Here is a 288358-nt window from a genome sequence, read left to right as displayed (position 1 = left end):
TTTATTTTTTTTTTTTAATAAATCTTTATTGATTTTCCATAACTAACAAAAAGTACAATACAATATTCATCAGTAATAACAAATAAGCACTTAAATTCAATCAGTAGCAATGCAATAATATAACCCCCCACCCAACCAACATTTACATCAAGGAATCACCCTAAATATATATCCCCCCTCCCCCCCCGGATGAGTCTAAATTATATCATCAATAAGAAGGATAAAGAGAACTATAGCAATGTTACAAAAGCCGTCTATGGACCCCAAACTAAGTTAAAAATCTTAGAACACCCTAACACGTTAACATTCATTTTCTTATACCTATAGGTTAAACATAAATTAAGGGCTCCTTTTATCAAGGTGTGCTACGGGGTTTAGCGCGTCGGACATTTTATCACGCGCTAACCCCCGCGGCAAGCCTATAAACTAACACCTCGTCAATGGAGGCGTTAGCGACTAGCGCGGCAGGTGGTTGAACGCACGGTATTCCACGCGTTAACCGCCTACCGCACCTTGATAAAAGAAGCCCTAAGTCGATCACAATTTTTCCAAAGTTTAGAGAAAAAGACAACGAAAGGTGACCCGTGTGTCCAAAGCTATGTTCTCTTTGCTTCTTTTCTATGGAGCCGTTCTTACGTTTACAATAATAACAGGCCAGAGTTTACCGATCTGGGGCGTAATAGATAACAGGCTTCAGAGATATTTACTGTAGCATCCCTGCTGAATCACCAGAGACTAAATTATCAACCGGAGCCATTTATTTAACGGTGTTGATAGGTGTAAAAATCTGCCCATCTCGCTCTCAAAACAAAATCCCTGAGCATAAATAAGCACACGAAGGAAAGAGGAATCTTGTATGGTGAAAAAACTATTTGTAATAGATCTTTTCACATAAGAAACAACTATTTAGCAAAAGCATGTAGGAGAGGGGTACAGAAAAGTTCTCAACCCAACCAACCGCCTTCCTAAATTGCTATTTTGCCACTGTGGCTGCAAAGAGTGTTATCTTATTTCGTTAAATGGCAGTTTGCAGAAATGAAATTCTCTGTTTTTGACATTGTTTCAGCTCATTGATTGAACCATATCCACTTCATTCTCTTCTTGGTGTATTGTCATGACCCATTGGCAAATGACAACCTGTCAACATAGAACAAAATCAGATTGTTCTTTTGCATGAAAACCCCCCCCCGACCATAAACCTTGTCTTTTTGAAAATCAGCAACAAAAATAATTAGTGTGTGTTGCTACCCCCACCCCACCCTAATTTCTTATTCTTTTCCAAAACGATATGGCAGCCTCGACGCATGTCCTCTGAGAAGTTTAATGCTATTTAATAGGATGAGACTCCTAAAACCTACGACGCAACATGGCCGACCAGGCTGTAGAGTTAACCCTAAGGAATGCCGGCCAACACCAATGACTTTCAATGGCCTGGAGAACCTGACACAGAAGGTGAATTATGCTTCTTACATAGACTAGTTTGGCACAGGTTAAGGGAAGGATGGATTTAAAGGGTAGCCTGACACATTACATTGTGCCAAGCAGTGAGGTGTAGAAGGGATATATATAGGCAGCAGTTGAGTACACATAGGAATGTGAGGATCGGTTGTGTACACTGTGTCTTCACTTTGTTCAGACAGACATACCAATGTCCAAGTCTAAAAAAGGCACGTGTAGTTTAGATTTTTTTATTATTATTAATAACATCCAATAAAAATGAAGAATTGGAAAAGATAGGCACCCAGTCAGGCTTAATTTTGGCCTACATTAAACCAAACATTAAAACAAGTGATCTAGACTTTGCCAAAACGCTGCATGTTTTGTAAAATCAGCTCAATGAATTCTGCTAAAGTTCAGTTGTTGTTTTTTTTTTAACTTCTTTATTCATTTTTCCATCAATCAACAAGTTTACAATTTTATACAATATATTATACACAATCACTTGTACATTCTTACCCATGTAAAATATCCCACCCCATCCCCTCCCATTTCTATATTTCAATCTTTATCATATTCTAACTCTTTCATTATATATTCAATCAATCTTGTAAAGGTGCCAAATCATTTGAATATTCCATTAATGTTCAGTTTTAAGTCGTGCATTGTAATTTACAGTCCATCAGTTGGGTTCTTTTAACATTATATTTGGCCTTTTTATTTGTATATTGTAAAGTGGTTAATTAAGCTGAAACAATAAATTTGCAATTAAAAACTCCATGAATAAATAAATAGCATAACCTTTTGTAGATCTTCTTCTACTAATCCACCAGAAGGTTTGGGGGGGGGGGGGCAGGGGGCAGAGGAGCTATGTACAAATTGACAGGCCAATAACAATTTTCTAAATTTGAGGAAGAGATGTTCCTCTGTTTTGTGTATTCCATATGATTTAAAAAAATGGATATTTATGAGATCACTGGAAGGGTAATATTTATTGAGCTTAGTAGGCCCGATCGTTTTGAAAAGTTGGTTTCTGTGAAATGATTTGGTTATGAGGATTCATAGAAATTTGTATGCTGTTTCTAAAAACCAAGGTTTGTGAACAGCTAGGCATAATAACTTTTACAAAAGAATCAAACTAAGGCCGTCTTTTACTACATTGCAATAGAGGTTTCTACTTCAGCACGGGGCGAAAAATGCTCTGACTTTTATTATATATGGCACTCAAAGGAAGTGTCGGATCATTTAGCACTCCGGGCCGCGGTACAACCTCTATCACAGCTTAGTATAAGGGGGAGAGGGTAAGTTATAACCAAGCAGCAAAATCCTGCAATTACACATCTTAACACTAGAGGGTCGTAGACATTTTGAACACCTGCAATTGTAGTGCCGATGAATATTTTAATCAACAATATAAAAAAGGCAGAATACATATTTTTAAATTTAATGGAATCAAATTATACAGTAATATCTAAAAATTAAAACGGGGGCATTAAAGGGTCATGAAATTCATATATGAGGGGCTGCTGAAAAGTTCTCATCCCAACCAACAAAGCTGGGGCAGTCTCCATTGAGGGCTAAACACTTAGGGCCAGATTCACTAAAGATAGTGGAGTCAATCGCTGTTGGCTGGTTCCTGGCCGATTTTAAAACATTGACTGATTCACTATCAAGTTTGCATGCAAATGATTTGCACGGAGGGGGGGGCAGGGACCTGACAGTAATGACAGGAGAAGCAGAATCCTGTTACTACTGTCAGGGCTTCTACTGGCTTAAAATTTTTTTTTTTTTAATCGGGCAGATATTTTGTGTGTTTTACACATGCTAAATATCAACCTGATTAAAAAAAAATTTTTAAAAGCCCCCCCCCACCCTCTCCCAACAAGACCCCTTCCCCCTCCCTCTCCAAACCCAAAAAAATGTGTGCCCCCCACTGTTTTTGGCCAATCAGGGACTTCCTTAGACTCCTCCCTAAGGGAGGCACCTCAGCCAATCAGGGCCTTAGGCCCCTCCCCATGTATCACTTGATGCACCAAGGCGGGGCCTAAGGCCGCACTCATTGGAGGAGGAGGCCTGGAGCAGGAGAGACTGAGCATCCCTCCTGCTCCCAACTGTTTAAAGGTATGGGGAGGGGGTGAGCCAGGCCGGGCCTGGCCTGATGGCGGTTTTGCCATATTCATTCATTTGTGTGTGTGTGTGTGCGCACGGGGAGGGGGTGGGCGGCATCAGGCCCGATGGCAGCGGTGACGGCGGTGGATTTCAGTACGGGGGGGCATTTTTTGGTTCGGAGAAGGGGGCACTGTCGGGTTAAAACCACAGGCTTGTAATGCGTTTTGCAGAATATATAAAAAAGGAAAAATTCCTTTTTTATATATTTTGCTAAAAGCATTGTGATCCCATGGTTTTAAACGGCAGACGAGGGCAGGAGTCAGCAAGGATAGAAGTGACTGGTCTTCAGCATTCGCTTCCTTTCTGATTGGCAAGCCCAATCAGTTTTTCTTACATTATTTAGTGAATCGCTGCCTTCCTACATTTGCATAAACTGCAGACAATGTACACGATGCAGGCAAAAATTTATTATCCCAAAATAAAATGCAGTAATATAAAAACCTTATTACCAACCAAGGGGCCCAACACGGTCCGTGTTTCGGACAAACACCTTCATCAGGGGTCCATGGTAAATAAGGTATAAAGTATACCGCAAAAAATGAAGATAACAACAATTGCCTGTATATTAAATCTGCTGAAAGTGCTGCCAAAAATGAAGTCAGGCAATTGTTGTTATCTTCATTTTTTGCGGTACACTTTATACCTTATTTACCATGGACCCCTGATGAAGGTGTTTGTCCGAAACACGGACCGTGTTGGGTCCCTTGGTTGGTAATAAGGTTTTTATATTACTGCATTTTATTTTGGGATAATAAATTTTTGCCTGCATCATGTACATTGTCTGCAGTTTTTGTTTGTTCTCCTGCTTCGCTGTTTATTCTGCAGATTTGGTTGGATTTCTTTTTGTTGTTTCCTACATTTACATGCCATTTCCCTCATTTGCATGCACAGATCGGATCGGGTGCGTACAGGATCGGAGGAAAATCGGGTCGCAAAGTGGTCAGGACACAATCCCTAATGTTTTATCCCTCTCCCTCTCTCTCCTTTCTAGCCCTACATTTTTTTTTTTTCTCTTTAACAATGTAACTTTACCCCCACCTTTCTTCTTCAATCCCCACTCTCATGTATGTCTTTCTAAAACGTCTACAATGTTCACTTTTCCCCCTTTTATAAGCATTATTTTAATTCTTTATTTTATCATAGTGTTGTAAACCGGCTAGATATTTGTTGATGGTAGGCATATTAAAAATAATAAAATTTGAAACTTGAAACTAGTGAATCTAGCCCTTACGCCAGCGATTTTCCACCTTTTGTGTTCCATATTTTTCAGACAGAACAAAAAAGTGGAAAATCACTAGACTAAGGGGTCCTTTTACTAAGGCGCGCTAGTGCATCTTAGCACACGTTAAAAATTAGCACACGCTAACTGCTAAAATGGTTAGGGCTCTTCAGCTTGGAAAAGAGACGGCTGAGAGGAGATAGGATTGAAGTCTACAAAATCCTAAGTGGAGTAGAACGGGTACAAGTGGATCGATTTTTCACTCCATCAAAAATTACAAAGACTAGGGGACGCTCGATGACGTTACAGGGAAATAGTTTTAAAACCAATAGGAGGAAAAAATTTTTCATTCAGAGAATAGTTAAGCTCTGAAACGCATTGCCAGAGGTTGTGGTAAGAGTGGATAGATTAGCTGGTTTTAAGAAAGGTTTGGACAAGTTCCTGGAGGAAAAGTCCATAGTCTGTTATTGAGAAAGACACTGCTTGCCCTGGATCGGTAGCATGGAATGTTGCTACTCCTTGGGTTTTGGCCAGGTACTAGTGACCTGGATTGGCCACCGTGAGAACGGGCTACTGGGCTTGAAGGACCATTGATCTGACCCAGTAAGGCTACTCTTAATTACCTCGGGCACTGAACTGTGGGCTGCCACAGGGATCCATACTGTTTCCCATTTTATGTAAAGGTAATCTTAGGTCAACTGGCCCAATTTCAAGGAAGGTCCCCACTCGACATCTTCTGTGGATACAAAAAAAGTGGCCCAAATAAAGGGGTCCCTAACCTCTGGACCTAATTGAGACCATGGCCCAAAACTTTGGATATGTTCATTAGAGGTCCTTGAGAAAATGACATCAATTTCTGAGATGGTCAAGTGGGAAGCTCTGGACGACTTGACATGGAATGATCCTTAATACAAGTATCTACCTTAAGTCAATGGACCCAAAATTCTACATCTGTGCTGACGATGTGCAACTACTCACACCCATTCAACCAGATCTACCAACAGCTTTGACTAAACTACCCATCTAATTGCAGCACAGGAATGGGCAAAAAACCACAAACTCTGCCTGAACCCAAGCAAGTAGAAATTCTTTTGGTACCTAGAACAAGTGGACAAATGCCTGACTTCAAAATACCTTTTGGGAAATATGAACTTCCCCTACATTCACAGGCCAGGAATCTTGGGATGCTTAGACTCAACATTCACTCTGAACCCACAAAGTCAATCAACCCTTAAGATTTGCCTCTATCACCTGCAGCAGCTACAAAATCTCTCTCTATATATTGAAAAAGACAAGTCTGACCACAGTAGTCCATAGCATGATAACATCCCAACTAGACTACTGTAATGCTCTGTATACTGGTGTAACCACAAAGAGTTTGCATTGGCTGCCACTAATTCAGAATGCTGCATCACAACTGATAGAAGGCTGCAAGCGATGTGACCACATCACACCCTTCCACCCCCGTTGTCTCTTCAGCTGACGCCACTTCCTATGCGCAGCACTCAGAAGCGACATCGGCGGTAGAGATGACGCGGTCGCGATGAGCACGTCAAATTCTTGCTCGTGCTGGAGAACCACCAGAGAAGGGAAGGGAAGGGGGGTTTGGGGCGAGGAAGGGGGAAGGGAAGGGGGGTTTGGGGCGAGGGGAGGGGAGGAGTGCGAAGAGGAGGGGGCAGAGAGGAGGAGGGGTGCCGGCGCCCCCACCAACATGGTGCCTGGGGCGGACCACCCTCCCTTACTAAACCCCCTGAGGGCACCTAGAAAAAAAAGGACCTATGTTCCACAACAATGCTGGTGAATCCGAAAACACAAAAAGTGCAACAGTGGTTCCTGGATGCTCAAGAAACGTCTAGTGCAGTGGTCTCAAACTCACAGTCCGGGGGCCACATGCGGCCCGCCAGGTACTATTTTGAGGCCCTCGGTATGTTTATCATAATCACAAAAGTAAAATAAAACAGTTTAGCTATAAATTACAATATTAAGACTTAGCCAAAAGGAAAGATTTATAAACTACTAGCTGATGCCCCGGCGTTGCATGGGTATTTAATTATAGCAATAACACAGTAAATGGATTCAAATAAAGATACTTTATAGTGGTGAATGAAATTATTTTTTTACAGCTTTATAAAAAGTACAATAATCAAATTATAATGTGAAATATTTGACAAAATGAATACAATACAACTAACACAAAACTTGATTATAAACAACATTTTTAGTTTCACCTCCAGGAGCAAGAACATATAAATTCTTGGGTGAACCCACCCTTGATCAAGCAACATAGAGTTGTCCATGGGAAAAACAGGGGGATCTTAAATCCACTCCACAGTCTGTCCCTGTGATTTGTTGATTGTGATAGAGAATGCAAGTCTCACTGGAATTTGCAATCTCTTAAACGGAAAAGGAAGATCTGTTGGAATAAGTGGCATCCAAAAGTTTCAGTACTGATTTAAACAACTCAATATGTGGAAACTCAGGTTGAAAAGAAACTCCATGCAGTTGTTTCCCGGTTCAGAATGGAACCTGTGTTCCTAGTTCAGCATATGTGAGTACTCATGTAATGTAATAACATTATGAACTGGGGTGCATGAAGGAAACAGTTACAAACACAGTTAGAACATACAAACACTATATGTATGGTGTCCGTGGTAGAATAGAAACGATGTCCCTAGTGGTTATAGTGTCATAGAAAGTGTTTTATAGTTGGAATTACTGTGAGAATGGCAGCTTTTAACATTTTTATCATTGACATGAATGGGTGAAATCTGATTTTCTGTTTGTAGCTCCGCCCATGTGTGCAGGTGGGCTGCGAGACCCCCAGAACTTATCACCCCAGGTAGTGAGGGATCTGCATACCAAGTTTCGTTCAAAGCCGTTTTTGCGTGATCGCGGCACATACACACACACACATACATACCTCCGATTTTATATATATAGATAAAGAGTTTTACCTCATGCAAAATTGTCATTTCTTTAATAAGACATTAACTATTTTTTTCTGAGGCCCTCCAAGTCCCTACAAATCCCAAATGTGGCCCCGCAAAGGGTTTGAGTTGGAGACCACTGGTCTAGTGCAAATGTTTATTGTTCTCACAGCTAAAATGCTTGATCTCAGGTCATGAATAATTACAACACCACATTCCTACTACTGAATTGCCTCTTTCATCATTTCATTGATCTCGTTCACTCATGTGTCACATATAGCACTTTTCCAAGTCATCACCATTTACTCTCCATCACACCGTTTCACATCATCTAGAAAGGATGGTGGATGCGTTGGACAGTCTCCCGGAAGAGGTGGTGGAAATAGAGACTGTGTCTGAATTCAAAAGGGCCTGGGATAGGCACGTGGGATCTGTCAGAGAGAGAAAGAGATAATGGTTACCACAGATGGGCAGCTTTATGACCTCACAATGCAGGTGCACAGTGCCTTAGCCTATAGGAAGAGGAGATGCAAATGTTAAGAGCCTTAGCCAATAGGGAGAGGAGGAGATGGATGCTGTGGATGGGCCATTTGGCCTTTATCTGCCTTCATGTTTCTATGGGCCTCTTCTATCAAGCTGCGCTAGCAGTTTTTAGCGCAGAGAGCCGCGCTGAATGGCCTGCGCTGCTCCCGATGCTCATAGGAACTCTATGAATGTCAGGAGCAGCGTGGGCCATTCAGCACGGCTCACCACGCTATAAACTTGGTAGAAAAGGCCCCATGTTTCTATTTTGGGTTTGCAGGTTTCCACATTCATTATGCATTGCACATACAATTTATAACCTATAATATGAATTGCCGCTGCTGGGTCAGACCAGTGGTTCATCGTGCCCAGCAGTCCGCACACGTGGCAGCCCTTAGGTCAAAGACCAGCGCCCTAACTGACAGTAGCCCTACCTGCGTACGTTCTGGTTCAGCAGGAACTTGTCTAACTTTGTCTTGAATCCCTGGAGGGTGTTTTCCCCTATGACAGACTCCGGAAGAGCGTTCCAGCTTTCTACCACTCTCTGGGTGAAGAAGAACTTCCTTATGTTCGTACAGAATCTATCCCCTTTCAATTTTAGAGAATGCCCTCTCGATCTCCCTACCTTGGAGAGGGTGAACAACCTGTCCTTATTTACTAAGTCTATCCCCTTCGGTACCTTGAATGTTTTGATCATATCCCCTCTCAATCTCCTCTGTTCGTGGGAGAAGAGGCCCAGTTTCTCTAATCTTTCGCTGTACAGCAGCTCCTCCAACCCCTTAACCATCTTAGCTGCTCTTCAATGGACCCTTTCGAGTAGTATCGTGTCCTTCTTCATGTACGGCGACCAGTGCTGTACGCAGTACTCCAGGTGAGGGCGCACCTTGGCCCGGTACAGTGGCATGATAACCTTCTCCAATCTGTACTGGGCCATGGTGCGCCCTCACCTGGATTACTGCGTCCAGCACTGGTCGTCATACATGAAGAAGGACATGGTACTACTCAAAAGAGTCTAGAAAAGAGTGATTAAAATGGTTAAGGGGCTGCTGTACAGTGAGAGATTAGAGAAAGTGGGCATCTTCTCCCTTGAAAAGAGGAGACTGAGAGGGGATATGATCAAAACATTCAAGGTACCGAAGGGGATAGATTTAGTAAATAAGGACAGGTTGTTCACCCTCTCCAAGGTAGGGAGATCGAGAGGGCATTCTCTAAAATTGAAAGGGGATAGATTCTGTACGAACATAAGGAAGTTCTTCTTCACCCAGAGAGTGGTAGAAAGCTGGAACGCTCTTCCGGAGTCTGTTATAGGGGAAAACACCCTCCAGGGATTCAAGACAAAGCTGGACAAGTTCCTGCTAAACTGGAATATACGCAGGTGAGGCTGGACTCATTTAGAGCACTGGTCTTTGACTTGGGGGCCGTTGTGTGAGGCACGATGGACCACTGGTCTGACCCAGCAGCAGCAATTCTTATGTTCTTTCTCCCACAAATTCGCTGATTCCATGCTTCCCAGTGTGCACTGAGAACAACGCTGCTTCCCAGCATCCATAGAGAGAAAGGCTTCTTCCCAGCATGCTTGCCTAATCGAAGCCCAGAGTAGTGGCTTATTTCAAAAACCGTGAATAACAGTAGCAAAGTTGTTCATGGTTTCAATAATAAAAACGAAGGCTTTTTCTAAAAAACGCAGAAGTTCTTTGTGGTTTTTCCATATTCACGCCTATGGTCCGCCCACATCCCCCGCGAATACGGAGGGAGAAGTGTACTGACACAGGGACCTATTACTAAACTCTGCTAAAATGTGGGGTTAGTGCGTTTTAACGTGACGTGTCCATGTGCTAAGCCCGGATTTAACACACCACTTATAGGTTGTTGTTGTTTTTTTTCAATGCACTATTGTCATGAGTGCAGAGAATTTGCGTAGAGTGAACACAGGAAAACCTATCGTCTCCTATTCAGAAGGCTTTCAGCGCCTAACTTCATTGTTTAATAACCTTAATTGGTGCTGATAATTGACAGTTAGCACCTTGAAAGTGATGTGAATTGCACTTAATTGGATATTAGGTGCCTAGTCCAAGGCGCCTACCACAAAGTAGGCATGGTTAGGGGCGGATCATGGGCGGGTTTTGCATGTGGGCGCCTGCATTAGGCCAAGAAAACCCTGTCGAAAATAGATTGCGCCTAAAGTTAGGATGCCCAGTGCCATAGCGAGGGTGAGAGGCGCCCGTGGCGGTGGCGCTCCTCCCCTGCCTCTTCTCCGCCCCTCCCCCCCATCCGTTCCTTCTCCGCCCCCCTCCTTCTGCATCCACACCTCTTTAATGTTCCCGGCACAAGCAACAACCCCAACCTGCTGCTCGTGCCCGGGTCGGCTCTTCCTCTGACATCACTTCCTTGGTGCGGGTCCAGGAAGTGATGTCAGAGGAAGTGCCGACGCTTGTGCGAGCAGCTGGTTGGGGTTGCTGCTGGCTCTGGGAACGTTAAAGAAGTATTGGGGAATGGAAGGGGTGCGCACATACACTGGGGGGGAAGGAGCAGGGGGTGGAAAGGAGGATGGGTGCCACTGAGGATGCCTAGTGATGCCTAAGGCCGCTTGGGTGGTGCTAAGTGTGCTTTTGTAGGTTCATAGACAAAACCGCCGAAGACAAAGGCGCGCGCCAACAACTGAGCGCAAGACGGAAGCGCGCACCAAAGAAAAAGAGTGTTTTTAGGGGCTCCGACAGGGGGTTTTGTAAGGGAACTCCCCCCACTTTACTTAATACAGATTGCGGGAAAAAGTGAAGTTTTCAGTAAAATGGGGGGGGGGTTACAACCCCCCAAGCCCCCCACAACGCCCCCACAACGCGGCGCGATCTGTATAAAGTAAAGTGGGGGGGTTCCCCCCCACACCCTCCGTCGGAGCCCTTTAAAACAGTCATCTTCTTCGGCGCGCGCCTCCGCGTTGCACTCAGTTGTCTGCGCGCGCCTTTGTCCCATCGCGCTTTTGACCTGACACCGCTTTTGTAAAGTGTGTCTAACTTTTATTGAATCACGCTTAGTGTCGCATAGAGAGGCAAATTTGTCCCCATTCCCGTGAGATCTCACATTGTGGAATGCCCTACTTTTGGCCCTGAGACAGGAAACTAACCTCAACAATTTTAAATCTAGCCTTAAAACCTTTCTCTTTAAAAGATGCTTATGAGATCTATCCCTCCTGCCGGTAGTCTTCACGGGGGTGGGGACGGGTTGCAGGGAGAACCCTTGCTGCGATAAGCTCAGCGGCAACCCGATTCTCTAACCGGCATCTATAACATGGATGTCGCTTAGAGAATCGGGTTCTTTTTAGGTGGGCCTAGGCGCAATTCTGTATAGGACGCCTGTCGGCTTCTGAGACCGGGCGTCCTGTACAGAATCCGGGCCCTAATTCATGTCAGTCACACTTAGGCGTCCATTACAGAATCACCCAGTTCCTGATGTCTTAAAACTTGGGCGCCTGTAATGTAGACCAGGGTTTGAAAGGCCTATATTATAGGCGCCCTAAGCCCTTTAGAGAATCACGCCTAGCAGCGCCTAAGTCTTTCTCCACCCTTAAACACACCTGCTTTGAAGTTAGGCGCCACTAGGCACTATGTGATAGGTGCCTATCTTCCAATTCAATTTTATTTTTTCAATTATGAGCTTGTTAAAACTCATTATTAAAGTCAATTTACTAATTAGGGGAGACATTATCTGTTAAGAAGGAAATGACAGCTTTAGGGGTTGTCTTGAACCTTGGTTTAACCATGAAATTACAGCTTGTTAAGATTGTAAAGGTATGTTTTGGCCAACTTCATATGCTTCATCGCCTTAAACCATTGTAGAACTGTTGTGCAAGGGATGGTTTTGTCGAGGTTGGACTATTGCAACACACTCTACCTTGGAATTTCCAAGACAAGAGGAAGAGTGTTACAATTGATACAAAATGCTGTGGCCAGGTTAATTTTGGGTGTAGATAGGATGACACATATGACAAATCTTATTTCTGTTCCTCTCCTCCCTCATTCCTCCTTGCCCTTCTCATGTGCCCTGTGGAACGCCCGCTCCATATCCAACAAACTTACCTTCATCTCTAGAACTTACCGTATCCAACAAACTTACCTTCATCTCCACCTGTTAGCGCTAACTGAGACCTGGATCTGCCCTGAAGACTCTGCTTCAGCTGCCGCCCTGTGTCATGGAGGATACCTTTTCTCACATACGCCTCACCCGAAAGGTCATGGAGGCAGTGTTGGATTCTTACTTTCACCATCTTGTAAATATCAACCCCTTCTTCTGCCTCAATCTCGCTGTTCTTCTTCCTTTGAAGTTCACTCCATCCGTCTATTTGCCCCCCTGTCTCTCAGAGTAGTGGTTATTTACCAACCCCCTGACAAATCCTTCTCCTCCTTCCTCGCTGAGTTTGACTCCTGGTTCTTCTTCTTTCTCGAACCCTCGTCTCCCTCCCTTATCCTCGGTGACTTCAACATCCATGCCAATGACCTTTCTGAATGACTCCTATACATCCACGTTTCTCACTCTAACTTCTTCGTATGACCTCCAGCTGTTCTCCAGCACCCCTACTCACCAGAAAGGCCACTGCCTTGACCTCGTCCTCTCCAACTGCTCTATCACTGAATTCTGCACCTCAAATCTTACCATCTCCGACCATCAGCTGTTAACCTTCACAACTCATCACTCTCCTCCCCGACTCCAACCGATCATTACTTGTATGTTTAGGGACCTTCAGGCTATTGACCGCTGTCTCATCTCTCCTTTCTACTACTATGTCAAACGAGTCTACCAATGAAGCTGTCCTCTCTTATAACTCCATTCTCTCATCTTCTATCGATACCCTTGTCCCTCCCATTTCCCATCCTGTAAGATGTGCCAAACCCCAGCCCTGGTTGACCCCCCAAATCCGTTACCTGCGCTCCTATACCCGAGCCGCTGAATGTCTTTAGCTTAAATCCCGCACGTTTGCTGACTTTGTTCATTTCAAATTCATACTGACATCCTTCCAGTCTACCCTCTCGCTTGCCAAACAGGACTACTACAACTTTCTGACTAACTCTCTTAGTGCCAATCCTCGCCGTCACTTTGCCACGCTTGACTCTTTACTTAAAGTGACCCCGCCTCCTATCTCCTATTCACTCCCCCCCCAGGCGATGGCAGAGTTCTTCTGCAACAAGGCTCACAAGATCCACTTTGAATTCTCAACAATGTCGCCTCCTCTTCCACCCCTTCCGACTGTCCACTCTGTTGATCTCCTTTCAACAACCCTTATGATCCTTTCTTCCTTTTCCAAAGTCACGGAAGAGGAAACTGTTCACCTTCTCTCCTCCTCCAAACCCACCACCTGTTCCTCTGATCCAATTCCTACCTGCCTACTGGGATCCATCACTCCTGCTGTAATTCCTCCCATCTGTCACATCCTCAACCTTTCACTCTCCACTGCTTCAGTTCCTGATGTCTTCAAACATGCTGTAGTTATGCTCCTCCTTAAAAAGTCCTCGCTAGACCCTACGTCCCCCTCTAACTACCGCCCTATCTCCTTCCTCCCCTTCCTATCCAAACTACTTGAACGTGCTGTTCACCGCTGTTGCCTGGACTTCCTTTCTTCTTATAATATTCTTGACCCGCTTCAATCAGGCTTTCGCCCTCTGCACTCTACAGAAACTGCCCTTGCTAAAGTCTCTTACGACCTGTTCCTGGCCAAATCCAATGGACTCTACTCTATTTTCAAGCTATTCTCTTCTCAAGCTGTTTGCTGTCTTCGACAATGTTGATCACCGCCTCCTTCTCGAGATGTAGGACAACATCTCGAGAAGGAGGTGGTGCTCAACATTGTCAAAGGCAGCAAACAGCTTGAGAAGAGAATAGCTTGAGAATTCGGGGGTTCTGCTCTCTCCTGGTTTTCTTTCTCTCTCGTTGTACCTTCAGCATATGTTACTATGGATCCTCCTCTGCTGCCATCCTGTTGTTTATTGGCATACCCCAAAGCTCTGTCCTGGGCCCTCTCCTCTTTTCCTTATATACCCGCTCTCTTGGCACACTGATCTCCTCTCATAGTTTTCAATATTACCTCTATGCTGACGACTCCCAGATCTATCTCTCCACACTGGATATCTCTACAGGAGTTCAGGCCCGAATTTCAGTCTGCCTGTCCAACATTGCCGCTTGGATGTCTTGCCGCCATCTCAAACTGAATATGGCTAAAACTGAACTTCTTATTCTTTCTGCCTAAATTCGCCTACCCTCTTCCACCATTCTCTATTTCTGTGGATAACACTATCCTCCTCCCTGTCTCATCGGCTCAGAACCTTGGGGTGATCTTCAACTCCTCTCTCTCCTTCTCTGCTCAGATCCAACAAACCGCCAAATCCTGTCACGTCCTCCTATACAATATTACCAAAATCCATCCTCTTCTCACTGAACACACTACCAAAACCCTTGTCCACGCTCTCATCACCTCACGCATAGACTACTGCAATGTACTTCTCTCAGGCCTCCCACGCACCCATCTCTCGCCTCTTCAATCCGTTCAAAATGCTGCTGCATGACTCATATTCCATGAGAGCCGCTATTCTCACATTACCCCTCTCCCCAAATCGCTTCATTGGCTCCCCATCCATTTCCGAATAAAGTTTAAAACTCCTCTTGCTGCCTTACAAGTTCATTCGCTCTGAAGCCCCCCAATATCTCTCATCTCCCCCTATGCTCCTCCCTCCCCCCCCCCCCGTGATCTCCGCTCATCGGGCAAGCCCCCTCTTATCTGTACCCTTCTCTTCCACTGCCAACTCCAGACTCCATCCCTTCTTTCTTGCAGCGCTGTATGCCTGGAACAGGCTGCCTGAATCAATACATCGTGCTCCATCCCTGGCAGTATTCATATCCAAGTTAAAGGCCCACTTTTTTGAAACTGTTTTCATCTCTTAAGCCCCACTGCTGTCAGATACCTATACCCACTATAATCTCCCCAAACCTGAAATGTCCTGTCTAAATTTCATTGTAAGCTCTTCTGAGCAGGGATTGTCTATTGTATGTTAAAATGTACAGCACTGAGTACGCCTTTCAGCACTATAGAAATAATAAATAGTAGTAGACACCCATTTTGAAGAAATTACACTGGTTACCAGTTTTATTTTGAACACAACACAAGGTTATTTCTGTTTACCATCAAACATAATGGTAATTTTCAGCAAGTCTTTGCGAACTATAAACCAGGCAGATCTTTATGATCTAAAAATAAAAATTTATTAACTTTAAGGAATCAAGGTTGCTATCCAGACACCAGAGCGATGGCATTCTGCATAGCTGGTGTTAATAATAATAATAATAATAATAATAACAGCTTATATACCGCAATACCATGAAGTTCTATGCGGTTTACAAAGATTAAGCAAAGGTACAAATCGATTGACTTTAAGAGGGGAGGAAGAAAGAGGGTTAATAGGACAGGAAATCCATTTTTGAGGAGAGAGTGATCAATAGAACAAGTTAATCGCTATAGAGGGGAGAGAGAAGAGAGGATCAGTTGTCTAGATACTTTAGGAACAGGTGTGTTTTCAGACGTTTCCTAAATTCCGAAAGCAATTGTTCTAGGTCTTTACCCCATGATGCTGCTTGGTGCGAGAGAAGATGTTCATGGTGTTTTTTCAGTTTACAACCTCTCACTGGGGGGGGAAACGAAGTTGGAATGTGAGCTTCTCTTGTGTCTGTTGGCTGAGAAGACGAAAAGGTCAGTTATATATTTAGGGGCAAGTCCGTGTAGTGCTTTGAAGCAGGCAAATTTAAACTTTACGCGCGCCTTCATTGGCAGCCAATGTAGCTGCCGGTAGTAGGGTGTCACGTGGCCAAACTTCCTCAGCCCAAAGATCAGTTTCACCGCTGCATTTTGCATCAATTGTAAACGCTGCATGTTCTTTTGGGAAATTGCTAAATAGGCGATGTTACAGTAGTCAAGTAGACTCAGTATGAGGGATTGGACTAGGGTTCTGAATGCCGCTGTATCGAAATAAGCTTTAATAGATCTGAGTTTCCAGAGAGTGAAAAATCCCTTATACTGCAGGACCGTGAAGTTCTATGATTAAAAGTTGCTACAGATTGAATAGAATTAACAAAGTTAAGAGCTAGTGACTAACAGCTCTAGAGATCAGTTATTGTGGAATAAGATTGTTGTACAGGTCAGTTACCTAAGTACTTCAGGAACAGATGTGTTTTTAGGTGTTTCCTAAATTCCCCATAAGTAGTAGGCATAAGCAGTTGTTCCAAGTCTAAGCAGTTGTTCCAGCAGTTGTTCCCATAAGTAGTAGGCATGAGCAGTTGTTCCAAGTCTAAGCAGTTGTTCCAGCAGTTGTTCCCATAAGTAGTAGGCATGAGCAGTTGTTCCAAGTCTAAGCAGTTGTTCCAGCAGTTGTTCCCCATAAGTAGTAGGCATAAGCAGTTGTTCCAGGTCTTTACCCCATAATACTGCCTGATGTGAGAGAAGATGTTGATGGTGTTTTTTAAATTTACATCCTTTAACCGGTGGAGAAACAAAATTCAAGTGTGAGCTTCTCTAATATCTGTTGGTTGTGAAAGAGAAAAGGTCAGTCATATGTTTAGGGGCTAATCCGAATAGTACCTTAAAGCAAAAACATCCAAATTTGAACCGCACACGTGCTTCCATCGGCAGCCAATGCAGAAGTCGGTAGGAAGGTGTTACGCGATCGAACTTCTTCAACCCAAAAATTAGCCTGACCGCCACATTTTGTGCCAGTTGTAATCACCGCATGTTCTTCTGGGAAAGTGTCAACTAGGCGATATTACAGTAATCAAGTTGACTCAGTATAAAAATTCTAAATGATGAAACATCAAAATATGCTTTAATGGACCGAAGCTTCCAGAGAGTGAAAAAACCCTTTCTAACCACGGAGTCCTGGTCTTTCATGGTTAAGTTCTGGTCCAATGTTATGCCCAATACCTTCATAGTAGATTGAGTTTATTGATGCACAGCGATGATTTAGTGTCAAGCGGGTGTGATGAAGCTACAAAGAATTTTGTTTTTTCCGAATTAAGCTTTAATCTGAATTCACTCATTCATTGCTCCATCAAATAGTGCTTCTGTTGCCTTAGGGGTAACTTCCGAGAGAGAGGTGGCAAAAGGGATAATGATCGTAAAGTCGTGTTAAGTTGTGGAATGCTTTGTTGGGTCAGTTGCGACGATGTATCGATCGGTTTCAATTCAAGAAACATCTAAAAACCCAATTGTTTGTCACCACATTTGTATGACTAAACAGTTCTTTGGAAAATAAAAGAAGAAAGCTCTCCCCTGTTGATTTTAAGATTTTACCTTCCCCCCCCCATTTTACAAAACCACGATAGCAGTTTTTAGCGCAGGCCGGCGTGCTGATTACTCTGCGCTGCTCCCAGCACTCATAGAGTTCCTGTGAGCGGCCATGAGTGTCGGGAGCAGTGCAGAGCATTCAGCGCACTGGCCTGCGCTAAAAAACCGCTATCGCGGTTTGGTAAAAGAGGAGTTAATTAGTCCTAATTCTTATGTTTGTTTTAACTCATGTGAACCGTTTAGTTCTTAAGTGGTCTAGAAAAATTTTAAATAAATTAGGCCCTCTTTTGTTAAACTGCGATAGCGGGTTTTAGTACAAGGAGTCGCGCTGAATGCCCCGCGCTGCTCCTGACAATCATAGAGTTCCTATGAGCATCGGGAGCAGCATGAGGCATTCAATGCAGCTCCCTACGCTAAAAACTGCTATCGCGGTATAATAAAGGGGCCTAAATAATTTAGATGCTTAATTTTAATTGTCTTTTATAGAATTTCCCCTCGTATGTAGAATCAGGTCCTAGCTGTTCCCACATTAATTAATAAATTTATTTTCACATTTTATATCCTGCCTATAGGACTAAGCAGCTTACCAATAACATTTTTTAGTTAGTGCTAATCATAATTCACTAACTGGATAAATCAGAAATACTCAGTCTCCTCCCATGATATATCCCTTCTGAGAAATATATAAGAACATAAGAACATAAGCAATACCTCCGCTGGGTCAGACCTGAGGTCCATCGTGCCCAGCAGTCCGCTCACATGGCAGCCCAACAGGTCCAGGACCTGTGCAGTAATCCTCTATCTATACCCCTTTATCCCCTTTTCCAGCAGGAAATTGTCCAATCCTTTCTTAAACCCCAGTACCGTACTCTGCCCTATTACGGCCTCTGGAAGCGCATTTCAGATGTCCACCACACGTTGGGTAAAGAAGAACTTCCTAGCATTCGTTTTGAATCTGTCCCCTTTCAACTTTTCCGAATGCCCTCTTGTTCTTTTATTTTTCAAAAGTTTGAAGAATCTGTCCCTCTCTACTCTCTCTATGCCCTTCATGATCTTATAAGTCTCTATCATATTCCCTCTAAGTCTTCTCTTCTCCAGGGAAAAGAGACCCAGTTTTTCCAATCTCTCAGCGTATGAAAGGTTTTCCATCCCTTTTATCAGACGTGTCGCTCTCTTTTGAACCTTCTCGAGTATCGCCATATCCTTCTTAAGGTACGGCAACCAATATTGGACGCAGTACTCCAGATGCGGATGCACCATCGCCCGATACAACGGCAGGATAACTTCTTTTGTTCTGGTAGTAATACCCTTCTTGATTATACCTAGCATTCTAATCGCTCTCTTAGTGGCTGCTGCGCACTGTGCCGTTGGCTTCATTGTCATGTCCACCATTACCCCCAAGTCCCTTTCTAGGGTACTCTCATTCAATAACATCCCTCCCATCGTATAGTTGTACCTCGGGTTTCTGCTTCCCACATGCAATACTTTACATTTCTCAACATTGAACTTCATCTGCCATCTTGTCGCCCATTCCCCTAGTTTGTTCAAGTCCTTTTGCAATTCTTCGCAGTCCTCCTTAGTCCGAGCTCCACTAAATAGTTTGGTATCATCTGCCTTCCCATCCCCGATGCTTCCTGGGATAGGAGGGGCCTTAAACAACCTGGGCCAATCATAGCCTCAGGTTCTTCCCTTGTGCATCCCAGGATGCACAGGGGTGGGGAAGGCCTGCCATTTTGAAGAGGCGGTCCAGCTGGCTGGAGGGAGAAGGCATCCCTCTAGCCAGCCATCTAAAATAAGATAAGAGAAAGAGGGTAGGGGGGTCATTGGAGGTACGGGGGGGGGGGTGTTGCATGGTGGCGGGACAGCATGGGCATCTCTCCTACTGCTGAGGGATGTGTTGGTTGGGAGGGAGAGATTAGGCATATCTCCCACTGCCAAGGGGGATTGGGTGGGGTGTTGGTTGTCGGCAACTTGGCAGGAGAGAGAGCGCATTGCTCCTGCCGAACTTCAATTTGGGATTTTCTTTTTAATTTTTTTAATTGCATGTCCAAAACACACACCAGCGATGTGTTTTTCACAGTTCTGGCACTATACCGGCACCCCTAGACCAGTTGCTAATTTTTGTCGCCAAAAGCTGAGGCCGCTCTTGGAGAATGGCTCAGCAATTTTTAAGAACCCACTTGTTTAAATATTGAAAAGCCCATTTGCACAGAATTGTCGGAGACTGCTAGAAAGCGCGTAAAAGACCCGGGTAAGCCGTTTTGATAATCCGTCGCTAAAATACGCGCTCGTTACATCAGCTAAATTAGCGAGCCTGTTAAAGGCAGATTTTGTTTTGAGAATCTGGCCCTCAGTGTCCAACCCGAGAGTTTCTGTCTCCAAACCAAAACTGACCAGGTTCCTCATATGTGCTCACCTGGGAACCATCTCTGCCGGGTTATAAGTAATTGCCAATTGTCTTGTCAATGTAAGAAATCTGTGATCGTGTATGGTAATATCATCCTGCTGTTTAAGATACATTGTCCAACTGCTGAAAGAAGTATGTGCCCATACGTTAAAGTCGGCTGCTTATTATTAGAAGTCTTTGATCATTACTGGTCTATATTACATGTGTATATGAACTTGTAACCCATTCTGGGCACTTGTGGGTGAAATAAAGAACTATTACGAGTTTCCTGAATTCAGATGGACTTTGTCTCTGCCACCTCTACCATTCAGGGCTCCTTTTACGAAGCCGCGTTAGCGGTTTAACGCGCGTAATAGCGTGCGCTAATTTGCCGGCCGCGTTAGCCGCTACCACCTCCTCTTGAGAAGGTGGTAGTTTTTCGGCTAGTGCGGGGGTTAGCGCGCACTAAAAAGGTGCGTGCGATAAAGCCACTAATGTGACTTCGTAAAAGGAGCCCTCAGTGTTAGCCATGCAGGAGCCCGGGGCTGTTCCTTCTTCAGATTGAGGCCGGCTTTGTGCCCCTTGTGGCATGGGGGTCCAGGGCAATTACCTTGGTTGCCACCCCCTAATGCTTCTCAGAGTCTTTCTTTATATATACAGTGATGCCTTGGAATCTGAACTTAATCCGTTCCAGAACCCAGTTCGAGTTCCAAAACGTTCGAGTTCCAAGACAATTTTTCCCATTGAAAATAATGGAAACTGGATTAATCCGTTCCTGGGTCCCACAAACTCAAATTTTAACAGTAAATACACTGGATTTTAAGGTAAAATATTAACAAATATTCCAAAGCAGCATTCAGATTCTGGGGCAGAAACACACACATACAATGTGCAGGGCGTTCGGATTCCAAAGCAGAGTTCGGATTCTGGGGCAAAATTTACTACAAAAAAGGTTCGGATTCCAAAACGTTCGAGTTCTGGGGCGTTCGGATTCCGAGTTACCACTGTATAGACATTTTACCTGCTTCTATGTCCGTTGTATTTCATGAATCACAAATGTATTTAGAAACTATAAACTTAGATTAAAACTATTTTATAAATTCCATTACAGTTGTTTGGTTCAACATCCCAGAGCACTTATCCAGCCAAAGGCACCTTCTCTCTGGAGTGTCACTGACCAGAAAATGCAGACTGGATATCTGTGCGGACTGCCTTGGTCCTATCCCCCTGAATCTGTATAGGTCACCCAAATTTGGGTACAGATCACACATCTGTGCATAAACTAATCAATAAGTTATTGGAGTTAACAAGTGCTTAATTGGCGGGCATTAGGAGTAATGCATGGATCTGCCCTATGCCCAGTTCTATAACAGGCACACTTAAATTCCATAGTGTGAGATTGCAAAGGGGGTGTGGCCATGGGCGAGGGAGAGGCATTCCAGAAATTAGATGCAATGCTGTGGATGCCTGCATTTGTGCGCCTATCTGGCTTCAGGTGGGCGTCAGCATTTGCATTAGCCTTTGGCGCCCAAAGTCAGTGGTGTCATGAGGGTGAGAGGCACCCAAGGTGGGGACATCCCTCCCCCGCCCTTGTCTCTGCCCCCCCCCAATCCCACCTGTTGCATGCCCCCCCTTTCCTTCCCCCGTACTTCTAGTTGAAGTTGTTGTCATAGCGTTCAACGATGTGCTCCTCATGACCCCATCGGCTCTCCCTCTGATGTCACGTCCTATGTGTGGCACCCGGAAGTGATGTCAGTAGGAGAGCCGACAGGGTCACGAACAGCACATTGCTGACCGCTGCGAACGGCAACTTCAACTAGAGGTATGGGGGAAGGGAAGGGGGACATGTACATGGATGGGGGGAATGGGAAGAGGTGGGGGGTAGAGAGGAGGAGGGGCACCAGAGGCCAAGGCGACCCCCCACTCACCCCCCCCCCCTTCATACACCACTGCTCAAAGTTTGGCATGAAAAGTCATGCTACACTAGTATTCCGTAGAGGTCATTTTGCACTTAGCGCCCTTTACAGAATATGGTCATCCTGGCACCTAACATTTGGGTGACCTTTACTGAATTCCCCTCTATGTGGACAGTGCCTGGTCCGAACATGAGTCATCCTCAGACTTATCTAGAATGTAAAAATAACATAGGATACTCTCATATGAGGAAAGACTAAAAAGGCTAGGGCTCTTCAGCCTGGAAAAGAGACGGCTGAGGGAAGACAGGATTGAAGTCTACAAAATCCTGAGTGGAGTAGAACGGGTACAAGTGGATCGATTTTTCGCTCCGTCAAAAATGACAAAGACTAGGGGACACTCGATGAAACTGCAGGGAAATACTTTTAAAATCAATAGGAGGAAATATTTTTTTCACTCGGAGAATTGTTAAGCTTTGGAACGTTATCAGAGGATGTTGTACGAGTGGATAGCATAGCTGGTTTTAAAAGGTGTGGATAAGTTCCTGGAGGAAAAGTCCAGAGTCTGCTGTTGAGACAGACATGGCGGAAGCCATTGCTTGCCCCAGATTGGTGGCATGGAATGCCGCTACTATTTGGGTTTCTGCTGGGTATTTGTGACTTGGATTGGCCCCCGTGGGCTAGGTGGACCATTGGTCTAGTCTTATGTTCTTAAGTTATTCAGATACATTATCTGGATTGCTTACTGACTATTAATGCTATCCAGACATGTAGTATTTTGTTTATTTATTTGTGTCGTGACACTGATCATATTGTCCAAGTAGTGTCGCTGACTATTTGGGTAGTTGACTGCTAAACTAAACCTTGGGTTTATATACCGCACCATCTCCGTAGATGCAGAGCTCGGCACGGTTTACAGGAAAAAGAATAAGAGAGGAACTCCAGTGGAGGGTTTAAGAGTTAGGTGTAAAAGGGTGGGGATGGTGAGAGAGGCCTAAGAGGGAGGAAGTGTTACAGTTTTGAGAATAGCCAGGTTTTTAAGTGTTTACGGAAAAGTTGGAGGGAGCTTGAGGTTCGGAGAGGGGAGGTGAGGTTATTCCAGATCTCAGTGATCTCTAAAGGGGAGGGATGACCCAAGTTTGCCTGCATGAGAAATACCTTTTGTGGAAGGGAAGGATAGTTTAAGAGTTTGGGAGGATCTGGAGGAGGTAGGGGTTGGGGAGTTCCAGGATAGAGGGATAACGGCAGGAAGGATGCCATGTAGGATCTTGTAGGCTAGGCACGCACATTTGAAGTGGATCCTGGGGATTACTGGGAGCCAATGAAGCTTAGACAGGAGTGGCGAGACGTGATCAAATTTGCTTTTCGCGAAAATAAGCTTAGCCACGGCGTTCTGAATCCGCTGAAGTCTATGGAGGCTTTTCTTGGTTAGGCTGAGGTAGATAGAATTGCAATAGTCCAATCTGGAAAGGATGATGGATTGTACTAGGACTGCGAAGTGTTTTTGGTGAAAATAGGGTCTGACTTTCCTTAGCATGTGAAGGCTGAAGAAGCATTTTTTTACCAAGGACTGCTGTAGCTAGCGCTTTAAAATCTTGCCGACCAGGGTAGCGTTACCATTGCTTATCGTTTCTATAGTGCTGTACGTTACAGGAACCGTGTATGAGACAATCCCTGCTCGACGGAGTTTACAATCTAATCCGACAGACAAACAGGGCCATTGGGGGGTAGGGAATTACAGAAGAAGCGACAAGATAGGCATGAGTACGTTACAGGCGGATTAGGAGTTGAGAGCGGCCTTGAAAAAGTAGGTTTTGGTCCTGGAGTTGAACCCTGCCGGAGCTTGGAGTGTGGCGAACCGACTCAGGCAGTCTGTTCCAGGTATATGGTGCGGCAAGACAGAAGGAACGGAATCTGGAGTTGGAAGTGGAAGAGAAGGGTACAGTTAAGAGAGGCTTACCTGATGAACAGAGTTCCTGGGGAGATTGCTGAATACTGACCCAGTTGATTTTATGTTTATGTAACCTATAAAACACTTATTGCATAATCTTATAAAAGGTGTAATACCTCTGTTATCTTGCATATTGCCTTTTTGAATGAAATCTAGGGCATTTTTATGTTTTAATATTGACAAGGGAGTTTTCTCCAAGCCTCTCCCTCTCTCAGTCTCTCATCCCTTACACTATCTTTCTTCTTAGCAAACTCTCACCCCCTCTTCTTCTCCCTCTCTCCCTCCCCTCCCCTCCTCTTCTTCTCCCTCCCTCCCTCCCCTCCCTCTTCATCTACTGACACCACACTCCACATATGACTAGATTGTATGCTAATGATTTGTTGATTCAAAACACTGAGGAAAAAAAATAGGGCGGTAGAAGATTTTGTTGATTGACGGGCCAAGCAAGCCTTGTCCTTGCCCCACCCCCAGCTCTCTAGCTGATGGTGCCCTATGCAGTGTTTCTCAACTCGGTCCTGGAGTGTCCCCTTGCCAGTCATGATTTCAGGATTTCCACAATGACTATGCATGAAAGAAATTTGCATATAATGGAGGCAGTGTATGCAAATTGAGTTTATGCATATTCATTGTGGATATCCTGAAAACCTGACTGGCAAAGGGGGTACTCCAGGACCGAACTGAGAAACACTGCCCTATGGGATAAAAAGTTCTTTGGTTCACAGCCCTGGTGGCCTAACTCCTTCTCCTACTTATGAAACAACATATATAATAATAATAACAGTTTATATACCGCAAGACCGTGAAGTTCTATGCGGTTTACAAGGATTAAAAATGCTACAAATTGAGTAGAACTAACAAAGTTAGAAATTAGTGACTAACAAGTCCTAGTGATCAGTTGTTGTGGGAAAGATTGTGCAGATCAGCTGACTCTCTCGTGTATATACAGTATTATACATAAGGGTTCTTCAAAAAGTTTGTGCCCTTTCATATTTTCATGGGCTCAACCCAAAAGATTATTTTCTGATGGCATTAAAAGAAGTTAGTAGGACTCTGGGGAAAATGCATCACAAAAAAAAAACCAGGGCGATTATGTGGAAAAGTGATGTAATTTGCTTTCCAGATATTTAATAGTGTTTTTTTAAAAAAAGTAAAAGTATACTGGAGAGACATTTTGAAGATCCTTCGTCTATAAAGCCTCTCTCAGCCTATCTTTTACCATTTTCTCTCCAGGCATATTGACAGAGTGCAGTTTGAAGGTAAATGGGAGTCTTTGGAGCCTTTGAAACTTAAATCCCATCACAATTTCAGGGGGGGGGGGGGGGAATCTTTATAAGCATGCTCATATAAACACTCTCCAATCACTCCGTTTAAAATACCCCGTAGAATCTTGGCAGCTACCGACACTATCTGAAAAGCAGCATACTTTAAACAACGGTGAAAGAGGGCTTTATTAACTAGCTCTGTCACCTAATTAGCCAGACACTGATTCTGTGTGTGTGTGTGTGTTTTCATGGCATGATGCTAGACAGACAGACTTACATGTTTAATGAAAGTTTAACAATCAAAGACAATATAAAGAAGCCAAAGTATTACATTTTTGGAATTCACATTGCAGGTTCATTCTATTTGCAAAAGATTATTTCTGGGAAAGAGTTTCTATCCATTTGAGTTTATAGTATGTGAAGATATCAGAGAGCTAGTTTATTGATCTTTCTAACCCAGGGGGATCACAATATAAGGTACCTTTAATTCTGCAGTGTTAATTCTTCCAAAAACAATGGTTCGATTCCTGGCAAACTCTGGCAATCATTACTAAAGATTGACTGTTAAAAATGATAATTATCATTCGATTTTTTTCAGGTAGGAGGGGTGCTGAAAACTTCTCAACACAGCCAACTGAGCGTTATTTTGCCAGTGTACCTGAAAAGAGTATTTCTTATCTTCTTTCGTTAAGTGCCAATTTGCAGAAACGAAATTCTCCGGTTCTTGATCACTCATTATCCATGTCATTCTCCTGGGTTGAGCTGAGAGAATTTTGTAGCACCCCTGGTACTCGAAAATGCTAACATTTATTTATTTTTTTTTTAATGTGCAAATGTTTTTTCTCTGTCTAAACCAAAGTAAATGCTGATCATTAGAAATTCAAAAAGTTGTGACCAGCAACAAAATAAATTCATTTAGCACAGAGCAAAACATGAGATTGGATATTGACAGAATCAGAGCTGAAAAATATAAATTATAGAATTAAACAATAGTATTTTGTTACGAAATTCCTTTTCCGTTTTGTATCCAGTATTTAACAATCTAAATTTTAAAAAATAAACCATTCTTTGTGGATTTTTGACGGCTATGGAAACACATCGGTGTGTTATTAAATTATTAGCTGGAAAAGTGATTCTATATGTCTACAAATTACACTCCCAGATGAAGCAGAGAACTCAAAAAGATTCTGGTTCCGACCCACCATTAACCATATAGGAAGAATATGATAAATTCTGTTTTCCTAGTAAATTTCCCAGAAGCTGAGCAAGGACTGTGTAAATCTCAAGTTCGGCTAACTTTTGTACTACTGATCTCTCCGTAATGCTATGAAAGGCTTTGTGTATATATTTGTTTGTTTTTTTAACAAATTCGAAAGGTTTAGCTCACACCTACAAACTCCAAGCTATCTTATTTTGTACCGCAACAAAGGTTAAACGAAAAGGAAAATTATATTTCGTTGGAGTTCAATTCAATTTCAAACCTGGACCTTTTGAAAAACCAAACACGAGGAATCAACCTCTTTAGAGAGGGGTTTGCGGTAAATATATTATTCTGGTATCTCCCCTATCTCCTCCTCTTCAAGTGCTTCTGAAAGAGATAACTTCCTGCCTTATAGATGAAACAAGGGGGTGCAAGAGAAATTTTCAAGGGGCCCCTCAGCAGCTCTTACATTCGTCTCAATTGCTAACATGTTTCACTCGCGTGGTACCGGCTGCTTTTCCTTGAAGATGTGGTTTCCTTAATTTTCAGTTTTAACCTTGGTTTCTTTTATTTGAAATAAGATTAAATTTTTTTTAAGTGCAAAAGAGGGAAAGCTGTACTTTTTATCCCTAAAGGCAGGGAAAAAAAAAGGGGGGGGGGGGAGAGAAAGACCTTCTGCTGACATGTTTCCACATTTTCTTATTTTAGTAGTCCAAGAAAAATGCCCAGAAAATAATTTTTGGGGGGGGGGGGGTTTATCAAAGAGCAAATACTGCGCGAAAGTTTCGTAAATCCAGCTTCCAGTGGGGGGGGGGGGCTAGTGTAATGAAAAATACGGGGGATTAAGCTGTGTAAAATCTGTGACCGATTTTAAGAAACGTTTCCACGTGATTAAAATAGTCTAGGGCTCTAGGCTTTCTGAAATTAGATTTCACCATATTTAATTGGAACCACTTTTAAAAATGCTGTAGCTATCCGTTATATATACATCATGGTGTCCCAATCAGGAAAGAACCTACATAATGCATAATATTGTCATAGATTGCACAGTAGAAATGTCCTGAAACAGAAATTCAAAAGTAGGTCAAGGGAAGGAGGCTGACGCATAAAAATGAAAATATTTATTTATTGAAATTTAAGAAAGGATTGGACAATTTCCTGCTGGAAAAGGGGATAGAAGGGTATAGATAGAGGATTACTGCACAGGTCCTGGACCTGTTGGTCCGCCGCGTGAGCGGACTGCTGGGCACGATGGATCTCAGGCCTGACCCAGCCAAGGCACTACTTATGTTCTTATGTTCTTATGAAATCTTATAGCTGGCATGATCCCATTGAGTCCTTCTGTGAGGAATTGATTCTGCAGGGAACCAAAGAGTTAAAACAAAAATCCAACGAACTAGTGCTTCTGTCCAATGTGTATATTAATTGTCGTGGTCACTGAAAGCTGCGTAATGGATGATGCATTTGACATCCATTTTTTTTTTTTTTCTAACGTAGTAGGTGGCCCGAGTATATTTTTGTTCAAGTGCTGTTTATGTTAATGAAAAGGGATGCGATGGCAAACAGGCCACCTCACAGATTTATTTTTTTTTTTTTTCAGTGCTGGTAATTTAAACTGTACTTTTCTCATAACCCAAGTTTACATGAGCAAATATGATGTATTGTTTTTCTATTTTTAGCAAAAAAATATTTAAAAAAAGCCTTTTTGGGGGGATTTTGAAAGAGCGTTGCCCGCCATCCTTCCTTGAAAAGATGAAATTCGGTTTCCTGTTCTTTAGTCCATCTGCTGAAGTCACTTTAAAACAGTGGTCTCAAACACGCGGCCCGGGGGCCACATGCGGCCCGCCAGGTACTATTTTGAGGCCCTCGGTATGTTTATCATAATCGCAAAAGTAAAATAAAACAAGTTTCTTGATCATATGTCTCTTTAGCTCTAAATGACAATATTATTATTGGAGACTTGGCCAAAAGGAAAGATTTATAAACTATGAAGAGTTTTACCTCATGCAAAATTGTCATTTCTTTAATAAGACATTAGCTATTTTTTTCTGCGGCCCTCCAAGTACCTACAAATCCAAAATGTGGCCCTGCAAAGGCTTTGAGTTGGAGACCACTGCTTTAAAAGATTAAGTCTGAATAATATATGTTGACGTCCTTAGAAAAGCTGGTGGAGATCTCTTGTCTGTCATCGAGGCTTTTGATTGGTAAATCTGTTTTGTATGCACGATCACAATTACAGAACAGCAGACATATAATACTTTAAGGTTCAATAATTTTTATTAAGTTTTAAAAATAAAATATACATAAAAATCTTACAAAGAATATCATCTCAACTCAGTTAATACATTGTTAGATATATAAATTCAAAGAAATCAACAATCAATTATCACCACGATACAAACACGATAAAGCACCTCCCAACACTCCCTCCCCCCCTTCCCATCCTCCCTTCCCCCCATCCCATTCCCAAATATTACTAATAAATAATGCTTCACTTTCTGATTACAAATGTAATGAGTTCACTCCAAAACTGCCTGCTCTGACTGATAATTCCCAGGTCATCCCAAATTTACTGTTTTTTTTTAAGATGGGGAGGTCGCTCTAGTTTCCATAATCATAAGAGCATGAAATGCTGCCCTCTGATGCCAAAATGAGGGTGGACTTTCTTCCAACCAATGTGGTAAAATACATTTTTGACCTATAATAAAGACATATAATAATTTACACCAGCTTTTCTTCCCCTGATGACTCTCCCTTGCTTTCATAGTATATCAGTAATAATATTGTTTTGAAAGGTGATAGAACATTTTTATCAAATCAGTCAATCATGAGGTGATTTTCTCTACGATTCTGTCATATAGCCCTCTTCTAGGATGTGTGAAGGATCTGCTGTGAAAAGCTCTTGATCAGAGCTTTAAAGCTTCAGAAAGACTGTTTTGTGTTTTTTTCATCATTCAGCCATCCATAATGAAAACCACTGTAAACACATGCCTTTTGGAAGCAAATAAAGAACGGGAAAATTCTAATGAAACTGGCGGCAAAGAGACTCTTACTAAGACCAGGAAGTTACATTACTTAAGCTTTGCGGGTGCATTACTGAAGCCTTGTGCCGTTCTTGTGGGTAGAATGAAAGAAATGATTCTGTCTAATTCATCATTTACATTCTTTAAGCATGGTGGGGCTCATTTTATTTTTAAGCCAAGCTTGTTCGGAATTTCAGTGCAGATGAAAATAGCACTTGTGTGTCTGTCTTGTTTCACAGCGGAACCTGGAGCAGACCGCTCACCCAATGAGAACACTTCCCCCCACCAACCCGTACCTCTGCCCATTCTCAATGAGACATTCACTCCTATGTGGTAAAACCTGGCCGCAGCCCTGTTTATTGAAAAGTTAACATATATCTTCAATAACATATTAACATATTTTAACAAACACAATGATATCACCATAACAACCTTGATCCTGAGCTACAGTAACAATTTAAATGGCCCCGACCCCCGCCATACAAGCAAGGGTCCGAGGGGATGGCATGTCCCTACATGCCCCAATGTCCAGGGTCATCCAACCCACCAGGGCCCACCGCTCATCCCTTGATGAGCCCAGCAGCCAGTAGCTTGGGATACCGCCACCCAAGCTACCCTAAACCCTTCCCAAATGATATTGCGGGTGGGTGGGCGGGAAAGCTGCCTCGGAGGACCAGGTAACCATTAGGGTCCTATAAGGATCCCCCCTAAATCCCCCCTCTCACAATTCCCTACAGCCGTGGCCTCCCGCCTATCAGAGGTCTTTCCCTCGGTGGGAAAGACCTCCCCACCTACGTGGTCCCTACCGCCCTCCCTAAACTAACCTCAACCCACACCCCGACAGGTGACCTCGCGGGCCTCCCAGCTCCACGTTAGATGTAGCCCGTCGAGACGGGGGTCTCTCGGGCTTTCTAAAACAATAAGGGGTGCTGAAAAGTTCTCAGCCCAACCAAGAAGAGAATGACGTGGATAAGGGTCTGAAACAATGTAACCCCTCCCCTAAAATTTTGTTTCTACAGTTTGACACTTTATGAAATAAGATAACTCTCTTTTCAACTACAGTGGCAAAATAACGCTCAGAATTTAGGAATTTCGTTGGTTGGGCTGAGAACTTTTCAACACCCCCTTCGTATGTAATAAAAGTGACCAAGTATAGGACAATCGAGCCATTGTGACATCACTGATGAGATTGTCTCTTATTGGTGGATGGAGGCATTATGACATCACAACCTCAGCTCTAGTTACCAGAGACTGAAAGTCTTCCCATTAAGAAGAGAATGAGGTGGATACGGTTCAATCAATGATCTGAAAGAGTGTCAAAACAGAAAATTTCTTTTCTGCAAATTGGCACTTAACGAAATAAGATAATATTCTTTTCAGCTAAGTTGGAAAATAATGCTTAGAAGTTTAGGAATTAGCTTGGTTGGGCTGAGAACTTTTCTGCACCCCCCCTTGGCAGTAAAACACCATGGAACAGCCAATTATGAATGTATTTCTGAAACGTTTGTCGATACTCTGCCATTTATTTTTCTCACTTGATAGGCTCCATAAAATGCAATCACTTGTCCTTGAGTACTCTTTAATAGATTGTTAAGTAAAAAGTAGGAACAAACAAAAACAAAGTGCAGATGTGTACAAGATACAGGCAGAATTTATTGTGACAAATATAAATATATAAAAAAACCTTTTTACCAAACAAGGGACCCGACACGGTCCATGTTTCGGACAAACCTTCGTTGGGGGTCCAATATGCAAAAAGGTTTAAAAAATATGCCACAAAAAATGTAGAATAAAAAATCATAAACCAAAAGGTCCGATACGCTGAGAATCACCAACTGCTGTAAAGCAGACAAGGTTGGACCCCTCCTTCCTTTTTTGTTGCTAAGTAAAAAGTAGCCCAGAAATTGATACTAAAAACCTCCGATTCTCTAGGTGGTTGATTTAAGAAAAAAAAAAAAAAAAAATCATAAACAAACAGTTTTTATTCCTTCTCAACCCTCTTTTAGGGCTCCTTTTAACAAAGGTGCATTAGGGCTTTAACGCGAGGAATAGCACGCGCTGAATTTCAGCGCCTGCTAGACCTTAACGCCAGCATTGAGCTGTCATTCGTTCTAGAAGCGTAGCGCGGGTTTAGCACGCGCTAAAATCCTGCGTACGCTAAAAAAAAACGCTAGCGCACCTTAGTAAAAGGAGCACTTAGATCTGACCTACTTCAGTGCAAGGTTAAAAAAAAAAAAAAAAAAATAGAGACAACTGGAGTTTAAATGATTCTGAGTTAGATTGAGGCTCCTTGGGAGGGGGAGGGGAACCGGTATAAGTAGTTCCTCGCTTTGGCCATAACTCTCGCTGCTGTAACGAAGCAAAGGCGGATAAAAGTGATGTCACATTATGTCGGCCCACAGCTTCAGCCCACACAGCCCCGATGGCTGGTCTCAACCCTGCCAATTTGTCTGTCAGCACTCGCCTGCTCTTGAAATAGCTTTTGAAGCAGGTGGAGTTTCCCTGGGCCAGTTCCCTTAATCGACTTGCCCAAGCGGGGACTGTGATTTTCTCCTGCTGAGATGCCACTTTCCAAAGTTCAGGATATTGTTTAGTCTGAGGGGAGGTGGTTTCGTATGTTTCCCCCCGAGGGAAGCCTCGGCCGAAGGAAAGAGGGCTCGGGCTAGCCAAAGGGGCTGAATTCAGAAATATTTGCACATTGGTTTGAGAGTGGGTTCCCCTTTTACCGGCTGGAAAGCAAAAGGCTTGAGTTCTCAAGCAAGTTCAAAGGTAACTTAGGGGCTGCGAGAAAGTGCTTCCTTCTCGTACTCGGTCAAATTAGAGGTGTCAGGAAATCTTCTGATACTCCACAGTTATTTAAGAAGAGAAAAAGAAACAAAATCCTGTACTTTCTGTTCACACTGGCTTGCCAAAAGTGTGTGGAGAATTAAAAGAAAAGGTGGAACTCATGCTCACTCTACAACCTTGAGCAGTGAAATCTCAGAGGTATGGCAAGGAGTTTTTCACCTTGAACGAATAAACCACACTGCACCGCTCTAGCCTATGAGTAAAAATGTCTCATCTGCAGGGGGTGCTGAAAAGTTTTCAGCCCAACCAAGAAGAGAATGATCTGAAGAAAACCAAAAAAACTCTGACCTATTCTTGGCTCACTCTCATATGAATATTTTCTATTTTCACATTTTTATGACATTTATCACCTTTTTCACCAACTCATTTTTATTAGTGCCATTTACATCACTGTGTTCCTTTATCACATATCTTTCATACTCTTTGCATGTCAGATATCATTCACAGTTTCACATTTTATCACCACTACTATTCATAACTCACATGCATTCTTAATGTACCCCTCATTATTTATAGGACCCCTGAAGAAGACTTTTTGTCGAAATGCAGACCATGTTTGGTCCTGTATCCCTAGCGGACTAGGTCCTTTAAGGCTCTTATGTGGATGATTTCAGTGTACCTTTGGAACTTTGATACTTTCAAATAAAGTCCATTTGGGAACATCGTCACTCCACAGAGTTTTTTTGGTTTTCTCTGGATTTTCTTCTTTGTGGATATTTTGAGGTCAATTCCTTTTGTTTTTTTCAATTGATCTGAAACAATGTTAAAAAAACAAACAGAATTTAGTTTCTGCAGATTGGCACTTAACAAAATAAGATAACACTCTTTTCAGCTCCAGTGGCAAAGTAACGCTCAGAATGTAGGAAGTTGGGTTAAGAACTTTTCAGCACCCCCTGGTAGCTATCTATTTCCCATGCTTGGAAACCTCGCTAACGAAGATTCGACATCATGTGCCATCTTTTGGAGTTTCACCCGCTCGGGTCCCAGAAGAGGGGATCCAGGTTTTATATGTGGCAGCCCTGTGTGTCATCCTACAATTAAAGTTAAGGTCAAATATTTCCTTAACTACCGTGCTGTAATAAAAACGCCACCAGATTATTATAGCATATATTTAGCAGTAAAGTAGTGGTTGTTTGGCCTAGGAGATTGAAATTATTGTCTTTCAGAAGTGACACGTAAGCCTCCTGTCATTTAGCACACAAGCCTAACGAGCAGGTTTGCATGGATGGCTGCAGTTTCACTCGAGGGACTTCTGTGCTCCCCACCAGCTTTTGCATTTCAGGCTTTGGTCACGGTCGGTATTTATCCTCTTGAAAGTTCGGGTTAAAATACATCATATTGGGTTCACAGTGCAGAAATAATAGAACTACATTTTTAAAAACAGAAATGGGGCAATTAAAATCATTGACATCATGGAAAAACCCACGTAAGCTTATACAAGTGATAAATAGGAGTAGTAGCTGAAGTTCCAAGTCATAAGAACATAAGACTAGTCTTACTGGGTCTGATCAAAGGCCATTAAGCCCAGTAGCCCGTTCTCCCGGTGGCCAATCCAGGTCCCTAGTACCTGGCCAAAATTCAAAGAGTAGCAACATTCCAGCATCTCAAAGAATAGCAAGATTCCGGAACCCCAATGAGAGCAACATTCCAGAGCTGAGATTGTGATGTCATAATGCCTCAGAGCCAACCTCATCAGTGATGTCACAATGGCTTGATTGTCCTATATATGACACACATAAGAGCATAAGAACAGTCATACTGGGTCAGACCAATGGCCCATTAACATTTGTCACGGTAGCCAATCCAGGTCACTAGTACCTGGCCAAAACCCAAAGAGTAACAACATTCCATATAGAATCCTGAGAAATAGCAGGATTCCGGAACCCCAATGAGAGCAACATTGCAGAGCTGAGATTGTGATGTCATAATGCCTCAGAGCCAACCTCATCAGTGATGTCACAATGGCTTGATTGTCCTATACATGACACACATAAGAGCATAAGAACAGCCATACTGGGTCAGACCAATGGCCCATCAAGCCCAGTAGCCCGTTCTCACGGTGGCCAATCCGGGTCATTAGTACCTGGCAAAAAACCCAAAGAGTAGCAACATTCCATGCTACCGATCCAGGGCAAGCAGTGGCTTAATAACAGACTATGGATTTTTCCTCTAGGAACTTGTCCAAACCTTTCTTAAAACCATCTACACTATCTGCTCTTACCACAACCTCTGGCAATGCATTCTGGAGCTTAATTATTCTGAGTGAAAATGTTTTTCCTCCTCTTGGTTTTCAAAGTATTTCCCTGTAACTTCATCGAGCGTCCCCTAGTCTTTGTCATTTTTGACGGAGTGAAAAATCGATCCACTTGTACCCGTTCTACCCAATCCCTTTCCCTTATTACCACAGCTTAGTTAAAAGTGCCTTGTGGGCTAGGCTCAGGGAGCTCTAATTTCAGCTCAACCCAGATAACCCCCCTCCCTTTTACAAAACTGTAGTGCGGTTTTTAGCGCCGGCCATGTTGGTAACAGCTCTGACACTCTTAGAATTCCTATGAGGGTCGGAGCTGTTACTGCCCCGGCTGGCGCTAAAAACCACACTATGGCTTAGTAAAAAAAAAAAAAAGGGGGGGGATAGTCAATGCTGGGCCATTTTCGGTTACCCGCATTGAATATCCAGTTTTATTTTTAGCTGCGGCAACTTAACTGGTTATAATAATAATAATTTATTTCTTTTATACCGCCAAAGCCGTAGAAGTTTGAGGCAGTTTACAATAAAGAAGGGCTGGACAATCAGAGAAGGGGTACAATCAGCAAATACAATCGGTGAATGGGAACAATCCACAAAATAGATACAATTAATAGATGTAAGCAGGGGAGCTGGTACAATATAAGGGGTCAAGAGTAAGGTGAGCGGGAGGGAGGAGAAAGGAGATCTAGGGGGCAAGGGTAGGGTAGGGGTCTTGGGCTACAAATCGGTTCAATAGATTAGTTTTTAATAATTTTCTGCAGTTTAGGTAGGATGAGGAGCGCGAGAAAATATTGCACGGCCAGTCATTTAGATCAGTAGTTCCCAACCCTGTCCTGGAGGACCACCAGGCCAGTTGGGTCTTCAGGATTGCACTAATGAATATGCATGGAGCAGATTTGCATGCCTGGCACCTCCATTATATGCAGATCTCTCTCATGCATATTCATGAGGGCTATCCTGAAAACCCGACTGGCCTGGTGGTCCTCCAGGACAGGGTTGGGAACCACTGATTTAGATGACCTGCTTGGAAGGCTAGAGTTCTGTTCAGATGTCTTTTGTAACGGCAGGCTTTTAGAGTTGGATGGCTGAAGAGATGAGCTTTGCGAGTGGGTCTGGATGGACGATCCATGGTAAAGTGGGGGACCATGTATAAGGGGGCCAAACCATGGATGAATTTGTAGCAGAGGCAGGCAAACTTGAACAGCACTCTCGCCTCCAGGGGCAGCCAGTGGAGTTTTTGGTAGTAGGGAGTATTGTGTTCCCATTTTTTCAGCCCAAAGATCAGTCGAATTGCTGAATTTTGGATGATACGTAGTCTTTGAATAGTTTTTTTGAAGGAACCCAGGTAGATAATGTTGCAGTAGTCGAGTAAGCTCAGGATTGAGGATTGGACCAGTAAGCGGAATGAGGGAGCATCGAAGTATTTTCAGTACTAGCCGGTTAGGGCCAGATTCTAAAAATGGGGCCATTCCATGCGGTTGTCAATCAACCTCTAGGCGTCATGTGTAGATTCACACTTAGCAGTGCCTAAGCAGACTTAGGCTTTTCCAGGCATCATAGGGGTACATTAGGCGAGGTTTCCATTGGCGTACCATGACTATTCTCCATCCCTAACCACACCTATTTTTCAGGTAGGCATGGGAGGGCGCCACGTGGAATTCCACAAGCAACCCTTAATTGTTTAAAATTAATTTTGCAATCATTGTCAAAAGTGTGCTCAATTACCACACCATCTATGCTAATTTAACCAATTTGAGTTGCACGCGGTTTTAGTTAGGCATCGCTACGCATCCATGATTAGGGTGCTTAGCTGTACCTCATATAGGTGCCATTTATAGATTCTAACCCTCTGCGCTTAGCAGCTAAAGGTATTTTAGGCACTGAATATCCATCCCTAGCTGGCTATGCTGGGTGATATAATGGCTAGAAGTGGTGTGCGGTCAGGGCCTTGAGGGACTTCACTCCACCCCCAAAAGGCCCTGAGGACATTGCTCTGAATTTGACTGGGCGAGCAGGTAACAGGCAGATGCTGGTCAGCCAATCAGATTCAGATCTGTACTGTCAGACAATCCCCAGTCCAAGAGGCCTTCTTTTTTGGGGGGAAAGGGGGTTACTTTTTGTTTGATGCAGTTTGATTGGTTAAGCTGGCTGCCTTCTCAACAAATCAAACAGTGTCATGCAAAAAGTAAACAAAAATAAAAAATAAAAAAGCAGGGCTGTAGAGCTGGGGATTCACTGAATCCCCTGAATGCCCTCATCACAAGCCACTGATAGCTAGCCACTAGCCTCCAAGTGAGGGGGGGTTTCTCGCTGGGGGTGGGATTTTTTCACTCCTCTTTGTGGTCAGAGGCATGTTGGATGAACTAATACCGTGTTTCCCCCAAAATAAGACACTGTCATATTAATTTGGGTCTTATTTTTGGGATACTCAAGTGTTCTATACCAGTGTTCTTCAACTACCGGTCCACAGAAATTTCCTGCCGGTCCACAGGACCAGCACATGCATTAGGCCCAAAATAGTGTTCTTTAACCTCCGGTCCACGGTGCGATCGATGTGGCATTATCTTCGAGCCAGCTCTCTCTTCCTCACTGATTCAGTGCACAAAGCCACGGGCAGTGGCTCCTACTCGCGTCCTGTGCCTGAACCGGAAGCCTTCTCTCTGACGTTGCAACGTCAGAGGGAAGGCTTCCAGATCAGGTACGGGACGTGCAAGGTGCAATTAGTACTATTATGGGGGCGGGGTCTGGGGTGGAGATTGGGTAGAAATGGGCAGGGTCTGGCCCACGACTTAGCCCAGTGTTCTTCAACTGCCGGTCCACGGACCGATGCTGGCCACAGAATAATTCTTTTATTTCTGCCGGTCCATAGGTGTAAAGAGGTTGAAAAACACTGTTCTATTCTGTCATGTGTTCACTCCACAGCTCCTCATTGCGTTTCCTTTATTACCTCCTGCTACCCCCCTTTCTGCCTGTCTCTGTTCATGAGGCAAATTGTTCTGATGTGTGCCCATTACTCCTTCACCAGGCAAGCTTTGTGCCTTTCACCTTTCCCTCCCTTCCTTTCATCCCCCCCCCATGTAGTATCTTTCTATCCCACTCTTCCTCCCATCCCCCCCACTACCAAAGCGCAACCCCCACTGACCCTTCCATCTCTCCCTCCCATCCGACCCTCCCCCCGACCGCAAAACCAAAATTCCTTTTCCACGTCACTGATAATCTCACCAGCAATGGGGCACTCGGAACGCCCCGACGGGAGAAGGCCGCGATGCAGCCCGTCTAGATTGCTTTCGATGCTGTAGTGTGAAACAAGGTATTTCGGTCTCACGGTTGGCGGGTTTCGGATGGGAGGGAGAGATGGAAGGGTCAGCGGGGCGGGGGAGGGGGGAAGCAGGGAAGCGCTGCTACTGCGAATCCAGCACTTCAACTAGGGCTTATTTTGGGGGAACCACGATATTAAAGATTGAGTTTGGTTTCATGCATTTCGCCTTTAGTGTAAAGGCGATCTTCTTGGAGGAACTGAAAGATGGCCAGAACCTAAAGGCAGTTTTTAGACTCTTTTGGGCCTGTGGCATATCCTGAAACTGAAGTCCTCATCAGGGCAGGATTAATTCGTCGAGGGCCCCTAGGCACACAAGTACACTGGGCCCCCTGCCCCGTCCCGCCCCACCCCACCATGCGCCCAGGCGGAAACAGGAAGCTGCATCAGAGGGAAGCTTTGGGCAAAGCAGCACCGCTTGCACAATTACAGTTCCCGTTGCCTTTCTTACCCACGTTGCTTGCTTGTCTTACTTTCTATCGAGGTGGGGGGGGTTGCATTGCCAATCGGGGTGGGGCCCGCGTTGCCAATCAATGCCGCAGGGCTCCATCACCGTTTGGAAAAAACAATGTTGATGCCCTCCTTCATCGGGCCCACTGACCATTTCGGGCCCTAGGCATGTGCCTACTTGGCCTATTGGTTAATTCTGCCCTGGTTCTCATCCTTAAGCAGCTGAACACAGAGTAGTAACAATAATCAGTAGTAACTGATTATACAATTACTCCACGCCTGGATTAGCTTGTTCCACATCCTGTACTTAGACCAGTTCCTCATTCTTTGTTTAATTGGACATTGAACTTTTGATTTTAGCCGTCCATCTATTTATCCCAACGGACTGTACCACTCATGTTGTTCCTATCAAATATTTGCACTTGGCTCCTCAGTTACATGGCAAGCTGTATTGTACAGAAGCATTAGTGTCATATCTATGATATTTGAATGGTCTAATGCATGGTTATTAGATATTTCATTAGTGTTATATCTTCCTTATTTGTATGTTTTTCTATACTGTCTATTATGGTATTACACTCCTCCCTCAATATTTGTGGGGGTTAGGGGCAGAGCCAGCCCGCGAATATTGAAAATTCGTGAATAACTTTTGGGCTGGCTCTGACCCATCCCCGCCTCCCTCCCGCCTTCCCCCTGGCATCCCAGACCTTACCTGATGGTCTAGAGAAGAGGTTTCCAACCCTGTCCTGGAGGACCACCAGGCCAGTTGGGTTTTCAGGATAGCCCTAATGAATATGCATGGAGCAGATTTGCATGCCTGGAACCTCCATTATATGCAGATCTCTCTCATGAATATTCATTAGGGCTAGCCTGAAAACCCGACTGGCCTGGTGGTCCTCCAGGACAGGGTTGGGAACCACTGGTCTAGAGGTCTTTCGGGGCAGGAGCGATCTTCCTACGCTCCTGCCTCGTGCAGATCACTCATCCAAAATGGCTGCCGTGAGTTCCTGTCATAGTCTCGAGAGGTGTCATAGTCTCGAGAGGTGGTCGGGGGAGGTCCAGGAGGTGGGAGGGAGGTGGAGGTGATTCCGGTTTTAGGAAATCACGAATAATCAAAATCGCGACTCCTAAAATTGTGAATCGGGAGGGGAAAGTGTATTTGTTTTGTACTGACATTTGTATTTCTGTAGTGCTGTTCTGATACTGTTTAATATTACTCTTATTACTAGGTTTCAATTTGCCATTTTCAAGTTTACCCCATGGATTGTATTTATGTTTATATTTGGTCTTTCTACTCTTGTTATGCCGTTAACAAAATTGCAAGCTTTAGGTTGAATTGCACTTGCTGTACACCGCCTTGGGTGAGTCTCTTCATAAAGACAGCCATTAAAAGTACAAAATGCTGACAATGAGGTGTGTAAGTGTACGCTCACCTAGAATATGGCAAGTGGGATTCTATGAATCGACACTCAAATGTCATTGTACATATTTGCAAGGAGGGCATTCACATGGGCGGAGAATGGGCAGGGCAGATGTTTTCGAGGACAACTTGCAGGGTGCAGGAATAGGGTGTTCGATACGTTGGAAGCTAATACAGTGGAACCTTGGTTTACGAGCATAATTAGTTCCAGAAGCATGCTCGTAAACCAAATTACTTGTATATCAAAGTGAGTTTCCCCATAGGAAGTAAGGGAAACTCGCTTACTTCCTTCTACTGGCTACGCCTCTCTTTATACAACCTAGCATCCTTCTGGCAGCAGCCACCACCTTGTCACACTGTTTTTTCACCTTTAGATCTTCGGACACTATCACCCCAAGGTCCCTCTCCCCGTCCGTTCATATCAGCCTCTCACCTCCAAGCATATACGGTTCCTTCCAATTAGTCCCCAAATAACAGAAAACAGACAGGAGACTGGAGGATCCCCAAGTCTATGGAACTCAATGTACCAGTCAGTGTGACAAGGCAGTTGGATTGATGGTAGAGTACTTGGATGCATCAAACAGGCACTGCTAGGAGAAAGAGGTAAGTAATTTTACCTCCTCTGATGACCACATCTACAAGAATACATCAAAGAACCATATGAATTGTACACGGACTTCATTGTAAGCCGTATAAATTTTGAAAATGTTGGCGAGTCCGATTCCATTAAGTTACTTTATGTGGCTTCTAAAAAGATGTCATTTAGTGTGAGTTGTGGCATGCCCAACAATTATTACCACCTCTCCTCCCCCCCCCCCCGGCTACTGGCGCTGCTTCACCCCACCTACCCCCAAGGCCACTGGTGCGCTTCCACATCCCCCCCTTTGTGAACCGGCATCGCCAACCCCGCCCGCAAACGCCACCCACCGCGATCTGGCATCACCCCCCCTCGCGAACACCCGCTCCCCTGCGCAAACTGGCATCCCCCGCCCGCTCAAACTGAAGGCTTACCCCCAATCTGGTACCGGCACGCAGCACCAACCCACAGGAGGTGCCAGTGCCGGTGCCCAAAGATCGTGCTGCTTGCCGGACTGTGCCTTGAGCATCTGCGCATGCTCAAGGTCTTCTAGCAGTCATTTCCTATTGGCGATCTACACAGGGCAGGAGTGTAGGAAGATCGCTCCTGCCCCGAAAGCTAGACCACCAGGTAAGGCTGGGATGCCGGGGGGAAGGCGGGAGGGAGGCGGGGGTGGGTCAGAGCTGGACAAGAAAATATTGTGGTTTTTCTCAATTCGCGGTCCGGCTCTGTCCCTATCCCCCGCAAATACCGAGGGAGATGTGTACTATCTTAACCAGAGCTGCTCGATAATCCTGATGGTCTCCCCTCCCTATTGTGGTTTACCTTTGATGTATTCTCTACTTTTAAATTGTAACTCTTCCAACTTTCCTAATGTTTCTATTGGTCAAGTGTTGTTAAGTGGATATTTGTTTATTTTGTCTCCCTTTCATAAAAATATAATTTATAAAACGCTTAGAAACTATGATTTGCGTTTAATCAAAAATTTTAATAAACTTGAAACATTAAAATCCCCTCTGGAAACCCTGATCACTATCCTGCCCCCAGGATACCCTTGCCCTCTGCTCCCCCTCCCCCCCCCCCCGTCAGGCTGCCCCCACCCACCCATCCACCTCCCTTGTCTAGGTAGGCATCCCTGAGCCCACCTAAATACCTGCTGGTCAAATAGGGAGCCCCCTTGCTCCTGCCCTTTTGTGGCAGCCTTCAAAATGGCTGCCACAAACTCTCACAGCAGCTCACTATACTACATGGCTGAACATCAGGGCCTGCATGACAATGTTTTTTTCTTTTTTACATAACCACTTCCGCTCTGGAGCTCCCAATCCCTCTCCTGTTCCTCCCTAGGATGCCCTCCCCTCTCCCCTCCCCCCTGTTCCCTCCTATGCCTAGGTAGGCCCTCTGGGCCTACCTAAATAACTAGTGATCCAGTAGGGGGGGGGGGGGTTGTTGGTGGCAGGAGTTCTGAATATCGCTGGCACCTGCATAAATACAGACTACTCCCCAGCACCCAGCCTCTCTGGCCTGCTTAAATCGCTCTGAATAAGGGCTACGGTGTCTGAAACTCAGTGTAAATCAAGCTAGCACTGGTATCATATTATCTTGATGTAAAATGGACATATTTCTACAAACAGGATCTTATTATACTCGGAGATGAAAAGATTTAACCCCTTCCTCAAAAGCTGTATATTGTAATCTCATGTAAGTCAGATGTGTCTCTCCTAAATTACCTCTCACATATTACAAAGATTTCTAGCAGAGAGAAGAAAACCCTCCTTTGGAAGCTCTGAGCTCAGACAAAATAAGATTGTTTGGCTTAATCAAGCCACAGACTGACTTGGCCGTAGTGAAACTTGGCTCATCCAAGCCCCAAACCACTTAGATGGCCATGTTTTGGTGAAATACCACAGAAATGTGTGGTCTAGGAGGGGTAATTATATTGGTTAATTTAAAGAAAGAAAGCAAATACTGTTTCTTCCTATTGCTTCTGCTTGTGGTGTCCTAAATCTGGGACTAGAACGGGCTGAGATTGGAAACACCTGTTCCAGGCATTCTGGATACCAGCAGGGTAGTACAGGTGACTCTCTTATGACACCTCTCTCTGCCCCCACCCACGACACAAAGAATATTTCACAGCAGAATCACAAGCCTGCTTTTACCTGGAAATCTCTTGAATCTCTTGAGTCCATTGTACCCTGAATTATATGGCCAGTGATCAAACATACTTCTCTGGCATTAGATGCTCTTTCAGAGGCAACTCAACCATCACATGAGATTAATTTAATCAGATTTATGAATCCCCTTTATCAACAAGCCTAAGGCGATTTACATACTCATAATAAAAATATATAGGACATACTAGAACCCCACAGCAATCCATTGTTAACTGATCTTTTGAATATATTTATAGCTGTGGCATACCTAGGGTATGTGACACCCGGGGCTGATTATTTTTTACCCCCCCCCCTCCCATGCTCTCCTCCCCTCCTTGGTACTCCACTGCCTGAGAAATGAGATTTTGGTCTCCAAAAGTTAATAAAAAATGTATTAAAAATTAGTCCAATAAAAAGATCACCTTATTTCCATTTTCTATTTATAAATGTTTATCAATACAGCTACAATACTACTTTATTCTAAAAGCAACAAAAAATATTTTTTCTACTTTTTGTCATCTTGGAGTTCTGCTTTCTTCATCTTCTCTTCACTCTCCATTCCATCCAGCGTCCACCCTCTTTTTCTGTCCCTTCCATTTTTCTCTTTCTGTCTCCACTGCCTCCTCCATACTCTGGCATCTCTCTCTTCTCCTTTCCTTCTTCCAACTGTAACTCACCCCATTGTCTAGCATCTGCTTCCCTTCTCCATGCTCTGGAATCTCTCTCCTCTCTTCTCCTTCCATCTCTCCCTCTCCCTGGCATCTCTTTTCCTTCTTTTCCCTCCCTTCCTTCTGTCCCGATGGTCTGGCATCTGTTTCTTTCCCTTCCCTTCCCCATGCCCTGGCTTCTCTTTCTCCCCCTCCATGACTTGGCATCTCCTTTACTTCCTTCCTTTCCCTCCCTCCTTTCCTTCCCATGGTCTGGCATCTCTCTTTTGCCTCCTCTCCCTTCTCTGGTCCTCCTTCTTCCTCCCTCTCTCCTTCTCCCCAATCAGGTGCAGCATTACTCTCCCTCTCTCCTGTTAGCAGCACAACGTTCACAATTTGCTGATCTTGCCGGCATCAGGCCTTCCTCTCTGCCGGGTCCTGCCTTCATGCTAGCAGCATGTAGGTGGGACCCGGCAGGAATAAAGGCCCGACACCGACAAGAGCAGTGAATTGTGAACGCTGCTGTTGCTGCTGGGAAGAAGTTGTTGATGGCGGCACCAGTCCTCAGAGGAGACATCAAAACACACCCTTTGGTACACCACTGCATCTGAGTCTCCTTCCCTTCCTTCCAATCATGCCGTGGCATCTCTCTCCTCTCTTTCCCTTCCATCTCCCCCTCCCCCTCCATGCTCTGGTATCTCTTCTTTTTCCTTTCCCTCCCTCCCTCCTCCCTGGTCTGACATCTCTGTCTCCTTCCCTTCCCCCCCATGCCCTGGCATCTTTCTCCTCTCTTTCCCTTCCATCACTCCCTCCCCCTCCATGCTCTAGTATCTCCTCTTTTTCTTTTCCCTCCCTCCCTCCTCATTGATCTGGCATCTCTGTCTCCTTCCCTTCCCCTACCCATGCCCTGGCATCTCTTCCTCCCCCTCCTGCCACACCCCTTGGTAAGCCACTGATTTATAGTGAGTAACATAGTAGATGACGGCAGATAAAGACCCGAATGGTCCATCCAGTCTGCCCAACCTGATTCAATTTAAATTTTTTTAATTTTTTCTTCTTAGCTATTTCTGGGCAAGAATCCGAAGCTCTATCCGGTACTGTGCTTGGGCTCCAACTGCCAAAATCTCCATTAAAACCTACTCCATCCCATCTAAACCCTCCCAGCCATTGAAGCCCTCTCCAGCCCATCCTTCCCCAAACAGCCATATACAGACACAGATTGTGCAAGTCTGCCCAGTACTGGCCTTAGTACAATATTTAATATTATTTTCTGATTCTAGATCCTCTGTGTTCATTCCACGCTTCTTTGAACTCAGTCACCGTTTTCCTCTCCACCACCTCTCTTGGGAGCGCATTCCAGGCATCCACCACCCTCTCCGTAAAGTAGAATTTCCTAACATTGCTCTTGAATCTACCACCCCTCAACCTCAAATTATGTCCTCTGGTTTTACCATTTTCCTTTCTCTGGAAAATATTTTATTCTACGTTAATATCCTTCAAGTATTTGAACGTCTGAATCATATCTCCCCTGTCCCTCCTTTCCTCTAGGGTATACATATTCAGGGCTTCCAGTCTCTCCTCATACGTCTTCTGGTGCAAGCCTCCTATCATTTTTGTTGCCCTCCTCTGGACCGCCTCAAGTCTTCTTATGTCCTTCGCCAGATACGTTCTCCAAAACTGAACACAATACTCCAAGTGGGGCCTTACCAATGACCTGTACAGGGGCATCAACACCTTCTTCCTTCTACTGGCTACGCCTCTCTTTATACAGCCCAGCATCCTTCTGGCAGCAGCCACTACCTTGTCACGCTGTTTTTTTCGCCTTTAGATCTTCGGACACTATCACCCCAAGGTCCCTCTCCCCGCCCGTGCATATCTGCTTCTCTCCTCCCAGCATATACGGTTCCTTCCGATTATTAATCCCAAAATGCATTACTCTGCATTTCTTTGTATTGAATTTTAGTTGCCAGGCATTAGACCATTCCTCTAACTTTTGCAGATCCTTTTTCATATTTTCCACTCCCTCTTTGGTGTCTATTCTGTTACAAATCTTGGTATCATCTGCAAAAAGGCACACTTTTCCTTCTAACCGTTCAGCAATGTCACTCACAAACAGGATTGAACAGAATTGGCCCCAGCACCGAACCCTGAGGGACTCCACTACTCACCTTTTCTTCCTCTGAGCGACTTCCATTAACCACCACCCTCTGGCGTCTGTCCAACAGCCAGTTTCTAACCCAGTTCACCACTTTGGGTCCTAACTTCAGCCCTTCAAGTTTGTTCAACAGCCTCCTATGAGGAACCGTATCAAAGGCTTTGCTGAAATCTAAGTAAATTACATCTAGCATATGTCCTCGATCCAGCTCTCTGGTCACCCAATCAAAAAATTCAATCAGGTTCATTGGCACGATTTACCTTTTGTAAAGCCATGTTGCCTTGGATCCTGTAACCCATTAGATTCAAGCATGTACACTATCCTTTCTTTCAGCAACACTTCCATTATTTTTCCAACAACTGAAGTGAGGCTCACCGGCCTGTAGTTTCCTGCTTCATCCCTGTGACCAGTTTTATGAACAGGGACCACATCCGCTCTCCTCCAATCCCCAGGAACCACTCCCGTCTCCAGAGATTTGTTGAACAAGTCTTTAACAGGACTCGCCAGAACCTCTCTGAGCTCCCTTAGTATCCTGGGATGGATCCCGTCTGGTCCCATCGCTTTGTCCACCTTCAGTTTTTCAAGTTGCTCATAGTTTCAAGTTTATTAAAAAAAATTTTTAGACCGCTTATTCGAGTTTCTAAGCGGTTGACAGTGTAAAATTACATTAAAACAAGTTATAAAATAACAATAAAACACGAAATGGGGGATACAGACTAACGTCCTAACATACAGACTGCTTTGATCAAAAACATACGAAATGAAACAATAGGATAGTGAGAGAGAACTACAATTGATATAGGAAAGGAGAAACATTAAAGGATAAAACAATAGGTTAGGATAGAAATGATAATTGATTCAAATTTTAAATAAATTTTAAAAAACATAAACACTCTCCTCCTTGAACTCCATTTTCTCGTGTTACTTTGCCAGACAATCTCGGTCCTTCTCCAGGATTTTCTTCTGTGAACACAGAACAGAAGTATTTGTTTAACATGTTTGCTTTTTCCTCATCACTCTCCACATATCAGTTCCCAGCATCTTTTAGTTTAGCAATTCCATTTTTCATTTTCCTCCTTTCACTAATATATATGAAAAAAAATTGTGTCTCCCTTTTTTACATTTTTAGCCATTTGTTCTTCCGCCTGTACTTTCGCCAGACGTATATCTCTCTTGGCTTCTTTCAGTTTCACTCTGAAATCCTTTCTGCACTCCTCTTCTTGGGTTTTTTTTATATTTCACGAAAGCCAACTCTTCGCCTTTATTTTCTCCACCACTAGTTTGGAGAACCATATCGGCTTCTTTTTCTCTTGTTTTTATTGATTTTCTTCACATAAAGGTCCGTAGCCATTTTTATCGCTCCTTTCAGCTTAGACCACTGTCTTTCCACTTCTCTTATGTCCTCCCATCCTAACAGCTCTTTCTTCAGGTACTTTCCCATTGCATTAAAGTCCGTACGTTTGAAATCTAGGACTTTAAGTATCGTGCGGCCGCTCTCCACTTTAGCCGTTATATCAAACCAAACCGTTTGATGATCGCTACTTCCCAGGTGAGCTCCCACTTGAACATTAGAGATACTCTCTCCATTTGTGAGGACCAGATCCAATATCGCTTTTTCCCTTATGGGTTCTGTCACCATTTGTCTGAGCAGAGCCTCTTGAAAGGCATCCACAATCTCCCTACTTCTTTCCGATTCTGCAGATGGAACATTCCAGTCCCCATTCGGCAGGTTGAAATCTTCCAACAGCAGAACCTCCTCTTTCCTTCCAAACTTTTGGATATCCACAATGTGAAGAGTATTAGATCATCTATTAGTATTGTTTATCCCAGTTGTGTCCAGTTTCTATCAGTAAACCACTCTAAACTTTAAGGTTGTTGGGGTATACTCGTATATATAAATAAATAAAAATTTGCTCTAAATCTCTGCAAAAGTGTAACAGGAACCAAGACTTCTCAATATATGAAAGTCAAAAATGGATCTTAAATATAGGTATTAAGAAGTGAGGTAATACAATTTTCACCTACACTCAGAATTGTGTAATCCGACCAAGAGCCTTGGCTCCTACAGCCAAACCCAACGTCCCATCATTGTGTATGACTTTAATGCAAAATAATAGTAAATAAGGCAACGTGCTCTTTGAATGCTAGATTTGTTCTCAATGGCAATAAGAGGAAAAACCACTCCACTTAGCTTTAAGGTGTGTTAGCAGGTCCCGACATGGGCCATGTTTCGAGGGTCTGTTTCAAGGAACCCAAAGGAGATGGGCAAAACTTCAAATGCCAGAGAAATAGTTGCTGAGTGATTCGGACAAAACACTTGTGTTCATAGGTTGAAAAGTCTCTTCTGATTTTTCCAACATGTCTATGAGCCCCCATGATTTGTACACTTATAAATCCTTCTAATTAACCCTTTGAAATTATATTTAATCATAGGACTGGTTTTTTTTCCATTCTTTCATCTCCATTTCTCTACTGTTCCCTGGGCAGTTACATAAGTGTGTAGCCTGATAGGCTTTGTAAATAATAAATACTATTTTTATAATTTTGTACGGCCCATGTACAGTATTGATTTGGTGGGGAAACTACTAAAAACTAATCCTTTCACCTGATTCACGCCCTAAGACCCCTTTACTCTACCCTGGCCCCTTCTATCTCACCATGTCCCGTTTCCCATTAAACTTCTTCCCTTTAAACCGCATCTTCACCTGCTGTTTGCTCCCCCTGTTTTTTTTACCTACATGCCCACTTCCACTGTACCCCTTTGTTATACCTACATTCTTGGATTGATCCTCTACGCAGATTGTCTTGACCTTCTTCCCTGTACCATTTTTTGCCCTGATTGTACCTATTTTCGTTGATTGTACCATTTTTTTCGCCGATTGTATCACTGTTCGCTGATTGTTCCTATTTTCCCTGTTTGTACCATTTTCTCTGCCACCTATTTTCTCCGATTGTACCATTTTCGCTGATTGTCCAGCCCTTCTTCGTTGTAAACCGTCTCAAACTACTATGGCTTTGGCAGCATATAAGAAATAAAATTATTATTATTATTATCACTGTGGTGGGTGGAAAGATGCTAACAGAGAAGCTGCCACCCCCATTTCACCCAGAATGTAGAGACTGGACTTGGCCGGGGTACAGTCAGTCTGCTGAGGAAGATCCTTTTTGCAGCGACTGCAGGAGTGCATGCTTATTTATGGAATGTGAAGAGGGAGCAGCCATTTTACCGATACGCGTGTTAAAAAAAAAAAAGAATGGCATGAACATAGCAGCTTCCACGTGGAAGTGGTGGCACTGCCACATGTAGCTGCCCCGTTTTGCAAACCTACATGAGTAAGTCATGATGTGAGTAGTGAGGCATCAATGTTAACTTGATTTTACTTTAGAGGAAGAAAGAAACAATAAGGGATTAAAGAGAATGACTGCCTGGTTGAAACAAGGACTTTAAACAAAACCTCTGTTGGCAATTCTACAAGTGGGCACTATGATAGAAACATGATGGCAGATAAAGGCCAAATGGCTCATCCAGAGCATCCACTATCTCCTCCTCTTCCAATTGGCTGAGCCTCTTAACATTTGCATCTCTTCTTCCTATTGGTTAAGGCTCTTTAAACCTGCATTGTGAGGTCATAGAACTTTATGATTATAGAAATATGATGGCAGATAAAGGCCAAATGGCTCATCCAGAGCCTTCACTATCTCCTCCTCTCCCTATTGGCTAAGGCTCTTTACACCTGCATTATGAGGTCATAGAGCTTTATGATTATAGAAACATGATGGCAGATAAAGGCCAAATGGCCCATCCAATCGGCCCATCCGCAGTAACCATTATCTCTTCCTCTCTATAAGAGATCCCACCTGCCTATCCCAGGCCCTCTTGAATTCAGACACAGTCTCTGTCTTCACCACCTCTTCTGGGAGTCTGTTCCAAGCATCTACCACCCAAAGTATATTCTTAGATTACTCCGGAGATTATCACCTTTTAACTTCATCCTATGCCCTCTCAATCCAGAGCTTCCATTCAAATGAAAGAGACTTGACTCATGCACTTTTACCCCAGGTAGGTATTTAAACATCTCTATCATATCTCCCCTCTCCCGCCTTTCCTCCAAAATATACAGATTGAGATCTTTAAGTCTATCCCCATACGCCTTATCACGAAGACCACACACCATTTTAGTAGCCTTCCTCTGGACCAACTACATCCTTGTTATATCTTTTTGAAGGTGCGACCTCCAGAATTGTACACAATATTCTAAATGAGGTCTTACCAAAGTCTTATACAGGGGCGTTAGTACCTCCTTTTTTCTACTGACCGTACCTCTTTCTATGCACTCTAGCATCCTTCTAGCTTTCTCCATCATCTTTTCAACCTGTTTGGCCATCTTAAGATCATCACATACAATCACACCCAAGTCCCACTCTTCTGTCGTGAACATAAGTTCTTCATCCCCCTAAACTGTACTGTTCCTTCAGGTTTTTGCAGCCCAAATGCATGGCCTTGCATTTCTTAGAATTAAATCTTAGCTGCCACATTTCAGACCATTCTTCAAGCTTCACCAGGTCTTTCTTCATGTTATTCACACCATCCTGAGCGTCTACTCTATTGCAGATTTTCGTATCATCCGCAAAGAGGCAAATCTTACCCAACAACCCTTCAGCTATAAAACTGTTAAAAAGAACAGGCCCAAGAACAGAACCTTGAGGCACACCACTGGTACAATCCCTTTCTTCAGAGCGATCTCCATTGATCATTACCCTCTGTCGCCTTCCACTCAACCAGTTCTTGACCCAGCCTGTCACTTTGGGGACCCATCCCGAGGGCACTCAGTTTATTTATCAGACGTCTGTGTGGAACACTGTCAAAGGCTTTGCTAAAATCTAAATACACCACATCTAGCACACTCCCTCTATCCAATTCTCTGGTCACCCAGTCAAAGAAATTGATTAAATTTGTCTGACAAGACCTTCCTCTAGTGAATCCATGTTGCCTCCGGTCCTGTAATCCACAGGATTCCAGAAACTTGACCATTCTCTGTTTTAAAAGTGTTTCCATTAATTTGCTTACCACAGAAGTCAGACTTACTGGCCTGTAATTCCCTACTTCTTCCTGACTTCCACTTTTGTGGAGAGGGACTACAACAGCCCTTTTCTAGTCCACCGGTACCACTCTAGGGAAGCATTCAAAAGGTGGAGACACCAGAACTTCCCTAAGTTCCTTCAGCACCCTCAGATGTACTCCATCTGGCCCCATCACTTTGTCTACCTCTATTTTAGCTAGCTCCTCACGAACACAACCCTCTGAAAATCGATCAGGGTCTACCACTCCTCCATCCCTATTTGTATTTGTCTTTTCTGGTCCCGCTCCTGGTGCTTCAGCTGTGAACACAGAACAGAAATATTTGTTAAACAATTCAGCCTTTTCTTTATCAGCTTCTACATATGCCTCCCCTTTACTTTTGAGTCTCACAATGCCACTTTTTCCTATCACTCATATATCTAAAAAATGTCTTATCTCTCCGTTTTACCTTGTCAGCTATGGTTTCTTCAATTTGTATCTTTGTTTTCCTAATTTTCGAGCAGCCTCTCTCAACTTTTCCCGATATTTTTGTATGTCTTCCTCTTTCTGTGATCTTTTGTAGTTTATGAAAGCTAACCTCTTATTCCTTATCTTTTCAGCTACTGCTTTTGAGAACCAAAATGGCCTTCTTTTCCTCTTACTTTTACTTACTTGTCTCACAAAAAGGTTTGTCGCTCTTACAATAGCTCCTTTCAGTTTTGCCCACTGCATTTCTACTCCTTCCAGATGTTCCCATTAGAGAATGACATGGGGAAAAAATTTGTCCCTGTCTCTGCCCCGTCCCCACAAGCTTGGCCCCTTCTCCACCCCATCCTCACAAAACATCTGATCCCGTCCACACAAGCCTCAAATAGTTATGATTTTATATTGAACTTATTTTATTAAAGGATAAAAGAAAACAATATTCTGTACAATTGTCATTTTATAAGCATAAATAATACAGAGCAAGGATCAACAAAACCCCTCTCTCCCCTCCCTTCCCTTTCACAAATATTCCCTCTACTTTTGAGAAAACTGAATAAGCCAAATTACTATAGAATTCTACAAAGAAAAATCATGCTAACAGATTACCACAGTCACACATGACAGGAATAGTGTTAGGGGAGTGCAACTAGGGCAACTGCTCTTCTAGCAGGATACATATTTCATATCTGAAATATTCTAATTACAAAATAGAAAATAAAATTATTTTTTTTCTACCTTTTGTTGTCTCTTCATTTTCTTTTTCAAATCATGTTGGTCTCAGGCACTAGTCTCTGTTTTCTTTTGTCTTCTCTTGACTCACTTGCCAGGGTCTCCTGACCATTTGACATTTCTTCCTTCTCCATGCCTACCATCCATCTTTTATCTCTATGTATGCATTGTTCCTCATGTTCAGTGACTCCCTTCTCTTTTTCTCCTATACGTCCCTTTCTAGTATTTCCTCTGTGCCTATCTCCCTGCCTTCATCATCTCACCATTCTATAATCCACTCCCTCAGGGCAGGATTAACCAAGTAGGCATGTGCCTAGGGCCCGAAATGGTCAGGGGGGCCCGATGAACGAAGACATCAACATTGTTTTTTCCAAACGGTGATGGGCCCCTGCAGCATCGATCGGCAAGGTGGGCCCCACCCCGATCGGCAACCCCCCATCGATGGAAAGTAAGATAAGCAAGCAACGCGGGTAAGAAAGGCAACGGGAACTGTAATTGTGCAAGTGTTGCTACTTGCCCAAAGCTTCCCTCTGACGCAGCTTCCTGTTTCCGCCTGGGTGCATGGTGGGGTGGGGCGGGGCAGGGGCCCAGTGTACTTGTGTACCTAGGGGCCCTCGATGAATTAATCCTGCCCTGCACTCCCCCTGTATACAATATCACTCCTCTATATCCTTATGATGCCCCCCTGTCCAGCATCTTCCTTCTGCATTCTTATTCTTCCCTATGTCTAGCCATTTTCTCTCTGTGTCCATATACCACTCCCCTGAGGTGGCCCCTTTGCGCCTTCTGGGGTGGGCCTATCAGCCTGATAAAAGCACCCCTGCATGCGATGTTGCCTCTTCTTCCATGACGCTTCTAAGAGGCTGGTAGGCCCGTCCTGGAAGGTGCAAATGGGCCGACACAGGGGAGTCGCAGGTTTTATTTTTTTGCCGGTTTTGACCTGCGATTGGGAGTGAGGGATGGGGGCTTTTGGACCTGCAAAAGGTAGGGGGAGGGAGGAGAGGAAGGGGTGCTGCTGGACTTATGAAGAGGGCTGTTGGACCCCCAATTGTGAGGGGGGCGGCAGGCCGGGAGGAGTGGGAAAGGAGGTGACTCACGGCAGATCTATTGGGAGGACAAGGCCATTTACTGCTCCACGGGGCGATGCAAAGTCTTGTTCCCGTACCCCCGACAAAGGGCAGATTTTTTTTTTTTTCCCGTTCCAGCGGGTTAGCCGCAACTAGCAGCAGGAAACAGTCCCTGTGCCATTCTCTAGTTCCCATCCAGACAATTTCCCATCCGAACAAAGTTAGTTTTTTTAAAGTCTAGAACCTTTGCTTTTGAATGAGCCCTCTCTATACCCGTCTTAATATTAAACCGTACCATGCAGTGATCACTGGATGCCAGATGATTACCCACTGCAACATCAGAAACACTTTCCCCATTTGCAAGCACTAAGTCCAGTATAACTGCATCCCATGTAGGTTCCATTACCAAGTGCTGGAACAGTTCTCCTTGTAGAGAATCCAGGATCTCCCTACTTCTAGAAGACCCTGCAATGGGGATACCCCAATCAACATCCGGCATGTTAAAATCACCTATTAGCAAGACTTCCCCTTTTTTAGATATATTCTGAATGTCTACTATTAAATCATTATCTACTTTTTCCCTCTGTGAAGGAGACTTGTATATCACACCAACGTAAATATATTCACCATTCCCTCTTTCCAAATTGATCCACAGTGCTTCTTCCTTGCCCTGAAGAATTTAGAGAGTTGCGCGGGGACAGAAATCCCACCCATCCCCGCCAGGATCCTCTCCGTCCCCACCAGGATCCTCTCCGTCCCCACCCGTCCCCGTCAGGATCCTTTCCGTCCCCACCTGATCCCATCAGGATCCTCTCCATCCCCACCCGTCCACGCCAGGATCCTCTCCATCCCCGCCCAATCCCGCCAGGATCCTCTCCGTCCCCACCCGTCCCCGTCAGGATCCTCTCTGTCCTCACCCGATCCCATCAGGATTCTCTCCATCCCCACCAGGATCCTCTCCGGCCCCACCCGTCCCCGTCAAAATCCTCTCCATTCCCACCTGATCCCATCAGGATCCTCTCCATCCCCGCCCGTCCCCGCCAGGATCTTGTCCATCCCTACCTGTACCCACCAGGATCCTCTCCATCCCCACCCGTCCCCGTCAGGATCCTCTCCATCCCCACCCGATCCCATCAGGATCCTCTCCGTCCCCACCCAATCCCATCAGGATCCTCTCCATCCCCACCCATCCCTGCCAAGATCCTCTCCATCCCCGCCCATCCCCGCCAGGATCCTGTCCATCCCTACCCGTCCCCGCCAGGATCCTCTTCGTCCCCACCCATCCTCGTCAGGATCCTCTCCGTCCCCACCCGTCCCTGTCAGGATCCTCTCCATCCCCACCCGATCCCATCAGGATCCTCTCTGTCCCCACCCATTCCCGCAAGGAATTATCTCCATGCCCGCCCGTCCCCATAAAAAGCAGCAATTACTTCTGACAGGATCATCAATTCCACATTTTATTTTGTGTTTGCGCTGCTGTTTTCCTTATGGAATCTCTTTGGTGGAACCCTTTTTTTGTTTTCTGTTCAGGTAATTAACTCATAAACCCCCCTCTTTTACTAAGGCTGACGTGTCCATTATATTATATGGACGAACCCTGCTTCCAAAGCCTTCCATCCCCGTGGGAGTCCCGTTGCCAGGAAGGGGGTCCCCGTGGGAGTCCCGTGGGCCAGAGGGGATCCCTGTGGGAGTCCCGTGGGTTAGGGGGGATTCCCGCGATCCCCGTTCCTATGCAGACCTCTACTGCAGATCCTACAATTGTGTGGCTTTAATATGATCTTTACCATATAGAGTAGTTCCTATCAGTTACATGCCTAATTGATAATTAGTGGTGCCCCTTAGTAATATTTTATAACGTCCGCACATAAAGATAGGTACAATTTATGGAATTGCCATTCAGGACACATTTTAGCTAGTGCAGAGATTGATGTTTTTCCTCATTAAGATTTCCAGCTGAGTCCAGATTTGCCTAACAGGGTTGATCCAGTCCTCGGTTTACCCCATTGCATGCGGGGATTTGTAGTCTTGATTTTCTTAGGGAATGCCATGAGGAAATCAGAACTATGTCCCTGCTGGCAATGGGGTAAACTCAGGACTGGATGAACTCTGTTGGGTGAATCTGGATCCAGTGGGCATTCCTGTTCCCCCTACATGTGCTTTCCCTTCATAAAGAGGTGAGTACGTGTATAGATTTTAGTTCTGCCCATGCCATGCCGAAAGCACCCCCTTGAAATGGTGTAAATACAGGCAGTCCCTGAGTTACAGACGCTCGACTTAAGTATGACTCATACTTAAGAACGTGGTTGCAGCTTCATTTGATTCCACTGAGCAGTATTTCCATTGGCATTGACTCCTACACTTTTTCTGCAGCAGATTCAGGAATGATGCTTGGCCACATTAAGAACAGTGTGTGGTTGTGCCTGCTGTTCCTTAGAGGGGACCCTGGTAGGGACAGTTGGCCCTTTTGTCAACTGGGAGCAGAGGTCAGCAGCAAGAATCTTAAAATCTTCATGTTTTGACTTACATACAAATTTAACTTACGAACAGCTTTAAAAACGTATCTCGTTCTTAACTTGGAGACTGCCCGTATAGGAATAATCAAGCCATTGTGACATCACTGATGAGTTTGGCTCTTTGGCATTGGTGGAATGAGGCGTTATGACATCACAATACCAGCTCTGGAATGAATGTTGCTATTTAAGAATGTGGTTGCAGCTTCATTTGATTTCACTGAGCAGTATTTCCAGTGGCATCGACTCCAACACTTCTCCTGCAGCAGATTCAGGAATGATGCTTGGCCACATTAAGAGCAGTGTGTGGTTGTGCGTGCTGTACCTTCCAGGAAACCCTGGTAGGGGCAGCTGGTTCTTTTGTCTGCTGGAGGCAGAGGTAAGCAGCAAGAATCTTAAAATCTACAAGTTCTGAGTTACATACAAATCCGACTTAAGAACAGCTTTAAAAATGTAGCCCGTTCTTAACCCGAGAACTGCCTGTAGTGATTTTCTGAAATCGGTATGTACACAAGTATGCAACACACACATTGAAACGGTACTATTTAGATGTGGTTGTTTCTTAAAGAAAGGCCTGAAGGAGATCAATGTGTGCAAGGCAATTAATTAAGTGTGCAAAACGCAACCAGAGGGCTTCTTCAGAAAGGAAGTGTGATGAGGCTGAAGCAGCCAGGAGGGGTTCTCTCATTTTTCCAGGCAGTGTTCATGCTTCAGATGAGCCAAGCTCTCGTTGACCTTGGACGTGTTCGAGGGTAATATGTTCTCAAGGATGAATTGCTCTTGAACAATTTCTTCACTGTACGAAACTCAAACATGGTTTCTGTCAAAATCAGGCATGCCTGCCGTTTTTCCAACTTTTTGTGTGTGTGTGTTAACGTATTTATTGTGGGCCAATGTAAACACCATTCTGCTTTCTCCTTAGGTCTGGGTTCCCTTCTGCCTTCTCTTACATTATGCTGACGAAGTACAGAATCTTCCGGAAAGCCACATGGGCTTCTTTGGATTCACTTTGACGTATTCTGTTGCGATGGAATCACAGGCAGTGTTTACCCACCTGTGGCACCTGCATAATTTATCCTACATTTGGTGACATTGGAATAGGAAGATTCCAAGAGATGCCTTCAGACCTATTGCTTCATTGCATCTACTGTTCTTCTTGAGACCTTATATGCAGGAAATGCACCAACTATCTATCTGTCTATCTATCATTTAGTGGTAAAGATGCTTAAATCCTCATTGAAAATAGCTGTAAAATTGCTTTCAAAGGAGGTAAAACCTGGATATCTCAATCTGTCCCCTTTTTATTTATTTATTCAGCTTTCTATACCGTTCTCCTAACGGTTTACATGAATTTAGTTTTGGATCCATATGGTAATCTTAACCGGTGTTATACCCAGAAATTCAATGCTAGACCATGTCCAGACTCTGGCATTGAATTTCCAGACTTACAGAGACGGCTAAACCATAACCAGTTATACACGATATTCAACAGTTCTATTTATGTAATTTTTAGAGAAAGGGTGGTAGATGTGTGGAACAGTCTCCTGGAAGAGGTGATGGAGACAGAGACGGTGTCTGAATTCAAGAAAGCCTGGGATTGGCACATGGGATCTCTTAGAGAGAGGAAGAGATAATAGTTACTGTGGATGGGCAGACTGGATGGGCCATTTGGCCTTTATCTGCCATCATGTATCTATGTTTCCTTTGCCAATTAAATGCAGAATATTGGCATTTAACCAGCCAAGTGCTGTTTCCGCACCCCAAAATAGCTGATTTTGCGTGTAGGTGTCTATGCCACCAGACATTTTCAATGGCATTAACCAGTTAGGTGCCACTGAAAGTAACCGATTAGCCTCGAGCAAACAATTAAACCAGCTAGCAGCTGTTTCTGCCCTGTTCAATTGCCTTAAATATCGACATCTACAGAGGATAGCGAGAAATTGCATTTAAAGATGGCTGACGAACGCATTAAAGGGTTGTGAGGTGGTTTAGCTGTTACTGTGCACTGAATTGCGTCATTGTATTTTTCTGAAGTTTTGTCTAAGGGATCTGGTACAGGTGGAGAGGGTGTACTGAGGCATTAGCCAGCTATGCTCTAGCTGGCTAACTATAGAGCTGACCCGGAAACACTTAGGCCCAAATTCTATACAGAGCTCTACTAAGGTTCCATTAGACGCCCTAATGGCATCATTTTTAATTGATTTAATTGCCTTTAATTGACGCGATAATTGATTGTGTTGTTTGAAAACAATTAAAATCTCATTTTATAAAAAGGCGGTACCTCCACAAATAATAATAATAATAACAGTTTATATACCGTAGTACCGTGAAGTTCTATGCGGTTTACAAAAGATTAAGCAAAGGTACAAATTGATTGACTTTAAGAGGGGTGGAAGAAAGAAAATTAATAGGACAGGAAATCCATTGTTGAGGAGAAAGTGATCAATAGTTTCAAGTTTCAAGTTTATTAGGATTTTATATACCGCCTATCAAGGTTATCTAAGGTTATCATAGGACAAGTTAATGGCTATTGAGGGGAGAGAGATGAGAGGATCAGTTGTCTAGATGCTTTAGGAACAAGTGTGTTTTTAGACGTTTCCTAAATTCCTCATAATAAGAACATAAGAACATAAGAAGTTGCCTCCGCTGAGGCAGACCATAGGTCCATCCTGCTCAGCGGTCCGCTCCCGCGGCGGCCCATCAGGCCCATTGTCTGAGCAATGGTCTATACCTATCTATACCCCCCAATCCCTTTTTCTTCTAGGAATCTATCCAAACCTTCTTTGAAACCATTTAATGTTTTCTTGTCTATAACAGCCTCTGGAAGCGCGTTCCATGTGTCCACCACCCTCTGAGTGAAAAAGAACTTCCTAGCGTTTGTTCTAAACCTGTCCCCTTTCAATTTCTCCCAATGCCCCCTTGTGCTTGTGGTGCCCCTTAATTTGAAAAATCTGCCCCTGTCTATTTTTTCTATGCCCTTCAGGATCTTGAAGGTTTCTATCATGTCTCCTCTAAGTCTTCGCTTCTCCAGGGAGAAAAGTCCCAACTGCTTCAATCTGTCGGTATATGGGAGATTTTCCATTCCCTTTATCAGTTTGGTTGCTCTTCTTTGTACTCCCTCAAGTACCGCCATGTCTTTCTTGAGGTACGGCGACCAGTACTGGACACAGTACTCCAGATGCGGCCGTACCATTGCACGATACAGCGGCATGATGACTTCCTTCGTCCTGGTCGTAATACCCTTCTTAATGATACCCAGCATTCTGTTTGCTTTCCTAGAGGCTGTGGCGCATTGCGCCGATGCCTTCAGTGTTGCGTCTACCATCACTCCCAGGTCTCTCTCCAGGTTACTAACCCCTAGTGGTGTTCCCCCCATTTTGTATGTGAACATCGGGTTCTTTTTCCCCACGTGCATGACCTTGCATTTCCCCACGTTGAAGCTCATCTGCCACTTTTCGGCCCACTTTTCCAGCTGCGTTAGATCCTTTTGGAGATCCTCGCAGTCTTCCTTGGTACTGGAATTACAACTCCGGGTGAAATAGGCGTGGTTAACACCGGAAGTACCCTTAGGTGCCTCCGTAGTTGCGATTCTCATCACAGATAGGCAGTGTCTATCTGTGATGTAGCCACGATTCTATGAATGGCGCCGTCACGTGACTGACACACGATCGGTGCTGCTTTTGTGGGCAGCTGCCGATCACGGCACTTTTGATAGAATCTGGACTTTAAGGCTAGATTCTGTAAATGGCGCTCCAAGATAAGCACCGAAAGGAGGCGTGCTAAGTGCAAATTCTACAAAGGCGGATCCACGCAGAACGGTCATTGCAAATTACTAGATTAAGTCATTTTCCCACCTGACTTCAAGCATTTTCCCTCTCTGCCCCAGTGGGATCGCAATGCATCTAATGTACCTGGGGCAGTGGAGGATTAAGTGATTTGCCCAGGGTCGCAGGGAGCAGTGGGGGGTTTGAACCCACAACCTCGGCATGCTGAGGTTGTAGCTCTAACCACTGCACTGCACTCTCCTCCAATGCAATGACAGAAGTGAGCCAAGTATAGAACAATGAAGCCATTGTGACATCACTGATGAGGTTGGAATGAGACATTATGACATCAGGGAAAGAGATCAGGACTTGTATACCACCACACTCAAAGCGGTTTACATACAGGTACTTCAAACAACAGCCAGGATCCAGGAGCTAGATGGATAGCGACTACCCCTGCTGGGAGATAGAGCATACTGGATGGACAGGAGGAATGCCAGTCTATAAGACCACCTGTTAATCAGTTTCTCTATCTCCACCTGCTGGTCGATGTGAGCTATCCCCGCTAGTCTCTGGATTCATCTGCTGCTGCGCTAAGGAATAAGTGACTTGCACAGGGTCACAAGGTGCAGTGTGGGGTTTGAACCCACAACCTCAAGGTGCTGAGGCTGTAGCTCTAAGCACTGTGCCACAGCAAAAATGTTACCAGTGGATGTTACCAGTGGTGTGCCTCAAGGTTCTGTTATTGGGCCTGTTCTTTTTATAAACGGTATTCCTGAAGGGCTGTCAGGTAAGATTTGCCTCTTTTCGGATGATACCAAAATCTGCAATAGAGTAGACACCCCGGATGGTGCGAATAACATGAAGAAAAACCTGGCAAAGTTTGAAGAACGGCTTGAAATTTGGGAGCTAAAATTTATTGCTAAGAAATGCAAGGTCATGCATTTGGGCTTCAAAAAACCCGAGGGAACGGTACAGATTAGGGAGTGAAGAGCTTATGTGCACGACAGAAGAGCGGGACTTGGGTGTGATTGTACGTGATGATCTTAAGGTGGCCAAACAGGTTGAAAAGGTGACGACGAAAGCTAGAAGCATGCTAGGTTGCCTAGGGAGAGGTATGGCCAGTGGGAAAAAGGAGGTATTGATGCCTTTGTATAAGAATCTGGTGAGGCCTCATTTAGAATATTGTGTACATAAGAACATAAGAAGTTGCCTCCACTGGGTCAGACCAGAGGTCCATCTCGCCCAGCGGTCCGCTCCCGCGGCGGCCCATCAGGTCTGTGACCTGTGAAGTGGTTTCTGACCACTTCTATAACCTACCTCTAGTTCTATCTGTACCCCTCAATCCCCTTATCCTCCAGGAACCTATCCAAACCTTCCTTGAACCCCTGTAAAGTGCTCTGGCCTATCACATCCTCTGGAAGTGCGTTCCATGTGTGTACCTTCATAAATATATGAAAAGGATGGAGTCGGTTCAGAGGAAGGCTACTAAAATGGTGCGTGGTCTTCGTCATAAGGCGTATGGAGACAGACTTAAAGATCTCAATCTGTATACTTTGGAGGAAAGGTGGGGAGAAGGGAGATATGGTAAAGACGTTCAAACACCTACGTGATCTAAATGTGCATGCGTTGAGTCTCTTTCAGTTGAAAGAAAGATCTGGAATGAGAGGGCGTAGGATGAAATTAAGAGATGATAGGCTCGGGAGTAATCTAAGGAAATACTTTTTTACAGAAAGGATAGTAGATGCGTAGAACAGTCTCCCCGTAAGAGGTAGTGGAGACAGAGAAGGTTTCTGAATTTAAGAAAGCCTGGGATAGGCAGGTGGGATCTCTTAGAGAGAGGAAGAGATAATGGTTACTGTGGATGGGCAGACTGGATGGGCCATTTGGCCGTTATCTGCCACCACGTTTCTATGTTTCCAAAAATGTTATAATGCCTCTGTATCACTATATGGTGTGACTTCACTGAGTACTGCGTTCAGTTCTGGTCACCACATTAAAAAAAAAAAAAATAACGGAATTAGAGAAGATTCAAAGGAGAGCGACCAAAATGATAAAGGGGACAGAACTCCTATCTTATGAGGAAAGACCAAAGAGGTTAAGGCTTTTCAGCTTGGAAAAGAGATAGCTGAGGTCTGAAAAATCCTGAGTGGTATAGAATGAGTAAAAGTGAATCTATTTCTCACTCTTTCAACAAATACAAAGACTTGGGGACACTCAATGAAGTTACATAGATATACTTTTAAAACGAATATGAGGAAATAGTTTTTCACTCAAACAATAGTTAAGCTCTGGAACTCATTGCCAGAGGATGTGGTTACAGCAATTAGTATAGCAGGGTTTAAAAAAAGGTTTGGACAAGTTCCTGGAGGAAAAGTCCATAGTCTGCTATTGAGACAGACATGGAGGAAGCCACTGCTTGCCCTGGGATCAGTAGCACGGAATGTTGCTATTATGTAGGATTCCGGAATCTTTGAGATTCTGGAATGTTGCTACTTTTTGGGTTTATGCCAGGTACTTGTGACCTAGATTTGCCAATGTTGGAAATAGGAAACTGGGCTAGATGGACCCATTGGTCTAACCCAGTAAGGCTAAGCTTATCTTCTTATGTTCTTAATATCAAATTAACTGGTTCTGTTTTATCCAGCTCTGCAAAACCAGATATTCAGGTCCAAAGCCCAAGCACGGCCTTAACATCAGCAAAATGCTTTTGGAGGCATATCCATCACGACTCCCCCACCCCTACCCTGCAGTTTCCACAAAGACAAGTTCCCTGATGTGTCTTTATTTCAGGCGCTTTGAACTGGGATGCACCTAACATCACTTGCTAAAGCAGTGGTTCTTAACCTTGTTGGAGGTACTGAACCCCACCAGTTTCATATGCGTGTTCACCGAACCCTTCTTTATTGGAAAAATAAAATATAATTTTTATAAATTCAAAACATAGGTATACAGTGAGGGAAAAAATAATATCAATTTTGAAAACAAAAAAGTTCTCCTATATTTCGAATAATCTATATACAGTATATAAAATCGTATGTATGTATGTATGTGCCGCGATCACGCAAAAACGGCTTGACCGATTTGAACGAAACTTGGTATGCAGATCCCTCACTACCCGGGATGATATGTTCTGGGGGTCTCGCGGCCCACCTGCACACGTGGGCGGAGCTACAAACAGAAAATCAGATTTCACCCATTCATGTCAATGGAAAAAATGTAAACAGCTGCCATTCTCACAGTAAATCTAAAACGGCTTGACCGATTTGAACGAAACTTGGTATGCAGATCCCTCACTAACTGGGGTGATATGTTCTGGGGGTCTCTTCACCCAAGAATTTATATGTTCTTGCTCCTGGAGGTGAAACTAAAAATGTTGTTTATAATCAAGTTTTGTGTTAGTTGTATTGTATTCATTTTGTCAAATATTTCACATTATAATTTGAATATTGTACTTTTTATAAAGCTGTAAAAAAATAATTTCATTCACCACTATAAAGTATCTTTATTTGAATCCATTTACAGTGTTATTGCTATAATTAAATACCCGTGCAACGCCGGGGCATCAGCTAGTAATAACATAATAATGAAATTTACTGCAAATCAGTGTGACTTCTGCTGTTGCCTCTCAGAGACCAGTTCAGAAATGCGCGGCTTTACCTTGGCAAGTGCCACTCTCATGTCATTTTCGCAACAAAGTCTGTTCCTTTTCTTCGTTTTTATGTCCAGCATCCTCGAAAAGGATGTGAATCCATATTGTACATATTCGTCCGACCACTTTCGTATTTTGCTCGACATAGTTAGTAAGGGATTAAAATAATAAGATAGGTATCACACGACGTACCATCACAACAGTTACAATTCGACTACTGTGCGCATCAAATCCCCTGCAGCACAGATAGGCCAAGCGATGTTGCGTGATCACCTGCAGCCAATTATGGACAAGCGGGGCGTATCATCACGAATCATAAACGCTTCGGTCACGTTCAATTATCTATCAGTGAAATCACAAATTTTGATCAGGAATTGATTGATGTATATAAGGCGTTAGTTACAGATTGATAGATCAAGAAACCGAGTACACGATCAGTCTTGATCAAAATCACTGAATAACTGATAGATGACTGAACGTGACCGAAGCGCTATATGAGTCGGAGGTGTGTTTTGACCTCCGCCGAACCCCCGAGACTGACTCACCGAACCCCTGGGGTTCGGTCGAACCCAGTTTAAGAACCACTGTGCTAAAGTGATGTTACTACAGGGCACTTTAGAAGCCGTCCACGAGGTTTTCCAGGGCCCATAAGAGTCCTGAGTATTGGAGCACTGCATTTTTCTTTACCACTTGGTTATGCATAAGGGACGGGGGATCGGACACAGCTGTTTCTCCACCTGTATTTGTCTCATCTGCATGGCAACCACTTTACTAAGTCCATACAGTAGTTCTTTTTTTTATCTTTATATATTTATTGAATTTTTTCAATATAATCAAGCATAACTTGTACAGAAAAGAAATTCAGCAAAAGAATTAATAATTAAACATAATACTTCAATCAAACATCAAATATAAGCTAAATCTCTACTCAAGTCCACAATTAAGATCCAAGGTGGATGATGGGCAAGTAATACTGAGAAAAATTAAATTAAGTAAATTATTACTAGTAGACTGAAAATACACCTTTCCTTAATCTAAGCACTCATGTTCCATCTTTCTCCAAACATGAAGTTGATAGAAAGGTTGTCAGTTGAGATGGCTCAAAGAAGACAAATTTATGTGAACGATAGTTAATTACACATTTGCATGGATGTCGCAAATAAAATATAGCCCCTAGAGCCATAACACCAGGTTTCCTTAGCAAAAATTCACATCTCCTTCGCTGTGTCTCCTTGGCCAAATCTGGGAACATCTGTATTTTACAACCTAAAAATTATTTTTGTTTATTCTTAAAGAAAAGTCTCAGCAACCAGTTTTTATCTGGCGCGAGCGCTACTGTTATAAGTAAAGTTGCTGGTTCCGCCAATTCTTTATCCGATGTTTCCAGAATATTAGATAAATTCATAGAGTCCTGTCCCATATTCTGTTGTTGTTGTTGCTGTTGCAATTTCTTATTTGGAAGGTAATACACTTTTGTAAATGGTGGTAATGTTTCTTCAGAAAGCTCCAATATTTCAATCATATAACGCTTAAGCATATCTCTAGGGGCTATCATAGGCACCTTAGGAAAATTAATCAGCCTAAGATTGTTATTCCGGGAAAAATTTTCCATTACCTCCATTTTCCTTCTTAAATCAGTATTATCTTTAATTAATGTCTCAATAGTTTGTTTAGAAATCTTTATATCTTGAAATACATTCTGTATTGAGGTCTTAGAGTCCTCAATTTCACTTTTTAAGTCTTTAATGTCAGTCTCATGTTTGTTAATTTTATTTTCCAATAGTAGACTTATAGACTTTGCCAAGTTAGCCACTAAATCCCACAAAGAGTCCAATGTTACCTCCTGGGGCTTCTCTATTTGAAGAAAGTGTAACTTAGGTTTATTTAGCTCACCCTCTGGCAAACTGTCTCTTCCAACGTCGTGTTCGGTTCCTGCTTCCCCCTCCGCTTCCTCCTCAGTCTCCGCATTCGGGCTTCCCTGCAGCAGCAAGGGCCCCGGCAACACAGTTCCCCCTTTGATCTCCTGAGCCTCCGGGAGGAGGTGAACTCCAACTTCCGGGAGTACCTCCGCTCGCGGCGAACTGGTAGACTGAGGTCGTGGGGGAGGTGCTCTCACGTCGGGGCTTAAGGATGTTTCTGGCCCCATGGAGAACGACGCAGACTCGCCGCCACTGCGCGCCTCCTGCAGGGAACTCCCCGACGATATTGTTGGCGTTTGCTGCATTCTCCGGACAAGCTCCTCAATGTTGCCGAAGACAGCCGTTCTAGAGCGCTGTGAGGCTCCACCAGCGCTCCTTCCTCTCCTCTTCGGCATGACTAAGCAGGTAAGATTTTACCAAGAAAAGTAAAATAAGTAAGACGAGCTTGGGGAGAGTGTGCTCAGACCTACTAGCATTCGGCCATCTTGGATCCCATACAGTAGTTCTTTGACGGGTTTTATCTGTGTTGCTTGTCTATATTATTGATTTTCTGGATGCACTGATCGGCAGAACCTTTTTTTGTTTTTCAGTTGTCTGATTATCTAGGATAGTTTTTTCTGAGGGGAGGGAGTGTTCATATGCTTTGGGAATTGGTAGATATCTACTGTGTACACTTCTCCCTCCATATTCGCGGTGGATGTGGGCGCCCAATAGGCGCGAATATGGAAAAACCACCGTCGTTTTTACTACTGAAACCGTGAATAACTTTTCAACTGTTTTGTGCGGTTTTTGAAATAAGCAAGCAGCGATTTCTGGGCAGCCAACCAGTGATTTCAGGGCAGCCAACCAGCGATTTCATGCATGCTGGGAAGAAGTCTTTCTCTCTAGGGATGCTGGGAAGCAGCGTTTTTTCTCAGGGCACATTGGGAAGCACGGAAGCAGCGATTTTCAGAGTTACAGTTCAGTAATGGTAAGTGATAAACTTTTTTATCGGTACTGCACAGTAAAAAGAAAAAAAACTTTAGTGATGATTTTTTTGGGGGGCGGAGTCAGCAGCTAAAAAATCACGAATAAGTGAAACCGCTGATATGGAAACTGCGAATACGGAGGGAGAAGTGTACTTACATTTTTGGTTTTCTTGAATATCTCAACAGACATTAATGCTTTGGTTTCTTGTTTTGTAGGTGGGGGGAGGAGGGAACTTTTTTTTAGGGGGGGGGGAATGGATGACCAGAGTTATATTGTTATATTCTATTTATTGCTATTATTCTGCGCAAACTGCTAAACATTCAATGAATCAGCATTAATGCATATTTGTCAATAAGCCTATGTTACCCACTGTGCATACAATGGCCAATCTCTTCCCCAACTCCACCCATTCCCCGCCCCCATCTCTTGCTAAGTAGCCAGATTTTTCATGCAATTGGCTGTTTTAACGTGTGCTAGGTATCGGTTCTCGTTAGCATTAATGGTTGCCATGCACTAAAACCCCTGCTAACAGCCTAGCGTCCCTTACGGCCTCTTTTACAAAACCGCGCTGCGCTAATGGCCCCAAAGCCCTTAGAGATTTAAAGGGCTTTGCTGCGGCTTTGTAAAAGAGGCCATTAGTAAAGAGACCCATTTGTGTGTAAATTGTAAGGTTATTTGAAAAAAGACAGTTTAAATTATGCAATGCTTATGCAGACGATAGGATTATTAAAGAAACAGTGAGAAATTCAAACATCAACGTACTATTCGTATGTTCTGTAATCTTGTATTTTGTAAAATAATGCCATTGAGTAGAAGATGGATTAAAGAAACCATTTTACGGTAAAATATCGTTTTGGACCTTCTCTATCAATCATAGATTCAATGTAATAATTTTATGATATGCTTTTTTTTGCTATTGATTCATATTTGTGTGGTTCATTCTCTTTTATAATCATTTTTGATTTGTTAAGATCAATATTTATGAAATATTAATACTTGTATATATCCATGAATATGAATTATTGTTTTCATTATGGCATTATTGATTACTGATATTTATCACTGTAACAATTTTTGTTTTAAATGTTTTATTTTCAAATGCAGCCTATGGGTGAAACACAGCCATGCTGGGTATTTCAAATTAAAATTGTTTTCTCTAAATCATGGAGCTTCTGCTATTTTGCTTAGAACATAAAAAACATAAGAACAGCTATACTGGGTCAGACCAGCCCAGTTTCCTGTTTCCAAAAGTGGCAAATCCAGGTCACAAGTACCTGGCAGAAACCCATTCGGTAGGAACATTCTAGAATCTCAAAGAATAAGCAAGATTCTGGAATCCTAAATAACACCAACATTTCATGCTACCGAACCAGGGCAAGCAGTGGCATCTCCAATGTAAGAACACAAGCAATGCCTCCGCTGGGTCAGACCTGAGGTCCATCGGGCCCAGAAGTCCGCTCACGCGGCGGCCCAACAGGTCCAGGACCTGTGCAGTAATCCTCTATCTGTACCCCTCTATCCCCTTTTCCAACAGAAAATTGTCCAATCCCTTCTTGAACCCCAGTGCCTTCCTCTGGAAGCTCATTCCAGGTGTCCACCACACGTTGGGTAAAGAAGAACTTCCTAGCATTTGTTTTGAACCTGTCCCCTTTCAACTTTTCCAAATGCCCTCTTGTTCTTTTATTTTTTTGAAAGTTTGAAGAATCTGTCCCTCTCTACTCTCTCTATGCCCTTCATGGTCTTATAAGTCTCTATCATATCCCCTCTAAGTCTCCTCTTCTCCAGGGAAAAGAGACCCAGTTTCTCCAATCTCTCAGCGTATGAAAGGTTTTCCATCCCTTTTATCAGACGTGTCGCTCTCCTCTGAACTCTTTCGAGTATCGCCATATCCTTCTTAAGGTACGGCGACCAATATTGGACGCAGTACTCCAGATGCGGGCGCACCATCGCCCGATACAACGGCAGGATAACTTCTTTCGTTCTGGTTGTAATACCCTTCTTGATTATACCTAGCATTCTATTCACTCTCTTAGCGGCCGCTGTGCACTGTGCCGTCGGTTTCATTGTCATGTCCACCATTACCCCCAAGTCCCTTTCCTGTGTACTCTCATTCAGTAACATCCCTCCCATCGTATAGTTGTACCTCGGGTTTCTGTTTCTCACATGTAATACTTTACATTTCTCAACGTTGAACTTCATCTGCCATCTCGTCGCCCATTCCCCTAGTTTGCTCAAGTCCCTTTGCAATTCTTCGCAGTCCTCTTTAGTCCGAGCTCCACTAAATAGTTTGGTGTCGTCCGCAAATTTTATTATCTCGCACTTCGTCCCTGTTTCTAGATTATTTATGAATATATTAAATAGCAGCGGCCCCAGCACCGAGCCCTGCGGGACACCACTCGTAACCCTCCTCCAGTCCGAGTAGTGGCCCTTCACTCCTACCCTCTGTTTCCTACCCTCCAACCAGTTTCTGATCCATCTATGTACGTCTTCTTCCACCCCATGGTTCTTCAGTTTCCGAAATAGGCGTTCATGGGGTACCTTGTCAAAGGCTTTTTGGAAATCTAGATATATGATGTCTATGGGGGTCTCATTTGTCCATCCGTTTGTTAATCGCTTTGAAGAAGTGCAATAAGTTCGTTAGGCATGATCTCCCCTTGCAGAAATGTCTTTCTCAATAGCAGATTATGGACATTTTCCCTGTGTAGCATCTTTTGCTTTATCTCCCAGCACTGAATATCCAGGTCTACAGAAATGCTGATAACAGTATATTGACCTGCCAATGTTTTACCATCTAGTATGGCCACTGGAATTCTGCGTTACTTGCTGAGGATTGAGTAGCATGTCTGAGATGGCCCAAGGATGATATAGGTCAAGGGTGGGCAATTCCGGTCCTCGAGAGCCAGGGCAGGTTTTCAGGATCTCCACAATGAATATGTATGAGATGGATTTTCATGCACTGCCTCCTTGAGATGCAAATCTAGCTCATGCATATTTATTGTGGATATCCTGAAAACCTGACCTGGCTCCGGCTCTCGAGGACCGGAATTGCCTACCCCTGATATAGGTGATATGTTGCAATTACTATCCACCAAACGATTACTGCTTTCCTCTAGCAATAAAACAAACCAGGGTTCCTGATTCAGGCAGGAGGCTTGCTTAAAAAGGAAATCAGTTTGAATTCTGTTTTCTTCTTTCTCTGCAAAAGGCTCTATTCATATGGACTAATTTAAAAAGAAGCATCAACTATACTGGAATACATAAGCTCAGATATTTATTTATTAAAAAAAATGTATTACTTACTGCATCCACCAGTTCTGCACGAGTTACAATAAAAACACACACAATAATATAATAGAAAAACCCACAATGCAACAAATATACAAGTCAATAATTAGACAGCATAACTAATACATACGATACTAGGGGCCGCTGAAAAGTTCTCAGCCCAATCAAGAAGAGAACGATGTGGAGTCATGAAACTTATGTTTCAATGAGGCAAATGCATCTAGTAAATAAGCAGAAGAATAGGGAAACCAAGCCATTGTGACATCATCGATGAAGCTGGCTCTTAGTCATTGGTGGAATGAGACATTATGACATCACAATACGAGGGGCCACAGAAAAGTTCTCAGCCCAACCAAAAAGAGAATGATGTGGAACCATGAAGCTTACAAGTTATTTTCTTGACACTTTTTGTTTCAATGAGGCAAATGCATCTAGTAAATAGGCCGAAGAATAGGGAAACCAAGCCATTGTGACATCCTCGATGAAGCTGGCTTTTAGCCATTGGTGGAATGAGGCATTATGACATCACAATACAAAGGACGACTTAAATAGTTCTCAGCTTAACCAAGAAGAGAACGATGTGGAGCCATGAAACTTACGAGTTATTCCACACTTTTCTTGACACTTTTCATTTCATTTCATAGAGACACTAACTCCAGTCCTGGAATTCACTAATAAATATGTTGACAAAGAAGTGTCTTCAAGTGCTTTCTCAACAGATATGTGAAGCCTGGTTCTTTGTTTCTGACCTCCATGGGAAAATCAGAGTTGTGCCTAGTGAACTCCAGCCAGTCAAGGGAGAACTATCTGGTACAGAGCATTTGTCTTAAGAATTAAGGGAAGAAAATCTTAAACTCGAGAAAGGCTGTCTCGCTTCTCCAAGAAATAAAAGAGAAACTGGACCTATGCAATATAAGAGGTCACGTACGGCTTTTACAGAAGGTCTGTCCTGAGCTCTAATGGACATTGCTTGTGTGTGGGAAGATTTACAGCGCAATTGCTTTCAACTGAATTTTACTCTACTACCTAATTAAAAAAAAAAAAAATCACGGGAGGGAGGCTGCCAATCAGTTCCTCTGTTTTAAATGGTTCAATCTGTAGTTCTCCAACCATGTCCCCTGAGTTGTTTTCTATAAAAAGTTGCTGTTATTTTCAGTGTAAGAAAAAATAAAACAGTTCCCAGAAGAAAGTAACTCCATTCCACTCTATAGACTTACATAGAAGAGGAAATCCACTCTCACTTTGAAACTTTCTTAGTGCTTTTCGGGTGTTAGGAAACCGGAACTGGAGCCAGGTGGTCACCCAGGAAAAAAGGACATGATAAGACAGGCTTCCATCTTCCCAGTGCCTCTTAATCATTTAGGGACCCATTTACCAAGCTGAGTAAGCACTAATGCGTGCTTACCGCAGCTTAAAATATGAACATAAGAAGTGCTATACTGGGACAGACCGAAGGTCTATCAAGTCCAGTATCCTGTTTCCAACAGTGGCCAACCCAGGTCCCAAGTATCAGGCAGAAACCCAAAGAGTGGCAACATTCCAGAGCTGAGACTGTGATGTCATAATGCCTCATTCCACCAATGCCTAAGAGGCAACCTCACCAGTGATGTCATATACAGTACTTGGCTCACATAAGAACATAAGAGTTGCCATACTGGGACAAAATAAAGGTCCATCAAGCCCAGTATCCTGTTTCCAACAGTGGCCAACCCAGGTCCCAAGTACCAGGCAGAAACCCAAAGAGTGGCAACATTCCAGAGCTGAGACTGTGATGTCATAATGCCTCATTCCACCAATGCCTAAGAGGCAACCTCACCAGTGATGTCATATACAGTACTTGGCTCACATAAGAACATAAGAGTTGCCATACTGGGACAAAATAAAGGTCCATCAAGCCCAGTATCCTGTTTCCAACAGTGGCCAACCCAGGTCCCAAGTATCAGGCAGAAACCCAAAGAGTGGCAACATTCCAGAGCTGAGACTGTGATGTCATAATGCCTCATTCCACCAATGCCTAAGAGGCAACCTCACCAGTGATGTCATATACAGTACTTGGCTCACATAAGAACATAAGAGTTGCCATACTGGGACAAAATAAAGGTCCATCAAGCCCAGTATCCTGTTTCCAACAGTGGCTAACTCAGGTCCTAAGTACCTAGCTAGATCTCAAGTAGTAAAACTGATTTTATGCTGCTTATCCTAGGAATAAGCAGTGGATTTCCCCAAGCCATCTCAATAATGGCCTATGGACTTGACTTTTAGGAAATTATCCAAGACTTTTTTAAAACCCCGCTAAGCTAACTGATTTCACCACATCCTCTGGCAATGAATTCCAGAGTGTAATTACATTTTGTATGAAGAAATATTTTCTCTGGTTTGTTTTAAATCTACTTCTTAGTAGCTTCACTGCATGTCCCCTAGTCCTAGTATTTTTGGAAAGAGTAAGCAATTCACATCCACCCTTTCCACTCCACTCATTATTTTATAGACCTCTATCATATCACTCCTGAGCCGTCTCTTCTCCAAGCTGAAGAGCCCTAGCCACTTTAACCTCTCCTCAGAGGGAAATTGTGCCAAACCTTTTAATCATTTTCATCGCCCTTCTCTATACCTTTTCTAATTCCGCTATATCTTTTTTGAGATACGGAAACCATAACTGCACATTTACCATGGGGTATGCTGAGGTGTGTCATGGAACTATGGACATGTGCTCACCCTATTGGCACATGAAAAAATGCCAATTATTTTTTTGCCTCAGGAGCATGTCTGAGCGCCAGAGTGGGCGTGTCTATGCTAATCAGCACCATTACATTACTGCTTGCTGATTGGTGCCAGATTAGCACACAAACCTTTACCACCTACGAAATAGTTGGAGGTAAAGACTCATGTGCTAATTTTTGTTAATGGCCGCAAGGAGTGGCAGTGTGGTCTTGAGTGGAGGAGTGGCCTAATGGTTATAGCTGCTGTCTCAGCACCCTGAGGTTGTGGGTTCAATCCCACTACTGTTCCTTGTGACTAGGTGAAAGTCGTTTAACTCTATTGCCCCAGGTACCATAGTTGGATTGTGAGCCCCCAGTACAGATAGGGAAACACACTTAGGGTCAAAGAAAATGTGTAAATTGCTTCATAAGAACATAAAAATAGCTTTACTGGGTCAGGCCAATGGTCCATCAAGCGCAGTAGCCCGCTCTCACGGTGGCCAATCAAGGTCACTAGTACCTGGCAAAAGCCCAAAGCGTAGCAACATTTCATAAAGAATGTCAAAGAATAGCAAGATTCCGGAATCCCAGAGAGTAACAAGATTCTAGAATCCCAAAGAGTAGCAACATTCCATACAGAATGTCAAAGAATAGCAAGATTCCGGAATCCCAGAGAGTAACAAGATTCTAGAATCCCAAAGAGTAGCAACATTCCATACAGAATGTCAAAGAATAGCAAGATTCCGGAATCCCAGAGAGTAACAAGATTCTAGAATCCCAAAGAGTAGCAACATTCCATACAGAATGTCAAAGAATAGCAAGATTCCGGAATCCCAGAGAGTAACAAGATTCTAGAATCCCAAAGAGTAGCAACATTCCATACAGAATCTCAAAGAATAGCAAGATTCCGGAATCCCAGAGAGTAACAAGATTCTAGAATCCCAAAGAGTAGCAACATTCCATACAGAATGTCAAAGAATAGCAAGATTCCGGAATCCCAGAGAGTAACAAGATTCTAGAATCCCAAAGAGTAGCAACATTCCATACAGAATCTCAAAGAATAGCAAAATTCCGGAATCCCAGAGAGTAACAAGATTCTAGAATCCCAAAGAGTAGCAACATTCCATACAGAATCTCAAAGAATAGCAAAATTCCGGAATCCCAGAGAGTAACAAGATTCTAGAGTCCCAAAGAGTAGCAACATTCCATGCTACTGATCCAGGGCAAGCAGTGGCTTTCCCCATGTCTTTCTCAATAAAAGACTATGGACTTACCCTCCAGGAACTTGTCCAACCCCTTTTTAAAACCAGCTATATTAACCGCTCTTACCACAAATTTGAACAAACGCCCAAGTTGCGCATGAAATATAATTGAGTAATGAGCCCTTAACTAGCATTGATTGGGTGCTAACAATCAATTACTGATGTTAACTGCACTCATTAAAATTTTGCATGCACATCTGGCTGCGCCCTATTCTATAACAGATGTCACCTAACTCTACTACCGTGTTTCCCCGAAAATAAGACCTACCACTAAAATAAGCCCTGGTCGCTGGGAGCATCGCTTCCCCCGCCCCTCCCTGCATCGCCCCCTCTCTGCCTCCCTGCCACACCCCCACCACCACCGCCATGCACTCCCCCCTGCTAATCCTTCCATCTCTCCCCCGCCAACCACGAGACCAAAATACCTGGTAACAAATGCAATGTCAGCAGCAATCTAGACAGGCTGCATCGTGGCCTTCTATCGCCTGGGCATTCCTCTGCCGTGTTGCTGATGACATCATCAGTGATGTGGCAGAGGAACGCCCTGGTAAGAGAAGGCCAGGAAGCAGCCTGTCTAGATTGCTGCCGACATTGTATTTGTTACAAGGTATTTCGATCTCACAATTGGTGGGGGAGAGATGGAAGGGTCAGTGGGGGAGCGGGGGGAGTGCACAGCAGGGGGTGAGGGGGATGGGAGGGAGGGATAGAAGCTGCAAAGGTTCTGCTGCACAAGGGATGGGAGTGAGGGATAGAAAGATACTGCACCAAGGGATGAGTGAGATGGGAGGAAAGATGCTACTCATGTCAGGGAGAGAAAGGAAATAGGAAGAATTAGGGTGGAGGAGAGGAAGCGAGAGATGATCATTGTACATGACAAAAATAAGACCTACCCTGAAAATAAGACATTGTCATATTAATTTTGGGCCCAAAAAAGTCACTAGGTCTTATTTTCGGGGAAACACAGTAGTAGGTAACTCAAAAAGGGGCATGACCTTGGCGTATCAGTGGCATTTCAAAAAGATGATAAACCAAATAATTCCCACTTAACCTAACATGTTAGTGAAAGTTCAATTCTAATAGCAGGAATTGGCCTCAGTAGTGGAGCCTACGCGTAGTCGAAATCAATGACTGGGGTATTCAGCGTAGTTGTCCTTGCTCCTTATTCTCCAATCATTGGCCTTAATCCTGTTAAATTACTTTATTCAAAAAAATTCAATCTGCTATAAATTTCTTATTTTTTCTTTTTCCAATTTTATAACTTATTATCATTAAAACATTCTATTAAACTCATTTTACCCCTTTCATTACACTCTCATTCTATTCCTTTCACTACTCTGTCATTCTACTCCTTTCATTACATTATTATATATTCAAAAAGATGCACATAAAAACATAGAAATAAAGAAACATGATGGCAGATAAAGGCCAAATGGCCCATCCAGAGCATCCACTATCTCCTCCTCTCCCTATTGGCTAAGGCTCTTAACATTTGCATCTCTTCTTCCTATTGGTTAAGGCACTTTACACTTGCATTGTGAGGTCATAGAGCTTTATGATTATAGAAACATGATGGCAGATAAAGGCCAAATGGCCCATCCAGTCTGCCCATCCACAGTAACCATGATCTCTTCCTCTGTCTGAGAAGTCCCATGTGCTTGTCCCATGCTTTCTTGAATTCAGACACAGTCTCTGTCTCCACCACCTCTTCTGGGAGACTGTTCCATGCATCTACCACCCTTTCTGTAAAAAAGTATTTCTTTAGATTACTCCTGAGTCTATCTTAATTTCATTTTATGCCCTCTCATTCAGGAGCTTCCTTTCAAATAAAACTTGCCTCATGCACGTCTACGCCACGCATGCATTTAAATGTCTCTATCATATCGCCCCTCTCCCGCTTTTCCTCCAAAGAATAAAGATTGAGTTCTTTAAGTCTGTCCCCATACGCCTTATAATGAAGACCACCCACCTTGTGGCTATAGAAAATGGCCTCAGTACATCTAACTTGGGTGCCAATATCTACATCAGGTTTCAGCAGTTGTAAGTCTGGCGCCCAAAGTTAGGCATGGAAATCAATACTATGCACCGTTCTGTAAAGAACAACTTGCCCTTTATAGAATCGTGCTTAGTGCTCAGGGGTTTTCCAGCACTAAATTTTGAATGCCTTTTATAGAAATCCCTCCTATGTTACTATGTTAAAAAACAGAAACAAAACTTTGTAAGTCTGAGCTCCTTAGTAAGCTAAAGCAAAACTTTTGGCCTACATTCCCTTAATATCCTGCAGAAACACTGTACAAGGGACCACTGAAAAGTTCTCAGCCCAACCAAGAAGAGAATGATGTGGAGCCATGAAACTTACCAAGTTATTCCATACTTTTCATTTCAATGAGGCAAATGCATCTAGCAAATGGGCACAAGTATAGGGAAACCGAGCCATTGTGACATCACCGAGGGGGTTGGCTCTTAGGCATTGGTGGAATGAGGCATTATGACATCACAATAGGAGGAGCCACTGAAAAGTTCTCAGCCCAATCAAGAAGAAAATGATGCGGAGCCATGAAATTTACCAAGTTATTCCATACTTTTCGTTTCAATGAGGCAAATGAATCTAGCAAATGGGCACAAGTTTAGGGAAACCAAGCCATTGTGACATCACTGAGGAGGTTGGCTCTTAGGCATTGGTGGAAAGAGGCATTATGACATCATGGTATAGGGACCACTTATAAAGTTCTGAGCCCAACCAAGAAGAGAATGATGCGGAGCCATGAAACTTACAAGTTATTCCACACTTTTCGTTTCAATGAGGCAAATGCATCTAGCAAATGGGCACAAGTTTAGGGAAACCAAGCCATTATGACATCATCGAGGAGGTTGGCTCTTAGGCATTGGTGGAATGAGGCATTATTACATCACAGTATAGGTACCACTTATAAAGTTCTGAGCCCAACCAAGAAAAGAATGATGTGGAGCCCTGAAACTTACACGTTATGCCACTCTTTTCATTTCAATGAGGCAAATGCATCTTGCAAATGGGCACAAGTATAGGGAAACTGAGCCATGGCTCTTAGGCATTGGTGGAATGAGCCATTATGACATCACAATACAAGGGGCAGCTGACAAGTTCTCAGCCCAACCAAAAGAGAATGATGTAGAGCAGGGATGTCAAAGTCCCTCCTCGAGGGCTGCAATCCAGTCAAGTTTGCAGGATTTCCTCAATTAATATGCATGAGATCTATTAGCATACAATGAAAGCAGTGGATGCAAATAGATCTCATGCATATTCATTGAGGAAATTCTGAAAACCCGACTGGATTGCGGCCCTCAGGAAGGGACTTTGACACTCCTGATGTAGAGCCATGAAACTTACAAGTTATTCCATACTTTTCTTGACACTTTTCATTTTGTTTCATATCACTGAAATGAAAAGTGTCGAATAACTTGTAAGTTTCAGGGCTCTACATCATTCACTTTTGGATGGGCTGAGAACTTTTCAGTGGCCCCTTTTTTTTTTTTAAACTATCTAACTTAGAAATTTCAAGTTATCAGATCTCAGCTCAAGTGAATATTGAACATAAGAACATAAGAATAGCCTTACTGGATCAGACCAATGGTCCATTAATCCCAGTAGCCCGTTCTCAAGGTGGCCAATCCAGGTCACTAGTACCTGGCAAAACCCAAGGAGTAGCAACATTCCATACAGAATCTGAAAGAACAGCAAGATTCCGGAATCCCAGAGAGTAACAAGATTCTAGAATCCCAAAGAGTAGCAACATTCCATACAGAATCTGAAAGAACAGCAAGATTCCGGAATCCCAGAGAGTAACAAGATTCTAGAATCCCAAAGAGTAGCAACATTCCATACAGAATCTCAAAGAACAGCAAGATTCCGGAATCTCAGAGAGTAACAAGATTCTAGAATCCCAAAGAGTAGCAACATTCCATACAGAATCTCACAGAATAACAAGATTCCGGAATCCCAGGAGTAACAAGATTCTAGAATCCCAAAGAATAGCAACATTCCATACAGAATCCAAAGAATAGCAAGATTCTGGAATCCCAGAGAGTAACAAGATTCTAGAATCCCAAAGAGTAGCAACATGCTACCGATCCAGGGCAAGCAGTGGCTTCCCCATGTCTTTCTCAATAACAGACTATGGACTTTTCCTCCAGGAACTTGTCCAAACCTTTCTTAAAACCAGTTCCGCTCTCCACTCAGGGTATTTCCATTCAGCCTTAATATAAAGTTGCATAATTGTTTGGATTACCAAGGAAATTAAGTTTAAACATTTCCACTGTCTATTAAATAGGCCTGAAATCTCTGCAGGTTTTAGAGCTTTTTACTGAAACAATGAAAAAGCTGACATGAGTGAATGAGCTTTTAAGACCATGAAGCCCCCTCCTTCTACATAGCTAATGCCTGTAGGATTTATATGATTAATTGAACTGTTAAAAATAATCTCCATAGGATCTATAAACACCAGATAAGGGGAACCCAGGGTATCATTAGAGGCTATCAGATTCTAATAACAAGTTTAAATCCTTCTAAGCTTCTAAGCAGCAGTTCTCATAGCTGTTGTGATCAAGTTATACCAAAAATAAAGGCCTATACATCAACTGTACCATTGGTAAAAGCACACATCTCTTACTTATGCTACTTTTACTGTGTATATTATGTGCAAAAGAAACCATGCATGAGCCTTTTATATATTTGTTTGTTGATAAGATTTATGGCCTACAGTTTTCAAAGCTCAGTGTGGTCAATAAAACTTCCAAAATTAACAGACATGAAACAGAAAAGATAAAAACATATAAAACACATAAAATTGGAAAAAGACTTAGAAACATAGAAACACGATGGCAGATAAAGGCCAAATGGCTTATCCAGAGCATCCACTATCTCTTCCTCTTCCTATTGGCTAAGGCTCTTAACATTTGCATCTCTTCTTCCTATTGGTTAAGGCTCTTTACACTTGCATTATGAGGTCATAGAGCTTTATGATTATAGAAACATAGAAACACGATGGCAGATAAAGGCCAAATGGCTTATCCAGAGCATCCACTATCTCTTCCTCTTCCTATTGGCTAAGGCTCTTAACATTTGCATCTCTTCTTCCTATTGGTTAAGGCTCTTTACACTTGCATTATGAGGTCATAGAGTTTTATGATTATAGAAACATAGAAACATGATGGCAGATAAAGGCCAAATGGCTCATCCAGAACATCCACTATCTCTTCCTCTCCCTATTGGCTAAGGCTCTTAACATTTGCATCTCTTCTTCCTATTGGTTAAGGCTCTTTACACTTGCATTATGAGGTCATAGAGCTTTATGATTATAGAAACATAGAAACACGATGGTAGATAAAGGCCAAATGGCTCATCCAGAGCATCCACTATTTCTTCCTCTCCCTATTGGCTAAGGCTCTTAACATTTGCATTTCTTCTGCCTATTGGTTAAGGCTCTTTACACTTGCATTATGAGGTCATAGAGCTTTATGATTATAGAAACATAGAAACACGTTGGCAGATAAAGGCCAAATGGCTCATCCAGAACATCTACTATCTCCTCCTCTCCCTATTGGCTAAGGCTCTTTACACCTGCATTGTGAGGTCATAGAGCTTTATGATTATAGAAACATAGAAACATGACAGCAGATAAAGGCCAAATGGCTTATCCAGAACATCCACTATCTCCTCCTCTTCCTATTGGTTAAGGCTCTTCACACCTGCATTGTGAGGTCAAAGAGCATTATTGTTATAAGCCAAGGTTCTTAACACTTGCACTGTGAGGTTTGCCCATCTGCAGCATCCACTATCTCCTCCTCTCCCCAAGAGATCCCACGTGCCTGTCCTACGCTTTCTTGAATTCAGACACAGTCTTGGTCTCCACCACCTCTACCGGGAGACTATTCTATGCATCCACTACCCTTTCTGTAAATAAGAATATCCTTAGATTACTCCTTTTAACTTCATCCTATGCCCTCTCATTCCAGAGTTTTCCTTCCTTTGAAAAAGACTCACCTCCTGTACATTAATTGCAAAGGGATATTTAATCGTTTCTATCATATCCCATCTCTCCCACCTTTCTTCTAGTGCAGGGCTGCCCAAGTCCGGTCCTTGAGATCTACTGGTAGGCCAGGTTTTCAGGATATCCAAAATGAATATGCATGAGAGAGATTTGCCTGCACTGCCTTCTTGGTATGCAAATCTCTCTCATGCATGTTTATTGTGGATATCCTGAAAACCTGGCCTGCCAGTAGATCTCGAGGACCGGACTTGGGCAGCCCTGTTCTAGAGCATACATATTGAGCTCTATTAATCTGTCTTCATATGTTTTACGATGAGACCACTAACCAATTGTGTTGCTGCCCTTTGAATCGACCCCATCCTATTAGTATTTCCTATGGATATTGGAGTCATTGGGTTATCCAATGATCACATATGTCAATGTGTCCAACAGTTCAACAAAAATTAAAAATTAATTCAATATATATCTGTCTAGGATGAGGAGCAGAACTGCAAGATTATGTCTGACACTCCATGAACTAACACACTTTTCATGAGAGTTACAGATAGAACCTTATTTTAACAAAACAAATGCATAATTTGTCAAAAATGTAAGGGAAATGTAATTTCAAGTATGAGAATATCAAATTTATAATGGTTGTGTATCTTTTGCTATTGGTAGAAAGTTTTTGACTAGGCTACAGTTATCCTATTGTCTTTTACGACCTCGTTGTTATAATTGTAATGAGTCACAAATGCTATTTTGATGGTTTCTTTTGAAAAGAATACACTGCACAACGTTAATTAGAGATTGCCTAGTCTTTTTAATCAGGCCAGCCACAGACGATGGCACAGCCCTTTCATGTGGCAGCGCACTTCCAAAACTGAACTAGAATTCCCATAAAACAAGAGAACAGGCGTTTCCAGTTTCATTCGTAAGACAACCGAGGTAGATGAGAAAGCAATGTACATTGCAAGAGAATAAACATGCAACGATATTTAGCTGAAGGCGAGCTGGGAAGAGAGATCCTTCAAAGAGGCCGTTTGGCATGGCTGGAAATGAATTTGCTGCAGCGTAAAAAACACCAGGCAAACCGGCTCGTTTTCAACCAGTTGCAAAGTTGGCAGATTGCACTATGTCAGTCAGGATAACGGATGCGTAGCAGTTCTTGGGTTAGTTGAGTTAGTGCTCGTTTTACTAAGCAGCACTAGCGGTTTTAGCGTGCGCTTAGCGTGCGCAGCATTGCCACGTGCGCTAGATGCTAGCGCCAGCATTGAGCTGGCGTTAGTTCTTGGCGTGTAGCGCGGGGGTTAGCGTGCACGGCAATGCAGCGCGCGCTAAAAACGCTAGCGCACTTTAGTTACAGGAGCCCTTAGTTATTGAGTTAGTCTAATTCTCAAAGGCTAGTTGCAAGGAGGTTGAATTAGTCCAGTGGACAGCTTGTTCGCTGACCTTCTTGGCTTCAGACCATAAGGACATAAGCAGTGCCTCTGCTGGGTCAGACCAGAGGTCCATCCTGCCCAGCAGTCCGCTCATGCGGCAGCCCATCAGGTCAAGGACCTGCATAGTAATTCTCTATCAGTACCCCTCAATCCCCTTATCCTTCCGGAAATCATCCAATCCTCTATCTATACCCTTCAATCCCCTTATCCTTCAGGAATTCATCCAAACCCTTCTTGAAACCCAGTAGCGTATTCTGCCGTATCACACCCTCTGGAAGCGCATTCCAGGTGTCCACCACCCTCTGGGTGAAGAAGAACCTCCTAGCACTGGTTCTGAATCTGTCCCCTTTTAACTTTTCCCAATCTCCCCTCGTTCTTGTATTTTTCGAAATTTTGAAAAATCTGTCCCTCTCCACTTTCTCCATGCCTTTCATGATCTTGTAGGTCTCTATCAGGTCCTCTCTAAGCCTCCGCTTCTCCAAGGAAAAGAGGCCCAGTTTCTCCAATCTTTCGGCATATGTTAGGTTTTCCATACCCTTTATCAAGCTCGTCGCGCTCCTCTGAACTCTCTCGGGTATCGCCATATCCTTCTTAAGGTACAGCGACCAGAATTGGACGCAGTACTCCAGATGCGGGCGCACCATCGCCCGATATAGCGGCAGGATAACTTCTGCCGTTCTGGTTGCAATACCTTTCTTGATAATACCTAGCATTCTGTTCGCCTTCTTTGAGGTCGCCGCCAATACACCAAGCCAATACTCTTCTATTAGATCAAGAACAGGTAGCATAGGGGCTGTAAATAACACTTGCACTCAACGGGCCCAATATTCAGACCACAGGAGTTAGGCGGGCTAACGTCTGTGATCGGTGCGGTCGGTGTGATCGGTGGTGTGGTCGGTGCGGTGATGCGGTCGGTGTGGTCGGTGCGGTGGTCAGAATGGTGGTCGGTAGTCGGTGCGGTATGACGGTCGGTGCGGTCGGTGTGGTTGGTGCGGTGCTGTAGTCGGTGTGGTCGGTGCGGTGGTCGGTGTGGGGGTTCGGTGCGGTCGGTGTGGTCGGTGGTGTAGTCAGTGCAGTGCTGCGGTCAGTCGGTCGGTGCGGTGGTCGGTGCAGTTGGTGTGGTCGGTGGTGTGGTCAGTGCGGTGCTATGGTCGGTATGGTGGTCGATGGTCAGTGAGGTCGGTGTGGTCGGTGCGGTACTGCATTCATTGTGGTTGGTGTAGTCGGTGCGGTGGTTGGTGTGGTGGTCAGTAGTCGGTGCGGTGTGGTGGTCGGTGTGGTCAATAGTGTAGTTGGTGCGGTGCTGCAGTCAGTCGATGGTGTGGTCGGTGCGGTGGTCGGTATGGTGGTCGGTGCAGTCGGTGTGGTCGGTGGTGTGGTTGGTATGGTCAGTGTGGTCGGTGCTGTGGTCGGTGCGGTCGGTGTGGTCGGTGGTGTGGTCGGTGCGGTGCTGCATTCATTGCGGTCGGTGTGGTCAGTGTGGCCGGTGGTGTAGTCAGTGCGGTGCTGCGGTCGGTGTGGTCAGTGCGGTGGTCGGTGCAGTTGGTGTGGTCGGTGGTGTGGTCGGTGCGTTGCTGCATTCATTGCGGTCGGTGTGGTCAGTGTGGTCGGTGGTGTAGTCAGTGCGGTGCTGCGGTCGGTACGGTCGGTGTGGTCGGTGCGGTGGTCGGTGCAGTTGGTGTGGTCGGTGCGGTGCTACGGTTGGTGTGGTGGTCGGTGGTCGGTGCGGTCGGTGTGGTCGGTGGTGTGGTCGGTGCGGTACTGCATTCGTTGCGGTCGGTGTGGTCGGTGTGGTGGTTGGTGTGGTGGTCGGTAGTCGGTGCAGCGGTCGGTGTGGTCAATGGTGTGGTTGGTGCGGTGCTGCAGTCAGTCAATGGTGTGGTCGGTGCGGTGGTCGGTATGGTGGTCGGTGCAGTCTGTGTGGTCGGTGGTGTGGTTGGTACGGTCAGTGAGGTCAGTGGTGTGGTCAGTGCGGTGCTGCGGTCGGTGTGGTCAGTGCGGTGGACGGAGTGGTGGTTGGTGGTCAGTAGTAGGTGCGGTGTGGTGGTCGGTGCGGTGCTGTAGTCAGTGTGGTCGGTGCGGTGGTCAGTGTGGTGGTCGGTGCGGTCGGTGTGGTCGGTGGTGTAGTCAGTGCGGTGCTGCGGTCGGTACGGTCAACTTGCTACAGCAGGTACAGGTGGGTCCTAATGCGTTTCGCCGACAGGCTTCTTCAGAGAACCCCCATGCTGGATGGAAGATCAAGTTCAACAACCTCCTGAATCTTCACTTCTAGACCGGTTGCATTTCCTGTTGACAACATATATTGGTTCTGAGCACCTTCGAGGTTTAAAGGCATTTTCATTTTGGTTTTTGTTTCCTTTTCCATTTTTGTTAGTTTATAGTCCTTTGGGAACTTTCTTTGTTTGAATTTCACCCAGTTGTTATATTGGCTATATAATATGGGGCCAGGTTTGGGGAGAACAGACCAAAAATGTATCCAGACAGCGACAGTGTTCAGCCATTATTTGGATAAATTATAGAGACTTTTTAGATTAGATCTGTCCAATAGCAGGCTTGAATTAAATCGCTAGTGCCAATAAGGTGACCTGCCCTCAGTGGCGTAGCAAGAGAGGTTGGCGCCTGGGGTGGTGGCACCCAGAATCACCATGCCGTGCGACCCCCACACTCTTCTCCACTGCTTGGGCGCCCCCCCCACTCTTCCCTGCCGCTTGGGCCACCCCACCCCAATCCCTCCCGCGTACCTCTTGAAATGTTCACCAGCGTGAGCAACATTTTCAACCCGCTGCTCGCACCAGCATCGGCTCCCTTCTGATGTCACGTTCTGGTCCCATGGACGACCAGAGAAGAAAGGGGTACATCAAGGAAGATAAACAAATTGCAGACAAACTAAATTCCTTCTTTGCGTCCGTCTTTACGAAAGAGGACACCGCAACAATACCAGAAGCAGTGAAAGTGTTTAGAGGAGTACTAGAAGACAGCCTCACCACAGTTGAAGTGGACTTGGACTAGATATACTACCAGATCGAGAAACTTAGAAGTGACAAATCCCCTGGACCGGATGCAATTAACCCGAGAGTCTTAAAAGAATTGAAGGTTGAAATCGGAGAGTTATTGCAAAAACTTGCCAACCTGACAATCAGAACTGGACAGATACCAGACGACTGGAAGATAGCGAACGTCACACCAATTTTCAAAAAAGGATCAAGAGGAGAACCGGGCAACTGTGAGCCTTATGTCTGTCCCTGGAAAGATGGTTGAAGAACTCATCAAGGATAGCATAGTCCGGCACTTGGATACACACGACTTGATGAAACCCAGTCAACATGGCTTCAGGAAAGGGAAATCATGGTTAATGAATTTACTTCAATTTTTTGAGACTGTGAACGAACAAATTGATAGTGGAAAGCCGGTGGACATAATATACTTGGACTTCCAAGTCCTTGGCATTGTGGTGCCTTGGGCATTGGCTCCTGCCCTTGTGGGCCCGGAGATGGACGCACCGTTCACCTGTGGTTGGGATCCTGGGACCATCTTCAGCCAATGACAGACTGACATCGAGGGATCACCTTCGGCCTACTGTATCTCCCATCCATCTTATCCTGCTGATCTGAACTTTTATTTTGCGTCATTAATTTTTTTATTTTTTCTTATATTCTGCTTCTCTTTCTTATTCTATTTCTCTCTTATTGTGATTTAATATTGTTCCTCTTTCTATTATATTCATATAGTTCCACCATTTACTTTATGGGCTACTAGCATAGGGGTCCTAAATGCTAACGCATCCATTATAGTCTATCTGGGGCAGATAAGGAACAACTATGTGCCTTATTACATAAGAACATAAGAATTGCCACTGCTGGGTCAGACCAATGGTCCATTGTGCCCAGCAGTCCACTTCCACGGTGGCCCTTAGGTCAAAGATCATTGCCCTAACAGACTAGCCTTATCTGCGTACGTTCCGGTTCAGCAGGAACTTATCTAACTTTGTCTTGAATCCCTGGAGGGTGTTTTCCCCTATAGCAGCCTCCAGAAGAGCATTCCATAAGAATTGCCACTGCTGGGTCAGACCAGTGGTTCATCGTGCCCAGAAGTCCACTCATGCTGTGGCTCCCAGGTCAAAGACCAGTGCTCCTAATGAGTCCAACCTCACCTGCGTACGTTCCAGTTTATCAGAAACTTGTCCAACTTTGTCTTTAATCCCTTGAAGGTGTTTTCCCCTATAACAGACTCCGGAAGAGCGTTCCAGTTTTTTACCACTCTCTGGGTGAAGAAGAACTTCCTTACATTTGTACGGAATCTATCCCCTTTTAACTTCAGAGAGTGCCCTCTTGTTCTCTCTGAAGAGGGTGAACAACCTGTCCTATCTACTAAGTCTATCCCCTTCATTATCTTGAATGTTTCTCTCATGTCTCCTCTCAGTCTCCTCATTTCAAGGGAGAAGAGGCCCAGTTTCTCCAATCTCTCACTGTACGGCAACTCCTCCAGCCCCTTAACCATTTTAGTCGCTCTTCTCTGTACCCTTTCGAGTAGTACCGTGTCCTTCTTCATGTATGGCGACCAGTGCTGGACGGAGTATTCCAGGTAAGGGCGCACCAGGTAATGGCCCGGTACAGCAGCATGATCATCTTCTCCAATATTTAATGCTAACAATTTTTTTTTTGTTGTATTTTTTTTGTACACCGCCTTGAACCGAAAGGCATTTTGCGCGGTATATAAATAAAATCTTATGTTAAGTTATATTATGTTACGATGCTTCAAATTCCACTGAAGACTCATTCACGGGTTAGTGCGACTCAAATTTGTCTATGTTTTCGAATCACTGTTTTTGATTCAGTAACTCTTGGACTTTTTTCGATCATATTTTCCACACATTTTTCCATATAATACATCAAGCTCACACTCTTCCATAGAATCAGCCTAATCGACTGATTTTCAATCGATCTTTTGAACCATTACACCTATTTTTGCCATCATTTTAACACACTCTTTACCATTTGTTTTATATCACAATGCTTTCCTTTCTTTTCAAGGACCCCCGAGGAAAGCAAATTATTGCTGAAACACGGCCCATTTAGGGTCTGGTTTCCAATTTGTTTGCATCAAAGACACATTGTGATCATTGTATTTCTTGACACAGATTGATGTATTTCTTTTATCCAATGACACTTGTGTAATAAATAATTTATCACCAACTTCCTGATACTCCAGGAACTTGTTCCACTTTGTGTGATTTAAGTCACTTAACCCCCTTTTACCCCAGGTACCATAGACTGTGAGCCCACCGGGACAGATAGGGAAAAGCTCTTACACTACCTTGATCAATGTAAACCACTTAGGATGTAAATTTATATAAATAATAAAATAAATAAACCACATGTAACCAGTTCATAAGAACATAAGCAGTGCCTCTGCTGGGTCAGACCAGAGGTCCATCATGCCCAGCAGTCCGCCTACGCGGCGGCTCATCAGGTCCAGGACCTGTATAGTAATCCTCTATCCATACCCTTCTATCCCCTTTTCCTTCAGGAAATTGTCTAATCCCTTCTTGAACCCCAAAACCGTACTCTGTCCTATCACACCCTCTGGAAGCGCATTCCAGGTGTCCACCACCCTTTGGATGAAGAAGAACTTCCTAGCATTGGTTCTGAATCTGTCCCCTCTTAATTTTTCCGAATGCCCTCTCGTTCTTGTAGTTTTCGAATGTTTAAAGAATCTGTCCCTCCCCACTTTCTCCATGCCCTTCATGATCTTGTAAGTCTCTATCATGTCCCCTCTAACGTCTCCTCTTCTCCAGGGAAAAGAGACCCAGTTTCTCCAATCTTTCTCTATCTATCTCTCTCCCTTTCTCTCTCTCTCTTTATATCTCTCTCTCTTTCTCTCTCTCTCTCTCTCTCTATTTCTGTCTCTCTCCCTTTCTCTCTCTCTTTCTTTCTAGCTCTCTCTCTATATATTTCTCTCTGTCTCCCTTTCTCTCTCTCTTTATGTCCCTCTCTACTCTCTCTATGCCCTTCATGATCTTGTAAGTCTCTATCATGTCCCCTCTAACGTCTCCGCTTCTCCAGGGAAAAGAGCCCCAGTTCTATACGTAGTAAATCTGAATGAGTCCTTCTTGTCAAGTCTGTTAGTTCGATGTATATCTTTAATCTCCCTTCAGTCTTGAGAATTCAATATTTCATGGATGTGTGCAGCATATTTGAGCAGGTGGGAGTTGTATATATGAAAGGAGTCTGACACACATAGAAAGTGTGCGGAGTGCAAATGTGGGTGGGCAGAGCCGCAATTAAAAAAATGGCTGCCACGAGTTCCCGTGGGACTGATCAACAACTCTGTCCTTCCCTTTAGATTAATTGTGGCTAAACTTATCTTCAGATTAGTTGTAGTCAACCACCCCCAGTGGGATTGATGAATATTAAGAGCTCCTTTTACTAAGGTGCGCTAGCGTTTTTAGCGCGCGCTAACCAAGCGCTAACCGGAAAAATACTAATGCAAGCTCTATGGAGGCATTAGCGTTTAGCGAGTACGGAATTGTAGCACGCGCATTAGTAAAAGGAGCCCTAAGTTTATTATTAAGTTTATTAAAGACTAGGTATACTGCCCAATCAGAGAACTTTCTGGGCCATTACAATAAAATCAATCAAGTTTCAAGAAACTACATATATGTAGGAAAGAACTAGGAAAGCCAGTGTGTACAGGCCACGAAGCCACAGGCATCTACTGACGAGCCACAGAAAGCAGGACGATGGCTGCTTTTCCAAGTGTGCCTCAAAGTTGAAGTGGCTTGTACCCCTACCTTTTGGCGCTCGTTCTCTCCAGTGCTCCCCTCGCATTGATGACTAGTGCTGTTAAAAATAAATGAACAGCCCCCCCCCCCCTCTCACCACCACCACCACATCTGCTCCAAATCTGCATTTCAGAAATTAGAGAGCTTAGTTACGCAGCACTGCACAGCGACAGTGCTGGGACTGCCTGGAACTGATTGGGTACTCAGACCAAATAAGAAGAGGTTAAAGATCTTTCCAGGAAATTGAGTGGAACACCCAAACTGAAGTTCAGCATTAAATACCCTGTTTGTACAGTTCTTCCTCAGAGCTCTTTGGAAGGGGGGGGGGGGGAAGAACCAGGAAGGAAATGTAAAACGTGGAAACTGGATACCTGCTTGGGATTATAGTCATCAGAACGAAGAAATTACAATATTGCGGAACATTCTCCAACTCGGTTATTTCATAAAGGTGCAGCCATTAAAATATGATTAGTTAGCCAGATCCACTCCCTGAAATGTCAAAAAGCATTAAAGCTGAGAAGATTTAAGTTCCAAAGACCACAGGCCGGGCCCTTTTGCTGGATCGCAGAAATGAGAGCGAAATCTGCTTTGGAAGGAGTCGCAAGGCTGAAAACTGAGGGTAATTCTGGCAACAGATCAATCACAGCCTTTTGAACATAAAATGGGGGTGTTGACGTGGGTTCAGCGTACCCCCGAACTATAACCGATGGAAGAGGGAAGGACGGGAGTAGATGGACAGTTTCACATGATCACAGTTTCTTATTCAGTTTACAATTTCCCCTCCCTTTACTAACGCGTGGGAATTCTATGAGTGTCAGAGCAGTTACCACTGCTGCAGGCGCTAAAACCCACGCTACGTGTTAGTAAAGGAGGGGGGTTTATTTGAAATTCGATATACCATCTAGCCTATTAGGATTCAGTTGGTTTAAAATACAAGGGGCATTTCATAAATAATGCACACTATTTTTTTTTTTTTTTTAATTTATGTTTAATTTTTTTTTCCAAGTATTTCTTTACAATCCTTCAATATAGTCTCCCTGCTTTGTATTGACCGAGTCCCAACATCCAGGAAGCTTCATTATTCCATCCAAGACACCGTTTTTGTTCAGTTGCCGAATGTCTCGGGTACCGGCAGAAGAAAGCTCTTCCAGAGATGCAAAACGATGTCCATGCATAGGTTGTTTCAACTTTGGAAAAAGGTCGAAGTCTGGTGGACTCATGTCTGGACTGTAGGGAGCAGGAAGTAACACCTCCCAGCTGTATTTGCGTAGTTTTTCAATGACGAGTGGAGAGCTCCATCTTCCCCATGGCCAAAAAATTGTTGACGAGCTCAATCAAAGTCAAGCAGATGATGATTTTTGCTTATGATCATGAAGGCATCATCATCACAGACAAAGTTCCATGTGGAAGAAGTGTCACAGCAGTGTATTATCGTGATTTTTTGCAAAATTTGCGCAGAAAAATGCACAAAACCCGACCTCAGTTGCTCTTGGCTGGGCCACTCATTCTTCACGACAACGCTCGCCCACACATAGGGAATGTCGTCATTGAAAAATTACGCAAATACGGCTGGGAGGTGTTACCTCCCGCTCCCTACAGCCCAGACATGAGACCACCAGACTTCGACCTTTTTCCAAAGTTGAAACAACCTATGCGTGGACATCGTTTTGCATCTCTGGAAGAGCTTTCTTCCGCCGGTCCCCGAGCCATTCGGCAACTGAACAAAAACGGCGCCTTGGATGGAATAATGAAGCTTCCCGGATGTTGGGACTCAGTCATTGCAAAGCAGGGAGACTATATTGAAGGATTGTAAAGAAATACTTGAAAAAAAATAAACAAAAATAGTGTTCATCATTTATGAAATGACCCTCGTAAAATAAGATAAAATGGAAAGAACTCCAAAAAGACTTAAAGCATTCATGCTAGAAAAGAAATGCCCACACATCAACACATATATACCCTACACAAGTAATAGAAACACAGCTAAAATAAGAACAGCTCGAAATACTATCCAGTGCACCAATGGATTCTGAAATTTCCAATAGAGTAAAAAGCCTGCTCAAAAAAAAATAAGCTTTCAATAAAATTTTAAGCGCCTTTAAAGCCCTGTCTCTCTGGATTGCCCTGAGCAAATTATTCCAAAGGACGATGCTATCCAAAGCAAACGCATTAGTGCACGCATAACGTCCCAACGAGCAGAAAAATCAAGGAGGGTAATTTTATGAGGATCCCACTACCATCGACCACTAATTCTTCTAGGATCATCATAAGCCCTTGACCTTTACTTAATTCTCCTGTTTTATGTTCCCTGTCCCCCTTCCACTCCTTCCTCCCACCCTAACCCTCTCTTCAAGTCGCCTAGAGCCTGTTTAGACGTGCCCAACACACAAATATTAGATTAGATTAAATGTGATATAAGGTGCCTATTTTATATGAAAAGTAGGAGCCTCGTCTCTTTATAAGATAGTAGCAAGAGTAGCCGAAACATTTATTTACAGTATTTATTGAAAACATTTATAGACCGCTTAATTTCTAAGCGGTTTCCAGCAGCAAGTATGCATAAAATTTGTAATGAAACATAGTAACATTTAAAAAAAACAACTAATCTCATCGTGATGGGCAGTCTTTCCATACATCGTCAATTACAGAAGAAGGGTTCAAATTACTACGAATTTTATTCAACTTAGCTATTAAAATAATTTTCAGTCACTGGAAGGACTTTTCAAAAGTTGAATACAAGGAATAGTGGAACCTAGTAAGCTTAACTGTTAAATATGAAAGCGTTTGGGGAAAAAAGGGATGCTTGAATATTTAAAAAAAATATTTTGGAATCTTGTTTTGCCCCCCAAAAGGGGGGGGGGGCATGGTTGACTCGAATATAAACCAAGATTAGAAATTTGGGTGATCGTGGTGTGTCCTGCCAGCTGAAGACAAACCTGCCTCGCTCTTGGGTCCCCCAATATGGGGTGGCCATTGGGGTTGGGAGGAAAAGGAGTAACTGGTATGGGAAAGAAAGGGGTGAGTATAGGAGACCAAAGATCTTTGGGAAGATATAAAAGGCGGAAAGGAATGGCCGGTGATCGAGTACCTGTGCATGTGGTTAGAGCGACAGCCTCAGCACCCTGAGGTTGTGGGTTCAAATCCCATGCTGTTCCTTGTGACCCCGGGCAAGTCGCTCAATCCCCCATTGCCCCAGGTACAGTAGATAGAGGGCTCCTTTTACTAAGCTGCGTTAGGGCATTAACTTGCGGAATAGCGCGCACTACAATGCCCCGCGCGCCAGACGCTAACGCCAGCATTGAGCTGGCGTTAGTTCTAGCAACGTAGTGCGGGGTTAGTGCGTGCTAATTTGCTGCATGCGCTAAAAATGCAAGCGCACCTTAGTAAAAGGAGCCCAGAGCGTAAGACCACCAGGACAGACAGGGAAAAATGCTTGAGCACCAATAAGTGGAGAAAAAAAAAAGCTTTTAAGAAGCGACATCCTTGTTTCCCTCTCGTTACTCCCCATCCCTCTCCCCTCCCTTTTATTTTTATTTATCACTAGCTGATGCCCCGGCGTTGCACGGGTATTTAATTATAGCAATAACACTGTAAATGGATTCAAATAAAGATACTTTATAGTGGTGAATGAAATTACATTTTTACAGCTTTATAAAAAGTACAATATTCAAATTATAATGTGAAATATTTGACAAAATGAATACAATACAACTAACACAAAACTTGATTGTAAACAACATTTTTAGTTTCACCTCCAGGAGCAAGAACATATAAATTCTTGGGTGAAGAGACCCCCAGAACATATCACCCCAGGTAGTTAGGGATCTGCATACCAAGTTTCGTTCAAATCGGTCAAGCCGTTTATTATTTACTGTGAGAATGGCAGCTGTGAACATTTTTTCCATTGACATGAATGGGTGAAATATGATTTTCTGTTTGTAGCTCCGCCCATGTGTGCAGGTGGGCCGCGAGACCCCCAGAACATATAACCCCAGGTAGTGAGGGATCTGCATACCAAGTTTCGTTCAAATCGGTCAAGCCGTTTTTGATTTACTGTGAGAATGGCAGCTGTTTACATTTTTTCCATTAACATGAATGGGTGAAATCTGATTTTATGTTTGTAGCTCCGGCCACGTGTGCAGGTGGGCCACGAGACCCCCAGAACATATCACCCCAGGTAGTAAGGGATCTGCATACCAAGTTTCGTTCAAATCGGTCAAGCCGTTTTTGATTTACTGTGAGAATGGCAGCTTTTTACTTTTTTTCCATTGACATGAATGGGTGAAATCTGATGTTCTGTATGTAGCTCCGCCCACGTGTGCAGGTGGGCCGCGAGACCCCCAGAACATATAACCCCAGGTAGTGAGGGATCTGCATACCAAGTTTCGTTCAAATCGGTCAAGCCGTTTTTGAAGTACTGTGAGAATGGCAGCTTTTTACTTTTTTTCCATTGACATGAATGGGTGAAATCTGATGTTCTGTATGTAGCTCCGCCCACGTGTGCAGGTGGGCCGAGAGACTCCCAGAACATATCACCCCAGGTAGTTTGAATTACTGTGAGAATGGCAGCGTTTTACATTTTTTCCATTGACATGAATGGGTGAAATCTGATTTTATGTTTGTAGCTCCGCCCACATGTGCAGGTGGGCCGCGAGACCCCCAGAACATATCACCCCAGGTAGTAAGGGATCTGCATACCAAGTTTCGTTCAAATCGGTCAAGCCGTTTTTTAAGCACTGTGAGAATGGCAGCTTTTTACTGTTTTTCCATTGACATGAATGGGTGAAATCTGATGTTCTGTTTGTAGCTCCGCCCACGTGTGCAGGTGGGCCGAGAGACTCCCAGAACATATCACCCCAGGTAGTTTGAATTACTGTGAGAATGGCAGCGTTTTACATTTTTTCCATTGACATGAATGGGTGAAATCTGATTTTATGTTTGTAGCTCCGCCCACGTGTGCAGGTGGGCCGCGAGACCCCCAGAACATATCACCCCAGGTAGTGAGGAATCTGCATACCAAGTTTCGTTCAAATCGGTTTTTGCATGATCGCAGCACATACACACATACATACACACATACATACCTCCGATTTTATATATATAGATTGTAATTGTAATTAAAAGTTCCCTATCTCCCAAAACCTCTTGTTTCTAATCAGTCTTCATTTGTCATAGTTTTAGGTTTACCCTCTTTTTATTTTATCTCACTTAAATCAAAAATTATATTAGACCTTTTTCATTTTTAATATTGTAAACAGCCCAGATACATGTGATGGTCGGTATATCAAGCCATGAATAAACTTTGAAACTTGATAAGTGATATATAAATACTAAAAAAAAAACAACCCAAAACGTTCTCTGATCACCATAAGCATCATGAGAAAAAAGACTGCACCAAAATCTCATGCGTTCCTCTCAGCCTAAATACCAAACAGTGCCCTTCCAAAAACAAACCTACGCACACACACAAATAGGACTGTATGGCTAAAACAGAGCTGCTCATCTTCCCGCCTAGAACCCCCTCTACGCTTTCCTCGTTCTCCGTCTCTGTGGACAACACTCTCATCCTTCCTGCTTTGTCTCCTTGTAATCTCGGGGTCATCTTTGACTCCTCTCTCTGCTTCACCACCAACATACAACATATCACTAAAACCTGCCGCTTCTTCCTCTATAATATTACCAAAATCTGGTCCTTCCTCTCTGGAGCACACTACCAAAACCCTTATCCAAACCCTCATCACCTCACACTTAGACTACTGCAACTCACTCACTCTCAGGCCTTCCGCTTAGCCATCTCGCTCCCCTCCAATCTGTCCAGAATTCGGCTGGATGACTCGTATTCCGAGAGAGACACTTTACTCACGTTACTCCTCTCCTAAAGTCACTTCATTGGCTTCCCATCCGTTTCCGAATACAATTCAAACTCTTCTTACTGATCTACAAATGCACTCACTCGGCTGCCCCTCACTATCTTGCTTCACTTATCTCCCCTTATGATCCCCTCCCCCACCCGTGAGCTCCGCTCAGCTGGTAAGTCCCTCCTATCTGTGCTCTTCTCTTCAACTGGCAACTCCAGACTCCATCCCTTCTGCCTTGCTGCCCGAATCCGTAGGGAGGGCTCCGTCTCTGGAAGTGTTGAAGGCCCAGTTAAAAGCCTACCTCTTTGAGAGTGCTTTCGACTCCTAACTCCTCTCACCTTGGGTTCTGCATCCCCAACCCTATATGTCATGTCTGTCTGTCCGAGTTAGATTGTAAGCTCTTCAGAGCAGGGACCATCTATAAATGTCAGCCCACCTCTTTGAGAGACCTTTTGACTCCTAACTCCTCTCACCTTGGGTTCTGCATCCCCAACCCTATATGTCATGTCTGTCTGTCCAAGTTAGATTGTAAGCTCTTCAGAGCAGGGACCATCTATAAATGTTAAAATGTACAGCGCTGAATACGCCTTTCAGCGCTATATAAGTGATGTGTAGTTGAAGTAGTAGGACAATTAAACTCCATCTCAGAATCAGAATGTTAAAAAAAAACCAAAAAAACATAACACCCTGCCCGGAAAAAAAATAATAGGAAATTCAATAGGGTTTCCAAGAATTTCTTACTATTAATAAAAGAGACTATGATTATTTATTTTTAAGCAAAACATTAAAGGGTTAATTATATAACTGTGTTTATGCAAATGTATTCTGTATTCTGTTCCCTGCCCTAGACCTAGCACATCATTTAAATTAAAGTGTGGGTGTACTTTGACTTTAAGCCCTCTCTCCCCAGTGACGAACACTCCCGTCTTCCAGAAACCCAACCCTCCCTCAGTGAAAGCTGCTACCTTCCTCCACAAACCCCTCTTCCCCGATAACTGGCACTACCATCCTCCCCCTGCCCAGCTGCCATTAAGCCTACTGTTTCGGTGCTCAAGGAAACCAACACCAATGCTACGTGCCAGGCCTGAGTAGGGCCTTGAACGTCTACGCATGCTCAAGACCTGCCTGCTCCCGCCCTCTCTGGGATTCTTGAAAGACAAGCACGACAGCCATCAGTTGGGGGCTCAAATACAAACTGAGACCCCATTTTTGGGCCATTTATTTTGGCCCCAAAAATCTCAGTGAGTGGCGTAGCGAAGGTGAGGGACGCCCGGGGGTGGTGGTGCCCCTCCCCTGCCCTCTTCTCTGCCCACCCCCACTCCTTTTCGCCCCCCCCCCTGCCTTGCACACCCCCTTCTCTTCACCCATACCTCTTCAATTGTCACGGCACGAGCAGCATCATGAAATTGTTGCCCACGTCGTGTTTGTTTTCCCTCTGACATCACTTCCTAGGCGTGGGACCTGGAAGTGATGTCAGACAGAGCCGACTCCGATGTGGGTAGCACGTTTATGATGCTGCTCGTGCCGGGAAAATTAAAGAGGTACAAGGGAAGGGGTGCATGCACATGGCAGGGGGGTCAGAAAGGAGTGGGGAGGGGGGGGCGGAGAAGAGGATGGGTGCTGGTGCCCCCACCAATATGGCACCCGGGGTGTACCGCCCCCCTGCCCCCACCACCACCACTGATCATTACTTGTATTCTTTCACCTCATCCTTTGAGAATATAAACAATTTCAAAGACTAGGGGACACTCGATGAAGTTACAGGGAAATACATTAAAACCAAGAGGAGGAATTTTTTTTCACCTCAGAGAATAGTTAAGCTCTGGAAAGCGTTGCCAGAGGTTGTGGTAAGAGGGGATAGCGTAGCTGGATTTAAGGAAGGTTTGGAAAAGTTTCTGGAGGAAAAGTCTATAGTCTGTCATTGAGAAAGACATGTGGGAAGCCATTGCTTGCCCTAGATCAGTAGCATGGAATGTTGCTACTCCTTTTGGCCAGATACTAATGACTTGGATTGGCCACCATGAGAACAGGCTACTGGGCTAGATTGATCATTGGTCTGACCCAGTATGGCTATTCTTATGTGTGCCAAGTATAGGACAATCAAGCCATTGTAATATCACTGATGAGGTTGGCTCTGAGGCATTATGACATCACAATCTCAGCTCTGGAATGTTGCTCTCATTGGGGTTCCGGAATCTTGCTATTCTTTGAGATGCTGGAATGTTGCTACTCTTTGGGTTTTGGCCAGATGCTAGTGACCTGGATTGGCCACCGTGAGAACGGGCTACTGGGCTTGATGGACCATTGGTCTGACCCAGTATGGCTATTCTTATGTACTTATGTACTTCCCCTCCGTTCAGTTCTTCAGAGCTCCTATTGTCTCTTTTCCAACTGTTGTCTTCACTAGGTCATACCACCCAGTATAGTTACAAGCATGTGTGCTGAATGTTAGATCTGATGAGGGATTCAAGTATCTCAATCGTCTAAGTCGATACTATCTCTACTTCTGGAAGCAAATGAAAGCCTGGCTCTTCTCCCATAGGGTGACTGACTGTTCACTCTTTCTGCACCTGGACTAGACACTGTAACTTAGATCAGTTTCTTATAACTGTATAAACAACTTGCCTTGAGTTTAGCCAACCTTCTGTTTATCCCAGCAGACTCCGTACCACCCATCTTGTAGAAAACATAAGAACATAAGAACTGCCATCTCCGGATCAGACCTTCGGTCCATCAAGTCCGGCCATCCGCACACGCGGAGGCCCAGCCAGGTGTGCACCTGGCATAATTTTAGTCACCCATATCCCTCGATGCCTCTCGTAAGGAGATGTGCGTCTAGTTTGTTTTTAAATCCTAGAACAGTGGATTCCGCAATAACCTCCCCTGGGAGAGCATTCCAGGTGTCCACCACTCATTGCATGAAGCAGAACTTCCTGACATTTGTCCTGGACTTGTCCCCCCTTAGCTTCAGTCCATGTCCTCTTGTCCGTGTCACATTGGACATTGTAAATAATTATTTTTCCTGCTCTATTTTGTCAATTCCTTTCAGTATTTTGAAAGTCTCAATCATATCCCCTGGCAGTCTCCTTTTCTCAAGAGAGAACAATCCCAGTCTCTTAAGTCGTTCCTCATATTCCAAGTTCTCCATACCTTTTATTAGCTTCGTTACTCGTCTCTGCACCCTCTCCAGCGGTTTTATATCCTTCTTTAGATTGGGAGACCAATGTTGGACACAGTATTCCAAGTGTGGTCTGACCATTGCTCTATAAAGCGGCATTATAACTTTCTCCGATCTACTCGTGTTTCCTTTCTTTATCATTCCTAACATTCTATTTGCTTTCTTTGCCGCTGCCGCGCATTGTGCCGACGGTTTCAGGGACCTATCTACCAGTACGCCCAGGTCCTTTTCTTGTTCGCTCTTACCCAGAGTTGCATTAGCATCATACCCAGAGAAAAGCATTAGCATCATATCTATGTTATTTGAATGTTCTAATGTGTGCTTATTACATCTTTCATTAGTATTATGCTGGCATTATATTGTATCTCTGCTACTTGAATTTCAGTGCTGTGGCATAGCGGTTAGAGGTTGTGGGTTGAAATTCCACGCTGCTCCATGTGACTCTGGGCAAGTCACCCAATCCTTCCCTCCCCCCCCCCCTATTGCCCCAGGAAGACTATTAACTTATAAACCCCCTCTATTACTAAGGCTGACGTGTCAATTATATTATATGGACGAACCCTGCTTCCAAAGCGTTCCATCCCTGTGGGAGTCCCGTTGGCTAGAAGGGGGTCCCCGTGGGAGTTCCGTGGGTTAGGGGGGATTCCCGTGGCACCCCCGCGGGACCCGCGGGATTCCTGCGATCCCTGTTCACATGCAGACCTCTACTGTAAACATGTCCTACCAAAAACACATGGCAGGTCAGCACCGTTGAGCTAGTAGGGAGTTGCTAGATTACAATTTCAAATGTTTTTTTTTCTCCACTCCCACACAATAAAATGCCCTGTTGTGGATGCAAGGGGTTATTCTTCAGAAATACGCATCAGAAGGAAACCATATTATCCTCCAACTTCTGCAAAGCTCCTTTGCAGTTTGCATATGCTTTTGAAACTCCTGTGTCAGGTTTCCAATCCTCGCTGAGCGCCATGGGTGGCCATGATTTGTTTTCAATTGCTGGCTAAAAGCTGTGGAGAATGGGACCAAATGTATGTTATGACGCAATTATCAAAACGGCGATAAAAATAGAAATATCTGATTATATCCTAATGAGATTGATTGACCTAATCAGGTGGAATGGCAGAGCGTTAAGTATTGTAAACATTTTGTGATAAAAATTGTAAAGGCAAATTATTCCATCAGCAGTAATTCAAAGAGAGTCATGTTTGTGTATGTCCTTAATTATAAGCTGCTGTTTTTAGGAAACCGCAAACTGACTGTAGTGCTCGGGGGTCTTTGAAGTCCCGGTAGAGTTACCAGCCGGCCAACAGCACTGACTCAGGATCCCAGTGTATGAGAAAGTTTCTCAGCAAGATGGAACAGAAAGCAAAGGCAAGAATGTGCAGTAAACATGCCTCCAAGTTTTCAGTTAAATATGGCTGCCCACTTCTAATCAAGGCTTACTCTCACCGCATTCCTGAGATGAAAGACGCCCCAAAAGAAAAAAAAAAAACAACAACTAATTAAACTCAATTCCTGCACATGCTTACCTTTAAAAGAGAAGCAAATTAAACAAATAAAAAAAGGGAAAACAGAAACAGGCTGTTCTTGCTTCCAGCCACACATTTAACCGAGTCGTTTGACTGTGAACTGTCCACAGTCAACCGTGGCTATCGTCTGTGTACGAAACGGGACATTGCCCGCTTCTGGGAAATCGATGAGTTGGTCGGTCAGAGAAAGTGGACTTCTATGGATGCTTCTCAGGCCTCGCTGGGTTATAGGAACCAGAGAAAGACCTAGGGGTAAAGACCTGGGGTAAAGACCTAGAACAACTCCTATTGCCCACCACTTATGAGGTATTCAGGAAACGCCTCAAAACTCACCTATTCCTGAAATACCTAGACAGCTGACCCACTTCCCTCCTTTAATAAACCACATTAAGACGAAGGCGCAGTTAGTGGTTGTTTTACAAAACTGAAAACTTCTCAGCCCAACCAAGAAGAAAATGACACGGAAATGGTTCAATGGCAATGTACACCTGGCTGGGCCTCCGCGTGTGCGGATCGCCGGACTTGATCGACCGAAGGTCTGATCCGGAGATGGCGCTTCTTATGTTCTAATGAGAATTTTGTTTCTGCAAATTGGCACTTAATGAAACAAGAGAACACTGTTTTCAGTTAGTGTAACCATATGGCTCCAGAAAAAAGGGGACGGATTGGGACATCCGGGTTTTACTTCCATTGAAAGCAATGGAAGTAAGGAGAACAGATTGAGACATCTTGGTTGCTTTCAATGGAAGTAAAACCCGGATGTCTCAGTCCGTCCCCTTTTTTTCTGGAGCCATATGGTCACACTAGTTATAGTGGTAAAATAATGTTCAGAATTTAGGAAGTTAGTTGGTTGGACTGAGAACTTTTCAGCACCCCCTTACTATTGCAAAAAAAAAGGCATACCATGAGATGTGCTGAGGTATCCTATAGTAATTTTGGGATATGCGTGTGCTACCTACATACTACAAAATAAAATCTTTTTTTTTTTTTGTGGTGGAGACATGTCTGGAGGTAGAGATGGGCGCAGGGCTGGTTAAAGGGTAGGCCCAGTAGGCATGTGCCTCAGATCCAAAAACATCAGAGGGGGAGGAGGGGGCACTGGTGTGGCACTATGACCAGGGCCTGCACTAGGGGAGGGCTGCCCTAGGCCCCACAGCTCCAGGGGGCCTCGCGGTCTGGGCATTTCTTCCCCTTGTTGGCTCATCTCCCTTCCTTCCTCTAACCTTCACGGTCGCCTTTCAGTTTCAAAGTGAACATTTTCTTTTTCAGACATGTGAGAAAGAGCCCATAAAAGTACACTAAGGACACTTTCTACTCTGAATTTGCACCTGAAGTTTTGGCAAGAAATAAATTATAGCACACAAGCATTCTACTTGTGGCTCTGCTTTTCTAAGTGATAAATAGAGAGATGTCAAGACATTTCTATAGTGCAATCTCTCAATATCCTTCTTGAATAGACTGGAAGAACAGCTTACAGTAAAGAGACTCTTACGAAAAATAAAGAACTCTTGATCCGGTGCCTCCCCATTCAGATCCCAGCATGCGTTACCCACTCGTTTACCTTTCTGAGGTAAAATAAGCAAAGCTGCTATATCTAGAATTCATCTAGTATGAATTTGTTAGCAGAGCAGCCAAACACCTTGTATTGGGGGTTCATAGAACTCCTTTCCCCTGGCCCAAGGGTGATCATGGGATTTGGAATTTCAAGATGGCTGCCTCTTCTAGTCAGCCATCACTAGGGAACCTTGTGAACAGGTCCAGTTTTAACACATTTCCTACTCTGGTATGTAGTGGGAATGTTAAAAAAAAAAACTGGGTTAGAGTGACTGGAATGAGCTGAAGGAGACGAAGCAGATATCTGTGAACAAATGCAACACAGTAAAGTTCTTTAGCTTTCTACCATTAGGAAGTAAAATTAGTTATATCCTCACAGGTCAAATCAAGTTGCCTTATAAACTCACAAATCCATACAGAATCGAATTTAGTAAGATATTTGGGGGGAGGGCACATTTTTAATACAGCTATAGATATAATAATAATAAACTTTTATTTATATCCCACAATACCTTACAGTTCAGAGCGGTTTACATCACGAAGAACTGCCAAACGCAGCGAAGATACATACGTGAACACATGCCTGAAATACATGCCTAAAATAGTTTAAACAAGTTTTCAGAGATCTTCTGAATGATTGATATGTAGAAAAGCTTGGTAGCATTTCACTTATCACAGAAGCACAAGATCTCTACATTCCGAGGATTTCCAAAGATCGGAGAACAAAGAGCAAAAGAGAACCGGCATGGCTTACCATACAGGTGAAGGAAGCCATAAAAGAAAAGAAGGACTCTTTCAAAAAATGGAAATGCATAAAGACAACCGAAGCCTGGAACAAACATAAAGATGATCAGAAGAAATGTCACAAGGCGGTGAGGGATGCCAAACAGGATTATGAGGAAAAAATAGCCCAGGAGGCCAAAAACTTCAAGCCCTTCTTTAGATACGTGAAAGGGAAAAAACCTGCAAAAGAGGCAGTGGGACCCCTGGACGACCAGGGAAGAAAAGGGTACATCAAGGAAGATAAACAAATCGCAGACAAACTAAATTCCTTCTTTGCGTCTGTCTTTACGAAGGAAGACACCTCAACAATACCTGAAGCGGAGAAAGTGTTTCCAGGAGAAATAGAAGACAGCCTCACCACAGTTGAAGTGGACTTAGACCAGATATACTATCAGATCGACAAACTTAAAAGTGACAAATCCCCTGGACCGGATGGAATTCACCTGAGAGTCTTAAAGGAATTGAAGGTTGAAATCGGAGAGTTATTGCAAAAACTTGCAAACCTGACAATCAGAACTGGACAGATACCGGACGACTGGAGGATAGCGAACGTCACGCCAATTTTCAAAAAAGGATCAAGAGGGGAACCGGGCAACTATAGGCCTGTGAGTCTTACGTCGGTCCCCGGCAAGATGGTTGAAGCACTGATCAAGGATAGCATAGTCCGGCACTTGGACGCACACGACTTGATGAAACCCAGTCAACATGGATTCAGGAAAGGGAAATCATGTTTGACGAATTTACTCCAATTTTTTGAGACCGTAAACGAGCAAATTGATAGTGGGAAGCCTGTGGACATAATATACTTGGACTTCCAGAAAGCGTTCGACAAAGTTCCACACGAAAGACTTCTCAGGAAACTACAAAGCCATGGCATAGAGGGAGATATACAAAGATGGATAGGCAAATGGCTGGAAAACCGAAAGCAGAGAGTGGGCATAAATGGGAAGTTCTCCGACTGGGAGAAAGTGACTAGTGGTGTACCCCAGGGCTCGGTACTTGGGCCGATCCTTTTTAATATTTATATCAACGACCTGGAGGAAGGAACATCCAGTGAGATCATCAAGTTTGCAGACGATACAAAACTATGCCGGGAAATCAGATCGCAGGAGGATAGAGAGGAACTCCAGAGCGACTTGTGTCGGTTAGAAACATGGGCGGAGAAATGGCAGATGAAGTTCAATGTGGAGAAATGCAAGGTAATGCATTTAGGCAATAAAAATAAGGAATACGAGTATACAATGTCAGGTGCAACTCTGGGGAAGAGTGAACAAGAAAAGGATCTGGGTGTACTGATAGACAGAACCCTGAAGCCGTCGGCACAATGCGCGGCAGCGGCAAAGAAGGCAAATAGAATGTTGGGCATGATAAAGAAAGGAATCTCGAGTAGATCGGAGAAAGTTATAATGCCGCTTTATAGGGCAATGGTCAGACCACACTTGGAATACTGCGTCCAACATTGGTCTCCCTACCTAAAGAAGGATATAAAACTGCTGGAGAGGGTGCAGAGACGAGCAACAAAACTGGTCAAGGGTATGGAGAGACTGGAATATGAGGATAGACTTATAACACTAGGATTGTTCTCCCTTGAGAAAAGGAGACTGCGTGGGGATATGATCGAGACCTTCAAAATACTGAAAGGAATCGACAAAATAGAGCAGAGAAGATTATTTACACTGTCCAATTTGACACGGACTAGAGGACATGTAATGAAGCTAAGGGGGGACAGGTTCAGGACTAATGTCAGGAAGTTCTGCTTCACTCAGAGAGTGGTTGACACCTGGAATGCCCTCCCAGAGGAGATTATTGCGGAATCGACCGTCCTAGGCTTCAAGAGCAAACTAGATGCATATCTCCTTAAGAGAGGCATATAAAGATATGGTGGACTATAAATTACGCCAGGTGTACACCTGGCAGGGCCTCCGCGTGTGCGGATCGCCGGACTTGATGGACCGAAGGTCTGATCCGGAGATGGCAGTTCTTATGTTCTTACCCCAAACACTAGCCTGATAAGCTAAAGTTTTATCCAGGAATCTTTTGTAAATACGTCCTTTCAATGTAGGAAATGAGAACAAAGAAGCTCCGTGGATATGTCGTAGATTCACAGAAAGTACAAAATGTTTTGAAAGATAAATAGGTGCAAAGCCTAACAGCATCTTATAAAATAAGCATGCAAATTTAATTCTGGCTTCAACTGGTAACCAGTGTAAATTTTTTTTATAATATGGGGTAATATGTTCAGATTTTTTTGCAGAATACCGTATTTTTCGCTCCTTAAGACACACATGCCCATGTGATGCACCCTAGATTTAGAGGAGGAAAACAAGGAAAAAAACCTTTCTGAATCAAATTCTCCCTGCCAGGCTCTGCACCCAACCCCTCACTCCTTGCCAGGCTCTGTACCCTGCCAGGCTGTGTCCCCTGTCCCCACTCTTGTGGTCTAGTGGTAGGCCGGGACAGGACACAGGGCGGGCAGGGACAGGGCACAGATGTCAAGGCAGATGACTTTTTAAAATATGCAATGGCACCTCAGTAACAACTATAGAAAAATAGACAATATAGGGCAAAATATAGACAGCAGATATAAATTCTCAAAACTGACACATTTTGATCACTAAATTGAAAATAAAATCATTTTTCCTACATTTATTGTCTGGTGATTTATTTCTTTCTTTCTTGCCTCAGGCCCAACAATTGTCCCTTCCTCCCTCCTATGTCCCCCTCACTGCCTTCCAGCCTCTGTCCTCTTCCGCCCCCCCCCCCCACCCAAGCCTGCCCGCCCGCCCGCTGGATTTAATTACTTCCCACTGCTGCCGCTGTGAGGATACGTCGACGAAGCAGCAGCGGCGGGGGAAGGACTCCTGACCCAGCAGCAGGTCAAACTCGTCAGCACGGCATCACATGCCATGGCCTCGTTGCGGCCGGAGAGCGAGGGACGAGCAGGGAGCCGGCGCCGCTTCACTCCCTCTGAATGGAACAAATTGCTGGGAAGGGCCAAGGGTGCAGTGATTGCATGCCGCCGGCCCAGAAGCCTTACCCCCGACGTCTGGCTGGCCCGGACCTTCTCTCTGATGTCAGAATTGATGTCGGGGGTAAGGCTTCTGGACCGGCAGCGTGCAATCGCTGCACCCGCCTGGCCTTTCCCCTCCTCTACTTGCGGCAGCAGCGAGCGACCAGTAGCAGCAGCAGCGGCAGCGGGCGAGGGGCAGTCGGCGGTCTAAATAAGGTAACGAGGGGGGGTTGGATATTCGCTCCATAGGACGCACCTTTTTTTTCAGCCACTTTTTTTGTGGAAAAAAATGCGTCTTATGGAGTGAAAAATATGGTAGTTCTCCTGGGGGGAAATCTGTGTAACCGAGCATTGCACAGAATCTCCCAGGATGCAGAATGCAAAAGTTGAAGCACAGAGTGTTCCTTGAGCCAGAGGGAGGTGGAGCCATGGTTCAAATTCAGCTGCCGCCAAAGCTTTCTGGCACCACAAGCCTCTCACAGAATGATGCTGAAAACCACATAAATCAAGGGGTAACAAAAAAGGTGACCTTTTCTGGAAAAACGTGACTAGATCCAAAATATTAGGACTAGCTGAAGGGTCCATAGGCTGAGTAGCATCCATTATTCTTTTCCAGATGATTCATGGGCTACAAGTTAATTTGTCCAAAAGTAGGCTTTGAAACAAGAATATGCACAGCCCTAAATCTCAGTTTGAACCCTTCCTAAAACCAGTAAGCAGATTTATGTTTTTTGCAATGGTACACCATAGTTTGTCAACTCTCAGTTCTTTACATTTCTCACACTCTTCCCCAAGGTGATGACCTCTCCCGAAAGGTTAATTAGTAATTCAGTTCTCTGTCATCAGCTTAAGGAAGGCAATAGTTCCAATGACTGGCCCAGTCCAGGGGTAATAAACATTTACAGCGAGTTCCCCATTCTCCTGTGCTGGCGCTGGGCTAGAGGTTCCAGCACAAAATGTTAGAAAATGTTGTGGAACCGTTTTCAGATTCTATGGTACAAGTCATAGGAGACTTTTTGCTCGGACATAAAGTTCAATAAACAAGAAATACAATAAAACCTTGGATTGCAAGTAACTTGGTTTACAAGTGATTTGCAAGACAAGCAAAACAGTTTATTAAATTTTAACTTAATATACAAGCCATGTCTTGCAGTACAAGTACATACAGTATACACACATCGCAACTGAGCCGATGGTTCTTCTCTCTCTGATGCTGCAAGAGTTTAGCGACTGTTCTAAATGAGCAACGTCTTGCAATATGAACATATACAGTATACACACGTGTCACATTATCACAACTGAGCCGATGGTTCTTCTCTCTCTGACGCTGCGGGAGTATAGTGACTGTTCTAAACAAGCAACGTTTTGCAATACGAGTACATACAGTATACACGCATCACATCATCACAGCTGAGCCGATGGTTCTTCTCTCTCTGATGCTGCAAGAGTTTAGCGACTGTTCTAAACGAGCAACGTCTTGCAATACGAGTATACACGCGTCACATCATCACAGCTGAGCCGATGGTTCTTCTCTCTTTGACGTTGCAAGAGTGTAGCGACTGTTCTAAACAAGCAACGTCTTGCAATACGAGTACATACAATATACACGTGTCACATCATCACAGCTGAGCCGATGGTTCTTCTCTCTCTGACGCTGCAAGAGTGTAGCGACTGTTCTAAACGAGCAACGTCTTGCAATATGAGTACATACAGTATACACGCGTCACATCATCACAGCTGAGCCGATGATTATTCTTTCTCTGACGCTGCGTGAGTGTAGTGACTGTTCTAAATGAGCGAGGTCTTGCAATACAAGTACGTATAGTATTTTGTATTAAAGTTTTTGGGTTGTGGAATGAATCGTCTGAGTTTCCATTATTTCCTATGTTGAAATTTACTTTGCTATACGAGTGCTTTGGATTACAAGCATGCTTCCGGAACGAATTATGCTCGCAAACCAAGGCTTGACTGTCCAGATATACTGTAGATATAGAAAGAGTTCTCCTAGGGAATTCTGAGTAACCGAGCATTGTACAGAATTCCCCAGGGGGCGGAATTTAAAAGCCGCTGCTCAGAGTTTACCTTGAGCCAGTGGGAGGTGGAGCCACGGTTCAAATTCAGCTGCCGCCACAGGCTTCTGGCCCTGTGTGACTCTCACAGAATGTTGGTGGAAATCACAAAACGTTGGTATAAATCCTCTCGGCAGTTAGGCATGCAAATGGCCCTATTCTGTAACACTGCATCCAAATTTTGGTTTACCGAGGAGTCATCGTTTGCATCTTGCGTCTGCTTTCGCTTTTAACTGCCATCATCAGACGTAGCTAGGTAAAAAGTGTGAAAATTTGGTGAGATTATGACTTCAGTGAAAGTAAAAGTAACAAATATTGGGGGTCTTTTACGAAGGTGCGCTAACCGATTTAGCGCACGCCAAATGCTAAGATGCTCATAGGAATATAATGGATGTCTTGGCATTTAGCGCGCGCTAAATCGATTAGCGCCCCTTAATAAAAAGACTCCTTTGTTACTCTTCAACATTGGCTATTATTCTGCTGAATTACTAGATATGTTATACATTTTTGAAGACAAAACAACAAAATCCAAATAGCACCACAAGGTTCTACAAAGGAAACGAAGCAGCAAAACAACAAGAAGATTGTGGAATAGAAGGTTGGATGCATCCATTTGTAGTTTAATAAACGTCCAAATAGTTTAAAAACAATCCACAAAGGGTATTTTCAGACACAAGTGACTCATACCCCCTCTATTACTGATTAGCGCTCTAAACGCTAACGCATCCATAGACTAACACGCACACGTTAGCGTTTAGCGCGTGCTAAATCGATTAGCGCACAAGAATCGGTTAGCGCACCTTAGTAAAAGAGGGCCATAGGATAGAAACCAAATAATGTATGAACTACAAATAGCCTTCCTCAGGGCAAAATAAAAATGCCTTCCTCAGGGGTCTTATAGGGTCCACAAGAAAACCAAGTAGTGAAGAGGCTACAAACAAGGAGTCTTGGACCCTATAAGACCCCTGAGGAAGGCATTTTTATTTCGCCGAAACACGGCCCTTGTTGGGTCATTTTTATTGAATCCATTATTTGAGTTCTATCCTATGGTTCATTTGTGACTGAAAACATCCTTCGTGGATTGTTTTTAAGCTATTTGGACGTTTATTAAACTACAAACGGATGCATTTTTGAAGACCATATTTGTGTGATCTACTTATAGCTCACTTACTTTACTGATTTTGTTGTTTTGGTCCTCCCTTTTCTGTATTTTAGATTCGATATGCAATACATAAAGGCCTATATTCTATAAATGGCACCTTAAGGCACTGGTTGGTACCCTACAGCACCTAACCTAAGTGGCAAATCCATTTAAAAATGGAAATATAGGTGCCTGGAGGTCAAAGTAGGTGTGGCTAATGCCGGAAATGATCTTAGGCCTCATTAGGTGTTTTCATGTCAAACATAGGCATCGGAAGTGTAGGCCTCGAAAACCCTGGCCTACATTTCCGGCGCCTATGGCTGAGGTAGCCGTGCTTCTACAAACGGCGCTGTTGCATGATTGACATGCGATCGGCTGTTTTTTTTAGGTAGCTGCTGATACCAGCGCCATTTGTAGATTCCAGCAAATAAGAAAAGACAAGAAAGATCTGGGTTTCCTATCACGTTATTAATCATAAAAGTTTAGTGTTTTGTCATTTTCTGATCACCAATTCATCTCTTCCTTTGCTCTCTCTTCTCCCCCTACTTTTCTCCTGGAGACTGCCAATGGTACGCTTTTATTTTTTACCCATATACTCTGATATTGTCATCTTTTGCTCATGCAGTTCTAATCTATGGAAGGAGGTTTTGGCATCTGAAAGTATTAAAGTGTATTGTAACATAGCAGATGACGGCAGATAAAGACCCGAATGGTCCATCCAGTCTGCCCAACCTGATTCAATCTAAATTTTTAATTTTTTTTTCTTAGCTATTTCTGGAGAATCCAAAGCTTTACCCGGGACTGTGCTTGGGTTCCAACTGCCGAAATCTCCGTTAAAACCTACTCCAGCAGCCCATCTACACCCTCCAAGCCACTGAAGCCCTCCCCAGCCCATCCCCCACCAAACGGCCATACACAGACACAGACCCAAGTCTACCCAGTACTGTCCTTAGTTCAATATTTTTCACCCATATACTCTGATATTGTCATCTTTTGCTCATGCAGTTCTGATCTATGGAAGTAGGTTTTGGCATCTGAAAGTATTAAAGTGTATTAAACCAGTCCAATAAAAAGTATCACCTTATTTTCTATTTTTTTAATTTATAAATGTATATTTTTGAAGGTCCATATCCTTTGTTATTATTTTCTCATTTGGTTTTCTTCTAAAATAATGTACCTATAATCCCTGCTTATGACATCATAATCTACCTGGAAACATAGCTCTGACATCACAGTCAGAGAATCTCGCTCAGGTTAAGCAGTTGGATTTGCCTAATCCTAAAGAGGAAGAGTATTTTGCCCAGGGTTTGGACTTTGTAGAGTATTTACAACAGCAGACAGAAGATAATCTCTATTACTGTAAATACCGTAGCATATTTTTTTGCTAAATATTTCATCATTTCTCTTGGCAATGAAGACAAATGTAGAAAAAGCCAAAGGCTTGCCTGGAACTGGAAAAGAATTGTAAATAACATGTGACATAAATTCCATGTTTGTGGTACAATCTTTAGCTGTAAAGACCAAAGCAACTAAATCATGACTAAGCATTAATAAAACAGAGGATTGTCGTGTGGATTAAATAAAGATGATCAGGATAGAAATAAAATATGTGACCTCATAAACAGTATTTTGGCTGATTTTTTTCAAGCGCTGTTTCTGGGTTTCAATATCAGCCCAAGTAGTATTTTTTTCCCCTTCTACTAACACATTTATTGCAGTAATTTGTTAAGTTAGAGCTAATGTCAGCTCATGGAAAAAAACACCTGTTCTCCACTTATGGAGCAATGGAATATCTTGAACTGTTTATGCTGACTCGCCTGGTTAGCCAGAGAATGAATCATAACCTGGATCTTGTACACATGCATTATGTTAAGACCTCTGACTTGCTATCCCACTTATTAAAACCGGAGGCACATTACTGTTAACTTAGGGCTCCTTTTACAAAGCCGCGTTAGCGGTTTTAACGCGCGTAAAAGCACACGATAATTTGCCGGCCGCGCTAGCCGCTACCGGCTCCTCTTGAGCAGGCGGTAGTTTTTCGGCTAGCGCAGGGGTTAGCGCATGCTAAAAAGGCGCGTGCGATAAAGCCGCTAACGTGGCTTCGTAAAAGGAGCCCTTCGTTCCCCTTGGGTATGCTTCACTTGGTTTATAAAACGCTCTGTATGAATCCATAGAGGGACTAGGTGTGGGAATTTTAAATGAGAATAAAACTTTATGAGCGGGTGCCCAAAAGTTCTCAGCCCAACCACGAAGAGAGCGACGTGGATATGGTTCAATCAATGACCTGAAACAATGTCAAAACAAAGAATTTGGTTTCTGTAAGATGACACGCTTTTCAACTACAGTGGCAAAATAATGCTCAGAATTTGGGAAGTTGATTGGTTGGGCTGAGAACTTTTCAGCACCCCCTTGTATGTAATAAAAGTGAGCCAAATATAGGAATTGAAGCCATTGTGACATCACTGATGAGGTTGGTTCTTATTGGTGGAATGAGGCATTATGACATCACAGTCTCAGCTCTGGTTACCAGACACGAAAATTCTTCCCACTAGGAGGGGGAACATAAGAACATAAGCAGTGCCTCTGCTGGGTCAGACCAGAGGTCCATCATGCCCAGCAGGTCCAGGACCTGTATAGTGATCTCTATCTATACCCTTCAATCCCCTTTTCCTTCAGGAAAACATCTAATCCTTTCTTGAAACCCAATACCGTTCTCTGTCCTACCACCTCCTCTGGGGCTGAAAAGTTCTCAGTCCAACCAAGAAGAGAATGACCTGGATATGGTTCAATCAATGGCCTGAAACAATGTCAAAAAACAGAGAATTTTGTTTCTGTAAATTGACACTTAACGAAATAAGATAACACTCTTTTCAGCTCCAGTGGCAAAATAAGGCTCAGAATTTAGGAAGTTGGTTGGTTGAGCTGAGGACTTTTCAGCACCCCCTTGTATGTAACAAAAGTGAGCCAAGTAGAGGACAATCAAGCCCTTGTGACATCACCGACGAGGTTGGCTCTTATTGGTGGAATGCATTATGAAATCACAATCTCTGCTCTGGTTACCACAGACTGAAACTTTTCACGCTGGGAGGGTGTGATGAAAAGTTCTCAGCCCAACCAACCAGCTTCCTAAATTCTGAGCCTTATTTTGCCAGTGTAGCTGAAAAGAGTGTCGTCATTTCATTCTGTGTCAATAAAATTCTACGTTTTTGACAGTGTTTCAGGCCATTGATTGAAGCATATCCACGTCATTCTCTTCTTGGTTGGACTGAGAACTTTTCAGCACCCCGTGGGAAGAATTTTAGTGTCTGGTAACCAGAGCTGAGACCGTGATGTCATAGGGTTCAGAAAAGAGCGACCTGATTGATAAAAGGTATGGAAAACCTTTCATATGCTGAAAGATTAGAGAAACTGGGGCTCTTTTCCCTGGAAAAGCGGAGACTTAGAGGGGACATGATAGAGACTTACAAGATCATGAAGGGCATAGAGAGAGTAGAGAGAGAAAGGGAGAGAGACAGAAAGAAAGAGAGAAAGAGAGACAGAGAGAGAGAGAAAGAGAGACAGAGAGAGAGAAATAGAGAGAGATAGATAGAGAAAGATTGGAGGAACTGGGACTCTTTTCCCTGGAGAAGAGGAGACTTAGAGGTGACATGATAGAGACTTACAAGATCATGAAGGGCATAGAGAGAGTAGAGAGGGACAGAAAGAGAGAGAGAAAGGGAGAAAGAGAGAGAAAGAAAGGGATAGAGAGAGAGAAAGATTGGAGAAACTGGGTCTCTTTTCCCTAGAGAAGAGGAGACTTAGAGGGGACATGATAGAGGCTTACAAGATCATGAAGGGCATAGAGAAAGTGAGAGGGACAGATTCTTCAAACGTTCAAAAACTACAAGAACGAGAGGGCATTCGGAAAAATTAAGAGGGGACGGATTCAGAACCAATGCTAGGAAGTTCTTCACCCAAAGGGTGGTGGATGCCTGGAATGCGCTTCCAGAGGGTGTGATAGGACATTGTATGGTATCGGCTCAAGAAGGGATCGGATGAATTCCTGGAAAAAAAAGGGATAGAAGGGTATAGATAGAGGATCACTATACAGGTCCTGAACCTGATGGGCCACCGCGTGAGCGCTGGGCAGGATGGACCCCTGGTCTGACCCAGCAGAGGCACTGCTTATGTTCTTATGTCACAATGGCTTCAATTCCTATACTTGGCTCACTTTTATTACATACAAGGGGGTCCTGAAAATTCTCAGCCCAACCAACCAACTTCCTAAATTCTGAGCGTTATTTTGCCACCAGAGCTGAAAAAACTGTTATCTTATTTCGTTAAAGTGCCAATTTGCAGAAACAAAATTCTCTGTTTTGACATTGTTTCAGATCATTGATTGAACCATATCCAGGTCATTCTCTTCTTGGTTGGGCTGAGAACTTTTCAGTGTCCACCCCCCACCCCACCCCCCGTAACGTGTGCGCTGTCCATTTAAGAAGACTGGCAAAACCAATCAAAGCGTTCTCTAGGTGTCAGTTTGTCAGGTGAGGATTGGTTGGCCAACCCATTCTCTTTCAGGGCCATCAACTGCAATTCTCTGCATTGGTCTCTATATTTATCTTCCCCCATCTCACCCCCCTTTCTTCCATCCTTCCATCGTCTTTCTCATTTCAGCTCTGTCCTCACTCATGCTAAAGCTTTTACAGACCATCTAATTTCCTTGGCATAGATTTCTGGCTCCCTTTTTGTCACTGTAAAATATTGTCTTTCCATGACAAAGCTTCCACTCGTGGCTGTGTGTCAAAGAGGTTTCAAAAAAAACCTCCAAAAACCAGGAAATTGTTGGCAACGAGCATTAGGTAGAACCTAGACAGTATTCCAAACTCATATTTGAAAACTGATAGCCAGTTTCATGCAGGACCCCACACACCGCCAGCAAAATCTAGCAACGGACACCACAGAAAAAGCTTCCCCTAGTTCATCTTAAAACTGGAGGGATTTTTTTTTTTTTTTTTTGCAGAAACCTCAACGGCATTAAGACCTACAGAAATCACATCAGCAGAGGAAAGTCGTTTTTTTTTCAGAGCTTATGCATTAAGAGAAAGCAACGTGGATGACTAATCTACAGACCGCTCGGCTTCGTGTTTAATAAAATCCGAGTCTGTTTACAATAAAAAGAAAAGACTGGTATTTCTCATGGTTCCAAATGGAACAAGGGTTATATAAACAAAGAAACCTTGAACATGGCAAGCACCTGTCGAGCAAAATTAGATAAACATATACAGTACTCTTCATCTTGCTCATAGTGAAGTCCATGCGGACACGTACAGATTAGAATATCTCTGGGCGAGTCACTTCTCCATTGCCTCAGGTGCATGATAAGTACCTAGATCACGCTTTGATTGGTTTTCCAGTCTTCTTAAATGGACAGCGCATACATTACGGGGGGGCAAAAAATTCTCAGCCCAACCAACCAAACTTCCTAAATTCTGAGCGTTATTTTGCCAGTATAGCTGAAAAGCGTGTCATCTTATTTCGTTGTCAATTTACAGAAACAAAATTCTCCGTTTTGACATTCGTTCAGGACATTGATGGAACCATATCCACGTCATTCTCTTCTTGGTTGGACTGAGAACTTTTCAGCAGCCCCTCCTAGTGGGAAGAATTTTAGTGGCTGGTAACCAGAGCTGAGACTGTGATGTCATAATGCCTCATTCCACCAATAAGAGCCAACATCGTCAGTGATGTCACAATGGCTCGATTGTCCTATAAATGGTCACTTTTATTACATACAAGGGGGTGCTGAAAATTTCTCAGCTCAACCAACCAACTTCCTAAATTCTGAGCGTTATTTTGCCAGTGTAGCTAAAAAGCGTGTCATCTTATTTCGTTAAGTACCAATTTACAGTAAGATTTGATCAAGGATCACATCTAAGATTTTTAATAGACGAAGGGATCGGATATAATATCGCATTTAAAGTCAGGGAAGTCTCAAGTATTCACAAATGAAGATCATTAGATTATGTAGTTTGATATATCAGCTAAGGCAGAGTCTAGACACACCAGGCTCATGGTCCTGGATTTCAAAAATGATGATCTCGGGGAAATGGAAAAGTATTCAGTGAGTAGTTGGCAGGATGGGAAGAAATAAGAGAAGAGGAAAATAGTTAAAGTGAAATGAGTTATGGAAATTGCAAGGAATCTATAGATAAAAGGCCTGATATATTAAGGGGGTAGGAGCCTCTCCTGCCTGCTTAAATTGCTTCCTGCCATCGGGCTAACCTGTATCCATAGTGCTCCAGCAGTGTCATTAGGGGCAGGACCGCAGCCCCTTCACCCCTGAACCTTTTCAAAATGACTGCTGTGACCTCTTGCAGCAGCTGAGGGTTTAGCCACGGGAAGTTTTGCTTCACCAATTTGCTTCATTTCTTTGAAGGCAAAAATAAACATGTGGATAAAGCTGAGCTGTTTGATGTAGTGTGTCTCGATTTACGGAAATTTCTACTGCCTGGTTAAATTGCTTTGAACATCAACTCATAAGATTTTAGGGTTCTGAATAGAGAATGACACGGTGACAAAATTCATCACCGTTCCCGTCCCTGCGGATAACCGCGGGAAATAATCCCATGTCATTTTCTAGTGTCTATTTCAACCTCAGTCCTTCTACACCAGCATTCTTCAAAGCAAAGCTTGTGGGTCAGTGGTTGTGGCCATTCATACTCTGATTCTTATGTGAGCCAAGGATAATGAAGCCATTGTGACATCACTGATGTGATTGGCTCTTAGGCACTGGTGGAATGGGGCACTATGACATCACAATATCTGCTCTGGATACCAGAGACTGTCATTCTTTAGTGTCTATCTCAACCTCAGTCCTTCTACACCAGCATTCTTCAAAGCAAAGCTTGAGGGTCAGTGGTTGTGGCCATTCATACTCTGATTCTTATGGGAGCCAAGGATAATGAAGCCATTGTGACATCACTGATGTGATTGGCTCTTAGGCACTGGTGGAATGAGACATTATGACATCACAATATCTGCTCTGGATATCAGAGACTGTCATTCTGTAGTGTCTGTTTCAACCTCAGTCCTTCTACACCAGCATTCTTCAAAGCAAAGCTTCCGGGTCAGTGGTTGTGGCCATTCATGTCATTCTGATTCTTCCCTCTCTCCTTAAAGAATGACATGAAGATGGTTTCCCGTGGTTATCCGCAGGGACGGGAACAGTGATGAATTTTGTCACCGTGTCATTCTCTAATCTAATCTAATCTTATCTAAACCTTAAGTTTATATACCGCATCATCTCCATGAGTATGGAGCTCGATACGGTTTACAAGAACTTAAAATAGTGGGTAGAGAAGAAGAAAAAGGATTACATGAACTTATATGTAGAAGGGGGGAGAGAAAGGGGGAGAGAAAGGGGGGAAGGATAGAGCTACAATTTGCTAGTTCTGAACATTCTTAAGAAATGTAAGGAGTTAAATATAGAAATAGATTTGTCTGGCTTCTTATCTGGTTAAAAAGCCTTCACAGATGTTACCATAATTGGTAATAATGTTACCATAATTTTGTGCATCAAGATGATTCATTAATGGTTGTGATTATCCAATATACCATTACTTAGCTGAGGATTTACTAAAATTGGTCGCATTTGAACATCAAGGATCTTTTTGGGGGCAACATTATTCCTACTTCCAGGCATGAACATTGAATAGGACATTGCCAATTAAGAAGCAGAAGCTATGGCTATGTCTCTTGGTTTATATAGTAGTCCTAGGAAGTTAGTCCAGTCAATATTCAACCATGGAGGCCAATAGACTAGTACACATCAATGACTATACATACAGATCACCGACAGCTGGCTAAGCTAAACTGTTTAACGTACGATATCATTTTTGCTGGCCTAAATTAAACCCCTTAACTATATGGATAGCATCTACATAGTTCCACTAATCACCAGATTCTGAATAGGTTCTACAAAGTAGGACACATAAATCAGGTCCGGATCAAGCGTTTAATTAGCAGTAATTAAAAGTCACATGTGGATCTGCCTTATACCTATATCATGGGTGCCTAAATATCTTAGTACACACTCCAAAGGGAGTGTGGCCAACTGAGGGTAATGGTGGATCAGGGGCATTCCTAGAAATTAGGTGCAAAGTTATAGAATACCTGCATTCGTGCGCCTAAATGTCATCATTAAGGCATAGGAACTTCTTCCTTATTCCAATTTAGCAATCTGTTACTGTCACTTATTATTATTAGACCCTCAGCGTCACCACTCAGAACTCAAACATATCACCGTTCTGAGCTTTACGTGACCAATCCTCACTGGGTCCAAGTTTTACTTATTTTTACTTTTTCAAGAGTTTATATATTCAAATACTTATATCTTTCTCAAGTTTTATATATTCAAATACTTATTCATTTTAGTTAGCTTATTTTACTTAGCTTTAATGTAGTTGTCTCTGGTAGAGATATTTTTAGATCAAGCAGGGTGACATAGCCGACATGTTTCGCGGGAAACCGCTTTATCAAGGCTCCACCCCTAAAAGAAATTTAAAAAAGGGTGATAATATGACTTCTGTAGAAAAACTGGGTTATCTGAACAACGTGAACATATCAAATTAGCTTAGAATAACCTTCTCTCATATCGACTATCCTCAACTGCTTTAAAGAGGAGCCGACAGCGTTCTCCCTTTTTAATAGAGCAAGCCGGTGTTGAAGCCACGCCCACCAAATGACGCGCGAGCATGACGACAGCCACCGGCTTCAACACCGGCTTGCTCTATTAAAAAGGGAGAACGCTGTCGGCTCCTCTTTAAAGCAGTTGAGGAAATCGATAGTGCTAAAAGGTATGAGAGAAGGTTATTCTAAGCTAATTTGATATGTTCACGTTGTTCAGATAACCCAGTTTTTCTACAGGAGTCATATTATCACCCTTTTTAAAATTTCTTTTAGGGGTGGAGCCTTGATAAAGCGGTTTCCCGTGAAACATGTCGGCTATGTCACCCTGCTTGATCTAAAAATATCTCTACCAGAGACAACTACATTAAAGCTAAGTAAAATAAGCTAACTAAAATGAATAAGTATTTGAATATATAAAACTTGAGAAAGATATAAGTATTTGAATATATAAACTCTTGAAAAAGTAAAAATAAGTAAAACTTGGACCCAGTGAGGATTGGTCACGTAAAGCTCAGAACGGTGATATGTTTGAGTTCTGAGTGGTGACGCTGAGGGTCTAATAATAATGTGACAGTAACAGATTGCTAAATTGGAATAAGGAAGAAGTTCCTATTTCTATTGAATTGATATTGAAATAGCCATCTGAAAGTCTTATATGCTATTAAGTTGATCATTAAAGCATAAGCATTTATACCAACTTTTGGCAGGCAGTAACGCTCACACTCGAGGTTCGGTGCAAAATGTACGATAAACTAGTGTTCCAAAAACAGGGCTGGCTTAACCGTTGGACCAGGTGAGGCTCTGGTTCAGGGTGCCATTGATTAAGGGTGCCAAAATACCCAGTCTCTGTCTTCACCTGGTCTACAGGTCAAGCTTTATCTTCTTTCCTCCCCCAGTCCAATCTCTCTCCCTTCTCTCTTCTCCCTTCTCCCTTTTTTGAAGTCCACCTGAGTATGGCTGAATGTCAGGTGGACTTCAAAAAAGCCTCAAAATTCTTGGAGAGGCCTGCTCCTGGATTCCCAGCTGTCGCACAGAGCAGTGGACGCGTTGCCGTTTTCTTGGGTGGCCACTTGTCATTGGTATTTGGGTGAAGGATCAGTTCTGGGGAAGCTTGTCGGGGTGGTCGTCAGGTCTCCCCCGGAGTTTGTCCCACGGCATGTGTGCACTCTAGGGGCGCACCGTGGGAATTACCCAGAATCATCATGTATCTTCACCAACAAGTGTTTTTATCTTCACTTTGATATTATGAATTAATGCAGGATTAATGCTCTTCCGGAGGAGGTTGTGACAGAGACTACTGTTTTGGGTTTTAAGTGCAAGTTGGATGCACACCTCCTTGCAAATCATAACAAGGGATACGGGAAATCCGAGTCTCCAACAGGGAGCACCTAACTGGGCCTCTGCGTGTGCGGGTCGCCGGACTAGATGGACCAAGGTCTGATCCGGTGAAGGCGTTTCTTATGTTCTTATGTTCTCTCTGTAGGTCTGGAATAGCTTCTTCACCTCTCTCACTCCCCCTCCCCCTTGGTCATAAGAACATAAGAATTGCCGCTGCTGGGTCAGACCAGTTGTCCATCGTGCCCAGCAGTCCGCTCATGTGGCGGCCCTTTGGTCAAAGACCAGCGCCCTAACTGAGACTAGCCCTACCAGAATACGTCCTTGTTCAGCAGGAACCTGTTTAACTTTGTCTTGAATCTCTGGAGGGTGTTTTCCCCTATGTCTGACTCCAGAAGAGCGTTCCAGTTTTCTACCACTCTCTGGGTGAATAAGAACTTCCTTACGTTTGTACGGAATCTATCCCCTTTCAACTTTAGTTTATATTGGTTGCTGGCAGCAACAGCCTGACCTGGGTCATCACTCTGCTACATCCTGCCTCCTTTGATGTAATTTCCTGTGGGTGGGACATGGCAGAGGAATAACTCAGGGGCTGGCCAAAGGTAGCCTATCATGCTGCTGCTGACACACAGGCATCCAAAGTAAACTTTACAGGACTGAGAGTCCTGGAAGTAAGAGAGGTGAGGGAGCTATGCTAGACTCATGAGGTAGGGAATAGAGAAGGGGGAAAGAGAGAATAGACGGTGGGGAGATTCTGGTCCAAGGAGGGAGAAATTTCGATTCTCCAGAAAGGTAAGGAGGGAGGGGGAACCAGAAACGATATAATTGGAGGGGGAGGCGCTACCAAAGTAAGTTGGCTGGGGGTGCCACCATCCCTTGAGCCAGCCCTATCTATAAATATCATTCCGTGAAGAGTGTCCTTTATAGAATATTGTCTTAGAGCAGAATCATCCCAGCACTTAACTTTGGGCACCATTTCTTGAATTCCCCCCATATGTGTAAATAGGTGAAATGCCCTTGCTCTGCCCTTGAATATAAGTCCCTTTAAATATTGTCCTGAGTGGCTCTCTCACCTTATCTGGCCAGGAAAAGTTCATTACTGAAGACTATTCAGACTGACGACAGCACACTAGTAGAGCATAGTTTCCTAGCTGGAAGTGTGCATGTTGGTGAAATCCAACCAAAAGAAAGCAAACAATCTTTATTTATTGAGATACGCTGCAGTATCCACAAACCACAACTCAACCTCCTCTCCCATGGGAAACAGACTATTAGTGGTTCCTTCTGATTATTTATTTGGTCACATTTAAGGATTAGAATACAATGTAAAGACGTGTCTGTTCTCGTGGTGTAGAGTCAATCTGTTGTTTGGAATTATTGTTCTTAATTGCATACTCTGCAGTATGGTATCGAAGAGTCCTCTTGCATTAATGATTAGACGATAGTTTCTTAATCTATGTTTGGGATTTTGTAGATTGTCATGCAAGGTCAAGGTTTCCAGACCTTGGAAAGATTTCCAGTGATGATGATGTTTCTGGAATGTAGTTCCAAAAGTGTTGATTTTTCTTGATGTCGAAATGTCATGAGAGCCCAGCAACTTTTAATGGAAACGTGGTGATTATGGTTTAGTTTTGCAGCAGGAAATTATTTATCATACAATATTGAATGCAATAGAATGAGAAGTTGCTGTGTATTTGTTGATTTGTGAGATGCCACCCAAACAGCATTCCAGCTGTTTTCATGATTGAAATTCAATATTGTCCATCAGTGCTAAATACACAAGGGAGATTAAGAGGATCTTTTACTAAATGGTGTTAAAGCGTTTTGCGGTATTTTGCCTATTGGCACTTGGTAACCTGTGCCTTATCAATGTTTTGAAATTTTTTTAAGGTGGGGAAGTCCATAGGCCATTGTTGAGATGGCTTGGGGAAATCCACTGCTTATTCCTAGGATAAGCAGCATAAAATTGGTTTTATTACCTGGGATCTAGCTAGGTATTTGAGACCTGGGTTGGTCTCTATTGGAACAGGATACTGGGCTTGATGGATCTTCGGTCTGTCCCAGTATGGCAACCCTTATGTCCTTATGTGAGCCACGTGTAGGACAATCAAGCCATTATGACATAACTGATGAGATTGGCTCTTAAGCATTGATGGAATGAAGCATCAAGACATCACAATATCAGCTCTAGAATGTTGCTACTCTTTGGGTTTTTGCCAGGTACTTGGGACCTGGGTTAGCCACTGTTAGAAACAGGATACTGGGCTTAATGGACCTTCATTCTGTCCCAGTATGGCAACTCTTATGTTCTTATGTGAGCCAAGTGTAGGACAATGAAGCCATTATGACATAACTGATGAGGTTGGCTCTTAAGCATTGATGGAATGAGGCATTATGACATCATAATATGAGCTCTGGAATGTTGTTACTCTTTGGTTTTTTGCCAGGCATTAGGACCTGTGTTAGCCACTGTTGGAAACAAGATACTGGGCTTGATGGACCTTCGGTCTGTCCCAGTATGGCCGCTCTTATGTTCATTTGTTTCTCTGTTGAAGCTAGTTCTACTATGAGCTATCAAGACTCAAGGTGAACAAAGCTATGGGACCAGACAAACTACACCCCAGGGTGCTCAGGAAATTGAGTGACGTCCTGTCAGAACTGTTATCCGCGCTCTTCAATCTGTCCCTAAGTACAGGAAGAGTCCCGTTGGACTGGAAAATGGCTAACGTCATTCCACTTCACAAAAAGGGATGCAAGATGGAGGCTGTGAATTACAGACCGGTGAGTCTCAAATCGATAGTGAGTAAACTTATGGAAACACTAATCAAACGCCAATTAGATGCGATCCTGAACGAGGAGAATCTACGAGATCCCCATCAACATGGTTTCATGAAGGGAAGGTCCTGCCAATCAAATCTGATCAGCTTCTTCGACTGGGTAACAAGAAAGCTGGATATAGGGGAGTCCCTGGATGTCGTGTACTTGGACTTCAGCAAAGCATTTGATAGCGTCCCAGACTGCAGGTTATTGAGCAAGATGAGTTTGATGGGATTAGGTGAAACGTTAACCGCATGGGTTAAGGACTGGCTTAGAGGTAGACTTCAGAGGGTAGTGGTAAACGGTACCCTCTCCGATACGACGGAGGTGATCAGTGGAGTACCGCAGGGCTTGGTCTTGGGCCCGATCCTATTTAACATCTTCGTAAGAGACTTGGCTAAAGGGCTTTGAGGTAAAATTACATTATTCGCCGATGACGCCAAACTATGCAACATAGTAGGCAAAAGCACAATAGACAAAAGCACAGTGCCCGACAAAAGCTCAATGCCCGACAGTATGACGCAGGACCTACTCCTGCTGGAGCATTGGTCAAAGACTTGGCAACTAAGTTTCAATGCCAAAAAATGCAAGGTCATGCACCTTGGCGGCAAAAATCCATGCAGGACTTACACCCTAAATGGTGAGATCCTAGCAAGGACTGTAGCAGAATGTGACTTGGGGGTGATCATTAGCGAAGACATGAAGACTGCCAATCAAGTGGAGAAAGTTTCATCCAAGACCAGACAAATCATGGGTTGTATCCGTAGAAGCTTCGTCATCCGTAAGCCCGAGGTCATAATGCCATTGTACAGATCCATGGTGAGACCCCATCTGAAATATTGTGTACAATTCTGGAGGCCACATTATCAAAAAGACATGCTGAGAGTTGAGTCGGTTCAGCGAATGGCCACCAGGATGGTCTCAGGACTCAAGGATCTCCCGTATGAGGAACGGCTCAGTAAGTTGTAGCTATACTCACTCAAGGAACGCATAGAGAGGGGAGACATGATCGAGACGTTCAAATATGTCATGGGCCGTATCGAGGTGGAAGAAGATCTCTTTTTTCTTAAAGGACCCTTAGCAACAAGAGGGCATCCATTGAAAATCAGGGGAGAGAAATTTCATGGCGACACCAGAAAATATTTCTTCACTGAAAAGGTGGTTGATCGCTGGAATAATCTTCCACTACAGGTAATTGAAGCAAGCAGCGTGCCAGATTTTAAGAAAAGATGGGATTGGCATGTGAGATCTCTTCATGGAGGAAGTTAGGGGGTGGGTCATTAGTGTGGGCAGACTAAATGGGCCATGGCCCTTTTCTGCCGTCATTTTCTATGTTTCTATGTAAAGAGAAGTTACATTGCACATGAAGACAAGATAACACATGAGAAGATATAGGAGAGAGAAAGGACATAAGACCATAAGAATAACCTTACTGGGTCAGGCCAATGGTCCATCTAGCCCAGTAGCCCGTTTTTACAGAGGCCAATCAACGTCACAAGTACCTGGCAAAAACCCAAATAGTAGCAGTATTCCATGCCACCAATCCAGGGCAAGTAGTGACTTCTCCCATGTCTGTCTCAACAGCAGTTTATGGACTTTTCCTTCAGAACCTTGTCTAAACCTTTTTGTTTTTTTAAACCAGCTACATTAACTGTTCTTACCACATCCTCTGGCAACACGCTCTAGAGCTTAACTATTCTCTTAGTGAAAAAAAATTATTTCTATTGGTTTTAAAAGTATTACTGTGTAACTTCGAGTGTCCCCTAGTCCTTGTAAATCTTGATGCAGTAAAAAATTGATCCACTTGTACCCGTTCTACTCCACTCAGGATTTTGTAGACTTCAATCATCTCTTTTCCAAGATGATGAGCCCTAATCTCTTTAATCTTTCCTCATATGAGAGGAGTTCCATCCCCTTTATCATCTTGGTCACTCTTCTTTGAATTTTTTCTAGTTCTGTATATCTTTTATGAGTTAAGGAGACAAGAACTGAATGCAATACTCAAGGTGAGGTCGCACCATTGAATGATACAGAGGTATTATAACATTCTTAGTCTTGTTTACCATCCCTTTTCTAATAATTCCTAGCATCTTGTTTGCTTTCTTGGCCGCTACCGCACATTGAACAGAAGGTTTCAGTGTATTGTCCACGAAGATACCCAGATCTTTTTCTTGAGCGCTGATCCCCCCAAGGTGGACCCTAGCATCCGGTAACTATGATTTGGATTATTCTTCCCAATGTGCATCACTTTGCATTTATTCACATTAAATTTCTTCTGCCATTTGGATGCCCAGTTTTCCAATTACCTAAGGTCCACCTACAATTTTTCGCAATCCGCATGCGTTTTAACAACTTTGAACAGTTTAGTGTCATCTGCAAATTTAAACATCTTAATCGTAGTTCCAATTTCCAGATCATTTATAAATAAGTTAAATAGCACTGGTCCCATTAGGGAAACCTGTAGCATACCAATATTTACCATCTTCCCTTGAAAAAAAAAGCCATTTAACCCTACCCTTTGTTTCTGTCCAATATTCAATTCTTAATCCACAAATCAACATTGTCTTCTATCCAATGACTCTTTAATTTTCTTAGGAGCCTCTCATGATGAACTCTATCAATAGCTTTCTGGAAATCTAGATACACTACATTAACTGGCTCACCTGTATGTTTATTCACACCTTCAAAGAAGTCAAGCAAACTGGTTAGGTAAGACCTCACTTGGCCGAACCCATGCTGATTCTGTCTCATTAAATCATGTTTGTCTACATTTTCCACAATTTTATTTTTTTAATCATTGTTTCTACTATTTTGCTCAGCACTGAGGTCAGGCTTACCGGTCTGTAATTCCCCAGATCTCCCCTGGAACCCTTTTTAAAAATCAGTATAACATTGGCCAGCCTCCAATCTTCAGGTACTACAGATGATTTTAGCGACCTGAACCAGCCCAAACATGTATACCATCCGGTCCAGGAGATTTATCACTCTGTAACTTGTTGATTTGGCTTAGTATGTCTTCCAGGTTCACCGAGATTTCTTTCAATTTCTTTACCTCATCACACTTGAAAACCATTTCCAGTTTAGGAAGACTTCTTACATCTTCTTCCGTAAAGACCAAAGCAAAGAATTCATTCAGTCTCTTCTATGGCCTTATCCTTCCTGCGCACACCTTTTACTCCTTGATCATCCAATGGTTCCATGATTCCCTCACAAGTTTTCTGCTCTTTATGTACCTAAAAAAATTGTTACTATGAGTTTTTGCCTCTTTGGCAAGTTCTTCTTTATATTCTTGTTTAGTTTTCTTTATCAATGCTTTGCATCTAACTTGCCAGTGCTTATGTCTCTTCTTATTTTCTTCATTAGGATCCTTTTTCCATTCTTTAAAGAATGTTTCTTGACCTTTTAACCACGGCGTCTCCTGTTTTCTCTTCTTTCCACCTTTTTTAATACGTGGAATACATCTGGTCTGGGCTTCAACGATGGTACTTTTAAACAACATCCATGCCTGGTTCATACTTCTGACCTTTGCCACAGACCCTTTTAGCTTCTTTTTAACCATTTTCCTCATTTTATCGTAGTCACTCATGAAAATTAAATGCCGCTACAGTAGATTTCTTTAGCGACATCACTCCAGTTATCAGCTCAAATTTGATCACTGTTTCCCAGTGGACCTAACACAGTTGCCTCCCGGACTATGTCTTGCATTCCACTAAGGACCAAACCTAAAATAGCTCCCCCTCTTGTCGGGAGAACTAGGTAGAGCTACAGTTTTAAGATAGAAAAGAGGGGAAGGGTGCATGGTCACAGACAAATCATGCGGGAAATCAATCCTCTGTTATTATCTCTGAAGGGGAAAATTCAAAGGCATCCTGGATTAGAAATGTTTTCAGTGCTATTTTGAACTTAATCAGAGATTTCTCCAATCTGAGAAAGGTTGGAAGAGCATTCCATAAAGTTGATGCTGCAACTGAAAAAAAACTGTGATGCGAAGTGTCATCAGTAAAGTGACAGGAGGATGGAATTATCAAAAGATGCTGTTAGAGTGATCTAAGTGTGCGAGCGGACATATAGGGGATAAGAAGTTTGTCAAGAAATAAAGGTGTGTGGGTCTGTCTTATTTTAAAAGCTAATAACAGGATTTTATATTGAGAAGGGGTTTCACACGATCATATTTTTTTTTTTTTTTGCTCCGGTGATTAGTTTGACAGCTGTGTTTTGGATTATTTGAAGCCAATGAAGATCCTTATTTATGATTCCCTGATGAAGTGCATTACAGTAATCAATGTGGTCTAAGATGAGAGAGTGAATTCGAATATTCTTGGAGGATGATTCGAGTAACGATGTGGTAGATCGGATCAGACGCAATTTAAAAAAACATTTTTGGAGAGCTTCTGAGATTTGCTGCTTATAATTTATTGTCAATTATTCCGAGGACTTTAATCTCAGAGACAACAGGCACTGTGGTATTTACGACTTTTATTGGTGCCACAAGATTTTGGCTCGTATTCTATAAACGATGTCTTAACGTAGGCTCCATGTGGCGCCTAAGTTACGAGGGAAATGCCGTCTAAAATGATATTTAGAAAATTTCAATGGGTGTTCTGGTACCTAAAAATTGGTCAAAATACAAAAACTATTACACACCACTCATTTCAAAAAAAAAAAAAATGCAACTAGTAACTCTAAATCACTCTCTCAGATATTTCTTATACCCCTTAAATTGTGCATTGGCATTTTTAAACCTTACCTCTTGTTCTTCCCTTTTTATTAAACCCAACATTGTAATCTTTTAATTTTTTCCTTACCCCTTATGTATGTTTTTAATGTAAGTTATATTGTTATAAGTTAGATATTTGTTATATAATAGTTTCTCTGTTTTCTTTAATTAGACTATGTACATCGCCTAGCAATTTTAATAGGCGATTCATCAAATGTATAAATAAACTTGAAACTTGAAACTTGAAACTTATAGGCCTCAGAATTGGAGCCTACGCACAGTTTTGAAATCACTAACTGAACCCATCAGCGTAGTGTTATTGCTCCTGCTCCAATCATTGGCCAAAAAACCTGGTGATATCGTTACTTTTTTAGGAAACAAGCATTGCGGAAGATAAGTAGTTTTTTTGTCACTTTTTTCAACTTAGATAAGTGCACGCTAGCAAATTGTTGAAATGAATTGTGAACACTGTTGAAGATATATGGTGAAGGACTATCGTTGAGAATAAGTCTTTTGATCCAGAAATTTGAAAAAATGGAGAAAAAAACTAAAATTTATAAAAAAATTATTAGAAAAAATAATTAGAGCTAAAAATAGTAACGATATCACCAGGTTTTTTGGCCAATGATTGGAGCAGAAGCAATAACACTACGCTGATGGGTTCAGTTAGTGATTTCACAACTGTGCGTAGCCTCCAATTCTATAAGAAATATTTGAGAGAGTGATTTAGAGTTGCTAGTTGCATTTTTTGAAATAAGTGGTGTGTAATAGTTTTTGTATTTTGGGTTATTTAAACCACTCGGGTTTGTTTACCTAAAAATTGGTGCTAGAATCATCAGCGCCTAACACCATTGTAGGCGTGGCTAATGCCGGAAGTGGCGTTAAGCACCAGTGGGCAACTCTAGAGGTACAATTCATGTCAAAGGTAGGTGGCAGAAATGTAGGCTTATTGTAGTTGACACCAGGGGTGGTTGCGCCCCCTCCCTTGCCCTCTTCTTCCACCCCACCCCCGCTCCTTCCCGACTTCCTCTGCCATACGTGGGCCCCCTTCCCCCGTACCTTTTCAATTTTCTAGGTGAGGACAGCAGCACCAATTTGCTGCCTGCGTTGTGGGGTGCGGAGGCCAGAAGTGAGGTCAGAGAGAGGCGACACTGACACGGGCAGCAAAGTCGTAATGCTGCTGGCACAGGAAAAATGAAAAAGGTGCGAGGGAAGAGAAGGGAAAGGGCACATACGCGCAGCAGGAAAGAGCGGGCAGAGAGCAGGACGGGTGCCTGGGACAGACCGAACTCCCTGCACCCCACTTTCTACGCCAGTTGCAGGCCCTGAAAATCCTGGCCTACATTTCCACTGCCTACCTTGAACCTACCTGAACCAGCACAAACATTGCTTCTGCAGCGGAATATTAATGTTAATGCACCTCTGGATTATTTTAGATCATAAAATAACATACCAAGATCACATAAGCCAAACAGTAAAAAGCTGCTTTTACAAATTGCACATGATCAGGGCACTAGCAAAAGTATTGGAACCATCGACACTCAATATACTTATTCACTCCCTTGTTCTTTCTAAACTCGATTACTGTAATTCTCTACTAAAAGGTATCACCTAAAAACAAATGAGAGTTCAACTTATCCAAAATACTGCAATAAAAATCATAACAAATGCAGAAAAGTACGATCAAGTAACACCTCTTTTAAAAAACGCTCATTGGCTGCCAACATCTCACCATATCACCTCTAAAATAGCATTACTCTCATTGAAGATCCGTCAAACTAATCTTCTTACTTTCTTAGACAGGCTATTGATTCCCTGCACTCCATCCAGAGCTCTATGGTCCACTGACCCAAAATCTTTTTTCTGTACCATCCAGTGGCGTACCAAGGGGGGGGGGGGGCGGTCCGCCCTGGTGCACCCCTTAGGGGGGGTGCACAGCCGGCCAGGTCTGGGTCGTCCGATGCCAATCCGCGCAGGGCCGGCTAGATCGCATTGGGGCCATCGGCAGCGTCTGGGCTGCAATGGCGATGAGCGGCATCGGCATCGGCGCCCCCCCCCCCCGCGACTCAATTCATGATTGGCAAAGTGCCCCCTCCCCCCCTTGATGACACTTAAGATCGGCAATGGGCCTTCTTCTACCCCCCGCATCAACAGATCTTCAGATCAGCAACGTGGTGCTAAGTCAAAAGCTTCCCTCTGACTGAACTGCCTGGGTGGAAACAGGAAGCTGAGTCAGAGGGAAAGAGAGATGAAAGGAGATAGATGCTAGACCATGAGGGAACAGAGGGAAGATGATGGATGCCAGATCAAAGGGAGGGGTCTAGAGGAGAGATGGTAGGGGGAGACAGACAGTTTCTGGAAGGGGCAGACAGTGGATGGAACGGGCAGATGCTGGATTGAAGAGACAGGGCAGACGCTGGAAGGAAAAGAGTGAAAAGAAGATAAAAGTAGAAACCAGAGACAACAAAAGGTAGAAAAAAAATCATGTTATTTCTATTTTGTCATTAGAATATATCAGATTTGAAATATATATCCTGCTAGAGACATAACTGGGGACTGCAAAGCTAGATGGAAGGGGTAGAGAAAGATGGAAGGAGGGGATAAATAAAAGGAGGGCACTGAAAGGAAGGCACTGAAAGGAAAAGGACTGAGTTAGGGAAATACTGGAGGGGGTGAGGGAAAGAGGTGGCGAGCTGTAGGTAGATGGTAAAAAAGGAAATTGATGAGAGGATAGTAAGAACGTAATCTAGATGGATGCAGAAAATAAATTGAAAAGGAAAATGAGGGAAGAAAGGGATTGCAGAAGAGAGGTGTGGGAGAGGGAAGGAGACGAGAGAGATGCCAGACCAATGGGGATGAAAGGAGAGACGGAAGGGAAAGGCATACAGTTTCTGGAAGAGGCATAGAAGGAGAGAAGATGCCGTATAGGGGCAGAGAGACGGCAGACAGTGGATGGAAGGAAGAGTAACAAGAAGATGAGGAAAGCAGAAACCAGAGAAGACAAAGGTAGAACAAAAATGTTCTATTTATTTATTGCTTTAGGAGACACGTGTCACTGTTTCTGTGGTGCATTGTATGCAGAGTCCAGCTTCTTGCTGGTTCAATTTAACCTTTGTCTATGTATTTTATTTTATCCCCCTTTTACAAAACTGTGGAGCGTTTTTTAGTGCCAGCTATGGTGGTAGCAGCTTTGATGCTCAGAATTCTATGGCTAAAATCCACACTACAGTTTTGTAAAATGGGGAGGGGTTAGTTTGTGATGACATATTCCATATTAGGCGAAGGTGTTTTCTGTGTTCTGTGTGTTCAAAAGACATGGTTTTCTGTTAGAACTGACGGTGTAGGATTGATCTGTACTAGTCTGGCTTGTTTAGTTTTACAGTGGGTGTATTGATGTTGTACTGTTCATTGTAGCCTTTTCCTAGGTACTCATGAGTGAGCTCCCGTAGTCTCTCAAGACTACGACGGGAACTCCCTACAGCCATTTCCTATTGGCGATCTGCACGGGGCAGGAGCGTAGGCAGATCGCTCCTGCCCCGAAAGCCCGCTAGACCACCAGGTAAGGCCGGGTTGCCGGGGGGAGGCGGGGGTGGGTAAGAGCCGGATATTCGCGGTATTTCCCTATTCGCGGTCCGGCTCTGCCCCTATCCCCCACAAATAATGAAGGAGATGTGTATGTGCAAATTGTTACCCCTTTTTTAATACTTGTAATTCGCTTTGAAACTATAGGCTCCTTTTATGTAGGTGCGCTAGCGTTTTTAGCACACGCACCGGATTAGCGTGCGCTATAGCGCACGCTAGCCAAAAAAACTACTGCCTGCTCAAGAAGAGGAGGTAGCATGTTCTATTCCATGCATTAAGGCCCTAACACGTCTTCGTAAAAGGAGCCCTGTGTTATAAGCGTATGCATCAAATTTTAAGAAGCATGAATCATGAAACTATACATCTGTGAAGTCTGAAAACAAAGAAATGTATTCTACTGATTACAAGGATACCCAACAAAATAAAGAAATGATGAACGATCACTTTTGCAGTTTTCAGAGCTTATCTATCTATCTAGAATAAGAAGGATTGAAAAATTGGGATTCATTTGAAAATTTGGTACCTCTGACGCATTCAACTTTAGAAAGTCTATGTTTGGATCAGTCTTGTAAAATTAACATGTGTCTATAATAAAAGGGAGCACATGCGTTTCTGGCATTCTTTAAAGGCTATTTCAGCATATTCTGTTTCAAACCACTTGCTAAGCAATTACATTTAAAGGTCACACTACCCTTTTACAAGGTGTTAGATAACCCAAAGGAAGTTATAAGAACAGTATTCAAACCCAAATATTTATCATTTCTACAAGGACTGGTTGCTCTGGTTACTAGGCGTAATATACAGTTGACAGCATGATGTGGATTGTGGAGCCATGAGCAGGAAAGTCTATAGGCCAGAGGCTCCAAGTATTTCTTGGCTTTTGGTCCCACCATCCTCAGGCAGGAGTGCGGGGTTTTGTCCAAGGGAAAGAATCGCATGTCTAAGAGACACTACTCCACACACAGAAACAAAAGGAAAATGTACAAGGTACAGGAACCTTGATTAAAAGTCAATAAAATGTTGTCTTCCAAAGGATGGCTCTCATATCCACGGCGAACAGGCCCAACGCGGACCGTGTTTCGGAGAAGCACTCCTTCCTCAGGAGTCCAAGTTGTTCTGTGCTTCAATAATAGAGAACCAATGTGGAATGCAACAGTGTTGTATACAGATCCTTAAAATTCGTGAGACGCAGGAAATGCTCCTGTCGGACTGTCGCTCAGTATAAAAACTTTCACTTTCGCATCCAGTTTTTATACTGAGCGACAGTACGACAGGAGAGTTACCTGCGGGTCACAAAAGAATACATATACAAACAGAATCACGTACAGTACAACAAATCAAACATGAATAAAACATAACAGTGATAATGTAAAGCCTTCTAAAATTGCAAAGAGGCTACCAGCGCCTCGCATCAAAAAATTATAAATCAAGTCCCATATTTCATCTTACAGAAGAGGTGTTTCGTCAACATTTTTTTAAAAACTACTCAAACATGCTTGCTGTCGTAAATATCCCGGAAGCTTATTCTACTCCCGAGGACCCACACACGAAAATGTGCTAGCTCTAGACCAATGGTCTCAAACTTGCTGTCCGGAGGCCACATGCGGCCCGCCAGGTACTATTTTGAGGCCCTTGGTATGTTTATCATAATCACAAAAGTAAAATAAAAGCGTTTCTTGATCATATATCTCTTTAGCTATAAATGACAATATTATTATTAAGACTTAGCCAAAAAGAAAGATTTATAAACTATAAAGAGTTTTACTTCATGCAAAATTGTCATTTCTTTAATAAGACATTAACTATTTTTTTCTGAGGTCCTCCAAGTACCTACAAATCCAAAATGTGGCCCTGCAAAGGGTTTGACTTTGAGACCACTGTCATAAAGTGTATGGGGACAGACTTACAGTAAATCTCTTTTCTTAAGGGTCCCACGGCGACAAGAGGGCATCCGCTAAAACTTAAGGGGGGAAGATTTCATGGTGACACCAGGAAGTACTTCTTCACCGAAAGGGTGATTGATTGATGGAATGGTCTACCACGCCAGGTGGTCAAGGCCAGTAGCGTGCTCGACTTCAAGAGACGATGGGACAAACAGGTGGGGTTGCTACAGAGTTATGCTTAAAAGATGGATTCTCAAGGGAGGGAGGGTTCTTGAGTGGGCAGACTTGTTGGGCCGCCGGCCCTTTTCTGCCTTCATACTCTATGTTTCTATGTAAATACCTCAATATGTATACTCTGCAACAAAGCAGAGAACAAGCAATTAAGTTGACTAATCGGTGTTCAATTTCCCTTATTGCTTAATATGGCTTGACACGATCGTGTTTCGGCCCAGAAGGACCTGCCTTAGAAGTCTGAGTAATGATGATGATGAATCATAAAACAAAGTTTCATAATCTTCTCGGTGAAATCTTTAAACATCCGATTCTGTAGTCGAAAAGTATGTGTCGCTGTCTCTGTAGATCGTAACTAAGGCCTGTTGTGGAGGTAGCGTTTCCTGTTTCTTGTGATACTCTGGAAGAAAGACAGGAAAGAGCGGACATTATAGAGATGCTTAAATATCTCTGTGGCATTAATGTACAGGAAATGAGACTTTTTCAAATGAAGGAAAACTCTAGAATGAGAGGGTTGAAGTTAAGAAGTGATAGGTTCAGGAGTAATCTAAGGAAATACGTTTTTACAGAAAACATGGTAGTTGCATGGAATAGAGGTGGTAGAGACAAAGACAATGTCTGAATTCAAGAAAGCATGAGACAGGTACATGGGATCTCTTAGAGAGAGGAGGAGATATTGGATGCTATGGATGGGCAGACTGGATGGGCAATTTGGCCTTTATCTGCCATCATGTTTCTCTTTTTAAAAAACTTGATATACCGCTGAATGGCCATGAAAGGCTTCATAGTGTTTTGCACAAATATATAAATCTTTAGAGGTCAAGTTACAAGACAATAACCTTATCTATCCTAAAGAAAAACTCTACCCCATTCTAGCAGTCCTCATACCCCCTGACTTGCACATATCAATCGAGGCCCAGGGTACTATGGAGATACTGTTTCTGATTTACAGAATGGGTTTTTAGTAGGAGACTACAAGGGCCTTAAACATTTATCAGAACAGGAAAAAAAAATCCTAGTACAACTGGCCCTATAACTCAGGATAAGAGAATAGGTGGAGGGTTAAAATATTGATATGGTATCCATAATAATAATCTGATAGGAGAGTCAAACAAAGAAATGTCTGGTTTTCATAATTTCACAGTGCTCCCTAGGCAGCTGTTCAGCCATCTTGAAAATCAATGTTTTTATGACCTTTGACCACCTTCTTTTCTTGCTGAGGGTCTCTCCTACAGGTTACTCCCCAGGATGAAAACAATAAAAGCTAATATATAACAGTAAAGTCCTGGGGTTAATGTCTTTAACAAGATAATGTTACTTAAGGGAACTGTAAACCAACTCATTCTTAAATTCCATTTGCTCCTAGCTGTGTAGGAGATATTATGAAACCATATGTGCAGGCCGTGGTTTTGGGATGATATGACTGGGTTTACATATTGCTCAGTTTGGATCCCTGTATGCTACGCTGCCTGTTTATTGCTGTGACCAGTGACATGCTGTCGGGTTAAACTCATCTCTGTGAAGTCGTTGGCATATCTGTGACATGCCGGCATATCAGCATGCCGAGTCACAGACGTTCAGGACGGTAAAACGAAATTCTGGCATTCACAGGCTGAACATTGGTAAATCGGGAAAAGTGCCAGAAATTGTGGAGAAGAAGCTGGGCAGGCTATTATTTTGTGTATTTTTTTCCCGACACTGGTTGGTGTTTTGTCTCTTCTTGACTGCAAGAAAACAACACTATGGTTTTAAGAGAGCAGATTTGCTTAGTCCAACCTTGAGTACATTTTCACTTGTGTTTGACATGATTGTAAGCTCTACATAGCCTGCAGACCTAAAACTGATGATTAAAGTCTGCTGAAACTTAAATTGTCCTCAGTACCATACAATTTCAAACCAAAACAAACCAGATTCCCACATCTATATTTTAGGGATTACAGCTCAGAATCATCTGTTTTGTGCCTGCCCCTCAGTTCCATTATGCCCTACACAGCAGTATATATTTGGGCCAGGCCAGATACTCACATAAGACCCAAACTGGCCACTCCAGGAGTGATAATTACCAGGTGCATTCATGCATGGCTTTTTTATCCAGAGAGCATTCCAACGATGATAATGGAGAAACATGGCCACAGTCATCTCTGGGTTTAGCAGCCAAGTGCCTGGATGCTAACCACAGCTCTCAAAACAAGAGTCTGGTTCTCAGTCCTCAGCTCTTTTCATTAGGGATTTTTCTTCCTTTGCTCTGGTTGTCTACCAGGGGGTTGATATTCAACGTGAGTTAACTAGGTAGGGTGTGGCTGCAGCTTGGTTAACTCATGATGGATCCTGAGCTGATATTCAGACGCACTTAACCAGTCTCCATGAATATCAGATCTGACTGCCTTTTGGCACATTTTGGGTAGTATATAATTTACTAGAGAATTTATATAGAAATATAATGAATAAAAATATGTGAAGAACAAGTCAAGTAGCCACAGGGAGGCTGAAGAAAGTTCAACTTATAACATCATTGCACATGCCCTGCCTGCCTCCAGCGTCCAAAATATCTACAAAAAGATCTAAAATATATAATTAAAGAAACATTATACATTCACTTTTGTTTGACTTCTTGGATTAACATGTTGGCTAGTGCCAGAATGAACCAGGGGCAGAGCTGGAAGTTACCTCGACAATTGGTATTCAGCACCTGTGTCTGGGAAAACTATAAGAGCATAAGAATAGCCATACTGGGCCAGACGAATGGTCCATCTGTTTCCAACAGAGGTCAATCCAGGTACAAGCACCTGGCAGAAACCCAAAGAGTAGCAACATTCCGTGCTACCGATTCTAGGGCATGCAGTGGCTTCCCCCGTGTCTTTCTCAATAACAGAATATGGACTTTTCCTCCAGGAACTTGTCCGAACCTTTTTTTAAACCAAGCTATGCTAACCACTGTTACCATATCTGCTGACAATGAGTTCTAGAGCTTATCTATTCTTAACTATTTGTTTTAAAAGTATTTCCATGTAATTTCATTGCGTGTTCCCTGGCCTTTATGCTTTTTGAAAGAGTAAAAAAACACAATTCACTCGTACCCATCCTACACCACTCAGGATTTTGTATTCCCTCAGCCATCTCCCTCCCTAAAACTATGCCACTCAAAAAAATTCCTTGACAAAACCTATGCCTTCCAAGCCGCCAAACTAAACCCTTGGCTGGCCCAAATGGTCCTCAAAGCCCACAACTTCCTCAACTTCAGAAAAGCACTTAAAACCCACCTATTCCAAGACCAAGACCCTTAATGCCCCTTCTTCAAACCTCCTCCTCTCTCCTACCGAAACTTCAACCCCTCCCGTCTCCCTCCTCTCCCCCCTTCTTCCTCCTTGCTGTTCGCAACTCTATGATCAATTTGGCATGTAACCACTTGTAATTTGTTCTAACCAATGTGAACCGCCTAGAACTCTTCTGGGTATGGCGGTATACAAAAATAAAGTTATTATTATTATTGTCTCTTCTCCAAGCTGAAGAGCCCAACCCTCTTTAGCTTTTCCTCATACGAGAGGAGCTCCATCCCCTTTATCTCTTTGTTCGCTCTTCTTTGAACCTTTTCTAACATCACTAGATCTTTTTTGAGATAACGACAATCAGAACTGAACGTAATCAAAGTGAGGTCATACTGCGGAGTGATACAGAACATAAGAACATAAGAAATGCCTTCACCGGATCAGACCATAGGTCCATCTAGTCCGGCGACCCGCACACGCGGAGGCTACGTAGGTGTTCCCTGATGAAGACCTTGTTTACTTGTATCCCTCAATGTAATTTGCAAGAAGGTGTGCATCCAACTTGCCCATTATAATATTCTTGGTCTTCTTTGCCATCCCTTTCCTCAGAATTCAGGTAAGTTGAGCCAGATAAAAGACTGATTTGCCCGGTCAGATATCCGCTGAATACCAGCAGTATCTGGATAGCTTCCAGTGGCTGCCAATAATCCGGATATTCAGCACTCGTTATCCAAATATCATCCAGATCTAAGTACGGCCATGGTGGCAACATTATTAAAGTTCATAATTGAAGCCAATATACTAATTAGATGCTTAACATAGGCGCTTATATTGGCCGGGACAAACAGGGAAAAAGCTTGAGTACCTGAATAAACTCATGTAAACTGTTCTGAGCTCCTCGGGGAGAGCAGTATAGAAAATTGAATAAATAAATAGTGTGAAAAGTTTCAGCCTCTGATAACCAGAGCTGGTAACACAGAACATGACGGCATGACGGTATTGTGATGTCATAATGCCTCATTCCACCAATAAGAGCCAACCTCATCAGTGATGTCACAATGGCTCGATTGTCCTATACTTGGTTCACTTTTACTACATTTTGATTTCCAGAATGGTGCAGCACTCCAACATTGCAGGTTCAAACCCACGCTGCTCCTTGTGACCTTGGGCAAGTCACTTAATCCCCCCATTGCCCCAGGTACATTAGATGGATTATGAGCTTGCCAGGACAGACAGGGAAAAATGCTTGAGTACCCGAATAAATTAATGTAAACTAACATAGTAACATAGTAACATAGTAGATGACGGCAGATAAAGACCCGAATGGTCCATCCAGTCTGCCCAATCTGATTCAAAATAATTTTTTTTTTTTTTTTTTTTCTTCTTAGCTATTTCTGGGCGAGAATCCAAAGCTTTACCCGGTACTGTGCTTGGGTTCAAACTGTTCTGAGCTCTCCTGGGAGAACAGTATAGAAAATTGAATACATAACAATAAATAAATTATATATTTAGATGCCTATTTGACACCTATCTTTAGGTGTCTTTCATAGAATTTCCCTCTTACTCTGTTGTGCTCCCAGGACCAAGGGGAATGGACCAATACCATTGTTCTGTTCAGTGGCGTACCGAGGGTGAGAGGTGCCAGGGGGCAACCCTCCCCGTCCTCATCTCCGCCATCCCGCTCCTTCCCTGACCCCGCCTTCTGCACGCACCCCCTTCCTTTCCTTTCTCCCGTACCTCTAGTTGACGTTGTTGCTCGCGGTGGTCAACAGCGTGCTCCACGTGACCCCGTCGGCTCTCCCTCTGATGTCCCTTCCTATGCACAGCGCTTGGAAGCGATGTCGGCGGGAGAGCCGACGGGGTCATGAAGAGCACGTTATTGACGACTCTAAACAACGACGTCAACTAGAGGTATGGGAAGAGACAGGGGGCAGAGAGGAGGAGGAAGGGTTCCAGTGACACTCCCCCAACATGGCGCTCAGCGCAGTCTGCCCCCCCCCCCTTGCTACGTCACTGGTTCTGTTCCCCCTAGTTTCTTCACACGTTTAGGTCCAGCAGTGGCAGCCCCCTGGCTACCATGTTGGCGCCCAATGCTCCCTCTACGGAGTGGACGGGGGCGCACAAATATTTTTTCACATGCACAACAAGTACTAAAAACCAATAATTTTTGATCCCGGTATTAGCAATGCATCATATGACAGTCGATTTAGGTAAGTTAATTTTTTTGCAGTTTAATTTTGTTTAAAGGTCGGGCCAGTATTTTTGTGAGCGACCGTGTAAAATGTACGAGGGATTGTTCACGTGCTCCGCTTAGAAAAGCGGTTTCAAACTCAAACCCTTTGCAGGGCCACATTTTGGATTTGGAGGTACTTGGAGGGCCTCCGAAAAAAAAATAGTTAATTTCTTATTAAAGAAATGACAACTTTGCATGAGGTAAAAACTCTTTATTATTTATAAATCTTTCCTTAATTGCTTCTTTTTTAATTTTTATTTTATAAACTTCAACAGTGTAGTACATTTGATTGAATACAGAAAAATATTACAGAGATTACACCATTTTAAACAATTAGCATATAGAACCATAACTTTACCCATCCACCCTTCTATCTTTTTATTTATTACAATCAATTTCTCAATTACCTCTCCCTCCCTCATCCCCCCCCCCACCCCGGATGTGTAAGGAAAAACTTAGAAAAAAATACAGAAACCATTAATGTGAAGCAGCAAATGAAGCCAATGGACTCCATATTTTGTTAAATGAAACACTCTATTTTCTATTCCTTAATTGCTTCTGACAATGTCAGCTATACACAGCTGAAAGCAGTGCAACGTGCAGAAAGGTGCAGGAAAATGCTTGCGTGAGGTTAACAGCAGTGAGGGGAGCAACGTTCCAGAACAATGGTAACATACCGAGGGCCTCAAAATAGTACCTGGCAGGCCACGTGTGGCCCCTGGGCCGTGAGTTTGAGACCACTGGCTTAGAAGGAACATAGCTAGTGCCCACCAGGTTTGCACCCTCAGGAACTGAGGGGGGGGGGAAGGAGATGGGGGAATGGGGTAAAATACATTCCTGAACACTACTTTTGTGTGAAATGTTTGAGACCTTAATTTATCTTATTTTTAGGTTTTAGTAGTTTTTTTTTAAAACCAGTAGCATTTCTAGCACCCAAGAGACAGAAACCCATTTTAACAGGAAACCTTTGATTTCAGAGCTTTTGTGTTTCCAGAAGTTTCTCAGTGCAAGTTTACAGAAGACGGTTGCCAATTTTTTTTTTTTTTTTTTTTTTTTTAACTCAAAAATAGACTCAAAAACAGGACCCTTTCCAGAAAATTAGCTGCAGGGTTCGCCTGAGGGTTTGACAAACTGAACTGGTACGCTGCCGTGAACCGGTCAAGTTCCACTGCCTGTGATAATCTTTTGCCGACCTGCGCCTAAGAACTTTTCTGCTTCTGAAATAAGGAAATTCTTCCTGCTGTTCAGGAAATCAATGTTCTATTTTCTTCATCCACATTCCAGTGTGCCAGATATAATTCAGAACGCGTCAGTTTCAGCCCTTCAACTCTGCCCTGTTAATGACCCCAGATCTGCCATGAAGATATCACACCCTCTCCTGCACTGGGCAATGGGTATCCTCAGGCCTGGCTACCTTCATTGCAACCCTGAAAAGGACACGCCTAGGATATTGGAATATTCTGCATTTATTCCATAGTAATGACAACATGGGAATGCAATAAAATATTGCATGCTCTCATTAAATTATTAGAAACACGTGGCCCATTATCCACGTGTAAATAACAGGGATGCCAATTCTCACTCATTAGGATTTTGTCACATTCAAGCTTTTTCATCCTACTACTACTCTTCATCATTTCTTTAGCGCTGCTAAATGTACACAGCGCTATATATCAAAACATTCATGTGACAGTCCCTGCTCAATAGAGCTTACAATCTAATCAAACAGACAGAGCTTCAGTACCAGTGCACTGATCTTGATCACTGCTTTCATGAGAGTAGGACCCATGGCCATGCCTCCCAGGCCCGCCCCCAGATGGCATCCACGCATGCACAGATGCGATGCAAAGAGATCACAAACACGTACGCGCGACGTCACCGCGTTGACAGGTTTTAAAAAACCGTCCGGACCCCTGGACATATCCTTGAAAAGAAGGACATGTCTGGGGAAATCTGGACTTCTGGTAACCCCACATGAGAGGGATGTCTTAGAGAAGTATACCAAGTGGTCCAACCGGTAGGAAGAAACCAGAGCACACATTCCTGCCCACTGCTTCCCGCTGCCCAGTCTCTTTTCCCCTTTACTGCAAGTACAAGGTACGTGTGCTCTGAAACCGGCTCGTACTTTTAACTGCCGAGTACAAGACAATTTTCAGGGCAAGAAAGTTACCCAAATTGTCCCCCACTTTGTCCGTATTCCTTCAGAGACTCCAAAGAAAAGCCAATATCATTTCATGTTGCCTTGATTTATTTGTAAAGCAATACTACACTTAAATTATTCTAGAGCATTGGTCTCAAACTCACAGCCTGGGGGCCACATGCGGCCCGCCAGGCACTATTTTGAGGCCCTCGGTATATTTATCATAATCACAAAAGTAAAAGAAAACAGTTTCTTGATCATAAGTCTCTTTAGCTCTAAATTACAATATTATGATTAAGACTTAGCCAAAAGGAAAGATTTATAAACTATAAAGAGTTTTACCTCATGCAAAATTGTCATTTCTTTAATAAGACATTAGCTATTTTTTCTGAGGCCCTCCAAGTACCTACAAATCCAAACTGTGGCCCTGCAAAGGGTCTGAGTTGGAGACCACTGGTCTAGATCTATGCTCTGGATATACGTCTGAAAAATCTCTCTCTTTGGTATAAATCTCACTCTTTGGGATGGTTCACCTTTGGCATCTCTGAAATTGCATCATTTGCACAGGTCTATCCAGTGGCGGGGGAGGGGGGGGAGCGGGTTTAAAGCGGGTTAAAGCACAGGCACACAGGGCTAAAAACTAAAGTTTTAAGTTAAAAAAAAAAAAGTTGCGTCTCAGACAGGCATGTGCAGACCATCTACAGATAATCTGCGCATGTGCGGGGATTGCTATAGAGCGATCCGTGCAGGCAGATGGGGGCGTTCCTCCAATCGACCCCATCTGCATATTTTTCGTTCCTGAATTCATCGGACCTGCCCGGATCGGACCCGGATTGGGCCGATTGGGTAGGTTAGTGAATCCAGGCCATAAACTGAAATTTTTAGATTCAAAAATGAAAAAGGAGAGAGGGGCATCCGTATGTGAAGTTTAATGGATTCAATCCAAGCAGTTCCCGCTGCTTTTGTTTGCAATTTACAATCCCACTTCAAAAGTCTTAATTATCTTACAAGTTCTACAATGACATAAACACTGCTTTTGCCCTATGATTCCCTCCCTCCCCCTCCCCCCCCCCCCTCTTTAAACGTTCCATGCTTTGGCTCATACTCGACCTTGTACAGCTCCTTATATTTTGCGGTCTTTGTTTCCTCTTTCATTTATGGGTTTTTTTTCCTGCTTTGTTCACTGATCTCAGTTTTTTGTTATAATTTAATTCTGTTTTACTCATACCTCACTTTTCTTTTTATGGTTTTCTTTCCCTTTGTGGATTATTCTCCACTTTCTTCCACTCCGCTCATTAATTATACGAGGGGCCGCTGAAAAGTTCTCAGCCCAGCCAAGAAGAGAATGATGTAGAACCACGAGACTTACAAGTTATCCCACACTACTTATGAGGAATTCAGAAAACATCTAAAAACTCAACTGTTCCTAAAGTATCTAGACAACTGACCCACTCATCTTCTTTCTCCTCCATAGTGATTCCTCGGTCCTATTAATCTCTTTCTCCTCAACAACGCATTTCCGGTCCTATGAACTCTCCTCTTCCCCCCTCTTAAATTCAATCAATTTGTACCTCGCTTAATCTATTGTAAACCGCATAGAACTTAACGGTATTGTGGTATATAAACTGTTATTATTATTATTATTATTATTATTTTCGTTTCAATGAGGCAAATGCATCTAGCAAATGGGCACAAGTATAGGGAAACCGAGCCATTGTGACTTCACCGAACAGGTTGGCTCTTAGGCATTGGTGGAATGAGGCATTATGACTTCACAGTAGGAGGGGCTGCTGAAAAGTTCTCAGCCCAACCAAGAAGAGAATGATGTAGAACCATGAAACTTACAAGTTATCCCACACTTTTCGTTTCAATAAGGCAAATGCATCTAGCAAGTGGGCACAAGTATAGGGAAACCGAGCCATTGTGACATCACCGAGGAGGCTGGCTCTTAGGCATTGGTGGATTGAGACATTATGACATCACAATACGAGGGGCCACTGAAAAGTTCTCACCCCAACCAAGAAGAGAATGATGTGGAACCATGAAGCTTACAAGTTATTCCACACTTTTCTTGACACTTTTCGTTTCATTCCTTATCATTGAAACAAAGTGTCAAGAAAAGTATTGAAATAACTTGCAAGTTTTATGGCTCTGCATCATTCTCTTCTTAGTTGGGCTGAGAATTTTTCAACAGTCCCTCGTATTGTCAATGTATTATACTGCCAAAGTATTGGAATATAGTATCACTTTACCGAGTCAGAAAATCAAGAATGCAAAATTTGGAATAAACACAGGCTGCAATGCTATTAAGAATGGGCTCAACTATGTACATTGCAAACATGCTGAATTAGAGCAAGCAGCCCACCTCAGTTGACCTGGGCAATGCACATATAGCTTACTGACCTGTGCCATAATTAGGCTTCTTTGTTGGACCCATGGTTTCAAGCTAGGGTTCCTTCATCACTGCTCTGTAATCCATGTAAACATCTTTTTTTATATCATTTCTGCAGCAGGCTTCCAGAGCCATAACCAGCAGCATACTGCCCCAGTGCTTCTTCTAAGGCATTATGAGTAAAGAGCATTAAGTCCAGTGTCAAATAAATATACTTACCCCCTCTTCTACGAAACTGCGCTAGCGGTCTCTAGCATGGGGAGCCGCGCTGAATGGCCCGCACTGCTCCCGACACTCATAGGAACTCAATGAGCATCGGGAGCAGCGCGGTTCTCTGTGCTAAAAAACGCTAGCGCGGTTTCATAAAAAATGGAGACTTGGAATTAGCCATTTGTTGGTTTGCCAGTTCAGTCTTGTAAGCACGGTCTGGGTCCAGGTCGGTCTTTGCATTATATCCAATGAACAGAATGCTGTCTTGAAGTGGATGCCTGGTAAATCAGATATTTCTCACCGAGCAAAGTTAACAGTCTACCTACTACGAAAACTACCTATCATTTCTATAGAATTACTGTTGGATTAGAAGATGACCAATGCAATACCAATTTTTATAAAAGGTTCAAGGAGTGATCTGGGAAATTATACAGACTGGTAAGCCTGACATCAGTGCAGGGCAAAATGGTAAAACTATGAGGGTCGATTCATAAGTCATGGCAACTATTTTGTTTCTCTCAAAAATGTGTCAACACTGGAAATCCAATATATACATTGGAAAGTGTGTGGCACCAGATGAAAGATAAGTGCAGTGGTCTCTGGTAGGGGAGAAGCAAAAAACATGACATTGTTAATAAGATTATATTGTGAGTGTATATGAAGAATTAACAGAAGAAATGGTGTCACAATTAGTGTACAATTTAGAATATTGTATAAATTTCTGGAGATGGCATCTCCCCAAAAATATAAACAGGGATAGAGTTGGTCCAGAGGAAGACTACTAAAATGGTTTGTGGTCTACATCATAAGATGTACAAGGACAGACTCAAAGATATCAATCTGTATAGTTTGGAGGAAAGGTGGGAGAAGAGGGATATGATAGAGACGTTTAAATAAATTACTGCAGCAAAAAAATGTAATAAGCCAAGTGGTGGAACTATCCTTTGAAAAACCATTTAAGTAAAGTGGAGAAAAAAGCCTCAACTAATTTTATATGCAGACGGCTACATGTCAGGCACCATTGTGGAGCCAGATTCTGGACGGAATGGGAGGGAATTCCCTGAAGCAGCCATTCGTTGGCGAAACAAGTGCCTTGTTGGATCTGGACATCGGTTCCTTGTCTTCACTTCAATGCCGGAAATGTGACTGCAGTAAGATCGTTGTGTCTTTGGCTCGCAATCCTGGCTTACATCAACAGCTGTGAAGATAAGTGTTACCTTCCTGACGGTTCTTTTTCCTGTTCCCTGTGCACAGTGGTGAAATATTTTCTTATTTTGAAAGATTTCATTTAGAGAAGTAGTGGAGTTTTTTTTGCCTATGATACAGAGTAAGAACGGCTAAAAAACTCATTGGGTTGCCTAGTACCTGGCCACAACCCAAAGAGTAGCAACATTCCATGCTACCGATCCAGGACAAGCAGCGGCTTCTCCCATGTCTTTCTCAATAACAGACAATGGACTTTTCCTCCAGGAACTTGTCCAAACCTTTCTTAAAACCAGCTTCGCTATCTGCTCTTACCACAACCACTGGCAATGCCTTCCAGAGCTTAACTATTCTCTGAGTGAGAAAATATTTCCTCCTATTGGTTTTAAAAGTATTTCCCTGTAACATTTAGCTGTGGATGGTGAATTAAAGAAGTTTTAATCTTCTATGCTCATACCAATGTGTACACTGGTCACCTGGACTGAGAGGGCAAAAAGGGTCCTGTATTAGCCTTTAATATGGAGAAGAAGGTGTCCTAAACGGGAGGAAAACTAAGAAGAACCATAGGAGCTAACTTTTCAAAATGATTGGGGGTGACCAATATCCTCCCTCCCCCAGCCGCCACCCAAAAAAGAAATAGTCTTACATTTTGTTGAACTTGAAGGTGTGGAGAGCTCACCTCAAACTGGCAACGACTCGAGGACAATTCAACACATCCCTTCCCATGCCAGGTCCGGAGAAAAGCCCTCTTTGAGACCGCCTTGGAATTCCAAGCACCCAAAATCTGCAACGAACTCCCAAGCAGCTTAGGTCAGCTTACCACATATTTCCAATTCAGGAAGGCACTGAAAACTCATTTATTCACTTCTCTGCACTGACCTATTATAACGACTTAATATGTATGAAGCCTATACACTTCTCCCTCCGAATCTGCGGTTTCAGTATCCGCGGATTCGGTTACTTGTAATTTTTTTTTGATCCATTTTCATTTTTTGGGCTATTTTTAAGTCCTCTTAGACCTCCCCTTAAGCCTTACCTGGTGGTCTACCGGGCTTTCAGGGCAGGAACGATCTTCCTACGCTCTTGCCCGTGCAGATCACTCATAGGAAATGGCTTCCGTAAGCGCCCGTAGTCTCTCGAGCCTATGACAGGCAGCCATTTCTTATGAGTGATCTGCAAATGGCAGGAGAGTAGGAAGATCGCTCCTGCCCCAAAAGCCCGCTAGACCACCAGGTACGGTTCCGGGAAGTCTCAGAGGGCTTAAGGTAAGGACCAGGATTCTGGGAGAAGGCGGGAGGGGGGGGGGGGAGGAGGAGAACTGGCCCAAATATTATTCGCAGTTTTTTGATATTCGCGGGCCGGCTCTGCCCCTAACCCCCGCGAATATTGAGGGAGAAGTGTACCTATGTATCATTTCTAATATTATGTAAGCTGCGATGATTCCTAGCCAACATTTGCAGGATACAAGAATCAGTATGGTATGGTATGGATGACACCACAAAAATCCAGTGCATTGAGAAGCAGCAAACTTTTATGCTGATGGCCACGGTCTCCTGCAAGAACAAACTTAGAACCTATAAATCATGCTTATCATTCTATTACAGAACTGAAAGAGCTCAGATAGCAACCCTGCCTATGAAGAGATGGCATATCAATAATTATCACACTGAGATCTATAATACCATAAAAACATAAGAACATAAGACGGCGCCATCCCCGATCAGACCTTCGGTCCATCAAGTCCGGTGATCCACACACGCGGAGGCCCTGTTAGGTGTACACCTGGCGTAATTTTTAGTCACTCATATCCTTCTATGCCTCTCGTAAGGAGATGTGCATCTAGTTTGCTTTTCAATCCTAGGACGGTTGATTCCGCAGTAAACTCATCTGGGAGAGCATTCCAGGTGTCAACCACTCTCTGAGTGAAGCACCCCTATGGGGTAAAAAAAAAAAAAAAAGCACATAAGCTGCACTTCTACCAAAACAGATTCTCAACAAACACAGAATCAGTAACTCAAAATGAATAATATAAATATGCAGACAAACCTGAATCCTAGAAAGACAAACCTTCTATGCAAAAATAGAAAACAGAAATGCATTTCATCTGTACTGTGCAAAATATGGCCCCTTTTATCAAGCTGCATTAGGGTTTTTATCATCAAGGCTGCAGTGGGACAAGCTCATAGAAATTACATTACATTACTGACTTCTATTCCGCCCGTACCTTGCAGTTCTGGGCGGATTACAAAAGAAACAATATAGGGTTTTGGATTACAGATAAGATGACTGAGAAATTACAATTTAGGGTATTGGATACAGAAAAGACGACTGGACTATTCCAGTAGATTTACAATTTGGAGAGCTGTTTACATGCAGTTATAGGGTGGATTACAAAAGAGACTAATTGGGCATTTCCAGGAAAATTGCAATTTAGGGTTATGGATTTACAAAAAGGTGGCTGGACAATTCCAGTAAATTGACCTGGTTGAGACTTTGAGGAGAGAGAATAACGGGAGAGGGAGAAAGGTTTGAGGGGGGATTTACACGGAAGGGGAAGACCAGGGTTAGAGTTAAGACATCGGGATAAATTTTTTGAATAGCAGGGTCTTGATTTCTTTTCAGAAAGATTTGAAGTTGCAGCGACCCACAATTAAGAAAAACCCTAATGTAGCTTGATAAAAGGAGACCTCGGAGAAGAGATTCACGTTCCCACAAGTTACAAATTCCAATTGCACTCCAGAAAAAGCAAAATTCAAAAGGCTTTGGCCCTGTTTTACTAAGGTACGCTAACCAAGAGGGGGTTTGTATCTATACTTCTTGTCTGAACATTAATTATACTTTTCTTTTTAATTCAATAACACTGTCAATTGTTTGCCTAGTATATTTGACACCCAGGGCCAATCATTTTAACCCCTCCCCCTCTTTTATATGAAAAAAAATATTTTTAGTTATAACCAATTAGTCATATAACAAGGATGTAACTAAGAAAAGGCAAAATCACAAACACTGCAGTGAGCACTAAACTATAGTCATCAACCAAAAGCTCAACTCGGTTAACAGTATTGTAATGCATAATACATAAACTGGGCAAGGAAAGATAGACTAGAATAGTTAGTTTCCAAAATGTTTAGCAAACCAAAAGGTTTTCAGAGCTTTCCGGAATAAAGCAAAAGAACCTGAGCTAGAACATCAAATGTAAAACTAAATCAGGCAGATTAGTTCAGTTTGATCCTGTACAGTCAATGCTCAATCACGCAGAACACAGATACAGCCTCAACCAGAATGGAATAAGTACCACATATACTCAAATATAAACTGATCCGAATATAAACTGAGGTAACCTTTTTCCCCCCAAAAAGGAGGCAAAAAGGATGACTTGAATATAAACTGGGGGGTGGATTAATATTCAGGTGCAGTTCCCTGCCAAGCTCTGCTTCCAGCTCCCTTCCTCTGCCCTGCCAGGCTCTACACCCAGCCCCTCTCCTTCTCAACTAGGCTAAGCACTCTGTTTGCCCTCCCTCCCTGCCATGAGTTCACGGCAGCCAATCAGCTAGCGGCTCTGCATGGGAAGGAGTAGCCTTCCTTTGCTCCAGCCCATGCTAGCTAATTGGCTGACGGAAGTTCTCGTGGTCCCGTGAGAACTCGCAGCAGCCAATTAGACAGCGGCTCTGCACAGGCAGGAGCAAAGGAAGGTCGCTCCTGTGGTGGTTTATCACTGGACCACCAGGGACTTAACAGGTACGCGGAGGGGGTGGGGAGGGAGATAATAGTTATTTAAGTCAGCCGAGGCAGGAGATAGAAGGGATCCCTCCTGTCCAGGCCCACACTAGGGATTTAAAAGGTATAGGAAGGGGGGGAGGTGGCGAGAGGGAGATAAAAATTGTTAAAGTTGGCTGGGGCAAGAGACGGGAGGGATTGCTCCTGTCCCGACCCCTGTTGGACCACCAGGTCTTACTGCAGGCCTGGCAAAGGCCTGCAATAGGTTCAGGAGAGGGACGAGTCAACGCTGACCTGAATATAAACCGAGACTCCCATTTTTGGACCTTTTTTGTGGTCCAAAAATCTTGGTTTATATTCGAGTATATATGGTAATCACAAACAAAAATTTGAAATATGTAGACAAAAGTTAAATGTACAGCCAAGAAAGGCTCTGCATACAGTGCAACACCACAGCTGAAAGGGGATAGATTCCGTACGAACGTTAGGAAGTTCTTATTCACCCAGAGAGTGGTAGAAAACTGGAACGCTCTTCCGGAGGATGTTATAGGGGAAAACACCCTTCAGGGACTCAAGACAAAGTTAGACAAGTTCCTGCTGAACCGGAACGTACGCAGGCAGGGCTAGTCTCAGTTAGGGCGCTGGTCTTTGACCAGAGGGCCGCCTCGTGAGCGGACTGATGGGCACGATGGACCACTGGTCTGACCCAGCAGCGGCAATTCTTCTGTTCTAACAGAAACAGAGATGCATGTCCCCTAATACTGTACAAAACATAAAGGGCTCCTCTTTCAAAGCCACGCTAGTGGTTTTATCGCACGCACCGGATTAGCGCGTGCTAGCCGGAAATCTACCGCTTGCTCAAAAGGAGGCGGTAGCGGCTAGCGCATGCGGCAATTGAGCACACGCTATTCCACGCGTTAAAGCCCTAGCGCGGCTTTGTAAAAGGAGCCCAAAGACAGGAGATGTAAATTTGGGAAAAAATACAAATAACATTCACCACTTTAATAATAATAATAATAATAATAATAACAGCTTATATACCGCAATACCGTGAAGTTCTATGCGGTTTACAAAGATTAAGCAAAGGTACAAATTGATTGACTTTAAGAGGGGAGGAAGAAAGAGGGTTAATAGGACAGGAAATCCATTGTTGAGGAGAAAGTGATCAATAGGACAAGTTAATCGCTATAGAGGGGAGAGAGAAGAGAGATCAGTTGTCTAGATCAGTGTTCTTCAACCACCGGTCCATGGACCAGTGCCAGCCCACAGAAATTTCCTGCCGGTCCACAGGGCCAGCACGTGCATCAAGCTCAACACAGTGTTCTTCAACCGCCGGTCCGCGGTGCGATCGATGCGGCGTTATTTTCGAGCCAGCTCCCTCTTCCTCACTGATTCAGTGCACAAAGCCACTGCAAGTGGCTCCTACGGGCATCCTGCGCCTGAACCGGAAGCCTTCTCTCTGACGTCAGAGGGAAGGCTTCCAGATGAGGCAAGGGATGTGCAAGGTGCAATTAGTACTATTATGGGGGCGGGGTCTGGGGTGGAGATCGGGTAGAGATGGGCGGGGTCTGGCCCACGACTTAGCCCAGTGTTCTTCAACTGCCGGTCCACAGACCGATGCCGGTCCACAGAATAATTTTTTTTATTTCTGCCGGTCCATAGGTGTAAAAAGGTTGAAAAACACTTGTCTAGATACTTTAGGATCAGGTGTGTTTTACAAATTAACAAATAGAAATAAAAAATGGGACATAAGATAATACCATTTTATTGGACTAGTACATTTTTCGATTAGCTTTCAGATACCACAACCACCTTCTTCAGGTTAGCACAGTATACTGGAGTTATTTTTTCCTGTCCCGACCTGAGGAAGGTTTAGTCAAAAATATATTAAAATTAGTCTAATAAAAAGATCAGCTTATTTTCATTTTCTAGTTATAAATGTTTATCAACACAGCAAAATTAAAATAACTTTGGGTTCCTTTTAATAAGCTGCATTAGCGTTTTTAGCGCACACAGCTAGAATTACTTTGATACGCAGCTCCTGATAGGTGAGGCCCGACTTAGTGCAGGAAGAGACAGTCGGAGCATACAGCGAGTGATTTCCCGCACTCGCCGGCGCTCCGGCTGCTCTCTCCTGCCTCTCCCGCTGCCCTCTCCAGTCTCCCCCACGAAAAACCGTATTTGCAGTTTTTCAAGATTTGCGGGGGTTTCCTGGAACGGAACCCCCGCGAATATCGGGGGAGTACTGTATACGGTGCAGCAAGGCAGAAGGGATGGAGTATGGAGTTGGCAGTTGAAGAGAAGGGCACAGATAGAAGGGACTTACCAGCTGAGCGGAGCTCACAGGGGGGGAGGGAGGGGGTACCATAGGAGGTGATAAGTGAAGAGAGATAGTGAGGGGCAGCTCTGGGAACTTGGATCTAATTCAGCATGTAATTCTAAATAAGTTGGGAAGATGGAGCTTGGCCAGGCTTAGGGAACGGTGTTCTTTTTGGCAGGAGTCAGCATAGCTTTTTATATTTTTACTTATTGCTTCTAAAGGGTTTTGTAATGGAAGTGTAGCTCATGATCGATTTTCAAGATAAGGGCAGGGCTGTCTGACTAATGAGATCAGTGAAAGATCTGGAAGAGGGGCCACCGGGAAACTCATGAGTGATAAATTATAGAGACCACAGTTTATGGATATTTCAATTGCATTATAAATGATCATCTCTAGCCCTTGACAAGCTACAGACAGTGCAATAAGTGGGTTTTCAGAGGCAATGGGGATTTGCACTGAATTAGTGCATCAATAGTTTGCTGATGCTCAGTCATGAGTGGATAATAATAATAATAATGACTTTATTTTTGTATACCGCAATACTGTACCACAAAACAGTTCAGAGCAGTTTACAGGAGATGAGAACTGTACATATGCAATGAAGGTACAGAGAATTAGTTATCAAGTGTATGGTATAAACCAGTGGCAATTACAAAATGATCCAATAACTGTTGCAAGGGAGGTGCAGAAAGGGGAAAGGAAAAATAACCGGGGAAGAGGGGGAGGAAGGGGAGGGAGGGAGGCGAGGCTGAGATTAGTAGTTTGGTTGGGAGGGCGGGAGTTAGAGGAATTTATCAAAGAGGTAGGATTTGAGAGATTCCTCTAACAGTGCAGAGTCCTATTTACCTTTTTAAACGTACCCTATCCTGTAACATTCTCTTAAATGGCACCATACAAAAATTCAAAAGGGGACTGAAGGCAGAAACGTGCGATGTCTACAGCTGAAGCAGCCTTCTCATGTAAACAAAACCAATCCAAATTACTCGGCACATCACAAAAGAAAAATCCCTCCTGGGATAAATTGTACAAAAAGACGCGACTGTGAAAAGGGACGGTAGACTTCATAGAAAAGTATGCCTGAAGAGGACGAGATATACATGGTTTTCAATACATGGTTTTCATTACACTTCTCCCTCCGTATTCGCTGTGCTAGGGGATTAACAAAACCGCAAATACAGAAAATCCGCAAATAACTTTTTCATGTTATTCGCCGTTTTCTATTAAAAACCATTGTGATTATGGTGAAGCCACGAATAACATGGTGGGAGACCTGACCTGTTCTTGAAGGAGAGGCAAAACACGGTGAAGAAAGTGCTGGGAATCGGCGATTTTCTCTGTAAACGCTTGGAATCAGCGATTTCTCTATGCAAGCTGATGTCATTTGGAGGGGAGGAGCCAGCAAGCTAAACACCGTGAATAATCGAAACCGCGAATGCTGAAACCGCGAATATGGAGGGAGAAGTGTACTCCAGAATGATTAATAAAGGCTCAATAATTTAAAAAAAATAGAGATAATGAGAAAGAAGGAGGCTGAAAGAGAGCAAATGAGGAGACAGAGGGAGGGAGAAAGAGAGTGAGAGAACGAGTAGATGAAAAAAAGAGCCAGAGAGAGGAGGAAAGAGTATCTTGGAAAAAAAATAAATAAAAGAGTAAGAGAAAAGGCAGAAAGAGAGAAAGAGGTAAAAGAAGACAGAGAGAATTAGAGAGGAGACAGAGTCAGGGAGAATTACCCAATGGAAACTCCTGCCAAATCATTCTAAGATGGTACCAATCAATTTCCCCCAGTTTCGCAGTCCTACTTTCACGTGGGCTCATGGGATTACTATATAGTCTACTGGAGTGTGAAAAATGTATATCCCCAAATAAGTGTTTCAGAGACCAGGAAGCATTCTCGGAGAGTTCAAGGCACCCAGTTCCACAAACCCAGTCCCACGACATGCAAAACTGATTTATGAGCTAGAAAGTCTGAGCGAGCTTCTCCTTTACGGTATAAGTTGCATTGGTTACTGCTTGAGGTTCAGATTTCTTTTAAAGTGGCAAAGCATTATTTTAAAAAATTTGCTGTGCCAGCCTTCGGGGCCTAAATGGTAAGGCACCCGTTATATTCGGTTCATAGACAACCCCGAGAAAGACAAAGGCGCGCGCCGACAACAGAGCCCAAGACGGAGGCGCGCGCCGAAGAAAATTACAGTTTTTAGGGGCTCCGATGGGGGTTTTTGTTGGGGAGCCCCCCCAGTTTACTTAATAGAGATCGTGCCAGCGTTGTGGGGGGTTGTAACCCTCCACATTTTACTGTAAACTTAACTTTTTCCCTAAAAACAGGGAAAAAGTGAAGTTTTCAGTAAATTGTGGGGGGTTACAACCCCCTACACCCCCCCACAACGCGGCGTGATCTCTATTAAGTAAAGCGGGGGGTTCCCCCCCACACCCCCCCCCCTCGGAGCCATAAAAACATTAATTTTCTGCGGCACGCGCCTCCACGCTGCGCTCAATTGTCTGCACGCGTCTTTGTCCCGGCGCGATTTTGACCTGACACCGTTATATTCTAGGGGTGCCTTAGCATTTAGCTGGCACTAACCTGTAGCTCAAGCTTAATCCATTAGCGTGCCTTAGTAAAAATACCTAATTATTATTAATATTTTTACTTTGTGTAGAGTTTGGAAACATTTTATTTCAGGAAAGCATTTTTCTAGTCATCTCCTTTCTGCGTGCCAAGTCCTGGTAAATACTCCAGTTTCTAAACACTGGAAGTCATCCGCAACCTTTACTAGGAGTGGGAGACAAATGCGAGGGGGGCTGCTGAAACCCCAAAGTTGGGGCCGTCTCCGTCGAGGGCTGTACACCCAGGGCTCCTTTTATCAAGCCGCGTTCGCGGGGTTAGCGCGTCGAACATTTCATCCCGCGCTAACCCCCGCGGCCGGCTAAAAAAAAACAACGCCTGCGCAATGCAGGCGTTAGCGGCTAGCGCGGCAGGCGGCTTAACGTGCGGTATTACGCGCGTTAAACCCCCTACCGCAGCTTGATAAAAGGACTCCTAAGTCCAGCGATTTTCCACTTTTTTTTTTTAGTTCCGTCGGAAGAATATGAAACGAAAAAAGCAGAATAGCTCCCGATGGAGACTGCCCCAACTTTGCTGGTTGGGCTGAGAACTTTTCAGTGGCGAATAGGATAGAATGGAGAACCAGCTCTTGATCTTTGCTGCGTCGGGAGATGCCCCTGAGGTTGCCCCTGACCAAGGTTCCGAAACGGGGCTCTGTGGGGCAATTGGCTGGCACCCCGTATGAAAAAAACAGCAGTTTGCAGATAACTTCCTGTTTTTTAGCTACTTTACTAAGGGTCTAAAATTGACAAGGCTTTACATTTCAGCAGCTTTTCATGAATGTCATTGAGAAGCGTTATTGAATTATTCACTTTAATTCTATTTATATTATATAGACACCAGGGTTTTGGGCGACTGATAGTTTTTGTAATAAACATAGTTTAAAAAGAAAAAAGAAGTTGCAAAGAACTTTTGTATTATGAACTATAGATTTTTAGATTAGCCCGCAGAGTGTTTTAAAATGATGTGAGTGGGTAATGTCTGCTAGGCACGTTTGTCCACTTGGCGGAGTTGAACCCTGGTGAACTCGGATAAAATCTTTCACACAAATTCCCACTTACTGGTGTAATACTCTGCAAGTAACACCTGTACAAGGGGTTCAGTCAGCCCGAAACCCTATAGGTGTCTGGAGAATAGAGAGAAGGTCTCATTTTGCAGTCTCTCTCTCTATAGTTCCATGTTTATGTTTAATGGTGGTGTTTAGGATTACCAGACGCCCGGATTTCTCCGGACATGTTCTCCTTTTGAGCACATGTCTGGGGGTCCGGATGGCTTTTCTAAACCCGGCACTTGCAATGTGGTTATGTCATGCGCGCATGTGTTTGACATCATTGTGTTGTGTCCACGCATGCGCATATGCCGTCTGGGGTGGTGCTGGGGGGACAGAACATGGCGGGACAGAGGTGGAATTGAGCGGTCCTGGGGTTGTAGCCATGGGTCCGGATTTTCCTGAAGGAAAATCTGGTAACCCTAGTGGTGTGGGAGTCATGCAGCTACATTTTCAATTACTTGTAGAACCAAACATAATACACTTCCCCCTCTGCATTCACAGTGATAAGGGAACAGCATGGCAGCGAACGCAGAAAAACCGCAAATAACTTTTCGTATGCTATTCACGTTTTTTCTGTATAAAAACCTTAAAAAAGACACACAACTGCGAATAACCTGACTTGCAAGCGTAGCGATTTTCTCTGTACAATGCTGGGAGCAGCGATTTCCTGTGATGTAAATTGGGGGGGCGGAAGCTAGGAATGAAAAATCACGAATAACCGAAACCGAAACCGCGAATATGGAGGGGGAATACTCCCCCCCCCAGTTCTTCTTGATGTACCATGATGCCAGTCCACTCGACTTGTCTGGGAGAGTGATGAGGCTCTTGCCTTTCTCAGCTTTTCTATTCACTGCTTGACCAGGGCAGGATTAATTTGTCGAGGGCCCTTATGCACACAAGTACACTGGGCCCCCTACCCATGCGCCCAGGTGGAAACAGGAAGCTGCGTCAGAGGGAAGCTTTGGGCAAGCAGTACCGCTTGCACAATTATAGTACCCGTTGCCTTTCTTACCCGCGTTGCTTGCTTGTCTTACTTTCCATCGATTGGAGGGGGGGGGGGCCCGTGTTGCCGATCGATGCTGGACGGACCCATCACCATTTGGAAAAAACAATGTTGATGCCCTCTTTCATCAGGCCCCCCTGACCATTTCGGGCCCTAGGCACGTGCCTACTTGACTCCTCACCTTGATTCCATTTTTCCCAGATTTTTCCATCGATGCCCACTCAAGCACAGACTGTAAAGAAAGTCACGACGGTCCTGACAGGCCCAGGTAGCTCTCTGTCAACATGGCTAAAGTCACTTGTACCGGAAGGAAACCACCAAATGAGTTTCTGGGTTCAGAATACTGAAATATGAGCTGATATCTATCTAAATATCATTGAGGATACAAACTGGGCTACAAAGAGCGAAATGATTTCCTCCTGCCCTCCACCTCACCTTGAAAGTACTTGATACAACCTTGAAGCTAAAAGAGAAACCAGAATGTTCTCTCTTTGTAGGACTGTCATCTTTCATCATGGCGCACACTTCAGCACGTATAAATAAAAACAGCTTTTCCCTACCATCTCGCCCTGAAAGAATCAAGCTGTGCGGCCGCATAATCCCTGGGATTTCTAAAGCTTTTAGCTTTAATGAAGTAATTTGTAAGCAGGGTTGAAATGCTGCCAAATGCATGCTAAGAGTTCTTTCTTAACTTTCCATCCAGTTCATTAAAAAGCCTGGACTTAAATCATTCAGTTAGGCAAAATCATTTTTGATTAAAAGAAGGAAAAAAAAAAGAAAGAATATTTCACCAGACGTCTAGTAATGCTGTTTGAAAATTCTTTAGAAAAAAACCTGCAGTTCTGTGAATGTCAAAGAGGTGACTCATTCGCCATTGTGGAAAATAACCAAGGAAGACACTGAATCCAAATAAATATATCACTGGATGTTTGCCTTCAGAGTGCATTAGGAGAGCTTGGCATAATTTGTCCTATTACTAAAACATTCAGGCTCCCTTAGGAGCCATGATCTTCTAATGTGCTGTAAAGAAGTGGTTTTTAACCCATTCCTCAGGGACCACCTAGAAGATCGGGTTTTCAGGATATCCGCAATGAATATGCATGAGAGACATTTCTATACCAAGAAGGCAGTGCATGCAAATCTCTCTCATGCAAATTCATTGTGCATATCCTGAAAACAAGAAAACAACATCAAAAGATTGTGGGAGAGAACAAGATGGACCAGTTTGTAGTTTAATAAGGGGTCCTTTTACTACGGCATGCTAGCTAATTTAGCATGTGCTAAATGCTAATTCACCCATTATATTCTAAGAACATAAGAATAGCCGTTCTGGGTCAGACCAATGGTCCATCAATCCCAGTAGCCCGTTCTCAAGGTGGCCAATCCAGGTCACTAGTACCTGGTCAAAACCCAAGGAGTAGCAACATTCCATACAGAATCTCAAAGAATAGCGAGATTCCGGAATCCCAGAGAGTAACAAGATTCTAGAATCCCAAAGAGTAGCAACATTCCATACAGAATCTCAAAGAACAGCAAGATTCCGGAATCCCAGAGAGTAACAAGATTCTAGAACCCCAAAGAGTAGCAACATTCCATACAGAATCTCAAAGAATAGCGAGATTCCGGAATCCCAGAGAGTAACAAGATTCTAGAATCCCAAAGAGTAGCAACATTCCATACAGAATCCTAAAGAATAGCAAGATTCCGGAATCCCAGAGAGTAACAAGATTCTAGAATCCCAAAAAGTAGCAACATTCCATGCTACCGATCCAGGGCAAGTAGTGGTTTCCCCAAGTCTTTCTCAATAATAGACTATGGACTTTTCCTCCAGGAACTTGTCCAAACTTTTCTTAAAACCAGCTACGCTATCCGCTCTTACCACATCCTCTGGCAATGTGTTCCAGAGCTTAACTATTCTCTGAGTGAAAAAAAATTTCCTCCTATTGGTTTTAAAAGTAATTCCCTGTAACTTCATCGAGTGTCCCCTAAATTGGCTAGTGCACCTTAGTAAAAGGACCCCTAACCCCCTCTTTTACAAAACTGCGAAGTGATGTCAGAGAGTGCGCTGAAGCCGACACGGGCAGCAGGTTGGTGGCTGCTTGCGCTGAGGTAAAAAGGTACGGGGAAGGGGTGCACACGCGGTGGGGGTGGCGGGAAAGGGGCATCACCGTCCCGGGCACCGCTCACCCTCGCTATGCCACTGACTGGATAACATGGTATTAATGCAGGAACGCTTAGCACATACTAAATGCAAATCAGCATGTGATCCTGCATTAATGTTTTTGCAGATACTGCATGCTAATGGGAACATTACAAGGGGCCGCTAAAAAGTTCTCAGCCCAACCAAGAAGAGAATGATGCGGAACCATGACACAAGTTATTTCACCCTTTTCGTTTCAATGAGGCAAATGCACCTGGTAAATGGGCACAAGTATAGGGAAACTGAACCATTGTGACATCACCGAGGAGGTTGGCTCTTAGGCATTGGTGGAATGAGGCATTATGACATCACAGTATAGTAATTGTTTCCTTTCAATGTCAGTGTAACTCAGCTGATCTACTCACGTGACACCGCGCTTTACTGTGCCACGTCACAATTTGTCTTTTGACATTTAAATCCTGCGGCGTCCTGCCGCCATTCTTTTGAAGCATTAGAAATTTCGGCACCAAGCCACGAAGTTGTCTCTTCAATCTATGGCAAGTACCTTTTCCTGTGTAGCCTTCACTGTTTCTTACATACAGCACTGAATTTATGTATAGTAATTTATTCTAAAGCTTTGTTATTTCTCCTTTATTTTTTAGAATTAATCTATTTGTCTACATCACCCTGCTTTTCTCTGGCATTTGAATTTTATTATTTCTCCTCTCTGGGTTCCTTGAAAAAGACCACGAAACATGGCCCATGTCGGGACCTTGCAACATGCTCAAGCTAAGTAGGATTCATATATCCTCTTTTGCCATTGAAAAATTCAGTTAGATATTTCAGAAAAACACCTGATTGTATCACTTAATAGCCATACACAGTGATGGGACGGTGGGTTCGGCTATAGGAGCTCCGGCTCTTGGTCGGACTACACATATTCTGAGTGTATGTCTAAGTGTACTTTATAGCTATTGAACTTTATTCAAAACCGCATTTGTGACCTCTTTCCTGAGAAGTCTTTCTTTTTTGTTTCATCACAGTATAGGGACCACTTATAAAGTTCTGAGCGCAACCAAGAAGAGCATGATGTGGAGCCATGAAACTTACAAGTTATTCCACACTTTTCGTTTCAATGAGGCAAATGCATCTAGCAAATGGGCACAAGTATAGGGAAACCAAGCCATTGTGACATCACCGAGGAGGTTGGCTCTTAGGCATTGGTGGAAAGAGGCATTATGACATCACAATATAGGGACCACTTATAAGTTTCTCAGTCCAACCAAGAAGAGAATGAAGCAGAGCCATGAAACTTACAAGTTATTCCACACTTTTCGTTTCATTGAGGCAAATGCATCTAGCAAATGGGCACAAGTATAGGGAAACCGAGCCATTGTGACATCACCGAGGAGGTTGGCTCTTAGGCATTGGTGGAATGAGGCATTATGACATCACAGTATAGGGACCACTTATAAAGTTCTGAGCGCAACCAAGAAGAGAATGATGCGGAGCCATGAAACTTACAACTTATTCCACACTTTTCTTGACCCTTGTGCCCATTGGTTCATTGTGGAATAACTTGTAAATTTCATGGCTCCGCATCATTCTCTTCTTGGTTGGGCTGAGAACTTTTCAGTAGCCCCTCGAAGTACAAATCAAAAAGCAGAAAAAGCCCAACAAGACTGCCACGGAACGTCATACGTTAAAATGTGTTAATCCAGATTTCACTAAATTTTAGTAAAAGGGCCCCATAAATTTTCTGCAGTCGCAAGTTGTTGTTTTTCTTTAATCCCTATAGTTACTTATTTGGATTTGTTTTGCTCGCTTATTTTCCACAGTGGCGAATGAGTGAGCGGTACATAATTTTTCACACCCCCTTCGCTTTTCCAGAAGAGGGGCCCAAAGGAAGTGTTGACTAAAAATGATTACTTTATAGTCCTGAGCTTTCCTATCTCAAAATGAATTTTAGAAGGTGATTGGCCAATTTTTAATGCCACGAAATTTGTTCAGTGTTAGGCTGATAATACCGAGATCTGGTGAGAGCAATAGACAAATTAGCGAATACACCAGGTGTTAAATAAGGAAACCTTACAGCAGGGGTGTCCAACCTATACGGCCCCATGAAGTATTTTGTGCGGCCCCGGTCGAGGGCGATGCAGTGTTTTCCTCTGCTGCCCCCGGGTGTCTACTGTCTTGCTGGCTCCCTCCTCTGTCTTGCTGCAGCGTTTGCGCGTTTCTGCAGCCCCAGAAACATTTTTTTCCGCCAATGCGGTCCGGGGAAGCCAAAAGGTTGGACACCCCTGCCTTACCGTGATAAGTAAATAGAAAGATGGCCTGGACAGAAAAGGAGGTAGAATATCGGTGCAAAATGATTACCTGTGAAGGGTGTTCACTAAGGCCTGGCTTCTGTAAACGGTGCCCAGAAAAATGGCGCCCGTCCTGTGCGAATCAACGCATAGGCACCATTACAGAATCACGCCCAGCAAAGCCGAGGTTGAAAACGTAGGGCTCCTTTTACGAAGCCACGTTAGCGGCTTTAGCGCGAGCGACTTTTCATCACGCGCTAGCCGAAAAACTACCGCCTGCTCAAGAGGCGGCGGTAGCGGCTAGCGCAGCCGGCGGTTTAGCGTGCGCTATTACGCGCGTTAAACCGCTAACACGCCTTCATAAAAGGTGGCGGAAACATAGACCAGGGTTTTGAATGTTTACATTTCAGGTGCCTACGTTTTGGGAGAATTGCGCTTAGTGGAGCCTAAGTTACGCTTCACCCATTAAAATGCCCATTTAGGCGTTAGGGGCCGCTATGTGCATGCGATAGGCACCTACCTTTTATAGAATTGATTAGGCACCCATCACCCAATTAAAATTTTTTTCAATTAATCGATCTAGCTAATTAACTCCCCTCCCTTTTACAAAACCGCACAATAGGTTTTTAGCGCCGGCCAGCACGCTGAATGCTTTGCACGGCTCCAATGCTCATAGGACCTCTGTGACCGTTGGAACAGTACAGAACATTCAGTGCACCGGCCAGCGGTAAAAACGGCTTGTACGGTTTTGTGAAAAAAAGGGGGGGAGGGGGGAGTTAAGCGCCCTTTAGAGAATCTGGCCCTAAAAGCACAAGGTCAAAAGGAAAAGGTAGAGTTTATGAGCCTGTGTTTTGGGAATCTTATATTTATTTACCTTTCAGATTTCTGCAAACTCAAGTTTCTAAATCAGGACGCCTACGATTTTGTGAATTCTGGCGGATGTACTACCTCCTGGCATAAAGCGTGAACACACGGTGCAGCACTAATGCAGCCATCAGGCCTGAAATGTGTGTTTAAGATCCTGGCAGAGTTCATGGACTTGTCAGGTCCTTCTACAAACAAAACGCACGTAGATCCTGTTCAAGCCAAAAAGGAGAGGGTTAGAGAAGCCAAGCCGAGCCATTCTAACGTGTGTACAGTAGTCTTAAAATGGGTGAAGGCAGATTGTGCAAAGAATATACAAGTCGGAATCGAGACAGGCAGATTCGGACATGTCAATTTCTGGTAGTATTTGAGAAAATGATTAGAGAGGGATGGGTATACATGTGTTTACAATTCACAATGCCTAAAACTAGGGTTACCAGACTTCCGTATTTCCTCGGACATGTACTCCTTTTCGAGGGCAAGTTCGGGGGTCAGGACGGTTTTCCAAAACCCGGCTTCCTCGAAATTGCGTCGGCCGGGAGGGCATCCGCGCATGCACGAATGCCTTCCTGCCCGACGAGAGCAGGCAGCGGGAGCAGGGCTAGGGCAGGATTGGGACTGGGGCGTAACAGGGCGGGGATAGATGGAACTGGGCAGGCCTGGGAGTGGGTCTAGGGGGGGTCCAGATTTTACTATCTAAAACATCAATGGCAGGCAGCTCACAACACCACAACATACATGTCAAATGTGTCCTTTTACTAAGCTGCAGTGCTTACCACAGGTAAAAAAACGCACTACCGCAGGCAGAGGCGTAGCTATGGAGGTTGGCGCCCGGAGCGGTAGTGGCTGGCATTGCCGTGCTGTGTTCCCCCAGCTTTTTCCCGTTGCTTGAGCACGCCCACCCCCAAAGGAACTTATTGAAATGTTTGCCAGCGCGAACACCTGCTGCTCGCACTGGCCTCGGCTCCCTTCTGACGCCACGTCATGGTCCTGCAGCCAGGAAGTGATGTCAGAATGGAGCCGAGGCCGGCATGAGCAGCAGGACGTGTACTTTGGCCATTTTAGAAATCTACACATCTATCTACTCCTAATTAGGTACAAAGCCTCCAATTATTTGGCACAGTTGCATGGAGGTGGGGGGGGGGGGGGTACAAGGGACATAATGGAGCAAACACACGGTCCATCAAGCCCAGTATTCTGTTTCCAACAGCAGCTAATTTATGTCACAAGTTCCTGGCAAGATCCCAAAATAGAATAACAGATTTTATGCTGCTTATCCTAGAAATAAGCAGTGGATTTTCTCAAATCTGTCTTAACAATGGCTTTTGAACTTACCTTTTAGGAAATTATCCAAAACTGTTTGGTTTTTTTTAAACCCTGTCAAGCTAACTACTTTAACCACAGTCTCTGGCAACAAATTCCAGAGTTTAATTACACATTGCATGAAGAAATATTTCACTGGTTTGTTTTAAATTTACTACTTAGTAGCTTTGTTGTATGTCCCCTAGTCCTAGCATTTTTTGGAAAGAGTAAACTGCACTCAGTATTTTGTAGACCTCCCCTCAGATGTCTCTTCTCCAAACTGAAGAGCCCTAGCATCTTTAGCATTTGCTCCTCTAATTCCTCCCGTAAAACATTGCCCACATCAAAACTGTGGCAAAACCTAGATGTGCCCAGGAACAGGTACAAATTCAGCACGGGTCTCGGTTTACAGTGTTCCCCCGCAAATTCGTGGTTTGCGGACTCACTAATTCACGGTATTCTCCGACCGCCTCTTACTGTACTAAAGTCGGGTTACACCAATCAGGAGCTGCGTGTCAAAGCAGCTCCCAATTGGTGTAGCCTTACTTTAGTAACAGGAAGAGGCGGTCCGAGCAGACCGCGAATGATTTTCTTCACTCGCCGGCGCTCCAGCTGCCCTCTCCTGCCTTTTGATAGGCGAATAACCGTATTTGCGGTTTTTCTAAATTCACGGGGGTTCCTAGAGTGGAACCCCCGCAAATATCAGGGGAGTACTGTACATAGATGTGCATTTCAGTTCTGAAATGGCCCCACCCAGTCCTGCCCTGGTCCCGCCTTAACCATGCTCAAGCCATGCCTACTTCCCATATACACATATTTGCAATTTGTACATATAAATCATGGCTTTCTAAAGTCAGATTTCTAATTATATTCCATGGTTCATAGAGAACGGCGCGAAAGACAAAGGCGCGCCCGGACAATTGAGCGCAGCGCAGAGGCGCGCGCCGCTCTAAATTACTGTTTTTAGGGCTCCGACGGAGGGGTGGTGGGGGGGAACCCCCCCACTTTACTTAATAGACATCGCGCCGGCGTTATGTGGGGTTTGGGGGGTTGTAACCCTCCACATTTTACTGTAAACTTAACTTTTTCCCTAAAAACAGGGAAAAAGTGAAGTTTTCAGTAAAATGTGGGGGGGTTACAACCCCCCACAACGCCCCCACAATACGGCGCAATGTCTATTAAGTAAAGTGGGGGGCTCCCCCCCACGCCCCCCCGTCGGAGCCCTAAAAACAGTAATTTAGAGCGGCGCGCGCCTCCGCGCTGCGCTCAATTGTCCAGGCGCGCCTTTGTCCCGGCGCGCTTTTGACCTGACACCATATATATGTGTAAATACCAGTATGTATGCATGCAAACAGGGCTTCAAAATTAACCAAACTAGGCTCTCCCAAAGCCCGCCTACTAGGATGCTGCACTAGAGGAGCAAGTGATCTCATATGAGTGCCTTATGATTAGGAAGAAAAGAAGATTTATCTCTATATAAATATGCCCATTTGCCAGAATGTCACTCTCCTCCCTGTCTCGTCGGCTCTCAAACCCCGGGGTGATCTTTGACTCCTCTCTCTCCTTCTCTGTTCAGATCCAATAAACTGCTAAAGCCGGTCCCTTCTTCCTCTAATAATATTGCCAAAATCCAACCTCTCCTTTCCGAGCACTCTACCAAAACCCTTGCACACTCCCATCACCTCTCACTTAGACTGCTGCAACTTGCTCCTCTCAGGTCTTCCGCTCAACCATCTCTCTTCCTTTCAATCCGTGCAAAATTCTGCCATACAGCTTATATTCCATGAGAGCCACCATACTGACATTACCCCTCTCCTCAAGTCACTTCACTGGCTCCCCATCCATTTCCAAATACGGTTCAAACTCCTCTTGCTGACTTACAAGTGTGCTCATATGCATGGAACAAAGTGCCTGAGTCGTTACATCAGGCGCCTTCTCTGGCAGTACAGTAGACCCTCGCAAATTCACGATTACAAATTCGCTGACTCAGTAATTCGCAGATTTTTCCCTGAAAGTAAAATTGCTGCTCAATGGAAGAGATAGCTAAGAACGAGCGATTCTGTGGGCAGGTGCATATGTGGGAGAGAGAGCCTCGCGATAATATCCAAGTCGGGCACTTCCGCTGAAGAGGGAGATAGAACTGCATTCGTTTGGTTGAAGCTGTCTGGTGCTGGCGAGAGGGCGGGGCCAGAGCAAGAGAGGAGGAGGAGGGGGGAGTGCTGATAGCGCGAGGGTTAGGGGCAATCAGGCGACGAGGGGTTTTAGGTGTTTTGTCTTCCACGCACTGATTAAAGTACTCGTCTGATAGTCATGTTTTTTCAACATTCGCGGTCACTCCGAGAACGTAACCCCCATGAATTTTGGGGGAGTACTGTATTCAAATCCAAGCTACGAGTAAAAACCCACTTTTTCAATGCTGCCTTCAACTCCTAACTCCCACTCACCATAAAATTACCTATGTCCATCCTATCATTCTCTCTGCAAAAAACTCCCCAACCCCTATATGTCCTGTCTACCTGTTTAATTAGATTGTAAGCTCTTCTGAGTAGGGACCATCTATTGCATGTTAATTGTACAGTGCTTTTCAATGCTATAAAAATAATAAATAGTAGTAGTAGCCCTTTAAAACAGTGTTTTTTTCGGTGCGGGCTTCCGCTTTGCGCTCAGTTGTCTTGGTGCGCCTTTGTCAGCGCGCGCTTTTGACTATGAACCATGTTATTCTGCGGAGAATTTCCTACCTGCCAGTTGCTTATACACAATAAAATATTCTATAAAGTGGTGGGGAGTAATATTAGCAAGATATTATCTAAAAGGGAGGGTTTTTTTAAAAAAATGTTAAGAGCTTTTTTTCCATTCATTTCAGGTTTTCTGTAGCCCCTAGGTTGAGAATCATTTTCTAGTTGGGATGTTCAGTGCTGAGGTCTGACCTAAAGATTTATTTTTTGTCTATGTCCAGATTTTTCTTGTGGCCATATGCCAGCTTTACAAACAGTATGTAGAATATTTGTGTGTGTGTGTGTGTGTGTATAAATGGATTTAAATAAAGACCTCCAAAATGTCTGTCTATAAAAACCAACGAAATGCATGAATTTAGCCCCAAAATTTTGGGAAAAGGTTTTCTTTTCACTTTTTACAGCCATTTCATGGATGTCAGTGAGCAGAGTTTCCAGATCGAGCAAACTCATTCCCCACACCAATGCAGTCTGACATTTCTGCTATGATGTGGCTTTCTTAACTCTGTCTTCTTGCATACAGGCAGCCACATAAATTCTCTTTTTTGCAATAACAAGTAATTCCAAAGCCGAGCTGACAAATTCAAACCATATTATCGCCAAGCTTCGCTAGTTAGAAGCATGCCGACTCCCAAGGCTCAGCACGGCTCAGGCTTCGACACTGCTTTCTGGATTAGCTTGGAATTTGTACGCCTTTTTTTCTGGGTTTTCATTTTTTTGTTCTTGTTGACCATCTAAGCTCTCTGGAAAAATCTTAGACCCTAGTGTCTGACAAATTGCATCAAATTGCATCAATGAAATTTAAGTATAGAACAGCACGTGTCGGGGAAAGCTGCAAACTGTTATTAGGAATTAACAAATGAATGGGGTCCATCGAGTAACTGGCATTCCTAAGCACTTACAAACCATGTTTACTATATACACCCTTATTAATGGAAACCAGAAACACAGAAATTGAAGACAGATAAAGACCATATGGCCTGTCCAGTCTGTCCATTATCCATATCCATTAATGAGATGTCTCTCAGAGATCCTCTGTGCAATTGCGTAGCAAGGGTGAAAGGCACCCCTGCCCTCACCCCCGTCCACTCTTTCCCTGCCCCCTCCTGCAGCACAGACCCGCGCCCCTTCCCTTGTACCACTGTAATGTTTGGGGCGTGAGCAGCCCCCCCCCCCCACAACCTGCTGCTCATGTCAGCGTCAGCTCTTTCTTTGACGTCACTTCCTAGTTGCGGGTCCAGGAAGTGATGTCAGAGGAAGAGCTGACGTTGGTGTGAGCAGCAGGTTGGGGGAGGCTGCTCGTGCCTCGAACGTTAACGAGGTACGGGGGACAGGGAAGGAGCAGGGAGGCAGAGAGGAGGATGGGTGCCCACGCCCCCTATCAAGATGGTGTCTGGGGTGGACCGCCCCTCCCCCCTCACTACGACACTGTCTCTGTACTTGTCCCATGCCCTACTTGAAGTCAGATACAGTTCTCATCTCTACCACCTCCACTATGAGACCATTCCATCCATCTATCACACTTGCTACTAGGAAATATTTCTTTAGATTACTCCAAAGTCTGTCCCCTTTCACCTTCGTAGTATATCCCCCCCCCCCCCTCCCATTTCAAGGCTTTCTTTCAATTGAAAGGTGACAGAGGGTAGTGATAAATGGAGATCGCTCTGAGGAAACGGATGTTACCTCAAGGTTCTGTTCTTGGGCCTGTTCTTTTTAACATTTTTATAAATGATATTTCTCAAGGGTTGTTGGGTTAGATTTGCCTCTTTCTGGATGATACCAAAACCTACAATAGAGTAGACACTCTGGATGCTGTGAATAACATGAAGGAAGACCTAGAGAAGCTTGAAGAATGGTCTGAAATTTGGCAGCTAAAATGTAATGCTAAGAAATGCAAGGTCATGTACCCAAGGGAACGGTACAGTTTAGGGGGTGAAGAACTTATGTGTACGACAGAAGAGCGGGACTTGGGTGTGATTGTATGTGATGATCTTAAGGTGGCCAATCAGGTTGAAAAGGTGACGGCGAAAGCTAGAAGGATGCTAGGGTGCATCGGGAGGTGTATGGCCAATAGGAAAAAGGAGGTATTGATACCTCTGTATAAGACTCAGGTGAGACCTCATTTAGAATATTGTGTACAATTCTTGAGGCTGCACCTTCAAAAATATAAAAAAGGATGGAGTCGGTCCAGAGGAAGGCTTCTAAAATGTTATGTGGTCTTCATCATAAGGCATATGGAGACAGATTTAAAGACCTCAATCTGTATACTTTGGAGGAAAGGCAGGAAAGGGGAGATATGATAGAGATGTTTAAATACCTATGTAATGTAAATGCGCATGAGTCGAGTCTCTTTCATTTGAAAGGAAACTCTGGAATGAGAGGGCATAGGATGAAGTTAAGAGGTGTAATCTAAGGAAATACTTTTTTACAGAAAGGGTGGTAGATGCTTGGTGGAACAGTCTCCTGGAAGAGGTGGTGGAGACAGAGACTGTGTCTGAATTCAAGAGGGCCTGGGATAGGCACGAGGGATCTCTCGGAGCGAGAGATAATAATAATAATAATAATAACTTTATTTTTCTATACCGCCATAGTCAGGCGACTTCTAGGCGGTTTACATTGAAAGAAGGCTGGACATTCAGCGAATAATAAAAAGTCTTAATACAATACAATGAGTCTAAATACAATACAATAAGTCTAAATACAATACAATAAGTCTAAATGGGAAACTTACGTACTAATTGGAGTTCTATGGGTAAAGAATACCTGAAACATAGAAACATAGAAACATAGAAAGGTGACGGCAGAAAAGGGCCACAGCCCATCAAGTCTGCCCACTCTACTGACCCACCCCATTAAGTCTGAGTGCTGATGACTTAGTTCCTTAGCTCGACCCTCGTAGGGATCCCACGTGGATATCCCATCTATTCTTAAAGTCGAGCACGTTGGCGGCCTTGACCACCTGCATCGGAAGTTTGTTCCAATGATCCACCACCCTTTCCGTGAAGAAGTACTTCCTGGCGTCACCACTAAATTTCCCTCCTCTGAGTTTAAGCGGGTGCCCCCTTGTGACCGAGGGTCCCATGGGAAAGAATATGTCATTTTCCATCTCGACACGACCTGTGACGTATTTAAATGTCTCAATCATGTCACCCCTTTCCCTGCGCTCCTCTAGAGTATAGAGCTGCAATTTGCCCAGTCTTTCTTCGTATGAGAGACCCTTGAGTCCGGAGACCATTCTAGTGGCCATACGCTGGACCGACTCGGCTCGAAGCACATCTTTACGGTAATGCGGCCTCCAGAATTGCACACAGTATTCCAGATGAGGTCTCACCAATGATCTGTAAAGTGGCATGATGACTTCAGGTTTGCGGCTGACGAAGCTTCTCTTGATACATCCCATCATTTGCCTTGCCTTGGATGAGGCCTTCTCTACTTGTTTGGCAGCCTTCATGTCTGCACTGATGATAACTCCCAAGTCCCGTTCTTCTGAAGTCCTAGCTAGTGCTTCTCCATTCAAGGTGTATGTTCTGCATGGATTTCTACTGCCAAGATGCATGACCTTACACTTCTTAGCGTTGAAGCCCAGCTGCCATGTCGAGGACCAGTTTTCTAACGTGATCAGATCTTGCGTCATACTATCCACGAGATTGCTTTCACTTACTATATTACACAGTTTGGCGTCGTCAGCGAACAGTGTTACTTTACCCTGAAGCCCCCGGGTCAAGTCCCCTATGAATATGTTGAAAAGGGATGGTCCCAGGACTGATCCCTGCGGCACTCCGCTAGTCACCTCCGATGTCTCAGAGAGGGTGCCGTTGACCACCACTCTCTGAAGTCTTCCACTCAGCCAATCAGTGACCCATGCAGTTAGTTTCTCACCCAACCCCATCGATTTCATCTTGTTTAATAATCTGCGGTGCGGGACACTGTCAAAAGCTTTACTGAAATCCAAGTACACTATGTCTAGAGACTCTCCCGAGTCTAGCTTTCCTGTCACCCAGTTAAAGAAGCTGATAAGATTGGATTGGCATGACCTGCCCCTAGTGAATCCATGTTGACAGGGATCCCTCAGATTTCCCTCATCCAATATTGTGTCTAATTTACCTTTAAGCAGGGTTTCCATGAGTTTACACACTATTGATGTGAGACTCACTGGCCTGTAATTCGCAGCCTCTGCTTTGCAGCCCTTTTTGTGCAGAGGAACAACGTTGGCTGTTTTCCAGTCTAGGGGGACTCTTCCCGTACCTAGGGAGAGATTGAAGAGCGTGGCTAACGGTTTCGCCAGAACATCGCATAGCTCTCTGAGCACTCTTGGGTGTAAATTATCCGGTCCCATAGCTTTGTTCACCTTAAGTCTTGACAGTTCTCTGTAAACATCAGTTGGTGTGAACTCAAAATTCTGAAATGGGTCTTCCATGCTTTGCTTTGCTTCCAGCCGTGGCCCGTGCCCTGATGCCTCGCAGGTGAAGACTGAACAGAAGTAATCATTCAGTAGTTTGGCCTTATCAGAATCTGTATCCACATAGTTTCCTTCTGGCGTTCTAAGGCGTACTATCCCGTTTGTGTTCTTTTTCCTGTCGCTAATGTACCTGAAGAAGGATTTGTCCCCTTTTTTAATGTTCTTCGCTAGAGTTTCTTCCATTCGAAGTTTGGCCTCTCTGACTGCTGTTTTGACCGCTGCAGACCTTGTCCTGTATTCAATGTTTGCTTCTTTTTTCCCCGTGCGTTTGTATGAGAGAAATGCTTTTTTCTTTTCTTTGACGAGGTAAGAGACCTCTTTAGTGAACCATTGGGGTTTCTTTTTTCTTTGCTGTTTGGTTACCGATTTTATGTAGCGTTCAGTTGCCTCATGAAGGGTCAACTTCAAGGTTGACCACATAGCTTCCACATTATCAGTTACTTCTTGAACCTGCAACGTCTGATGGACGAAATCACCCATGCGTGCGAAGTCGGAATGTTTTTCAGGGGAATGTTTTTCAAGGCTGAAAGCTAAGTATTCAGAATTGAGATTCATGAATAACTGTATGAAATAATAAGACTTTAATACTAGAAATGACTACAAGTGACAGTAACTATTGATAAAAAGTATAAAAGAAAAAAAGCAGAAAAAAAGCAGAATTAATACGGAGGAGGAGGTACCGTGGGGCAAATGAAGAGTTATTCCCTTCAAACATATCTGTTTGTTGGGCTGTCTGATACCCCTTCCGGACCTCATTATGGATTCATCTTAATTGGGTGAATTCTTTACTGGACTCTGTGAATATTTTTGTATTGAGATATCTTCAAACAATTATTGAGAATATATGGTAGTAAGATGGTTAATGCCACAGTGGCATTTTAAATGTCTCTATCATATAGAGATGGACTACAAGAGCACGTGTTGGAATTATGGAAACATACCTAAGGTTTGCTAATGCAGCAGCACTGGCTGGAAAGAAGTACATATTAATGCCCATAGTATAGGAATAAGGTTTTGGATCTAGAGGCTGTGATGAAAGAGGCTGCTTTGGATTTAGTGGTGATCATGGAGACGTGTTTCACGGAAAACAATGACTTGGATATAGTTATACTGGGCTGTAATCAGTTCAGGAAAGAAAGAGTAGGAAGAAAAGTAGGAGGCGTGGCGTTATATATTAAAAATCATATTAAGCCTACACAATTGCAGTATCTACAGGGTAAAGAAGAGGCACTGTGGGCCAGTCTAGAAAGAGGGAATAGAAAATATATCTACATTAGAGTGATATACAGGCCGCCTTCACAGACAGAAGAGGACAGAAATTTAATTGAAGGCATAGACCATAGATATTGATTGGAGTCTCCCTATTTTGACGTCCCCTAGAAGTAGGGAGATCTTGGATTTTCTGCAAGGTGAGCTGTTCCAACAGTTGATGATGCAACCCAAGCAGGATTGTTTCTTATTGATTGAGATCTTCTATATCGCTACTAATGACTGGGGAGTCAATTTAGAGCGGTTTACATGAGCTTCTGAAGTGGTTGGAGCTACAGTCTCAGCACCCTGGGGTTGTGGGTTCAAAACCTGCTCTGCTCCTTGTGACTCTGGGCAAGACACTCAGTCCTCCATAGATAGTTTGTGAGCCAACCAGGACAGACAGGGAAAATGCTTGAGTGCCTGATTGTAAAACCACTTAGATAATCTTGATAGGTGGTATATTAAAAATCTAATAAACTTGATACTTCTATTTTTGGATCATGATGGGGCCATAACTTGGTGGATGTGGGGGTGTTCTATTTGAGATTTTAAAAAGTTAATAAAGTTTATTGAATTTGAGAATTTCCCTTTTAATGCTTACCAATGGAGAGAGTACTTCTGATGTTTTAGTGGGTGATCACCTGGCATCCAGTGGTTTAATATTAACACAACAAAACAACCCCAAAATATATAATTGTGATCCCAAAATCAAAAGTCAAAAATGCAAAACAAAAAGATCTTCAAAATAGAAATATTAAGATTATCTAATAAATCAGCCCCAAAAGATCTTTTTGGAAGAAAGATCTCAGATAGGTTGCTAATGAATTCAAGTCATCTAAAAAAGGTGTTCAACCGAGACAACTATATTCTAATCATTGATCTTCCAACAACCTCCTTAAAGCTTATAAAAGTGCAAACTGCGACTATATCATTTGGGTGTGCAAAAAATGCAAATCTTCAACTATGCAAAAATTGATTGTATAAATAGTTTAAAAAAAACTGTCTGTATGTTAGTTAACAGGCATTATAATCATTGTCCAGCTATCAAGGCCATTTCATATATAAGTGATTCAAAGACCACTTATCTTAGTTTCAATCACTTATATATGAAATGGCCTTGATAGCTGGACAATGATTATAATGCCTTTTATATAGGTCTTTGTTGGAGATGGTGGGACAGTTGGTGTGGAGCTTGGTTGCAATCAATGTGTCTTGGAGGAAGGGGGTATACGGTTATCTTTTCAATAGTTCAGAGGTATTTTGGGGGAGGGGCAGCCTTTTCTCCTTTCTTCCTGCACCAGTCCCTGTAAATTGGCACCCAAGCGTACTAGGCTGCATTATAGCAGCTGAATACTCCTGGAATGACAGCTTTGAGTTTGCAAGTTCACTGCAATCTTTCTTATTTAATTTACAGTGGTGCCTCGCATAACGAACGCCTCGCACAGCGAACGCTGCGCACAACGAACTTCATGTCTTGCTTCCTACAACGAACTTCGTTTCACACAACGAAGTCGCCCGAGCTGCATCCTTCCGCGCAGGCACTGCGCTTAACTGCCCTCTCTCCGCCTGGCTCCCTGTGCAGTGGCGGACCGTCGGCTCGCAGGGGCCCGGCGCCTACTGCTGATGCGTTGGGGGGGGGGCGGAGCTACTCTCGCCGCTTCCCCGATGCTAGAAAAAAAAAAAAAAAATGAACAGTTAAGTCCCAGTTTTTGCCGCTGAGACTCTGCCCTCTCTCACTGTAAAATTTGACTCTACTTAATCTGTCTTTAAATTTAAAAAATGTGTGTTGTTTTAAAAAACAATTATGTTTTTAGATGTATCTAAATAAAAATAATAACAAATTTATCTTTTTTTATGTCATCTTAGCATATTTTATGCTACAGAACGAATTATCTTTTTTAACATGTATTGTTATGGGAAAACGCGTTTCACATAACGAACTTTTCGCATAACAAACTTGCTCCTGGAACCAATTAAGTTCGTTGTGTGAGGCACCACTGTATATAATAATGTATTTTTGCATACTTTGCACCTAATTATTAGGTAGCCCACAGTAAGCGAAAATATACTTTAACCAACTTCGATCCAAGATGGCGGACTGAAGGCTTGGCAGAGAGTTTCGGCTCAGAAGCTATCTAAAATTTCTTGCTATTCTATTTAAATTTACCTCATCGATGCCGAAGCGGAGAGGGCGTAGTGCCGCTGGAGCCTCACGGTGCTCGAAACCAGCTGCTTTTGGCAGCATTGATTGGCTTTTGCGCCGAATGCAGGACATCGCTGGAGCGTCGGATCGCCTGCTGGAGACGCACCAGGGCGAGGCAGAAGCGATCTCCTTGGGCCTGGAAATCACCTTGAGCCCCGACGCTGGAGTGCCTCCCCCTCCTCCCCAGAGTGCAAGTTCCCCATGGGTAGAGGAACCATCCGGAGTTGATGTGAGACTCTTCCCTAAGGCCGATGGCAACGAGTTGGGGAGCTTGAAGGGGGATTCTTTGCATTTACAGAGTCCCCCATTGGAACCTGTGGATGTATCAGCACCACATTTGACTTGTGAGCAGGGGACCAGCGACCACGAAGGAATTTCAGCTGGTGAGGAAATTCTTACTTCTAAAAAAACTTTTTACATATTGGAAAACCCCCAAGAAATAACTCTTGAGGCTATTTGGGACTTAGTGGCAAATTTGACTAAAATTATTAATCCTGGGTCACGTGATGTCATATGCGCTTGAGGACGTCTCCTTGCTCGCTCCGGGGCTGCCCTGCAGAGTTCTTGCAATTATTGACATTTTCCCCACTTTTCTAGTGAACTCGCCGTCTGTTGGGACTTTCCTTGTGCATGGACAGATATATCACCCGGTCCCGGGATCACATGCAGGCGAAATCGGCACGTAAATAGCGGGAACGGGTGCGGCCTGGCGATCTCAAGATGGTGACGAGTCCCGCGGCGGCGGTCTCACATTTGACGGAGACCGCGCTGAGCGATATAAAGGAAGCCCTCGCTCAGGTACTGGGACCTAAACTGGAATCGTTAACGGCACAAATTTCCAATATTGAGACTTTGTTAGCGGTGGCGGCGGCGCGCACAACTGAATTAGAACAGCGGGTCTCCACATTGGAGGATGCCGACATGACTCAGGGTGCTGATATTATTGCATTACAAGCGCAGGTTCGAGCTCAAGCTGACAAGCTGGATGATTTGGAAAATTGCTCTCGTCGCTCGAACCTGCGCTTGATGGGCGTTCCGGAAACGATAACGGACCATTTATTGCTGGCGGTGTTGGAGCGTTGGCTACGGGAGGAATTGCCGCTCCCTTCCTCTATGGGGCCCCTGCGCATAGAACGGGCACACCGTTTGGGCCGTCGCCCAGGCCTGGAAACTCGCCCACGAGTGGTCATATTAAAGCTCTTGAATTTCAGGCATAAAGTGGAGATCCTGCAACAATATCGAGTTAAGAGGGATGCCTTGAAATATAACGGATCATCGGTTCGTATTAGCCAGGATTTTTCTATGGCACTACAAGAGAGGAGGAGGCCTTTCTACCCTCTTTGCGCGCAACTATCAGAGCTTAAGCAGAGATTCCAGTTCAATTACCCAGCTCTGTTGCGGATCCAACGCAATGGAGTCTGGAAATCTTTTCAGTCTCCTGAAGAGGCGGCTGACTTTATCAAGCTTCTTGGTGAACCTACTTCGGGAGAGGACTGATTAAGTGGACTTTATCTATTTTGTGAGGCTTGATTATGTTCACTGCATGTTGGAGTTCTAGGTTTATAGGGGAATAACGTCTTATGGGCTCTTAGGAGCTTTATATCTCAGTGGGTCGGGGTAGCCCTGGACGAGGCGTCTTTTGTGACCTGTTTGCTCCCACAATGTGGGGGTTTTTGGGGAATGTTGGGGGGAATTGGGGGGATGGGGGTACCTGGGTGGCAGCAGCGACATTATTAGGGCATTTTGTGTTTTTCTCTAGGGATTGTCTGGGGTTTCTAATTCTGAGGTTGTTTGCACTGTTTGTATGGAGCATGTATGTGGAGTCTTGGGGTGAGGCTGGGCGCCCTGGGACATTGTCTACTGGAGGGTTCACTTGCTATGGTGTGAATGGTGGGGGGCCCTATGGGTGACCGGACGTTACGTATACTCTCCTGGAATGTATCGGGAATTACATCCCCTGTTAAACGCACAAAAATCTTGTCTCAATTGAAACATCATTCGGCTGGCATAGCTTGCTTACAGGAGACTAGACTTACGGATTTAGAACATCAGAAACTTCGCCGAGGTTGGGTTGGGGACTTACATTTTGCTTCTTCGCCGGGGAAGAGGGCAGGGGTGGCTATATTAATCCGGAAGGGCTTGCAGTGTACGGTCCAGGTTCTGAGGCGTGACCCACAGGGCCGCTACTTTTTGGTGAAGGTGGTTGGACCTGGGGGGCCCTTCAGGCTATTGGTGGGCTATGGCCCTAATGGATATCAGCATTCATTCTTTCAAAATTTGGTTAATATCTGCTTACAGGATTCTGACTGTCCTCTGATTTTAGTGGGTGACTTGAATCAAGTATTGGATCTGGGCATGGATCGTTCTGGGGGATTGGGGGTGGCGTCTGTAAAACAAACTAAGGGTATTCCTTATCTTTGTCGAGCCTTGGGGCTGGTGGACCCTTGGAGGTTACTTCACCCCACTGAAAGAGACTATACACACCAGTCTAGAGCTCATGGCTCTTTCTCTAGAATAGATTACACGCTGCTTTCTGAGACGTTGTTTGCTCGGGTCTCTGAGGCGATGATAGGCCCTCTTGAGGTGTCGGACCATCATATGATTTGGCTGGATGTTGCTGTAGGTCCCGTAGGCCCGGGGTCAGGATGGAGATTTCCCGCGTATCTGCATGACGATGTACACTTTCAGGAATTTTTATTACACAAATGGGAGGCTTATTGTTCTTTTAACGCTCAACATACTGACCAACCTATCTTATTTTGGTACACGGCAAAAGTAGTGTTACGTGGGGATATTATTGCTTATGTTGCCTCTAGAATCAGACGCATAGCGCATCGTATAGTACAGCTTGAACGCCAATCGACACAGTTAAAACGTGATTTGTTGAACTCCCCTTCAGTGGCTGCTAATGACGTGTATAAAACGGTCTTGGCCGAGTTAAATTCCCTTATACATGAGCATACAAAAAAATTGCTATTCTTTCGGAAGTTTCAATTTTATAAATATGGTAATAAAGCGGGGAAATTGTTAGTGTCTGTAACTAAGAGTTGGACGGGATCTAGATATATCCCTATGGTACGAGAGAACTCGGGAAAGATGTTAACCTCTGCGGTTGATATTGCGGAGTGTTTTAAAAATTACTTTGAGGCTTTCTATGCTTCACCGGGTCCCTATACGGGTCCCGATGTGTGTGATTATTTGGAAGACGCGGGGATGCCCAGATTATCGGCCGCCCAGGTATCCCGATTAGATAAGCCTTTGCACTTACAAGAGGTGTTACAGGCGATACAGAGCTTGAAGTCCTGTACAGCCCCGGGACCGGATGGTTACTCCCCGGAGTTTTATAAGATCTTATCATCCGCCATAGGGGGGTCCCTCTTGGATTATTACATGGTGGTTCAGGCCCACGGTACATTCCCACGCTATGCGAATGATGCCCTGATTACCTTGATTCCGAAACCGTCTAAGTCGCCCACTGACATCGAATCTTATCGGCCGATATCACTATTGAATGTTGATATAAAAATTTTGGCTCGTGTGTTGGCGGATAGGCTAGCGCCCCTGTTGCCCACTATTATTGTGCCCAAGCAGGTGGGCTGTGTTCGGACACGGCATTCTGTACTTAATGTTCGCAGAGTGTTAATGGCATTTTCCCAAGCACAGCAGACTCATTATCCTGGTTTACTAGTTGGGTTGGATGCGGCGAAAGCTTTTGACAAGGTTCATTGGAATTATTTGTTTCAGGTATTACAGCACATAGGGCTTCCCGATAGCTATTTGGCGTTGATCCGTACACTTTACTCAGGACCCACTGCCTCGGTATTGGTTAATGGGGTGAGATCCCGCGCTTTTCCTGTGGGTAAGAGGACGCGACAGGGATGTCCACTGTCTCCCCTCCTTTTTCTTTTGTATTTGGACCCTTTGTTACGCACCCTTCAGAGAGATGATGAGATTGTGGGATTGCCGGAAGGTTCTTCCCAGTTGCGGGTACTGGCATCTGCAGACGATCTTTTACTTACTTTGGGTAACCCTCATCGTTCACTGTCCCGAGCTTTGGACCTCCTAGATGAGTTTCACCTTTACTCAGGTTTAGTTCTTAATATGCAGAAGTCCTTGGCATTACCAATTTTGTATGAGGTACGTCAGAATTGGCAGGGAGAGTTTCCTCTACAATGGGCCTCTTCCCAATTGATTTATTTAGGGGTGGTTATTCCTCAGAGTTTGGACAGGCTCTACTCTGCTAATATTTTACCTTTACTTCGCCGTACATCGGCTGCTCTTTCTAATTGGCGGAAGTTTCCCCTGTCTCTTTCTGGCCGCATTGCCCTCTATAATATGATGATACTACCTCAATGGCTGTATATATTGCAAATGCTTCCTATTATGTTAACTCCCACTCATTTATCTCAACATAACTCACATCTTTCTGCATACCTTTGGCAGGGGAAACGGGCTAGGATCTCATTGTCTAAGTTGATGTTACCACGTACTCAAGGGGGGTTGGGTCTTTTGAGCGTTTCTAGATTTAACCTTGCATGTCAGTTACGACATATCCATGATTGGTTTTGTGATACTAACCATTTTTCCTTCCCTGAGATTGAATGTTTTCATTTTCGACCATACCATTTTAGCTATCTATTACATGCTCTCCACTTACCAGACTTGCCTCTGCTACAATCACATCCCTTCTTACCTGCCATGCGTAGGGCTTGGAAACTGCTGTGTAAGTTGTTGAAGATTTCACCCACTGCAACGTCATATCTCCCTATTGCTGGTAATGGAGAATTCCTGCCTGGCTTGGACTCTGTGCTCTTTCGACGTTGGATTCCTGTGGGGCTTCAATACCTATCACAAGTGGTACTTCACACGGGTCTTCCTGTTCCCTTTGCTGAACTACAAACACAGTTTCATCTTTCTGCTGCGGACTGGTTTGCGTACTGGCAACTTCAGCATTACTTGCGGACCTTGACCCCAGTGGTGTTGAGAGAGGATGTTCACACTAGACTGCAAGAAGTTCTTGGTCTTACAGCACAAAAACTCATACCGTTGAAAATCTATCATGGGTTCTTACAGGACCTCTCGGGAGAACTGGACTTTTCCACTTTGGCCCGGAAATGGTCGGCCGATCTACAGGTGCCTATCTCCGAAGATATGATCCGTAAAGGCATCCGCCTGGGGAATGCTTTGTGCTTCTCCTCGGTGGAGAAGGAACGCAATTACAAGTTTCTCCTGCGAGCTTTTTATCCACCCAAGAGAGCCCGTGTGATGGGGATTCGTACGGACCATGGCTGTGGCAAATGTATGCAGCCTATGGCATCTTTTGGACACATGTTCTGGACTTGCCCACTGGTGTCTGCCTTTTGGTTACAACGGGTGTCTGCTGTGGCTCGGCTTTGGGGGTTGCTCTTGGAGGTTGCATCCAAGTTTTCTCATCACTTTGCAGATTCGTTTTCACCCACCTCGACCAGGCTGTGCGGCCTTCCTTATTACTGGGCAGGAAATGTGTTCTATTGCAGTGGCTTTCGCCTCAGCCTCCTTCTATCCAACAGTGGAGAGCATTAATGTTGCAGCAAATGTTACTGGAACGTAAAGACATTGTGGACATGTCTGCTAAAGCAAGTCGGTTATTTTGTCAATGTTGGTACTCTTTTAGTTTGACTTTTACTTCTTTTGTTCATAGACAGCTCTGGGATACTTGATTTCTTTATTGTTTATATATTGTCTGTGCTATTTTTTTTGGGAATGTGCTACCACTGCTGTCGCCCGGGAGGGATGGGTGGGGGGGGGGGGGTTGGGGGGATAGGGGTTTGCAGTTGTATTGTGAAAAAATTTATGCTTTACTGTATGTTGTGTGTTTTCTTACTGGTTTAATAAACACGATTTACACATAAAATTATTAATCCTCAGCTCTCTCAGTTAGAGCATAAAGTTAATACTCAAGAAAAAGAGATTGAGAATATTAAACTTGACTTACAAGATTTGAAAAATTCAACTTTGAATTATTCTCAAGAAGCGAAGGCTTCTAAGCAAATTACCAAAACAATATTAATTTAAGGAGAAAATTGAAGAATTTAGAAATTTTTCTCGTAACAATAATCTTAGATTAATTAATTTTCCTAGAGTTGCGGCAGTACATAGGGGTTTCGTCAGCCGTAAGCCTGAAGTCATTATGCCATTGTATAGATCCATGGTGAGACCCCATCTGGAATACTGTGTACAATTCTGGAGGCCTCATTACCGCAAAGATGTGCAGAGACTGGAGTCGGTCCAGCGAATGTCCACCCGGATGGTCTCAGGACTCAAGGACCTCCCGTACGAGGAACGGCTGGATAAGTTGCGGCTATACTCACTCGAGGAACGCAGAGAGAGGGGAGACATGATCGAGACGTTCAAATATCTCACGGGCCGTATCGAGGTGGAAGAAGATATCTTCTTTTTCAAAAGTCCCACGGCTACAAGAGGGCATCCGTGGAAAATCAGGGGAGGGAAGCTGCACGGTGACACCAGGAAGTACTTTTTCACCGAGAGAGTGGTTGATTGCTGGAATAGTCTTCCACTTCAGGTGATCGAGGCCAGCAGCGTGCCTGATTTTAAGACAAAATGGGATCGTCACATGGGATCTCTTCACAGAGAAAGGTAGGGGAGGGTCATTAAGGTGGGCAGACTAGATGGGCCTTGGCCCTTATCTGCCATCTATTTCTATGTTTCTACCTCCTAGAGATACGTTGAAACGTTATATGAAAGAGATATTGGAAATTTCTGAGGATATGCTGCCACCAATTACCCAAGTGTACTATTTACCAATGAAAAGGGAAGAAAAGTTAAAGGAAGAAGATGATCAACGAGTACTTAATATTTCTACAATCTTGGAACTTTCAAATAGCGAACTTGTAAAACCGGCAACACTCCTTTTAACACTTGCCTTAACACCAGATAAGAATTGGCTATTGAGACTTTTCTTTAAGAATAAACAGAAAGGCTTTCTAGGGTATAAAATACAAATGTATCCGGATTTGTCACGAGATACACAAAAACGTCGACGTGAATTCTTATTGTTAAAGCCGGGAGTTATTGCTCTTGGGGTGACTTATTTTCTTCGTCATCCATGTAAATGTGCGATAGTGTATCAATCGCAAAAATATGTTTTTTTTCTATCCTAGTCAACTGATAACCTTTTTGTCAGCTGCTCGCCTGAAAAAAGGAGAGGATATATGAAGTACTCATAGATTTTGATTTCCTGCCTCTACCAATTACCTTTATTTTTATTTTCTTTGTTATTCTCGCTGATTTCTACATCTTGGTTCTAATATTGAGAACTTGAGTTAAAGGTAAGCTATATTAAACTATTTTGGAATAGTGGGTTACTAGGATATAATTGTACTCTATTTGTGGCTTAACATTATCTTTCTGTACAAGTGTTAACTTGATTGTAATTGAAAATTGATAAATAAAAATACCTACTTTTCAGGTAAGTGCCTGGACAAAAAAAAAAAGGGTTTTGAATAGTTTCCAAAACCCCAAACCTTTCTTAAAACCAGCTACGCTATCTGTTGCCAGAGGATGTGGTAAGAGAGGATAGAATAGGTGGTTTTAAGGAAGGTTTGGACAAGTTCCTGGAGGAAAAGTCCATAGTCTGTTATTGAGAAAGACATGGAGGAAAACCACTGCTTGCCCTGGATCGGTAGCATGGAATGTTGCTACTCCTTGGGTTTTGGCCAGGTACTAGTGACCTGGATTGGCCACCGTGAGAACGGGCTACTGGGCTTGATGGACCAATACTGTCTGACCCAGTAAGGTTATTCTTATGTTCTTATGTAACACATTTTCACAGAAATGTAAAATCCCAGGCAAGCCATTCCACAAAACAGGGCCAGCCACTGAAAAAGACGGCTTTGCAGTTTCAACATCATGTATCTTTCCTCTTCTACCCACTTCTAACAACATAGAGCTCTCCGATCTCAGTATACGTCCTAGCTAATATATTTGCAAGATATCATTAAAATAACCAGGACATTTGTTATATATTCCTTAATGGATCAATTTCAAAATCTTATACTGCATACAGAATTGTACTGGGAGCCAATGAAGCTTTTTTTAAAAATAGGTGATCTATGATCAAACTGCGATGCTCCCATCAGCATTTTCGAACAACCTGTAAAGCCCTTACTCCAGTTGCTGCAATACCCAAAATACAGGGCATTGTGTTAAGGAGCAAATAATCTGTGTTAGTAAGTATTTGCCTCAGTTTCATTCCAGGACCGTCATATGACATCACCACCCCCTTGAGTGCTTGTCTCAGCCCTGTTTGAGTATACAGCAGACATGATTTTTCCTCAGTGTGAAAAGTTGAAAATTACTCCACTGAATAATTTGGGTCATATAAAACAATTATCCAGCAAGCAGTTCTCTGGCACAGAAACATTCAAATAATTCAGAGTTTAATTGGAGACAGGTGAATTTCAGCCTAGTTCTACTTAAATCGGTTTTTTGGATTCCCTTTCTCTCACCAACCCAGTAACCCATTCAGTTCTCTAAAGAAACCTGTTGGATTTCTCCAGACAGATCTGGTGAGGGTCCAAATCGATCTTAAAATGCACCCAAACTGGATCCAAAAAACTTTCCTCAGACCTTTGCAACTCCAAAACAAATCCAACTGATTTCTCCCAAGATCCAAAAGCTCATCTGCCTCGGATAATGGTTTCGATTTACCCCTTTGAACCATCAAAAAGGATGATTGAACGCAGGTGTGAAACTTGTAAGCAGCAATGGCCTTTGTCAAGGTTTAGACCCCTACTGAGACCAACACCAAACCAACATAGTTGGAAAACAAGCAAATTTCACATTGAGTGGGTTCTGTTCTCTTTTTTGAAATGGTGAGATTAAGATTATTATTTTTTTTTTTAAATTCTGCTTCAATAATAAGGATGTTTAAGCTTGAACATGGTCTGCCAGGTATTTCCAGATGAACAGATAGATTGTGATTCCACCGGGAAGACAGGGCAAAATGCTTGAGTACCTGACTAAATTCATATAAACCGCTCTGAGCTCACCTGGGAGAATGGAATAAAAAATTGAACAAATAAATAGTATGAAAAGTTTCAGCCTCTGATCACCAGGCTGGTATTGTGACATCATAATGCCTCATTCCACCAATAAGAGCCAACCTCAGCAGTGATGTCACAATGGCTGGATTGGTCTATTCATGGCTCACTTTTACTGCACTTTGATTTTTAGAGTGGCGCAGTGGTTAAAGCTACAACCTCCACCCCCTGAAGTTGTCGGTTCAAACCCTCGCTGTTCCTTATGACCCTGAGCAAGTCACTTAATTCCCCCATTGGCCCAGGTACCTTAGACAGATTGTGAGCCCACCGGGACAGAGAGGGGAAAATGTTCAAGTACCTGAATAAATTCATGTAAACCGTTCTGAGCTCCCGTGGGAGAAGGGTATAGAAAATAAAATAAATAGATGAATCAATTTGGCTCTGTAACAGACAGGATTCTAGGCTCAGTGGGCCGCTGGATTGAACTAGCATGCCACAACTTGGCTTTATTAATTTAAAAAAATTATAGCCTGCACCATCTTACAATTCTTGGTGGGAAACAATCAACTGAACAAGAAAATGAGTCTATACTTAAGAAATTCCTGTATTCAATACTCAAGAAATCAAAAAACCTTTTTATACGAGAAAAATATTAAAAAGGCTACATCAAATCAAAAAATATTTTAATGCAGAAATATACAAATGTATGTGTGAAAGTGCTCGGTGTCCAATCAAAACATGCACCGTACAAAACCAGACTCATTATAAGATATAAGTACAGTGGTGCCTCGCATAACGAACGCCTCGCACAGCGAACGCTGCGCACAACGAACTTCAGGTCTTGCTTCCTACAACGAACTTCGTTTCACACAACGAAGTCGCCCGAGCCGCATCCTTCCGCGCAGGCACTGCGCTTAACTGCCCTCTCTCCGCCTGGCTCCCTGTGCAGTGGCGGACCGTCGGCTCGCAGGGGCCCGGCGCCTACTGCTGATGCGTTGGGGGGGGCGGAGCTACTCTCGCCGCTTCCCCGATGCTAGAAAAATAACAGCTTTGTTCTCTCTCACCATTGGCATTCTGTTTACATATTGAAAGAAACAGGAAAAAAAAAGCTTATCCATTAAGACCATTTTGTAATAAGTATAAACTAGTATTATAGACAGAATGATCTGCCCAAGGAAATGGACAACATTTTCAACCATGCAGGCATTTAAAAAATGAACAGTTAAGTCCCAGTTTTTGCCGCTGAGACTCTGCCCTCTCTCACTGTAAAATTAGACTCTACTTAGTCTGTCTTTAAATTTAAAAAATGTGTGTTGTTTTAAAAAACAATTATGTTTTTAGATGTATCTAAATAAAAATAATAACAAAAAATTTATCTTTTTTTATGTCATCTTAGCATATTTTATGCTACAGAACGAATTATTTTTTTTAACATGTATTGTTATGGGAAAACGCGTTTCACATAACAAACTTTTCGCATAACAAACTTGCTCCTGGAACGAATTAAGTTCGTTGTGTGAGGCACCACTGTAATATAATATTTATTGATTTGATTTTTTACGCCATCCTCCCAAAGGAGGCTACACAAATTGAGCACTTTACCTATCTGTCTTTGTGAGCTCACTCTCTAAATAATGTATCTACGCCCTGGGCCAACGGATGTTTACTTGATTTGTCCAGGGTCATAAGGAACAGTGTGGGGTTTGAACCTAGAAGCTCAGGGTGCTGAGGCTGGAGCTCTAATCACTACACCACACTCCCTCAGGAACTGTGTCTGGGCCAGGCTGCAATGGTAGTTCCGCCTCTGGGGAAGGGCAGCTCCCGCCCCTCACAGTCCCAGCTCCAGAAGTTGCAGGGCAAGCAGGGCTTGAGGGCGCGCTTAGTTGGGAGTGGGAGGGAGGGAAAGAGAGAGGTTGCACAAGCTGCTGAGGGGGAGGGAGGGAAAGAGAGAGCGATGCCCACTTTGAGCTCATGCTGTCTGGCTACGCCACTGACTCTATCCTATATAGCAGGGCCTCGCAATCTTCGAGAAGCCGCGGCACGCTGAACTGGTGGCCACGGCTCGAGGGCATTCGGAAGTGTGTGGATGTCGGTGTGATGTCATCACACTGATGTCCATGCCTGCACGAAGGCCCTCCAGACGGGGCCCTGAGTCACCAGTGGGGGGATGCTGGAAGGGAAGAGGCGTGAAGAAGCGCAAGAGGCACGGCCTGTAGGCAGTTAGCCACCGCCGGCACCTCTCCTCCTCCCCAGTGCCTCGCAGAACACCTGGAAATTCGGGCAGCACACAGTTTGCAATACACTGCTTTATAGGGTACCCGCTCTGGAGCACCGTTTGTAGAATAGTGCCCAGGACTCATTTTTTTCCAGCCCCCAAATCTGGGTGGCTTTTACAGAATCTATTCTTTCACCTGCAGTGTGTGTATAAGATGTTCAAATAAGTGTGACTTCTCCTGCTTTCATCTGCAGTGCAAGTGGAGTTCTTCTAGTCATAAAAATTTGGGACAGCCTTGTTTATTTTATTTGAAAAATTTTATCAACTGCCTATTCCTAAGTGGCATTGCAAAAGTAACATACATAAAATTAAACAAACAAGACTTATACAAATATCTTGAATTACAAATGAATAGTTAAGAGCGGATAGCGTAGCTGGTTTTAGAAAGGTTTGGACAAGTTCCTAGAGGAAAAGTCCATAGTCTGTTATTGACAACGACGGGAAGCCACTGCTTGCCCTGGATCAGTAGCATGGAATGTTGCTACACCTTGGGTTTTGGCCAGGTACTAGTGACCTGGATTGGCCACCGTGAGAACGGGCTACTGGGCTTGACGGACCGTTGGTCTGACCCAGTAAGTCTATTCTTATGTTCTTAAAACCAAGATTTCATAGATCCTCACAGTACCATTTATCTTAAAACCAGCAGTAAACAACATATCCTCTATTGAAATGCTTCTAGAAATAATGTAGGTTTAGGTATTTTTTTGAACTTCTGAATATCAGGGTTCATAAACAACCCCGCGAAAGACAAAGGCGCGCGCCGACAACTGAGCGCAAGACGGAGGCGTGCGCCGAAGAAAATTACAGTTTTTAGGGGATCGGACGGGGGGTTTTGTTGGGGAGCCCCCCCAGTTTACTTAATAGAGATCGCGCCGGCGTTATGGGGGGTTGTAACCGTCCACATTTTACTGTAAACTTAACTTTTTCCCTAAAAACAGGGAAAAAGTTCAGTTTTCAGTAAAATGTGGGGGGTTACAACCCCCCAACCCCCCCCACAACGCCCCCACAACACGGCGCGATCTCTATTAAGTAAAGTGGGGGGGTTCCCCCCCACGTCCCCCCGTCGGAGCCCTAAAAACAGTAATTTTGTGCGGCGCGCACCCCCACACTGCGCTCAATTGTCTGGGCACGCCTTTGCCCCGGCGCGCTTTTGACCTGACACCAAATATCAGATAGAGCCCTCAGTGGTCCAGGTAATTGGTCCACAGCATTACTCCCATGATGGAAATAGCAGAGGTTCTTGTGTTCTCACAATGTATTTTTGAGAAGTCTGTCAATGGCAAATGTATTGCGCCTTCAGAACGCAAGGTTCTGAGAAGTCGATAGATTGCCATAGTTTGTGACAGATACCAAGGAATCCCATGATAAATGACTTTGAACACATGATCACACAGGTAACCAGTGTAATTTCTTTAACCACAGTGTTATATGGTCAATTTTCTTAACCCCACAAATTAACCTTGCAGCCACATTTTGGATCATTTGTAATGCTTTACACTGTACTGTTGGAATCCCAAAATAAAGGGCATTACAATAGTCCAGCTTTTTGATAAGAATATCGTCTGAACCACAATCCAGAAATCATTACTTTTCTTGATTTATTTTAGGGGGTGGAGGGGGGGCGGGGGAGGAGGTAGAGGATGTTTTTAAATCTTGTTTGATGAAATTGCTCTGCAAAACCTGTCTCTCTGCTTTGGATCTACTCATCCGTCAAAGGGTTAAAGAGGAACACAGATCACATGACCTTTTTGGAGGCATTAGATGATTCCGAGATTCAGTCTAACTCAGTGGTCTCAAACTCAAACCCTTTGCAGGGCCACCTTTTGGATTTGTAGGTACTTGGAGGGCCTCAGAAAAAAAAAATAGTTAATGTCTTGTTAAAGAAATGACAATTTTGCATAAGGTCAAACTCATCAAATCTTTCCTTTTAGCTAAGTCTTAATAATAATATTGTAATTTATAGCTAAAGAGACATATGATCAAGAAACGGTTTTATTTTACTTTTGTGATTATGATAAACATACCGAGGGCCTCAAAATAGTACCTGGCAGGCCGCATGTGGCCCCCCGGGCCTCGTGTTTGAGACCACTGGTCTAACTGGTAATCACGACACATTGCATGCAGTTTTGAAATGAATGATTTGTCTAGAGATGAAACCTGGGCCACCCAGATCCGCAAATACCTGTTTGCAATTAATTTCTCCCCAGTCTTTTGTATTTAGATGAGATGACATCTTTTCAAGCCAAGCTCATGATCCCAGGCTGCGAAAAGGCTCCAGGCAGATTCTTGCGCAGAAGCCGAAAGGTGCGATGAAAGCGGAGGCTTACACACATTTCTCAGTTCTGCTGCCTAAAATAATAGTGCAGGATGCTGGCAGGGGAATAGTGAACTTCCTGCGAACGTTTCAATTCACATTCTCCCAAAAATAACACAGTGACTGTTAACACCTGCACTCTCCAACATTTCCCCTCCCCCCCCCCAACAACAAGGAGATTAATGGGCACAATTCAAAGAGACCTCTCCGACCTCATTGATGGCTTCTAAAAACGCAGGAAATCACTTACTAATCCAAATCTTGATAGTCCAGTATCCTCAGATTCACTTTAAGAAAATATAAAAGCTCTCAAGATTTACATGAAAGATTTTTTAACTTGACGTCAATTTTCCAAAGATATGTATGGCTTATGGTTTTTATTTATATCCTGCTTTATACAAAGCGGGTTCCAAAACACACGCATGTTAAAAAGCACAAAATACACACATTACAAATATACATGCATACAAGTACAGTCTTGCCTTAACCTGCATAAAATACACATCAAAAGTTTCAAGTTTATTAATTTTTAATATACCGACCATCAACTGGTATCTAGCCGGTTTACAGTAAAATGTTAAAAATAGAGATAAAAGATTATATTTATAAAAGGAGTTAATAAAAGTGGACATTAAGGACATGAACTGGACGAACTTGAGAGTGATGGTAAGAGGGGAAGGGAGGGGTAAAGTTACATAATTAGAAGAAGAAAAGAAAGAGAGAGAGAGAGAAAAAAAATGGAGATTGAAAGAAAATGGAGGGAAAGGATAAAACATTTAGGATAAGATCGCTTCATAGAAGTTGAGTGGGAAGGAAATGTTTCAAGAGCAGTTGAAAGCATCTCAAAATAAGAAAGTCTTTAGGCTTATCTTGAATCTATCAAGTTATTTCTCATGACGGAGTTGATGTGGCAGAGCATTCCACAATGTTGGGGCAACTACTCCCATGCCACAAGTCTTTGGATAACACCTGTTATAGATAAGTATATGTAGCCCTGGTTTTCTCGTCCAGCGGCGGGACTGGGACGTAATAATGGGTGGAACTGGGCAGGCCTAGGGGTCCAGATTTTCCATTTGGAAAATCTGGTAAGTGTAACCCTACTCAGATCACTCACACACTCAAACTGGGTATATGATAGGGCCAAACAAATCTGATAGGCAGGAAGACCGCTGTTCCTGAGCTCCAGCTGCCCCCTCAGCCCCTTCCTCTTCCAGGTTGCAAGAAAACAGGCAGGAACGAATTCAATGGTTTATTTAACTTGATGGTAGTGGTTCACAGCAACTATGTACAAAGAGTTTTGGTTTGGTTTCGGTAAATCAATTAAGCTGAAAATTTCTCATCTTTTTTTTTCCAGTACATACAGTCCTAGTCCTCTTTTTTCCTTCTTTGTCTACCCATCCCCCTTGGATGACGTGACCATTTATTTTTTCCCTCAAAAAGGGACTGGACTCTTCCCCCCCCCCCCATCCCCGGATCCTCCCGGATCTCTCTTCCCCCCCCCCCGGAACCCTTAAATATAGTGCAAAATATAGACAGCAGATATAAATTCTCAAAACTGACACATTTTGATATTAAATTGAAATTTAAATAATTTTTCCTACCTTTGTTGTCTGCTGATTTCATGAGTCTCTGTTTGCACTTCCTTCTGACTGTGCATCCTTTCTTTCTTTCTCTTTCTTTCTCCCTTTCATTTCTTTCTCTTTCTTTCTTTCTATCTTTCTCCCGCCCACCCCTCTGTCTTTCATTCTCTCTCCCGGCCCCGCCCAGCCCTGCCCCCCAAGCCACCGCCACCACCGCCTATTTGTCCAAGCCACTGCCATACTAACATCATCTTCGTGCAGCAACTGCACAAGCCTTCCCTCCAGTTCCAGGCCAACCAGGCAGTAATTGATTTGTCCGGAACTTCCTTTACGATGTCAGAATAGACGTCGGGGGTGGGGGGGGGAAGCCTTGTGCAGTTGCTGCACGAAGATGATGTTAGTGCAGCGGTGGCTTGGAGAAATAGGCGACAGTGGCCCGTTTTTAGTTCGCCTGTCCCACTCTTTCTGAAAACGGGACATTTCGGCTCTACAGTGATCCATGGGATCGCTTGTGGGCGTGCGTCCGATCAGATCATTTGCATGCTGAATCGGTAGTGAATCGGTCGCTTGGCAAAACTCGGCACGGGTCATCCAACAATGATCCAGATTGGTGTGTTTAGTGAATCTAGGCCAGGGATCTCAAAGTCCCTCCTTGAGGGCCGCAATCCAATCGGGTTTTCAGAATTTCCCCAATGAATATTCATTGAAAGCAGTGCATGCACATAGATCTCATGCATATTCATTGGGGAAATCCTGAAAACCCGACTGGATTGCGGCCCTCAAGGAGGGACTTTGAGACCCCTGATCTAGGCCTAAGTCCTTCTAATGTCCAACACTTTTCATCCAATTTCTTCAGTTCTCTGCCCACTCCCTGGGTAACTCAGAGAGCCTCCCTCCAGATATCAAAGCCTGGGCAGGAGCCAGGGTTGGGCTTACCAGATGTCCAGGAAAACCCAGCCATGTCCTCTTTTTAGAGCAAAGGGTCCCAACCCTATCCTGGGGGACCCCCAGCCAGTCGGGTTTTCAAGATATCCCTAATGAATATGCATGAGAGAGATTTGCATATAATGGAAGTGACAGGTATACACATCTCTCTCATGCATATTCATGAAGTAAAAAAGAAAAAAATTATAATTACAGTTTGTTGATTAAAGTATTAATCGAAGTGTTGTAGAGAATAGCTTCAACAAGAATAATGCATATTCATTAGGGATATCTTGAAAACCCTGTTATGCAACAATATACTAGACAAACTAGGTGGTTACCAGATTGTCAAATCAAACATTCAGAACTACCGGTAAAATCAGAAATGACACTGAAAATATTTTATCTATATGGGTTACAAGCCTCAGATGGCCTTTTTACATGTTTCCTTCCTTTTTCCCTCCTCCCCCTATCCAACAGTAACTCTCTTCCCTTCCCTTCCCTTCCCTTTCCCTCCTCCCCTCCCAGAAGCATCTCTCCTTCTCCCTCCCTCCAGGTCCAGTAGCAGCTCTCCCTTTATTTTCCCTTGTCCAGCAGCTTCCCAGTCTCCAACAGTGGCTTCCTCCGCTTCCCTCCATTCCCCTCATGGCAGCTCTCAGTACTTGCCTGCTGCAGCAATTCACTTCGATAGCCTTGGGTCCTTTGATGGGTCGCGCCGCCTCTGAGGAAAGAGGAAGTTGCATCATCAGAGGCGGGCTGCGACTCAGCAAAAGCTCCAAGGCTGCCGAAGTGAATCACTGCGCTGGGAGGGGAGAAAGCCACTGTCTCTCCATGATCTCATGATCTTGCCAGCCCTGCACGGACTGGCAGGAAATTTCAGCGCGTCGATCTCACCGGCCCTGCGCGAACCGGCAGCAATTTTCTGAGAACCGACACCGGTCCGCGGACCGGCAGGTGAAGATCACTGCGCTAGAGCTATTAGAATCCATCATATCCACCCAACTCTCATCCTACCTAGAACGATTCTCTATCCTCCTACCCCACCAATTCGGCTTCAGACCCAACTTTAGCACCGAATCCCTCTTGGCCTCACTAATCTCTAAGGTGCAACAACTCCATTCTCGCAACAAATTTGCTGTTCTTCTTCAATTCGACCTCTCCGCAGCCTTCGATGTCGTTCACCACGACATCCTAATCTTCCAACTCTCCGAAATAGGCATAAGCTCCACAGTTCTGGATTGGTTCTCGAAATTCCTACGCTTCCGCTCCTACACCGTTAACACAAACGGTTCCTCATCCCCCGCCTGGAAGCCAAAATGTGGAGTCCCTCAAGGCTCACCCCTCTCCCCTATCCTTTTCAACATCTACATGTCCTCTCTGAAACTCCTTCATTTATCCCCACTAGAAACTCTCTACTCCTACGCCGATGACATCCTCATCCTCCTCGAAACCGACTCGAACCTCTCGAACCTCGCTGAGAACATTTCCACATGTATTACGAACCTCCAATCCTGGGCCCAATCTGTACAAATGAAACTGAATGAGTCCAAAACCAAACTACTTTGGCTCGGCCCAACCTTAGACCATTTACCCACCTCCATCCCTCTATCTTCCGGCCCCACTCTTCAGCTTGAGTTTTCAAGCAAAGTCCTTGGCATCATCTTAGATTCCTCTCTCTCCTTCAACGATCACCTCAACTCCCTAGTAAAAAAATGCTTCTTTAGCCTCCATATGTTGAGGAAAGTAAGATCCTGCTTTCATCACTCTCATTTCGCCATCCTCGTTCAATCCACCATTCTTTCTAGACTGGACTACTGCAACTCCATCTATATAAGCCTAACAAAGAAAAACCTCCATAGACTTCAGCTAATTCAAAACGCCGCGGCCAAGCTTATTTTCGCAAAAGGCAAGTTCGACCACGTTTCCCCACTCCTCTCCAAGCTTCACTGGCTCCCAGTTTACTCCAGAGTCCTCTATAAATGTGCCTGCATAGCCTTCAAGATTCTACATGGCGTCCTTCCTCCTGTTATCCCACTCTTCTGGAACTCCTCAAACCCGCTCTCGACTAGATCCTCCCAAAAACTGAAACTATCTTTCCCTTCTATAAAAGGTATATCCCGCGCAGGAAAACTTGGAACATCCCTCCCCTTTAGAACCACAGAACTCTGGAACAACCTTTCATCCCCGCTCAGAAATTCTAGCTCCTTCCAATCCTTCCGCAAACACTTGAAAACTTGGCTCTTTTCAAAAACCTAATCACCTCCCGTGCTCTAGTATCCTGTCCCCCTCTATCTCCTCAGTCCCTCTCCTATATCCTTTCCTTGTAGTTCCTTTCCTCTCAACCTCTGTAAACCGTGCCGAGCTCTGCGCACGCGGAGATGGTGCGGTATACAAACCTAAGGTTTAGTTTAGTTTAGTTAGTTTAGAGCATAATTCTGTGCATGCTGTTGAATCACCAACTGATACAGGAAGCAGCTCCAGGCCGAGCCCACCAGACACAATTTATTGATACCATCTGATGAAAATCTAGAATATTCTTCCAACTTTAGTCACTTGAATGAAAGAACTCTATTTCATGTTCTACACACAGAAGAGCTGATAATGTCAGAGGCCTTTTGTGTGCTTTTTGATCCTCTGGCTCCTATTCAAATGTATTGGGAGGCGAGGTCAATTGTTATGGGAGTTTGGTTCATGGAAACGTCTATTTTCGAGTATTCTACTATGCTTCCAGATGTTTCTCACAATGGAAACAAATCCTCACTTCACCCCCTATAAGTTCCTCCCTCCTGTCACTCCTCATGGCTCTTAAATATAGAAACCCTCACACTGAAGTAACTTTAGAGCCAGGCGCTCAATCCAACACAGAGCAAGGAAATTCTGAAGAAGTCCGTTTGAACAATCAGTTGAGGATACAGGTCTTAAGGGTACACAATGTAAGCAATTTATAACTACGCCTGGAAGGTCACGCCACGGAGGTCTAATAGAGGCACTCCATTGTTTAGAATCTCAGGTTCCACAGCTCCACTTAAAGGAAGCATGTTGGAAGGTGAAGGCTACGCCAGCCAACATTTCAAAAAACAGCTTCTTTTGCCAAACTAAGCATTCCTACTAGAGAAATGACACAGAAATGGGGATGTGAGAACTTTTTTAAAAAAGTTCTCAGAGTCGTATCAATGAAATCGCAAGAGGCTTACAGGTTTATTGGACCAAATCCAACGTGTTTAAAAATACCTAATATGAATTCCTTGAATTGGTTGAATCCACACAGGGGTTTTGGCGGGTCTGCCTGATTTGTGGACTGCACAGCATGAGGCAAAGCTCAGGGATGACTCTTGCAAAACCATGACAAATTTAAATCATATGACTGGATAAATTTGCAAATCTGGAGGGGGAATCCTCAAATTCAATCCAACTGCACTTGTCCCCTCAGCAGCTTATTAAGATGTTTCATTGTACTGTATGCACAGCAGTGGTGTACTGGGGGGGAGAGGAGTCCCCCCCAGGTGCAGTCCATAAGGGGGTGCTCCCGGGGTCAGCATCAGCATCATGGTCCAGGAACTTCCCCTTCTGGCAGCAGCAGGCTTAGACTTTACAATTCACTGCTCTGCCGGTGTCAGACCTTCTTTTCTGCCAGGTCCTGCCTTCGCGGAAGCAAGAGGTAGTTGGGACCTGGCAGAGAAGCATGTTGTGAAGGCTGCCGATAATGAGAGAAAGAGAGATACCCATCGGAAGGGGGAGGGTAGAGAAATGCTGCATAGTACACCCATTTGGAAGGAGGGAGGGGTAAGAAAGAAAGCCATTCAATTGGGGGAAAGGGAAAAGGAATGGAAGAGAGAGGAGAGGAGAGGAGAGAATGATGCCAGATCGTGGGGAATGGAGGAAGGGAAAGGAAAGAAAAGAGAGGAAATGCCATAGGATGGAGGGAGAGGGAAAGATATTAGGGAAGGAGAGGAGAGAGATGCCAGAGCATGGGGGGAGGTAAGGGAAAGAGCCAGATGCCAAACCATCAGAAAGTGAGGAAAAGGAAGGAGAGGAGATGCCATTGTATGGAGGGGGAAGGAGAGATAGAAGGGAAGGAGAGGAGAGAGATGCCAGGGCATGGTGGGAGGGAAGGAAAGAAGATAGATGCCAGATCAGGAAGGAAAGGAGGGAGGGAAAGGAAGGAAAGGAGATGCCAGAGCATGAAGGGAGAGGGAGAGATGGAAAAAAAAGAGAAGAGAGAGATCCCAGAGCATGGGGGAAGGGTGTTCTCTCCAAGTTGAGTGAGATTCCTTCATCTACACTCCTGTCTCACTTTCATATTTTCAATAGTGAGGAGCAGGTAAGCTCTGCAGAACTCTATGAAATCTGCCTGTCCCTAGTGATTGAAAACACAATATAGAAACACCACCCCCCACTGGCCACAGTGCATTTGGAGAACTCCCGCTCAGCTGCCTTAGAGAGAACAGTGACCACACCCCCTTATCATATGGATGCACTGCAGTTTTAGACGTAAGGTTACAAGACATCCAGGAAAACCCAGACATAAACTAAACTAAACCTTAAGCTTATATACCGCATCCTCTCTATAAAGATAGAGCTTGGCACGGTTTACAGGAACTTTAAAATAAGGGAAAAAACATAATAAGAATTAGTGATTATACTTGTCATAATTAAAAAGAGACGTCTTTTATGTTTATCTAGGGGATCTTTAATATGCAAAATAGTACCGCAAATTATTATTTCATTAGTTAAAGGAATCTCAGAATTTAAAATATTATTAATTTTTCCCAAAATTGATTTCAAAAAAATCAGAATTCTAGGGCAGTAAAACAATAGATGGTCTAATGTTCCTATGTCTAGGTGACAGTGCCAGCATCTATTAGATCTAGAATTATCTAATTTATTCAACCTAACTGGGGTCCAAAAAGAACGATGTAACAAAAAGAGCCAAGTTTGTTTCATAGATGCTGACGCTGTACCCCTCATCCTCCAAGATCAAATACGTGGCCATCGAGTTGCAGAAATATACTGCTTAATCTCAATGCTCCAAATATCCCTAAGAGCGTTTTTGGGTTTCTTATTCATAAGTTCAGATATTAATTTATACCACTTGGCGGCTTGATGCCCTAGCATATCTGCCTGAAAACAGAGGAATTGCAGGCTATAAAAATTTTTTAAATTATGCCATTCAGGGAACCCTTTCTGAATAGCCTGTTTCAGTTGCAACCATTTATAAAATTGAAATTTTGAGATCCCAAAAGATTTGTGCAACTGTGAAAAATCAATTAGTTTTCCATTTTAAATTACATCCTCTAATGTTCTTATGCCTGCTTGCATCCAATCTTTCCATGCAATTTTTGAACCGCTTATTTGTATCTTGGAGTTGAGCCATAGCGATTGACACAAAGATTTCTCTATATGAATTTCAGTTAATTTATTTATGCATCTCAGGGTCTTCTAAGTATCCAAAATAATGTTATTATCCTTAGCATAACTGGGTAATTTAATGTCTAATATATGAGATAAAACGCATTGGGGACATAATTTTCCATTCCAAAATTAACCACTCTGGATAATGTTCCATGAGATCAGGTAGGATCCAGTACATACCCTGACGCAGAATATAGGCCTGATGATACCTATAGAAATTTGGAAAATTTACCCCTCCCTCCTCAATTGTTTTTTGTAAAGATACTAAGGCTATTCTAGCAGTTTTGCCCCTCCAAATAACAAGTACAGCTATACAACTGATTACACGAAACTAAAAAATTGGGATCGCCTCAACTTTACATTTTGGTGGGCAAGTTTATGTTTAATATATAAATATGAGAAAATGAATGCTGCCATATTAGGGAATAATGAAAATTTAAAATTAATTTGGGGCCCATTGACTTCCTTTGTAGAATCTCTATAGTTATGGTTTCTCATAAGATAATATGCACATCCGGGGGGGGGGGGGAGAGGGGGAGGGATGGGAGGTAAATAAGATTGGAAAATGGTTGGAAAAGTTTTGGTGGGTGAGGGGAGGGTATTAATAAGTATGAATTTTTGAGAATTTTAAGTAATGTCTATATTGTAAAATGATTAATTTACTCTATATTTCACTTATTGTGGAAGGGGTTAAATTTTATGTATTACTGTTAAATATGAAAGAAATTCAAGTGATGTACTTAATTTCAATTGTCAATTTATTGATACACTTGTTGTAAGATGTAAAAATGAATAAAGATTATGAAAAAAAAAAAGAATTAGTGATTATAAAGAGAGCAGCAAAATTTACATTTTTGAGAATAGCAAAGTTTTCAGATGTTTTCATAAGAACATAAGAAATGCCTCTGCTGGGTCAGACCCGAGGTCCATCGTGCCCAGCAGTCCGCTCACGCGGCGGCCCAACAGGTCCAGGACCTGTGCAGTAATCTTTTATCTGTACCCCTCTATTCCCATTTCCAGTAGGAATTTGTCCAATCCTTTCTTGAACCCCAGTACCGTACTCTGCCTTATAACGTCCTCTGGAAGCGCATTCCAGGTGTCCACCACACGTTGGGTAAAGAAGAACTTCCTAGCATTTGTTTTGAATCTGTCCCCTTTCAACTTTTCCGAATGCCCTCTTGTTCTCTTATTTTTCGAAAGTTTGAAGAATCTGTCCCTCTCTACTCTCTCTATGCCCTTCATGATCTTGTAAGTCTCTATCATATCCCCTCTAAGTCTCCTCTTCTCCAGGGAAAAGAGACCCAGCTTCTCCAATCTCTCAGAATATGACAGGTTTTCCATACCTATTATCAGACGTGTTGCTCTCCTTTGAACTCTCTCGACTAATGCCATATCCTTCTTAAGATACGGCGACCAATATTGGACGCAGTACTCCAAATGCGGGCGCACCATCGCCCGATACAATGGCAGGATAACTTCTTTCGTTCTGGCTGTAATACCCTTTTTGATTATACCAAGCATTCTATTCGCTCTCTTAGCGGCCGCTGCACACTGTGCCGACGGCTTCATTGTCATGTCCACCATTACCCCCAAGTCCCTTTCCTGGGTACTCTTATTCAATAACATCCCTCCCATTTTATAGTTGTACCCCAAGTTTCTGCTCCCCACATGTAATACTTTACATTTCTCAATGTTGAACTTCATCTGCCATTTCGCCGCCCATTCTTCTAATTTGTTTAAGTCCCTTTGCAACTTTTCGCAGTCCTCTGTAGTCCGAGCTCCATTAAATAATTTGGTGTCGTCCGCAAATTTTATTATCTCGCACTTCGTCCCTGTTTCTAGATCATTTATGAAGATATTAAATAGCAGCGGCCCGAGCACCGAGCCCTGCGGGACACCACTCGTGACCCTCCTCCAGTCGGAGTAGTGACCCTTCACTCCTACCCTTTGTTTTCTACCCTCCAACCAGTTTCTGATCCATCTATGTACGTCTCCTTCCACCCCATGGTTCTTCAGTTTCTGGAGTAGACGTTCATGGGGCACCTTGTCAAAGGCTTTTTGGAAATCTAGATATATGATGTCTATGGGGTCTCCTTTGTCCATCCGTTTGTTGATCCCTTCGAAGAAGTGCAATAAGTTCGTTAGGCACGATCTTCCCTTGCAGAAACCATGCTGGCTGGTTATCAGAAGTTCATGTTTTTCAAAATGTTGATTGATGTTTTCTTTTATCAGTGCTTCTGCCATTTTCCCCGGAACCGAAGTCAGGCTCACCGGCCTGTAGTTTCCCGGGTCACCTCTTGATCCCTTTTTAAAGATGGGCGTAACGTTGGCTATCTTCCAATCTTCCGGGATCTCGCCTGTTTTCAGGGATAAGTTGCAAATTTGCTGCAGTAGTTCCGCTATCTCATCCTTTAATTCCTTCAGAACCCTTGGATGTATGCCATCCGGACCCGGGGATTTGTCAGTTTTTAGTTTTTCTATCTGCCTACGAACGTCCTCAAGGCTCACTTCTATGGATGTTAATTTTTCTGCCTGACTTCCGTTGAAGAATTGTTCAGGTTCCGGCATGTTGGATGTGTTTTCGTTTGTAAATACAGACGAGAAGAACATGTTAAGCCTTTCTGCCACTACCTTCTCCTCCTTCACCACTCCCTTCCTGTCTCCGTCGTCCAGCGGTCCCACTTCCTCTCTAGCCGTCTGCTTCCCTTTAACATATCTGAAGAATGGTTTGAAATTTCTTGCTTCCCTGGCTAGCTTCTCTTCATACTCTCTTTTGGCTTTCCTAACCTCACGGTGACATTCTTTTTGATGCTTCTTGTGCTCTTTCCAGTTCCCCTCAGTTTTGTCCTTTTTCCATTTCTTGAATGATTTTTTCTTATTGCCTATCGCTCCCTTCACTGTTTTGGTTATCCATGCTGGGTCTTTTGTTCGTTTCTTTTTACACCCCTTCCTGAATCTGGGGATATACAGATTTTGCGCCTCGCTCACCATGTCCCTGAAGAAGAACCAGGCATGATTTACCGTTAGCCAAGTTTTGGAAGTGTTCCTAAGTTTCTTCCTTACCAATTCCCTCATTGCTTCGTAGTTTCCTTTCCTGAAGTTAAAGGTTGTCGCAATGGATCTCTTGCCTTTTGACACTCCTACCTCAACCTTGAACTTGATCATATTATGATCGCTGTTTCCCAACGGTCCCACTACTTCTACTTCCTTTGCAAGTCCCCTTAACCCATTTAGGATTAGATCCAGAGTGGCATTTCCTCTCGTCGGTTCTCTAACAAGCTGTTCCATGAAACAATCCTGTGTAGCTTCCAGGAATTTTGTCTCCCTAGCGCATTTCGAGCTTCCAAGCCTCCAGTCTATCCCAGGGTAGTTGAAGTCTCCCATAATAACCGTGTTGCCGCTTTTGCATTCACGCTTCATTTCGGCTTCCATTTCCTCATCGATATCTCTGGTTTGCCCAGGTGGGCGATAAAATAGGCCCATCTTTATTTCAGGCCCTTTCCTTCCCGGTATTTTAACCCATAGAGATTCCGGCTTGCTGGCCGTTTCTGCTGTGTCCATTTGTGTGGATTGTATGACTTCTTTTATGTATAGGGCTATTCCACCTCCTTTTTGTCCTGTTCTGTCCTGGCGATAGAGCTTGTATCCCGGTAGTGCTGTATCCCATTTGCTTTCCTCATTCCACCATGTTTCAGAGATTCCAATGATGTCGATGTCTTCTGCGTTGGCCAAGGCTTCTAGTTCCCCCATTTTGTTTCTTAGGCTCCTTGCATTAGCATATATGCACTTTAGATCCTGGTATTTTGCTGTCCTCCTTTCTTTTCCCTGTGCTTCGGTCCATATTTTCTTCTCTTTTGCTGCAGACATTGTAACCACTTCTTCTGGGTTAGTCGACTCCTGCAGTTTGTCCCTTGTTCCTTCCCAGCCATTTTTCCCCTCGGTATCTTCACAGGATACCGTCTTCCGAATCGTCGACCCTTTGTCAACTGTCGGCTTTCCCCTTCTTCTTAGAAATTGGAAGGAGCCCAGATTCCGCAGCTGGGCAGGAAGGTTATTCCAAAGCTCAATGATTTTGAAGAAAAGAGATCTCCCTAATTTTGCAGCATAGATAACGCCTTTTAACGAGGGGAAAGATACTTTAAGTTTTTGGATGGATCTGGTAGCGTCAGGTCTCGCAGAATTCCAAGATAGTGGAATTAAAGGAGGAAGAGTGCCATGCAAGATCTCGAATGTTAGGCAGACACATTTAAAGTGAACCCTAGAAATTACTGGAAACCAGTGAAGTTTTGACAGAAGCGGGGATACATGATCAAATTTGCTTTTTGCGAAGATCAACCTAGCTGCAGTATTCTAGATCTGCTGAAGTCTTTGAAGACTTTTCTTGGTTAGACTTAGATAGATGGAGTTACAATAGTCCAGCCTAGAAAGAATGATTGATTGTACAAGGACAGCAAAATGTTGTTGGTGGAAACAGGATCTCACTTTTCTCAACATGTGGAGACTAAAAAAGCATTTTTTTTTACCAGAGAGTTAAGAAGGTCATTAAATGAAAGTGTAGAGTCTATAATGACGAGAATTCAATCTGCAATGAAATGAGCGAGGGTAGCTGATCTAATTTTGGGCCAAGCCAAAGTAGTTTTGTTTTGGACTCATTCAGCTTAATTTGTACAGCGAGGGCCCAGGATAATAATTTCATTATACATGCTATTATATTCTCAGCGAGGTTAGTAAAATTCGATTCTATCTCAAGAAGGACAAAGATGTCATCTGCATATGCATATAATGTTTCAAAGGGAGATAGTTGGAAAAGTTTCAAAGTAGTCATATAGATGTTGAAAAGAATAGGGGACAGAGGTGATCCCTGCGGTTCATAGACAACGTCGCGAAAGACAAAAGCGCGCGCCGACAATTGAGCGCAGCGCGCACTGCCGCACCGCTCTAAATTACAATTTTTAGGGGCTCCGACGGGGGTTTTTGTTGGGGAACCCCCCCAGTTTACTTAATAGACATCGCGCCGGCGTTATGGGGGGTTGTAACCCTCCACATTTTACTGTAAACTGAACTTTTTCCCTAAAAACAGGGAAAAAGTGAAGTTTTCAGTAAAATGTGGGGGGTTACAACCCCCCACACAACGCCCCCACAACGCGGCGCGATGTCTATTAAGTAAAGTGGGGGGGTTCCCCCCCACACACCCCCGTCAGAGCGCTAAAAACAGTAATTTAGAGCGGCGCGGCGGCACGCGCTGCGCTCAATTGTCTGGGCGCGCCTATGTCCCGGCGCACTTTTGACCTGACACCGATCCCTGCAGGACTCCGCATAATGGCTTCCAAGGAGATGACATTGCGCCATTCATATTAACAGTGTATGAGCGAGATCGTAAGAATTTCGAGAACCAGTCTAAGACTGTAGAATCAATGCCTATCTCAGAAAGCTTGTAAATTAAAATATCGCGGTGGACGACATCAAAGGCCGCAGAAAGATCAAATTGTGAAAGGATTGCAAACTTATTACAAGAATGTAGTTGGTGAACCTTTGAAATTAATGAGGCCAGTAGGGATTTGCGTCTGAAGCCATATTGGCAAGGTAGAAGAATGGAAAATCTCTCTTGTTAGATGTCCATATTCTGACTTTATAAAATCTGGATAAGAATATAAGAATAGCCTTACTGGGACAAAACGAAGATCCATCAAGCCCAGTATCCTGTTTCCAACAGCGGCCAACCCAGATGCAAAGTACCTGGCAAGATCCCAGAGTAGCAACATTCCAGAGCTCGTACTGTGATGTCATAATGGCTCATTCCACCATTGTCTAAGGGCCAACCTCATTAGTGATGTCACAATGGCTTGATTATCCTATACTTGGCTCAAATAACAACATAAGAGCTGCCATACTAGGACAGACCAAAGGGCCATCAAGCCCAGTATCCTGTTTCCAACAGTAGCCAAACTAGCTAGATCCCAAGTAGTAAAACAGATTCTATGCTGCTTATCCTAGGAATAAGCAATGGATTTCTCCAAGCCATCTCCAATAATGGCCTATGGACTTCTCTTTTAGGAAATTATCCACTGTTGCCAAGTAAATGTACTTAAAGCAAAAAACAAAACCAAACTCAGCATTTAACTTTTGAAAAGTGTGAAATTAATGTGCTCAGAAGTGTTGTTGAAGACATCAGTTCGGGGCCTCGACTGCTTCTCAATCTTCACACTGGTAATGAAGCCTAAATCAGAATTTTGTTTGGGGTTATCAGACGTCCTCTTTTTAGAGGGCGTATCCAGAGGTCCAGAAGGCTTTTCAAAACCTTTGTCCGGGTTTTGAAAAGCAGATTGTGTCGGGATGCGCGGATGCCCTCCTGACTGAGATGAGCAGGCTGAGGGGGCGTGGCTAGGGGCGAGGCTGGGGTATGGTGTGGGCAGAGATGGGTGGAACTGAGCAGGCCTGGGGGCAGGTCTATGGATCCAGATTTTACATGCGTAACCCTAGAACTTGTGTATCTAGAAGGACCTGTTGTCTCTTCACCTTTCTAACCCCAATCAAACTACAATCAATAAATGCGTGGATGAGAAGATGGTGCGAGGAAGAAGGATTCCACTTCATGAGGAACTGGACAGCGTTTTGGGGCAAGAGCAAGCTCTACAGGAAAGAAGGACTCCACCTGAGCGCAGCGGGAACTAAACTCCTAGCAAACAACGTCAAGAGAGGAATAGACCTGGCTTTAAACTAAGAAGAAGGGGAAAGCCGACAGTTGACCTAGGGTCGACGATTCGGAAGACGGTATCCTGTGAAGATACTGAGGGGAAAAATGGCTGGGAGGAAGAGAGACAGAAAGAAAAAAACAGGGGTAGGGAGAGAAACAGAAAGAAAGACAGACATATATTCTAGCACCAGCGGGAGGAAGGGAGACAGAAAGAAAAGAAGAAAGACACAAGGACAGGGAGAGACACAGAAAGACAGACAGACAAAGGGGGCCAGGGAGAGAGACAGACAGAAACAAAGACAGCGGGACAGAGAGAGAGACAGAAATAAAGACAGACAGACATATATTCTAGCACCCGTTAATGTAATGGGCTAAAATACTAGTAAATAATAATATAATTCGATGAAATGAAATCACATTGGGTTTTGTTTTTTTTTACAGCAGCTACAGCAGTTAGGGATGACAAGGTAGAAATGCTCCCAAAATGAAATCAAATTGCAATAAATGGGAAGATTGAAACCAACTTCATTTAGAACAGAAATACACAAGTTCACCATGGATTAGAATGGTTTATTTAATATAAATACTAGCACTGGTTCTGAAGAAATTCAGCTATTGGTAATGTCTTTTGAATCTTTGTGAAAAATGCTATAAAAGTTTCAATTATTGTCTCTAGGATTGCTTATCATCATTCATCTCCTGCCTCCACATCTTTTTTCTTAGGGGCCGGGGGGGGGGGAGAGGTTGGTATAAAGTTCTGTTTCTATGTAGTTTATCATTTAAAAAATCAAATAGAAAAAGAAAAAAAAAAAGGCGTTTCAGCAAGATGGAATGGAATGTGCCCTACTCCAGAGTGAGGCCTAACTGCAGCCTGTGTTTGTTTATCCTGCCGCTCGGTGTGAGGTAGAAGAGAAGCTATTCTCCAGGGCTCACCCTTCAGTGCCAGACTTCTGGTGCCTTTCCATGGCCTTCTTCCTCGCTGAACTCTTTCAATTCATCTTTGTCTCATCTTTTGGCTCTACTGAGGAAGAAAAGAAAAGATGCCCTTGACGGAAGCGCACCAGGGCTAGTGCCGCTGTGTGAGGGCTACGTTGTTTGAAAAATTACACCATAAGTAACACGAGAGTAAACGCAGCCTTTCATTTTTAGCAAAATATTGTGAAAAGGTTCCCAAATTCATCTGTGTTGAGCAATCGCATAGCCAGGCTTGAGCCAAAAGAGGGTAGGCATGAAATTGTCTTTCCTTCCTCTCCCTCCCCTCCCTCTCTTCCCCTCCCTCCCCCCACATCCACCAAATAAAAATATAAATACCTTAACTGGCTGGAACCCCCAAGCCCTACTAACTGATGTCTTCCTTTGAAGGCAGTTGGAACTCCTTTTTACCAGCCTCAGCAGTCAATAACAGCATCCTTGAGCTGACGACACAATACCCCAAACGTACTCCGTCGCATGCAGCTTGAGTGAATCGCTGCTGCTGCCAGAAGCCCCTGTACATAAAGGGGGTCCACCTTAACTATTTGCCACCTCTCTAATGTCAGCCTTGTCAAGAGTGTACTGCTGCTGGGCGTAGGGTTAACAAACGTACAGATTTCACCGGACATGTCGGCCTTTGGAGGACATGTCCGGGGGGGGGGGGGGATCCATATGGCTTTTCAAAACCCAGCACTTTGTCCGGGTTTTGAAAAGCTTCCAACAAATCACCATTGGGCATGATGTCACACACATCCGCGCATGTGTGTGACATCATGTTGCATCCACGCATGCGTAGATGCCCTTCTGCCTGACAAGAACAGGCAGTGGGGGGTGGCGTGGCTAGGGTGGGATTGGGGTTTGACAGGGCGGGGATGGGTAGAACTGGGCGGGTCTGGAGGCGGGCCTAGAGGTCCGGATTTTCCGTTTGGTAGATCTGATAACCATAGCTGGGCAGGCCACTGCCCACCAGGCCCCGCCCATGGCTATGCCACTGGCATTGGGCAGCCAGGGTTGTATCCAGAACCAAACTTTATGGAGTACATATGTCTACACTGTACCCCAAATGGTTGGTTTGAATGAATGTTTTCAAAATACAGTATTATGAAAACATTTCTAGCAAAGGCAAAGAATAAGAACATAAGAAACGCCTTCACCGGATCAGACCTTAGGTCCATCTAGTCCGGCGACCCGCACACGCGGAGGCCAAGCTAGGTGATCCCTGATTGAGACCTTGATTACCCGTATCCCTCAATGTGATTTGCAAGGAGGTGTGCATCCAACTTGCGCTTGAATCCCAAAATGGTAGTCTCCGTCACAACCTCCTCCAGGAGAGCATTCCAAGCGTCCACCATTCGCTGTGTGAAACAGAACTTCCTGACATTTGTCCTGGACCTACCGCCCCTCAGTTTGAGTCCATGACCTCTTGTTCGTGCCACATTTGACAATGTGAATAACGATGCTTCTTGCTCTATTTTGTCGAATCCTTTTAGTATTTTAAAAGTCTCTATCATATCCCATCGCAGTCTCCTCTTTTCGAGGGTGAACAGTCCCAGTTTTCCGAGGCGTTCTTTGTAGCTCAAATTATCCATTCCTTTTACTAGTTTCGTGGCTCACCTCTGTATCCTCTCCAGCAGGGTTATATCCTTCTTTAGGTATGGAGACCAGTGTTGGATACAGTATTCCAAGTGTGCTATGACCATTGCTCTGTAAAACGGCAAAATGACTTCCGCCGATCTACTCGTGATTCCCTTCTTTATCATGCCCAACATCCTGTTTGCCTTCTATGCTTTCGGGAGAATGAAAAACAATGGGGACTGGGAATCAAAAATATGTATAATCTGGATCAGTATCTAGAACTACATAGGTTGTTTAAGGCTTAGCAGAAATTGGAGGCCATTCAAATGCCTTTACAGAGAACCCAACATAATAGCCAAGGTGAAGGTGAAAGCTAGAAGGATGCTAGGGTGCATAGGGAGAGGTATGGCAAGTAGGAAAAAGAAGGTATTGATGTCCCTGTGAGACCTCATTTAGAATATTGTGTACCTTCAAAAAGATTTAAAAAGGATGGAGTCGGTCCAGAGGAAGGCTACTAAAATGGTGCTTATGGGGGCAGACTTAAAGATCTCAATCTGTATACTTTGGAGGAAAGGCGGGAGAGGGGAGATATGATAGAGATATTTAAATATCTATGTGGCGTAAATGCGCATGAGTCGATTCTCTTTGATTTGAAAGGAAACTCTGGAATGAGAGGGCATAGGATGAAGTTAAGAGGTGATAGGCTCTGGAGTAATCTAAGGAAATGCTTTTTTACATAAAGGGTGGTAGATGCATGGAATAGGCTCCCGGTGAAGGTGGTGGAGGCAAAGAAGGTGTCTGAATTCAAGAAAGCCTGGGATAGGCATGTGGGATCTCTTAGAGGGAGGAAGAGATAATGGTTACTGCGGATTGGCCATTTGGCCTTTATCTGCCATCATGTTTCTATGTTTCTAAAGCTCTGTGACCTCACAATGCAGGTGTAAAGAGCCTTAGCCAATAGGGAAAGGAGATGCAAATGTTAAAAGACTTAGCCAATAGGGAGAGGAGAAGATAGTGAATGCAGCGGATGGGCCATTTGGTCTTTATCTGCCATCATGTTTCTATGTTTCTAAGACCTCACAATGCAGGTGTAAAGAGCCTTAACCAATAGGAAGAAGAGATGCAAATGTTAAGAGCCTTAGCCAATAGGGAGAGGAGGAGATAGTGGATGCTCAGGATGAGCCATTTGGCCTTTATCTGCCATCATGTTCTTATGTTTCTACATCAATAAAGCTCTGTGACCTCACAATGCAGGTGTAAAGAGCCTTAGCCAATAGGGAGAGGAGATGCAAATGTTAAGAGCCTTAGCCAATAGGGAGAGGAGGAGATAGTGGATGCTCTGGATGGGCCATTTGGCCTTTATCTGCCATCATGTTTCTATGTTTCTATACTGGGGACCAGGAGCCTGTTCAGCTCTCAAACAGTGATTTATCAGAATGTTTCTCGCGTGGCTCCACGCCCCTCCCCCACCCTGCTTGATGCCCACTCAAGAAATCAAAACTGCTTCAAGCAAAAAGTATAAACAAAACCAAAAAAGAGCAGGGGTGTAGAGCAGAGGATTAACTGACTCCCCTGAAAGCCTTGCCCGTACACCACTGCTAAAGTGAATGCACCAGCTGACTACCACTGCTACACCCATTCTCAACTCATGGCACACACCCTCTACAAAAAATATTTTCTTAAAGTAGTTAAAGGACGCTTAACACATACTAATAAATTACACTCCCCCCCCCTTTTTCTAATCATGGCCTAGAACGCTAAATGCTCCAACACTCATAGAATTCCTATCTGCACTGGAGCAGCGTCAGAGCATTTACGGGCAAAATTCTATAAGATGCGCCCAAAAGTTAGGCGCCGAAATAGGCACTGTTCAGCGCGATTCAACTACAATTGGCTGCTGTTTAGTGAATCGCGCTGAGCGGCACCTATTAGGGAGGCCCCCAATAAATAGGCCAGCTCAAAGTGAGGCGGCCATGCGAGTGCTTAAGCACGCTTAAGAGCAGCGATTCTGTAACAAGGCGCCTAACACGTAGCCACGCCCACGCCTAACGTGCATAAACATAGAAACATAGAAATAGACGGCAGATAAGGGCCACGGCCCATCTAGTCTGCCCACCCCAATGACCCTCCCCTACCTTTCTCTGTGAATAGATCCCACGTGTTTATCCCATTTGGCCTTAAAATCAGGCACGCTGCTGGCCTCAATCGCCTGAACATAAGAACATAAGAACTGCCTTCTCCGGATCAGACCTTCGGTCCATCAAGTCCGGCGATCCGCACACGCGGAGGCCCTGCCAGGTGTACACCTGGCGTAATTTATAGTCCATCAAATCCTTATATGCCTCTCTTAAGGAGATATGCATCTAGTTTGCTCTTGAAGCCTAGGATGGTCGATTCTGTCATAATCTCCTCTGGGAGAGCATTCCAGGTGTCAACCACTCTCTGAGTAAAGCAGAACTTCCTGACATTAGTCCTGAACCTGTCCCCCCTCAGCTTCATTACATGTCCTCTAGTCCGTGTCAAATTGGACAATGTAAATAATCTTCTCTGCTCTATTTTGTCGATTCCTTTCAGTATTTTGAAGGTCTCGATCATATCCCCACGCAGTCTCCTTTTCTCAAGGGAGAACAATCCTAGTGTTATAAGTCTATCCTCGTATTCCAGTTTCTCCATACCCTTCACCAGTTTTGTTGCTCGTCTCTGCACCCTCTCCAGCAGCTTTATATCCTTCTTTAGGTAGGGGGACCAATGTTGGACACAGTATTCCAAGTGTGGTCTGACCATTGCCCTATAAAGCGGCATTATAACTTTCTCTGATCTACTCGAGATTCCTTTCTTTATCATGCCCAACATTCTATTTGCCTTCTTTGCCGCTGCCGCGCATTGTGCCGACGGCTTCAGGGTCCTATCTATCAGTACACCCAGGTCCTTTTCTTGTTCACTCTTCCCCAGAGTTGCACCTGACATTGTATACTCGTATTCCTTATTTTTATTGCCTAAATGCATTACCTTGCATTTCTCCACATTGAACTTCATCTGCCATTTCTCCGCCCATGTTTCTAACCGACACAAGTCGCTCTGGAGTTTCTCTCGATCCTCCTGCGATCTGATTGCCCGGCATAGTTTTGTATCGTCTGCAAACTTGATGATCTCACTGGATGTTCCTTCCTCCAGGTCATTGATATAAATATTAAAAAGGATCGGCCCAAGTACCGAGCCCTGGGGTACACCACTAGTCACTTTCTCCCAGTCGGAGAACTTCCCATTTATGCCCACTCTCTGCTTTCGGTTTTCCAGCCATTTGCCTATCCATCTTTGTATATCCCCCTCTATGCCATGACTTTGTAGTTTCCTGAGAAGTCTTTCGTGTGGAACTTTGTCGAACGCTTTCTGGAAGTCCAAGTATATTATATCCACCGGCTTCCCACTATCAATTTGCTCGTTCACGGTCTCGAAAAATTGGAGTAAATTAGTCAAACATGATTTCCCTTTCCTGAATCCATGTTGACTGGGTTTCATCAAGTCGTATGCGTCCAAGTGCCGGACTATGCTATCCTTGATCAGTGCTTCAACCATCTTGCCAGGGACAGACGTAAGACTAACAGGTCTATAGTTGCCCGGTTCCCCTCTCGATCCTTTTTTGAAAATTGGGGTGACGTTCGCTATCCTCCAGTCGTCCGGTATCTGTCCAGTTCTGATTGTCAGGTTTGCAAGTTTTTGCAATAACTCTCCGATTTCAAACTTCAATTCCTTTAAGACTCTCGGATGAATCCCATCCGGTCCAGGGGATTTGTCACTTTTAAGTTTGTCGATCTGATAGTATATCTGGTCTAAGTCCACTTCAACTGTGGTGAGGCTGTCTTCTATTTCTCCTGCAAACACTTTCTCCGCTTCAGGTATTGTTGAGGTGTCCTCCTTCGTAAAGACGGACGCAAAGAAGGAATTTAGTTTGTCTGCGATTTGTTTATCTTCCTTGATGTACCCTTTTCTTCCCTGGTCGTCCAGGGGTCCCACTGCCTCTTTTGCAGGTTTTTTCCCTTTCACGTATCTAAAGAAGGGCTTGAAGTTTTTGGCCTCCTGGGCTATTTTTTCCTCATATTCCTGTTTTGCATCCCTCACCGCCTTGTGACATTTCTTCTGATCATCTTTATGTTTGTTCCAGGCTTCGGTTGTCTTTATGCATTTCCATTTTTTGAAAGAGTCCTTCTTTTCTTTTATGGCTTCCTTCACCTGTATGGTAAGCCATGCCGGTTCTCTTTTGCTCTTTGTTCTCCGATCTTTGGAAATCCTCGGAATGTAGAGATCTTGTGCTTCTGTGATAGTATTTTTCAGTAGGGTCCATGCCTGATCAACCGTTTCAAGTTTGTCCACCATCTTCTCGAGTCGTTTTTCTACCATGGCTCTCATGCTATCGTATTTACCCTTTTTAAAGTTCAAGGTGGTGGTTAAGGTTTTGGCATGTTTCCCTTTCCCGATGTCAAGTTTAAAGTTGATTACATTGTGATCACTCGTTCCCAGTGGAACTATGACTTCCACTTCTGTTATCAGTCCCGTGAGGCCATTTAGGACCAAGTCCAAGGTGGCGTTGCCTCTTGTCGGCTCTTTTACCATTTGTTCCAGGAAGCAATCCCCTAGCACCTCCAGGAACTTGGCTTCCTTGCCGCAGTTGGAGGTTGCTAGTTTCCAGTCTATCCCTGGGAAATTGAAGTCTCCCAATATAATTACATTGCCTGTCTTGCATTCTTGTTTGATTTCCTCCATCATTTCTGAGTCAGTTTCCTCCGCCTGTCCTGGTGGACGATAGTAAAGGCCAATTTTCGTATCTGCGCCATATTGACCAGGAATTTTGATCCAGAGTGATTCAAGCTTCTCTTTCATTTCTGTTGTAACCATTTCAACAGAATCTATTCCCTCCTTAACATATAGAGCAATACCTCCACCTTTCTGCCCTACTCGATCTCTTCTATACAGCTTGTATCCCTGTAGTACTGTGTCCCATTTGTTTTCTTCATTCCACCATGTTTCTGTTATGCCAATGATATCCAATATGTCATGTCTTGCTATTGTCTCTAGTTCCCCCATTTTGTTACCCAGACTTCTAGCATTCGTATACATACATCTAAGTTCCCTTCGTGTTACCTTTTTGGACCTTCTACTCTTGGCCTTCCCTGTAGTTTCAATTACGGTATCCTTTACTGCTCCTGTGTTATCACCTTTGTTTGCTGTGTGGTCGTCCCCTCCTGTGTCTGAGTTGTCCCTTCCTGCTTTTTCTCCCTTATTGGCTGTGAGGTCGTCTTCTCTTGTGTAGGTGTAGTTGTCCTTGGCTTCTTCGTCGGGGCATCCTGCTATCCGTACCATCGACCGGTGGTCGACTGTCGGCTTTCCCCTGTCTTTCAGTTTAAAGCCTTCTCGATTGCCTTCTTCATGTTGCCTGCCAAAACTCTTGCTCCTTCCTTGTTGAGGTGTAGTCCGTCCCTTCTGTAGTACTTGCTTTTTCCCCAGAACGCCGTCCAGTTGCGCACGAAGTCGAAGACTATTCCAGCGATCAACCACCCTTTCAGTGAAAAAGAATTTCCTGGTGTCCCCGTGTAGTTTCCCGCCCCTGATTTTCCACGGATGCCCCCTTGTTGCCGCTGGACCCTTGAAGAAGAAGATATCTGCTTCCACCTCGATGCGGCCCGTGAGATACTTGAATGTCTCGATCATGTCACCCCTCTCTCTGTGTTCCTCGAGTGAGTACAGCTGCAACTTATCCAGCCGTTCCTCGTACAGGAGATCCTTGAGTCCCGAGACCATCCGGGTGGCCATTCTCTGGACCGACTCCAGTCTCAGCACATCCTTACGGTAATGCGGCCTCCAGAATTGCACACAGTATTCCAGGTGGGGCCTCACCATGGATCTATACAATGGCATAATGACTTCCGGCTTACGGCTGACGAAACCCCTCCGTATGCAGCCTATGATTTGTCTTGCCTTGGATGAAGCCTGCTCCACTTGATTGGCAGCTTTCATGTCCTCACTAACGATCACCCCTAAGTCTCGTTCTGCTACCGTTCTTGTTAGGATCTCTCCATTAAGGGTGTAAGTCTTACATGGGTTATGGCCGCCCAGGTGCATAACCTTGCATTTTTTGGCATTGAAGCTGAGTTGCCAGTTCCTAGACCAGCGCTCCAGGAGGAGCAGGTCGTGCATCATGTTGTCAGGCATTGAATCTTCGTCCGTTGTGTTAATGCCCACGAAATTGCCCGGTTTGGCGTCATTGGCAAATAATGTCATTTTACCTCGCAGTCCTTCTGCTAAGTCACTTATAAAGATGTTGAATATTTTTTGGGAGGCTGCCTAAATCTTTAAGAGACGCCTTGTTACAGAATCGCGCTTTCTTGATAGGCGCCTAAGTTCCAATTATTGCTGATTAAAAAGCTTGTTATTCAATTTAGATAGGCGCTTAACTAGTTAGGTGCCTAAAATTAGACACTGGTTATAAAATTTGGGCCTTAGCGCCCCGGGCCGCGGTAGAAATCTCTACCGCGGCTTAGTAACAGAGGGTCTAAATGCCACCAAAGACTTTAACGTGCTTTGCAGTAGCCTGTTTTTCACGTGCTAAGCTCGTGTTAGGACTTAAACCCTCTTTATAGCAGGGCCTCTTGAGCTGGTTGGGGAAAAAAAAAAAAGAAAAAAAGAAACAGCCCAGACTTCCCCTTAGTTGAAGGAAAAGTTAAGCAACAATCTGACATGTATAAACGATGACTAAATGTTGATGTAATTATCAGCTTATTGGAATTAGAAGCAAAGCGGGCCAGCTTAAAAATTATGCAATCTTCGACCGTGGAGCTGTAATAATAATGGAGCGATCCTGTCATATCTCCTTGCTTAAAAAAAAAAATTAATCTGGCTGCTGTATTTTTCAAAAGCTGAAATTTCTGACAAAGTTGAGCAGAAATGCCCGTAAATACCGAATTACAGCAGTCAGTCTGAGACAGCGTCAGGCAAAATGATCTCACAAATAGAAGGACCTACAGTCCCGAGCTGTGCAAACTACTTTGACAATATAATTTGTTTTTAATGTAATTTTAATTTCAGATTTGGTTCATGTTCAGTGATACAATTGATTAGAACTAATAAACATTGCTTGGTTCAGAGTAAATTCAATAATGGTGTATGTCTTTCGTATAATAATGATGGGAGAGACTACCCCATGGAGGGGAGACGTACCCAAGTAAGATGAATGCATTCATTGTACATGTAGCCCTTCTTCTGCAAACTCATTATTGACCAGGGGCTCACTTAACATAAGAATATAAGAAGTGCCATTCTGGGACAGACTAAAGATCCATCAAACCCGGTGTCCTGTTTCCAACAGTGGCCAACCCAGGTCCCAAGTACCAGGCAGAAACCCAAAGAGTGGCAACATTCCAGAGCTGAGACTGTGATGTCATAATGCCTCATTCCACCAGTGCCTAAGAGGCAACCTCACCAGTGATGTCATATACAGTACTTGGCTCACATAAGAACATAAGAGTTGCCATACTGGGACAAAATAAAGGTCCATTAAGCCCAGTATCCTGTTTCCAACAGTGGGTAACTCAGGTCCTAAGTACCTAGCTAGATCCCAAGGAGTAAAACAGATTTTATGCTGCTTATCCTAGGAATAAGCAGTGGATTTCCCCAAGCCATCTCAATAATGGCCTATAGACGTGACTTTTAGGAAATTATCCAAGACTTTTTTAAAACCCCGCTAAGCTAACTGATTTCACCACATTCTCCAGCAATGAATTCCAGAGTTTAATTACACGTTGTGTGAAAAAACATTTTATCTGGTTTGTTTCAAATCTACTACTTAGTAGCTTCCTCGCATGCCCTCTAGTCCTAGTATTTTTGGAAAGAGTGAACAAGCAATTCATATCTATCCTTTCCACTCCACTCAGTATTTTATAGACCCCTATTATATCACCACTGAGTCATCTCTTCTCTAAGCTGAAGAGTCCAAGCCTTTCCTCAAAGGGAAGTTGTCCTATCATTTTTGTCACCTTCTCTTTTCTAATTCCGCTATACAGGTATCTTTTTTCAAATATGGCGACCAGATTGCACACAGTAATTGAGGTGCGGCAGTACCATAGAGCAATACAATGACAGGATAACTTTTTCATCTTTGCTTTCCATTCCTTTCCTGATAATTCCTAACATTCTATTTGCTTTCTTAGCCGCCACTGCACATTGAGCTGAGGGTTTCAACATCTTCTCAACAATGACACCTGGACAGGGACTCCCGACATGGAACCCCGCCTCACGTAGCTGTTGTTCGGGTTCCTCTTTCCCACATTCATCACTTTACGCTTGCCTACATTAAACGTCATCTGCCATTTTGACGCGTGCTCTCCAGGTCTCACAAGGTCCTCTTGGAATTTTTCACAGTCCTCTTGTGTTTCAACAACTTTGAACAACTTTGTGTCATCAGCAAATTTAATTATCTCACTAGTTATTCCCCTCTCTAGATCATTGATAAATATGTTAAAAAGCAGCGGTCCCAGCAGAGACCCTACTATTTATACCATTAATTTCCAATGATAAATGCACACACACACACATATATAATAATAATAATAACTTTATTCTTCTATACCGCCACAATCTTGCGACTTCTAGGCGGTTTACAGTCAAGAGAGCTGGGCATTCAGCGAGTTACAATATGCAGATAGTCAGAGGAAATACAGAGTACAGAAACTTTAAGAAAGCGAAAAATAAAATAAACAGTTTGTTAAGAAAATTCCCGAGAGGACCTGTTTGAGAGATGTCGCAAATTACAAAGAATACAACGAATGTTACAAAAATGCAGCGAATGTTACAAAAAATACAGCAAATGTTACAAAAATGCAGCGAATGTTACAAAAAATGCAGTGAATGTTACAAAAATGCAGCGAATGTTACAAAAAATACAGCGAATGTTACAAAAATGCAGCGAATGTTACAAAAAATGCAGCGAATGTTACAAAAATGCAGCGAATGTTACAAAAAATACAGCGAATGTTACAAAAATGCAGCGAATGTTACAAAAATGCAGCGAATGTTACAAAAAATGCAGCGAATGTTACAAAAATGCAGCGAATGTTACAAAAAATACAGCGAATGTTACAAAAAATGCAGCGAATGTTACAAAAATGCAGCGAATTACGAAAAATACAGCGAATATTAAAAAAAAAAATACTGCAAACATATATATATTTTTATATATATATATATATATTCAGTGCTCCCCCACGAACTCGTGGTCGGCAGTTTGTGGTCCCAGTCATTCGCGGTATTTTCCGACCGCGAATGACCGGGCGGGGGAGGCAGGAGAGGTAAGGGATTAGCGTCACCTAAAAATCGTTTGCAAAGGTTGCTACGCCAGTGGCGCAGCGTAAGGGCCGTAGTGATGCATGGCGTTTATAGCGGGACCGTGGCGTAGTTGGTCTCTGAGAATCTTTCTGCGGGGCTCTTTTTGACTATGTGGAGGGCTTTCTTTCCAGCGGCTGCAGCAGCTCTCCGTGTCTTAATATCTGTTACGATCTTTTCGGTGGTATTTTCTGGCAGGCTATTTTATCGGTCTGCTTTCTGCATTTAAAAGTTTTTTAAAAAGTCTAACATTGTGCAATTACGTCCCCCTCCCTCCCCACACAGCAACCGTGAAAAGGCTGTACCGTAGCATATTTAATCGGAGAAGCAGTTTTGAAAGTTTTTTGTTATTTGTTTTCCATGCAAGATGTTTAAATTTCGCATTTTTTTTCTAACATTCTGGGGTGGCAGGGATATAACAAAAAACAACACAGTACCGACACTTCAAGAACAGTGAGGTTTGCCGTAATTTAATGGAAACATCTCCCCTTTCCTGCCTCTCCAGCTGCCCTCTCCTGTCTCCCCTGCCTAAAAAACATATTTGCAGTTTTTCAAAATTCACGGGGGTTCCTGGAACGGAACCTCCGTGAATTTCGGGGGAGTATTGTATATATATATGTTATCGTGGGACGTAGGGTCAGCAAAAGCTAAGCCTTGCCCTCAACACAGCCCAGCTGAGCGGATACTGGGGTGACCTTAGGTGAGATTACTACCCAAAACAGTAGTCTACACTTTTGTACCAAAATAAAAAGTTTTTTTGTTGGTTCCCATTCAGGGCCAATGCAAGGAAACCAAAATTCACAAGTGTGCTTCTTTCCTGCACTACTTTGCTTCAAAGAATATCAGTTCCTCCACAGAAAGGAAAATATAGGCTTTCCAGTAATAATTTGTTAGTCATTTGAAAACATAGTACATATGACAGCCTCTCAAGACTCTTCTTTTTCACTTCTTAAGCAGGGCAGGATTAACTCTTTGTTGGGCCCTAAGCGAACAGGTATGTTGAGGCCCCTCATTATAATTTAAATATATTTGAAAGCTCCCACAAATGGAGCCTTGCATGATTCTGACTACAGAGGAAAACTGGCAGAGGAGGAAACAGCAGATAACAGGCCCTGCTCGCTGGCTCCCCCTGCTGCCTAGAAGGCAGTACATAGGGAGTGAGGAAGAATAGACAGACCTCTGTGGTGAACAATGGCTCTGCACCCTCCCAATTCTCTTCTCTGTGGCAGCAGCTAATGTACCAGGGCAAAATTCTGCCCTGTGATTTGAGAGGGCCCCTCCTAAATATTTGGGCCCTAGGCCCATGCCTAGTTTGCCTATGCTTTAATCCTGCCTTGTTCTTAAGTGAACAGCTGCTGCCCAACAGACTCATGACCTTAAGGCCATCTTATATCGTGGCTTCTGCCACCAGTGTTTTTAGTGGCTGTAATATACAGTTCTGTTCAGGCTTAGAGTGTGCCTCATCCTGGCCACTACTAAGGCTTATGGGACCCTGCCCTGGAGTAAACTGCCCCTACATTAAGGTGCAAGGCACCTCTGTGCTCCGCTAATTACTTTCCCATTCTCATATCATCATGCTTTGAGCTTAATCATTAACCAGTATTACTGACTCAGCTCTCCACTGAGCCTCTAAATATTGTCCTTGGCTCAATGGAAGGGGCAAACCTCTCTGACTTATGTCCCCCCCCCTCCACTTTGGTATTAAGACCCCTGAATGAGCTGAGATTCAGTAGATGGGGTTTAAATCACTTAGACAAACAATGCTACTGGCGTCACTGTGTTTTAGCCATGTCAAGAAATCAACATGTTCTGTAATTTGACATTTGCAAAAAAACCCAAAATGGCTACCACAATTTAAAACGTTTATAAATTCCTTAAAATAGCTAATTTAAGCTAAGAAATTGCATTAACAAGTAGGGCAAGAAATATAGTATATAAAAAAATTGAAACAAACCATATTTAACAGTTTTTTTTAATTACAAAAAAAATCAAGCAAAAACAAGATGGCTGCCGTTATTTAAACTTAAATCTTAAAGAAATGATCATTTTGACAAACATGAAGAGCATGAGAATATCTGTCTACTGGAATCCAAAAAACTATATGCCCAGAAGAAGAGAGAGTGAAGCACGCTGAGGACATTGACCTGAGACCGAAAAGAAAATTGAAGAAGGGAAAGTCAACGATCCTGGTGGGAGACTCGATACTGAGGCATGTGGACAGCCACATAGCAGGTGGGAGAGAGGATCGACTGGTGACCTGTCTCCCAGGAGCGAGAACCAAGGACATCGTGGACAAAATTGGGATGATCCTGGATGGAGCGGAGACGGAAGAGACCGCAGTAATGATCCACATTGGGACGAATGATGTCAGCAGGAGAGACTACAGAAGAGGCACGCTGATAGAACAGTTCAAGATTCTGGGAAGGAAGCTGAAGATGAGGGCCCAGAAGATAGTATTCTCAGAGATCCTACCGGTACCGAGGGCAGATGTGAAAAGGCAGGAAGAACTACAATCAATAAATGCGTGGATGAGGAGATGGTGTGAGGAAGAAGGATTCCTTTTCGTAAGAAACTGGACAACGTTCTGGGGCAAGAGCAAGCTCTACAGGAGAGATGGACTACACCTGAGCACGGCGGGAACAAGACTTCTAGCAAATAACGTCAAGAGAGGAATAGAACAGGCTTTAAACTAAGAGAAAGGGGAAAGCCGACAGTCGACCTAGCGTCGATGATTCGGAAGAAGGTATCCCGTGAAGATACTGAGGGGAAAAAAGACAGGGAAGAAACAAGAGACAAATTACAGGAGTCAACTAACCCAGAAGAGGAGGTTAGAAAGATTGTAGCAAAAGAGAAGACACCAAAGACTGAAGCACAGGGAAAAGAAATGAAGACAACAAAATGCCAGGATCTAAACTGCTTATATACTAATGCAAGGAGTTTAAGTAACAAAATAGGGGAACTAGAAGCCATGGCCAATGCAGAGGACATAGACATCATTGGAATCTCTGAAACGTGGTGGAATGAGGAAAACAAATGGGATACAGCACTGCCGGGGTACAAGCTCTATCGCCGGGATAGGTCAGGTCAGAAAGGAGGAGGAATAGCCTTATACGTAAAAGAAAGCATACAATCGACAAGAATGGACACAGCGGAGATGATCAACAAACTGGAATCGCTATGGGTTAAAATACCGGGTAGGAAAGGGCATGAAATAAAGATGGGCCTATACTATCGTCCACCCGGGCAAACCGGAGATAGCGATAAAGAAATGGATGCCGAGATGAAGCGAGAATGCAAAAGCGGTTACACAGTTGTTATGGGAGACTTCAACTATCCTGGGATAGACTGGAGTCTTGGAAGCTCAAGATGCGCTAGGGAGACAGAATTCCTGGAGGCTATACAAGATTGCTTCATGGAGCAGCTTGTTAGAGGACCGACGAGAGGAAATGCCACTCTGGATTTAATCCTAAATGGACTAAGGGGACCTGCAAAGGAAGTGAAAGTAGTGGGACCGTTGGGAAACAGTGATCATAATATGATCAAGTTCAAGGTTGAAGTAGGCATACCGAACGGAAAGAGAACCATAGCGACATCTTTCAACTTCAGGAAAGGAAACTATGAAGCAATGAGGGAAATGGTAAGGAAGAAACTTAGGAACACTTCCAAAAAATGGCAAACAGTAGAACATGCCTGGTCTTTTTTCAAAGACACGGTGAGCGAGGCACAAAATCTGCACATCCCCAGATTCAGAAAGGGGTGCAAAAAGGGTCGAACAAAAGACCCAGTATGGATGACTAAAATAGTGAAGGAAGCGATAGGCAATAAGAAAAATTCATTCAGGAAATGGAAAAAGGACAAAACTGAAGGGAACCATAAGGAGCACAGGAAGTATCAAAAAGAATGTCACCGTGTGGTTCGAAAAGCCAAAAGAGAGTATGAAGAGAGGCTAGCCAGGGAGGCACGAAATTTCAAACCGTTCTTCAGATATGTTAAAGGGAAACAGCCAGCTAGGGAGGAGGTGGGACCGCTGGACGAAGGAGACAAGAAGGGAGCGGTGAAGGAGGAGAAAGAAGTCGCAGAAAGACTCAACATGTTCTTCTCGTCTGTATTTACAAACGAAGACACAACCTACATACCGGAACCTGAACAAATCTTCAATGGAAATCAAGCAGAAAAATTAACATCCATGGAAGTGAGCCTTGATGATGTACATAGGCAGATAGAAAAACTTAAAACTGACAAATCCCCGGGTCCGGACGGAATCCATCCCAGGGTTCTGAAGGAATTAAAGGAGGAGATAGCGAAACTACTGCAGCAAATTTGCAACCTATCCTTGAAAACAGGCATGATCCCGGAGGATTGGAAGATAGCCAATGTCACGCCCATCTTTAAAAAGGGATCAAGAGGTGACCCGGGAAACTACAGACCAGTGAGTTTGACCTCGGTTCCGGGGAAACTGGCGGAAACACTGATTAAAGAACACATCGATGAACATCTGGAAAGAAACGAACTTTTGAAAACAACCCAACATGGTTTCTGCAGGGGGAGATCGTGCCTAACGAACTTATTGCACTTCTTCGAAGGTATTAACAAACGGATGGACAGAGGAGACCCCATAGACATTATATACCTTGATTTCCAAAAAGCCTTTGACAAGGTGCCTCACGAACGTCTACTCCGGAAACTGAAGAACCATGGAGTGGACGGAGACGTACATAGATGGATCAGAAACTGGTTGGCGGGTAGGAAACAGAGGGTAGGGGTGAAAGGCCACTACTCGGACTGGATGAGGGTCACGAGTGGTGTTCCGCAGGGCTCAGTGCTCGGGCCGCTGTTATTTAATATATTCATAAATGATCTAGAAACAGGCACGAAGTGTGAGATAATAAAATTTGCGGACGATACAAAACTATTTAGTGGAGCTGGGACTAAAGAGGAATGTGAAGAATTGCAAAGGGACTTGAACAAATTGGGGGAATGGGCGGCGAGATGGCAGATGAAGTTCAACGTTGAGAAATGTAAAGTATTGCATGTTGGAAACAGAAACCCGAGGTACAACTATACGATGGGAGGGATATTATTGAATGAGAGCAACCAAGAAAGGGACTTGGGGGTAATGGTGGACATGACAATGAAGCCGACGGCATAGTGCGCAACAGCCGCTAAGAAAGCAAATAGAATGCTAGGCATAATCAAGAAGGGTATTACAACAAGGACAAAAGAAGTTATCCTGCCATTGTATCGGGCGATGGTGCGCCCGCATCTGGAATACTGCGTCCAATATTGGTCTCCGTACCTTAGGAAGGATATGGCGTTACTCGAGAGGGTTCAGAGGAGAGCGACACGCTTGATAAAAGGGATGGAAAACCTCTCATACGCTGAGAGATTGGAGAAACTGGGTCTCTTTTCCCTGGAGAAGAGGAGACTTAGAGGGGATATGATAGAGACTTATAAGATCATGAAGGGCATAGAGAGAGTAGAGAAGGACAGATTCTTCAAACTTTCGAAAAATAAAAGAACAAGAGGACACTTGGAAAAGTTGAAAGGGGACAGATTTAAAACGAATGCTAGGAAGTTCTTCTTTACCCAACGAGTGGTGGACACCTGGAATGCGCTTCCAGAGGGAGTAATAGGGCAGAGTACAGTACAGGGGTTTAAGAAAGGATTGGACAATTTCCTGCTGGAAAAGGGGATAGAAGGGTATAGATAGAGGATTACTGCACAGGTCCTGGACCTGTTGGGCCACCGCGTGTGCGGACTGCTGGGCACGATGGACCTCTGGTCTGACCCAGCAGAGGCATTGCTTATGTTCTTATGCTCTTATATGATTTTAAACCATAAAAATTGTGATTAAAAATGCATTAAAATCAACAGGACACTCACAGGGAACACTTATAAGTTAATAAAAGTGGTTTGTTTGTTTTTTAAAATCAATTAATACAAAAAAACATAAGACAATCCATAGGGGTATAAGAGTTCTATCATAGTTATACCATATAAAATCTAAGTATGATATATAAGATCCAAGTGTAAGAATAAAAATGAAATAATGATTTGGTATGTACTAATCAAATACCTAAGTACTTGTGATAAATAAAGATAAACCAATGTTTAAGGAGAGCAGTACTCCTTCCCCAGTTAGTCTTTGGTCCGGTGCAGTCCCCGGTTCAGAACGCCTATGCAGATATGAAAAAGTCAATAGATTCGTTAACTAAAGAAAGCAAGACTTGTAGTATATAGAAGCAATGATTCAGGTATTAGATAATATAACATAAAATAATGATTTTAAATTTCGATTTTAGTAGTTTCATTTTTTATTAAATATAACTTGTGCTTTTCTGTGTAGCGCTACGTGATATATTTTTGTTCCATTTATGATTATTCTTTACTGTTCCTTCATATCAACTGTTATTTTAAGTATATTTTTTATAATATAATATGTTTTTATATGAATGTCTGATATTTTTATAATTGTATATTGTGTATTTTTTTTTTTTTTTAAATTATCTATGCATATACTTGTAGACTCCTGAGGCAGGCCGGTTAGGCCAAAACATGTACATGTCGGGTCATAGAGTCATTGGATGAATTTGGAAGAGAATAAAGGCATTTGCTTCTATCAGATGAGTTGAAGGACACTTTTTGGGAGCATACCATTCTGATTGGGTCAATTCCACTCTATTGTTGTGCTTACAATGTAGGCCAAAGGCTACTTCCAGGCCAATCCACACCCATACCTAGCCTTAGGCGAGCTTAGATGGGCTTGTGTGCCTTCCTAGGCTCCCAGAGGCACCTCCAATGTATGCGGCCTACCTCAGGAGATTTTTTTTTTTTTTTTTTTTAAGAAAATGTGCATCCCGATTGGCTGGTTAGGCAGCAGTTGGCAATCTACAATCGTGATGCCGTTTTTAGAATCCGGGCCTAACTGTACAGGAGATTGCAAAGATCTACTGTGACAACTTCTATAACCAAGAAATGTATTTCTTTGTTTTTCCTCATGATCAATTCATACAAACAAATATAAAGGAAAATGAAGGGAAATATTTAAAATACAATATACTTCTAAAATAAAAAAATATTTTTCATATAGTCCACATTCTTGGGCTTATCATCCATAACACACTAGATTAATTAGTATTTATCATTTCTATAGAGCTGAAAATTGTATGCAGTGCTGAACAATAAACACACAATAGATGGTCCCTGCTCAGAAGGGCTTACAATCTAACTGAACTATTCAATGTACAGTAAAACTTCTTTGGGTGAATCAAATAAAGTAGCAATGCGAGGGGCTGCTGAAAAGTTCTCAACCCAACCAAGAAGAGAATGATGCAGAGCCATGAAACTTACAAATTATTCCACTTTTCTTGATACTTTTTGTTTCATTTCATATCATTAAAATGAAAAGTGTCAAGAAAACTGTGGAATAACTTGTAAGTTTCATGGCTCCGCATCATTCTCTTCTTGGTTGGGCAGAGAACTTTTCAGGAGCCCCTCCTACTGTGATGTCATAATTCACCAATGCCTAAGAGCCAACCTCCTCGGTGATGTCATAATGGCTCGGTTTCCCTACACTTGTGCCCTTTTGCTAGATGCATTTGCGTCATTGAAACGAAAACTGTGGAATAACTTGTAAGTTTCATGGCTCCGCATCATTCTCTTGGTTGGGCTGAAAACTTTTCAGCGGCCCTTCGTATGGCCGAGCTATTATCACCTACTCGAACATCGCAATCAAAAAAAGAAGAAATATTGCTAAGAATGAATTATTTTAATCACAGGTTCACCCACAAGAAAAGGTTCCACATGGGAGGGGTCAATAAAAATATAATCAAGGAATTAATTAACATCAGTAGGATTCCTGAAGATATCGGGGGGGGGGGGGGGGGGAAATTTCCCTTCACTATACTCAGTCCTAATGTCTAAGAATGCTGATTTATTTTTAAGATCTATCTTACAAAAAACAGATTCTAATCCAGAGAAATATTTTAGGTTCTGTCTCCCTTCCCCACCGTATTAAGAAAATATCATCAGTATACTATTTCCATAATGTAATATGCATATCAAATTGGTGTTTCATCAGGAAAAGTTTTCAGCTCTGACAGAAATTAAATTGAAAAAACGAAAATAACGATTGCAGATGTTGGATGATGAAATGCGTGTTTGCTTATGGACTATCGAGCTGCGTTTTGAGTCAATTTGCCCTCAGAAACAAGCACATCCATCTCATTGATTAGCAATTCTATTCTATTTACTTTAGTTTCGCCGTTATTACAATTACCCATACGTAGCTTAAAGAACTTTCAATAAATAACCTTCACATTTAATTTTTTGTTGGTTTTGCAATTTTATAATTTCAATTACAATGTGCCATGATAAACATTTGCTCCATTTAGTGCGCCGGAGCTATAAATGTTTGAGAGACACTGTGATATTTATTTATTTCATTTCCCGTCCTGTTTTCCCCAAAGAGCTCAGAATGGGTTACAGGTCAAACATATAAAAAAATACAGTTAACAGGTTACGAATTGCCATAATTACAGTACAAGTTTACAATCTCAGGGGAGGAGACATAGGCATCCTGGGACTGTCGGCCAAGTCTCTTCCCTGAAGAAGCCCTTTCTGGAAACGTCAATCGCTCCTCCTAAACTTACTTGCTCCACTTCATCACTGACGCTGAAACCGTGGATTGAAGACAAAGTTTTATTTTATTTTTCTTTCCAGCTTATGATTTATCTTTAATCTTATCTATTGTTTTGCCTTTTGTCTTTGTTTTGTTCTATTTCTATCATTTAAATTTCTCCAGAATTCTACTGTTCAACGGCTCCCCCTTCTGCTTCTATTCCTTTCTCTCCTCTCTTCTACCTTCCAAAGTATTTACGGTAGATCAATGCTGTCTTGTTAAAATGTTTATTTTATTTTTATTTTTCCTCTAACTCTACTTTTCACTTCTCTATTACCCTCCAGGTACTTTAGTTAGATTGTGAGCCTTCGGGACAGTAAGGGAATTTTTCAAGTACCTTTCTTATTTCTAATCTTAATGTATATTTTCTGTAAACCGCTTAGAACCTAACGGATGTAGCGGTATATAAGAAATAAATTACATTACATTACATTACATTACATGGACCATTTGGCCTTCATCTGCCATCATGTTTCTAGGTTTCTATAACCATAAAGCTCTATGACATCACAATGCAGGCAAAGAGCCTTAGCCAATGGGAAGAAGATATGCAAATGTTAAGAGCCTTAGCCAATAGGGAGAGGAGGAGATAGTGGATGCTGCAGAATTCTACTGTTCAACGGCTCCCCCTTCTGCTTCTATTCCTTTCTCTCCTCTCTTCTACCTTCCAAAGTATTTACGGTAGATCAATGCTGTCTTGTTAAAATGTTTATTTTATTTTTATTTTTCCTCTAACTCTACTTTTCACTTCTCTATTACCCTCCAGGTACTTTAGTCAGATTGTGAGCCTTCGGGACAGTAAGGGAATTTTTCAAGTACCTTTCTTATTTCTAATCTTAATGTATATTTTCTGTAAACCGCTTAGAACCTAACGGATGTAGCGGTATATAAGAAATAAATTACATTACATTACATTACAATGCAAGTTTGTATCCTAACTTGATATATACTAGCGGGGATCTAATACCAATATGCATAATATACAGTTTATTGGTTACAATTTGCCTTAGTTATCCTTTCAGTGTAAGTTTTTCAGTACAAGTTATTATTCTAACTTGAATACCAATATACATAATGTACAAGTTACAGGTTAAATGTTCCATAGTTACCATGGAAGAATTTCAATTTAAGTTTTTATCCTAATGTGACACATACCGGGATCTAGTACTGAGATATATTTCTTTGTACAGTGCTCCCCTGCAAATCGCGGTTGGCAGTTTGCGGTCATGGTCATTTGCGGTATTTTCTGACCACGAATGACCAGACAGGAGAGGGTAGCTTGTGAGGCAGGAGAGGGCAGCAGTGAAGGAAATCACTCGCTTTATGCTCCGACCGCCTCTTCCTGTACTAAACTCGTGCTTTACCAACCAGTCGTGCCTTACCAAGCATGTGAAAGCAGCTCCTGATTGGTGAGGCCCGACTTTAGTACAGGAAGAGGCGGTCGGAGCATGCAGCGAGTGATTTCCTTCACTGCTGCCCTCTCCTGCCTCACAAGCTGCCCTCTCCTGTCTCCTCTGCCTAAAAACTGTATTCATGGTTTTTTGAAATTCGTGGGGGTTCCTGGAACGGAACCCCCGTGAATTTGGGGGGATCACTATAATCCATTTGTCATGGGCAGGGGAATTAGGTGAAGAGGTATGTTTTTATTGCTTTCCTAAAGTTGAGGAGTCTTTCAAGGGATCTGATCTGTGGGAGCAGTTGATTCCAGTGGCTCGGTATGAAGTGGATCATTATTTGGAAGTTTGCAATTGTAGGGCATGGCCAGGGGGCGTTTTGAGGCATATTTCATCCTGGAAGTGGAGGGACCTCTTCGGCATGTACAGAGGAAGCTTAGCCGTCACGTAGCCTGGCGCCATGTTGTGTAAGGATTTTAATGCTAGCATCAGGCCCTTGAAGACACGGCATCTGGCTACGGGCAGCCAATGAGCTGACGATGGAGCCTGGGAGACAGAGTTATGGACACGGAGGTATTTTTAGAAGTCTGATTGCCGTGTTATGTACACGCTGGAGACATTGTACGTTCTTTGCCATTAGACCGTTGAATACCTCATGAATACCTCAGTCATGTGTGTTAATAACATCTACGAAATCTCTGACAAAGGACAGGATATGTAGAACGAACAGCTTAAGACAGCGATCTGGCTCTAGCAGGGAGTCAAACGCTGATATTATCGGTCTTCCTGGTGATGATTCTAGTGATTTATGTATCTTTGGAAGGATGTATATTGTAGGTGTTATTGGATTGGTTACTGTAAGATAACCGTGAGAAAGCCCCAGGACCTGATTGTAAAAACCGTTTAGATAACCTTGATAGGCGGTATATAAAAACCTAATAAACTTGAAACTTGACCTTGCATGCTGGATCCAGAAGTGACATAATTTCCTTCTTGATAAAGGGAGTGAGAGTCATGTTTTAATTTTTTGTAGAAAATTGTTTCATTACATTGCCTCAAACTGTCAGAAATCATACACGTCTGTGTGCATGATTACTACTGTCCCGCCCTTATCTGCTGGTTTGTTAGCAATATCAGCATCATTACTTAGCTTGAAAGGCTGTCTTCTTTGCTTATGTAAAAGCCTGCTTCTCTGTTCAAGTCTCTCGCTGCAATCGTCAGTATTAATCATTCAGATCTATGGATGACAGGATTTGTATAGTCAGGGGGCTGCCATTTACTGGTTCTTTTAACAATGGAAGGTCAATGATTGGCTGAGTGGCAGACTTCAGAGGGTGGTGGTTAATGGTACCCTCTCTAAAACATCGGAGGTGACCAGTGGAGTGCCGCAGGGCTCGGTCCTGGGTCCACTCCTTTTCAACATATTCATAGGGGATCTGACTCAAGGGCTTCAAGGTAAAATAACACTATTCGCCGATGACGCCAAACTATGTAATATAGTAAGTGAATGCAGTTTACAGAATTATATGGCGCAGGACCTGCTTACATTGGAAAGTTGGTCCTCAACCTGGCAGCTAGGCTTCAATGCTAAGAAATGTAAGGTCATGCACCTCGGAAGCGGAAATCCATGCAGGACGTACTTCTTGAACGGAGAAACTTTAACTAGGACTTCAGCAGAACGAGATTTAGGAGTAATCATCAGTGCAGACATGAAAACTGCCAATCAAGTGGAGAAGGCTTCATCTAAGGCAAGGCAGATATTGGGTTGTATCAATAGAAGTTTCGTCAGCCGAAAGCCTGAAGTCATAATGCCGTTGTACAGGGCCATGGTGAGACCTCATCTGGAGTACTGTGTGCAATTCTGGAGGCCACATTACAGTAAAGATGTGCGCAGAATTGAATCGGTTCAACGGACAGCCACCAGGATGATCTCGGGGCTCAAGGGTCTCTCGTACGAAGAGAGACTGAACAAATTGCAGCTCTACACTCTCGAGGAACATAGGGAGAGGGGAGACATGATCGAAACATTTAAGTACCTCACGGGACGTGTCGAAGTGGAAGATGATATTTTCTTTCTCAAGGGACCCTCGGCCACAAGAGGGCACCCGCTCAAACTCAGGGGCAGAAAATTTCATGGCGACACCAGAAAGTATTTCTTCATAGAGAGAGTGGTTGATCATTGGAACAAGCTTCCAGTGCAGGTGATCGAGGCAGACAGCGTGCCAGACTTTAAGAATAAATGGGATACCCATGTGGGATCCCTACGAGGGTCAAGATAAGGAAACTGGGTCATTAGGGCATAGACAGGGGGTGGGTAAGCAGAGTGGGCAGACTTGATGGGCTGTAGCCCTTTTTTGCCCTCATCTTCTATGTTTCTATGTTTCAATATCGCATTGAGAAGTAATCTATAATTTTCTGGTGAATTTATGAAGTTCAACCTACCCTGAGGCTGTGGGTTCAAACCCTGCGCTGCTCCCTGTGACCCTGGGCAAGTCTCTTAATCCTCCACTGCCCCAGGTACATTACACAGATTGTGAGCCCACCGGGACAGACAGGGAAAATGGTTGAAGTACCTGAATGTAAACCGCTTTGAATGTGGCAGTGCTTTTCCCTGATGTCATAATGCCTCATTCCACCAATAAGAGCCAACCTCATCAGTGATGTCACAATGGCTTGATTGTCCTGTACAAGCCAGCGGATTAACCGATCCCCTTAACTGTATCCATGACATCCTGTTTGTCTGTCTTGGCTGTTTAGATTGTAAGCTCTTTCGAGCAGGAACTGTCCTTTTTTGTGACTCTGTACAGCGCTTCTGTACTTCTGGTAATGCTATAGAAATAATTAATAGCAGTAGTAGTAGTTAATATTGGAAGAGTGTAGGGGTATACTATAGCAGCTCTTACTGGATGCAGTGACCAGGAATGCAGGAGCTAAAGACAAGGGATTTGAAACTGGGCTGGATTTTTATATAGCAGTATATCAAGAACCTAATAAACATGTCCCTCTAAGAGCTATTTCCTTCTACTATTGTTAGTCACTGGTAGGAGAACCAGCCCCTCATTTCAGAATCTTTGGAGTAATGTAAAAGTCAAAGTCCATTACTCTAGCAGAGCCACTAGAGGTCTCTTCAAATCCTTAATGGAGCAAACCCCTAGGGTCTTTATACAAGCAATTAATCTTTCTGTGTTATCTGGCTATGCCTCCAGATTTAGAACCCAGCTAAGATATCTCTTGTGCCTCTTGCTTTGGATTAAAAGAAGCTGAGTTGGTAAGAGGGTATACAGTTCTGGCATCCCCATCTCAGAAAGACAGAGCAGAAAAGGTTCACAGAACAGTGACACAAATGGTGAAAGGGATAAAACACTTTCTTTCTGTTGAAGGGCCAAATTAATGTAGTACTTGGGTCATCAATACCACTGACTTACGAAGCCATAATTTGTGGTACTCTATTACATGTTAAACCTTCTTTGGATCGCTATAAAAGCCGATTTTTCTTAATAATGACGGGAATAGCCATCCAGATGATAACACGTAACTGGAAGAGTTATGATAGACTTAATTATACTTTCTGGTGGGCAAACCTATGTTCTAGCTACAAATATGAAAGAATGAATGCTGAAATTTTATAATAATAATAATAATAATAACTTTATTTTGTATACCGCCATACCCAGAGAGTTCTAGGCGGTTCACAGCAGTTAATAAGATTACACACGAAAATAACCTTGGAATTTACAATTTTTTGGAATGTACATGTTGTTGAAGTTAACAGGAGTTTAACAATTTTTTTTTTTTTTTGAGAGTTCAGGTCAATGAAGTCGACATAAAATGCCATCAGTAGGAATATACAAGGAATATACAAGGAGTAAACAAGGAGTATCATACAAGGAATATACAAGGAATATGCAAGGAATATACAGGGAATATAGTACATGGAATATACAAGAGTGTACAAATTTTTTTTTTTTTTTTTAATTTTATTTTATAGGGAAAAATCATACCGGTCAGGGAGGTTAATTGGTTTGGAGGGAACCTTGGGGGGGAAGGTGGAGGTTCAAGTGAATTGAAGGGAGTAGAAGTCGCGAGTGGAAGTGTTAGAGATTCTGTCTGTGGAATAAGTGAGTTTTGAGTTTTTTTCTGAAGTCCAGGTAAGTGGGGATATAGTAGTGCATTTGAAAGGGTGTGGAGCTCATTATTGAGTCACAATAGTTGTCAGGTACCTTTTCTTTTTATCTGTCCTCCTTACACATCCAGGGTGGGAGGGAGAGAGATGGGAAAACATTATAATTATTATTCATTATATCTATTTTATTGAAATTATACATGTGGTTTTATTTTCATTAGTTAAGGGGAGGAGGGGGGTTAAAATGTTTGTTGTTGAAATATTTGTAGATTTAAAGTGTTTTTGTTTGATTCGTTTATGTTTAAATTCACTGTATTGCACTGTTAATAATTGAAAACTAATAAAGATTTACAAAAAAAAAAGATCTCTTTAGCTTGGAAAAGTGATGACTGAGAGGGGGAACCGCTTGAAATAGGATTCTGCCCATTTTTTTTCAGACTCAAGAGCAGCAAGGGTGTTCTGCTACATCCTCCCCCTTCCAGGCAACCTGGAAGGGAGAGGGTGAGCCTGCCCTGGACCAAAACAGAAAACAGCCTCTCTGTTCCTGTTCCTTAATCCAGCCTCTTTCCTGCTGCTTATCCTGTACCTGGACTATCCTGATGCATTTGGGAGAGCCATCTCTTATCCCTTGAAATGAGATATGACAGGGGTAGGCAATTCCGGTCCTCGAGATATCCACAATGAATATGTACGAGATGGATTTGCATGCACTGCCTCCTTGAGATGCAAATCTATCTCATGCATATTTATTGTGGATATCCTGAAAACCTGACCTGCCTGTGGCTCTCGAAGACCGGAATTGCATAACCCTGAGGTGTGAGAAGTATATTTACTTTTTGGGTTCTATGGAGCACTTGTGATCTGGACCAGACACTCTCAATGACAGGATTTTGGGTATGATGGACCTTGATTTTTTTACTTACTGTATATTTTCTCCCCACACTTCAGTTCCCAGAACTCAATAATTTTTCTCTTTGACTTTATGTAGGGTTATTTTTCAGTCTGTTTTTGTTCCCTGACTGTATCTCATTCCTTTTATAAAATGTGCCAAGCTTCCTGTGTTAGTACTTCGGGTTTTTGGATAGTTACAAGCAAAAAAAAAAAGCCAATGACATATTTCTTTGATTAAAACAATGCCATTTTGAAAAAAACAAATTCCTTTTCACTGACATTGAAACTGGCTCAGGTTTGGGGGTATGAGCTGGGGTGGGGTGGGGGAGGGGAGTTGGTGCAGGAGAGTGAAGAACGACAGGGGATTTCACTCAGATCAGCTGTTAATAGGGGTAAGGAAATGCAGCCAGAGAAAGACCTAGAGGGAACGAGATAGAGGAAAGCCAGTGCACAGGAGTTTGAAGACCTCTCCCCTCCTCATTCACATAGCCTATGACTTTCCTTTTCGATGAGAAATGACAATGAACTTCAGTTTCAGCCCGTTATCCATTTCCTTGCAGAACGGACGCCCTCAAAAGATCTGATGGCACAACAGCGAGGGTGTTGGAGGAAAGGATAGCGGACTAATGAAACAATAAAGAGGAAAGATAAAACACAGCTGCCTGTGACACATCCATGTTATAGAACCGCAAGTGGTAGCCTGGTTTCGTTTTGGTTTTGTACTAAAAAAAAAAAAAAAAAGCTGTGAAAAATAGCTTGCATTTCATCTCTGGCCAGAAACAAGAGTCATGCCTAGTAAATGAAGCATTAGGTCAAAAGTGAGGACATCTAATTATCTTAGATGGGATAAAGAAAGAGTTCGTGGAGGTAAGAAATTATATTTAAAGGATACTGTACAGATTTGAGTGGAAAAAAAAATCATACACAAATACAATCTAACTTCCATGTAAATTCTAGGACCATGGTGGGCCTTTGGAAGAATTTCAATCAATCTTTGCCTCTGGCTGGAAAAATGGACAGATGGACCGGCAGAGGGGGAGATCCAGCGCTATAGGGAACAGCGCCAGGAAACAGCAGCAGGAGCAGAGAAAATGACCAACTAATGCTCAGCACTAACAGCATTCAAATGACAGTATATGCATGCCCGAATATATTGGCGAGGATCGGTTGAGTCTGGGGAGGAGGGTGTTGAGTTGTGAAGGTTATCGGATGATGGTCAGAGAGTAGAAGAATTCAGGTAGGGAAGTTGGCAACTGAGGAATTAGAGAAAAGGACAAGATCAAGGTAGTGGCTGTTCTCAGGAGGGGTGAAGCTCAGCCTCTGTTAGATCAGTAGCATGAATGTTGCTACTCTTTGGGTTTGGGCCAGGTACTAGTGACCTGGATTGGGCTACTGGGCTTGATGGACCTTTGGTCTGACCCAGTATGGCTGTTCTTATGCTCTTATGTGTGCCAAGTATAGGACAATCAAACCATTGTAACATCACTGATGAGGTTGGCTCTGAGGCATTATGACATCACAATCTCAGCTCTGGAATGTTGCTCTCATTGGGGTTCCAGAATCTTGGTATTCTTTGAGATGCTGGAATGTTGTTACTCTTTGGATTTTGGCCAGGTACTAGTGACCTGGATTGGTCACTGTGAGAACGGGCTACTGGGCTTGACGGACCATTGGTATAGTTCTGCAATGGTTCTCTTCCTACTTTCAGGACCGAAATTATAAAGTTAGTTTCAATGACTCTATTTCCTCTACTATTTACCAAAGCTATGGTGTCCCCCAAGGCTCAATTCTTTCTCCCCCCTTCTCTTTAATATATTCTTGACACCATTACTTACTTTGGCCCAATCTATAGGTTTCACTGTATTTACATATGCCGATGATATCAAACTACTCCACCCCCTAAATCCTACATCACCTTATGAGATAACTGAAATCAATAAAAAAAAAACTCAATAAAATCAGCTTCTGGCTTCGGCATAACAAACTTTCATTGAACATCCTTAAAACTACTAGTGTCCTTTTCTTACTCTCTCCAGATAAACATCTATGTCTACCCATCTGTATCGATTCTTTCTCAATTCAAATGGATAGTAAAGTCAAACTTCTCAGAGCCATCTAGACAAGGACCTCACATTTCATCAACAAATTAGTGAAGTTATGCAGAAATGTTTTCATAAGCTTAGGCTGCTATTATTATCACAGCTCTAGTTAAATTCTCAACTTAATAATAAAATATTTCTTAAATTAAATTAAAGTGAAGTGCTCAGACCTTTTAACCAGTGATGTCACTAACTTGAGGTTAGCAAGGGGACCATCATCGCCTTCACTGTCCCCTGACCACCCTTTATATACAAAGCACTCCACGTATGTTGAAATATCCAACAATGTACTTATCTTTGCCGGGTGGTTGATAGTATGATGTTATTCCTCAATAGTGATAAAGTGCCTAAAACTTGTGCGGGTGAAATAAAATAAACCGTTGTAAGCCATTCTTTCTATAGTCCCTGTCCCCCCATGGCTCATCTGTTCTCTCTCTTCTTTTCTTGATCCCCACCTCTATCAATATCCTGATTCACTCTCTTGTAATTTCAATCACAGACTACTGCAATGCCCTTTATCAAGGTATAACCCAGAAAGAAATCCACCGTTTACAACTATTGCAAAACACTGCTGTCAAATTAATCTAACATGCAAAAAAATTTGACCATGTTACTTCTATCTTCCGCAAAACACATTGGCTATCCATCATCAGCGTTTCACCTATAAAATACTCCTCCTCACCTTTAAAACAAAAAACTCTAACTAACCGGCGTTCATAGATAAACTATTGATCCCATACTCATCAACCAGGGCCCTTCGATCTAACAATCAAAACCTACTCTCCATACCGTCAATACGCAAACTGTTTTACGATACCATTCGCAAATCCATTTTCTCAGTCACCGCCCCCTCTCTGTGGAATGCCCTACCATTAGATCTTCGATTAGAGAACTCTCCTGAAAAATTTAAAGCCAAACTTAAAACTTTTCTCTTTAATGACGCCTTTACTCTCTAGTACCAGCTTCCGCTTCTCAAACCTTTAACTCTTGTGAAGCCTTGAAACACCAAACGCTTCTTCTGAAGCGATCCCCGTCCTAATGTCTTACCACTCCCCATTGACCTTCCTTTTTTACTAATTTTACTTCAATGTATTTTAAAAAAAACTTTCCCTCCCCAACTTCCCTTTTGTTCCATGTACGTCAATGTGAATCCGTCCAGTATTTTTAATATTTGATAAAATATTGCTTTTATTTACCTATTTTAATTGTTTTCTTCAATCTTTTTATATTGTACATCGTTTAGACACTTGTTTTGATAGACGGTATATCCAAAATAAAGAAACTTGAAACTTATGTTCTTAGGTGTAGGCCTCAGAGATGTGCTCGGTGTGAAAGTTGAAATCACCAAGGATAAAGAAAGGAGATGATTCAAGAAAGACGGAGAGCCAGGAGTCAAGATCAGTGAGAACGGAAGACGGGGATTTGTCAGGAGATCTTTAAATGACCTTTATTCAGAGAGAATAGACTGATGGGGTGGACTTCGAAGGAGGAAAAGCAGTGAGACTGAGGTACATAAAGAGGTTTAAATCTATAGGAGCATGAGAGTAGCATGCCAATCCCTCCTCCGCGACATACCAGGCAAGGCATATGCCAGAAGTGGTAACCTCCATGATATAGGGCAGCAACTGAAGCAGAGCCTTCAGAGAAGAGCCAGGTTCATTTAGTACAAGCAGGTGGAAAGAATGAGAGATGAAGAGGTTATGGCCATAGGCAGTCTCGTTGGAGATAGAGCAGGCATTCCACAGGGCACATGAGGAAGGGGAGAGGAGGGGGACAGAAATATGGTCGGAGAAGTTGTGGTGTGATTTGCACGAGTAGGGTGAGAGTTGACTAGGAGGGCCAGTGAGCAACAGGAGGAATAGAAGAGTATGGAGCAGAGCAGGAGAGGTGCGATGATGATGATACAAGCAAGGTGCAGTTAGACAGGAAGGGGAGGGTCGAATGAGGGGGGAAAACTATTGTAGCCTTAGAGCTGTGAAGAAGGTGGGTGATAGAAGACACGGTTAGGTGGTGAATTCAAAAAGTGGGCAATGTGGGCTTGAGAACTGTGGTGGTTTGGGGTGGAGGGACAGATTGGGTAAGGTGAGTAACACAAAAAGGTGTAATAGAGCCATAGACTAGGAGAGAGAAATGATACCAGGGTTGTGGTTGATCTAGGTGGGTCAGGGATTATCCAGGGGGGGAGGAGTCTGCCGGTGGATGGTACAGAGGATGGATGGGGCAGAAAGGTTACTTTCAATTAGCAGTGATAAGGTCACCGGTTAAAAGGTTTGCGAGTAGGAGCCAGAATGCATGAGTACCGGAATAATTTGTAACCTGCATTGAATTGTCGGATATGCGGAATATATAATTAAATAAATAAATAAATTGTAGGATAATACCATGATAAAGCTTAACCCCCCTCTTACCATCCCCTCCCTAACCCCAGATCCTACTTTTCCCTCTCTTGGAAACCTTCTCTGATCTAACGTTGTAACCCTTCTTCCATAACTCTTTTTGTAATCCGCTTTGAACCGAAAGGTAATGGCGGATTAGAAATCTGTAATGTAATGTAATGTAATAAATAAATTAGTGATTTTCAGCTTGTCGGCATCAGCTGGGGGATTGCTGAGGTTGATTAATAAGTGTATAAAAGTAATGCGAGCCTAGGGTAAGGTGGGATGAGGGTCAGGGTGGGAGGACCTAAGCAACAGGGGCTGTATGCAGAAAGTAGCTGTGGAATCAATCTCTAATGGTATCTATTTTATTTACTTATTTAAAACATTTGCATTCCGCTTTTAGCCAAAAACGGCTCACAATTAACAGAAACAATCGTAGAGTACACGAAAAATCTTTAAAATCCTCAGATGCAAGCATCTACATTTTCCAGAAGCATATCCACCAAAGCAGAGAGGTCAGAGGAAAGAGAGTCCTCCTGGGTGAGGGAGAGTTTCTTAGGTCTAACTTGGGGCTCCTTTTACTAAGGTGCGTTAGGGCCTTAACGCGCGCTAAACTGCCGCACGTGCTAGACCATAACGCCAGCATGGCGTTAGTCTAGAAGCGTGCCGTGCGGTTTAGCGCCCGGTAATTTTGAGCGTGCGCTAAAAAACGCGAGCGCACCTTAGTAAAAGGAGCCCCAAGGCGCGCTCGCCTTTTTAGCGCACCCAGGAAATTTACCGCAATGCTGGCGTTAAGGCCTAGCGCGCGGGGCAATGTAGTGGGCGCTATTCCGTGCGTTAAAGCCCTAACGTGGCTTAGTAAAAGGAGCCCCGAGGCGCGCTCGCCTTTTTAGCGCACCCAGGAAATTTACCGCGCGCTACGCTTCTAGAACTAACGCCAGCTCAATGCTGGCGTTAAGGCCTAGCGCGGGGGGCAATGTAGCGGGCGCTATTCCGTGCGTTAAAGCCCTAACGTGGCTTAGTAAAAGGAGCCCTTGTTGATACTAAGCTAAAAAGATAGGTCAAAGATAATCAACTAGGCAGACAAGAGCATTAACTTTGAGCACCAAAAATGAACGACGTCTGTATACTTCCGTAGGGACCTTTTTAAATGTTTGGAACTGGGCTGGGAGGAGGGGCTCTGCAGGCGATGGACCAGCTCACGGATTACTGTTAAGAAGGTTTAGATCGACTACCAATTAGAGAGATAATTTACTTAGTAATCTGTGACACTAATTATTATATATTCTGATAATCACAGCTATATTTTAAATAGAATTATTTTCTTTTACTTTAATTTTTAACTAAAATTATTTATATAAATTATTTGTGAAGCGCTCAGACCAAGAAACCCATATAATAGTGATGTCACTACAATGAGGTTTTCAAGGGGACCATCATCGCCTTCACAAGTCCCCGGCCCTCCCTATCTTTAGATCTTTGTATTGCCTATCTGGTTGATATGTCCAACATATAGTGTTGTTCTATTTCGGGGGGCTATCAGCGATATTGCTTCTCATTGGTGACTTATTAACATAACAACAAAATAACAAAATAAACAAAACAATATAAAAATAATAGTGCTTATCTAAAATGTAGTGCTGCTCATTTTTTCATTGTCTGATTAGAATCCCGTCCCTCCGACCCGGATTTTGTTTCAATTTTGTCAATCTGTGGAGACAGGGAAATGGAAGAGAAGAGAAATCAGGAAACGCATTTACAGGTCACAGAGAAGCATATGTAAGATTCTATAAAAGATCCACGTACCTTGTAGAATTGCACTGCTGATTTTTTTTAGGCATCAGTATATAGGCCTGTGGTCTCTAAATCCAGCTAATTATTTAGCAATGCTTCAAGAAAATCTCTCCGTACTTGTCCATCACTGCTGAGGGATTCTTAACCTGTGGATGAGTAATTAAATCAGTGTAAAGAAAAGCTCGGATAACTCAAAGAGAAAGAGAAAACAAGATAAACTTGGATGGAAAAAAAAAGCCAAACTCAGCTTTGGTTTATTTAAAATGCCTTTGCCAATTTTCTGCTGAGATTATATACCATTTGCAACATATTGCATATTGAAACTGTAGGATGACAATCGTATGGCATTATTCACCATGCCTAAAGGAACACCAACAATCGCAGATAAAAACATGGAAAACGTAGAAACATGATGGCAGATAAAGGGCAAATGGCCCATCCAGTCTGCCCAACTACTGCATCCTCTATCTCTTTCTGACCCACTTGACAATCCTTGGCTTTCTTGAATTCCACCACCTCTATCAGGAGACTGTTCCACCCATCTACCACTCTTTCTGTACAAAAATATTTCCTTGGATTACTCCTGGGCCTATCACCTCTTAATTTCATCCTATGCCCTCTCATTATGGAGCTTCCTTTCAAGTGAAAGAGATTTGCCTCATGTGCATTTATGCCACGTAAGTATTTAAACAGCTCTATCATATCTCCCCTCGCCCATCTTTCCTCCAAAGTATATTTATTGAGATCTTAAATCTGTCCCCAGAAGCCTTATGACGAAGACCACTGGACAAATGTAAAATGATGCACATTGGGAAGAATAATCCAAATCACAGTTACTAGATGCTAGGATCCACCTTGGTGGTTAGCGCCCAAGAAAAAGATCTGGGTGTCATTGTAGACAATACGATGAAACCTTCCGCTCGATGTGTGTTGTCGTCCAAAAAAGCAAACAAGATGCTAGGAATTATTAAAAAAGGGATGGTTAACAAGTCTAAGGACTCCTTTTACAAAGGCGTGCTAGCGGGTTTAGCACGCGCTAGACGCTACCGCCTCTTTTTAAGCAGGTAAGCAGGTGGTTAGAAAAGGTTCAAAGAAGAGCGACCGAGATGATAAAGGGGATGGAGTTCCTCTCGTATGAGGAAAGACTAAAAAGATTAGGGCTGTTCAGCTTGGAAAAGAGACATCTGAGGGGAGATATGATTGAAGTCTACAAATCCTGAATGGAGTAGAACAGGTAGAAGTGGATCGATTTTCCACTTCGTCAAAAATTACAAAGACTAGGGAAATACTCGACGAAGTTACAGGGAAATACTTTTAAAACCAATAGGAGGAAATTTTTTTCACTCGGAGAATAGTTAAGCTCTGGAATGCGTTGCCAGAGGATGTGGTACAAGCGGATAGCGTAGCTGGTTTTAAGTAGGGTTGGGACAAGTTCCTGGAGGAAAAGTCCATAGTCTGTTATTGAGAAAGACATGGGGAAGTTGCTGCTTGCCCTGGATTGGTGGCATGGAATGTTGCTACTCTTTGGGATTTGGCCAGGTACTAGGGACCTGGATTGGCTGTAAGAACGGACTACTGGGCATGATGGACCTTTGGTCTGGCCCAGTAAGGCTATTCTTATGTTCTTATGACCATTTTAGTAGTCTCCCTCTGAACTTACTCTATCCTGTTTATATCTTTTTGAAGGTGCGGCCTCCAAAATTGTATACAATATTCTAAATGAGGTCTCGCCAGAGTCTTATACAGGGGCATCTCCTTTTTCCCTATACACCCTAGCATCCTTTTAGATTCAATGGAACTTATCATAAAAAGCAAAAGCCAACATTATTAGTTTAAGAACTTAAGAGCTTTAGAAATATTTCTTCTTCTCCCCTTGGACCTTGTCACAAATCAGATTCACAAATCACTTCTTGGTTTTCCGAAACACTGGGAGCTTTATCAATCCTCTTTGCAATGAGCATCCTTCACTCTTCCTTTATTACCCTAGTTTCCTTAAGAATTTTTCTCTTTTTTTAAATCAAGTATTCATTAAAATGTTATTTTACTCTGCTAATTGCATTTGTTCACTATTCTAAGAGCTCAGTGTAAACAGAAAAAGTTCAATGGCTTATATCTTCCTGTGTCTCCATTTCCTTACCAAGACTTCCTCTTTGACAATGGAATGTGCCGAGAATTAGAACCAGGTCACAGCTCATGCGTTGTTTCGTCTTTAAATTACGATGATCTCTAGGATTAAAGGAGATTTTGAGGAGATAGAAACATAGAAGATGACAGCAGAAAAGGGCAATAGCCCATCAAGTCTGCCCACTCTAATGACCCACCCCCCTTGATTTTACCCCCCTAGAGATCCCACATGTGTATCCCATTTCCTTTTAAAATCTGGCACGCTGCTGGCCTCAATCACCTGAAGTGGAAGTTCGTTCCAATGATCAACTACCCTTTCGATGAAGAAGAACTTCCTGGTGTCGCCATGAAATTTCCCATCCTTGATTTTCAGCAGATGCCCTCTTGTGGCCGAGGGACCTTTAAGAAAGAAAATATCATCCTCCACTTCAATACGACCCGTGATATATTTAAACGTGTCTATCATGTCTCCTCTCTCTCTATGTTCCTCGAGTGAGTATAGCTGCAATTTGTTCAGCCTTTCCTCATACGGGAGATCTTTGAGTCCCAAGACCATCCTGGTAGCCATTCGTTGAACCGACTCAATTCTCAGCACATCTTTTTGGTAATGTGGCCTCCAGAATTGTACACAATATTCCAGATGAGGCCTCACCATGGATCTGTACAACGGCATTATAACTTCGGACTTTCGGCTGATAAAACTTCTACGGATACAACCCATCATTTGTCTTGCCTTTGATGAAGCCTTCTCCACTTGATTGGCAGTCTTCATATCTTCACTAATGATCACCCCCAAATCACGTTCCACCTTGGTCCTAGCTAAGGTCTCACCATTTAGTGTGTAAGTTCTGCAAGGATTCCCATTGCCAAGGTGCATGATCTTACATTTTTTAGCATTGAAGCTTAGCTGCCAAGTCGAGGACCAATGTTCCAATAGAAATAGGTCCTGCGTCATACTGTCTGGCAAAGTGCTCTTACATACTGTGTTGCATAGTTTGGCGTCATCGGCGAATAATGTGATTTTACCCTGAAGCCCCTGAGTCAGATCTCCTACAAATATATTGAAGAGGATCGGGCCCAAGACCGAGCCCTGCAGCACTCCACTGATCACCTCTGACGTTGGCTAGATGGGTAAGATTGTTGGATCTTCTCATTAACTTTGTTTAAGGAAACAGTCTTCTTGTTCACTGAATTAGCAAAATTGCAAATCTATACTAATTCATAAATGAATTCTGCCTTTGGTTCAGTGGCGTACCTAGGGTATGTGGCACCCGGGGCCCATCATTTTTTGACACCCCCCCCCCTCATGGAAAAATTTTTTTTTTTTTTTTTTTTGCAATAACCATGAAATGGAATAAATGGTCAGAATAGAAACAGGCAGTGAAAATTTTCTTTTATTGAACCTCATTTATGTAACCATTATTCCAAACATAACATAACATAAATTATGTCGGAATTGTCATGACATCAGAAGTACATATGGAGTAGTTGCAGGTGATGCTTGGGACAGTTCTGATTATGTTAGTTTGGTTTTATGTGTTTTTTGAATAGAAGGGTTTTTATTTCTTTTTTTAAGGTTTTGTAGTTTGTGGTCGAGGTCAATAGGTTGTAGAGTTGGGGGTCAAGTGTTGCAGCTCGAATGGCTAGGAGGTTGTCGAACAGTTTTTTTCTTTTGACGTTTTTGGTTGGAGGGTGTGTGAATGGTGCGTGAGTTCTCCTATGTCTGTTTGAAGTGGATTGAATTATTTAGCTGAAGAAATTAGTTACCCCCCCATTCCACACACATTAATTCTCTTCCATTTTTGTTCCCATTATAAAAAAACACTGATAAGTTCCCAGGAAAAAAATACATTAAAATAAGAAGTGAAAACAAAGGCCCCTACAGATGAGAACATAACATAAGAATAGCCTAACTGGGTCACACCAATGGTCCATCATGCCCAGTAGCCCATTCTCATGGTAGCCAATAGTGCTGCCCGATTCAGAGAAAAATATTTCATTCGATTCGATTCACCCTGTTGAATCGATTTTTCGATTAGATTCACTGTTAATGACACCGCTTTTTAAGTTTAAACAAAGTATAACAATAAATTTCACAACAACAATAAATTTCACAAAGTACTTAAAAAAAAAAAATCACATTTTTCCATTAAAGCAGTTCTGGAGACATTTGCTTGAACAGTCTTTTTTCCCAGTCCATAAGCAAGCAATATGAAAAAGATTTCCTTAATTATCTACTCAAACATTTTTGCTATTTACTTTCATTGTACCTAGACTATTATTCAGTAGAAAAAATTTAGTTTGTTCAATCAAGCAGAACATTCACTCATAGAAGTCCAATGTCCACACAGGATTTGATTGAACAAACCATATTTTTTCTACTGAATAATAGTTTAGGTATACTGAATAGCAAAAATGTTAAAGCCACACAGAAAAGCAGTAAAAGTCAATAGGTTCTCCAAGTGGGAACAACCTGATGTCTCAGCACTTGAGGAAAAGACCACGTAATAATGTTTATAAGATAAATCATATAAATGATTATACTGAAGCAGGGTGTCCTCAGCGTGAGAGGTAAGCGAGAGGAGAGAATTCTCCAGTGCTTTACACAATAAGGCTCCTCTGCCTGCAGTGCACACCATCATAGGACACCTCAGGTGTGCTCAAATTAATCAATGTGATAAATTAAACAGTGATAAACAATTGGTCAATCACAAGAGTGCAAGATCAAACAGGTTGTTCCCACTCAGAGAACCTATTGACTTTACTGCTTTTCTGTGTGAGTAGATAATTAAGCAAATTTCTGATAGCCTACAGAACTGATTCTCACCTTCCATCCCCAGCCCCCAAGACTTACCAGACCCCCCCCTGCCGATGCATTTACTTACTGCCTGAACTGGATATTAAATCGTGGGGAAGAGAGGAGAAATGCGGGGAAAGAGCCAGCCAAAACTAGTATTTGTTGCTGCTGAGTGCACCAATCCAGGGCAAGCAGACGCTTCCCCCATGTCTTAATAACAGACAATGGACTTTTCCTCCAGGAATTTGTCCAAACCTTTCTTAAAACCAGCTACGCTATCTACTTTTAACATAACTTCTGGCCACTTCATTTTTAAGCTTAGATCTTTCCTTCCAAACAGAGACCTTGCTAGATGTCAAATACAGCACAAGGTAACTTCACATGGACTTAACTGTGCAGGAAATGAATCTCCTCATACACCCACCATATAGTGCAAAAATGTGCAAAGGTCTGTTTTTTTCTTTCGATCACTACATAGCCTAATGCCACACAAGCAGCGCTGTTACAAACATATTCTGAAGGTCAATGCTAAGGTTGACAAAGTTTCCTTCCTTGGACCAGAAGGAGATACTGACAAACCACTGGAAGAGATTCTAAAACAACTACCCAGAAATAACACCCAAAGACCCACTCAGTGTGTGAACCAGTTGAGTGGAGTGGACTAACTGGGGGTGGAAATGGGCCCAGAGTTTGCTCAGCAGAATTTCCCAGACTACCTCTTCCTCTCAACACACTGACATGCTACCACCACCACCAACACTAGGAACACCTCACCGAGTATGCCAGCAATGCTTATAAACTTTATAAAACACATTATTATATTTTCTTATAAAGCATATATTTTAACTGAACTCAGCCTTGCCATTCACAAAAATAGAAAAGTTCCCATTTCAAGCTGTCTCATGTACACTTTTCAAATCTAACATATTGTAATCACAAAACAGAAAATAAAATTATTTTTTCTACCTTTTGTTCTCTGATCAATATTCAAATCTTGTTGGTCCCAGGCTCTTGTTGTCTTGCTTGCCAGGGTCTCCTTTCTCCGTGCTAACCATCCGTCTGCCATCTCTGTTCTCCCCTTCCGTTTCCCTTCCCTCTCCCGGAGATCTGGCATCTTTCCTTTTTTTTGTCTCCATCCACAGATTCACCTTTTCTCAACTCCCCACCACCCCAGGATCCACCATCTCTCCCTTTCTGTTCCCAACTATCCTCCTATCCAGTATCTCTATCCCCCCTCCACACCATCCCCTGTTTCCAAGTTCTCTCCCTTTCTGTTCCTTCCCTCCCTAAATCCCATTATGCACCATCTCTCTCCCACTCCTCTGTTTTTAGACCCATTATTTCTAACCCCCAAAGTCTGGCATATGCACGTATCTTTGAACCCCCCCTTCCCTCTCTCCCTCTGTGTACTTTTACACCAGGACCCCCCCTCCCCCGAAGGTCTGTCCCCCCTCAGAAGGGCTACACCCCACCCCTGAAGACCTGCACCCCCCGAAGGACTTTACCTCCCACCCGAAGGTCTGTCCCCCTCTGAACGCCTAAACCCCACCCCTGAAGGCCTGCACCCCCCCCGAAGGATTGTACCCCCCACCCGAAGGTCTGTCCCCCCCTGAAGGCCTGCACCCATCCCGAAGGCCTGCACCCACCCCGAATGCCTGCACCCACCCCAAAGGCCTGCACCCACCCCGAAGGCCTGCACCCCCGAAGGCCTGTCCCCCCCCCCTTGAAGGCCTGACCCCCCCTTGAAGGCCTGCCTGCTTGTCCCCCCTTGAAGGCCTATCCCCCCTTAAAGGTCTGCCTGTCCCACCCCCTTGTAGGCCTGTCCCCCCTTAAAGGTCTGCCTGTCCCACCCCCTTGTAGGCCTGTCCCCCCCTTGAAGGCCTGACCCCCCCTTGAAGGCCTGCCTGCTTGTCCCCCCTTGAAGGCCTGTCCCCCCCTTGAAGGTTGGCACCCCCCCAAAGGCCTGCACCCCCTTGAAGGCCTGTCCCACCCCCTTGTAGGCCTGTCCCCCCCTTGAAGGCCTGCCTGCTTGTCCCCCCTTGAAGGCCTGTCCCCCCCCTTGAAGGCCTGCACCCCCCCTTGAAGGTTGGCACCCCCCCCAAAGGCCTGCACCCCCTTGAAGGCCTGTCCCACCCCCTTGTAGGCCTGTCCCCCCCTTGAAGGCCTGCCTGCCTGTCCCCCCCCTTGAAGGCCTGCACCCCCTTGAAGGTCTGCACCCCCCCCCGAAGGCCTGCACCCCCCCGAAGGCCTGTCCCCCCACTTGAAGGCCTGCCTGCCTGTCCCCCCCTTGAAGGCCTGCACCCCCTTGAAGGTCGGCACCCCCCCCTGAAGGCATGCACCCCCCCCTGAAGGCCTGTCCCCCCTTGAAGGCCTGTCCCCCCCCCTTGTAGGCCTGCACCCCCTTGTAGGCCTGTCCCCCCCCCCTTGTAGGCCTGCCCCCCCCTTGAAGGCCTGCCTGCCTGTCCCCCCCTTGAAGGCCTGCACCCCCTTGAAGGTCTGCACCCCCCCCCGAAGACCTGCCCCCCCCCCTTGAAGGCCTGCCTGCCTGCCTGTCACCCCCCCCCCCCTTGAAAGTCTGCCTGCCCGCCCGCCCGCCCCACCCTGAAGGCCTGATGCCCCGACCCACCCCGAAGGACCATTCGCCCCCCTGGCCTCCCCGCACTACCTATGAAGCAGCCGCAGCAGGATCGCGACGTCAGCTATCTTTGCGCTGCTTAGGAGCTGCTTCCTGCGCCGGGCTACCTTAAGCTACTGCCCCCCCCCACGCCCAAAGGACCGCTCGCCCCACTGACCTTCCAGCACACCTATGAAGCAGCCCGCAGCAGGATCGCGACGTCAGCAATCCCTCAGCTGCTTGGGCGCTGCTTCCTGCGCCGCGGTCCCGCCCCCCGGAGGGACGGGACCGCGGCGCAGGAAGCAGCGCCCAAGCAGCTGAGGGATTGCTGACGTCGCGATCCTGCTGCGGGCTGCTTCATAGGTGTGCTGGAAGGTCAGTGGGGCGAGCGGTCCTTCGGGCGTGGGGGGGGACTGAGCGGCAAGGCCGGGAACACCCCCTCAGGGCTGGTACCCGGGGCGGCCCGCCCCCCCCCCCTAGGTACGCCACTGCTTTGGTTACTTGTGTTCTAAGACTTGGTTCAAGGAAAACTATTAATGCTTTGAAATCAGGATCTAATGTCTTTGTTAGAATCACAGTGGAAGCTCTTCCATTTTAGGATTATTCATGATCTTTTCTTTTGTGGATGAGGCCCAAAAAATTTTCAGTTCATTCGAAATCCGTTTCTAGAGCAATTCATTCACATCTCAGCAGCTGAAAATGTTGGCCATGAAACCCCATGGTGGCGATACATATTAATGAAAGTAAATTGGATCACCTAAGAAACAGTGAGACTGGTTCTGATCACGAGGAAAAGCTCTCCAAAGCCAATAAGGCTCTCTAGAGGTCCATCCTTTTTCGGAAGAAACGTAGCTGTCTTTTTGTTTTTGTTTTTAATTTTATATTTTATTCATTTTCACATCAAAAATCAAAAAGAGAAAACTTTGATACAGGCAACAAAATACATTCAGGAAATTATTATCAAGACATAAATTCCAGTACAATGATCATAGTCCACGTTAAGGGAGAGTAGAATCATACACAGTCAAGGGTAGTTGAATTAAAGAAAAACTAAACTCAGTCATATTTGCATATGCCTCAAATATACAGGGTTCTTTGGTTAATTACATTAGGGCCTAAGTAGTTACAATTATAGAGGGGTCAGGAGCCCTAATGGCAGCCTTACCTTCCAAGAAATGTTGCAATTGTTCTGGATCATAAAAGATATACTTATTTGTTTGGTAGGTAATACAACATTTACAAGGAAACCTAAGTTGAAAGGTTGCTCCCACAGCCAAAACTGACTGACGAAATGTCAGAAATTTTTTACGTCTAAGCTGCGTCCACTTGGAAACATCAGGAAAAATTACAATTTTGTGATTGTAAAATTCAACATTCTCAGTTCTATAATAAAGACGAAGAAGAGCTTCTTTATCTTGTAAGAAAACAAACGTTACTAACAAAGTGGCTCTCGCTGAAATCTCGATCCGTGAAGATTCTAACATCCCAGTGAGATCTAATTCTCCGGGATGGATAGTTGTCTTGTCCTTATCCTCTTCAACTATATTAAGATAATATAATTTTTGCAATGGTGGCATGTTTGTCTCTGAAAATTTCAAAACTGAAGTCAAGAAAGAGTGAAAAAGTTCTCTCGGTGATAGTATTCTTGATACAGGAAAATTTAAAAGTCTCAGGTTTAAATTTCTATTTGCATTTTCTAAATTTTCAATTTTCCTGATCATTACATTTTTCTCCTTCATTTGAGAGTTTGATACAAGTTTTATTTCAGAGACAGTCTTCTCAATGTTATCCATTCTAGTTGATTGTTGTTGAATTTTCTCTTCACAATTATTAATTTGAACTGCAGTTTGTTGAGTTGAGGAAATAAATTGGGAGCATACCTGGTGAAGGCTCTCCATGGCTCCCCACAACGCCTTCATATCCACCACTTTCGGCTTAATCAGGGGTTTCAGAGGTTGAAGTGGAGAGAAGACTCCATTTCCCACACTCGTTGCTCCCTGAACGCCTCCTCCTCCCTCTGCCGATTGCTGGTAACCCGGCATAGCTTGTTCCACCTCCGGGGTCAAAGGCAGCATCATCGGGTCCAACAGGGATTCACTCCCCGACGTCTCCCGCTGAACCGCAGAACTGCCCGACATCATCCCAGGACGGGGAGGGATTACAGGACCCAGCGGGCTCAGCGAAAAATCACTGTCCAGTTCCGAGGTCTGCCCCCCTCGGAAAGCGGATTCGCCCAGACCAAAGGGAACAGGAAAAGCTGTTATTGCTGTCTGGTGTGTTGTCGACGAGGCAGAAGAAGCCGGGAGATCACTCCTCTGTTTCCCCCTACGCTTCGGCATTCTTTTGATATGGAAACCGGTGAGTAAATCTCCAAGGTTAAGCTAAGAACGCCGATGGAAGGGGAGCCTCTTACAATACGTCTGTCCCTGACGCCATCTTGATTCGCTCGTAGCTGTCTTTTTGAAGGCTATCTAGCTTTTGACATCAAGCACAAAGAACTAAATTCTATAGATGGCATCACAAAATCAGCACCAACTAGAAAATGTGCTAAGCTCCATTCTATAAATGACACTCAATATTCGAGCCAAATGAAAAAGTGAAGAGTTCTTGCCTCGATATATGACAAACAAAGCAAAAAGGCAAGCGAGATATCCAGAGATTCAACCAACAGGACTGTTTATTAATGAGAGTCTCAAAATCAAAGTCACATAAACAATGTTTATGAAGACGCCAACATGAATCGTTAAAGCCATTTGACTTTCACCAAGCTATTTCTGCCAATGTGCCCTAGCCATTGGTTTCTCCCCTGAAGAAGGCACCCAAGGATGCCGAAACTGGGGTCCTAGTTGGGACCTTAGTCCTCAGTTTATGTGACTTTGATTTTGAGACTCTCATTAACAAACAGTCTCGTTGGTTGAATCTTAGGACAGCTCGCTCGCCTTTTTGTTCTGTTACTCAAATTAGGGGAAAGGTAATGAGCATCACTTAGTGTTGGGATCCATGCCTAACTTTTGGCACAAGGATTTATACCAACTAAACCCTGGTATAAATTCTCACGCCTAAATTAGGTGTGGATCTCCTTTATTCTATAACAGCATGCATAAATTATAGGCATGCCCCTGATCTGCCCATGACCCCGGGTAAGAAAATTTTCAAATAAATAAATAAATTGCACACGTCTAAATTTCTGCATAGAATTTTTAGTGCGACTTCTAGAATTTGGCCGAAAACGCCCTATAGTGGCATGAGCAATAAATTCTGTTTGCAATTAAACCCTATGCATGAGCAGTGGTTACTAAACACAAGGAAACTTGTTACGTCTGCTCTTGCGGTAACTTAGTAACATAGTAAATGACAGCAGACAATGAACGGAACATTCCATCCAGTCTGCCCGACCGTCAAACTCATCAATTCATGATTAAGCCAACAACGAATGTGATCTAAAATACCTGATCACTGTCTTTCTTTGGCATTTTTGGGACACAGACTGTAGATGTCCAACAGCCACCGTCGTTACGTTCTAGTTATTGGACTTGCCATCAAAGCCTACTCCAGACAAAACAAATCCATCTTGTTGTTTGAAGGACAAAGACCATAAAAGTTTGCCCAGCATTCTCCTCATGTTCAAAATTACTAGAGCTTCTGTTGAAGCCCTCTCCTCCATCATCCCATCCTAAACTAGATTGCCATCTATTGCATTTTGCAATTTGCATTATAAAGGAAACGAGAAAACGTCTGCAAAAATGACAACACGAGCAGAAAGAACTCTTGAGCAAAGAGTAAACACTCTTTGATTCACTAAACCTTCCAATCTTGTCCCGACAATCGCAAAACCAGTTTTACTGGTTTTGCGATCGTTCCCTGACCCGATTCACTAAACAGCTTCCCTATCAATCTCCGATCCGATTCGATGCACCCATGCAAATGAGGGGAAATGACGTGCAAAAGTAGGAAGCCATCGATTCACTAAGCAGAAGAAGAAACACCAATTGAGTATGCCAATACAAAAAGAAGCGATTGCTAAGGACCAATCGCTTACTATCATTGGCGACTCTCCTGCTCTCTTCTGCCCTGATATATCAGTACCGAGGTTACAACCCCATATAAAACAGCCATCATAATTAAAAATAAAACTGTAAAATATCTTTACATATGCGTAAGAATTCCTTTTTTATATATTCTGTAAAAAGCGCATTGCGAGCCCGTGGTTTTAGCCCGCAGGTTTAAAGCGTGTTCTGTTCGATAATCTGGCTACACAAAATAATTCACTGCGTCGGTCAGAAATCATTCCTTTTTTAAAAATGTCCAACTCGTAGGGCCAGCAAAAGTAAACTGCAGTCACCCCTCCCCCTTTCTTTTGAGCTCATTAGTGCTTTGCCACCAAAAACGTGCAGGAATAAACCCCACCCACTAACTACTTAGTAAGGGCGAAGAGTTAGCGCATGCGTAAATTGCATCAATAAACAACGAGGATACTCTACGCATGCGTTTCGATCGCTCTTACGGCGATCAGTGGGATCGCTATAGGGCGTGCGTCCGATCAGATCATTTGCATGTAGAATCTATAGTGAATCGGTCGCTCGGCAAAACTCGGCTAAGAATCGCCCAACACCGATCCAAGTCGGTAAGTTTAGTGAATCTAGGTCTATGTTTGAGCACCTATCACCTTCGCCCTAAAGCACATTAGGGTGGCAAGTCAAATGCACGCAAGACATATGCGCGCGGACAACTCAGCGCTACAACAATTCAGCGCAAGACAGTTGCACACAACACAATTGAGTGCAATGACAATTCAGTGCAAGACAAATGAGCGCACGACAATTGAGCATAGCACAAAATGGTGGAGCGCGCCATAAAAGGTTAACAAAACAATCACGTGCACGTTCACGTAAACGGTCACACGCACGTTCACGTAAACGTAAGCGTGACGGTGTTTTGCAAGTGCATTTTTATCACTATGGTTACCTAGCCTCTTTGTGCTTTGAATATAAGTTACGTGAATGCATTTTCGTTACTATGGTTACGTTGGCTCCTTTTATATGTGCTCAGAACAGCCCGCCTTCCTTTCGCTGCCTGACTGTGTGCGTTATAGGTAATCTGACTATGAACCGTCTTGCTAATACATTCAGGCTTAATACGTTGATGTAAGGATGTCATTTACATCATTGTCATACGTAACTGTGTTTTGCAAATGCATTTTTAATCACTATAGTTATCTAGCCTCTTGTCTTGCGCTCACTTGGCGCTCAGACGTCTTCACCCAGTTGTCTTGCGCTCAGTTGTCTTGCGCTCAGATGTCGTGCTCGTTCATTTTACTATGAACCATTCGCACTCAAATGTCTTGCACTCAGTTGTTTTGCGCTCACTTGTCTTGGCGCTGAGTTGACTTTGCGCTCAGACGTCTTGCGCTCACTTGTCTTCGCCCATTTGTCCGCGCGCTTATGTCTTGCGCGCATCTGACTATGGACCGCACATTAGCATGTGCAGAAAAGAGACTGTGCATTATAAAAGGATGTCTAGACGAGAAGTCCAAAAAGATGCCTATTATAAGTTTATTGTATAAAAACTAATCTGGCATATATCCAGATCTTTATAAAATAGACTTCTAGAACCAGCTTCAACAGCAAACAAATGACATAGAAGATATAAATGTGTGTAATTGAAATGGTATAAATGTGTGTTTATATGAAATGATTGAAATCTCAAGCATGATATTCAACCACTACACCCTTTACACAAAAGAAAATCATAATAAAGTAATATAATGAAGTGCAGCGATAGACCAAGGGGGTCCGCATTATGGGCCGTATCCCCATTTGCGGGTTCTCTATCTGTGGGTTCCGAGCACTTCCAAAGTTAGTTTACATATAACATATTGATTTTAAAATGATATATGGAGGGGATCAGTTACGTATATAACTGAATCATTTATGGATGGACATATGCAGTCAGATTACATCCCAAGAAATGCCTTGCACAGTTGGGGCGGTGGATTAAATAAATGCTGAATCACGAAATGCTCAAAGTAAATCTTTAATGATTACTTGGCAAGAACTGAGCAGCAAAAAATGACTTGTAGAAACATAATTCCTGATCAAGGACATGGTTGTAGAGGACGTCTTGGGAAAACAACAAACTCTTTTTTCCTTAGCAGGCTAGGGTCAATTATTTGTGGCTTTGCAGTTGATAAGCGGCATGAGAGGGTTGACCACAGAATCCCTCTCAGACCGTGAGGATCCTTCTAGTTGTTTCATGTAAGGAAAGTCAATCACGGCTCTCCTAATTTCACATGCTCGGGTGATGGGAGACAAGTACAGAAAAGCAAACCGTTCTCTGAATCCCAGAAGTTCTGTTCACTCAGGTCAGGCTGAAGACTTGGCTGAGGTTACACTGGAAATTTTTCTCTGTCAGGCAACAGAAAGCAGTACAAAGCAGCCAGCTGTTAGGCCTCAAAGCCCAGGCCTCTAATTAAAACAGTGGAAAATTAGATAACTTTACAAATTCATCACTGCCGCCACTGGCTGTCAAGAGAAAAAAAAAAAAAAGCTCGGGGGTTACCACCCACCTTCTGTTTATTTCACTAGCTCCGGCCTCTTTCCAGTGTTCAGGCATCTCACCCTTTCTGCTTCCTTCACTTTAAGCCACTTTGATTGCTCAGATCAATATACCAGTCATTTGTTGAAGCACCCACATTCTTTGGTGTATAAAAACCAACGCACAGTCTATATCTTTATAAACTTTATTTTTATTCGCATTTTAAAAAAATTTTCTCCACTTGGGGAAAGTATCCCACACAACTTGGAGTGCCAGTCTCTGGTAAACAAAGAATTTATCCCAGGTCGTGCTTAGGACAAGCAATCTGCAATGTGCTTGAACAGGAGATAGGTTGCCAGGTGGAGTTGCATCTAAGGTTGTGAATATTTCCAGAACTATACAAGAGGAAGCATATTCTGGTTTCACGTTTCTGCCTTGCACACAGGAGACAATTATGTAGCTTGCGCCTGGCGCTGCTGTGAAAATCAGAAGATGAAAATTAGAACCCAAATTTTGTATACATTTCACTTCAGCCCCCGAGCAGGTGAACGTCATGGAAAGGAGATCCTTCCTGTCATGTGTTACCTTCTCAGGAGTGTGGTCTTTGAACTCTGGCAATGGTGATCCACAGCTGGTGACAATAGCACTGCCAAGCTACTGCATGTTCTTTGATGTGCCTTCCTGCCTTTGTAAAGTCATTTCCTGGAAAGGCCACGAGCAAAAGTGAAATTGGTGCTTGGATTATTCTGGACTCATTCTGGGGCGGCAAGCCAAGTTCATGTTTTTAAATAATTTCTTGACTTTCAAATCTGCTCTGCCAAGAGAGCTGGAATGCCAGTACCAGGGGATCTCGTTGCTCTGCTCTTCTGGGTCACGACCTTCCCTTCCAACAGGCATCACCAGCCAAAGAAGAAAGCAGAGCTGCTGGAGGACACACCCCACCACAATCCAAGCTAATGGTGCTCCAAACAAATTCCCTGTTCTTCAGGAGAGTTCTCTGCTGCCCTATCGTGTGTTGCAAGTCATAGGGAGATCAAATAAGTTTGCAAACTATTTGTGGCTTCAGTAGCATGGCTGGGTAAAATGACTTACAATGGCAAATTAAATTGTTGGCTTCTCAGTAGTAACATATATTTGTTGTTGGTTTTTTAGGACAATGTATTCAAATGACTAAAGAAATATTCAACAGCAAATTACAATCGAACACACAGTCCTGCATTGTCAGCTCCACGAGCTTTGCTGTAGGGTCAGTTGTGTTACACAGAAAATATCACCTCATGAAGTAACTCAGTGGTTCCCAACTCTGTCCTGGAGGACCGCCAGGCCAATCGGGTTTTCAGGCTAGCCCTAATGAATATGCATGGAGCAGATTTGCATGCCTGTCTCGTCCATTATATGCAAATCTCTCTCATGCATATTCATTAGGGCTAGACTGAAAACCCGATTGGCCTGATGGTCCTCCAGGACAGGGTTGGGAACCACTGAAGTAACTGATCATATTCAACCAATAGGAGGCAGATTACCCTACAGCAGGGGTAGGCAATTCCGGTCCTCGAGAGCCGGAGCCAGGTCAGGTTTTCAGGATATCCATAATGAATATGTATGAGATGGATTTGCATGCAATGCCTCCTTGAGATGCCTCCTATGGATATCCTGAAAACCTGACCTGGCTCCGGCTCTCGAGGACCAGAATTGCCTACCCCTGCCCTACAGCAGTGGCTCCAGAAAAAAAAAGGAGGATGGATTGAGACATCCGGGTTTTACTTCCAGCGAAAGCAATGGAAGTAAAACCTGGATGTCTCAATCCATCCTCCTTTTTCTGGAGCCATATGGTAAAACCTAAGAACCTAAGGACACACTAATTTGTCTAGCCCTGTTCCCTAGTAACCAATATGGAAACTTCTAAGACAAATAAAAAAAGTGGCCGGGCTCTATCTGGTTCATTGCCCATATTTATTAAAGCATCCATTGAGTACCCTTAGTGCAGGGGTAGGGAACTCCGGTCCTCGAGAGCCGTATTCCAGTCGGGTTTTCAGGATTTCCCCAATGAATATGCATTAAAGCAGTACATGCAAATACTGCACCTCAGAAGTTGTAAATAGTTTATACGTTGACTCTTCAATCAAGTTTAAGGAAGAGTTCAGATATAAATTTCACCTCAGTCTCAGTCTGATTCCTTTACACAAGAGGACAGAGTGAGGCCTAAGTGAGTGTGATTGAACTCTAGGATTGTGGTCCCAGCCTATGCTTAAGAAAGTGACAGACTTTGGCCTAGATTCACTAAACTCGCCGATCTGGATCGTTGGGCGATCCGTAATCGAGTTTTGCTGAGTGACCGATTCACTATGGCTTCAGCATGCAAATGATCTGATCGGATGCGCACCCACAAGCGATCCCACGGATCGCTGTAGAGCGATCGAGACGTATACGCAGATTATCCTTGTTGGTTGTAAATGTCATTTGCGCATGCGCTTGCTCTTTGCACAAGCGAGCTCAAAATAAAGGGGAATGGGGTGGCTGTAGTTTTGCTGGCCCTACGAGTGGACATTTTAAAGGAATGATTTTTGTGGAGCCAGATTATGGAACAGAACACGCTTTAAACCCGCAGGTTAAAACCACGGGCTGGCACTGCGCTTTTGCAGAATATATAAAACGGGAGTTCGTATGCATATGTATAGATATTTTACAGTTTTGCAGTTTTACAGCTTTATATTTTTTATTTTGATGGTTGGGGTTGTAACCTCGATACTGGGATTTCAGGGCGGCAGAGAGCAGGAGAGTCGGCAAAGGGCAGTAAAGTGACTGGTCCTCAGCAGTCGCTTCACTTCGGATCGGCAAACCCAATCGGTATTCCTTCTTCTGCTTAGTAAATCGATGCCTTCCTCCTTATGCATGTCATTCCCCTCATTTGCATGGGTGGATCGGATGGGGTGGGAGATGGATCGGGCAGAAGGTTAGTGAATCGGATCGGGAAACGATCGCAAACTGGCCGGGAAATGATGGGTGAGTTTAGTGAATCTAGCCCTTTATCTTTCTGTGTGAGCCCAGGTCGTGGATCCCCAATCAGATGACGCCGTTGCCTGAGTGAGCGGTAGCGTGAGGTCCGGGTTATACATATGAAAAAATTACTCTATACCAAAGTAATAGAAGCTTTTCCTTGCTTTAAACAAACTGTTTCCATAAAATGCAGTTCACAGTGGAAACAACAAAAGACGGAGCTGTAGTAGTATTTCCCTTTACTGTGAAAAAATAATATTTTGTTTTCAATGGAAAGGAAGAAAAAAAAAAAAAAAATCAAGGATCCCTGCCAAATGCCTCTGGTCCTGCTTTAAATAATGTGACATTTTGTTTGGCCGAGTGTGATGAAAAAAGATCTTTAAATATTAAACATAAACTTTTTCTGGAAGTGAATTATTTTTCAGGCCCAAAATTTTGATCACGTTACCCCCACTCCTAAAACGTAGAGACAGGAACTCATTTAGGAAAATGTGAAAAACACAACTATTTGTCAATGCATTTCTTTGAGCAATGGACCTTATGTAAGAACATAAGAATTGCCGCTGCTGGGTCAGACCAGTGGTCTATCGTGTCCAGCAGTCTGCTCACACGGCGGCCCTCTGGTCAAAGACCAGCGCCCTGAGACTAGCCCTCCCTACGTACATTCCGGTTCACCATCAACTTGTCTAACTTTGTCTTGAGTCCCTGAAGGGTGTTTTCCCCTATGACAGACTCCGGAAGAGCGTTCCAGTTTTCCACCACTCTCTGGGTGAAGAAGAACTTCCTTACGTTCGTACGGAATTTATCCCCTTTTAACTTTAGAAAGTGACCTCTCGTTCTCCCTAACTTGGAGAGGGTGAACAACCTGTCCTTATCTACTAAGTCTATCCCCTTCAGTACCTTGAATGTCTCGATCATGTCCCCTCTCAATCTCCCTCTGTTCGAGGGAGAAGAGGCCCAGTTTCTCTAATCTTTCACTGTACGGCAACTCCTCCAGCTCCTTAACCATCTTAGTCGCTCTTCTCTGGACCCTGCCTGTTTTTTTGTGTGTTCTTGACCTGATTTTATAATATTTTATGTATGTAACTTTGTGTAAACCATTTTGGAAAAAAACGGTATAGAAATTTTAAAAATGAATAAAATAAATATCTCCCATCGAATTACATTTAAAATACTCGTTTTTTAACCTTTAAGGTTCTTTCCAATCCCTCACCTGCTTTCATAGATAGGTTTTTAATCCCATATTCAACATCAAGACCTCTTCGATCCACCCAACAATCTCTTCTTGCTGTTCTCTCTGTCAGGCAATTATTTCATGACACCACTCGTAAAACAGTTCTTCCAATGGTAGCCCCAACGTTGTGGAATGCACTGCCATTTGCTCTTAGGCCCGAATCCAACCTTTCCAAATTCAAATCAACGCTCACAACCTCTCTCTTTAGAGCAGCATAAGAGACCTAGACCTTGAACTTACCCTTTACAATGCAGCTTGCTCTTTTGTCTTTTCCTTCCTTACCACCTTTTTATTTTAGCAATAGAAACACCCCCATCCTGCTTTTTCCCTTTTGTGTGTTTTGTAGTTGATATAAAAAAAGAGCAGGAGAAAAAAACGGAACTCAAATTTTTTTTTGATTTTTCAAATAACAAATTCGGAGAAAAATCTCACTCAATATCAAACATTAGAATAAAAATTTTTGTGCAAAGTGCTCAGTATGACATACATCAGCCAGGATAACGGTAGTGTGTTAAGACATCATAGCACCTGAACCCCTCCAACCAGCCCAAGGCTAGGGGTTCAGGTTCACAGTCATAAGTGCGCGGGATAAGCGCGCGCTGACATTTGAGAGTAGACAATTGAGCGCAAGACTCCAGCGCGCCACCGTAAAAGCTTATTTTAAAGGGCTCCGATGGGGTGTGTGAGGGGGGAACCCTCCCCCAGTTTACTTAATAGTGTTCACGCTGCCGTTAGGGGTGGTTTTGGGGGATTGTAACCCCCATTATAGAGGAAACTTAACTTTTTATCTATTTTTTAGAGGAAAAGTTACGTTTTCTGTATAATGTGGGGGGTTACACACCCCCAACACGGCAGTGCAAACATTATTAAGTAAATTGGGGGGGTTCCCCCCTCACACACCCCTGTCGGAGCCCTTTAAAATAAGTTTTTACGGCTCAATTGTCTGCTCTCAAATGTCGGCACGCGTTTGTCCCGTCACCAGGGATCAAACAGTTCATAGCACTAGGAGGAAGTACGAGAATTGGGAAGATTAAGGATCGCTGGTTCATTTTGGATACTATTACGATGGGTTTTTCACGATTGCTTTTTTCACTTTGGACACTTTTTTTTTTCATTTGGAGGTTTTTTCACTTGGGAACTTCAGCCAAGGTTTACTATGACATCATCTTTCTGAGCCCAGTCAAAGAGAAAATTCGGTTCAACGTTTTCAGCTGACTAAGAGAAGTTCTTTCTTTTTCTCCTTGTTAGATCTTTCTTAGTGCTATGGACTGTTTCCCCCCTAGCTGTGTCACAGCTTTAGCGACGGTCACCGATAACCGACCCGATGCACAAAAAGGCCCACCGCGTTATGCTCCCCTCGATCGCCCATTTTCTGACCCGGCCATGCAAATTAGCTAAAACCCCATGCAAAATAGCCAAGCAATTGATGCATTCACATCGCTTGGCTATTTCGCATCGGATTTTAACGATCCAGGTCTGCCTGTTGGTTGGTTTGTTTTTTCAATGGCACAGATATTTTGTGTGTATTACACATGCAAAATATCTGGCCATAAAAAAAGATGAAAAAAAGTCCCCTACCGCTGTTGACGGCCCTCCCCAATGACCCCTGACAAACACCCCCCCACACACACACCTGAACCTAAAATGCCCCCATGACAAAACGGCAGGAGAGATGCCCACTTCCTCTTGCCATCCTGACTCACCCCCCCTCCCCGTGCAAAACAGCAGGAGGGATGCCCACTCCCTCCTGCCATCCTGACTCACCCCCCTCCCGCTCTCACGCAAAATGGCAGGAGAGATGCCCACTCCCTCTTGCCATCCTGACTCACCCCCCCCCATGCAAAATGGCAGAAAGGATGCCCATTTCCTCTTGCCATCCCGACTCACCCCCCGCCCCCACGCAAAATGGCAGGAAGGATGCCCACTCTCTCCTGCTTTGGGAAGTTCTTAACAGCCTTGTTGATTGGCTCCTGTGGCAGGCTATACCAGATCATCTGCAGTGCTTTTTTGAGTTTGGCAATTGTTTGCGACTTTGGGTAGAGCTTATGATAGAATTCCAACATTGCCCCCCAGACAAAAGTCTATATCACTATGACATCATTAACAGTAAACTGGTACCCTGCTTTTTTCGGGGGGGGGGGGGGCAACTAATGGTAGTCTTACAGTGCAAACATTTTTGAATTCACAAAAATCACTGGGTGGTTAAGTTAAAAAGTCTGAACATGTGCCGGAAAAAGCAATGCCGTAAGCGATGTGTCAATCATAGGCATGCCAGAGCTATTGGATGAAGGGAAAGGAAGGGAGGAGAGATGCAACGTCAGCTTTCAACGAACAAACGCAAATAAGACATGTCTTTTCTCTCCCTCAAACCACAACCAGAAACACATTAATACACGCACTCAAGAAGCGTGCTTTTGTCCCCCCCCCAAGAAAAAAAGACTATAATTTATATGAATCATGTCATTTGATTTTTCATGAGCCACAGTCAAAACACACGACGGAGATGTGGTTTTCACAGTACCGGCACCCCCAGACCAGCCACTGATTTTTTCCATTACCTAAAGAGAATCACTCGGTAATGTTGAAGAATCCACCGGAGTGCTCGTTTTAAATATTGATGAGCCCATTTGCAAGGCAGAATCGGAGACTGCTAGGAAAAGACCCGGTAAGCCGTTTTGATAAACCACCACTAAAATGCATGCACGCTAAATCGGCTGGAACCAGTGTAGTTAGGGTTACCAGATTCTGGTTCATAGACAACAACGCGGAAGACAAAGGTGCGCGCCGACAACTGAGCGCAAGATGGAGGCGTGCGCCGAAGAAAATTACTGTTTTTAGGGTCTCCGATGGGGGGTTTTGTTGGGGAGCACCCCCAGTTTACTTAATACAAATCGCGCCGGTGTTGTGGGGGGCTTGGGGGGGTTGTAACCCCCCACATTTTACTGTAAACTTAACTTTTTCCCTAAACCCCCCACAACGCGGCGTGATGTGTCGCCCCCCCCCGTTGAAGCCCTAAAAACAGTAATTTTCTTTGGCGCGCGCCTCCGCGCTGCGCTCAATTGTCCGCTCGCGCCTTTGTCCCGGTGCGCTTTTGACCTGACACACCAGATTTTCCTTCAGGAAAACCTGGACCATTGGCCACAGCCCCAGAACCGCCCAGATCCGCCTCTGTCCTGCTCTGTTCTGCCCCCAGCCCCGCCCTCAGACAGCATTGTGACCGCATATGCGTGGATGCCCCTTCCCGGCGCAATTATGTCGGGAAGCTTTTCAAAACCCAGACAAAGTGCCAGGTTTTGAAGAGCCGTCTGGACCCTTGGACATGTCCTCAAAAGGAAGACATGTTTGGGGAAATCCGGACGACTGGTAGCCCTAGGTTTAGTGACCGCGTTAAAGGCAACCTGAAGTTTTGAGAATCTGGCCCTTAGTAGCTTCATCGTATGCCCCCAGAGCTCTAAATCCCCTTATCGAATCAGTACAGAAGTGACACAGCAAGCAGACTACTTCTATCAGAAATCCCAGTGTGATGTTATGAATTTGTTGTCATGACAAAATATGAAAACTAATCTGCAATGTTTGCTGCCCCCTACAGAAGCAGAAAGGAAACCTGGACTTTGCTCTGACTTTCTTAGTGTGACAGAGCACTCGATGATCTTAGCTACGGTTTTGGTTTCTGTCAGGTACTGTGACTTGGACCGGCCACTCATGGAAACAGGAAACTGGGTTGCATGGACCCAGTATGGCTGTTCTTATGAGTGGATTTTGAATTCTTATGTGGCACGAAGCCCTAGTGGAGATGGATTCATTCATCGGGCCCTGCGGCCTTGAGATTTCGAGCTTCTGATAACAAACTCCCAGTGGAGCCCTGGGCACGAAGGGAGCGCCGGCAGCCATCGCACGCCGCCGCACTCGGGTACGGCGCATATAATCGTTTCAGTTTCTAGAGAAGACAAAAGCAGCTATTTTGAGAATAAATCAAACCGAAATGATGCTTTGACAGAAAGTCTCTGACTACCTCTTAATTTTACCACATATCATTTTCACTTTTCTCCTGCGCTCTCCGTGATTATAGGCTTCGGATAACCGTTTATCTCTCTTTTTTCCATTTGCTCATCTGTACACTTGTCATCTTGTGTCTCGCAAGCTGAAGTTTCTTTCCGTCTCTTCCCTACAACCATTTCTTTTCATCCTTAGCTCGGTCCTGTGTTCTTTTTTTTTTTTTTCGTGCACACCATCCTTCTTCTGGCTGGCTCCTTGGATCATGTTAAAGGTGCTAGTCACTGCCTTCCCTGGTCTCCTCTCCCTGACCTCTCCTTATCTCCTTCCCTTGGCCTCCTTCTTTTCTTTCTCCATTCCCAGTATGGATTTTTTTTTTTTTTAACCTTGCATGTCCTTACGCACAGGGTGTCCCATCACAGTCTCACTCTTTCCATCTCCTGGCTCCTCATTGCCAGGACTTTCCGCCGTTCCCTGTTCCCTTAGTCTCACGTCTAATCATCCCTGTCCAGCGTCGGATCTCCTTTGTTCTCCTGCCTTCCACTTATCTCCCCCGTCCATCAAGCTGAACTTTTTCTTCCATTTCTCCTCGATTTCCCTAGCACCTCTTTGTCCATCTGCCACATCGTTTTGAGATAAGCCTTGGAGAAAAGGGTATTTCGACATTTTTTTTAATAATATTCTGGTTAATGAGCCTACATTTAGCTGTACAAGGAATTTTTTTCCCTTCTACTTTTTTTTTTATGCTGTTCCCTGACCCAGGAAGACAGATGAAAGAAATCTCCCTGGGATATTTAAGTGAACGTGGTAATCTAAGCACTGACAGGAATATTCAGTGGAGCAGCTGTTTATCATCTTTGCGTTTCAAGTTTGATTGGTGCCCGAGCATCTATCCTTCACTATTTGACAACAGAAATACTTTGTGCTGATTGACAAATGAGCTGGTATCTGAAAGATTTAAGTACAATCGTGACATTTCATATTAGCTTGAAGGCCCCCATGGGTAAGGAGTAAATATAATTCTGAGATCGACGTGGGCCTAGCACTTCAGGAAGAAAAGGGCTCCTCATCAGAGTCTGAGCCAATGAAAGGTTTTGATGGCATCAACAACTCCTCATTTTAACCTATTTCTAAACAGCCAGTTCAGAGAGAATATTATTCTTTCAGAAAGGGATTGCGACTTATATACTGCCTTTTTGTGATTTTACAACCAAACTCAAAAGCAGTTTGCATACAGGTACTTCAAACATTTTCCCTATCTGTCATGGTGGGCTCATAATCTATCTAATGCACCTGGGGCAGTGGAGGATTAAGTGACTTGCTCAGGGTCACAGCGAGCAGTGGGGGTTTGAACCCACAACCTCAGCATGCTGAGGTTGTAGCTCTAACCACTGCACCACACTCTCCTCCAATGCAAAAGTGAGCCAAATATAGAACAATGAAGCTATTGTGACATCACTGATGAGGTTGGCTTTTATTGGTGGAATGAGGCATTATGACATCAGGGAAAGAGATTGGGACTTATAACCACACTCAAAGACCCAGTGGGTTCACAATCTATCTAATGTACCTGGGGCAGTGGAGGATTAAGTGACTTGCTCAGGGTCACAGCGAGCAGTGGGGGTTTGAACCCACAACCTCAGCATGCTGAGGTTGTAGCTCTAACCACTGCACCACACTCTCCTCCAATGCAAAAGTGAGCCAAATATAGAACAATGAAGCTATTGTGACATCACTGATGAGGTTGGCTTTTATTGGTGGAATGAGGCATTATGACATCAGGGAAAGAGATTGGGACTTATAACCACACTCAAAGACCCAGTGGGTTCACAATCTATCTAATGTACCTGGGGCAGTGGAGGATTAAGTGACTTGCTCAGGGTCACAGCGAGCAGTGGGGGTTTGAACCCACAACCTCAGCATGCTGAGGTTGTAGCTCTAACCACTGCACCACACTCTCCTCCAATGCAAAAGTGAGCCAAGTGTAGAACAATGAAGCTATTGTGACATCACTGATGAGGTTGGCTCTTATTGGTGGAATGAGGCATTATGACATCAGGGAAAGAGATTGGGACTTGTAGACCACCACACTCAAAGCGGTTTACATACAAGTACTTCAAGCATTTTCCCTGTCTGTCCCGGGGGGGCTCACAATCTATGTAATATACCTGGGGCAGTGGAGGATTAAGCGACTTGCCCAGGGTCATGGGGTTTGAACCCACAACCTCAGGGTAGGTTGAACTTCATAAATTCACCAGAAAATTATTGATTACTTCTCAATGCAATATTGACCTTCCATTGTTAAAAGAACCAGTAAATGGCAGCCCCCCTGACTATTCAAATCCTGTCATCCATAGATCTGAATGATTAATACTGAAGATTGCAGCGAGAGACTTGAACAGAGAAGCAGGCTTTTACATAAGCAAAGAAGACAGCCTTTCAAGCTATGTAATGATGCTGATATTGTTATAAAACCAGCATAAGAATTGCCGCTGCTGGGTCAGACTAGTGGTCCATCGTGTCCAGCAGTCCGCTCACATGGCAGGCCTTAGTAACATAGTAGATGACGGCAGATAAAGACCCAAATGGTCCATCCAGTCTGCCCAACCTGATTCAATTTAAATTTTTGTTTTTTTTTTTCTTCTTAGCTATTTCTGGGCGAGAATCCAAAGCTTTACCCGGTACTGTGCTTGGGTTCCAACTGCCGAAATCTCTGTTAAGACTTACTCCAGCCCACCTACACCCTCCCAGCCATTGAAGTCCTCCCCTGCCCATCCTCCTCCAAACGGCCATACACAGACACAGACCGTGCAAGTCTGCCCAGTAACTGGCCTAGTTCAATCTTTAATCTTATTTTCTGATTCTAAATCTTCTGTGTTCATCCCACGCTTCTTTGAACTCAGTCACAGTTTTACTCTCCACCACCTCTCTCGGGAGCGCATTCCAGGCATCCACCACCCTCTCCGTAAAGTAGAATTTCCTAACATTGCCCCTGAATCTACCACCCCTCAACCTCAAATTATGTCCTCTGGTTTTACCATTTTCCTTTCTCTGGAAAAGATTTTGTTCTATGTTAATACCCTTCAAGTATTTGAACGTCTGAATCATATCTCCCCTGTTTCTCCTTTCCTCTAGGGCAGTGGTTCCCAACCCTGTCCTGGAGGAACACCAGGCCAATTGGGTTTTCAGGCTAGCCCTAATGAATATGCATGAAGCAAATTTGCATGCCTATCACTTCCATCATATGCAAATCTCTCTCATGCATATTCATTAGGGCTAGCCTGAAAACCCGATTGGCCTGGTGTTCCTCCAGGACAGGGTTGGGAATCACTGCTCTAGGGTATACATATTCAGGGCTTCCAGTCTCTCCTCATACGTCTTCTGGCGCAAGCCTCCTATCATTTTCGTCGCCTTCCTCTGGACCGCCTCAAAGACCAGTCAAAGACCAGCGCTCCAACTGAGACCAGCCCTACTCGCGTACGTTCTGGTTCAGCAGGAACTTGTCTAACCTTGTTTTGAATCCCTGGAGGGTGTTTTCCCCTATGGCAGGCTACAGAAGAGCGTTCCAGCAGAAAAGCGATTGGGACTTGTATACGGCTTTTTGTAGTTATCCATCCACACTCCGAGTGGTTCACATACAGGTACTTCAAGCATTTCCCCTGTCTGACCTGGTGGGCTCACAATTTATCTAATGTACCTAGGGCAATGGACGATTCCATGACTTGCCAAGGGAGCAGTGTAGTGATTGAACCCACATCCTCAGGGTGCGGAGGCTCTAGCTGTAACCACTACGCCAAACGTTCCTCTGTAGAAAGGACCTGATGGCATTTTGCAATGCAGTCATTTGCCACCACCAGACAATTTCAGGGAAGTAAACAAATGGTGCCACGCGATGCAGGAGACCTTTTGTCACCAAGGAAACCAGTTTTTTGGTGGCACACGGTATATCTATAAAATAATCCAACCTCATGGGACAACTAGGAACTGTGTACTGCAAGGGGACATAGCAGCAGCCCCCCATCTCCGACAATATTCAAATCTCAGCTAAAAGCCTACCTTTTTAAGGCTGCTTTTAATCCCTAACTCCCATTCACCTGTTCGGTACACGTTTGTTTTGTTTTTTATCACTTCACAATAAGTAATTCCCTGATCCCTTATTTTGAGACTGTAAGTTCTGTAGAGCAAGGGCTGTCTCAGATATGTTCAGTGTAACAGTGCTGAGTACATTTTGTAACACTACAGAAATGGTAAGTAGCAGTAGTAGGCGATGGAAGCAGGAAAGACCAGGTGAGATGTTTATTGAGAGCTTCTATATCGCTACTAATGACTGAGGAGTCAATTCAGAGCGGTCTACATGAGCCTCTGCAAAGGCACTACACTACATGAGCTTCTGTAGAGATGTTACCATGAGGAGTTGTGAGGTGTTACAATACAGAGTTACTTGTACTGCCATGATCAGTCATCCTACTGTGACATCACTGATGAGGTTGGCTCTGAGGCATTGGTGGAATGAGGCATTATGACATCACAATACCAGCTCTGGAATGTTGCTACTCTTTGGGTTTCTGCCAGGTACTTGGGATCTGGGTTGACCACTATTGGAAACAGGATACTGGGCTTGATGGATCTTTGGTCTGTCCCAGTATGGCAACTCTTACGTTCTTATAACAATCAAGCTATTGTGACATCACTGAGTTTGGCCCTTAGGCATTGGTGGAATGAGGCATTATGGCATCACAATATGAGCTCTGGAATGTTGCTGCTCTTTGGGTTTCTGCCAGGTACTTGTGACCAGGTACTTGTGAGTTGGCCACTGCTGGAAACAGGATACTGCGCTTGATGGATCTTTAGTCTGTCCCAGTATGGCAACTCTTAGGTTCTTATGTGAGCCACGTATAGGATAATGTTTACGTTTATTGAGAGCTTCTATACTGCTTTTAATGACTGGGAAGTCAATTCAGAGTGGTCTACATGAGCCTCTGCAAAGACGCTACAATACATTTCTCCCTGTCTGTCCCGGTGGACTCACAATCTATCTCATGTACCTGAAGCTGTTTCTAGAATCAGGCCCCTATCACCCAATTTCTATTTTTTTCAATTATGAGCTTGTTGAAGCTCATAATGGAAGCCAATTTACTAATCAAGATAGACACCTATTTATTTAGGTACCTAACTTTAGACATCTCTTACAGAATTTGCCCCTTAAGGTCTAATTTACAAATATGCATTAATGTGCTAACATGCGTCAATGCTTAGTAAAAAGGCCCATCGATAATGGCATTTGCAGCACATAATGCGAAACTCTGGAATGCTCTGCCAGGTGTTTTGCGATTTTGCACTGTCCGAATTGGTTTTAAGAAAACTTTGAAGACACAATTGTTAGTGCCTTTCTGAGTTGAGATTTTACATAATGTAAATACTAGTGCTGCCCGATTTAAACAAAATTATTTCGATTCGATTCGATTCAGTCTATTGGATCGATTTTTCGATTCGATTCGATTTTCCTGCCCAATTGGGTGTTTTTTTCAAACATCCTGGTGGGTTTATTTTATAGCCTCTTCACCCCCTTTGCCCTCTCCTACCCACCCTGGCGCTGTGGTGTAAACAAAATAAACAAACAAAAAAGACTTTTCCTCTCTCTGTTAAATCCTAGCTCACGTTTGCGATCTAACACCAGCTCTGGCAGGATACACGTTTCAAATCTGACAAATTGTAATCACAAAACAGAAAATAAAATTATTTTTTCTACGTTTTGTTGTCTGGTCATTATTCAAACCATGTTGGTCCCATGCTCTGGTTGTCTTCTGATAACGCACTTGCCAGGGTCTCCTTCTTTCTCTGTGCTAACCATCCATCTTGCATCTCTGTCCTCTCCTTCCATTTTTCTTCCCTCCCCTGGAGGTTTGGCAGCTTTCCTTTTTTATCTCCATCCCCGTAGCTGCAGCGATGGACCCCACCATCCCCAGATCCACCATCTCCTTTTCTTAACTACCCTTTCATCCTGCATCGCTCCCTCCTTCCCCACCACTTCAGGGTTCACCATCTCTCCCATTCTCTTCCCAACTACCCTCCTATCCAGTATCTCTACCCCCCCTTCTACTCCATCCCTTGTGTCCAACTTATCTCCCTTTCTGTCCCTTCCCTCCCTAAATTCCATTGTCCACCATCTCTCTCCCTCTCCTATTTTTAGATCCATTATTTCTTCCATCCTTCCCCATCTCCCCTCTCCCTCCCCCCATCTCTCCTCTCCATGATCTCCCCCAAGTTCATCTCTCAATGAACTCCCCCAAGTCCATCTCCCCTCTCCATAATCTCCCCCAAGTCCATCCCCCCTCCACCATCCATCTTGCCCCCTCCACCCTAGTGAAGAAACAGCATGAGACCTATCAAGTTATCCAGTTCCAGGGTGGATCCTTCAGACCAATTTCTGGAAGCCTCATGCAGTTGTTTTTTTTTTTTATTTTAATTATCAAAATCTCGAAGGGTGGTGAGGATGGTTCAGCTGAAGACTCCCAACCCCGAGGACCCCAAGACCTTTGCTTAGGCCTGATTGGAGCTGAAGGGAGGAGCAGCTCCTGCATGTTGAACCAACAGGAAGAGAGACAAGAGCGAAGCACACTGAAAAGCACCATCGGCAGCCTAGATGGCCTCCATTTTACTGGCACCGAATCAGCGCTGCATCTGGTTGAAAACCGTGCGGTAGGCATGGGCTACGATAAAACTGGCGGCTGCAGGTCAGAACCGGGGCGGGGGGGGAGTCACGTTCGCTATCTGCATCTGAGATTGCGCGCGCAGAGGGAACAGTCAGTGTTTTCTCTTGCTAGCGTGCATTAAGGATGGGACCTTTCATTATTACTATTTTTTTTTTAACTTATTACTACTTTTTGGTGCTCCCTTTGCCAAAGTCCTTGCTTCTGATGTAACTTCCGGTTTCGCAAAACCGGAAGTTTCATTAAATGGACGGACTCCAGTGACAGAGGGAAAGCCCCTCTAGCAAGGGGGCCAACTTGAATCGGTGAGTTCGGGGGTTTGTTTTTTTTTGTTCAAACGAATCGATTCGAATCGATTCACCCAAAGTGAATCAGTGAATCGATTTGAATCGCAAATCGGGCAGCACTAGTAAATACCTGCTAATGTATTATCTGATTAATGATCAAATTTAATGGTACAGGTTTTTTTTATAATTAGTTAAAATGTTTGTTTGTCCAACATTTATGACTGATTATGTAAAGTGTATAGATAATATACGGTATATAAATTTATAAAAAATAAATAAATCATAGTCATGAGACACTTTCATTCTTAGAAACCAAAATATGTTCTGTTTTTTAATCTATGGTAAAATTGATAAGATTGACTTACTTAGGAACTTTTCAAATGATGCTAAATTAGATGCGATTTCAATTTGTGATTTCAAATTCTTCAGATTGATTGATATAAGACAGTAGGGTATTTGGGCGGCTAGTTAGGTTCCTATATTTATTATAAAAAAAGAAAAAGAAAATTTTTTTTTTAGTATATTAAATTATAGTAGCTAGAGGAAGTCGACCCATTGGGTCTACAAAGTGATGTAAATGGGTAATGTCTGCTGGGCACCTCTGTGCTACTGGTGGTATTGAACCCGAACGAACTCGCTTAAAAAGTTGTCTTTAGCGAGTTCCCACCTACTGACTGACACTCTTAGAGCCCATAACCCATGTGGTGCCTGAAGAATAAGAGAGCAGGTCTTCATTTTTAGTTCTAAGATTTCTTTGACCCCTCTTCTTATATACTTTTTCTGTTTTCAGGGTCACCAGTTCTCTCTTGGTGACTATATTTTCAGGCATACTGCCAAACAAGTCGTATGATGCTAGCATATTGCATTAGAAATTCAAAGTGATGAGCATCGATTAGGATCAGCAAATTGGTTTGCAATATTGTTCGTCTTCATTTGAAATAGTCTCTTGCAGCACGAGGCGATCTGCTGTGGACCACTTCAGGAAAGAAAAGAAAAAAACAAAGCAAATCCAGGAGAAAAAGATTCCAATGTAGGATAATGTGTTCCCAGTAGAGAGTTGCGCAGGGACAGAAATCCCATCCATCCCCGTCCGTCCCCGCCAGGATCCTCTTCGTCCCCACCCGTCCCCGCAAGGAATTACCTCCATCCCTGCCCGTCCCCATAAAAAGCAGCAATTACTTCTGACAGGATCATCAATTCCACAGTTTCTTTTGTGTTTGCGCTGCTGTTTTCCTTGTGGAATCTCTTTGGTGGAAGCCTTTTTCGGTTTTCTTTTCAGGTAATTAACTAATAAACCCCCCTCTTTCACTAAGGCTGATGTGTCCATTATATTATATGGACGAACCCTGCTTCCAAAGCCTTCCATCCCGTGGGAGTCCCGTGGGCCAGAGGGGGGTCCCTGTGGGAGTCCCATGGGTTGGGGGGGATTCCCGCGATCCCCGTTCCCGTGCAGACCTCTAGTTCCCAGGGTTGGAAGCGAAGGCAGAAATGGTTAAGACGATGACTCTGTGAGCCCGGCAGTTCCCAAATTCACATTGGTAGTCCAGACTCTGAAATGGATATCCTTCCCAGCGCCTGTTTCCATTTGTTTACCGGCTTTCCATTCAGTTTTAAGGTCAGAAAGTTAACAAGCAGAGTATTTGAGGCACAGCTTAAACGAGCAACCGTGGTTTAGGAGCAAACTGGAAACATATTTCGGCAGTTAGAAGGGTTTTCAGATACAATATTTTGATAGTTTCAGTTTGGCTCAGTGTCAAAAGATCGCGTTTCCCTTGCGAAGGAAGAAATGGCTGGATGTACTAAGCTCGAAGCTACTTCTGCAGGCTGCTGGGGTTTAAGAGGGTGGCCTTTGGCAAGGTATGGTTACTATCTCCCTACACTCCATCGGGCAAATTTTCAAACCTTAGTCAGGATCTGCATGACATCCACACCTACTAACACAGAACGTGTATTTTTAGCTGCCTTCAAAAAGAGAGGGTAAACAGAGTGAAGGAAGACAGGACCTTTTGGAAGGTGTGATTGAAAACCATGCACTTATTTTTTTTTGAATGTGCACATGGGCTTTATACTTTGTTTTGACATGACTGAATGTACGCAAACACTTCGTAGCCCACAGAGCTACCCAGCCTTCCAAGATCAAGTTGACGTGTGTGAACTGAAAGGTAGAGGTGTCTTATTGGAAATTTACCACCAAAGCTCCAGCAAGAAAATAATAAAGCCTGGACTGATAATAAGAACGTATTAACTTCTGAAGGCCCATATCTATAATGGCATCAACTCCTTAATAGGAGGTGTAGACTCGCCACATTTATTTGCTATTCTTTCACTATCACACACATTTCTGAATTCAAACACTCATGTTTTTGACATGAACTAATACAGGAGACAGGGTTAGGGTGAGTGTTGAGGCTACAGTCGGGTGAACCTGAGACTCAGAAACCAGATGTGGTTTTTTAAGATTTGGGGTGAATTTCTATCACGGCTTGCGCTGAAGAAAAGGTCAGCAAACAAGTTCCAGGCGGCCATATTGTCTTGACGTAGCATAATAGCTTTCTGACTCCTTTCTGAGTGATATATGTCCCGAAATTGGGCAAAATGAACTCAGCATGGATGGTACAAAACATTTTTTTAAAAAACATAGTAGATGATGGCAGATAATGACCCGAATGGTCCATCTAATCTGCCCAACTTGATTCAATCTAAAAATTTGTTGGTTTTTTTTTCGTCTTCTTAGCTATTTCTGGGCAAGAATCCAAAGCTCTGCCCGGTCACTCCAGCCCATCTACACCCTCCCAGCCATTGAAGTCCTCCCTAGCCCATCCTCCACTAAACGGCCATATAAAGACACAGACCGTGCAAGTCTGCCCAGTAATGGCCTTCGTTCTTCAATATTTACTATTATTTTCTGATTCTAGATCCTCTGTGTCAGAGGCGTACCTAGGGTATGTGACACCCGGGGCCCATTGTTTTTTGACACCCCCGCCATCATTTTTGACATCCCTCCCAATGTAAAAAATATTTTTAGTAATGTTCCCCCAAGGTGCCAGCCATGAGGGGGTGTTCCCGGCCTAGGAGTCATGGTCCGGGAAAATTCCTTCTCACAGCCCGGTACCAAGGCTCTGGATAGTCCCCGTGGCCCAGCATGTTCCCAGCCTTCTCTCCCATTACCTTCCGTGAAGCTGAAAAAACTGCCGGCCTCGGCAGTGATTCAGCTATGTAGCCTGCGGCTCTCCTTCCTGCTTTCCGTGTCTGCCTCTGCAATCCACCCAGGTGGAAACAGGAAGTTGCGTCATTGGCAGATGCAGAAAGCAAGAAGGGGAGCCGCGGGCGATGTAGCTGAATCACCACCGAGGCCAGCAGTTTTTTCAGCATTAACATTATTCCTGCCATGTGTGACTGAAGTACTTTGTTAGCTTGATTTTTCTATGTAGCATTCTATAGTAATTTGACGATACTGGAGGGGATATTTGTTAGGGGAGACAGGGGTTTTTGTGACACTTGCTCTGTATTATTTGTGTTTATAAAATGACAATTGTATAGAATATTGTCTCTTTTTATATTTTAATAAAATAAGTTCATTATAAAATCATAACTATTCGAAGCTTGTGTGAATGGGATCTGACAGTTTGCAGGACGGGAACGGGGACCGAGCTCACAGGGACAGGGCAGGGACGGGACCGAGCTCACGGGGACGGGGTGGGAACAGTGATAAATTTTATTCCCCATGTCATTCTCTAGTTGTCAGATAAAGACAGGACTGATTTTATTCGGTGCTATTTATGAAGTTTACCTGACTCCAAAGTAGCCGATTTTGCGATAGGCACTAACTCGGTATCTCGCAAACTATCTGGAGTCCCCGCACGCTATATAGCGGGTCGTGGCTGGAGGGCACTTGTATGTGCCCAGATGTCAACGCAATGATGTCACATGCATGCGTGACATCATCATGCCATCTGTGCATGCGCAAAGGCCCTGCAGACAGGCTCTGGGCAACCAATTGGGGGCGCTCAACAGGACAGGAGGAGAGGCGCCGGCTGACTGTCTACAGGACATGCCTCTCTCCATGAGGCAACTCACAGCGCACCTGCGATCTCGCCGCCGCACACAGTGTGTGATTCACTGCGCTAGCCGATAATTTTCAGCAAGACACAACGCTTTTTTCTTTACAGAATCTGCATTACGGAACTCCTTAGCCCCAAACCATTTGTTCCGAACTGCAACTTACAAACTTTAAATTAGCAATTAAAACATGCCATTTTAACTAGGCATTTCCAAACTGAGACAGATGTTTCTCAGGAAGCACTACTGCACAAATAATGGTAACAAGTTCAAACCAGATACAATCAAAAATGCAACGAACTTGTATTATACTTGACTGGAAACTATCCCGATCGAGTAATACTGGTTTTTATATGAAACCCTCAGAGTCCTGCGCTGCTCAATGTACTCACTGAAGCAGCCAATGGCAGGTGAGCAGTTATCTTTCATTGGTTATTCATATTTTTGTTCTTTTACGTTTTTTAAGCAAAATAATCTCATACGCGTTCTGGATGCACTGAATTACATGCAACTAAGCACAAGTGATAACTGGCGACACTTATCATTAGTGAATCGCTGAATGTGTAACAGGATCGCTCAGCCGGTACACAGAAAGCCCGACGGGACCCGTTTCGCCAGTTAAGCGCGGGTCTACCTGTGCACACCTGAATAGCTTGACCCGAAACGGGTCCCGTCGGGCTTTCTGTGTACTGGCTGAGCATTCCTGTTACACATTCATCAATTCACTAAAGATAAGTGTTGCCAATTATCATTTGTGCTTAGTTGCATGTAATTCAGTGCATCCAGAACGCGTAAGAGATTATTTGCTTAAAAAACGTAAAAACGTAAAAGAACAAAAATATGAATACCCAATGAAAGATAACTGCTCACCTGCCATCGGCTGCTTCAGTGAGTACATTGAGCAGCGCAGGACTCTGAGGGTTTCATATAAAAACCAGTATTACTCGATCGGGATAGTTTCCAGTCAAGTATAATACAAGTTCGTTGCATTTTTGATTGTTTCTCAGGAAGGACGGTCGATCTGTACCCAATCATCGCCCTCCTTTCCTTCCCATCTCTTCTTTATTGTTTTTATGAAAGAAGAATGAATGGCTCTCTTCTATACTATATAAAAAATATATATATAGTTCTTTTCCTTTTAATTTTGTGTTATTTTTACATTGTAAATCGCTTTGTTCTGTTTCTTTTTACAGCTTATAGTGGTATAGTAAGTGCCACGGAAAATGATCAGTTATTCCCAAACAAGTGCTTTAATCAGCTAGGAACCAGTTAAATCACTTTGAATATTGACCCGTTAGCGTCTAAATGCTTTAGTGTGGAACTGCAACAGGGGCATGCACATGGGAGGGTCAGGGAGGGGGTCTTGCAGTTGCTCACATAAGTTATAGAGCAGTGTTTCTCAACTTCTTCAAGCCAAGTACCCCCAAAGCCTAACAAATACCAACCGAGTACCCCCGCCCAAGCTCCGCCCCTGACTCCACCCCCCATAATAATAGGACTAATTGTAATACAATTTCTTCCATCCATTTTTCATATACACACAATACAATCTTATTAATACATAATGGTAACCACAAAAAATTTTTTTAAAACCCACAAAGCACACTGTACGCAGAGAAAATGTTAATTATCATTTATATTCAGGGTTTTTTCAAAGATGTCAAGACAGATGTCTTTAAAATATGCAATGTCACCTCAGTAACAACTATAGAAAAATGGACAAATATAATGCAAAATATAGCCAACAGATATAAATTCTCAAAACTGACCCATTTTGATCACTAAATTGCAAATAAAATCATTTTTCCTACCTTTGGTGATTTCATGAGTTTCTGGTTGCACTTCCTTTTGACTGTGCATCCAATATTTCTTTATTTCTTTCTTCTTTCTGCCTTCTGCATGCTTCCTCTCCTCCAGACCTCATTCCATTCCCCAACCAACATCTCTCTCTGTCCCTCCATGAGTCCAACTTTTCTTCCTCTCTCCTCCACCCCCATTGGCAACATGTCTCCTTCTCTCTCTCTCTCATTCCCTCCCCTGCTGCAAAGGAAGTGTGGAAAGAGAGATCTAGGGTGCATCTCTACTGCCACATACAACATTTCTCCCTCCTTTCCACTAGTCCAGCATCTCTTTCTCTCTGCCTCCTGCACGCTTCCTCACCTCCAGTCCTCATTCCCTCCCCCAACCAATATTTCTCTCTCTCTCTCCCTCCATGAGTTCAACTTTTTACTCTCTGCCCTCTCCCCCTTCCCCTGAGTATGACATTTCTCCTTCCCTTCTTTTTTCCCACCCCATCCCTTTCTCTCCATGAGTCCAACACTTTCTTCCTCCTGCATGCTTCCTCTCCTCCGGACCTCATTCCCTTCCCCAACCAACATCTCTCTCTGCCCCTCCATGAGTCCAACTTTCCTTCCCCCTCCTCCACCCCTATTGACAATATGTCTCCCTCACTGTCCATCTGTTGGAGAGATCCAGGCATCTCTCCCAGCTCCTCTACTGTCACATCCAATATTTCTCACTCTCTCATCCCCTGGATCATGTGCAGCATTTTTCATCACTGTCCACCAGCCCCATGCCCATTTCTCCTTCTATCACCCCTCTCCAGTACCATGCCACATTCCTCTCTCTCCCTCCATCACTATGTCCAACATTCCTCCCACTTGCATCCCCTCTGTTCCCTCTCCACCACTATATCCAACATTTCTCCCTCTCATCCTGCTATTCCCCATGCATCTCTTCCTCACTCCTCTCTCTATGCCCAATTTTCCTTTCTTCCTTTCCCTATGTGCACCATCTCTCACTCATACACTCATGCCCAACAATTCTCCCTTTCTATTCCCTCCTTCCTATGTCTCAACTTAATGTCCCCTTCTTCCCTTCCTTCTGTGTCGAGTTCGTGTCCCCCTCCCTGCCTTCCAATCTTTGTCCCGAAATTAAGAGCTCCTTTTACTATGCTGTGAAAGCGTTTTTAGCGCGTGCAGAATTGCCGCGCAAGCTAAACCCGCGCTACAGGGCTAGAACTAATGGCAGCTCAATGCTGGCGTTAGCGTCTAGCGTTCATGGCAATTTAGCGCACGCTAAAACCGCTATCGCAGCTTAGTAAAAGGAGCCCTAAGTTGTACACTGGGGATCCCTGTCTGCCCACCTGCCCCCACTGAAGCTGACCCCGTTACTCGCTCCCTTCTCCCCCAGTGAACTCCGTGCAGGGGCGGCACGAGCAGTAATTCACACGCTGCATGTGGCTGGCCCACAAGCCTTCCCTCTGACGTCAACTCTAACATGAGAGAGTAGGTTTCTGGATCAGCTACTTACATGCAGTGTGTAAGTTGCATCCCTGCACGGAGATTCTGGGATGTTCTATTATTTGGAATCCTCAAAGAGTAGTGACTTATCATTTTTATAGTCCTACTAGACATATGCAGCACTGTACATCAGAAGAAAACTAAAAAAAAATGACCCCAAAATATCCACAGAGAAGAAAATCCAGAAGAAACCAAAAGAAACTCTGTGGAACGATGACGTTACTTAATGGACTTTATTTGAAAATGTCAAAGTTCCAAAGGTACACTAAAATCATCCACATAAAAGTAAAGTAATCCACATAACAGCCTTAAAGGACCTAATTCGCTAGGGATGCAGAACCCGACACGGTCCGCGTTTCGACAAAAAGTCTTCTTCAGGGGTCCCTGGGGGTCCTATAATGATGAATACGTGGGAAAGCTAATATGTGGTGAGCCGGAAGTGAGACACTGCTTGCAACACATATTAGCTTTCCCACGTATTCATCATTATAAGACCCTCAGGGACCCCTGAAGAAGACTTTTTGTCGAAATGCGGACCGTGTCGGGTCCTGCATCCCTAGCGAATTAGGTCCTTTACTTTTATGTGGATGATTTTATTTTATGTGGATGATTTTAGTGTACCTTTGGAACTTTGACGTTTTCAAATAAAGTCCATTAAGGAACATCGTCATTCCACAGAGTTTCTTTTGGTTTGCGCTGTACATCAGATCATAGAAGAAACAGTCCCTGCTCCAAAGAGCTTCCAGTCTGGTCAAGACAGACAAACTGGACAAGAAAGTGCATCACTACACAGTGCTCAGGTGGGGGAACCATATACAGCTTCATTATGATGTCATCATGAATTCTTGGTATGACCCAGATGCATTGTGATGTCACTGAGCACTCAGACAGTTCCTAGTACTACTATTAATTATTCTGTAGCGCTACTAGACAAACGCAGTGCAGTACATCAAAACACAGAAGAGACAGTCCCTGCTCATAAGAGCTTACAATCTAGTCATAACAGACAAATTGGACAAGAAGGTGAATCAATACAACAGTGCTTAGGTGGGCGAATTACAGAGGGAAGGATAAGACAGATGTTGGTGCTTAGAAGGCGGGTTGGAGTCTGGAATTGAAGCACCTTCAAAGAGGTGGGCTTTGAGTCTGGATTTGAATATTGCCAGAGGCGGAGCTTGATGTCCTGAGTCAGGCAGTTTGTTCTAGGCATCCAATGAAGCAAGGTTGAAGGGACAAAGTGTGGTGTTGGCTGTAGAAGAGAAGGGTACAGATAGGAGAGACTTATCCAATAGGTGAAGTGCCCGGGAGGGAGTGTGGGCAGAGATGAGAGTTAGCACATAAATATTTAGAATATTAACTCTGTGTGTGACGGTGCATGCATCAACCCACATGGTAACCCTACTCTGTCGTCACAGGAGGCTTCTCTCCATACCAGCTCACAGGCCATTCTCAGCAGTTTTTCCAGGTAAAGCCTAAAGGGAAGTGTCTACCAAAACTACCCTCCTGAGTGCCATTCTTCTGCCAGCAGGGGGGTCACCAAAGTAAGCAAACCATGTTTTTTTTAATGCCTTGCCCACCATCATACTCCCTAAGCCTCCTCCCCTCCCCCCTGAGCTTAGAATATGTTACCTTTGCAGTGCAATCAAACCCAGATGCCCCTGTCAGACAGGCAATTGAAGCTGGAGCTGGCCCATATGACTATTATTTAAGGAAATTAGCATAGCATTGTTATATTAAGATAACATCAACCCACCTTTTCATTCCATATAATGATAAATTCCTGAGCAATAGGGGAAAAAAATTCCCTTTTGTTCTCATAGAAAACCTCCTATTTCATGCCCCGAGTTTGGCTAATTAATTCAATGCCTTAACAGCTTTCGTCACCGCTGGTACAAGCTTAAAACGTGATGGATAATAAAGATAATAAATCCTGTGGATGGAGGTAACCTACTGGCTGGCACGGTGTTAGGACTGAATTGATCTCCTGGCACACGGCACAACCTCAGGAATCCACCAAACACCTAGCAATTACCCACAGCCCCAAAATGTTTATAGTCAGAGTTTATATGGAAATTAGCATCCTCTTATGGGGAAATCTTTAGCCATACTTGTGTACTTGAACCTACCAGAAGGCAACATAAGAACATAAGAATTTGCCTCCGCTGGGTCAGACCAGAGGTCCATCGCACCCAACAGTCCGCTCCTGCGGCGGCCCATCAGGTCCATGACCTGTAAGTGATCCTTTATATCCTTCCATCCCTTTTGTCCTTCCTTATCTATATCCTTCTAACTGTATCCTTCTTTATCCTATATCTTCCCTATCTATATCCTTCAATAACTTTTTCTTTCAAGAATTTATCCAATTCCTCTTTGAAACCCTGTAAAGCACTTCCGAGCGTCGTGCTGTTTTTTGCAACTAATGTGTCTGGCTTAGCCACTTTCTGTAAAGTATGCATCTACCAATTGCTTGATTTAAAAAAAAAAAAAATTTAAAAAAACACTGGGGGTGTTAGAGATTTTTAAGCGCGGGCTGGTATGGTAAATGCTCCGACGCTCATAGCTGGGTTTAAGAAAGGTTTGGGCAAGTTCCTGGAGGAAAAGTGCATAGTCTGTTATCGAGACAAACCTGGGGGAAGCCACTTGCTGGCCCTGGATCAGTAACATGGAATGTTGCTACTCTCTGGGTTTCTGCCAGGTGCCGTGGTCTGGATTGGCCACATGCCACCGAGTCCCATAACAGACATGAAAATGCTGTTTCTTTGAGGAAAAAAAAGCATAGCTCTAAACTTTCAATTTCAATCTACAATGATTCACTTGTGCTTTTCCAGTCACCCACTAGGATTCTTGATAACTGGTTTTGATCAAGTAATCAAAGAAATTTAAAGAGCCCTACACAGCATACTTCAGCCCGAGTCTGTAAATGGGCAATCTTTTCATCATGCTAATATTCTGCAAAGCACAGACCAGCTTATAGCATCAATCAATCAATAGCTATACTATGATCCGTCAAATGTGAATTTCTTCCAATGAGTTGTACTATAGATTGAATAACTCGTCTTTATTGCTCTTGTGCCCAAGGGCATATAGCATGTTTCCTCTCCAATGGCATGTATAAACAACATGCTGGAGACATTACATATGACCATGGAAACAATTAAGGCAAGTCTGCCCGGCCTGAGTCGAGCAGTGCACATGGGAGGTCAGGCTTTAGGAAGTTTTAGGACTGAAGAATAAATACATGGAATTCCAGCAACCATGGTGTGAAATGATCAAACAAGGCAGGAGAAGATTGGGGGAACAAAGTGAAGAAAGACCTCAATGTCGCATGTGCATCGATCGCTACAATGGCGGAATCTCCCACTGCTCCCACCTAATTTTATGCGCTGTAATAGGAATCAAACAGAGCTGCACATACCGCATTTGATTAGCATAGGACTATAATAGAACTGCCCAGTTAATAAACAGCGTTAGGCTTATATATCGCCAGCCGCGGTAGTATTAGCGTCGACACTCATAGAATTCCTATGAACGTCAGGGCTAATACCGCCGCGGCCAATGATATAAAAAGCCTAATGCGGCTTCATAAAAGGGGGAATAGGCATCAAGAGGTTCATTTTATAAGGGGGTGACCAGTGGAAGCAAATTTCCATGCATCTGTTGTTACATAATGACAGGAAGGTGCCTACCTATCTTTATAAAATACTAGTGACTCAAAAGAACTACCATACTGGGACAGACCGAAGGTCCATCAAGCCCAGGATCCTGTTTCCAGCAGTGGCCAATCCAGGTCCCAAGTACCTGGCAGAAACTCAAAGAGTAACAACATTCCAGACCTGAGACTGTGATGTCATAATGCCTCATTCCACCAATGCCTAAGAGCCAACCTCATCAGTGATGTCACAATGGCTTGATTGTCCTATACTTGGCTCACATAAGAACATAAGAATTGCCATACTGGGACAGATCATGAAGCCCAGTAGCCCGTTCTTATGGTGGCCAATCCAAGTCACTAGTACCTGGCAGAAACCCAAAGAGTAGCAAGATTCCGGAACCCCAATGAGAGCAACATTCCAGAGCTGAGATTGTGATGTCATAATGCCTCAGAGCCAACCTCATCAGTGATGTCACAATGGCTTGATTGTCCTATACTTGGCTCACATAAGAACATAAGAGCTGCCACACTGGGACAGACCAAAGGACCATCAAGCCCAGTAGCCTATTTCCAACAGTGGCCAACCCAAGTTCCAAAGTACCTAGCTAGGTCCCAAGCAGTAAAACAGATTTCCCCAAGTCTTCTGAATAATGGCCAATGGACTTCTCTTTTAGGAAATTATCCAAGCCTTTTTTTAAACCCCGCTAAGCTAACTGATTTCACCATATTTTCTGGCAACGAATTCCAGAGGCAGACAAGGATTCATAGTATAGACTTTTATTTCTGAAGGCCTAAATTAAATCTGGTCACCTCTTGCCTGACTCCCTAGTGAATAAGTACCCAGATCAAACATGTCAAACTCTGGCCCGCGGGCCAAATCTGGCCCGCCGGGTACCGAAATTTGGCCCGCCAGCCAATTTCAAATTTCCCCCAAAGCTGGCCAGCCGGTACAAGTACCACATAATTTGTAGGTTCACACCATATCATCTGTAGATTCATGCGGCCTGCAGAGGATCGCTGGTCGGCAGTAGCGATCCTAGCAGGCTGCCATAGTCTCAGCTGCATATTCCCTCTGGCGTGGTCTCGCCCCTCCTCTGACATATGGGACCGCAGGCGGGACCACACCAGAGGGAATGTGCAGCTGAGGCTACAGCGGCCTGCTAGGATCGCTACTGCCAACCAGCGATCCTCTGCAGGCCGCGTGAACCTACAGATGATACGGCGTGAACCTACAGAGTCAGGTCCCAAGCAGACGCAGGTCCACTGCCCTTCTGATCCCCAGAGCTGGGAAGCTCTCATATACACACACTGCTGCATGGGGCAAACAGAAGAAGAAATGAGCCTGGCACTGCTCAATCCATCCCTCAGACTCCAGAAAAGAAAGGGAAGAAGAAAGAAGAAAGAAGGAGAGCTGGTATTAGACAGCGAGTGTGAACTAGGACCTAAAAGAGAGAAGAAAAGTCTTTTTTATTTATTTTGTTTACATCACAGAGCCGGCGTGGGGTTGGAGAGGTTGTAACCCTATATTTCTACTAAGACTAAGAGGTCCATTTATTAAGGTGTGCATTTAGTGCGTGCTAAATCGGTTATCGTACCTTAATAAAAGGACCCCTAAGTATCTCAAAAAAAAAAAATTCGGCCCGCGACTTAGCCTTTTTTCAGATTTCGGCCCCTTATGCGATTGAGTTTGACACCCCTGACTTAGATAAATCCTAAGTAGTATGATTGTAGCCCCAAAGAATGTCCTCCGAATGGATCTTTAAGAGAAGCAAGAGGACATGTTGAATACAAAAGTGACCGTACCGATGTAATATATACTTCATAATTATCGATGGCCCTCAGGACACACAACAGTGGTTGCACCTGATTTGAAGAGTCGATAAAGGGAGTTGGGTTTTGGATGGGGAGGTCTGTAGGTGAAAGTCTCTGCAGGAGATAGGTAGCAATAGAGAGAAGGAGGGTATAGGTGGGTTTGTACAATGATTGGAGAACAATGTTTACTCATCTTTAAAGCTTTAGAACATAAAACTCCAGCCTTTATATTTAGACTTTTGATACCTTACACTACCTCTAGATCTCTTAGATCTCAAGACCAACACCTATTAGTAATTCCTTCACTAAAAGTTATTAACACAAGGCGTAACACAATCTTTTCTATAACAGCCCCTCAATCTTGGAACAACCTTCCACTGTACCTAAGACAGGAAAAAAAACCTGGCAAAATTTAAGTCTGAACTTAAAAGTTTTCTATTTATAGATGCCTTTAATGATTAATTTTTTTCGCATTCTTAATTTAATAGGTCAATTGTCTTCGTCTCCCTTCCTATTGTTTTTCCCCTGAATTAATGATTTTAATACTGAATGTAACCATTAAATAATTTTCCTTTTGTTTCATTATAATTTGTAGAAATACCCTCTAAATGTACTGTAATATGTATATATAAGATTATCATTTGTTTAATTTAATAATTGTAAGTATGTTACCAAAAATTTTTATTTATTTGTACATCGCCTTGAATTTTGAATAGGCGATAAATCAAAATACTTAATAAACTTGGAAACTTGGACATTTGTGTGCCAGGAGAGGATTGGGTGTGTATGGCATTGTGTACGTTGCGACAGGCTGTGGGCATTCTGTGGTTGGTGAGGAGCAGATGGTGCGGACTGCCTGCGTGCGAGAAATTTTCCCACTCCTTCTTCCCTGGTTATTCTGATGGCCAGCGGACCTACTTCATTGCCAACTAGGTTGCACTGGAGGAAGAGTGCAGATGGAGGTGAATAGTCCATCCAGGCTGCCCCAAGGTTTAGGGAAGTTTTGATGGGTTAGGTGTTCTGTAGTAGAGAATGACACGGGGACAAATTTGTCCCCGTCCCTGCAGGAACTCAATTTCACCGTCCCATCCCCGTGAGTTATGGCACTGTCCCTGTCCCATTCCTGTAAGCTCTACCTTAACCACACAAGCCTGGAACACTCATGATTGTAAAGTGTTTGAGGCTTGTGTAGATGAGGACGGAGCTTGCAGGAATGGGGCAGAGACAGGAAAAGAACTCGCGGGGACGGGACGGGAAAATGAGTTCCCGCGAGGACGGGGAAAAATCTGTCCCCTTGTCATTCTCTATTTTTTGTAGTTAAGGATAAGTGATTATGAAATAATAAAGCTGTGGCCAACTGTTTTCCCACTTGAATTAATATTCGCTACGTAATTACTTCGGTTTAGGATCAGCTTTAACAACAATGTTAAGATTTGTTGAGTCAAAATGCTACAACTCGCCTGCGGATTAACATTTCCTAAAGTTCTATAACTGGGCCCTGTAATTCGCAGGAGAAGACCATAAACGTATCTTGTTTTGTGGGAAATGTGGGAGGGGCAAAGCTTGTGCAATCCTGGATTTGACATTCCTCCTGGTGCGTTTTCTGGAATGTCCTGTGGCAAAGTTCTTGTTTTTGGAACATCCTTGTCCTTGCTTCCTCACTGAGCATCTTTTAGCAGCGGTACAGAACGCTGAAACTAGACTGATATTTTCCATTGCAGCTGAAAAAGCGGCCCGTAATTCTATCACTTGAATCTAAATCCACATCAGAAAAGCCATAAACTAATTTTCACCAAATAAAACGTCAAGGGTTGAGTAGTTTATAAAAGTGATTCAACAGAAGGAAAATAAAAAACAAATGTTGCTTACTTTTTTTTTGGGCTGAAAGGTAAAATGTCACTTTCTCTTGCTTGACTTTAGAATACAGTATATCTTACAACTGGGCTTCTACCCTCGCTGTAAAATCCAATCAGATCAGTTTTGTTTGTCTTGGAAGACTGAGTAATGCCTAATAGAAGTTCTTTTTTTAATTTGAAAAAGTAGCCATAAGTCAGAAGAAACCCCAGCTAGCAGAGATTCTCGGTTTCTGGATGTTCTCCTAGGACAAGCAGGATGAGTCAGCCACATGTGGCTGACTATCCTGCTGTCCACGGAGAACCTACGTTACAGGTAAGTAACTACACTTTACACTCCAGCAAGGAGGTTATCGTTATCCCGCTTAGCGACGACAAAGAGTTCTTGCATTTAGGAAGATGAAAGCTTTGGAGAGTTTGTCCCACGGAGTAAGCTGAATGGCCATCGGTTGGCCAGCTTCCATTCCTTCAAACTTAGTTACATTGGCTATGTTTAAAGTTGGTGAAACCTCCCCATGGGGGTGGGTTTCTGAAAGCTTGAGAAGTGTTTGTGAACAGTGGATTTAAAACCTGCAGTTATCTGGCTGTGCTAAAAACTAAAAAAGGGAGTTTCTGTCTGCCATTTATCAGGCTGCAGAATTGTATCCAATGGCTGAGGGGGGCGAAGCAGCTCCATGATTCAGACGTTCAAATACTTGAAGGGTATTAACGTAGAACAAAATCTTTTTCAGAGAAAGGAAAATGGTAAAACCAGAGGACATAATTTGAGGTTGAGGGGTGGTAGATTCAAGAACAATGTTAGGAAATTCTACTTTACGGAGAGGGTGGTGGATGCCTGGAATGCGCTCCCGAGAGAGGTGGTGGAGAGTAAAACTGTGACTGAGTTCAAAGAAGCGTGGGATGAACACAGAGGATCTAGAATCAGAAAATAATAGTAAATATTGAAGAACTAAGGCCAGTACTGAGCAGACTTGCACGGTTTGTGTCTGTATATGGCCGTTTGGTGGAGGATGGGCTGGGGAGGGCTTCAATGGCTGGGAGGGTATAGATGGGATGGAGTAAGTCTTAACAGAGATTTCGGCAGTTGGAACCCAAGCACAGTACCGGGTAAAGCTTTGGATTCTTGCCCAGAAATAGCTAAGAAGAAAAAATTAAAAAATTTAAATTGAATCAGGTTGGGCAGACTGGATGGAACATTCGGGTCTTTATCTGCCGTCATCTACTATGTTACTATGTTACTATATGCAAATCATGCACTGAGGGATGAGCATTCAGACACTTAGGTGAAATGTTATGCATTTTAAGAGATTGTTTCATGAGCGAGAATAAAGTTTGTGGGCTCAAATGAAGGTGGGGATTTGAACTGAACAGAGCTGAATCAGAATAGGGGAAGTGGAAATCCGCTCCACTCACAAAAGTACAAAAGAGGGAGAAAATAGCGGGGAGGCAAGCCCAGAGAGTTGGAAATTGGTTCTAAAGAGTCTAGAACAGTGGTTCTCAACCTGGGTTCGACCGAACCCCAGGGGTTCGGTGAGTCAGTCTCGCGGGTTCGGCGGAGGTCAAAACAAACCTCCGACTCATATAGCGCTTCAGTCATGTTCAATCATCTATCAGTTATTCAGTGATTTTGATCAAGACTGATCGTGTACTCGGTTTCTTGATCTATCAATCTGTAACTAACACCTTATATACATCAATCAATTCCTGATCAAAATTTGTGATTTAACTGATAGATGATTGAACGTGACCGAAGCGTTTATAATTCGTGATGATATGCCCCGCTTGTCATAATTGGCTGCAGGTGATCACGCAACATCGCTTGGCCTATCTGTGCTGCAGGGGATTTGATGCGCACAGTAGTCGAATTGTAACTGTTGTGATGGTACGTCGTGTGATACCTATCTTAATATTTTAATCCCTTACTAACTATGTCGAGCAAAATACGAAAGTGGTCAGAACGTGATGGGAGTCAGCATTATTATTCGAAATATAGGAGAACTTTTTTGTTTTCAAAATTGATATTATTTTTTCCCTCACTGTATACCTATGTTTTGAATTTGTAAAAATCATATTTTATTTTTCCAATAAAGAAGGGTTCGGTGAACACGCATATGAAACTGGTGGGGTTCAGTACCTCCAACAAGCTTAAGAACCACTGGTCTAGAATCTATGAGCTTGTCCTGCATATGTCCTAGGTATGTTTTATATTTGTCTTTGAGAGTCAAGCATTTTGGAGCATGGGACACCCAAGTTACACACTGCAGTGGTTACTCGCTGATGTTTCTTAAAAGGAAATTTGAGGGAGCTGGCTTAAGTTACCAATAAAATGTGTTGGAATCTAGGCATTTTAAGAGGGAGACAGCAAAGAAATCGTAAAATGTTTGTCTAAGATGGTGGGAGCCTCTATCCTGTTGCAGGGGGGTTGGCAGCAGTCTTAGAAAATGTGAAGCTCTAGCAGATAAATGGACCTGCCCAGCTGAAAATCTTTGTCTTGATTGCCTTTAATGGCCAACTGTTTGTACAAGGAGCAACTGGTATCGCAGCAAATGTTGCTGGAAAGAGAACGAAAAGGCAGTGAAACAGAGCAAGTCATTTTGTAATTTCATTTTCCATGTTCTTCTGTTACTGGTTTTAGTTCAAAGCGTCGTCACTGATGGATGGAAATGCAGCACGAAGCGTCTTGACATGAATTTCCCTTCGCTCACTGCAGTCGTGGTTGTTGTTTTGGTGGTGGGGGGGGGGGGGTCCGACGAATATCTTCCATTCCTCTTTTGACTTGGAAGAATGATTTTGGGACGTAGCCAATGCAAAGAGCAAAGAGGTGGGCATCAAGTCTGAGCTCTCTGTTTAGCAGAAGGAGAGCAGAGCTTTTCTGATGGAGAAGTTTCAAGTTTATTAAAATTTCATATCCAGCCTTATCCATATTCAAAGCGGTATTACAAAATTAAAATAGCAAGTTTACAGTTAAAAAAAACCCCAAAATAAACTGGGAAAGAACTAATTAAAAAAAAACTAAGACCTAGACCAGGGGTAGGGAACTCCGGTCCTCGAGAGCCATATTCCAGTCGGGTTTTCAGGAGTTCCCCAATGAATATGCATGAGATCTATTTGCATGCACTGCTTTCAATGCATATTCATTGAGGAAATCCTGAAAACCCGACTGGAATACGGCTCTCGAGGACCGGAGTTCCCTACCCCTGACCTAGTCAGACGATAAGGCCATCTCTTGGTCTCCCATTATTTAGAGTACAGCCGTACAGCCCTCCTCCCTTGATACTGATATGATTCTGGCTTTTATACTCAAATTAAAGGGGAGAGTGTGGTGCAGTGGTTAAAGCTACAGCTTCAGCACCCTGGGGTTGTGGGTTCAAACCCATGCTGCTCCTTGTGACCTTGGGCAAGTCACTCAATCCCCCCCATTGCTCCAGGTACGTTAGATAGATTGTGAGCCCGCTGGGACAGATAGGGAAAAATGCTTGAGTACCTGAATAAAATCATGTAAACTGTTCTGAGTCCCCTGGGAGAACGGTATAGAAAATGGAACAAATAAATAGTGTGAAGAGTTTCAACCTCTGATAACCAGAGCTGGTATTGTGACATCATAATGCCTCATTCTACCAATAAGAGCCAACCTCATCAGTGATGTCACAATGGTTTGATAGTCCCACACTTGAGTCACTTTTACTACATTATGATATCTAGAGTGGCGCAGTGGTTAAAGCTACAGCCTCAGCACCCTGGGGTTGTGGGTTCAAACCCCCGCTGCTCCTTGTGACCCTGGGCAAGTCACTTAATCCCCCCATTGCCCCAGGTACATTTGATAGATTGTGAGCCCACCAAGACAGAGAGGGAAAAATGCTTGAGTACCTGAATAAAGTCATATAAACCATTCTGAGCTCCCCTGGAAGAATGGTATAAAAAATGTAATGAGCAACAAAAAGGGAGGAAAGGTCCAACCTTGTCTGCAGAAAAAACCAACCAGGAACAAACAAAAAAAGGAACTGCAGATATGTACAAGATGCAGGCGAAATTTTGGTTTGGAAAAATATGCCACAAAAAATTGTAGAGTAAAAAATGTCATAAACCAAAAGGTCCGATGAGACGCTTTACAGCAGTTGGCGATTCTCGGCGCATCGGACCTTTTGGTTTATGACATTTTTTACTCTACAATTTTTTGTGGCATATTTTTCCAAACTTTTTTCATCTTGGACCCCCGACGAAGGTTTGTCCGAAACACGGACCGTGTCGGGTCCATTGTTTGGTAAAAAGGTTTTTATATATTTATATTTGTCACAATAAATTTCGCCTGCATCTTGTACATATCCACTAACATCGTACGGAACGTGACATCAGATAGGAGTCGAGGCTGGTGCGAGCAGCAGGTGGAAGATTTCAAGAGATATGCCGGGGGGGGGGGCACTCAAGTGTTGGGGAAGAGTGGAGGGTGAATGGCACAGCAAAGCCAGATGCCATTGCCCTGGGCACCAACCTCCCTCACTAAACCACTGTAGGCGCCTAATTTAATTTTCTTAATTAGTTTAATCGACACTGCTAATTGAAAAGCACCACTAGAAAAGCAATTTAAAAAATAATTAATTGGTAGGCGCCTACCACTTGAGAGTAGGCGTCAACGTAAAGTTACCCGATTTTCCTTTTGGAAAATCCCAACCTCCTATCTCCGCACCCCCCAGGCCCACCTAGTTACGCCCACCCCCGCCCTAGCCCTGCCCCCGCTGCATGCTCTTGCCGGGCAGGGAGGAAGTTTGCGCATGCGCAGATGCTACGTGATGACTGTGCACGCGCATGTGACATCATTGCTTGATGGCCACACATCCGCAGACTTCCTCCCTGCCCGACACAGCTTTTCAAATCCCGGACAAAGTGCCAGGTTTTGAAAAGAAATCCGGACGTCCAGTAACCTTACGTCTACGCCAAGGTGACTACAGGAAGCAGGCACGGTTAGGGATGGATTGGGGGTAGATTGGGGGCAGGGCTGACTTAGGTGCTGGTCGATGCCTAACTTGGGTGCACTCAAGTAAGTCAAGAAATCCCTGGAATAAACAGAGTGTACCTACAGGTTTCAATGCCTACCAGCTCCTACGACTGCATAGGCAGTGCTAGGGTCAATGCCTGGAATGCGCTCCCAAGAGAGGTGGTGGAGATGAAAACGGTGACAGAGTTCAAAAAGGCGTGGGATGAACACACAGGATCTAGAATCAGAAAATAATAGTAAATATTGAAGAACTAAGGCCAGTACTGGGCAGACTTGCACGGCTGTTTGGTGGAGGATGGGCTGGGGAGGGCTTCAATGGCTGGGAGGGTGTAGATGGGCTGAAGTAGGTTTTAACGGAGATTTCGGCAGTAGGAACCCAAGCACAGTACAGGGTAGAGCTTTGGATTCTTGCCCAGAAATACCTAAGAAGAAAAAATTTAAATTGAATCAGGTTGGGCAGACTGGATGGACCATTTGGGTCTTTATCTGCTGTCATCTACTATATGTTACTATAAGAGAGAGAAAGAAAGAAAGAGAGAGAGAAAGAAAGACAAAGAGAGAGAGAAAGACAAAGAAAGAGAAAGAGAGAAAGACAAAGGAAGAGAGAGAGAGAAAGACAAAGAAAGAGAAAGACAAAGAGAGAGAGAAAGAGAGAGAAAGATAAAAAAAGAGAAAGAGAGAGAGACAAAGAGAGAGAGAGAAAGACAAAGGAAGAGAGAGAGAGAGAGAGAGAAAGACAAAGAGAGAAAAAGACAGAGAGAAAGAGAGAGAGAGGTGGTGGAGAGGGAAACGGTGACGGAGTACAAAGAAGCGTGGGATGAACACAGAGGATCTAGAATCAGAAAATAATATTAAATATTGAACTAAGGCCAGTACTGAGCAGACTTGCACGGTCTGTGTCTGTATATGGCCGGTTAGTGGAGGATGGGCTGGGGAGGGCTTCAATGGCTGGGAGGGTGTAGATGGGCTGGAGTAAGTCTTAACAGAGATTTCGGCAGTTGGAACCCAAGCACAGTACCGGGTAAAGCTTTGGATTCTTGCCCAGAAATAGCTAAGAAGAAAGAAAAAAAAAAATAAAAATTTAAATTGAATCAGGTTGGGCAGACTGGATGGACCATTTGGGTCTTTATCTGCTGTCATCTACTATATGTTACTATAAGAGAGAGAAAGAAAGAAAGAGAGAGAGAAAGAAAGACAAAGAGAAAGAGAAAGACAAAGAAAGAGAAAGAGAGAAAGACAAAGGAAGAGAGAGAGAGAAAGACAAAGAAAGAGAAAGACAAAGAGAGAGAGAAAGAGAGAGAAAGATAAAAAAAGAGAAAGAGAGAGAGACAAAGAGAGAGAGAGAAAGACAAAGGAAGAGAGAGAGAGAGAGAGAGAAAGACAAAGAGAGAAAAAGACAGAGAGAAAGAGAGAGAGAGGTGGTGGAGAGGGAAACGGTGACGGAGTACAAAGAAGCGTGGGATGAACACAGAGGATCTAGAATCAGAAAATAATATTAAATATTGAACTAAGGCCAGTACTGAGCAGACTTGCACGGTCTGTGTCTGTATATGGCCGTTTGGTGGAGGATGGGCTGGGGAGGGCTTCAATGGCTGGGAGGGTGTAGATGGGCTGGAGTAAGTCTTAACAGAGATTTCGGCAGTTGGAACCCAAGCACAGTACCGGGTAATGCTTTGGATTCTTGCCCAGAAATAGATAAGAAGAAAAAATAAAAAAATTTAAATTGAATCAGGTTGGGCAGACTGGATAGACCATTCGGATCTTTATCTGCCGTCATCTACTATGTTACTTTGTGCCTCGTAGATGATTGACAATTGCGCTCAATGGCACTTAGAATTTAGGTGCCATTTATAGAATCAGGGTCTAAGTTGCACCCACAGTATCAATGCATTTAGGGGTACATTCTGTGTAAGGCACCTAAATGTTTGGCGCCACAAAAGAGCGCAGGAAATGCGCCTAGCTTTAGGTGGGGCCGTTTGCACCAACGAAAATGTGCTGCAAAGGCTCGTGCCCAATTTTAGGCACAGATGCCCTTCTTTTAGATAACTACGAGTGCGTGCAACCTAAAGCAACGCCCCATCTGCTCATGTTGCGCCCATTTGTGCGCCCCCTTTTTTGGCTTGCATGTAAAATCTGCGCCTAAATTAATGCACCTAATTTGTAATTGATTCTAGTTTGCATCAGTAATTGCTTGTTAAATGCCAATTATTGACACTAATTAGCTTGTTATTCAGAAAAACATAAGAATAGCCTTACTGGGTCAGACCAATGGTCCCATCAAGCCCAGTAGCCCGTTCTCACGGTGGCCAATCCGGTCCCTAGTACCTGGCCAAAACCCAAGGAGTAGCAACATTCCAGCATGTCAAAGAACAGCAAGATTCCGGAACCCCAGTGAGAGCAACATTCCAGAGCTGAGATTGTGATGTCATAATGTCTCAAAGCCAACCTCATGAATGATGTTACAATGGGTTGATTGACTTATACTTGACACACATATTACCAAAGGTCCCTCAAGCCCAGTAGCCCATTCTCATGGTGGCCAATCCAGGTCATTAGTACCTGGCCAAAAACCCAAAGAGTAGCAACATTCCAGCATCTCAAAGAATAGCCAGATTCTGGAACTCCAATGAGAGCAACATTCCAGAGCTGAGATTGTGATGTCATAATGCCTCAGAGCCAATCTCATCAATAATGTTACAATGGGTTGATTGACTTATACTTGACACACATATGAGCATTAAAATAGCCATACTGGGTCATACCAAAGGTCCATCAAGCCCAGTAGCCCGTTCTCATGGTGGGCAATCCAGGTCATTAGTACCTGGCCAAAACCCAAAGAATAGCAATATTCCATGCTACCGATCCAACGCAAGCAGAGGCTTCCCCCATGTCTTTCTCAATAACAGTCTATGGACTATTTCCTGAAGGAAAACCCTTCTTAAAACCAGCTAAGCTATCCACTCTTACCACATCCTCTGGCAATGCGTTCCAGAGCTTAACTATTCTCTGAGTGATAAATCAGGTATACGCTCAAATTTGCAATTTTCAGCTCTTTTTATAGAATGAGGGGGTTAATGTACGGTAAGTTCACAGGAAGATACTGGGAATACCTCCAACAGTTAGCGCACAGGCTTTGCAGTTTCCATGTGGTAATCTGAGCACTTATTGTGTGGTAACTGCCAAACTTTATCACACAAGAGCCGCAATGGAGAGGAACAAATCTCCTGGGTGACTACACTTTCGAAGATTATCCCTTCCCTAGTTTCGACTCCTTGCACCACATAAAGTCAGTAGCTCCAGATAAAGATGCATTTTTCCCGTTTCTCTGCTGCTTTTTTTTCCTGGCATGAGCAGGTCTTCGGGGTGGTGGCAAGGAGCAAGGCCGTGATCAAGACCCTGGGCTGCTAAACATCACAAATCATGCAAGACATTTTCCACTCCTTCCTGGAGAAGTAGGATTATCTCTACGTACAGAGATCTGAGATATTTTTATCCTGACAAGCCCATTCCAAGCTGCTGAATAACTGCAGGCCACAAAGGCAGGAGATGCGTTCTTGTAGAGAAGCAGCTCTGACACGATGCTTCAGCAAGAATTTAAGACTGTATCAGGCTTTGGAAAGTTGCATGGAATGCGAAAAAAACAAATCAAAAGACTTATGTAATGGAATATTTGTACACGGAATGAAATGTTTCTCTTTCCACCATCTACCCTGAGCAGGCAGTTAACGTGCCTCTAACAAGTGTCGTTAGCACATGGGACATCGTTGAAAAATGTTCTCTCCCTCTGGCTACCCTTAACTGGAGGGATCCATGAAAATAGTGGAGCAATCCTGATTTAGTACTAGAGTTACTGGGAAACTGGTCTATAACGAAATAGTTTCAGCTTCCAGCACCCTGTATATCACTAGAAACTTAGGCTGGAGTTTGCATTCTAAGAGGGGCATAATCAAAATTTACCTAAATCGTACTTGGACGTCCTAAGAGCAGAGATGTCCACGTGCCGATAATCAAAACCAACTTTCTTGTCTTGCAGCAGCATTTCTAAGCTTCTGTGCGTCCAGAGCTGAAAGGGGCGTGTTGGAAACATAACATAGCAACATAGTAGATGACGGCAGATAAAGACCCGAATGGTCCATCCAGTCTGCCCAACCTGATTCAATTTAAATTTTTTTAATTTTTTCTTCTTAGCTATTTCTGGGCAAGAATCCAAAGCTTTACCTGGTACTGTGCTTGGGTATGTTATGGGCGGGAATCGGGAGGGCTTAAACATGGACGGGAATCGGGTGGGCTTAAACATGGATGTACTACAGCAATAACCAAAGCTTTCCTAGAGGAAACTTAAACGCCGGCAGTTAGACCTGTCTTAGTTGCGACTAGGTGTCCCCAAAGCATCCCAAACTGACCAGATGACAGCTGGACTGGACAGATTAAGGCATGATCTCACTTTACTCCCCCAGTGGTCACCAACCCCCTCCCACCACCCAGAGATGGGGGGAAAACACAGCACATTGAGGACTTGCCATCAGCTGATCGTGGTAGAGGAATCCCCATCGGCGGAGCCAATTTCAGGGATTCTTGCCGGCTCAGCTGATGGGGATTCCCCCTGCCAGGATCAGCTGAGCTGCGGAGCCCTCCCCCCTCCCCTTTACATCCCCCAACATTTCTGCCCCCTCCACATCACCTGTTTTTTTAAAAGTTTTAAAGACTTTCTTGTTTAAAAAACCTTTTTTCTTGAAATTTTTCATCTTCTGCTGTTAATGTTCTACTCAAATATTTGTCATTGCATTGTGTTTAACTGGGAGATTAATTTAGAGGCATCTTCACACATAAACTTCAGCATGTACAAATGTGGAGCAGCTGCTTACCTTATAATGATATACCTTGATAGTGACATACAATCCAGAGCTGGAAAAACCATGAAAAATTATAAGAGATAATAATAATAAATAACTTTATTCTTCTATACCGCCACAATCTTGCGACTTCTAGGCAGTTTACATTCAAGAGAGCTGGATATTCAGCGAGTTACAATATGCAGATAGTCAGAGGAAATACAGAGTATATCAACTTTAAGAATGCGAAAATATAAAAATGTACAGTACGCTAATACATTTCCGAGAGGACCTGTTAGGAAAAGGTCGCGAATTACAAAAAATACATCGAAAATTACAATATACATAGAAACATTGAACTGGACAGCAGATAAGGGCCATGGCCCATCCAGTCTGCCCACCCCAAAGACCCTCCCCTACCTTTCTCTGTGGATAGATCCCACGTGTCTGTCCCATTTGGCCATAGAAACATAGAACTAGACGGCAGATAAGGGCCACGGCCCATCCAGTCTGCCCACCCCAAAGACCAGTTTAAGAATTATCAGGGGGGACATATTAGAAGACATGTCCCGAATTGCAAAATACGGTTTTATTAGGATTTCAGAGGGGGTATATTGGGAGCGAGAAAAGAAAGAAGTGTTGGGTGAAGATTCTGTTTAGGTGATATATTTGTCGAATAAGGCAGTTTTTATGAGTTTTCTAGGTCAGTCTAGCTTTATTAATGTAATGTAATGTAATGTAATTTATTTCTTATATACCGCTACATCCGTTAGGTTCTAGTTGTCTGTTTGCTTGGTACGCGAAAGTTCTATCCAGAAAGGTTTTGTATTTACAATTGGTAATGCTTGGGTGTGCAAAGAGATAGCGGTTTCTGGTTTGTCTTATAGGGCTGTAGAATACGAAGTGAAATAGCAAGTACGTAGGAGTTAGCCCCCCAACTAGTTTGAAACATATGCAGGAGAACTTGAAAATTATTCGTGCCTCGACTGACAGCCAGCGCAGTAATTTGTAGTAGGGGGTGACATGGTCGCTCTTTTTAATCCAAATACACCTACTACATCTACACCTACTACTCCAAGAAGATGAATTACTAAAAGAAATATTCTCAGCTCCACCTGTGCTGGCATTTCGTCAGCCACCTAATTTGAAACAAAAATTGGTCAAAAGCAAGCTCCCCACACAAACCCATGAAGAAGAGGACGGCGCAGGTCCTTGTGGTGTGACAAACTGCAAACTATGCAAGCTCATCTCAAAGGATCCCACGGTCACTCGTATGGGAAAAACATTCAGCATAAAGGGATCCTTCACGTGGTCATCTTCAGTGCAAAGAGGCAGGTAACATCGGTGGAACGAGCCAAATGCTAAAGACCGGTATCAGCCTACATAGATATCATATTAAGAATTGCAGTACCAACCAGGATGTCACCTCTATCGGACGACACTTTAGAAAAACTGACCACTGCGCCAATGATTTTATGGTGAGAACACTAAAAGGGAACTTTAAGACTGTTCTCCCAGGGGAGCTGAGAACGGTTTACATTAATTTATTCAGGCACTCAAGCATTTTTCCCTGTCTGTCCTGGTGGGGCACTGGGGGGGGGGGGAGGGATTAAAGTGACTTGGCCAGGGTCACAAGGAACAGTGGGGGTTTGAACCCACAATCCCAGGGTGCTGAGGCTGTAGCTTTAACCACTGTGCCACTCCTGTGTCTAGGGCAATCAAGCCATTGTGACATCATTGATGAGGTTGGCTCTTAGGCATTGGTGGAATGAGTCATTATGATGTCACAGTACCCGCTCTGGTGATCAGAGGCTGAAGCTTTTCACATTATTTATTCCATTTTCTATACTGCTCTCCGGGGGGGGGGCTCAAAAAGGTTTATATGAATTTATTCAGGTACTCAAGCAATTTTCCCTGTCTGACCCAGTGGGCTCATAATCTATCTAATGTACCAAGGGCAATTGGGGGGATTAAGTGACTTGCCCAGGACCCCAAGAAGCAGTGTGGGTTTGAACCCACAACCTCCAGGTGCTGAGGTTGGAGCTTTAACCACTGCGCCACACTCTCCCTTTGATAGCCCACATTGATAATCCCCCCCTCCCCCACTTTAGTAGCATTAAATTGTCAGATATGTTGTTCCTTGTGTTGTTCTAGATGGGAAGAGATGCAAACCAAAAGAAGAAATAGCATTATTTCCTAGTTCTTGAAAAATAAAGGCATATTCCTAACACAACACTTTAATATAGATATATTTCTCTGCAACACACATACCAGGAGTCAATAAATCTGATGTGGAACAATTCTGGCTGCACATCTAAGTACTTAAGCATTACCATACTGAGTCATACCAGAGGTCCATCAAGGCCAGTATCTTGTTTCTAGCAATGGCCAAGTCGGGTCGCAAGACTCGCAAGTACCTGGCAGAATTGCAAAAGAGTAAAACAGATTTTATGCTGCATAACTCAGGCATAAGCAATGGATTTTTCCAAGTCCATCTTAAGGATGATTTGTAGACTTCTCTTTGAGGAAGGCATGATTGGTTTTTGGAAAAAAGGAAATTTATTCATGTATTTCCATTGCTGAGAAATCTTCACTGGCTCCCTGTTCATCTTAGAATTCGATTTAAATGCACTTGTATGATATTCAAAATTACCCATGGTCTATTTTTGCCTATAGTCCCTCTAACATGGAATTCTCTTCGGTCTGTTGTTTCAAGGAATTCTAGGAAGTACAAACTTTCATTTCCTTCAGTGAAAGGGATAAAGCTTGTCGGCAATATCTCTCATTCCTTTTCCTATAGGTTTACAATGATTTGGAATGATATTCCTAGTTATATTAGAACAATTTTCTCTCTCCAGATTTTTCGTAAATCGATGAAAACAATGCTATTTCAACAGTTTGTAATGGGGTGGGCCTGGGGGTGGGCCTAGGGCAGGCTGAGCAACTCCAGTCCTCGAGGGCCTGAATCCAGTCGGGTTTTCAGGATTTTCCCAATGAATATGCATCGAAAGCAGTGCATGCAAATAGATCTCATGCATATTCATTGGGGAAATCCTGAAAACCCGATTGGATTCCGGCCCTCGGGAACCGGAGTTGCCCAGCCCTGGTCTAGGGAGTTCGTATTTTACTGTAGCAATATCTGGCAACCTAGCATGGTGGAGGGAGAGGACTATTATTTAAAAAAAGAGAAGAAAATCCCTGAAGCCCAATGTAGCAGGATGAAACAGCTGAGCCCCCCCCCCCAAAAAAAAAGGACCATTTTTATAAAGCAGTTTCTTCCAGAGGCAATAGTGTATATTGCAGCACATTTGGAAGAGAAGAGCTGACCTTATCTTGAGCTTTACCCTCCCATCCTCATAAGAGCTGAGGTCGGTTGAGCTCTGCACAATTTCATCAGCAGTGAGCGCATTAAAACGGGGCCTGTGGCCCATATCAGCCATCGTTTGTATCTGTTGCTTCTTCACTCTTTGGAGTTTAAAAGAATTGGCTGCCAGCTAGAACAGTAACCTAGTAAACGACAGCAGATTAAAACCTGCAGAGTCCACCCAGCCCTTGTCAAGAAGCTTTTCTCTTGAGGCTCTCCGAAATCCCCTGGCTCTTATCAGAAGGTTCCTCAGCCCTTTCCTCATGAGGATTACCTAGGGGGAAAGACAAGAACACAGCTGAAATCCAAGTAGCAATTCATTCATTTCTAAAAGGTTCCCCCCTTCCTAATTTGATAATAAAGGCAGCACTCTTTCTTCGTGTATGAAATGATAAGCAGATTTTGTGCCGAGAACGGAGAAGCTCAAAATGGTACTTAAGTATCTCCTGCCTATTTAACCTTAGAAACAGAGCTGCAGTTAGCAGAGGCTCCCAGGTCAACAGACTGAGAGTGCTGAACCCCCTTCAGGATTCAAGGAACAAAATGGGGAGCCTGCCAAGTCCATTTAGAATCTCAGCACCTGTAGAAAAAGTTTTGACATCCCAGACTAAGCGATACATCCATTGGGATGCAGCCCGGAGATATTAAGACCCTGGACATCTCGTCAGGGCCCCTCCAAGCATGAGTGGAGTTGAGCATATACAGTTAGTCTCAGCCGGGGCTCAGGCTTAGGGATACCAGATGTCCAAATTTCCCTGGGCATGTCGGGGGGGGGGGGTCTGGCACTTTATCCGGGTTTTGAAAAGCTTCCCGTGAAAATTGCATCAGGAAGGGGGCTCCATGCATGCGCGTTCGCAACGTGGCAACGTCATGTGTACGTGTGCGTGATGTCATTGGATCATGTCCGCGCATGCGTGGATGCTGCCTGGGGGCGGGGCTGAGGGCAGAACGGGGCGTGACAGGCAGAAAGGGGCGGGCCTAGAGGGCCGTATTTTCCTTTGGGAAAATCTGATAACCCTACGCAGGCTGCTCTGTTAGACCAGAGGGGCTCTTAGTCCTTCTTGTCTGATGGAATAATCCATGTAATTTCCAAAGAGTATAGTAACATTTTTTAATCAGGATGTCAGTATTTATTAACGGATGTAGCGGTATATAAGAAATAAATTACATTACAAA

Source organism: Geotrypetes seraphini, chromosome 4 (assembly GCF_902459505.1).
Source record: "Geotrypetes seraphini chromosome 4, aGeoSer1.1, whole genome shotgun sequence".
Taxonomy (NCBI): domain Eukaryota; kingdom Metazoa; phylum Chordata; class Amphibia; order Gymnophiona; family Dermophiidae; genus Geotrypetes; species Geotrypetes seraphini.
Note: the sequence above shows the minus strand (reverse complement) of the source record.